The sequence below is a fragment of the Carassius carassius genome, chromosome 5, assembly GCF_963082965.1.
Source record: "Carassius carassius chromosome 5, fCarCar2.1, whole genome shotgun sequence".
In the NCBI taxonomy this organism is placed as follows: Eukaryota; Metazoa; Chordata; class Actinopteri; order Cypriniformes; family Cyprinidae; genus Carassius; species Carassius carassius.
The window spans coordinates 9,257,612-9,501,222 of NC_081759.1; the positions used below are offsets into that span (position 1 = coordinate 9,257,612).

Sequence of the window (243,611 nt, forward strand, 5' to 3'; positions counted from 1 at the left end):
ATGGTGTTTGTTATCACCAAAGGTTGCATAAGAGTGTGTCACATGGATTTCATATCCATATGCCATGTTATTTACATGATACTCCAGCGTTCTTCAAAGAATAAGATTACTGTGGTACCAATTGTTCAAAACATGGTCATTTGCATACACATTTTGTTAATGCGTGTAGTCATCAGACAAACAATCAGACAAACTTATGATTAATGTAGTACTACCCTATATATTATAGTAAGTGTTTCTGAAACCATAACAAGCAGTGGTTAATGATGTCTTGGTTGTTATCAACAAGAGTTGCGCAAGAGTTTGTTCATTTAGAGTTAATGTAAGGATATTTATAAAGGCTACCATAAAAGAAATGGTTATGTATTTATATTTTTGTGTGTGTCTGTGTAAATTTGTACCTTATTAATGATGTTTTCAAGTGTTATAACAGCTCGTTGCGCAAGTTCATGGATTTCGCAGAAGATGCAATCCCATGCAAGTTTACGTCATCATGGCATGGTACCACACTGCACCACAGATGTCTGTGCCAAACCCCCCTCCTCGCGAAATGGTATCGTCCTGTCCCCTGAGAGGACGAATGAGTGCGGGCCCCTGATGACGTGAGGCGGGCCGCTCGATAAATACTCTCACGTTCCTCGGAGGGGTGACACTTTTCCTGCGTTTCACAAACGGGTGTGCTGAAGTGCCGCTAAAGAGAAACTAAAAATGATGAACGGAGAAATTAACGGTTTCCACAACTCTCTCATCGAGGAGGACTGCTTCTTGTTTACATCGGAGTCCGTTGGAGAGGGGCATCCAGGTATAACGTCCAAGCAAACTTTGGGCGACTTTACAGTATTCAACTTCGCTATTATATAACAGTACCTGTCTGCACGTTCGCACTGTACGGTCGAATTCTTCATCTTATGGCTTTTTTCAAACCATATTTTTTTTTACTATAACAACGTTGTATTTGCTTTTGTTTGGACAAATTTAAATTAATATAATTCAATGCTCAGATTAATTGGACGTTGGGTCTATGTAAGTTAACGTTACTCTGATGCGCTGTAGATCTGATTTCTATGGCTGTGTGTCAAAAACTAGTGAGGGCCATCCTTGAAAGTATTTTGAGCACAACAGTCGCCTTCAGTCTATCTTAAACACATGCACACTCATCTCAGCTAACACCGCAAACACCTCTCATGCCCATAAAGATAGGCAGATCAGCAGGTTTTGAGACGCAGCCTCGCGCTACACGTGGGATCTAACATGGGGTCTGAGCGCATTCTCCGCCCACCGTGAAAACGACAATGCATTTGCCGCCCAAAAAAAAAGTCGCTAAAATCATTATAGATTTGCATTGTACAATGAGACGTTTTAAATTGCAGTTTAGTTTTTAGTTCGTTGGAATTTATTTTTAATTTTTTGGACATTTCTTTGTAATTTATTTTAGTTTCAGTTTAGCATTTAAAGTTAAACTGTCAGTCAAAAATAAATAAAACAAGCAAGGTCTTTTGAATTTAAGAGATACTGTAACGTTACCTTTAGAATACAGAATAATGCTGGATCATTGCCAATATAAAATTTTGTATGAGCAAAATTTATATATAAATTTGCACAAATAAATAAATGGCTGTTTAAAAAAGTTGTATATACCAATTAAAACTCATAATTTATTATTCAAATACTGGTCCTTTAAATGTGAACTATAAAGAGCACAGTTTTTTATAATTTAGTTTTACTAACTTTCCTATTGTGCTGTGTTTTTATTGTGTTGTTTGAAATAGCCTAACCATGAACCATATACAGGCTGTTACTTATTGGAAGTAAAAAAAAGTTACCTTAAATATATACCATTTTTCCTGTTTCCTATTTGTATTGGTGCGAGTTAATTCTCAAGTGCAATTGCTGGATAAAAAGCAAATGCAGTGTGGATTGTGACAAATATACAATAGAACAATAATTAATGTTCTTATTTTGATTGTACAGATAAGATATGTGACCAGATAAGTGATGCGGTGTTGGACGCTCACCTGAAGCAAGACCCAGATGCAAAAGTGGCTTGTGGTATGTTGTCTTTGATTTCTTCAGATTTTCAGAATTACTGAGCTGGTTTGAATATGTGTCCTTTTCCAAAATAATGTATATGAATGTTTCATCGTCTTCTTTTTTCTAGAAACTGTAGCCAAGACTGGAATGATTTTGCTGGCAGGAGAGGTGACGTCTCGTGCTGTTGTTGACTATCAAAAAGTGGTCCGTGACACCATTAAACACATTGGCTATGACGACTCATCCAAGGGTTGGTTTGAGGATACATTTTATTATACATGCTAGATACAGAATTTAACGTTCAAAAGTTTGGAGTTGGCACGAGTTTTTGAAAGAAGTCTCTTCTGGTCACCATGGCTGCATTTATTTAATCACGAATACAGTAAAAACATTATCTGACTATATTATTACATATATTTGTATTTTAACATTTTAATATAACTGTGATATAAAGCTGAATTTTCAGCATCATTTACTTCTGTCTTCAGTGTCACATGATCCTTCAAAAATCATTCTAACACACTGATCAAGTAATATTTCTAATTATTATCAGTGCTGAAAACAATTGTGCTGCTTCATATTTACCATATTTTTCGAACTATAAGTCGCACCTGAGTATAAGTCGCATCAGTCCAAAATACGTCATGATGAGGAAAAACATATATAAGTCGCACTGGACTATAAGTCGCATTTATTTAGAACCAAGAGAAAACATTACCGTCTCCAGCCGCGAGAGGGCGCTCTATGTGTTCAGTGTAGACTACAGGAGAACTGAGCAGCATCTCTGGCAGCATAGAGTGCCCTCTCGCGGCTGTAGATGGTAATGTTTTCTCTTGGTTCATTTCTTTCGGTTCATGTCAAATTAATTTTGATAAATAAGTCGCACCTGACTATAAGTCGCAGGACCAGCCAAACTATGAAAAAAAAGTGCGACTTATAGTCCGGAAAATACAGTATGTGGAAACCGATGCATTTTTCTTTTTGAATAAACATTGTTCAAAAGAACAGCATTTGTTTGAAATAAAGATCTTTTAACATTATGTCTTGATAATGTTAATGCACCTATCTTGAAAAAAAGTGAAGTACCCCAAACCTTTGAAGAATTGTGTGGAGATTCTAATGTAATGTAACTGAAACCAGAGCAGATGAATGGCCAATAAACTCTTCCAAATGCTCTCTCTTTGACCCATAGGCTTCGATTATAAGACCTGTAATGTCCTGGTGGCTCTGGAGCAGCAGTCTCCAGACATCGCCCAGGGTGTTCATTTGGACCGCAGTGAAGAGGATGTTGGGGCCGGCGACCAGGTAAGTCAGTGCCGTTCTAGAATTGTAAATGCATCTCTTTTAATAACATTTCAGTATTAATATTTTCTGTTTTGTTCTTCATTTAGGGTCTAATGTTCGGTTATGCCACTGATGAGACGGAGGAGTGCATGCCACTCACTATCGTGCTCGCACACAAACTTAATGCCAAGATGGCTGAACTGCGGCGTAACGGCACACTGCCCTGGCTCCGACCGGACTCCAAGACTCAGGTCTGCTGAACAGCATTTGAAACACAAACGTGTGAAATCGAGCTTGTATGTAGACTGCGTTTCCTGACAGTGCGATGTGACTCTTTGAAAACAGGTTACTGTGCAGTACCGACAGGAGCGTGGCGCCATGCTCCCGGTGCGCGTCCACACTATTGTCATCTCTGTGCAGCACGATGAAGACATCTGCCTTGATGAGATGCGTGATGCTCTGAAAGATAAAGTCATCAAATCTGTGGTGCCCTCTGTTTATCTGGACGACGATACCATTTATCACTTGCAGCCCAGTGGTCGCTTCGTCATCGGAGGCCCTCAGGTACAGTACAAATAATGTTAGATACTATTTCTATTTAGTTGTAGTAGTTTGTACTACATGTACACTGAAAATTTATTTTGAAGACATTTTTACTCAGAATTTTTTAGTACATTTCACAAATAATTAAAAGAACTGGCTAGTAACACCGAATTAAACATTACTGTACATTTTGCAGGAGAAAGTATTAAAGATTAACTGACAACTACGCAAACACATCTATTATAGTGTAGTCATGACAAAGCATCCTATTTTTCCCCCCACTTTTTTGCTAATTTTGAACAAAAGTATCTGGGCTAAATTGACTCCTAGCATAATCAAAATAAAACAGTAAAGATGCATGGAAATTGTTAGAATTCTCACTTTTTGTTGTTGTCAGTGTTCATCAGAGTGTCTGTTTTTGATAAACTGCATGGAAACCAGTAGGGAATCAGTCTGACCAGAGTACCCAGATCTTTAACACAAATATATTTTTCTACTCCTGCAGGGTGATGCTGGCCTGACTGGTCGTAAGATTATTGTGGATACCTATGGAGGCTGGGGAGCCCATGGAGGAGGAGCTTTCTCTGGAAAGGACTACACCAAAGTGGACCGCTCTGCGGCGTACGCTGCCCGATGGGTGGCCAAATCTCTAGTGAAGGCTAAACTGTGCAAGCGTGTTCTTGTGCAGGTAAGTTGGCCAGATATTTAGTGTTTTGCTCAAAGTATAATCCTTTGAATTTGAAGTTCATTCATAAATGTATGAAATTGTTCACAATGATGCAGGTTTCTTATGCCATCGGAGTGGCCCATCCTCTTTCCATTTCCATCTTCCACTATGGCACATCCCAGAAGAGTGAGCAGGAGCTGCTTAAAATTGTCAAGAAAAACTTTGACCTTCGTCCAGGAGTCATTGTGAGGTAACGGCTGCTCTCTTAACACATTAGCCTGTGATCGAAGCCTTTCATATTCCTTCATCTTTCAGCTTGAGAGTGAATCATTCATGTTTTTTCTGCTTCTGTCTGTGCTTCCTTTTTCTTTGGGTCTTTGCATCTCCTGATTTAATCAGAAAGTTGAAAGTAGTTCTAGCAATGTCATTCAACTGCTCCCAAGTCATTATTCAAGAAAAATAAAATTAAGAGCAAGAAACTAAATTTAGGCAAGAGAACAAACACGCGGTGAACTACAGTACTGTTTAAACGTTTCTGATCACGAATAAGACCTTAATATTGTGAAATATTAAAAAGCAGTCCGATAACTGGCAATGTAGAAAAAGGTTTTGTTTTTTTAGTCCCAACTTTTGAAATCCATTAAACATTTTTGTACTCTAACATCATTGTAGAGAGATTATGCATGTTGCAATGTTTTTTGTACAGCATCATGAGTAATGTAACTTTTCACCACAAATTCCACATTAAACGGTGCACTTTACATCCCTGACACGCATGATTTTAAGCATCCTTCACCGGTTGATACTCTCATACGAGTATCCACTCTGATTCGGATGTTGCCTTAGTTAGAAGGTAGCTGCAGGTTTGGAACAGAGCCATCATGTTTCCTCTCTGGATTTAAAGTGGTTAACTAGTGTTTGCCATCAATCAGACTTGATCTCTAATTTCATGCTGCAGTTTCTTTCTTCAGGCAAACTAGTGAGTGTGATGGTAAGTGATCGCTTCATCTCCTTTCTGGCTGGCTGGGTGTTCAACTGTGCACTTGATGTGTCATCTACATGATAAATTCATGCAGTTGTATTTTGACCAGTCAATAATCTACGGCTGATGTGTTCTAGGGAGCTGGAGCTGAAGAAGCCAATATATCAGAAGACTGCTGCTTACGGCCACTTTGGCCGTGAATCTTTCTCTTGGGAAGTGCCCAAAAAGCTGCACTATTAAACCGTTTGTCAAGGTTTTTCCTCTCTAGGCCTGTTGGCGTATTCTACAGAGAAGCTCACATGGCTTACGGGGAGAAGTCTGGTTATTCTGGTACAAGTCACGCTGGTCCATCTGATTTAAGTCTTTTTCCTTTCATTTTCCCATTGTGTTGCATCACATATTTCATTTTTAGTCTTTTTGAGTTTTAAATGTGATTTATGATTAATCAGCATTAGGATAAAGGGAGTATACTACACTGATGAACGCATTAACATTAAAACATAAACTGGTTGGCCAGTATTAATTATGAATTGAATTTTATGCAGAATTACCAAGCCCTTCACCACTGTATCATAAGCATTCCCAAGTGTTTTAACCTTGTGTATTTATTTGTGCTGTCCTCTATGCACGTATTGAAATCTGTAATCTGGAGGTCAACTCTTACGCTGTATGTTGCTGTAACTTCTCTCTAGCGCTCTGTGGTTCCCAAGTGTCGTACAGAAAAACTTTGGGGACCCGGCCACAAGGAAGGTGTCTGCTGCAGTGCCATTTATTTTGGCCAACACTAATGCATTATTAGATGCTTGTTGTCTTTCTCCTTTCACAGTCTTTCCTTAAACAGAGGGATAGCAATTGGCTGGTGTTGTACAGAGAAACTAGCCTTGTTTACATGCATTCTCTCTCTCTCTCTCTCTCTCTCTCTCTCTCTCGCTCTCTCTCTATCTACCTACCTTCCTCCAGTTTTAATTTATTTTTAACAATAAAATGTTTTCTATTGTGGTTTAAGGTGTCATTGTCTTTTTTTTTTACTCCCCTCTTTCCATTTAGAAATATGTACATATAGGTTTAAATTAAAATAAATGTATGCATTTAGCAGACGCTTAAAAGCAGCTTACAGTGCATTCAGGCTGTCACTTTTAACCTATCGTGTTCTCGGGGAATCGAACCCCCAACCTTGGATAGCGCAATGCTCTACCAATTGAGCTACAGGAACACTACAGGTGTAATTATTAACTGGTCTTGATCTTTTTGCCTTAGGAATTATGTTTGCATTATATATATGTATATACATGGTAATAAAATCTCAAGAATAATCTGCAGCACTACGACTGTGTATAGCACAATGTAATAAATGTGCTAAAAAAATAAATACAATGATGACCAATTAGCTTTTTTTATTGAAAGAAAAGGTTTAAAATAAACACATTTTTCATTTTAGTAACCAGTGGCTCCCAAGTCATTTTGTACCTATGGCAAGCTATTTTTTTTATATTTAATCCACAACATCTGTTTTCATATCTTATTTCATTAGGTACTACTGCTTACTCTTTAGCAACTAGTAGCCTTTCAAAAGATACTAGCACTTATTAAATATTAGTTCTTATTTATTAGGTACTGGTACTCAATAATTAGATGCTAGTAAATAGACTACTTATTCATTAGATATTAACACCTATAAAACATACATTACTCATTAGATACTAATGCTTATTTCAATATGTTTATAGGGTCATATAGAATCATACATGGTACATATTTTTATTTACTAGTAATTATTCTTTAGGTGCTACTACTTTTTTAAATACAAGATACTTGTACTTGATTACATAATACTTTTTATTAGATAATTGTATTTTTTAAAATATTTAAAATAAAGTGTTATAAGTTCAGTCCTAAATATTAATCTCAGGATGTAAACTTTCTTTGCTAAGGGGTAAAAAGAAGTTTGAAATACCTGAGCAGTGGTATACTGTTAGCAAACATTTTGTTGTCAACCACACTGTTAAAACCAATGGCATTTTGAGGTTGCAAGTTGTAAAAAAAAATTTTCAGTTTGCGGTTCAATAGAATACTGTAAGGATGACACACCATACTTTTGGTCACAGACCATATTTTCTGTAGTTATTCATAAGTCAAATTTTTTTTTTTAGGGAATCAAGGTAACAATAACTCCTGGGTTGGCCTACAAAAATATGTCATCACTGCAGTGTTTCTGGGGTATTTATTATTTTCAAGATGGGATTTCCTTTATGAAAGCTGCCATATTGCATGTTGCAGTTTCTCCCAGTTATAGTAGCACTCTTTCCAAACAAATTTTTGTTTTGGTTCTGTCCCCCAAATTCCCCTGTTCAGTAATTCACAACCAGCGTATCTTAGTGGTCATGACTTGATAGGGTTCACCTTTATGAGCAGGAGTCAGCTGATCTGTGCTGTCTCAGCACATCGAGTTTCTTCTGTCCCTGCTCCAGCTGAATGATGTAGATTACAGTAGATACAGTGTTTCTCAGTCAATTAAAAATACACCTTTTTAGTGTACAGCTATGAATTATATGAGTTTCTATAGCTTTCATGTAGCTGATATTATGATAAAGATGAGTTTTTCCTTAATTTTCTTTTTTCAAATTGTAATAGCAATTCTTGTTTTTTTGCTAGCTTTTATTTTGCATTTGCTCATGTTAAAATATCTTCTCACTTGATAATTTTATATTTGCTTTAAGTGCTCATTGGTGAATCAATAGTTGCACCAGTCTCACCGGTGCTTCAGACAGTTGCATGTATGCAGAATCATATTCATATTTTACTCTTCAGAAACACAGTTCTACAGTTACACTGTACCAGTGAGCAACCATGAATAGCATGTGTGCTCAACTTACATCTAGTGTGCTTATTTTCCAAATTTAAATATTAATCACTGAACACCCTGGAAACACCCAGAGTGTGTATCAGTTGCTTATATTTATATCTTGCATCATATCAGTGGCTTGTACAGTACTGATATCTGCTGACTTATGTGAAATAATATCTTATATATTTTAGTGAAAGTAAGTGTCAACTAAGTTAAAGGTTAGATCATAAACTGACAGGCAGCGTGTTAGGCCTAGTGCCTAGTGATGCATAAAAACAATACAGCTAGTCATAGGAAACTAAATCCAACCTTTCGTGGAATGTTATCACTTCTTCCAGTGACAGCTTTGAACTTAGTGAATGGAAATACATTCTGACCTTCACAAACATCAGCTCCGTTTGGAAGTTTCACATACCAGCCGTTATTGCATCATCCACAGTTATCAGACAGCCTGAAGCCATGTGACAAAATAGGTGCAAGAACACACACTACACAGGCTGAGCTTGATCCGGATGAAATTTCCATTGGACTGAAAGGGGAAATGCAGACCTGAAATAATCCAATCAATAGGAAAAACCTAAACATGTAAACAACTTGAATAAGACTCTAAATCAGAATCAAAAACACCTTCCGCACGTGCAGTGCCTTGATGCATATGTTTACCAGAGCGCTTTTATAATAAGATCTTTGATGTTAACATACAATTTACTTCTTACTACTATGCATATTTTTATATGAACTGGAGGGGACTTAATATTTACTAAATATTTGCTAAAGACAAAGGGGTTAGCTTTATTTTAGATATCATCAAGGCAAATACGAATTAAAAAATTTAAATATACTATTTCCATTTAATACTTTATCATCCACATATACTATTTGTAAAGTTGATAATACTTGTTTTTCCTTTTCTTTTTTTCTCTCTCTTTTTTTATTATATGCATCTTATTAGTATAATTGTATACAAAGACTGTTGATATTTTCTAATCCTCCTTGGGGGTTCTTAGGGTGGGGGGTGGCTACGTCTATTTATTTATTTTTATTATTTTCCTTGTCTCTTCCCTCATTTAGTTATATGTGGGAAAGAAATGTGTAAAAAGGAAAAAAGTGCAGACAATGTTTTCTCTTTAATGATTGTTTGTTTATCACTTTGTCTGTATAATAAAAATGTGGGGAAAAAATAGAAATAAAAATGAACTAACTAAATAACTAAAAGTTAAATAAAAGTAAAAAATGAAAACAAATAAAATAACAAAAATGCACAATTTAAAATAAATAATAAATGAATAAGTAAATAAGTACATTTAATAGTTTCATTCAAAAATGTTCCCTACACTCAACAGTCACATGCTTGCCTCGTGACTGGTTTTCCCTCAGCTGTAGCGGTAGGGTGTATATTGAGTTATGCTGAGAAAAAAACATGCTCATTAAAGAGCACTGACACACAGGTCAGGATGTCAAGAAGTAAATATCACTGCATGACGTACAACTGGATTATGAGCAGCCAGAACAGGTGGAAAGACTGAAGCATTTTAATCTTTTACATGCACTATGGTGTCACCTAACTCAAGATCAATGTCTTAGTATCTATGAAATCACACAGCATCAAATTACAAACATTTTAAACTAAAACGTCTTCAGGAAATGGAAAAATGGAAATAAAATATGCATTTAGTACTATTAATGCATATATTTATGAATACTATATCCTAAAAATAGTTTTTATTCATTTTCAGATTTTTGTTTAAAATTTGATTTTTAAAATCTAAACATTATTTATTTTTTATTCAACAATATTTTTATGCAACAATTCAACTGCAAAAAAATATACTATGCACATATAAAATATGGTAAAGAAGAGGAAAACATCACATTTAGTATTAAAATCCTGCAAAATCACCTAGACACGTGCAGGGGTGTGTGTCAGACTCCTCACTGTCTTTGGTCTCTGAGCATCCAATCAGGACGTGGAGAGATGGGTGAGGTCTGCGGGCGGAGCTTGGATGCATGGGAGTGTGTACATTTGTCGTCTCTCACACGAGAGGCGAGCACGCTCTCTGGAGGGAGGGAGTTGGGTGTTGGGTGTTGATCCAGGGCCATAGCCTCACTCCCTTGAAGGGCCTCTAATTCCCGTGGTGATGCCCCCCTTCTGTTGAATACTCTTACATAATCTTTGCACTAAATTCAAATGATGAAATACCTCAGTTTTATAACTAACATTTTGGTGCGGGAAACTGTACCTTATAAAATAGATCCCTCTAGCTCTAAAATCCGCCCTGAAAGCTCTAAATGTAAATCATTAGGCTATAGGTCTATCAAATTTTATTTGGCTGAAGTCATACTTTTCCCTAAATATACTTTTCTTGATGTATAATGATTTATATTTTAGAGCTGTCAGGACAGATTTCATTGGAAACTATCATATATAACCAGTGTGGGGGAAAGTTACTTTTAAAAGTAACGCGTTGCAATATTGCATTACTCCCTAAAAAAGTTAATAATTACATTTCTTAGTTACTTTTAGGTACTTTTGCATTACTTTTTAAATATGAGCAGGGCTTGATTGTTTTTAATATTAGAAGTTATATTTATAGCAAATGTAAAAACCCTTTCACACCAAAAAGTGTAATGAATAAACCTCAGGCTAAAGTGAAAGTAAATTCACATCTGTACTGTAGGAATAAGCTGTGAAAAGAACACTCTTCAGCAATAGAAAAACAAACAAAAACAAACAATGAAGCACAATTGTAGTCATCTAAAGTAATTTTTGCTTATTAGTATGGTTGAACTGGATCATCAAGGTCATGATGATCAAGGTCAGCAGCAAAGACATTAGTTAATGGGGTCATATGATGCTTTTTTAAAGATCATTATTTTGTGTATTTGGTGTAACAGAATATGCTGACATGCTTCAATGTTCAAAAAACATTATTTTTCAAATACTGTACATTATTGTAGGTCCTCTATGCCCAGCCTCTCTCAAACGCTTAGTTTTCTACAAAGTCCCTCCTGACAAGCACAGTCTGCTCTGATTGGCCAACTGACCCAGTGCATTGTAATTGGCTGATCACCGCAAGCTCTAATCAGAAATGTAATGCCCATTTCCATAATCGCGAGCTTCATCTTTCAAAATAAATGTAAAGACAGTTAATAATGTCCTTAGTTTTACCATCGGTTCAAGCCTGAAAGGGGAACAGAGTCACTTGACAGACAGTGATGAAGCTTGTATGTGTTTGCAGTACACAAGCCACAGACGGATAAGACAGCTGACTCCACTGTGTGATCCTCTCTCTCTCTCTCTCTCTCTCTCTCTCATACACACACACACACACACACACACACACAAGCATGCGATGCGCAAAACTCTGCATTTGAACATTCAATAGCAAATACTTAAACTAAAAACAAAACACTTACAGTAGCTGATTCAGAAGCGCCAGATTGTCTAGCAAAGTTAGAATGACCTCCTTTCCTAGGTTCACTAAACGGTCGTCCATAAAATGTGTTGCTGTTCTATTGTAAGTAATCTTAAAGCTTCCTAAATGCATCTACTTTCGGAAGGCCAGATAAAGTGCTTTTGCCATCACCTAGATATACACAGCATCTCCCTGACATGGCTGCTTTAATACTAACTGCGGTTACTGAAACAAATGCAATGCAATTCCACTAATATTTCCACATCATGATGTAGACATTTGGGGGCGTGTTTGAATGAGCTGTTTCAGGGGAAAAGCACAGAGTCTTAACTTTGATAAAGAATATCTCTTTGGATTTGAGACTTTAGTCTTTGCAACTTTACAGATCATCTTTATGCACCAAGAGCTTGTAACACTCCAAAATTGAAATCGTATCATATGACCTCTTTAATAAAATGGGATTAGATACATTTTTTTTTTTACATATTTAATTATTGCAGGTTTGTGTCATATTTTGAGCTTGCATTTCAATGCTTTAATTCATTTTAATGAATACTAAATCTATTTTATTTATTTTTTTGCGAATGGGCTGAATTAATGCACATTCACATTTAGTCTAGAACTACACCATGTTCGCACAGTGCACACAACGCCTCTGTACTTCCAATTTCTCAATAAATGGATGGAAAATTATTAACTGGCGTTACTTTTTTGTAAATTAAAAAGTAATGTGTTACTGTTACTTGAAAAAGTAATCTGATTATGTAACTCGCGTTACTTGTAATGTGTTACCCTCAACACTGTATATAACGTATATAACTATATAATGATATCATTGACTTGATTGCACAGATACTATTTGATCTGAACTCAGCTGGATGATGGCATCATTGAATTAAATGATGAACTACCTTTAATTGAAAATTGAGTGTTTACTATTCTCCTTGCATTATTGACACACTGTTTTCCTCTTTAATACTGTAAAGCTGCTTTGACACAATCTGTCTTTTTAAAAGTGCTATATAAACTATATAATGCTATATATATTGGTCGCTATATAAACGATATAGTGCTATATATAGTTCTATATAGCACTATATATTTATTATGTTTGAAATCTGGATATTTATCTTACAAAAATGCATGAATTCGCTACAGGGGGCCTATATTCACTCCATGGAACCGTGTGAAGGATGTTTTATTACAGATGCGCAAACTTTATTTCACGTCTTCTGAACTGTTGACAACAAACACACGATTATACCCATTGAAAGGCTTGGATAACCAAGGACAATATTTAATATAACTCTGATTGGATTATTCTGAAAGAAGAAAGTTACATACACCTAGGATGCTTCGAGGGTGAGTAGAAGATGTCACGTGTGGTGATACAAGAAACACGGAGAGATCCAAGTGCGGGTATGATATTTATTAAGGGGTAATCCAAAGGGGTAAACAGTCCAGGCAGGGTCAAAACCAGAATATCCAATAGACAAGGAACAGACAAAACACAAGGCAAGATCAAGACTACGGAAAAACAATAGACATGAACTGTATCTCACATACAACAAGGACTCCGTGACTAAGACTCAGACAGACCAGGTATAAATACACAAAAGGATAATGGGGAAACAGGAGACAGGTGGGGAACAATCAATTAAATAAACAAGGAGGAAGGTGACCAAATAAGGAGACCGGAAGTGATAATATGATAAACACCGTGGGAACTGAGGACACCTAGTGGAAACCCAGGGAACACAACCCAGACACTGTGACAGTACCCCCCTTCTACGGAGCGGCTCCCAGACGCTCCAAGACAGACACAAAACAGAGACCAGGAGGGAGGAGGACCGGAGGAGGTTCAGGAGGAGGTTCAGGGGGAGGGATGGAGGGCCAGACTAACAGAAAGGAACAGGGACAGACATTAACACAAAAACAAAAGGAAAAAACAACATGAAGCCCCCCAGGGCGGAGCAGAAGACCACCACACCCTTGTGGTCAAGGCCAGAGTCCTCCAGGGTGGAGCGGAAGACCACCACAACCGTGTAGTCAGGGCAAGCGCCCCCCAGGGCGGAGCAGAAGACCACCATGTCCGTGTGGTCAGAGCGGAAGCCCCCCAGGGCGGAGCAGAAGACCACCACGTCCGTGTGGTCAGAGCGGAAGCCCCCCAGGGCGGAGCAGAGGACCACCACGTCCGCGTGGTCAGAGCGGAAGCCCCCCAGGGCGGAGCAGAGGACCACCACGTCCTCGTGGTCGACGCCAGAGTTCCCCAGGGCGGAGCGGAAGACCACCACAACCGTGTAGTCAGGGCAAGCACCCCCCAGGGCAGAGCAGAAGACCACCATGTCCGTGTGGTCAGAGCGGAAGCCCCCCAGGGCGGAGCAGATGACCACCATACCCCTGTGGTCGATGGCGGAGTCCAACAGGGCGGAGCAGAAGGCCACCCAGTGACTTGACCTGACTTTGAAAGGTCCACGATGACTAGCCTTGTCTCTGGAAAGCCCATGGTACCTAGCCCTGGCTCTGGAAGGTCATCAGTGACTGGCCCTGACTCTGGATGGTCATCAGTGATTAGCCCTGACTCTGGAAGGTCATCGGTGACTAGTCCTGACTCTGGAAGGTCAACGGTGACTAGCCCTAACTCTGGAAGATCAACGGTGACTAACCCTGAATCTGGAGGGTCCACAAGCACCTGACTAGCCTCTGGAAGGTCAACCGGAACCTCACTCAACTCTGAAAATTCAACAGTCACCTGACTCAACTCTGGAAGGTCAACAGGAACTTGACTCGACTCTGGAAGGTCAACAGGAACACGACTTGATTCAAGAGGAACAACTGGAACATGACTCGACTCTGGAAGGTCAACAGGAACTAGCCCTGACTCTAGACCGGTCTCGGGCACCGCATCGGGAGCGGCCTCGGGCACCGCATCGGGAACGGGCACCGCCTCAGCATCGGGCACCGCCTCGGCCTCCGGAACAGCATCGGGCACTGCATCGGCCTCCGGAACGGCATCGGGCACTGCCTCTGCCTCCGGAACGGCATCGGGCACCGCCTCGGCCTCCGGAACAGCATCGGGCACCGCCTCGGCCTCCGGAACAGCATCGGGCACTGCCTCGGCATCGGGCACCGCCTCGGCATCGGGCACCGCATCGTCCTCCGGAACAGCATCGGGCACCGCCTCGGCATCGGGCACCGCCTTGGCCTCCGGAATAGCATCGGGCACAGCATCGGCCTCCGGATCAGCATCGGGCACCGCCTCGGCATCGGGCAACGCCTCGGCCTCCGGAACAGCATCGGGCACCGCCTCGGCCTCCAGAACAGCATCGGGCACTGCCTCGGCCTCCGGAACAGCATCGGGCACCGCCTCGGGAACGTCCTCTGGGCTTTGAGGAACGGTAGACGCCTGTCTCCTCCTCCTCCGCCCTCTATGATGGCGAGTCGGTGACACCTTGTCTGGAGACTCAGGCGTTGAGTCGGCCATCTTGTGCTGTGGCTCCAAGCTGGTGGCCATCTTGTGCTGTGGCGCTGGGCTGGCGGCCATCTTGTGCTGTGGTGCTGGGCTGGCGGCCATCTTGTGCTGTGGCTCTGGGCTGGCGGCCATCTTGTGCTGTGGCGCTGGGCTGGCGGCCATCTTGTGCTGAGGCGCTGGCTCAGCAGCCATGACGTTAACCGTCTTGGGAATCTCTAGGATCTTGGACAGCGTAGCGAAATAATCCAAGAATGAGTCAGCGGCCTTCTTGGGCGTTGGCGCTGAGCTGGTGGCCATTTTGCACCGTGGCGCTGGACTCGCGGCAATCATGGGCAGTGGCGCCACCGTGGCGGACGTGCGCTTCCTCTCCCCTCTCCGTCCGCCATGGTGAGACGGTGGCTCTGATCCATCCCACACGAGCCCCGGGTCGAAGGAACAGACAAAACACAAGGCAAGATCAAGACTACGGAAAAACAATAGACATGAACTGTATCTCACATACAACAAGGACTCCGTGACTAAGACTCAGACAGACCAGGTATAAATACACAAAAGGATAATGGGGAAACAGGAGACAGGTGAGGAACAATCAATTAACTAAACAAGGAGGAAGGTGACCAAATAAGGAGACAGGAAGTGATAATATGATAAACACCGTGGGAACTGAGGACACCTAGTGGAAACCCAGGGAACACAACCCAGACACTGTGACAGAAGATGGATGGATTTTCATTCTCTGGTGAACTAACCCTTTAAGCTACTACAAAGATGTCCTTTTAAGGGTACTAACAGCCTATACAACCACAACAAATTCCGAAACCACAAACAACTCTATTATTTGTTTAGCAGCCATATCACCCTGCAGCCCAAGACTGGTTGCCCACTGAAGTTCAGCAGGGTTGATTGAGCCTGGTCAGTACCTGGATGGCAGACCTCCTGGGAAACCTAGGTTGCTGCTGTTGTGAAGAGGTGTTAGTGAGGCCAGCACTGTGGTCTGTGTGGGTCCTAACACCCCAGTGTAGTGATGGGGACGCTATACTCCTGATAGCCTTACAGGTGCTAGCAGCTTAATACTCAAATAGGTAAATAAAAACAATTCTATTTAGTGCATTTACATAAGAAACTGACCTGCAATAGAAACCATGACCAGGTCAGTGATGTTGACGGAAGCATGGAACAGACATGAGCCGAAGCGAAGTGCTGACAGTCAAGACTAACCAATTTATGATATGCTATCATTTAATTATTGAATGACAAAATCAGAAATTATCACTTTGGTACACTGGGAGGGCAAAAAATATAACATAGTAATAATAATAACTAAAATTAAATGCATAAAAAATAAATACAAATTTCAGGGCAGTGGGCCAAATCAACCGCCAGGCCAACGGGAATTCTCCTGGGGCTCCTGATGGCCAGTCTGGGCCTGTACATAGTTGTGATTGCCAGAAAACAGATTGGTTAACACAGATCGACTGTGAATGTGCATAATATGGATGTATGCACTCAGTCTGAGTATAGACACAAGCTTATACCATGACAGTGCATAATTAAACACTAAAGAAACACAGAGAATACTGATGACTTTAATAAAGCCAGAATATGTGTCTGCACATAAAAAAGTCTATTCCAAATGTCCACGTCACGTGGACAAACAGTGTGTGTTGATATGATCAAACTTCACAAGCTCCTTTTAAAGACTTTTGGCCCCAACCACCTTCCATATAAATATACGAGTGACAATATCATGAGAATGTATTTGTGAAACTGAATCACATGACTATTATTGCACTAAGATGGTTATTCCTTTAACAAGCTATTAATGTCTGAATCAGTATCCACTTAGGAGCTTTTCTATATTAGTCTATTTAGGTAGGTCAGCAGATCTTAAGTTGGCATTTATTGTTCTCATGACCAGTCTACATTTTGAGTTACAAATGAGGACAATGGAAGCAATCAAAATGAACAAGAGCAATATATATATATATATATATATATATATATAAAATCATTAATAACTGCTGCCTTCAATTTTATTTTTAAGAGCCTTATTTTGGTGTCCCTAACATAAAAGCACCAATTATACAAGCTCAATGAATGAAACTCCGAAGCAGTCAAAGGAAAATGTATTTTTGCACAATGTAAACATAGTGCACACTGCCATCATCTGTCTGTATGACAGAACCAACAATTCATCCTGCATTCTGAATTCATGCTGTAATCTCTACAATAACACAACAGTACACAGTTGGAATACAATTACAAAAATAAAAATCTACCTGTACAATGAATAGCTGAAGAAAAAAAACAGACAGAGAGAGAGAAAAAAAAGACACATATCGGTCCTTTTTTGATTCAACAACATCATGAGCACCAACAGAGGAAAAGATGATAATTATGTAAGTATATCAATATAAATATTTATGAACATTAAGGGAAAAGGCAGATATCCAAATGCATGGATATACATATCAGAGCAATGAGGACCTTAGTATTCTTTAAACTTTGCTTGAACTTCCTCAGCTATTTTCACTAGCATCTACATCACAGCAATAAGTTGATGCCTTCAAACCTTCTATTAGACTAAACAGGCTGCAAGCATTCGATGTTTGGTTGAATTTTTGACCTGAATACTGTGGAGATTTAGCCTAAACCATATACACACTTATCTGGAAGCCTTTTAGAGACAGAATCATGGGACTGAAGCAATGTACATCTTGCAGTTATAAAATCCCATTAAAACACGGGTGCCAGTAAGTCACCTCTGCTGTAAAGAGTGCCATGGCCAAGCTGCACAACATTTGCCCAACATCTTTCACAATTGTGAAGGGAGGAGTGACAAGGATTTCAATTTCCAGTTGAAAGAAAAAATCAGGTTCTGTTTTCTACCAAAATACATCCTATTTTAGATCAAACAGGATTGATTTCATGCTTAACAGTGTCATTTCTCTTGCGGTTTGAGTATTCACATATTAGGATACATGACTCTCCAAGACATCTGTGAATGCTGCATGCTTGGTGCCATCAAACAGAAATGCAGTTCAGGTTAATTTCTGGCTCAGCGATGTCTCAGTGCCTTCGTTTATTTATTCATTTACTTTATTTATCTCCACTTTTATTTAAAAATGCCTCTCTCTCCCTCTCAGCATTTGTCACAGCGTTTGTCCATTTCTTGTCCCACACGTGCCAGCAGCGCCGCCCTCATGGCCGAGTCCAGAACGTTCTTTTCTGCCACGCGTTCCACAATAACGTCTGGCTTGTCCTCCTGGTTGGAAAAATATTTAATTGTTGGTTTTTGCACAGTGTTTCGAAGCAGCTTTACACAAAATAATTATGTTAATGTTTATAATATCTTCCTGCCTCATAGTTGCATTTAGAATATTTGAGATAGATTACATAAATTTCATTTCATTTTTACAGTGATACATGTTTTTTTCCGAAATTCTGTTTATTCAGATAAACATCCCAATTTGAAGGACACTTATATAGGAACTCATGTTGTTTTAAAAATTATTGTTGTCTGTGATGTATTAGAATTTATGGAAGCCCGCTTCCACGAAGGGATAAAAAAATAAATTTAAATACAACTTATGATTTAGTAATTTTGACTTTGATTTCTGTAATTATGATGAGAAATATCAAAATTGAGATAGAAACATAGAATTTAGAGATATAAATGCCTAATTCTTAGAAGAAAAATCATAATTACTTGATTACTTGAACAGAAAAACAGAAATGCAAGTTAAAAAACTCAATTTAGAGAAAATAGTGAGAAAGACTGAGGAAAAAAACCTTGTGAACAATGAATGATGTTATTTGGCCGTTGTCAGCTTGATAATCGAGCCAGAATAGCTCTGTGCCAGGGTTTTCCTGCTCTGTGTCAGAGCTGCTCTCATTCCAGTCCTCTGCATTCACACCGGGTTCAGATCCATCTGAAACAAAATTAATAATCCAAACATGAGCACAGTGGCAAACTCCAACATCCCTCTACAAATCAAGCTTTTTGTTCATTTGAATTATTTAACCCTTTGCCAAACCTAGCCCATAATATTTACAATTACAACCATTATAAATCCCTATTTAGCTAGTTACTATCCAGATGCAAAATAATAGTACTTTCAAAGCAGTGGTTCTCATATAAGTGGTTTGCAGGTCTGTTCTGACATTAAACGGAAAGTAGAGTAAAAATAAACATAATTTGGCAGCATTCTGGCACATACAGACTTGGTATATGGCTAATACTAATAAAACACTTGTACAAACACCAGTGTTTATTTGATGTCTTGGGAAAGTAAATTACAATTCTGCTACTTTGGATTTCCAAAATTGCCAAAAATCTGTGTTTTGGCACTGTGTTGATCCTCACTTGATCTTAAAACAAATCAAGTTGAAAATCACTAACTAATAGTAAATGAAACTCTTTCTACCTATGTAACTTACTCTGGTGGCGTGGGTGGTAGACCTGACGGTCAGGTCTTCGTGGACGCCGAGGAGTGTTGGTGGGTATACGCTTCTGTTTCTCCTTAGCCTGTTTTACCTCTCTGTCATAATCATCCCTGTAGAAAGATTCAATAGTAATGTAATTGACAGTTTTAGAGCTGTCAAAAGATTAATCGTGATTAATCACGTCCAAAATAAATGTTTTTGTTTACATAATATATGTGTGTACTGTGTATATTTATTATGTATACATACACATAGATTATATTTTGAAAATAATTACAATAATTTATATTATAAATGTATATATTTAACATATAAACAACGTTTCTCTTAAATATGTACATGCATGTGTGAGTATTTAAACATACACATTACAAATTTACACATTACACACACATAAATTATGTAAACAAAAACTTTTATTTTGGATGCGATTAATCACGATTAATTTTTTGACAGCACTAGATAGTTGATCTTTTTTTATGAAATTCATTTGTAAAAATGTGCTCCTTCAGCTTGTGGTCCACCTGTGAAATCTTTAAAGTAAACGAAAGGAAAACTTTCATATTGTTAGCAATATTTCAGGATAAACATTACTGGACTGAAGCGACTTAAGTTTACCAATCATTTAAATATAGTATTATTAAGACACATTATTGAAATATATATAGAGTGACATCTGATATTGATACTATGCATTTCATGCAAGTAGTTTATTGGGATCTCATTGATTTATATTACAAGCTATCAGAATTTCATCTTATATTTTGATCATATCAATGTCAGAATCTGCACCAAGTCGCATATTTTTGCCTCTGAATAAAACTGGGGTGTTTTTCCCTTCCATATTCTCACAATATTTTACTATATGAGTAGAGTTGTATATATATATATATATATATATATATATATATATATATATATATATATATATATAATATACATATATATATAAGTGAGCGGAGCCGTAGACCTGGCGATCTGATTCCTCCTGATGTGCTTCAGGAAGCCGTGGCTCATGTCCAAGCGCCCGCCGGGCTTGTATTTGACACTCTCCCCCTCTGCATCTCGCAGGACATCCATGGCTCTGCTCTGTAGATTAAATGTTTCTCAAAATAAATCCATTTTTAGTACCATGATAATCATTCCCTTTACACCATCTCCACAAACACTAGGGTCGACAACAAAACATGTTGGCCAATAAAAATGCACTCTTAGTTGTCTGGGTTGTTTGTTTTTTTCTACAAATGATTGAGCTTGTATATTGTTCTTCCTACAACCCAAAGTGCGTATTTCGACGTTATAAAATGAAATGTATCCTTTAAAAGGTAGTTGGTACTCCAGAAAGTACATTACATGACAAAGCTTGTGGTTTATGTTACTTCGATCCCGGGGTTATTGTGTTCTTGGCCACCGATTTTGGGAGCGGAAGTGAGGGCGGGAGTTTTTGTAACACGTTTGAAAAGTGTTCATTCAACCCTTTCTTTTACTGTCTATGATTCAACCCTGATTTTACTAGAAAACACCTTGATATTAAACGCAAAATGATCGCAGGCGTGAAAAGGGAGAGGGATGTTGATGAAGACGAAGAGGAAGGTATGTTCGGAGCGATTATGAGCTTGATAGTTTAGCAGCAGTTTAGAGAAAACTGTTTAAAGAATACTGGAGGCCCATGTTTTCAACGTAACGTTAACGTTAGCTGCAAAAACACATTTACTGTTATGTAACTTATTTGGCAGTTGGTTTTATTTAAAGCGATTTAGAAATTAGGTAAAGGTACCAAACAAGCTATTTCTGTTACGGAGATCGTAAGTATATGCTTTCAGCTGAGATGGAAAGGTGCTTTGTGCAGGGAGATAGATGTTCAAATGTGTTTAATAACTACTCTGCGTTTCATGTTTTGCGTAACATGATTTCCAAAATGGAAACATTTTCTTAGTTTAATTGTAAAAATGTAAGTGTAACCTACAAATGCCGTGGGTTCCATATATTATTATAATTAACCATTTATTGTGATGTTTGAGGGTAAAACTGGCTTTAAAAAATGTTACCATAAATCACTAAAAATAGTAATCATTGCTAAACGAAAAAATACATTAAAACCAGAAAATGTTATGTTACCAGAAAAGTGACTTTCCAAAAACGTTTTATTTGGTAAACATTTTGTTAAAAACAAATAAATGAATATATATATATATATATATATATATATATATATATATATATACAGTGTTGGGGAGTAACTAGTTACATGTAACGGCGTTACGTAATTTAATTACAAAATTAATGTAACTGTAATTAGTTACAGTTACTACGAAAAAATGAGTAATTAAATTACAGTTACTTATGAAATTTTTAACGATTACAAAGGGGATTACATTTGAATATTTACACACATCCACATACAGATTTAATTGATTTCTTTCCCAAATTGCACTGACTATTCTGAGACATACCGCCCTAATAATTTCCGGGATGCGGAAATACAGTCTGGTTCGTAGAATCCAGTCATAAAAACGGAATGCCTAACGCGGACGGGATATGCCACATTTTGGATGACTAAATCAAAAGTAGGTCAGTACACTTGAATCAAAACATGACATGGACTAGTGTCTGTGAATATTAAGCCCCAAAAATGCAATATATGCACGTTCTGCGTGTCTGTGGAAATCAGGTGCGGACTGGACACCGGGAGAACCGGGACAATTCCCGGCGGCCTGGCAGACGATTTTGCCCGCTATTTTAATATCATTATTGTATAATTGCCTGTCGAATGTACTAAAGCGATCATTTGCGAATCCGTTTGATAATTAAATCTCTAATAAATCAGGAAGTGTTAGTCATGACTCGCGCGCTCTCCGTGCCTCCGCCAAACGGTTTGGATCAGACTCAGAGTAATCAATGTGAGAGAGAGAGAGAGAGAGAGAGAGAGAGAGAGAGAGAGGGAGGGAGAGGGAGGGAGAGGGAGAGAGAGAGAAAGAAGAGTGGACTGTGGAAGCGCACAGCTGGAGCAGAGAAGCAGAACTATACTGTTTAGGGTTTCAGGTCAGTTTCATCTGTAAAGATGCTTTTTTTTCTTTGTTTTTTTTATTTAATTAATCAAGCAGCAGCACGTTGCTCATCAGTCATCACTCAAAATACTATATAAAGGACATCATTATTATCTGTTGTGATGTTACAGTAGTAATTTAGCTGAAAAACAATCAGATTTTTTTTATAGGTTTAGGGGGAGCTACGACAGACAACAACACAACCCTTACGAAAATTAACGTTTTAATATATTTCTATAAATCCAGAGAAAATAGTTACTATTGTTTAACTGTGGTAACTGTATTTGAGTTGATGTATATGCTTTTATTCATTATTCTTTAATTTTCACAAATTTAGAAAAGTAATCAAAAAGTACTCAAAAGTAATTAGTTACATTACTTTAATAAAGTAATTGAAAAAGTTACACTACTATTACATTTTAAACAGGGTAACTTGTAATCTGTAACCTATTACATTTCCAAAGTAACCTTCCCAACACTGTATATATATATCTAGATATATCTATAGATAATATACCTTCTCAGAGCTGAGAAATCCTCACTGAATGGAATAGAGATCTTCAAGTATTTTTTATTTTTATTGGCTTGGAACTGAAAACTTAGTTCTTCGCTTAATTTCAGAGGTGCGTGTGAAAATTGGTCGTTCTCATGGTGTTGAAGATAGAAGAAGCCGCCATTGTCCTTATCTGGACACGATCAACAGGTAATCATGACTAAGAATCTGTTTTATTATTGTTAATCAATATTGCTCCTCCGCTATAACACTCACTCAGTTCTTGTCCTGTCTTAGGAGTGTTTTGGATTTCGACTTTGAGAAGCTTTGTTCAATCTCGCTCTCACACATTAATGCATATGCCTGTCTGATCTGTGGGAAATATTTCCAAGGTAAGTGTTACAGGTAATAAAAAAAAAATTTTTTTTTACATTTTTTAACCTTAGTTTTGTAATCTTCTCAAGTTAGTGTCACAACATTTCCCTGGTGTGTTTCATTGTCATTTATAGTGTCAATTATAGTGTAGTCTGTATAATTAGATATTGAAAACCCAAATATGTTTGATATTATCTGAACTTATGCACCTCTCAGTTTGACTATGTAATCGATGTAAATTTGAAGCACATTACTCCCGTGTTGTGTTTTATTTCTGTCAGGTCGAGGTCAGAAGTCACACGCGTACATCCACAGTGTTCAGTTCTCACACCATGTTTTCCTGAATCTCCACACGTTAAAGTTTTACTGCCTGCCAGACAATTATGAGATTATTGACTCCTCATTAGAGGACATTACGGTGAGTACAGTCAACTTCTGACACAGGTTTCTTTCTATCCGTTTATTATTACTATTTTCTCTCATTTCAATGGTAAAAGCAATGACATTTTACTTTTATCTCAGCAAATCATGTGCTGTACAACAATGATACTATAAGACTAACATCTCTGATTCATTCTACTTCATTTCTTAATTTCAGTATGTGCTGAAACCCACATTCACCAAACAGCACATCGCTGGTTTGGATAAGCATGGAAAGCTGTACAGAGCCTACGATGGCACTACCTATCTGCCAGGAATTGTGGGTCTCAATAATATCAAGGCCAATGACTATGCTAATGTGGTTTTGCAGGTAAGATGAGCAACCAGGTATTTATTTTATTTATTTATTTTTGTTAAAATGCTTTCTTCTCTCACAGCTTAAAGGGCTTTTCACTGAATGTGAAAATTTGGCGCAATGACGCTTTTGAATCGAAACGATAGATCCCTATTGGTCTATTCAAACCAGGTGCAATCATTCGCAGCATGAAAGAAACAAAACATTTTTTTCTTTTTGTGTTGATTTTTTTTCCCACTTGAATGAAATATTTCTACACAGGAAATATGAAAGCAAATGGACATGATTATGACAATATATTTTCTGTATGTGTTTGTTATATTCAGCTCATGGTATTTTTATAACAATAAAGGATGTTTATGATAATGAGCAGTTTTGCGTTAAACATACAAAGAGTCTTGTCTCAAAATCAAATATAGGTAACAATCGGAAGTTACAAGCACTCGATGATGGTTTAAAGTGGGATTTATGCAAAAACATGAATAATGTATATTTCCAAATGTGGCTTGATGCTACTTCTGTTTGTATCTTAAGATGTTTTCTTGTAAGCATTATAGATAGTTTGTGTTTCTGGCATAGAACCAAACTTTATATCGTTAACATAAATCCATATAGGAGACTCATATCTGGGTAGAAATACTTTGTTGGTTGGCGCCACCTAGAGTGCAGGCGTGAATTAGCAGACTGTAATACTAAACTGTATAGCCACTAGATGGCAGCATAGTCTTTTATATAAATATATATATGGGCTGTAATAACTAGATGATGAAACAAGACAATTTTTTATAGTTATAAATGCTTTATAGTTTTATAGTTAAATAAAAACTTTACTTACATATGTAACTAAAAGGAATCCAAGAGTAATCGGATTACATTGCTCTCATATTGTGGTACTTGGATTGCTGAATACATTTTGAATGAAGTGATTTGTAACTGTAACGGAATACATTTTAAAAGTATCCCTCCCAACCCTGGTTACGCACGGCATGAAAAGTAATTTTCAAAAATTCATAATAGGGGCACTTTAAGTACTGAGAAATGTTAATTAACTGCGTGTACTTACTGTATGGTAAGGGTTATGTTGAGGGTTTGGTTTAGTGTTTGGTTTAGGGTTAGTTTCATGTAAAAAAATAAAATAAAGCACAGTTTATTGTTAATATTGTAGGGTCATTCCGTCTCTTTATTATTTGGTTATTTATTGATTTTCCCAAGGCGCTGTCAAACGTGCCGCCTCTACGGAACTACTTCCTCGAGGAGGACAACTATTGCAGAATCCGCCGGCCGCCGGGTGACATCATGTTTCTGTTGGTGCAGCGCTTTGGGGAGCTCATGCGCAAGCTCTGGAACCCGCGCAACTTCAAAGCCCACGTGTCGCCACATGAGATGTTGCAAGCTGTGGTGTTATGCAGTAAAAAGACCTTTCAGATCACTACACAAGGTATAACACCAAATTCTGAATACTACTGTACTGAATGCTGTGTGCACATGGCCAGATAAGCTTTTATTACGTTGTTGTCAAATGATGTTGCTGTTGCATGTTTAATTCAGAAAGTGGTGTAATATTGATAGTCTAGTAGTATGCCAATCAAACAGCAGTCTGTGTTATTCTTATTAGCAGAGGTGGGTAGTAACGAGTTACATTTACTTCGTCACATTTACTTGAGTAATTTTTTGGGGTAACGAATACTTTTCGGAGTATATTTAAAGATGGGTACTTTATACTCTTACTTGAGTGAATTTTTGGGGAAAATGTAATGCAATAAATGTTATAATGCTTCAGTTTATTCCAAACGCGCCGTCTACTTTTCTCTGGGCAATGAGCGATGCCCATTCGCGAATGATTCATTCTTTTGAGTCAATTCTGTTCAAAGGCTTGATCAAACCAATTGGCAAACGAGTGAATTGGTTCATGAATCAGTTTGAATGAGTCGTTCAGTTCCCTGTCGCACGCGCTGAGCATCTGAAGTGGTTCACTCGGAGTTGTAATGTTTAAGAACAGAAAGAGCGTTGAAAACGTGGCTGGAACTGCACTGAATTGAAATCTGCAAAGGTTATTATTTGCTAGCGATGGAGATCCTTATTAGATGAACACCGCGTGTGCTGTCTACTGTTTAACAGGTAATAACTTGGGCTACATTCGATTACAGTACACGATACCACTGTGACATTAGTTTGTTGTACGTGTGTGGCTTATAACAGAGGGGAGTCAAGTTGAATGCAGCTTCCAAAAGACAAAAAATAGCCGATTAAGATTTTATTAATTTTAATACAATCACACTGGTGCAAGTACGTTCAGCGAGTCATATTATCAGCTGCTAAATTCAGATCTGTGATTGCTTGCTGGCGCTTAGCCAGAGATAGATGCGTTTATACAGCGCTGCGCATTATAACAAATCACACATGATTCTTTTGAGCTTATTAAAGCATTGGCCAATCAGAGGCGTTCAGATGAGTCATCGCTAAAATGCCGGTGCTTCCTTCACTCGCTCACTGACTGAATACCTCTTTCTGGCGAATTCTCTCGTCAGAAACAACAAAGTGCAGATGTGTGTACGAATCTTTGATTAAGATATTGATTTCACAGTGTTAACAGTTTCAGTGATTTTAATGGGAGTTTCTGAGAGTGATTGAAATCTAGACTGTCAGTGAAAATATTTATATCACAATATTTATAGCAATATTTATATCACATTAACTTTCAATGTTAAATTCACATTTAATATAAAGTCAGTCGTATTAAAAATGTTATGGCATGACACCTATATCTGTTACTTAAGTAAACAGACAGGGTTTTATAATAAATTACATAAATTGGAGTAAAGGCTGATGAAATATATACATTTATACACGCACACATACATTACATACATTTTATCTATATATCTAAATAAAAATAGGCTCAGTATATATGACCCAAAGTAACTAGTAACTAACTACTTGAGTAGATTTTTTATCCGATACTCTTTTACTCTTACTCAAGTAACTATTCAAGACTAGTACTTTTACTTTTACTTGAGTAAATATTTCTAGAAGTACTTATACTTTTACCTGAGTACAGTTTTTGGGTACTCTACCCACCTCTGCTTATTAGACAGGAACTTGTGCATTTTTACCTGATGTTGTGTTTTTTTTTGCCCTCTAGGGGACGCTGTTGACTTTCTGTCCTGGTTTCTCAATGCACTGCATGGTGCTCTTGGTGGGACAAAGAAGAAAACATGTGAGTTTTGTTTTGATGTAGACTAGAGGTGTATGATTGTGTGCTAGTTCACCTTCTGAGGTGTATCTTCATGGAGGTGTTTTTCTTTTTCTTTTACAGCCATCGTCACCAAGGTGTTTCAGGGGTCCATGCGAATCTTCTCCAAGAAGCTTCCTCATCCAGATTTGGTAACTGTCTGTTTTGTGCTTATACCATTTAAGCAGTTTAGAAAGCGTTTCTGTTATTTTTTGGGATTGATGGCACCTTAGAAACAGTGTCTCTAGTGCTAGCATCCAAAAAAAAATCAGTATTTTGGGAAATGATACAAGCTTCCCTGCTTGTTTCTTATAGCCCGCAGAAGAGAAAGAAGCCCTTCTGCTTAAGGACGAGTACCAGGAGAAGATGTCTGAGTCCACCTTCCTGTACCTGACGCTGGATCTGCCCACCGCACCTCTCTACAAAGATGAGAAGGAGCAGCTCATCATTCCTCAGGTTCCTCTCTTCAACATCATGGCCAAGTTCAATGGAAGCAATGAGAAGGTGTGAACTCTGTTTTTGGTTTGCTTGTATAATATAATTTGTTAGATGATTAATTTCTTTATCCACTCAACATTTCAAATGGCACATATAAAAAAATGCTTGATTTTTGTTATGGTATTTAAAGTCTTATCATGTAAAATGTTATATACTTATTTTTATTTGTGTAAAATAATGTGCATTATTTTCTAAATGATTAGCTTTGACTGTCACAGGAATACAAGACTTACAAAGAGAACTTTCTGAAAAGGTTCCAGCTCACCAAACTTCCTCCGTACCTCATCTTCTGCATCAAGCGATTCACAAAGAACAACTTCTTTGTGGAGAAGAACCCAACTATTGTCAACTTCCCTATCACGTATGTGACGAAGGATAAATCAATTTACACTCTTTTAGACCTTGCTATATTCTCTGTAAATGTATTTTGAAATATTCTTGTTGTGAAAACATTCATGCACAATAGGAATGTTGATTTGCGCGAGTACCTGACCGAAGAGGCACAGGCCACAGAGAAGATCACCACCTACGACCTGGTGGCCAATGTAGTTCACGATGGTAAGCCCACCGAAGGGTCCTACAGGATTCACGTTCTGCATCATGTGAGTGTGTCACCAGCACTTGATTCCATTCAGAGTGTGGCAGTACTGTTATTGGGATGGTTTGTATAATGTGGGGGGGTTTGTGATGTTTGACAGGGTACAGGGAAGTGGTACGAGCTTCAGGACCTGCAGGTGATTGATATCCTTCCACAGATGATCACGCTTTCAGAGGCGTACATACAGGTTTGCTGCTCATTACACACATTTGATGAGGGTGGCTTAGAGTGATATCTATCAATAAGTGGATATTACATGAAAATTGTAGTTTTGTTGATAGAAACCTGGTTTGATTTCTTTTGATGTTTTGGTTTTGCAGCAGCTGCAAGACCCATGACTCTCAAATTAGCTTCCTGTTATTTTCAGCACTGGTCGATTATCAGAAGTACTGGTTCCCTCTTTCGTCTCGACTCTACAAACTATCTGTTAATTAATCATTCACACTTTCAATTTCCTTTTTTGTAATGCATTTTGAGGAAATATTATAACTGAATTACTGTTGTGGACCTAATCTTATTGAATCATATGGGTACTGTAGTTGTTGCCATCCAAAATATTTTTTTTTATTTATGTATCACAGGGTTTCTACAGGATTAATGAAGGTAGATTATTTATTTTTAGACTTTAAGACCTTTTTAAGAAAGGAATCAACTGAAGGAAACTCAGTACTTCAATATGTTCTTTAAATGCAGATGTCTACACAGAAGACACCTTCCAACCCTACTGATTATATTTTTTTTAATTAGTTTTAAATTCATATTTTATTTCATGTTTATATTTTTAGTTTTTTAAAGTTAAATTTGTGGTTTGTAATTTTTACATATGTAATATGCATATTATTAAATATGTACATTTTAGTAAATAGTTTTTATTCATTTTTTTTTGTTTTTTACTACATCATTAAACTAAATGAACTATTTGCACTAGTAATGAATTCTATTTACACTAAGCAAAATTAGCAGAATATTTTAACGATATTTACATTGTTCAAATAGCTATAGATTCTATATTTTCTATTTATACTACTTATTGCAAATAGTGGCAATATCTGTATCTCAGTATTGTAGTACTTCATAAAAGAACAAAGTAATGCATTGAATGTAAATTATAATTTAAATTCATATAATTAAATGGATTCCACCTCTTTGGGACAACAAATCCCTCCCTACACCTACCCTAACCCTACCCAATACTTTAACTTTTTATTGAAAATAAATGCCTTCCTGATGTGATATGAAGGGGGAAAAATGTGCATGTGCTTTACCATCTGTGCCACTTGAGCTGTTGTTGGATGATTGTCTTTTATAGTGTTGAATAGCCCAATCACACGTTGTTGTGCCTCTGCCAGCAAGTCAGGATATTAATATTACCCAGCCTTATTTCACCACCAGATACTTCTTTTGCAGATTTGGAAGAGACAAGATAAAGACGAGGGAGCAGAAAGCCATACAGGGGCATAGGAAGCCCAAAAACACAGCAATGGTGAGGTGTAAATGAAATGAGTCATTTCCGTTCAGGCCTGAATGCACACCGAGGCTTTAAGAATGAAGAGAGTTATAATGTGAGAAGACATTAAATGAAACCCGGATGTGTTCAGTTTCATGCAACTGTGCTACAAAGTCAGTAAGGTGAACACAAGACATTTCTGTGTTCCACTGTGATCTTTTTTTCAAGTTCGACTTTGCCTGTGATGTTTGGCAGTTTGTAGGATGAGACCTTTTATTAAAGTTTTCATGACTCTTTCCAGTGTCTTTCATTCAGTTCTCTTTAGAAAACATGTATTGTGAATGATAAGCTAGATTGAAGCCTCCAAAATTAAAGTAGAGCATATCTGATGTTGCATTTGTTGTAGAGTTGTTTTAAATTTAAATGCAAATGAAAAGAACCATGTACAATTATTGGTGAAATGAACAGTGTTCATCTGATAGTTTCGAACAACACAAAGATGACACATTTTTATGTGGTATTCTACCTTTTTTGAGAGATTTATTAAATGTTTTCAGGTATATTAGAGAAGATTATTAAGGCCTTCATTTGAATTTACAGACTGAAATGTCATTCCATTTTCTCTGGATCAGCTGCTTACAGTGGCTTAAAATATTCATCTGTACAGTTTATTTATGGTGTTATTTTAACACAAATGTGAGGAAATAATTATTTTATATAATGTTAAACTAAATGCAAGCAACTTCAGTATTTCCTATGTTATGTTGATGTTTACTCAGTGAGGTTCAGAGTCTGGAAATACAGATAAACGCATAATAACGAAGTAGTTCAGTACCGGTACATTTAAATACATATTGGCACATAAGCCAATTTGAAACTGACTGAACAGTCATTGTCTCTACATTTACTTTCATGTCTCAAATTTCCCATGATTTTGTGTGGCAAATGGAGTGGATAGAAAAAGCTTTAAGTATAGTAAAACGTTGTTGGTTTTCTGATCTTTTGAGTCTTACTCGAATGATCACTTGGGGTCATTTGGGTCCCTTGCAAAGGTAATCCTTCTGTTGACAACAACAACAAAAAAGTGTTACTCATGTCTGAATCTCTCCAGTCCTCCTAGAACACATGAAGTGTTCAACAACCTCAGTGTAGCGCTAATAAAAATGAGAAGTTATTACCTCACATGCAGTAAGGGCATGTTGTTTCCCATCGCTCTTCAGGAGCCTGTGGCCATGCAGCTTCACAAACCCTTCACACTAGGAGAGGGCAAGTAACATGTGTCATTATTGTACATCACTGCAGGAGACTGTGTCAGATAGTCTAAGTACTTCACGTGTGAATTCAAAAACTGAAAGCGGTTTCAATATATTCTTCATTGATCAAATCATACAGATATTTAAAAGAATTTGGTCCCACTTCATGTGTCTCTAACTGTGTGCTAACATTACAATTAATCATTTAATATAATGCATCGTGTACATGCATTTTCGCATTGTACTTCATTTTAAAATGCCTCTATAATTGCGTATGTAACTAGATATGTAGTTTCTGTAGTTACATCTATAATACATTGTTGACCTAACCTGATAGAGACAAAAGTGTTTTGCAATACAATATAAACATTAGTGCATTCTACCAAACAGTTTTAGGTAATTGCACCGTATTTAAAGACATCTACTATACAGTGAGAACAAGGATTTTTATAATGTATTGGGATCATTACTCGAGGAATAGCATTGGGGTGGAGGTGGCACATCTTCTGGAGCAGGTCAGAGGTCTGGATATCTGTGGCATTGTGACCCAAATGAAACTGTGAGAGGACTGTAAGTATCTTACAGGACTCACAGTCTGATACTAGAGAGGACACATAAAATTCACATTAACAATGATCTCAGTGTAATTTACACACAGAAAGAATGATTCTTCAATTAGTTCTGGTTTGAGAAAAACTTCCAAGGCAAGCACCAAATCAGAATACCATTCAAATTCAGTACCACATATAGTCACATTTGAATGTTTTGCTCTTTGTAATTTTTGTCATCAGCACAGTCAATTATGGAAACCAGTTTCCGCCACTGAATAAAATAAAATAAAGGTTATTGCGAGTTTATATTTCACAATTATGACTTTATAACTAGCAGTTGCGTTTTTATATCGCAATTCTAAAAAAAAAAGGTCAAAATTCTGAGTTTATATATTGTAGTTCTGACTAGAGCTGTAATCGGGCCATAAAAGTTAGGCCCGCCAGGACCCGAGCCCGACAGGTTTCGGCCCGAGCCCGACAAGTACATTTTGATTGCCAGCTTTTTAAAAGCCCGAACCCATGTACAGCCCGACATTATTCAAATGTGCGCGCACACACAGCTCTTTTGCCTTTTGTCAAGAATGAGTCATTTATACATGTTTTAATATAATTTATTCAAAACTAACGTAGACTAGACCACTTGGAAGTTGGAATAAAGAAACAAAATAAGTCCTCTGTGACATCTTAACATCTCAGCACTCTAAATAGACATAGGCTCATTTAGCCCATAAATAGACCAACGCACCAATAAAAACGAGTCTTTTTTAACAAATCAAATTAAGATAAATGTTTTATTAAGATGGGTATTTGGCAATTACTAAATTAAGATAAAGGCTCCGCCGGATTTGCTTCGCCACTAGCAGCTGACTATTTAATAAAAGAATAATGCCAACATTAGCGTAAATACTCTGTCCACATTATGCATTTAAGACTCAATGAATATTTAGTTATCATTTGAAAAACCTTTACTCACAGACATTAGGCTAAGCCTAAATGTTTTTGTGGAGGAAAATGATTGAATCCACTATAGATGGCTTCAGCGTGTTCCTGCGCTCACTGATGGTGCGTCATTATTCACTCATTATTCTCATTATAAACATGGTGAAAACTTTTCCACACCTCAGACTTTGCTTTAGTTGCTGGTGCAACCAAAACGTTATGCCAGAGGCAAGCCTCCACCCTCAGCATCCATTTTAGCATCTTTCTCGCGCTAATCGAAACACATCACATGACCGCTCGTTTACCGCGCAAACCGGAGCGCGAGCCCGAGCCGAGCCCGCGTAAGATGATATAAATTAAGCCCGAACCCGACTGGCAAAGATCTTCAGCTCTAGTTCTGACTTTATTTCTTAGAATTGTGAGTTAATATCTCACATTTATTACTTTTAACTCTCGATTTTACATCATGGAATTATGAGAAGAAGAAAAAGAGACAGAATTGAGAGATAAAAGTCTCAATTTTTTATTTTTTTTATTCTGAGGCGGAAACAGGCTTCCATAATTAATGTCCATGCACACAACCTGATTTGTGTGTCCATGCGAACACAACAGCAAAGTCCTTTAAAGGAAAGTCATTTTAATGGGCGGCCATCTTCGAAACACCTTTAAGGCTGATGATACAGGGGTCAACTTTTTAAACAATCTTGTCGGTCAACTTTGGTTAATGTTGGCATCAACAGGCAACCAGGTGAGACAAAGGGCCCATGACCTATCTAAAGTGTGCATAGGCCTATTGAAATTTGTTACTCATTCTCAATGGGAAAGTGCCCAAGAAACATAGCTCAAAAAAGTTGCCCAGCAAAATTGCAAAATTTCATGCAAAGCTCATATCTCTTTAAATAGAGAAACTAAATCAAAATCCAAAAATTCTCCAAAGCTGTTCTCTAAGCTTACAATTAAATTTCATATTTGAAATCACCAGTAAAATCGGAAAACAACTGCATCACAAATGTTGTGGTTTTTTATGCTCAAATAGCATTTTAAAAAGTTAAATTCTGATTGTTTCTACAGCAACCGGAGCTTCTAGCACAGCTGCAGTAATGTGATGACTTTACCATTAAGCGATTGGCTCTTTTATTCAGAAGGCGGGACTATTCTGCCATATTGTGCTTTGCCCTTTCTCTCATTCATTCAAGTGCAGATGTGCACTGTCTTTGAATATTTAAAGTCTTTGACAACGACGTGTATGAAAATAATATGAAAGCTTTAAAGAAAAAAAAAATAATAATATTTTGCAAATTATATTTTAAGGTTAATGGAAATTTAATTCTGTAAAATTAATGGATAATGTCCTGGCAACAAATTATCAGTAGACTACTTTTTTTTTTTTAATAGTGCATGTGCAAGTAATTTGCCTAATTGAAAACAAAAATCTGATAAGTTTGAAAAAAATTAAAATATAAAATTTGGTAATATTTTGTAAACATCCAGATTTGTATTGATTGCCAAAGTTTAAAACATTTTCACTTCAATAAGACTGTTCATTAAACATCCCAGTCTCACAAGAAATTATGTGATTCACCTGAAAACAGGCAATTTAATAATAATAATAATAATAATAATAATCTAGCATGAAGCTCCACCCCCTAAACCTAACTACACTGAAGTCTAGGCAGAAAACATGAATGTGATTGCACAAATTCATAGGAATTAGACACTAATTGACCACAATCTTTGTAACATTTCTATAAATTGCCTTAAGATTTACATTAATTCGGCAGATGCTTCTATCCAAAGCGAATTCAAGGTGCACATTTTTCTTTCAAATTTCAGTTCTTGCTTTTCTTAAGAATCGAAACTGTTAACTTGGCATTGCTTGCGCCATGCTGTACAGTTCTGTTTGAACACGAAGAAAGATCACATTACTCTGCTGTCAGTCATGCTACTCACATGACAGTGGTGTCTCTGTGAAAAGACACAGACCCAGCGCAGAGCAGATGGCATGTGGAGAGAGGGAGGATAACAGCAGATCAATCAGCTGCTTTCCGTACGTTTTTATGAAGTTATTACACGTGTCCTTATATTGTGAAGGCAAATAGTCACAGATTTTCTCCAGAAGGTTCACTATAGCCACCTACATGTCAAAGAAGCAAAATGGAAAAGAACCAAGTACCAGTTTATATTCAGGCATTTTGGGGATTCATTAAATTATGAATATTTTACACTTCTTAAAATTTGAATGAGATTTCCAACAGAAGAGTACTTACTTCAGTTCTCTCTTTAGGCAACATGCTCTCTATTGTCTTTATAAAGAAAATACAGAAGGTACAGATGGGATTGAATTGAATCTGAGAAAAAGAAAAGTAGTAGGCTTGAGAGTCATGGCAATCTTATTAAATGTTGAGTTATGCACAAAATAACAGAGCTATAGCTAATGTGTTTTTATGAATAGCATGGCCTCAAACAATCTTATTTCCTAGTGAAACCTTGGAGTATTTACAGTACCAGTCCATTATTAAATAAGTCATATATAGGTGCAGTACTATACACTATTCAAATAAATTATCTTTATTGGCAGAGCTGGGTAAGGATTGAATGTAATATGGATTATGTAATCAGATTCCAAAAATCAAGTACTCATGAGAGTATATTATATTTTATTATGCTCATAATCAGACTACAGTTCCTTGTTATGGATTACATGATTACATATTATTCACACAATGGCAGTAAATCATTCGTAATTTATCGATTCTCCATTTTCTCTTTAGAAACTTTTGTATTAAATAAATTCAATGCACACAGACTGAAGTAGTTTAAGTCTTTGGTTATTTTAATTGTGATGATTTTGGCTCACATTTAACAAAAGCCCACCAATTCAACAAACTAGAATATAGTGACATGCCAGTCAGCTAATCAACTCAAAACATCTGCAAAGGTTTCCTGAGCCTTCAAAATGGTCTCTCAGTTTGGTTCACTATGCTACACAATCATGGGGAAGACTGCTGATCTGACAGTTGTCCAGAAGAAAATCATTGACACCTTTCACAAGGAGGGTACGCCACAAACATTCTTTGCCAAAGAAGCTGGCTGTTCACAGAGTTCTGTATCCAAGCATGTTAACAGAAAGTTGAGTGGAAGGAAAAAGTGTGGAAGAAAAGGATGCACAACCAACGGAGAAAACCGCAGCCTTATAAGGATTGTCAAGCAAAATCGATTCAAGAATTTGAGTGAACTTCACAAGGAATGGACTGAGGCTGGGGCCAAAGCATACAGATGTGTTGAGGAATTTGCCGAACCACAGACAACGTTGGAGGCGTCTTACCTGGGCTAAGGAGAAGAAGGACTGTTGCCCAGTGGTCCAGAGTTCTCTTTTCAGATGAGAGCAAGTTTTGTATTTCGTTTGGAAACCAAGGTCCTAGAGTCTGGAGGAAGGGTGGAGAAGCTCATAGCCCAAGTTGCTTGAAGTTCAGTGTTAAGTTTCCACAGTCTGTGATGATTTGGGGTGCAATGTCATCTGCTGGTTTTGATGCATTGTGTTTTTTGAAAACCAAAGTCACTGCACCTGTTTACCAGGGAATTTTGGAGCATTTCATGCTTCCTTCTGCTGACCAGCATTTTGAGCTAAAGGCCACTGTCAAAGTAACCTGGGCTTCCAGACCACCTCAGCTGTGCCACAAACTGATCACCTCCATGCCACGCTGAATTGAGGCAGTAATAAAGCAAAAGGAGCCCCTACCAAGTATTGAGTACATGTACAGTAAATGAACATACTTTCCAGAAGGCCAACAATTCACTAAATGGGTTTTTTTGGGGGGGGGGAATTTGTTTTATCTCAACAAATTCTAATTTGTTGAGATAGCGAATTGGTGGGTTTTTGTTAAATGTGAGCCAAAATCATCACATTTAAAAGAACCAAAGACTTAAACTACTTCAGTCTGTGTGCATTGAATTGATTTAATACACAAAATTCACAATTTGAGTTGAATTACTAAAATAAATTAACTTTTTCACGACATTCTGATATATTGAGATGCACCTGTATGTCTTCATATCCAGTAACCTTCAGCAACTGTTATTTCAAACCAAAAGACTTTGGGCATCTAATGTCATTGTTTTCATGTTTATTAATATTTGTTCATGTTATTCAGGGATTCCCAAATGTATTTTGTCAACTAAACCCATCTGACATGAAATATTAACTTGAAATATCTCTGAGGAAGTTTTTAGTTGGATGGCGCTTAATAATCACACTGACATGCTGGTAAACAAATTAAATATTGATATTTTTATTGCTCAAGTGTTAAAATTATTTACTTTACATTTTTATGATTCCATTCATTCATAAGCTTTTTATTTACTCATAAACCCACTCCAGCACAGTTTGGGAAACCCTGGTTTAATGGAATGTTGAATGCATTTATGATGCTGATATATATATATAAAAAAAATGTAATGCATATTATTTCTCTTTGCTTTTTATATCAACATAGTAATCAATAGTAGGTTTAAAACAAGTTAGATAAAAAATTATCTAAAAGTAACTTAAAAGTGATCTGAAAAACATTACCTAAAATGAATAACCTAGATTATGTTACTATACAGTTTTCATCATGTAGGGTGTAACCAATAATGGACTACAATTTGTAAGTAATCTACTCGGCTCTGTTTATTGGTATTGATGGTTCCATGAAGAACCTTTAACATCCATGTAAACTTTCCATTGCACAAAAGGTTCTTTAGTATAGTGGAAAAATGTAGGCTACTTAAGATGATTAAAACGTTCTTCAAAAGTGTTCTTTTAAGAATTGCTCACTTAATGGTTCTTTGGGAAACCAAAACAACCTTGCTACGAAACCCCCTTTTTAAGGTGCTGTGCATCACTGCCATGTTTAAAACATTACAGTTTTAGATTTTGATTGCATTGTCCAACCCTAAGCAGCTTCATCAAGTCAATTAACAGACATGCCAAAATACTTTTATCTTGAGTCCTCAAGTGTGCAAGCAATTTAAGGAATGAAACAATCCCATTTACACACACACACACACACACACACACACACACACACACACACACACACACACACACACACACACACACACACACACACACACACACACACACACACACACACACACACACACACACACATACCTCTTGGCTAGTTCCTCTTGAGGGTTTTGCATAGAGCAAACCAAGCTCATTCAGGCCAGCGGTGAGCTCTGATGGTGCTTTTCTCTTAGACTGGCTGCCACACAGTCCCAACACTGTGCATATGGCACCGTTTTGATTCTGTGATGAAGGTAAAAACATCCTGATTTTTAGTGTATGGATTCTATTATTTATGTAAAAATATATATTACTCATTTTTAGGGATTAAGATTTAAGAAATAAATTAAGTCAAATAGTCAAAGTCAAACTGGGATGATAAATCTCCATTATAGTAATGCCAAGTGTTTAATATTATGGCTTCCAGAATCACCCACTGTCATGACGTTAAACTAAGAACTACTCACTGCAAATGCACTGAAATGTCTGATGATCACATGTACATATGTCTTTGCTCCATCCATACACAAAGGGATGACGGGGTGTTCATAACAAAACCTATCCAGAGCTTTTTCAATGAGATGCTGTGAAAAGGGAACAGTCAAGGTCATTGTACAAACAACTCCAAATCATTCGTAACAATGAGCTTTAAAAGAATGTAATTCAGTGGAAACATCAATTCATTCAACTGACAAGCACTACCTCACCTGGCTTCACTGCCATAAGAAAGCAAAACTAGCTTTTTAGTTTGAAAATAATGCACATAGATATGAACTACCATGAGATTGTGTTGTATGTACTAGGTCTGGCATGAAGAAAATAAAGAAAAGGTATAATTCAAACTTTGGACTAAAATGACTTAACTGATTTACCAAAAGCATTAAATAGAATTCTAATGAAATCTAAGCATTAGTAAACATCACAAACACAATTTCACCTGTGAGTCTTTACTGGAGAGGATTTCTGTCAACAACTGAACAATCTGCTTGCAATCGGCGCACATGTTCATCTAAAGAATGGGGACAGTTGAATATCATGTTGACTTACAGTCATCAAAGTTATTTTGTGGACCGTTTGATGTAATATGAATAAACTTGACTAGATATTTAACCAAATTTCAATTTGAATCCATTTCAGTGCTTAGTTTCATGGCTGCAAAGTAAAATGTGCAATGAATAGTGTATGCCATGTGATACTGGTTCTAACATAAAACCACAAACTCTCACAGCCTCTATTTTAGGGTTGTATGTGTAAAAGAGAAATCTATATTTATTAGAAAGAAGGAAGTGTAAAAAAATAACATATTCTCAGATCATCTTTTAAGTTTCACAGTTCACAGATGTTGATATGATCTATCAAGGGTTGCAATTCTCTGCAAACCTACCTTATATATAAGTATAGCATTCTGCAGCCTACAGCCAACCTTATGCAAATAGTATTCATAAGTCAGGATAATAAATGTAACATACTGACAATTTATCTACTAATGGTCCAAGTGGAGTAGAACCTGATGAAGTAATCTTAGTATTACTCAGTAATGTTATTGATGCGATGCTTTCAAAATGAATTTTTATTTATTTAGATTTGGATCAAGCATGTACCTGTGTGAGGAATAATGTGTAATGTTATTAGCAAGATCTTCACTGCTATTGTGCAACATAAGAAATAAAGTTAGCGGCCACTTGCAAATAATAAATAAAGATAAATGATTAAAAACATATTTACATGTATTTGAATAAGTAAATAAGACACTTGGTAAATAATAATAAATAAATCAAAATAATTATGTAAATTAACTTAGTGTATGCCAGTAATTGATAATATAAACAAAAATGTAGGTTATGTAATCAGGTAATTCGCAGCATTGTCAGTTGCTGAAACGTGTGAATGAACTGATCCACATGGAATATTTATTTTCATCTGCATTTTACTGTACATGCAAGTTGTTGTTTTTCAATCATTGGTCACTCACCGTGGAAAGGATGGGTGTTTGTGGTTCTGCAAGTTGAAGGTCTACACTTCTTGCCCATCCTATATATAGGCCAGAGCATGTAAAATATTTAAATAATTAATTTTTGTTTTGTTTTATAGAAACAACTTGACTTGGAACACCAGGAAATTGACTGCCTTCGAAAAATTGAAGAGCTAATTTGAGGTATATTGAACTAGAAATACAGAGAAGTCTATTATTTAAGTAAAAAAACTAAATTTAACTCCTAACTTAATAATTTTTAGTAGCCTGATATTAAGCATTTTAATTATTCATTCTAATTGTTATGGTCATGCAAAATATAGTCAGCTTTATTTAACGTAAAAATTCTTACCTATAGTCAAGGTAGAAGTGAAGAGAAAAAAAGTGATGCAGGCGAACTGCATGATGTTTTAATCAGAGCTCTGCAGAGAGAAGTGCTCCTGGACTACAGTCAATACAGCAAAAACTTCTGTGTTCAACTGATGAGCCGCCCAAATGTTTTTATAGTATTTTGATGAGGAAGTAGCAAGTTTAATAGCCAGCCAACCAACAATCTTCCTGATTCGCTTGATTGGTCTATTTGCATAGGAAGCCTTACATGACATAAAAAAAATACCATTCATTGGTTATTGTTATCTAGTTACAGTATGTATGGTAAAAATAAAATATGGGATTTTTTTTTATTATTTATTAATTACTAATTAGGGGCTCCATGAACAGAGGGAGGGGATAATTTTGGATTTTTTTTATTTTAAGGAAATATCAGTTTCCTCCAAAAAAAAAAAAGAGAGATTTTGCTCGAGTATCAAGACAGACACATGAAAGGTTATTGAACAACAAGAATATACAAAAAAACAAACCAAGTACAACACTGACACCCACCGTCCACAAGGTGGAGTTCCTGTTCTTCTAAAATTCCATTCATCAAAAAAATCTGAAAAATTATACTCAGCTATTTTCAACATAATAATAATAAATGTTTTTGAGCAGCAAATCAGAATATTAGAATGATTTATGAAGGATCATGTTACTGGAGTAATGATGCTAAAAATTTAGCTCTGAAATCACAGGAATATTTTAAAATATATTTAAACAGAAAACATGCATTCACAAAACATTTTATCTTACCACTAAGAGTTCTCCTAAATAGCAGTAAAAGTTTTTAGCTAGGATTTTTCTCTTGAAACACTGTCAACACTGCACTGGCTCCCTATCAAACATCGTATAGATTTTAAAATATTGCTTATTACTTATAAAGCCCTCAATGGTTTAGCACCTCAGTATTTGAATGAGCTTCTTTTACATTATAATCCTCTACGTCCGCTACATTCTCAAAACTCAGGCAATTTGATAATCAACCTAGAATATCAAAATCAACTGCGGGCGGCAGATCCTTTTCCTATTTGGCGCCTAAACTCTGGAATAACCTACCTAACACTGTTTGGGAGGCAGACACACTCTTGCAGTTTAAATCTAGATTAAAGAGCCATATCTTTAACCTGGCTTACACATAACATACTAATATGCTTTTAATATCCAAATCCGTTAAAGGATTTTTAGGCTGTATTAATTATGTAATCCGGAACCGGGAACACTTCCCATAACACCCGATGTACTTGCTACATCATTAGAAGAATGGCATCTACGCTAATATTTGTCTGTTTCTCTCTTGTTCCGAGGTCACCGTGGCCACCAGATCCAGTCTGTATCCAGATCAGAGGGTCACTGCAGTCACCCGGATCCAGTACGTATCCAGACCAGATGGTGGATCAGCACCTAGAAAGGACCTCTACATCCCTGAAAGACAGCGGAGACCAGGACAAATAGAGCCCCAGATACAGATCCCCTGTAAAGACCTTGTCTCAGAGGAGCACCAGGACAAGACCACAGGAAACAGATGATTCTTCTGCACAATCTGACTTTGCTGCAGCCTGGAATTGAACTACTGGTTTCGTCTGGTCAGAGGAGAACTGGCCCCCCAACTGAGCCTGGTTTCTCCCAAGGTTTTTTCTCCATTCTGTCACCGATGGAGTTTCGGTTCCTTGCCGCTGTCACCTCTGGCTTGCTTAGTTGGGGTCACTTCATCTACAGTGATATCGTTGACTTGATTGCAAATAAATGCACAGACACTATTTAAACTGAACAGAGATGACATCACTGAATTCAATGATGAACTGCCTTTAACTATCATTTTGCATTATTGACACATTGTTTTCCTAATGAATGTTGTTCAGTTGCTTTGACGCAATGTATTTTGTTTAAAGCTCTATATAAATAAAGGTGACTTGACTTGACTTGACTTGACTTGAAACCTATTCACAAAACTGACGAGACAAGCTTTTACTAAGGAATAGAAAGAAGTCTTAAGCTAAGAGTAAGGGTGGGGTTGACCTCGTTGCTATGGATGATGTCAGCATGGTAACTATGCACACAGTGATTGGCAGGTAGTCTCATAGACAGTAAAAGAAATGGACACAGCGACCCCATTGGATTCAACGGAGACAAGTGAAGTCAATTAGAAGCAAGCATTTCCTGGGGGTCGAGCGAACTGCGCAGACTCAAACTGAGCTTGATGACGTAGATGTCACATGAGCAACCGCTGTGCCAAGAAAAATCTGAATCAGCCGCCAAATCGTGCAGACGTTGTTGAATAATTTTGTCCCATTGCTTTTATGGACTCTCTATGGGCTTCTCCCTTGTCTTTATACATCCACATACCCCCGATAGCCTCATAGACAGTAAAAGATTGTCTGTGAGCTTCTCCTCCTGTCCATACGGTAATTTCTCTACTGTGCAACAGAGAATCGCAGGTTATGACGCAATCGTTAGCCTATTTTTACAAAAACTGCTACTACGGGGCCACAATGTAAGATACAAGGTAATGGGGCCTTTTATACATTTTCGTGTTTTTTTTTAAATAATGAATGGACAAATGGAGTCTTTAAACACCTCAGATGTAAAGTTATTCAGATATGCATATAAACAGTAATTTAATTAACAGAGTAGAATAATCATGGCTGATAAAAAAATGTTTTTTAGATGCAACACCAGCTGTTACTTTTTGCCCAAGTGGTTCATGAAAACAAGGATTTACACAAAGGAAAATTAGCAGTTGTGGTAACTTCCAAAACCAAAGGTGATACCTTTATAAGAGGTCATTATCATCAAATGTTTCAAAAGATTTTACTTTCAGAGGATGATTGCCTTCAACAGCCATTTTGCGGTTTGATCCTCTTCACTACTCCTAATGATTCACAGATTTAGGAGCTAGTTTTACTGCTAAAAAGTTTTATGAAATACTCTTAGAGCAAAAATTTAGGAGTCCTAAATTTAGGATTGACACCATTATTATTATTTTTTTTTTTAAGTTTTTCTCCTAAATCGGTGAATTATAAGCTACATTTAGCCTTAAGATGTTTTGTGAAAATGAGACCAGTTTTTTAAATAGTACAATTATTTATTTATTATTTAAATTTTACTGATTTGGATCAAATAAATGCAGGCTTGGAGAGCAGAATAGACTAAGAATAAAACATGAAAAATCTTACTGTACAAAAACTTTTGACTGTTAGAGTCACACACACACACACACAATCATAGTATGTATGTTATGTTTTGTCTAATTTGTACAATTTCTAATTGTGGTCCCTCAGTAGGTCATAGAGAAGAGAAGAGGGCCAGCCGTGTGTCTGGTGGGCTGACACTCCATCACTCCAGCTTTAGCATCTTGCAGGGCAGGCAGGCATAGTTTTTGTGTCGTGCCTTGGCTTGAGGCACTAGGTCACCCAGAGCTCCCTGTCAAGGCCATCCACAAGTTCTTCTCACTGCTGCTCCATTGGTTCCTGCCTCTGGCTTCTGGGTCCCAGAGATCTGTGTCATGGATGCATCAGAGGTTTCAGCCATGCCCACAGGGCTCCCATTCTCAGCTGCTTTGGTCCTAAAGATATTGTCAGGGCCGCTCCAGAAATCACTGTGAAATCTCTACAAATCTACAGATGTTTAGTTCCAGAGCTCCTCTCTCCTCTGGTCCCAGATGTTCAGTTCCAGAGCTCCTCTCTCCTCTGGTCCCAGATGTTTAGTTCCAGAGCTCCTCTCTCCTCTGGTCCCAGATGTTCAGTTACAGAGCTCCTCTCTCCTCTGGTCCCAGATGTTTAGTTCCAGAGCTCCTCTCTCCTCTGGTCCCAGATGTTCAGTTACAGAGCTCCTCTCTCCCCTGGTCCCAGATGTTCAGTTCCAGAGCACCTCTCTCTCCTGGTCCCAGATGTTCCTGCTAAAGCTTCTCTGGTCCAAGAGGATTCTGTCAGAGCTTCATCACAGGATCCTCTCATAGCCCCATTGTTCACTGTCATAGGCATGATATTACACCCGTGCGCCACATTAAAAAGACTTTGTGACTGTGAAAATACATTTTTTTTATTTTAATAGGAAAACATCTGGAAACATTTTTATGCATCAGTTCTTGAGAGGTAAAGGCTTTTAATTATATTTATCATTTTGAATATTAATTTTAATGATAAGGAAATATTTCTAAATAAATAATAAAAAAAGGAAATTTCTATCATTCAGTTGTTTCGTTTAACATTTCTATTGTAAAACAGTTTAGCTGCGGTATACCTTGTATCTTACCTCGCATTCTTTCACCCTTAAAACTGCATCGCGCTGGTTATTCATGTCGGGTTTTGTAAACTAGAGGTTCACCCCTACTAATTTCTACTTTTTATATTTTTAACTTTTTAAAATTTTTGTAGTCCTAAAAACATATAGATCCATGCTTTGCAGCGTGAAGAATATCAAATATTGGGAACGTGCCCCCCTTAATGTCTACAGATATTGCGTTCATTTAAACAACCATCACACAACAATATCATTCATTGTCTTTTTATTCAATAGTTATATTCTCACTATTAACCTTACTACAACTTGTGTCTCAATAAACTGCTAATTTGGTGCTTATTAATAGTAAAGTAGTTCATTTGGGATCAGGAGATCTAAAATATGGAAGAAGACATTATTATATGCTTTAAGTACCAATAAACAGCCACTGCTAGTAATATGTAGGCCTAGCCTATGCTAGTTTAAATGGGAATTGGTCCTTAAAATAAACTGTTACCATTATATTAATATAACAGAATACCTGATTGCCATTTAAAATATAAACAAATACCTAATTGTATTTCAAAGTAGCCACATTCGCTGTTAAAAACATATTGCATCTAGTAATAATAGGCTAGTTCGTTTTATTTGATTTATTATTAGTTTAATTTATAATTTAATTTGGCCTGTACTGAATTCATATAAAAATTTGAATGAACATGATGGTCTAACTTTGGGTGGCCCAAAATCAAAGGATGTCGCTGGCACGTTAAAGAACACGAGAGTGTCGCGCCTCGCGCACATAAACTGTCACTGCCTGTGTCTGCACAGTTTCGAGAAGCAGTGAACTTGACAGCTCTGCTCTCCTCTGATGTGCCTCATGGATCAGAGGGATTCCGCGGAGACCACAGGATGACAGGGGTCATCAGGGGCCAGCTGCACACTTTAAAAGCACTGTCCACAGCTCGGACACCTCGATCACTCGGACCTCAGACGAGCCAGGAGGAGGAATCGGACGCGATCGATCGGTTCACAATTGAAAACTTTATTGATTCGCAATGGAAACCCGAGAAATAATATTGCTCGCTGTCTTGGTGGTTTCCTTGATGCACGCTGCATGCGGAAAGATCGATAATGACGGCGCACTCACGGGAGAACATCGTGAAATTTTCATAAGTTCACATTCCGACTTACGTCTCCAGTCGAATCCAAGATACCCGCTGTACATGATGCAGTTATACAGAGACTTCAGCGGTACGATGGCAACTACTCCAGCCAGTGTCGACAACCCAACTCTTCATCAGTCTGACTTCGTCCTAAGCCTGATTGCACAAGGTAAAACATTTTCTTTAACCTGCCTAAATAATATTTGTATGCAAACTGTACTCGATACAACCATGTAGTAGTTTAGACATGTGGTATCTTGGAATCAGTCTTTACTTTTTAATGCATGCAAATGGCACATGAAATAACTAATCATTCATCAGTACCATAGTTTGTTTTACATTAGCCTACATTTTTGTATGTATTTGGCAGACTATTTTATTCAAAGCGACTTAGATTGCATTCAAGGTACATTCTATCAGTAGCCTATACATACAAGAACATAGGCCTACCAAAGTACCATGATATTGCACCCGCCTACCAACCCTATAAGTAGGTTTGTAATTTGTCAAGAATAGCCTATAGGTCCGAATACATCAAGCAAGATTTTTTTGTTAGTAACTAGCATGTAAATATCTTAGGTTTATTTAATAAAAGCGCATTATTTTTTAAAGGGAGTAAAAGCTACATCATCTGGGGTAGGACTACTTGTGGGCTCATTATCAGGTCCGTCGCTCTCGCGCTATCTGACCCTTAGATTTTACAACTCAGTAGTGTCACAATGCTTATTCAACTTTAAAGAGCCGGCTGTTTTATGTACACGGGTGTGTGTATTAGCCCTTCAGACGTCTGTTTGAACGCGAGGTTCAATACACATCGCTTGTCAAGTAGCTCGTCCTTCCTGACAGTGTTGACATTTGGCCGCGCTCATAGAAACTGTTGTCGCGCTAACTCATGAAGCCCGGTGAAAATAAACGGACTACATTTCACTAACGAATTTAAATGATGCATAAAAAAAGTTAATGGAAAGTAGAGTAAAGCTTTATTAGCCTAGGCTAATTGAGAAAATGTAAAGTTATGCTGAATACAAGGTGGCACAATTCAAAAGTTAGACATTCTACATTTAGACTTATTTTTTAAAATGAAAATATAATTTATTAGACTATATTATTTATTTGAAATTTTGTCAATGACTTAGAGGACGCCTTCTGCCTAAGTTAAAATAGGACTATTTTACTAGAAGCAAATCGATGCAATGATCAAGTCTGAATTTTTGAAGTTTTGAATTCATAATCTCTATTAAAAATTGTTTCAGTCGAACTGTACGTTCATCTGATTGCTTCTATCATGTGAAAATACTTTCAGTGTTCCAGGGCTTCTCGTTATCGTTTAAACATATCTTATTTTTTTGATTTTTGATTTTTTGAAATTGTGCCATGCAGCCTAATTCTTAAAATAGTTGGGAGCATTTAATTGTGCTTCGTCAACCTTTGAAAGCAAGAAATTATCTTTTGTGTGAATGCTCAATTAATTGATATGCTGCTAAGTAATTTATTTGATACTGTGTAGCTAAACAGGTGACTCAAATATTTTCTGTTTATTTTCCAGACTTTCATCAAATTGGTGAGCGATGGTCCGTCACTTTCGACATGTCTTCCCTCTCAGCGAGAGACAGCATTCAACTTTCAGAGCTCCGCATCCGTCTGCCAGCGTTTTCTGCGTCCAGACGCGTTATTGTGGACATCTTCCACTTACATACACAGGATTGTGAGTTTTGTCACCATAAGCGACTTTTTATAGGCAGCATCAAGTCAGTGTCCGGCAGTTCAACATCGTCCTGGAGAGTTTTCAATGTCACGGAGTTACTCGAGCAGTGGTTGAATCAGAGGACCGAGGCACCTGAACAGATCCTGACACCTGACGCCGGAGAGGACACCGGAAGCGGGGAAGACTTACCTGAACCTGTAACAAACAGCTGGCGAACAAAAATCCAGCATCCCACAGCAGAGCGAGTTATGATTGTAGTTTTCTACAAAAACAAACTTTCCCACAGTGACCAGCAGCGTGCCTCCAGCTTGATCAATACAGTGGCGCGCTCAAAATATGTCGTCCTGAACCGGGCAGCAGACGCAGCTCAAGCTCGTCGCCACAAAAGGAACCGGGTCGAAAGGATGCGCGCTACGGATGATAGAAACGCGACGGAAGTAGTATCGCCTCGAGAGCAACAACAAGGATCACTTTGTCGTCGAGTTGATATGTGGGTGGATTTTGATCAGATTGGATGGGATGAATGGATCGTGCACCCTAAGCGTTATAATGGTTACCGCTGCGAAGGAGAATGTCCAAGTCCGCTGGATGAGTCTTTCAACCCAACAAACCATGCTTATATGCAGGTGAGATACTTAACAGTAGCCTACTTAATTCAATGTCAAAAAAATAATAATATATATATATGTGTGTGTGTGTGTGTGTGTGTGTGTGTGTGTTAGTGGTACTAAATGGGTGCTAAAACGTTGCTTTCTTTTTCCAGAGTTTGTTGAAGCTTTACCATCCGGAGCGCGTCACCTGTCCGTCATGTGTCCCGACGCGCCTCAGCTCGCTCTCAATGCTGTACTATGAAGGCGATGGTTTGGTCATGCGCCACCACGAGGACATGATCGTGGAGGAGTGTGGATGTCATTAATGAAGTGTGTTTCTGTGTTGTCATAGAAGACGAATTTCAGTGGGCTACTCTGTTAACTCTTAAACGGTTTAATAACATTCCATTCCATTATGCTGAACTAAAGTACGTGCTTTTGGAGAATTTAAAATGAGAACCACTGAAATAATGTGCAAAATATGAGAATATTTAATATTTAAAAGAAATAAATGTAAATATTTTGTATTTGGAATTTTTAAGGAGTGTATATTTTTACTTAATGTACATAGGCTATACATATATTTCATTTAAAGAAATGCGATATGTATTGTGATAAAATGTGATGTAAAATGTGTTCATGCTTTTTTATTTTCTTATCAGCAGGCTTGATAAAATTGTATATAATACATAAAAAACCTAATAAAGAAAAAAAATGTTTCTTATTTTATTTTGTTCTTTGTAGTTTGTATAATCAGCATTTTTTATATATCCCTATATTATAACCAGGGAGATTAATTTGGAAAAATGTATCATTACATCATTTGCTTGCCAGTGGATCCTTTTCAGTGAATGGGTGCCGTCAGAATGAGAGTCCAAACAGCTGTTAAAAAAATCAAAAATACACAAGTAATTAATTTCACACCACTCAAGTCCATCAATTAACATCTCATGAAGCGAAAAGCTGTCTTTATAAGAAACATCAAGACATTTTTAATAGCTGTTGCTTCCAGCTAAACTATAAGTCCTCTATCCATAATATTAATTTTTTCCAGTGGAAAAAGACATTTAATCTGAATCAGGAGAGAAATATACACAGATATAGACAAAGACTATAAGAAATGCATAGTTCTAGACAGTGGGTGGATTTTGATGTGAGACAACAACTTGGACTTTTTCATTGTAATTATGGATTATGAACTGGAATTTTGACCAAAAGTGACAGTTTATTGTTAATATAATGATGGATTTGTCAGCCTACAGATCCTCTCCACAAGGATGGGAGCTGTGGGAATGTGTACTAAATGGTGCCAAGAAGGAAAAGTATTTGAAAGGTGGGTGTTATTTAGAGGTGTCGGGATCATCACATTGTATTTAGATGTCATTATTAGAGTTGGGTGGTCTGTGTCTGTGAGGTTGGTGTGCAATAAAGCTGCTGTTAGGCTTTGTGTTAGATTTAAGCATGCTTACATGTTTACTATGTCAAGTTGCTTCACTTAAAAGGGCTTCAGGATTATATAAAAAAAAAAAACAAGTAAAGAGAAAACAAGAATTCAGCAGTTTGGACTCTCATTCTTGACAGCACCCATTCACTGCAGAGGATCCACTGGTAAGCAATTGATGCAATGCTCCATTTCTTCAAATCTGTTCACATGAAGAAACAAACTCATCTACATATTGGATGGCCTGAGGATGAGTAAAATTTAATGGGTGAACTATTCTTTTAATGCAATATATTGCAACTGAGAACAGTAAGTAAAAAAAGAAAAAAGAAGGTGACCACAAAATTGTGAGTTTTTATTTCTTTATTAATTCTGTAAATGTATCTTCAGCTGGTGTACAGGGTTGAATATTTATATATATATTTATATAGACATTTAAAATCTTGTCTAATTCAAAGACCTATAGTAGCAATAAAAATAAATACATAAATAAAACGAAAGAAACTTTAAAGAAGCACGATGCTTCTATATTCTCACAGGCATCCCCTTGTTTGATGCTAGAAGATGCTAAGATGCTATAAGTACATCCATGACATTAAAGTGTTCCCAAGTTCCCAAATAGCAGATCATAAATTCCCATTTGCAAGTGCAAAGCATTCTAATGAAATATAATTATATATATGTATTAGAAGATGTATTAAAAACATCTTTTCTGTGCAACTGTGCATTTTGCATTCCTTTCTCATAAGTAATACTGTTGTGTTTATATTGATTTCAAATCATTCGGTAGTAAATAGGAGTATAAATATTCTGTCATTTTGCAACAGTTGACATTTTTGCAAGAGGTTGGTTTAAACCAGTGCTTAGACATCAAACAATTGCAACAACTTTGCTGCCATACTGGAATGGACCGGCCCATTACCGGCCAAATAAGCAGCCACTGTGATCTGTGCTGTTCAAGGATGGACTCGAAGGAGGACCCATCTCATGCCAGCAGAGTGGCTGCATTTATTTTTCCTAAAAATTCAACCTTAAGTGCTGGAAATCTCAAGCCACAGAAATGAGAATACCTGAAACTTAAAAAAAATAAATAAAAAAAACCTAACAAAAAAACACACACACAACCCCCCTCCCCCACAAAAGCACATGAAGGATATGAATAAAGAGCTTGTTGAATTTTAAATGCAAGCTTAATAAAAATATTTTAATAATGCATCTGTAAAACAGATGATTAAAAACAATAATACAATATAAAATAATACATTTTAATGGAAGACATTCATTTATTGTTTATGTATTTATTATTAATGTGCATCCTTATTTTAAATGATTTAATGAACAACATAAAAATGTTAAAAGTGATGCTTAAAAATTTAGATTTAGTTTTATTCATGTGACTTGAATGTGGTGCACAAATAACCTCAGACAATGCAGATTTAAATAACAATGATACGGTATAACATAAATGCTACAACAAATGGCCTATTTTTGGTATTATGCTCTTATGTTATCAGAATCTGAATTTTATTCCCATACATACGAGATGCTTGATTTGAGGTTTTTAAGATTATTTTGCATCATCCTATAAATTCACTGGACACTTTCAGGCTGAAGTCTGTATTTTGTAAAGTATAGTGTCAGTAGAGATGCCAGCCAGTGCTGCAGTGATCACTGTTTGCATAATATAATATAATGAAGAGAGGTGCATACAACTTCAGCTCTACAACTGGACTGGCTGTTGTTTCTAAAAATATCCGGAAGAAATATACGAGTGGTTGAAGTGCTGGAAAAGAATAACCTAAGTGCAGACCAGGTTATCCACATTATATTTAATTTGTGCATGTGTGTGTGCAAGTCAGCTCTGTTCTGTTGTGGGACAGTAAACAGTCTGATCACAGTGCTCAGTGGCTACGTGTCTTCATCAAGCTTAAGAAAGGCAAAGAATGTGTCTGGAGTGTTTTTGTCAAGCATGTGTAGAGTGCCTAAAAATTATTACACATCTAATTATATCAGTGAAAATGTTTGGCATCAAAAATGAGAACCAATACAGATTGTGTTGTTTTCCCTAAAAACAATATATAGTGCACACCATGAGTATTAGCATCATCTGTATAAATAAACAACAACAAAAAAAAATAAAAAAATAAAAAATAAAAAATACTGTCAACAAATGTTGCCTGTTATGCTGAAAAGATGAGAAAAAAAACTTACCTTTCAGTAAAGTAAAAATATTACTATTATTTACTATTATTATAAATACTACTATTTGTTTCACAAATTTCGCAAACCAAGCAATCGAATTGCCATTAATTCATTCAAAGATTATTACAAATAGATATGGAATTAATATTGTGTAAGAGTATAGAAAAGACTAAGTATCCCGAGGAAGACTCTCAAAACTGGACATATGGCCTCAGAAAAGAGAAAACTGAATAGAAATCACTGGAAGGGCGATAACTGCAGGGATGGCTATAATTGTGACATGTCTAGAAAAAAACAATTGTTGATTTTTGGGCTCCCAGAGATAGTGAGTTTAGTGCCATTCATTTGAATATATAGAACTGGTTTCATTCTCCTCTAATGCTAAGTAGACTTGTTTTTAGCAATTTGAAGTTATCAATAAAACATTTGGTAACACTAGTAAAGTCCTATTAGTTAACATTGATAATACATTAACTAACACTGAATAATTTGTAACAATATTTATTCATTTTTAATAACATGAATAAAAATCCTATTCATTGTGGACTCAAATATGTTAAATATTATGAAAAGATACAAGTTGGATTTTAATAAAGTATTAGTAAATTGAAATTAACATATATTAATAAATGCTTAAGAAGTAGTTTTCATTAGTTTATGTTAACTAATTCTTAACAAATGGAACATTATTATAAAGTGTTCCCAAAAAGTAATTAATTTATTAAATTAATAAAGTTAATAATGAATATGCTGAATTATTACCTACACAACAAACTACAAGTTTAGTTGTGAGTAATAATTTGAATCTATTGACAGCCTTTATCTACATTTTTACTACTAATTTTTACTTCAATGAAAGGTTAGACCTTTTAACTATCATTTATAACAAGACAAATACAAATTATTGCTTTTTTGGTTTTAAGGATTCAGAAGAAAGTCTTCCCACTAGTGGTTATTTGGAATAAAGCAAATGTTGAAGGTGGATGATGCAAATGTTAATATAACGCTTATAAGCTCCTCTGTGCATATCGAGTTATTAAGAGGAAGCTCAGGGTTCATATACACAGAGGTATGCAATGTATATAGAACAAAAACAAAACATTTGCTGCAGCGCCGCAAATGTGTACATATAGAGCCGCACAGTGATTTTAAAATATGTCCAAAGTACTGTATCCCACTGAAAACATTTAAACTGCACAAATTGTAACCCTTGAGCCTAGTATATCTCAGGAAACACAAGATTTCAAAGCTCATTTGCTACATAATTATACCTTTACAATACACAAGACACATACTATTGGACTGAAAAGAATTCAGGAGCAAGTATTGAGACAGCAGCATAATCATCGCATAGGTTGTTGTCTTTTTTTTTTTTTTTTTTTGGCTGTGAAAAAGAACACACTCACACGGAGAGTACATTCACATCATAACTGAGTGCATATTATGTATAATACCAGTACAAGAGGGTCAAACTCCTCCTTGTAGGAAAACTTTTCGGTAGTAATGTGTTCTGGACTCGCTTGGAAGACAACATTTCGGGAAACTCTTGCTGGATTTGACTAAAACTAGATTTCGTGTCCCATGTGCTCCACTTGCATGATGTTAAATGCATGCATCCAGTTGGCCAAAGTCCTTCCCCCCACCATTTTACAGCCCTTGCAGTACGACAGTATTTTCTCTCCTCATATAATTGCTTGCAGTCAGTGCTGTATGTAAAGGCAGGCCATGCGACAACACTTTCACATGCTGATATTGAGATTACAGGAAGCACTTCTCAAATGCTTGCTTTTTTTCATTATTTGGTTTCATTTTATAGGAAATCATGCCTCTAGCCACTAGTGTTTGCTTTGCTTGTTACAAAAAGTCAGAAAATCTCTTTTTGTAGTTGATATCCATCGCCTATCGCTCCATGCTCTAACTCAGTTTTCTTCTTTATTTGACACCCATCATTTGTCAGTGAAGGATGGTTTGGGTGTAGGTGTCAAGTCCTGGGTTGGAAAAATAGAAAGGAAGGTTACAATGAATCTGCGACCTTACAAGAAGCATGACATTCAGACCAAAATAGCAGCTTGACATGGTCTATGTTTTGCAGCATGGTAGCTGGTCCAAGTTGGTCTTCCAGCTCTTACCAGCATGATTTACCAGGTCAAGACTAGATCTACTACAGCTGGTTGTTCAACCAGATAGTTGGCATAAATGACCTTCCTGTATAAACTGGACCTTCATATTAGAAAATATACAGCATGCTTTTCTACAGGTCTGAATGACACCAAATACCAGTTATCAAAACTTGAAGAAATGTGTACAGGATCTTTGAAAATCTACAATAGTAAACAATATCTCAGCAGAACATCAAAATTATTCTTTAGAAATTTAGGAAAAATGTGTATATTCTTCACTATAAAGAAACTAGTTCTTTTAACAACTGCTCACTGAAAGGTTCTTTGAGGAACCAGAAATTCTTTAATGGCACTGCTGTGAAAACCCATTATGGAACACTTATTTTCAAGAAGGTAGCAAGACATTATTCCAAAACCAATATAATTTTCATAAACATTACATAACATCCTATAAGAATCCAAATGTCAGTAATTTAAATTTATGATTCATAGAGGATTCTTATTAGATCCCATTAGGATTCTAAATTATGAGAGGACAGGAATAGGATCCTGTATAAATTCCTTTATAGTTTTTCTTTTTCTTTTTTGACCATATGAGTTATTCTGTAGCTAAAAGGGAGGGAGGGCAGACAAATGCTAACTGGACACTTTCATATATTAGTTGGAAATGGATAAGATGTCAAAGGGAGTTTAGGAATTAATGCAGTGAGGTGATACGTGGATTTTTAATAAAGTACAACACTCAATAGCATAACTGAGGGCACGCATTATACAGAATTAGTAGATGTAACTCTATGTTTGAATAGTTAACTTTTATTTTAAAATCCAGCTTTTACTACAGTCTTGCTCAATCAGCTGATTTATAGGCCCCCATTGCTTTCATTGTCCAATAAACTATCAGAGACATTGTTCCACTGAAACGCATGGACTAGCTGTAAATAGAACAGAACGTCTTATATTATTTAGAATTATTTATATATTTACAAAGTTGGATGTGATGGCTTCAATACTGCTGGATAATTAAATACTATGTTTTAGTTTTCTATATTTTGATTCTTCTTCTAAGACATCTAAATTCAAACAACCTTAAACTAAAATATCTGGTTCATTCTCAAGAACAGTGCATTATGTTCCCATGACTTACTATTGATATTAACAAATATCTTTTAAATATTCTTTTATATCAGTGCATTTGTTAATTTTTTTAAATCAAATTCATCAAACCTTACAATATACCAAAATTCTTCATTTAGTGAAATTATAATATTTTATATAAATAATTATAATAACTGATACTAAAATAATTTATATAGTTGTCTAAAGTATATCTTTATCTGTTTAGAGGTTTAGAGGATTCCATATTTTCAGCTAATGTACTATAATTCAAAAGTCTATTTATTTATTTATTTATTTATTTAATTCAGCAAATATGCATTAATTTATTAATATATTAATATATTAACATTTATAATGTTACAAAAGCGTTATTTTCAAATACTTGCTATAAAAAATGTACCATAGCTTCCAAAAAAATTCAAATAAAAAATATGAAGCTGAACAACTGTTTTCCACATTGATAATAATGTTTCTTAAGCAGCAAATCAAAATATTAGAATGATTTCTTAAGCATCATGTGACACTGAAGACTGGAGAAATGATTCAGAAAATTCAGCTTTCACATCACAGTAATAAAATACATTTAAAAATATATTCAAATAGAAAATAAATTAAAAAAAAATATTAAAATACATTTAATATTTATTTCACAAGATTACTGTTTTGATATGTGTTTATCAATCAAATGCAGCCTTGGTGAATTTAAGAGGCTTTCAAAAACATAATAAAATCTTAAAACCCACAAACATTTGAACAGTAGTGTAGTACTTTAGGATAAGACTTAGTTATGATAAATAACTGTTGGTACTTGGGAAGACTCAAACTGCATTCAGGATTAAGATTAATAGTTTAAGAATCTTACACTGAAATAAAACATGTTTGTTGATCACTAATGGTGTCTACTTAATAACTGAGCTGGAAAAATATGATTTCATGATATTGGTTTGTTAGCAGGATTACATTAGCACAAAGTGCAGCAATGTCCTGTACCTGCAGGGAGGAGTGAGTCAGACTCACTGCTTTACTCTCCGCAGACTCACACATTTGACTATTTGAGCACCTCCCCTCTTCACATTCACAACATCCGGCTACGACGGAGAGCAGGTGGGGCGGGAGAGGAGAGGAGAGGAGCAGCGGAGAGCAGCATCCAGGGGAGGACAGAGAAATGAAGGGACGGGAATGTGAATGAGTAGAAACAAGGAGTAACGGAGCAGATGGAGAGGGTAAAGTGAAACAGTTAGGTGATGTGTTAATGGAAAAGACATCAAGTTCAATAAGCAGAACGTGCAATAACACATAAAAAAACAAGAAGATAGCATGGAGAAGATGATGAAAGAGAGACACGGTTCAGGGGAAAATAAATAGGCGAGGATAAAGAGAACAGGAGAGAGAGAGAAAAGCAAATAGCATCAGAAAAGGCCAACACAGAAGGACGGGCACAGTCTGGGCAAAGAGAAGTTTAATTCAAGTTGAGCGTATACAGGGAAACTTAACATCAACCATAGAGAAATGAATGATAATGAACATCAAATGAAGTTATCAATGAGGGTTAACTAGGACGCCCATAAAGAGGAATCACATATGAACCAACATGGTGATGTAATTTCCTCTAAAAGATCTACAAGACACAAGATATACAGTGCACAGTGCTTACTACACTGTAAAAAGTGGTAACCTGCAATAATTACAACCTTATAAAATAGATATTTCTGCCTGTTTTAAAATTGTTTGGCTGGTATAAATGTACATACGTTGCTTTAGTGATGTTACAGAATATATCTGACTTTAATAAAACTGGTTATTTTAGATGTTACCACATTTAGGTTACCATTTTTTTTCAGTGTATTTAAAAAATAGTGTGAATCAATATGATGTATTCTTTAACAGTAGTATGCAACACATTTAAAATTAATTTGAAAAAATGAATTCTGCAAAGGTCTCATCATTTGTCAGTCAGATTAAATAATGAGTAAAGAAAAAGATGTTAAATATGAGTTGATAGTTTTGGAAATGGATACTTCTTTATACTGCCAATTTGGGCAGACGTAATAGGTCAGTATTCCATGCACATAAATGATAGCATAATGTGTACAGTACATACTGCAGAAATAGTAGTATGAGTAGAGTAGCATGGTAGAATATAGCATATTATATTTAGTCCAATTAAATGATACCACATTAGGCCTTCGAAATGCAGCATTGATAACAATGAGCATCATTAATCCTGGTTCTGACTGATTCCTCTTTTTGGAACCGAAAGAAATTCAGGATATGAAAAAAGTGCCCAAAAGAAAGAATAATGATACACTGGGGTGAAATTAAGCACCATAATCAAATGATATGATTACCAGTTCTTCACAATCAATTAAAATCTGACTGGAGGGACATAAAGTGATACTAAGCCATCAATATTTTTATATTAATAATATAAAGGACAATTATAATAAAGTCTTAAAATTCTAATATTAAGGACAATTTTAAATAAAGTTTCTAAAGTTTAAACTAAAGTGTATCTACTGTATACAGGCTTACTAGCTTCTCACACCATCCAGAGCATATTTTCCCAACACTTTCAGGACCTTTGGGACATGCTATTTTTTCCCCATTCAAATGTCCTTTTCCTCAACAAGCTGAAGAACTCTTGTTGCATTTCTTAAAAGTGAAGTGTTTAATTTCCTTTAAAGTATTCATAGAACATTCTTGCAGATACATTATCTTCAGGCTGCATTTATAGGCTGCATCTCCTATTAGATCTACAATGCAAAAAAAAAATAAAAAATACCGGGGAAGAGAGACAAAACTTTGGTGTTTCCTGGTCTAAGCCTTCAAGCATCTAGCAGTTTGCTTAATCTCCTTCAAAGCACACTCTTTCAGCCCAGCGAACTCAAAAGCCCACCTTGCTGTCATGGCCCAGGACGGCATATCTCATGAACTGTTCTCCATCCGCGTCTGCCTCATTGATATCCTGCCCTTCTATGATGAGCTCCTGACCCCCTTCATCCCCTTTTCCTCTCCGGACCACCTTCCTCACAATCTACATCATGGATGAATGAAACGCAACGAGGGAGAGGAAATGAAGAGATGGAAAACAGTGTAAGATACATGCAAAAGTAATGTCTTAGGATGTTTGCCAGAAAGGAAATGTACTTTAAATTTGCTTGCACTTAAAGTTAAATTGCGCAAACCATCAACTCCGGATATGCTGAAGGTCTCAAATGCATCTCAACATAACAGTGCATTTCAGTTATCATTAAATTACACTGTTTAATTTTTACGTCAAGTTGACTTTACGAACTGTTTCAAAACTTAGTGAGCTGCCTTGCTGTCTACTATCTTCGCAGACACTGTCCTAACCCCATATAATGCATATTTAGATTGCTTTACATATATATTTTCTCTTTCACTTTTAATAACTGCAAATGGTCTGTGAAAAGGGTCAATTCATGGTTTCTCTCTGTGCCATCTTGGGTGGACTTCTTTTACATTTTTGCATTTGTCATAATGTATTCTGGGATTGTCTTCTCTGAGAACGATATGTGAGATGCTTCCTTAGAATTTGGTCTAAAGGAGGTAGCCAACTTTTTGGCACAGCTGCTACATCATTTGAAATGCTGTCTTTGTGGGCAGCTCATTAGGCTTTGAAACATAGCAACAAACCCAACCATTTGGACAGTTTAACAAAATGATTGTAGAGATGCATTTGAAATGGATTTCATGAGTGGTAAATGAAAAAAGCAGGATGAGATTGCTGACCTTTTTGGTTACGATGTTGCCATGCTCATCTGTAAATTGCTCCTCGCTCACTTGCTCTCCTGGAAGATCCTCTGCCTCATCACCCTAGGTGAGATATGACAACAGCAACTTGAAAAAGTTCTGATTTGAGCTTTCCTCCGATTTGACATGTTCGGAATCGTCCTGTCTATAGTCAAAAATTATGACCAAAAGTCAAAATGATACGCGATCATGCAAAAGCTAAAAATTTGATGTAGAGGCTTATGTATCTATAATGAGTAGGATACATCTCTGTTTACCAGTGTTTCCAGCTGGAATTGTGAATTTGTGATGCAGGGTGATAGAAATGTCACAATTTAATGAATATATGCCGAACAATTATGTGAAAAATTATGTTAAATCAGTCATTAAGTTTTACATTCATTATATCTACTAGGACATCTACAAAGTATTTTACCTTTGTTACTGTATTTAATTTTTTCAAGTATCTGGAATATATATCAGAGTATTTTTATTTTAGAATTTACTACATTCCAAAGCATAATATTAAACTTTTTACTCCATTACATTTCCTTAAAATATTAAAGTATTCCTCAAATTGAGGAAACAGACAGCCACTCCCAGATAATGATAATGATGTAATGAACGAACTGATTCTTTTCAATGAACCCACTGAACAGGTTCATAAATCACTACGAATGATTATTTAGCAAAACTGATCTGATTGCAGATGTTTTCGATATAAATCAATTACATTCTTCTTACATTCATCCGTTAACATGTTTTGTCCCATGTTATATCTGTTTTTATATTGTCACCCCACATTTGGTTTTCTTAATTTTAAAATAGTATATGGTTTATTTTCACTTGTTTCCACACTTGAATTGTAAGTAACTTAATTAGATATTATAATATACTGAAGCTTAATATTTTGACAATGTATGTTTTGGTATTAAAATGTATTTATTATTTATTGCAAATTTGCAAATCAATACTTATGTGTCTTCTTTCATGAATCCTCCTTATTAAAATTGCCCCCAAAAAGCTAAAGAAATACATAAATAAACATCATGCATCAATCAGTATGTTTTACTTTTAATTCTTAAGTACATGTAAAATCAAGCTCTTTTGTACTTTTACTAAAGTTAAATAAAATTTTTAAAGAGGTAATATTTTGTCAGGGTAACTGTACTTTTACACAAGTCTTTGATTCATGTACTTTGTCCAGCACTGAAATGATCTAAAGTGGCCTTGACATGAGTAATGCATTTAGTATTAGGCTATTGGGAAGTCGTGGCCTAGTGGTTAGAGAGTTTGGCTCCTAACCCTAGGGTTGTGGGTTTGAATCTCGGGCCGGCAATTGCCCTTGAGCAATGCACCGTACCCTCAACTGCTCCCTGGGCGCCGCAGCATAAATGGATGCCCACTGCTCCGGGTGTGTGCTCACTGCTGTGTGTGTGTGCACTTTAGATGGGTTAAATGCAAAGCACGAATTCTGAGTATGGGTCACCATACTTGGCTGAATGTCATGTAATTTTTTTGCATTTTAAAAACAAAACAAACGTTTCAGACCTTTTTAGACAGGTTTTAAAGGAGACAATACTCCACAAGATATGATTATATTTTTGTGCCAAAAATTGCCAAATTTACAAGTGAACCTCAAGACACATATTTAAAAAGCATGTCATGTCGCCTTTAAAAGTGTGTCCTCCAGGAAGTCAGCAAACAGTAAAGGTTGGCAATCTCTGTATAAAACCAGCCCTAATTTATAAAACAGCTGATGTAAAAAAGCATAAGAATGTGTATGAGGAATGCAGGAATGCAACATGTGTCAATGACTAGACTAACCTCAAATACAGAGCTGGTAACATCCATTGCTTAGTAACATATGGCTGTTATGTGTTAATATTCATCCTAATATACCATAAGAACAATCTAATTTTTACTCACACCGAACCAACAATAGTTGTTCACTGTACTACTGGTTTTACAGGCCACTGGCATTTCATGTTTTTTTGCAAGAGTGCACTCAAACGAGGTCAAATGAAACTGAAACCAACCACCCAAGTATCACTGTAGTCCCATAGACTACAGCTGAAGTCTCTGCTATTTCCCTTTTATGGCACTGTCTTTAAGAACTATCCCGGATTATATTTAAAAAACAATTGTCTGTACCTTCAGTATAACTCTGCGGCGCACAACTCGAGTTGTGACGCTTTCCTCTTCATCAGCCACACCTTCATTCTCACCCAACTCACGATCCAGCTGAGTGTGAATGTAGGCCAGCACCGATCGGACAGAGCTGCTGGCGATATGCAAGACGTTTTGGCAGCTGATGACCATGAAGGCCAACAGCACGAAGCTGAACAGCAGCTCAGTCACCAGTGCCCACATAGTGTGTCAGTCGCTCACTCACAAGCACTCAGAAACCCACTCCAACAGCGAGAAGAGGTTCAGAGATTTGGGGAAGGATGTTATCTTCCCCTAGTTTCCGTCTTCCACTCTATCCACAGCTTTCATTTAAAGAAAGCAGGCAGTTCTTAATCTGAGCCTATTCCTTCCTCTGTCATTTCCACATTCAGAATGTGGTTGGCTTTAGCTTCCTTTTTTGACTGCACTCCCTCTCTCTTGCCCTCTCTCTCTCAACCTTCCAAAAACATCTAGCTTCTGTCTAGTGTCTGATTGCACATGTGGTCCGTATGCTTTAAATACCCACAATGTGAGGACAACTCTCTTGTTGTAGCTCTTAGTTTGTGAGTGAACGAACAGCTGCTAACATTTCAACAACAGCATTTTCACACCAGGTGCCTCCTTTGGTTTACCTGTAGCATTACACAATTTAACTAAGAAGATATTTGATTAATTCTATGGTATTCAGCAAATTAATACCAAATACCAAATTCATCTGTCAGGTATTCAAATAACTTGACTTTAACTCAAATATTCCTTATAAAGTTTTCATCTCCCCGGACAAAATGATAAAAAGATATTTCATAGGTAAATCTTTGAGAAACCATTGTAGTTTATGACCTTACTGTCCATGCTTTCCAAATCCATATATAACGTTCCTCCCCCCACTAGCCAGTGCAGCAGGAGTAGCCCTTTGGATGACAGAAGGAGACAAGATCTATTTTTAGAAACCAATGGGTTGTGTCCTTCTAGGGGCTGGCTATACTGTATGTGTGTGTGTGTGTGTATGTATACACCTGGTATTCCCTATGTTATGTCCTCACAAGGATCGTAATACCAGTAATTTTTGATTTTGTGTGTCCCAACAAGGAAACACCAAGTTTATAAATCATACAGAATGAAGTTTTTTGAAAATCCAAAATTGGAAGAAATAAAAAATTGTGTGAGGGGTAGGTTTAATTGTGCATACTTGTAATATGGTCTGTCACAGATGGCATTTTGGGCTTGCTGGTGCTTGTTGTTAAAGTAATTATTCTTGTTTTAATTTGTTCTACAATTTCCTTTTACTTTTTTTTTTTACATGCACATTGTTTTTTAAATCTAGTCACAGAATATTAAAATGACTGATGTAGGCTAGTAAATAATTCACCTGAAGTACACTATGCAATATTTTTTAATAGTAAACAACAAATCAAATCACACAAACAAAGCCTTCACTACCAAAGGTGTATTATAGTATGATTCTGAAAGAAGCAAATGTTGGTTAGAACAGTGGTTCCCCACCACATTGTTTGAGGACCCCCAACACTGCACATTTTGCATCTCTCATTTGTCTTACACACCCATTTCAGGTCTTGGAGTCTCTACTAGTGAGCTGATTAACTGAATCAGGTTCCCTTTCAATACTTCACTCGTACTGCGTCAAAGACGCTTATGGGAAAACTCCTTTTTTCTCCTGAACTGAAGCCGTATTCAATCACGCAGTGAAACTGCACGGCCATTGGTTCGTGCAGTGTTATTAAAACAAACTTCGCTGATCTCCGCTAAACTGCTCGCCGTTGACACGCCTCGCACTGGAACGCGACTGCCGGTCGCCGCTGCAGATACTTTGCTTCCCTGTGGCCATCCGGCGAGAGAGAGATTGAAAGAGCAAATTTCTCTAAAAGATCCTTTTCTACTGCGTTGTTTCAAATGCCGTCTCATCATTGCATGAATATCGCCTCTCTGCATTCGCGAATCGCTTTCTTTTCAGAGAGCGATCTCGCTCCTCACGCCCTCCCATTTTCTTTCTCCCGCGAGCCGGCAAGGAAGAAAAGGCGGGGCAGGGGATTAAAGCAACAGGATGAAAGCGAGCTCACGCCGGCTCAGCCCCCGCGTGCCTCATTTTCTCCGCCCAGAGGGGATTCCCCAGTCCTCTTTATTCAGCCAGACCAATGTCCCTCTGCTGCCGCGAGTGATCTGGTCTTGTTTGGAGGGACTGAGGAAGAAATGCTAGAGGACAGCATGTCTCTAGCTGCTTCAGATGCTGAGGAGCTGTCGGGCTCGCCGGACCCCGCCCCCTCGATGTTATCTGAGCCCAGCCGCACGAAACTCGGGATGGACGCCGAACTTATCCGCGTTCTCTCCAGGGCAGTGGATGAGCTGGGTCTGGAATGGTCTCCTCCAGAGGAACCATCCCGTAGCCGTCTGGATGAATGGTTTCTGCTGGGGCGCCAGCAAGCCCCTCGTCAGCGAACTGCCCCGTTCTTCCTGGAGGTCCACGACGAGCTTACAAAATCGTGGTGCGCCCCCTACTCGGCGCGCTTGCGTACTTCATCTTCATCTGCCCTCACCTCGATTGACGGGGCTGAAGAGAGAGGATACGAGTGATTGCCGCCGCTGGATGAGTCTGTGGCCGCGCATCTCTGCCCGCCCACGGCCAACCATCCATCCAAACCCTGCCGTATGACGTCGAGCGTGCTTACTCATCGGCAGGGCAAGCAGCCATGGCGCTCCACTCCATGGCAGTGCTACAAGTCTTCCAGGCCAAACTTCTCGCCGCCACTGATGAGTCTGGCCTGGATGTCACCAACGCTTAGGGAGCTGAGAAGTGCAACAGACTTGGCACTGCGTGCCACCAAGAGCACTGCCCAGGCCATAGGGTGCTCAATGGCTAACCTGGTCGTCCTGGAGCGCCACTTGTGGCTTAACCTCACAGAGATCAAGAATGCTGACAGAGCCCAGTTCCTGGATGCACCAATCTCCCCCAGCGGCCTCTTCGGTCCAGCGATTGAAGGGTTCGCTGAACGCTTCACAGAGGCACAAAAGTCGTCCCAGGTGATGCAACACTTCCTGCCAAAACGTGCTTCATCTGCCGCTGCCAGTCGCCCCAGACAGGTGCCAACTCGTCAACCTCCCAAGCAAGCACCCGCTGCTACTGCCGCTGCTCAGCCTGTGAAATCCAAGCCTCAACACAGTTCTCACTCGGCCAACAGACGGTTTCAGTTCCCTAAACGCATGGGACCCTGGCCCAAGGTAGTGCTGGACCCTGCGCCGCCGCCGTCATCCTGATCTACAGGAAAGAAAGAGGAGGGGGCTAAGTCTCGGTGCGGCTGGACCATCCCCCAAACTGCCCCGTGTGTTTTGCCGTCCATCTCCAGGTGTTGACGTAGTTGTTTTTGCTGCAAACAATGGGCCCTTTTTAGCGCCCAGACAGCAAAGCGATGTTTTAGCGCACAAAATAAAAAACACACTCTTTCACAAAAAGAGCAGTTTTCCCTCACACAACACTCACGAGTGTTATGTCCCCCCGTGGCAGACAAACACTTGAGTTAATCCAACCTCTATCCATCCGGGCCTCACAATGGCAAGCCATTTCCGGGATATCAGATTGGGTTATGGGAATAATAAAACATGGCTATTCCCTTCAGTTCGCACCACGACCACCACGCTTTCGCGGGGTGGTCACCACTTCGGTGCACAACAAGAAAGCTCACTTCTTCGTGCCGAAGTAGAAAATCTGCTGGTGAAGGGAGCTATAGAAATCGTTCCCCCAGCACACCCAGGGTTTTACAGCCGTTACTTTATAGTTCCCAGGAAGGATGGCGGGCTGCGCCCCATCCTTGATTTAAGACATCGTAACCGTGCCCTCATGAGATGGTGCTTCAGAATGATCACATTGAAACAAATCCTCTCACAAATACGCTCAGGGGATTGGTTCTTTTTGCTGGATCTGAAAGACGCTTACTTTCACATCCAGATAGCCCCCTGTCACAGGCCGTTCTTGAGATTTGCCTTCAACGGTGTGGCTTACCAATACAAGGTCCTCCCCTTTGGGCTGTCTCTGGCGCCTCCCACATTTATAAAGTGCATGGATGCGGCTCTCTCCCCTCTCAGGCAGAAAGGAATCCGCATTCTCAATTACCTTGACAACTGGCTAGTTCTAGGTCAGTCAGAGGGGGAGGCACTGGGTTACAGAACTTTGCCCCTCAGCCATCTGGAATGCCTGGCGCTCAGGATGAATTTTGCCAATAGTTCGCTGTCCCCCAGCCAACGGATATTGTTTCTGGGAACAGTGTTAGATTCAGTTACGATGAGGGCAACAATGGTGAAGGAGCGCGCCGCGGCTCTACAGCGACTCACAGCCTCTTTCAAAATAGGTGATTCTCGCCCCCTAAAAACATTCCAGAAGTTGCTGGGCCTTATGGCAGCAGCATCGCCGGTGCTGGAGCTCGGGCTGCTCTTACAGGAGCTCTTAGAGAAGGGACGATCCCCCTCCACACTCAAGGTCTACATAGCAAGGTCTCCAATATTGGCTGAAACCACGTGTTCCACCTCATGCGTGGTGTCACGGATGCCTGAATATCAAGGTGAGTCAGGACTGCATTTCGGCCCTGACCCCTTGGAGGAACATGCAATGAATGGAACGGGGTGCCCCGCTTGGTATGGTTTGCAGAAGGAAAGTGTTCTCCACAGACGCGTCCAACAAAGTTGGGGCGCGCTGTGCGAAGGGAAACCCGATTTCGGTTGATGGTCCAAAGAGGACAGCAGGCTTCACTTCAACTGCCTCGAGATGATTGCAGTTCAACGAGCCTGCCAGAGCTTCCTGTCAGACCTAAAGAGCCACCACGTGCTGGTCAGATCACTGATTCCCCAAGTAATCAGGCGGGTCAGGGAACAGAGATGCAGGGTTCTTCTTGTAGCCCCACTCTGGGAAAATCAGCACTGGATAGCCGATCTGTCACAGATGCTGACTGCGGCCCCATGGCCTGTTCCTCTGAGATGGGACCTCCTTTCTCAGGCAGACGGAACGATTTGGCATCCGCACCCAGAGATGTGGTCTCTGCACCTTTGGTGGCTCGACGGGAACCCACGGGACTCCCTGAGCGTGTGCTAAACACAATTTCACAGGCTAGGCCTTCGTCTACAGGACGCCTCTATGCCTCCAAATGGTCTGTGTTCTCCACATGGTGCTCAGACCATGGTGCAAACCCGACCTCATGTGACGTATCAGTGATACTGTAATTTTTACAGGAGCTCTTAGAGAAGGGACGATCCCCCTCCACACTCAAGGTCTACATAGCAACTATAGCGGCGTCACACGCCCTTATAGCAGGCCAGTAGGTGGGCAGAAACGACTTAGTCATCCGATTTATGAGAGGTGCCAGAAGGCTTCATCCGCCTTGCCCTCCCACTGTCCCTTCATGGGACCTGCCCACGGTACTGAGAGCCCTAAAGAGGGCCCTCTTTGAACCGCTACAGTCCATAGGCCTTAAGGCCCTGTCGCTATAAAGACTGCTCTGCTGTTGGCACTAGCGTATGTTAAGCGTGTGGGCGATTTGCAAGCACTCATGATAAGCCCTAATTGCCTAGAATTCGGGCCTAACGACTCGAAGGTCGTCCTGAAACCAAGGCATGGCTATGTACCAAAGATGCTCTCCACACCTTTCAGAGCACAAGTGGTCACTCTCTTTTTGCATTACAAAACACAGAGGACGATCGAGAGCTGAATCTGCTTTGCCGAGTGAGGGCTCTAAAACTCTACATAGAGCGCTCTGCGCCGATAAGGCGATCAGAGCAGCTCTTCATATGCTTTGGAAACCGCGCCAGAGGGTTACCGGTCTCAAAGCAAAGGCTTTCAAAGTGGACTGTGGATGCAATCCAGCTAGCCTACTCTTCTTTGGGCCTGCAAAGCCCAATTGGAGTAAGAGCCCATTCGACGAGAGCAGTGTCTTCGTCCTGGGCATGGTCTAGTGGTGTGACTATTGCAGAAATTTGTGCGGCGGCTGGTTGGAACTCGCCGTCCACATTTGCTAGATTTTATAATCTAGACGTCCCGGCACTTCATGTTAGGGTACTTTCTGTGTAAAGGTCACCCTTTTGTTCCTCATTTGCATGCTCTTGGCCATTCTTTGCCCAAGACTCAAACTCTGCTCGTATGCACTCGGTCCCTTTGGTACGGAGGCGATACGAACACGGGATGATCAGGCTAGGCCAGACGTAACCTCATTGAGCTTATTCTGCTCCTAGTTGCTATTGTCATATCTTTCTATCACAGATCAAGTATGATTGTGTTGGTCGTCCCCCCTTCTTAGCATGGCGTGATTGAACTTGGTTCCCATAAGCGTCTTCGACGCAGTACGAGTGAAGTATTGAAATGGAATGTACTCGGTTACTAACGTAACCTCTGTTCCCTGAAATACGGTAATGAGTACTGCGTTCCTTGCCATGCTAAAAGGCTGCACGACTCAGTCGTTGCTTCAGTGGAAGTAACCTTAATTCCTATGGCAAAGCGGCCAATATATAGCCAGATTCCCCACCCATTTTGGCCATTGAGCCATTGGTTTGTTTTAATAACACTGCACGAACCAATGGCCGTGCAGTTTCACTGCATGATTGAATAAGGCTTCAGTTCAGGAGAAAAAAGGAGTTTTTCCCATAAGCGCAGTACTCGTTCCTGTATTCCAGGGAACCGAGGTTACTTTAGTAACCGAACACGTTTGTTTGTTTAAGGAGACATGGAAAACATGCAGTGTTGGGGGGCCTCCAGGATAGAATACCACGTAATGTCACTTCAAATTACTTTTAGGTTTGAAAATGCTTTGTTAACAATGCTTTGTTAACTTTGTTGTTGTTTTTTTATGCGAAGATACCAACCTTCATGGCTCTCCCACTGGAGAAAGTGTAACCATCAACTTGGATAACATCTGCCTTGATAACCAGTCTCATTATAGCCTTGAGTTCACTGAATTGCTGTCAGAGTTGTATGACAGTCATTGTCATAGAATACCAAAACAATTTGTAAGAATTGTCATAACATAATCGATCCTGTAGCAAAATTGTTTGTGACTTATGTCAACCTCATCTCATCCATCATATCATTGTAGGTCAAGGTGAAAACAAATAATCAATATGTGATAAAAAAAATGTCCATGATATGTGAAAACACAAATGAAATCAGATAAAATGAACCTTAATCAAGTTCCTTCCCAAATCTTACCTGTCCTCTAAGACTCATGTCTTCCCAAGCCCGAATGTTAGCTGCTCTGTGCGGGAAGCCTAGTCCTTTCTCAAAAGGTTGAGTTCCCTGATAATGCCCGTGGATGATCTCAGAATGCCCCATGTCCCGCACCGGTTCAATAAGGGCTTCCTGGGCTAGGCAAGACTGCTTAGAATCATTGTCCACTGTGTCTCTTACTGATGACATCATAGACTCCATTGCCAGTCTAGGAAGAAAGCACTGTAGAGATCCCACTATGTTCTGGTTTTGTTCTGGGGCAGAGTGCCAACCTGGAGCCCCCTGATCCTGTAGATAAGATAGGAAGGACCCACCACTTAACCTGAGAAATGAGACAGAAAATTAGAAATATGAAATGACAATGTAGTTGGCAGTAATCACTATGAGTGGAAGTAACTTTACTCTGTTCCAAAGAACCACATTAAATAAACACAGGCCATGCAATTTTTCACTCACGTAAAGACTCTATAATTATAATTAGATTTCTATAATTAGGGTTGAAGCAAAACTATGGCCATCTAAACCTGGAAGGCCACTGGCTTGCAGAGTTTAGGTCCAAGTATAATTAAACAGCTAATCAAGGTCTTCAAACTCACTAGAACAGTGTTCTTCAATCCTGGTTCTGGGGACCAACTACTTTGTACATTTTGTATGTCTCCATTATTTAACACTGATTCAGATCACCAGCTCATTAGGTGAAAGCTCCATAAAATCAGCAGCGAGTGTCAAATAAGGGAAATATACAAACTGTGCAGATTAGTGGGTTCCCAGGACTAGGATTAAACACCACTGCACTAGAAACTTCCAGGCAAGAGTGTTGTGGCTGGTTGGAGCTAAACTCTGCAGGACAATGGCCCTCCAAGAGCAGGATTAGACACCCCTGTCCTATTGCAATAGGAATAGGATCACTAGAAACGTCCAGGCAGGTGTGTTAGAACTAAATTCTGCAGGAACGTTCCCTCCAGGAGCAGAATTAGACACCCTTTGTATAGACCTAACAACTTTCAAAACTATTTTATGGAGTTTTTGTTTACTGAAAATCTTTTGGAAAGATGTTTTGTCGGTTTTAACAACTGGTATGTTGTTAAATAACAGAACAATCAATTTAGTAATCTGTACTTCTATCCCTCACAGCATGGTTTTCATTCCTGTCAACAATTAAATACAATACTACCCTGACCAAAGTCTATTTGGCCGAAACTTTTTATAGTGGGGGATCACTGGTCATTAATATATTCAGCCCATTTTCCCAGAAGAGAAAGACAAAACTCTGTGGGACTATTAAAACATTGCACTGTTTGTTTGAGCATCTCTACCAGCACAACTCAACAATGAATCTGGAGAGAATTCGCAACAGTGCAGTTTTTTGCAATTACATTTGGTGATGCTTGAAGCATGTAAATGACACACATGAGGATGACACATATTCCTGGTGGGCCCGTAAAAACATCTGCAAAAGTCTTTAAAATCAAGAGTTGAGAACGATTACATGATGATACTTCCTGAGGAATATATAGCAGAGTCCTTACTGGTCAACAAAGTAATTTAGAGTCTAATGGAAAACTCACCTGTCATCACCAGGATCTGCCCGTCTTCTTAGCACAGGTGACTCACTCAATTGAGCATAAACTCGCTGTTGCCCTGAAATGAGAGACATGCTATCTTCTATGTTTGTGTCATCACCTACTCCTTCTCCCAAACCTCCACTGGTATCATCTTTAATGTTGTTGACTTCTTGGCCTACAGCACCTTCTAACCTCTCCGACCCCTGACCTCTGTCCAGAGCATTGATGTTGACCCCTTCGCTCAGACACAGCATCCCAGCAGCACTGTAATCTGAATCCGCCCCAATGGATTGATCCTCAAGTAGCTCAATGGAACCACTTAACCCTCCCTGAGTAGCAAGTCCCACTGGTCCGTTTGCACCAGGAGTACCGCTCCTCGAGTGGCCCAGGCTCCTGTTCAGTAGTGCCTCGGAGTCATCAGCATTGCTGCACTCAAGTGAGGAGTCCTCTACGGCCACAATGGAAGGACTATTGCCTGAGGGCCAAACCTGTACCTCAGACATCTCCATGAGTGTGTCCTCTTCAGTGGTAGCGATGGGTGCACACTCCATGCTTGACACTTCCTGCCAGTAGGGCTCATTGCCCAGTGGTGAAGGTAGACTATACTGCATGGAGGCCGGTGAGACTAGTTCTTCCTGTACCACCAGCCCGTAACCTGGAGTGACACAGAGAGAGGCACACTGATACAGGCCCCCCACTGCACCCCCCCAACCAGCTCCCCACACAAGTGAGCCCTGGAGGGATGTGCTCCAGACCGGGGGGTTAGGGAAGGGGGATTGGAGAGCAAGCTGCAAAATTGGAGACGGCCAAGACTGCTGTAAGCCATTTCTTGTCCCAAATACCTGACAGATATCAATGAAAAATGCCCTGAAGTTGTCTATGGGCACTTGAGTGCATCTTGCACACAGTAACCAATCAGAGAACATATTTCACACAGTTGAGTTGGCAGACATTGAATTTGCTGCAAATGAATTAACAGCAAATGCAGTGGTGCAGCTTCATACATATCTGGAGGAAGTAGGGAAGGCGGCTAGCATTGCTTACAGCAGCTTTGGGCCAGCAGCAAGAGCACAGGCAATTGTTGTAGCACCAAGTATGCAATTTTATAAGACTGTCACTGCCCCACTTCTTGTCACAAGAGATAAGGGGGGTTAAAGAGAACCTTTCAACTGTCACCAACCAGGAAGTAAAAGACACCCCTCAGAACTGTGGAGTTGGGGCAGAGCACCCTTTACACACATGCTTTATCTTCCATGCTCTCATTCTCTGAGTCATGAAATTTTAGCCTCTTAGCCTCTATCAGACGAGCATGCATGCAAGCAACCAGCAAAGATTAATGACCATTGTTCTCATGAAGAAGGGTAATGTCTTACACATACACAGCTGTTAACAGTACTAAACACATACAACTGAAATTAACTCATTAAAATTCATGTAACTTTGATACAAGTCATAAGTTATAACCATGTACTGTAGTTTATGAGATTTGTGCATAAAATACGGTTGTAAAGTCTGAAAACACATTCTCTGAAACTCAAGTTCAGTTTCAGACATTCTTCCCAACAAACTGGAAATTACATAGACTCCAGACTAAAAGGGGAAGTGTATATTTTTTTGTTAAAAAAAATGGCTCAACCAATGATAGAGGGTTAGGGTGGGACAATCTGGTTTATGCTTAATCAAGGGCAGTTCGACCAATGGAAACAGACCTATTTATTTATTTATTTGTTTGATTTGTGTCTGTAGTCATGCAGGAATTATACACTTCTCCTTTTTAGTAGTAGACATTGAGTGTGTTTTTATGTTAAGCCAACATTATGTAAGGTCATGTAAGCATCTTAGTACTATTTTATTATTCATTGTCTGTTTTTATAAAAAGCTAATTTTGGTCAAGTCAAGTCAAGTCACCTTTATTTATATAACGCTTTAAACAAAAAGATTGTGTCAAAGCAACTGAACAACATTAATTAGAAAAAACAGTAAGTGTGTTAATAATGCAAAAAGGCAGTTCATTATTGAATTCAGGGATGTCATCATTTCAGTTCAGTTTAAATAGTATCTGTGCAATCATTTTGGTGGTTATAAGTGTTCTATTGGATGTGTAAACACACTCATTGAGACATATCAATAAACTCAAGTGACACTATACTCGAAAGAGAAAGATGTGTATTGTCATAGAGAGAAATTTATGTGTATTGTCCAAAATAACATTCTTACTCTGACATAAACAATGGACCTTATTGACTAGTCTGTTTCCTCTCCCCAGCTTACGACCCCCGTACAGATAAGACCTCTCTTACAGAGCTCACTACACACGCCAGAGAGATATATTAACCACATGGCACTGGAATGGGAGTTCAGAAGGTGGATAAACTCAATCATGTGACCTCATGCCTGCATAGTTTCTTTGGAAAATCCAAAACACTTTAAAGTATGGTTCCATTTGTTAACATCACTTCACTACATTAGTTAATATGCCTTAACAATTAAAACTACTTCTAAAGCATCTATTAATCTTAGATAATTTTAATTTTAACATACTCATGCATCATTAAAATCAAAAGTTGTAATGGACCTGAGCTACTGTTACAAATGTACTGCTAGTTGTTTCTTAATGCTAATTAATGCATTTACTAATGCTAATTTATGGGACCTTATTTATAGTTTCCAAATAGTTTTTTTTTTTAGGTTAAATGGATATTAGTTGATATTAGTTATTTAATAATCCAAAATAAATAAATAAATAGAGATATATAGTGATCAATAAGTAATTAATTTGCGGAAAACATTTTGTATGTTATGCAGCTAAAATATTATGTACAAAAGCCATTAAAATTTAGTATGTACAGTCATGCCCAAGAATATGGACATCCTTGGTAAATATGATCAAAGAAGGCTGTGAAAATCTGCATTGTTAATCCTTTTGAACTTTTATTACAAAAATTCACAAAAAAATGTAACCTTACATTGGATAATAAGAATTTAAAATGGGGGGAAATATCATTATGAAATAAATGTTTTTCTCGAATACACATTGGCCACAATTAAGGACACCCCTAGAAATTCTTATGAGTAAAATAACTCTGAAGTATATTCCCATTCATATTCACAATTTTGAGTACTCCAGGGCGATTATGAACATGAAATTATCCAGCCATTGCTTCCTGTTTCACAGAAATATAAATAGGGGGGAGGGGGGGGGGGACAAAACCCAAATGCCCTTAATCATCCATCACAATGAGAAAAACCAAAGAATATATTTCTGATGTGCAGCAAAAGATAATTGAGCTTCACAAATGAGTGAAGTGGCTTTAAGAAAAGAGCTAGAGCAGTGACAATTCCCATTTCCACCATCAGGACAATAATTAAGAATTTCCAATCAACAGAAAATGTTACGAAACTGCCTGGAAGAGGTCGTGTGTCTATATCGTCCTAATGCACTGTGAGAAGGAGTGTTTGAGTGGCTCTCAAACTATCAAAGACTCTCCAAGGATCACAGTTGGAGAATTGCAGAAAATAGTTGAGTCTCAGGGTCAGAAAACCTTTAAAAAAAATTGTCAAATAGCACCTACATCACCACATGTTGTTTGGGAGGGTTTTTCAAGAAAAATTCTCCTAGCTCATCCAAAAACAAAACTCCAGCATATTCATTTATCAGACACGATTGGAACTTCAAATGGGACTGGCTTCTATGGTCAGATGAAACAAAAAAAATAGTTTTTTAGCAGCAAACACTCAAGATGGGTTTGGTGAACCCAGAGATAAAAAGTACCCCATGTGTACAATGTAATATACTGCTTTATTTTTGATGTTGTGGGCCTATATTTCTGCTGGAGGTCCTGGACATCTTGTTTAGATACATGGCATCATAGATTCTATCAAATACCAACAGATAAAAAATCAAAAAAGTGACTGACTCTGTTAGAAATCTTATAATGGACCATGTTTGGATCATCCAACCGTACAATAACCCAAACACAAACCTCAAAAACAACACAGAAATGGGTCACTGAGCTCAAACCAAGCTTCTGCTATGGCCATTCCAGTCCTCTGACCTGAACCCTACAGAAAATGAGAGGAGTGAACTGAAGAGGAGAAGCACCAACATGGAGATGGGAATCTAAAAGGTCTGAAGTGATTCTGGATGAAGGAATAGTCTCTGTTCCCTTGTCAGGAGTTCTCTAACCTCATCAGGCATTATAGGAGAAAATTTTGAGATGTTAAACTGGCAAATGGAGGTTTAAAAAATAATTCAATAAAAGGGTGTCCTTAATTGTGGCCAATGTGTATTAGAGAAAAACATTTATTTCATAATGATGTTTCCCCCCATTTTAAATTCTTATAATCCAATGAAAGGTTAGATTTTTGTGAATTTATTAAATAAAAGATCAAAAGAATTAACAATGCAGATTTATTTTCACAGCCTTCTTTGATCATATTTACCAAGGGTGTCCATATTTTTGGGCATGACCGTATACTATGAACAGGACAGCATCCATTTGAGTACATATATTTCAGTACTACATTAGCTATTGTGCATTTTGTGTGCATTAAATGCCTTTTATGATGGACAAAGAGTGGGAAACAGACATAGACATACAAAATACACTCACAAAAACACAAATGAATAATACACAATCACAAGCTTGTGAGGACAATAAAGTAGACACAAATGAATAAAACAACAGGAAAAAAAACCCCAAGCCAATCCATAACATGATATGTTTAAACAGAAACAACATCCAATATCACACAGAAGATGCATAATTGTGAACAAATAGAGAAAATACTTATATGTATAGGTATATATATATATATATATATATATATATATATATATATATATATATATATATATATATATATATATACTTTATATAGTATTTTTTTTGTTTTATATATGTAAAACTAAAAACTTATTTTGAGGAGTTTAACAGGACCCCTAAATTCACAGATAATAGAGAGACATAAAGAAAATGACAACATTGAATATAAATAAGTGATTGTACAGTGACCAAGAAGGTTAAAAAGAAAGGTAACAAAGAAACAAACATAATACTGTGCTCCTCAAGCAAAGAGCTTTACAACTATCAACGACTGAATAGCACCAGCAAAGACTTCATGCAAGTTCCTTTGTTGGGCATCATGCCAAAAAGTGATATTTTATTTGAAGGGCATCACACAGGGAAGATAACATATGCCATAAAGACATTTTAGTGATAGCACTTTATTTTACAGTCCTGTTCCTCATGTACATACTATGTACTTATTATAGTAATTACAATAACTATGTAATAACTAGGTACTAACCCTGAACCTACCCCTAAGCCTAACCCTACCCCATGTAGTTACCTTGTATTACCAGAACTTTCTTAGATAAATACACTGTAAGTACACTATAAGTACATGTTAGTACACGTACTGTAAAATAAAGTGCAACCGATAACAGAATATAATTACTCCCTGAACTGGACTGGATGTGACTTTATTTTGTTTGACTTATCTTTATGGTAATGCATGCACCATGTAAATTGTCATTGTGTCCAGTTTCAGAACCCTTCAAGCTAAAGTTTTATTGAAATCTCCATGGAGAAGCATTCATGCTTTATGCCCTCATGTGATACATGCAGACAGGGTCCAAAATTAACCTAAGAGCCAACTGTGAGTATAACTGGATTTGGTGCATAAAAAGAACGAAGTCACTGACCAGCTTCTTGGATACCTAATGATTTAAATATAACAATGAGAATATTGCAAATATACATCATATAAGTCTGCCAAACAAAATATGTGTTGTAGTATATTAACGTTGTTTTCTCTATGCGGCAACACATATAAAAAAATAATGCTTGTATTATGTCACCAAAGCTAAAGTGGCTAAATAGTTTAATTGACATATAGGGTCAAACAAATTTGAATGAAATTAATTTAATTTATAATAAAAAAGAGAAACATACAGTTTCATAAAGATGTATGGCCAAACATTTTTTATCAGCCACTGGCAGATGTTGCAGACAGTTACTTTTGGACCCTGCATGCAGAGATTATGGTATGAGGTACATCCAAGAAAGTGCCACAAGAGCATGTAAACAGGCCTCATAGCAGAAAGACAAGAAAGGGTTGTTTGGGTGAAAGGAGACAGAGTGAGAGACAGAGAGAGAGAGAGAGAGAGAGAGAAAGAAAAGGAGACAGGTGAGTCAGAAACACCTCCCTCCTGTAGGGGGTGCTAAGCATACAACTGGTGATGGAGGGGGGTGATCACAGAACAGAGCAACAACTTCCCTTTTTGGGGGGGGGGTGGCTTGGGGTGAGTGGGGTGGGTGACACACGACTGGTCTGAGGACAGACAGATAAATGAGGGCCAGAGGTCAACATGATGGCTGTATGAGGTCAAAGGTCAGAGAGGAGGTGCACAAGAGGAGAAGGAGAAGGAGAGGAAGAATGCTGGGCTGGGCTGCATGTGACATATCAAGAAAGGAAACAGGTTTAATCATCTACTGAATAAACAGAAAACTGCCATTTTACCCACTATTCCAAGAAGTCACTCCAAAAAAGCATGGTGGTCCCTTTTAAATTTACTAGGGTTTTGTGAACTATTCTTGTTACTCATAGCAGACTATATTCCACAGAGATAGAGACCATTAAAATTATGCTAACTTAAAATAGCTTCCATTTCAGTATCACACTATGGAGCATACAAGCATTCATTGTATTCCACTGAAGCCCCTACTTCATCGATGCTTGTGTCTAGGAGTCACTCCACACCCCTGCATAACAATGAGCGTGTTCCACTTTGGTTTTAGGTTATGTTTACATTTGGAGTTCGGTTCTGTTGGTTCTGATATGGACAAAAAATATGTTTATTTGCAATTTGCTTAGTGAAGTATTATTTTTAACTAATAATAACTAGCAAGGCTTTTAACTGGGTAAAGGCACTGTCAGGTTTAGCACGCCAATATATTATTGACCATCTTCACCAATACTTTACTCTGCTCATAACTAAAATCTAAAGGTGACCAAGCCTTTTCTGTGGTAGTCTGGAATTTTTTTCCTTACCATGTGAGGTAGGCACAACCAAAATGATCCAAGGGAGATCCATGCTCTGGGCTAATGAGATACTCCACATGACCCAATAGGGCCTTTATTGAACAACTCAGGAGTACAGACTCCACAAGCTCTACATTCCCATCAAAAGCAGACAGTTTGCTCAACTAAATGGTCTTTCCAATGCATTTACTGTCTTTCAGGGACTTGAACACTTTATTGCTCACCAATTTCCAATTATCTGGGACAACGAATCTGCCATGCCAGAAAAGACACAGTAGGATCAGGCAGTGAAACTGGTGGGTGTTGTTAAAGATGTCTTCCCCAGACTTTAGAGATGCGCTGTGGCATGGAAAAAGGCCAGAGCCTCACGGTCATAAAGGAGAAAAGGTGGCTGCTTAATCTCAGTCTATTAGACAAAGGAAGAGTCCTGGATGTATCAGTGATCCCAGTGGGGATTTTCTGTACAGTTTTGATATAGATGCTGACACAATATAAGGAATAAGAGGAATGACGAGGCTCTGCAGCAGCTCTGTCTACCAAGGAAGACACAATCTGTCCCTCCCACATCACCCTGCCAAACTGGTGTATAAGTGGCAATAAGCCATATGTATACTTGTTGGGTCAGAGTGGGATCCTATCCAAAGATCTGTATACTTGCTACACCACTGAGGGACAAACCAGGATAGAGGAGCGAGGAAAAAGAAGAAGGTAGCTGTCTGGGTTCCCTCTGCAGGGCAATAACCAAACATGACACGCAAATAGTGCACTCACAATGCCCACAGTTTCACAGTGTTTATCTTTAAAATAGAAAAAGCAAAAGAATCCAAACTGGCAAAACACGGGGAGAGCTACTACTCCCTTCAAGGTGGTGAGTCACTCAATAGCTGTCCCAACACAGGCTATAGCACGTTCATAGTGCAGTGCACAAACTCTCTTGCAGCTCCACCACTAGATGCCACCACAGTGCTGTGCATAAACAATGTTGTGCATGCATAAAATCTCAGGATACAGTCAGGTCTCTCTCTCAAATGCACAGGGTGTGGACCTGCTCTCTGGAAGCAATAGATTTTACAGGGAATAAAACTGAGACTGATCTAATAGATTCAGAACCATTGGCCTAAGCCAAACATGGGGAAAATAATCACCAAGCATAAACTTTTGCACTGTATAGTGGAAATGGTGGTCTTTCTTGCATATTTCAGAAGAGAAATGCATGGACACCCTATCTTTCATAAGAGGTCTTATCTGGTTCAATGAGCACATTCAACAAGGGAATGACTCCTTGGGCTCTGTTTCAGGGGTTGCATTATAGGATGGCTGTGGAGCGGCGTGGTGTTTACCCAATACAAGGCTTTTGAAGAATAAATCGAGAAAGAATAAATACAATGATGATAACCCCATTACTTAGAGGCAAGGGGGTGACTAGACACAAGCATTGTATTGGTCAGTAAAAGGGGCCGGCGTAATGAATCTGGCAATTCACAGAAGGGGGGTATAAAGTAATGACACACCTCACTACAGCAAAGTTCTCTCTATACACAGTTCATATATAATTGTGACCACTGTGATTTAAAGGTGAAGGCTGATGGCCACAACAAGAAGATTTGTTTAAAACTGAACCATTACAATTAATATATCTTAACATACTTTGAACAAGAACTAAATCCTTTTAATTTAAAATCTGATATCACTTAAATGGCTCATGACATGAAGAATATAATTTTCCCTGATCTTTTGAAACTTCCTTCCCAATTTACAGTGTTAACTGAAACAAAGCTGCAAAACAATTTGGTTTCTATACTTTCACAGCTTTGTGACATCAAATGAATGGATCAAGCGCATGACTGTGTAGTAGTATTGTGCAGAGGTGAAGTATTGTACTAAAGAAAGGACAGAACAGGCACAACTATTTCTATCAAAGGTGCTTCATGCAGGATTTGTGTCTATTTGTGTGGTTTCTTAATTTTTTTCCCCTTATGCTACTGATTGACGTCTTTGACCACTGCAACACATCTCATGCCATAAGATGCTGTTTAACAGTTTAAATGTTAAGAGTGCATCTTGAGAACCATGACTGCTGTTCAGTGTTGTGTTATTTGATATGTTATTATGACCTGCAACAGTTTGAGATGTGTATGCTTCACATAATTTTGATTATTTATGATTATTTACTGGTATATACTGTAATCTACATGATATGAGAAAGTGGAGAATGATCTTGTGTTAATAAAATATTATTATTTATGATATACATTATAAGTAAGCCTCAAGGAAAATAATACAATAAGAAGTTGTGTCATGACCCTTTTAGTAGCCCTTCAGGGTGATATGAATATATATATACTGCACTGAACTTTACCCCCTCACCATCTGTAGCGCTAACATTTTTTACTAAGGCTTTTAGTCGCCAAAAAGTGCATCTTTCTGTACAAATAAAATATATGCATATGATAATGGTTCCACAAAAACACATGAAGAATGCTACTGAATAACTGATATCTGGAATTATAGGTTACCTTTGTTTATGGTAAAAGGAACCAAATTTCATCACATACCAGGTAGCCAATGCACAGAAATTATAACTAACAGACTATATAACTGGGCATACAGTAAATACAACTTAAGCTGTATTAACAAAATTTGTTGCATGCTGTTGAAAATGTTTAATGGTCAAGTTATCTAAACTGTCATTGTGAGGTGGGACTACTTTTCTTTATGGACTTTGGATTACCTAAATTCTTCTGACGGGTGGAGCTTTTTTCCCCATGTCAACATTGTTTTATGGATAGTCAGAGACTGTCTTCTACTGTAGGTGAAATGCCTTGAAAACAGAATTCAGTAACAGGTGAAAAAAGGCTGTTGTGCCTGATTGTAAGTGATTAAAGGAGATGCAACATTTGCCACCATATGGTCTATGCAGATATCAAATACTTACTGTCTGTAATAAAAATTGGGAATAGTTTCTATGATGTCAGGGTATTTATATACTTGGTGAGTGTATACACTATATACACTACAGTGTTGGTAAGTGATTCTTCCATATTGTGGATATACACGATTTATATGTAAACATGCTTTCACTCATATTTACAAAACATGTATACTACAAGCCACAGATACTGTCAGAGCTTAAGTTGTATTTTGCCCATTAATATAAATATAACTGAATAGATAACTCCAAGTAAGTCAGTAGCGTGACAGCCTTCATGGTTTGTCTGATGCTAAATGTTCATTTAGACTTTCAAGAATGTCTCCTTAATCTCAAAGATTTCCCAATTTCAGTGGGAAGAGATGATCTTTGAGGAATGTTAAAACATTTCCATGAAAATTAGTCAAAACATTTGGACAGACTACATAGAATAGCGACATAACATAGTTCTGGAGGGGTGTCTTCAGTTCTGGTCCTGGTGACAGTAGAATTGGAAGAGGAAATGTTAGGTTCATGGCCAAAATATAGGTGGACAAGGGTTTGAGCAGAAAAAACAGGAGCAGATTATTAGCTGGATGAGAGGAAAAGCCAGCTCTTGGAAAAAAAGTTTATATGGAACAAGTGAGGAAAGTTTCACAAAGCAGTGTCTCTCACTTACCATTTGTGATGCCAGGAGATAGATGGTCTCTCTCATGATGCCTAGACCTGGAAGCATCTTGTTCCCAGCCTGCCTGCTGACCTGTTGGTGGTCCCTGGCCCTCCAACATGTTCACAATGTCCACTCGGTCAATGCTCTTGAGGGCCACGTACAGGCTGTCCACTACAGTGGTGATAGACACACAGATGGTGGAGAAATGGAGAAGGGGAAGACAGGGTAGTTGGACATAAAGGATGAGGACAGAGACACACCACTGACAAAACCAAAGGATTTCAAGACACTATTAGGAAAGACATCCAAATAACAATAAGTTCAAAACGACATTAGGGTTAAGTGTACAAATCTTTATTTACTCTTGAAATTTCATATTTAGTAGATACTGTGCAAAAATCTGTCTCAGTCACGTGAACTTCTCTTTACAGCCACCATCATGTGGAAAGCAATGGCAGAGAATAAAAAAAAAACCACAAGCTGTATCAAGACATAGGGCCCTATTTTAAGGATCTAAACGCAAAGTGTAAAGCGCACAGCGCAGGTGCACTCAGAGCATGTCCAAATCCACTTTTGCTATTTTAACGATGGAAAAAATGGTTTGTCTAAACGGGTTCCATTCCCTTTAAGAGCCAGTTGCGCTCGTGCCATGACGGATTTGCTATTTACACGGTGGAATTTGGCAAGCGCAAAGACAGAACGCATCTCCGAGATGAAACAGAGCTGTTTGTGTGCGAGCAAATAGCCTAAGTAGGCATATATATATATATATATATATATATATATATATATACAAAAAAAAGCCTACAAAAAAAAAAAATCTTACGCATTGCAATCCTTTAATTTTGAATATTTGGCATGTTTGTGTGCTGCTGTGCGTCCCTGTGTTTAATAAGCAGCGTGTACGCTCTTTAAATAACAAAGAAAAAACATTGCGCAAGACTTTAGACCAGGTTTGAGTTGGTCTATGGCGCAGTCTATTTTCAGCTCCTTAAAATAGCAATGTGCCAGCAATGCGCCTGAACACACCTATTTTTTAGACCAGCGCAAAATTGAGTGCAAATGCATTTGCTAACTAAACGGCGTGGCGCTGGATGGGAAAATGCGAACAGTGCCGGGCTGAAACTAGCAAACACACTTGCGCTGCGCCTTACTTCGCATTGCGCGGGGTGTATTATAGGGCCCATAAAGTCAATGCTAAATACAGTAGGAGAGTACAAAGTCTTTAGTGGACTATCATTCGACCAGTGAGTTTTTTCTAATTTTCACCTAACAACACTGGGCAGCCCCACACCTGTATGAAGTTAGTCAGCAGCCCATTTTTCACTCTTAATTGTCTGTGTTTTTCTAGTTTCATTGAGAGTTATACTAGGTAAGATTATTTCAGGCAAGGTCTTTTTTCACAGTTTCAGCATTTTGCAAACCATGTAACCCCTCCAAGTTAAACATTCAAAGGTAGGATGTGCACCAGTGTGGCAGTGTTCAGTGTTCTTGATTTGGGAAGTTATACTTTGACAAAAACTTGTGAGGCTGATGGAATAGGGCCTAATATTAACCCCAAGAACTTGGGAAGTGGGAAGCAAGGGCAAGCTATTGCTGGCTTCACTCCTCTTAATACACTGTAGGTAATGCCGATTGGGGGCTGTCTACACCCACAAGGTGGGGCTGAGGTGCAGAAGAATGGTGAGATGGCCCCCTGACCCAAGCCCCCTGTGGTGCTGTGGCACTAGAAGTGTGCAACAGGCAGACTGTTGCCTGGATTTACCTGGTAGGTGCCTAGTGATAAGATAAGCATTTGAAGCTTTAAAGGAAAAAGTTTACCCAAAAATGAAAATTCTGTCATTAATTACTCACCCTCAGGTTGTTCCAAACCCACAAGACCTTCATTCATCTTCAGAAAACAAATAAATATATTTTCAATGAAATCTGGGAGCTTTCTGACCCTCCATAGACAGCAATGCAACTACCACGTTCAATGTACAGAAAGGTAGTAAGGACATCGTTAAAATAGTCCATGTGACATCACTGGTTCAACCTTAATTTTATGACACTATGAGAATACTTTTTTTGTGCACAAATGAAAACAAAAATAATGACTTTATTCAATAATTTCTCTTCCGTGTCAGTCTTCGATGTACATTTACAAGAATACCACAATGCATGGTACGCAGGTCCAACTATATGTTTTTTACACATATGCTAACGTACGTGCACAGTTGCTTCATCTTTGTCCACCATCTGCTTTATTTTTCTCCATAAGTTATGACATATCAAAATGTCTTTGTACTCTTTTAATATAAAATTGCAGCCCTCTTATAACCCTCTCATACAAGCACTTGTCATCTGTCTTTGTTGCAGTCTCCACTATCCTGCTTGGACTGGGAAGGAATATGCCATGGTAGAGTAAGCTGTGCATTTAATTTAGCTGACTGGGCCTAGTCCTCTACAGCTGTCATTCGACTTGGGCTGTTAGTAGACTCATTGCACCACTTCTACACCACAAGCAATAGCAGTCTGGGTACATTGAATGATTCCCAAACTTGTTTTTGGAGCCCTTCAACACTGCACATTTTGAATGTCACATTTGTATCACACACTCATTTCAGGTCTTGGAGTGTCTACTAATGAGCTGATGACCTGAATCTGTATGTCTGATTAGGGAGAATTAAAGGGCGTATCAGAAACAGTGCTGCAATGCTTCAGTCCCAGGCAAGAAATCCACATTTGGTGAAAGTTCTTCTTCTCATATGATTGCCACAAGTGTTTTGGCAAGGCTGTATTGTGTGGCTTACTTTGTGTGCAGTGGCACTCATTATAACTGATGAATGTTTTGTTCTAGCTAGTACACAGTCCTTTAGCAAGCTGATGTGGCACCCACTCAAAAAATTTAAATTGTTGCATGTAACTTTCCAATCACCTGTTCGCCAGCTGTGGCCGAAGTAGTGAAAGTACACAAATATCACAACTTTGTGGTAACTGAATGATTTCCTCAGTGCTTCCTCATTGTTTTATAAAAGTTTTCCTGATACACTAACAATCAAGAGCTTGAAGAGTGAGTCTTGAAGAGCGAAATTCTGAATAAGAATTGGGATGCTGGCCAACTTTATATGGAAATAGGCAATTCTCACTGCCTAAAGACATGCTTAAAGATCCTCAAGTACAGTCTTACAAGGACACAATACCCATAGACTGTCTGTATTGAAATTATTTGACTGACAGAAAACTGACAATTATTGTCGTGCTCTGATCTGAGCCTGGTTCTTCCTCTGGAAAAACACACATATCACAAAAGCAGATCGTTCTTCATTGTGATTCTGTACCCAAGCATTTTTTGGTGGGATATCCTACACAAATTATTAATAAAATCATTTTAGATTGAAATAAAACATTCTGTGTTTAATTTTCTCAGCCTGAATCGAATAGTAACTGTTTCTCATGGGTACATAAGCAATTTCCAGCATTTACAGGAGTTAGTCTGTTATTTTATTGCCATCCGAATCTAGAATGCAGATATTTTTCTTCCGCAACATTTTATTTAAAATGACATTAATTAAATTGCCATCCGAATCCATGAGTTTTATTACAGACGTCCACATGAGAAACAATTACCGTCCAAATGGGGCTATGACATCAGACCTAATTAATGATATTTTAGCAAAAACAATAAATCAATGTGACATTCTTATCTTAATGGAGTCAACAAGTGGGGTGCAGCCATAAAGTGACATGAAACCCTCTTAATTCAACAACAGTTATTTCTACCTCTGATTTGAAAAGGGTTCAGATATGGGGGCATGGAAAGCGTTGGTAAGATGGGAAGGTAGAGGGTGGTTAGAGAGAGGAGACTGCATGATAAGAGGAAGGGGCCTAAAGCACAGCAAGACTGCTATTCTGCTAAAGTTTTATAAACAGAAACAAAACTTTAGCTACCTTTGTTGAATCCCATAGTGCTGCACATTAAATGCTGATGCTGATACTTATAGCAACAAATATGGCAGCATGTTCATTTAGTTACGTCACATGAGACAGATGAAAACATTTAATTAAATTAAAATTTTAAATGTATGCATTTAGCAGACGCTTTTCTCCAAAGCGACTTAGAAGTAATAATAATGATCCATTTGCTCAAAAATAATCTAGGCATTCTTAGGATCATTGTGAATGGACACTATGTCACTTACTTTTGGCTTTCTTCCCCTCTCGAGTGGTCCACAGGTTGAGCAATGTTGAGCTCTGCTCTAAAAGGGAGTTGGGATTCTCCACACGGATCTTATTTATTTCATCTACATTAAACTGCAGTTCACGTCCCAACTCTGCACAGGAATTAGATATGACACATTATGGCCCGGAATGAATTAATATGTTCCTTCACTATTAAATTACTAATTTTAGACTTAATTATAATTTTCTTAAGTATGAGGGCTATATTTGTGCCACTCAATAAAAGGTTATTATAATAACAAATTGACAAATCAATATCAATCAAATATGAATTATATAAATTGGTGAATACACAGATGCATAAAACAAAAAGTAAATGATTCAACAATCAAACTATGTATCAGCAATCCAATCCAGCAATCAAAATAAAAACAAATAGACAAGGCGAACATTTTGAAAGCAGCGCGCATTTATTTTCTTTTTTCCTCATAGATTTATGTTGTAGTGCTGTATTTATGCTCCACTTTTCTTGAAGAATATGCAAGTTTAAAATATGTTCAAATTTGCATATGCAAATTAAGTGAAGGCAGGAGCGGGTTTATTGACAACAACTGCAGGCAATGAAATTGCAGTGAAATAAGAAAAAGGTGCATTTATTTGCATTTATGATATAGAAGTATATGACATGATTTGACATGCCTCCTAATTCTCTCATCATTGCAACATTTTGTATTTAGAATATATTTAGTTAATTCAGTTCATTTAGAAACAGAATGTTAAATCTTCTTTAAATGTTAATTTATATAACTACTCTGCAAAAAAATTGCAATTGATTTACTAATTTAATCAATTTATTATTGATATATCCATTAATTTATCACTTGGTTATTACGTTGCATGAATGGGCCTCCATATGAAGTCCCTAGTATGATAAAAGATTAGCTTGTGCAAAATAATCTTTTTGTAAAGCCAAAAAAATAAGTCAATGGTAGTCAGTATTTAATCTCTTCTGCACATGCTAGACAATGTGAAATGTTCTTGAGCTTTGGTAAATTTGGACCTTAAAGTAAATGACTTGTCAAAACATTTTGTATTCTATATATAGCAGAGAAATAACATTCAGATATGCCTTGACAAGACATGACCAGATAAGCATTCTGCTTGTTAAGCAAAAGAAGTGCATTCATAACCTCACACTCACCAGCCCAGCTCAGGCCTAACTGTTCAGCTATTAAAGCCATCTTTAACTCCATCCTTTCCATGGCGCTCAGTGATGCTGCAGAAACCAGACCATCATTGGCTCAAGAGTTCAGCAATCTGATGCTGCAGCTCAAATCTTATTTAAAGCAGGGTCAGGCAAAGGTTGTATGAGATTTGGGGGCTTAACATGCAGGAGATGTCAGTGTGGGAGCAATCTTACCCATGGCTGGTTCATTTAGAGCACTGTATCTTTCCCTCAGAGCTAAAGGAGTCAGAGTTCTCCTTCGCTCATCACTTCCTATAATCTGTTATAAAGAAATAAACACTATTAGAGAACAGCTGTAGATTTAACTATATATGTGAGCATCTTTTTGTGTAGGAAATGTAAACGTGAGAACAGTGATTATCAACATTTGCCATGTTACCTTGATGCAAGGCGGCATGGTTACGCTGAGGTTGCACAACACATGTTGACTATCTTCGTATTTGGTTGATTTGCGCAAGAAAGACAACAAACCAGAGGGATCTTTACTGCTGTCCCTCACCTGGGGAAAGGAGACAGAGGGTGATATACCAAAATATATACCAAAATATACCAAGACAACATATATATATATATATATATATATATATATATATATATATATATATATATATATATATATATATATATATATATATATATATATATATATATATGCTGTATTATACACAAAAGAAAACATTTTGCAGAATATCCCATTTCTTTTGTGGATCCTCTGCAGTGAATGGGTACCATCAGAATGAAAGTTATCTCAATAACCCACAAGAAATCCATATGACTCCAGTCCATCAGTAGCTTTTGAGGTAAAAAGCTGTGTGTTTTTAAGAAACAAATCCATTAAGATATTTTTAACTTCAAACCATTCCTTCCAGCTAAAATATGAGTCTTTTTAATGTGAAAGGAGAACAGGAGATGGACTTTTTACGTATTAGTATGGATAAGTATGGATTATGGATATTTTAGCTGTAAGCAATGGTTTTAAATCAAAACGTCTTGATGAATTTGCTCCTTACAAACACGCAGCTTTTCATCTTTTTACAAGAAGTTAAAATATGGACTGGAGACATGGGGATTACTTGTGGATTATTGTAATGTTTTTATCAGCTGTTTGGACTCCTATTCTAATGGCACCCATTCACTGAAGAGGATCCAATAGTGAGCAAGTGATATAATACTACATTTCTCCAAATCTAAAAAGAAATAACCTCACCTAGATTCTAGTTCACTATCTGTGAAATAATATATTTTAGCGGAAATAAGGTAAAGGTACTGTAACTGGCTGTGAAGACTTTACCTTGACAGACACAGGCAGTCTGTTGTCCCTGAAGGCTTGGAAGCTGAAACAGCGGGGCTGCTGTGCTGCCTTCCTTATGGGAACCAAGTTTCCTGAACACTCCAAATACAGCGGCATTCCCTCCATGACCTACAGAACACACAGCAACCAGCAGATGCAGCTTAAATGAAACATTTGATAATATTACATTTACATTTAATCATTTAGCAGACGCTTTTATCCAAAGCGACTTACAAATGAGAACAATAGAAGCAGTCAGATCAACAAGAGAACAACAACAGTATACAAGTGCCATGACAAGTCTCAGTTAGTCTAGTTAGTCTAGTTTTTTTTTTTTATAAATAAAAAGACAAGAAAAGGAAAAAGTGCTAGTATTAGTTGGTTAAGTGCATGCGAAACATCATTAACAACACATTTGCTTCTGTAATGTTCTGTAATCTTTATATTTAAGAATATTCAAAGAGATTAAAAACTGTTAGCTTGAATTTGACTGAATTATGAAAAACGTCTCGGTTACGTATGGTAACCCTCGTTCCCTTAAGGAGGGAACGGAGTCGCCACGTCGGTGACCGACGAATATGGGATATCGCTTCGATAGACCAATCTACTTTGAGTGTAAACTAAATGAGCCAATGCACATTGGCATGTAATTATTGCATCCAGCTGCCACTGATCACTGCGTGAGTATAAGGCAGCAGGTGCAATGTACTGTATACCAGGTTTTCGCTGAGGAGCCGAGCCGGGGACCCGGCAGCTCAGCGGCGGTACAGCAACCATGACGGCGGGACGTGGCCTCTTCAATTCCCTCCTTCAGGGAAAGAGGGTTACCATACGTAACCGAGACGTTCCCTTTCAGTCGACGAATATGGGATCCCTATCAAAGCGCCATGGGTGCTGCCCCTTCCAGTGCCCTGTGCGAGCTGCCTGCGCCCCTATTAGGTGTAGGCCGGGGCTCAGAACAAGTAGTTCCACTCGCCATTGTTAAAGCACTACCTCACTGGTGAGACTGGATAACACTGGGAAAACGTACCCATTCCACTTGGAACCGGGACGCTGCGGAAGCCCCATCCTTCCCGAAGGAGGTCTCGGGGGCAAATATACATATATCATCCGTTTAGGAGTATACAGAGAAATTTTAGATGATTAAAACCCTCTTGGGAAGGCAGGAATCTGCCGCGGAAACATGAGCTCTAAGGCTATACTGTGGACTATACACATACGAGCACCGCTTAGGTCTCAATATGGAACCCAGCCTTCCATGGTTCTCACAGATACATCATGAAGGCCTGGCGCTGGACGTTCCGCCGCATCCAGCTGCTTAAAGTGAGGGAGGATCTCAACAGGGTCTACAGTACGGACACTCTGGAGCAGTTTAAGCAAGCCGACACTAACCGGGGCCTCTCAGTGCCACTACTCGTTTGAGGTGAGAACACAGGAGGATACCGGCTCTACACGAAGGCAATAGAACCTAGCGAACGTGTTAGGGGTCACCCAGCCCGCAGCTCTACAAATATCTGTCAGCGAGGTGCCACGAGCCAGCGCCCAGGAGGATGCAACACTTCTAGTTGAGTGAGCTCGCAACCTGAACGGGCAGGGCACATCCTGAGCCTGATAAGCCAGGGTTATGGCATCCACAATCCAGTGGGCCATCCTCTGCTTAGAGACGGCACTCCCCTTCTGCCGGCCTCCGTAACAGACAAAGAGCTGGTCTGAGGTCCTGAAGCTTTGTGTCCGGTCTACGTAGCACCACTCGACGAACAGGTTCCACTTCAAGGCGTAAGCGTGTCTCGTAGATGGTGCTCTTGCCGAAGTGATGGTGTTCGCTACCTCTTGGGGTAGGTCACCTAGAACCTCCGCGTCCCGTCCAGGGACCAGACATGGAGTTTCCAAAGGTCTGGACACGGGTGCCAAATGGTGCCCCATCTCTGAGTCAGTAGATCCTTCCTCAGAGGAATTGGCCAAGGAGGGGCTGTCGCAAGGATCACTAGTTCGGGGAACCAGGTCCGTGTGGGACAATACGGCGCTACTAGCAAGACTTGCTCCTCGTCCTCCCGGACTTTGCACAGTGTCTGTGCGAGAAGTCTCACTGTGGAAAACACATACTTGCGTAGGTCCCGCGGCCAGCTGTGTGCCAGTGCGTCCATGCCAAGAGTTCCCTCGGTCAGGGAGTAGAACAACTGGCAGTGAGAGGTCTCTGGAGAAGCAAACAGGTTTACCTGAGTGGCTCCGAACCGCCTCCAAATCAGCTGGACCGTCAGGGGATGGAGTCGCCATTCTCCCGGGAGCATTGCTCGAGACAGCTCGTCGGCTGTACGATTGAGCAGGCCTGGAGATCTGCTCTAGGGGCACCCCTGCCTAGGGGCACCATCTGACCACGGAGTGAGGGTTTGGCGACAGGCCGGTGTAACTTGGACCCGGTGAGTGCCGCGCTTCCACGCCCACCTCGGGACTTGGCCATAAAGCCAGTGCTGGAGCAGTCTCATATGTAATAGGCCGAGCAGTGTAAGTGCCGCCGCGGCCGCCATATGCCCCAGGAGCCTCTGATCTCGAGACTGTGCTCGTACCAGCCAATCGTCTAAGTAGTTGAGAATGTGAACACCCTGCTCTCTGAGAGGAATGAGAGCTGCCTCCGTGACTTTCGTGAAGACATGGGAAGACAGGGACAGCCCGAAGGGCAGGACCTTGTACTGATATGCCAGTCCTTCGAACGAAAACCGCAGAAAAGGTCTGTGGCACGGAACGATGGAAGTACACGTCCTTCAGGTCGATCGCTGCAAACCAATCTTGGGAACGGACGCACCCGAAAATGCATTTCTGTGTCAACATTTTGAACGGTAGCCGATTGAGGGCCCGATTCAAAACTCGCAGATCCAAGATCGGTCGTAACCCACTGCCTTTCTTGGGTAAAATGAAGTACGGGTTGTAAAACCCCATCCTCATATCGGCTGGAGGGACCGGCTCTATCGCGTCCTTCGCCAGTAGGACTGCGATCTCTTTCCGCAAGCCAGGGGCATCGGACGCTTTCACTGTAGTGAAGCGGACACCGCAGAGCTTGGTGGGACACCGGGCGATCTGAATAGCATAGCCGAGGCTGATGGTTCGCAGAAGCCAGTGAGACGGGCTGGGTAGCGCTGACCAGGCACTTAAAAACCGTACAAGCGGGACTAGCGGAGCCACAGCCATACCCGCAGTGGGGCAGCGAGGTAGAACACAGGGACCCAACTGGGGCGGCTTGTGAGCAGGCCGGAATGTGGTGCGAGTGTGGGGTGCAGGGCTCACCTGGTTCCACGGGTTGGCAGAGGGTGCGTGAGTAGGGTCTTTGTTGATGCTCTCGAACCGCCCGCTGCTGCCATCTGGCGAAGGAGGAGGATGAGTGAGCTCCGGTGCTTGGCTGTCCGCAACTCTCTGTGCCCTCCTGGGACCCAGAGAGGGAGAAAACTGCTTTCCCGTCGAGATTTCCAGATTCTCCGCCTGGCCCACCTCCAGGGGAGGGAGAGGTGCCTTCACCATCCCCCAGAAAGCAGCTACCTCTCTCTGGATCACTGGTGCCGGGGCCTCTTGCTCTTCTGCTCACCGCCAGGTTTGACGGGGGCCAGGACGGGAGGGGCAGCCTGCCTGCGCCCAGCTCCACGGCACCACTTGGAGGCTGCTGCAGATGTGAGCGGAGGCGGATGCAGGGAGCTGCCCTCGGCGACGAGCAGGCTGGGGCACTGCAGCTGGCGGGCGAGTGGAGGCAGCAAGGATCTGTCGGATCACCTCAGTCTGTGTCGCCGAAGAGGCCGGTATGGGACACAGGGGCATTGAGAAACCGGACCTTGTCGGTGTCCCTCATGTCTGCCAGACCCAGCCAGAGATGGTGCTCCTGGACCACTAATGTGGACATCGCACGACCCAGCGAACTTGCTGTGACCTTAGTCACTCGAAGCGCAAGGTCAGTGGTGGTTCGGAGTTCTTCCAGAAGCGCTGGATCGTGACCACCCTCGTGCAGGTCCTTCAGTGCCTTAGCCTGGTGCACCTGCAGTAACGCCATAGCATGTAAGGCGGAAGCAGCTTCCCCGCAAGCCACATAGGCACTGCCGGTCAGACCAGACGAGTGCCTACAGGCCCGGGAAGGAAGCACTGGGTCTCCACGCCAGAAGGCGGTGGACTTAGGACACAAGGAGGTGCCTATGAGGAGGAGCCCACCGGCCAGTTTCTGGCAGTAAAAGGTGCCGTCCACGACTTGGTGAGCTCGTCATGCACTTCCGGAAAGAAAGGCACTGCGACCAGCGCGTGCCACCCCAAGAAACCAATCATCCAGCCGCGAGGGTTCGGGACGCGGTGGGGGATTCCACTCGAGCCCTACCCTCTCTGTTTTAGGTTTTAATGTAAAAGATACTTTACTGTAGAAATAACACCAGTTGCTATAAACACATGGACGAAGAAACAATAAATGCATTATTTTGTATCGTCTATATGAAGTCTGTAACACACTATATCATATGACCTCGATGTCTCTACTGCGAGCCACTTCAGTAAAGTTCTCGTGCTGCTCCAGGGTTTTGTCCATTTTGTCATCAGTCATGCAATAACAGCGGAGTCGACCCTCTCGTGCTTCATTCATCTTTGCAAAAACTACAAACTTGGCCATGTACGGCACAGCTGACAGCTCACGGTACAGAAGGTTGGCAAAGGACACGGCCTCTGCAGTCCGAGGACAGTCTGCCAGCCAGAAACTGTGGGAGAGCAAAACAGATCTGAGTCACATTTTTAATATGACCAAGGTTGAATAATAACATACTGCTGTGAAGACGACACACATTGAGAACTTCTGAAATAACCTAACACGTGATGTACAGGTTATGATACTTACCGGGCAGAGACATTGGTGGTGAAACTGGCACAGCCATTGGCATAAATAAGTTTAGTGGTGCCAGTTATATCTTCCCACTGAGCTTGAGCTGTGCCACCTATGAAATGTAGAGAAAGTAAATATGCAATAGATTTTCAGTGTCTTTATTTTAAAGATGTTTAAAAAAGAACCTTGCTCAGGAGCTGTGTTTGATCATTCTGGGTAAATTATGATAAATTAATATTTTTTAACCTTGAAAACCTAATGCTTACATTGATCACTCTTGCACAATTGCTGAGCAGTGTAATTTCTTTAATAATGGAATTTCTTCCGAATCAATGGCATAGCAAAAACAATTTTCTTTGCTCAACATTTTCTAAGGAAGTCTCTTTTATTTCTTCATCTTGAAAACAAATATTTTAAAGCACCACATCCTCATTGTTTAGTCTATGAAAAGCTTCCTTAGTTGTATGTGCACATTATACTGGTATAAGAAATATATTAACATTAAAGCAAATCATTTCACCCATTTGAACTTGTTCCTATTTCCTATATATTTGTAATTATGATATAAACTAATTTTCACAATCAGTATTTTTGTCTTGTTCGCCAGTAAAAATATTTAAATATCCTTAAAATAAGATTATCCAGATAGAAAATTCTTATTGACTTACAATATTATTACTATTCATATAGAATTGTAGAATTTGTTACTATATATTATTAGTTATAGCATTATAGTATTTATTAATGTCAAATTTATTTTGTTAAATATGTTTTTTAGATTTCATTTGTTCATTATTTCAAGTTTTAGTATTTTTGTCATTTTTATTCCTTCTTGTTTTTAATATGTATATTTAGATTTATTTGTATTTTAGTTTGAGTAATTTTTGTACTTGTACCTAAAAATGTTATTTCAGTCATTTTCTAATTTTCATTTTCTTTTACGGTTGTTTTTTTTTTCATCTAGTATTTATATTTTCTCTTATTTATCTTTTCCACGGACAAAAACAGTTTCCTAAATGTTTTAGTTAAGAATAACACAATTGCATAAATCAGAAAAAAACTAAGAAAGATTTTCTATTTTCTAATAGGGCAAGAAAAATAAACTTAAAACACATTAACGTAAAGAAAAACTGCTTAAAGGATGATTCGATATTTTCACAAGAAGTTTTTTTTCCCCAATGTAAAAATGTTAGGCAAATTTTTACCGATGACACTGCATAGCAGGCGGAGGCTGGTGGTGTCGCCCTCGCCAGCATCCCGTGGACTTTCCCTCCAGGAGGGAGGCAGTGGAATCCTCAGGCCGATGGGACGGTGAAACTTGCGCCGACGAGGCTCTACAGTCACGACAGGACTGAATGTGGCTTGGTTCCCTAGAAGCTTGGCCACCAGCTCATCAGGGACTGGCTGTGCCTGAGTGCCAAGGATGGAGGAGGAGAAGAGACCACGACAGAGTGGTAGAGCACAAAGTAAAGGGGTGGGGAAAAGCAAAGGTGAAAGAGAAGAACATTGAATGAAAGTCAGAAGAAATAGATTTGGTAGTGTGAACAATGCATTCATATTTACATATGAATGAATGAGAGGGAGATTCAGTGTGGAAATGTGTACCAAACAAATTTTCATGAGAGAAATCAGGGAAAAGAAGAGACAGAATAGATCTCAATATATTTCTGGTTTCTTATTATTGCAATTATTGCACAATGCAATTCAAGACACCAAATTTAGCTTGTCAGTCAGTCTTATTTATTAACTGAAAAAAGAGTTACAAACATTATTGAACCAAAGCTGGTGCAAAATTAATTCACTTGCAGTACAAGAAACAGACACAACAAGTTGACCCTGTATTGTTGTAAAGCTTCTGAAGATCTTTGAGTGTGCAGTTCATTATAATAAATGTTTTATTTATTTATGCTCACCCTCAGGCCATCCAGTATATTATAGGTGTATTTTTTCATAAGAGGAACAGTAAAGAAGATTTTTGGATGAAACTGTGGTCCTTAGGGATTCATAAAATGTAATTTAGTGGCTGCCATCAATAAAAGCATATACAGGCAACACAAAATGAATACCCATGGCTCCTGATGATATATTGAGGTCTTATGGAGTGAAATGATTAATCTGTACAAGAAACGGAACATTATTACCTGTAAACCGTAGCATCAGGCACACGCTCCGAACAGTTTGCGGCTTGAAAAGCACAGATCTATGTTACTCAATAAAACTCACTTTTGGATGCCTCAGAGTCACTCCGACTCGAAATTAGCTGAAATACTGGTGAATCTGATCTTATGATGAATTAACTCATTTAATGCTCCACTTCCTCCAACAGTTACTGAACTGAGAGAACAGTTAGCCTCGGGCCGTAGACCAATCAGCCTTTGGTGTGCACATGCGTGAACCAAGCACTCCAATGAAGGGGCAAAATTTAAGTTTTCATAGTTTTACTTAATGTAAAATGAGGGTTCACTGAAAATAATAGAAGTTCCTCATTTTCCTGAGGTTATGGATTACAGACAATAATGTTGTAAATAATGTTCAGTTTCTTACAAAGACGTTTACAAAAACGTTTTGCTTAATAAGACCTCAATATATTGCCAGAAGCCACAGGTATTAATTCTGTGTTCTCTGATATGCTTTTATATTCTTAAATATGGGTAGCTGCAGGCTAGCATTTATTGAACCACTAAGGTGGAATTGAATTGAGCAACATTAGACAGAAAGTCTTTCTCATAGAGCTTGGTATATAGTGTATCATGGTCCAACATTTTAAGTTCTGTTAAGAATCAGTGGTCAGTGCCAGTCAGTGTCATTGAACCGACCTGAGAAATCTTCCAAGAATATGAGAAACATCTCAAAGAAAACTGAAGAATACTTCTGCATATTATTACGGCAAAATATATGAACTATTAAGGTCAATTACATTTTTTGCCACCACAAAATAACTGACTTCCTGACATCCAGCGTTTTAAACAACACAAAAATTATAAATGATCTGTTTAGAATTCAGCACAAGGGGAACTGACTAAGTTTGTCAATACATTTAGAGTTTTCAATTATTAGGTCAATTATTAAAAAGAAGAAACAACAAAAATGAAGCAAAAAAAAAATAATAATAATGTAACAAATGACACAGATTATTAAACAAATGATGGGTTAAAAACAAGAATAAAAATCAGCTTTGGTATCGGTTGTTTCACTTGCTGGCCCAAGAAAACAGAAATAAACACATTCATGAGTCCTGCATGATTATTTAAAATTAAAATTAAAAATATAAAACTGCATTTAAATTTTAAAAATATATTTTTGTAGCTAATAAACTTTTTTAACAAATCTAATAAAAATTTAGTACAGTAATTCAGTAAGACAATTTGTCTTATGAAAGTTTGCGTTTATAAGGTGCTTCAGATATTTGTAATAGTAGAGAAAATGTTTTCTCAATTTCACTGAGCTTCAACTTCCATGTCTTTTATCCTCCTCAACTTACAATTTCTTCAATCAAAACCTGCAAATCTTTTATCAATTCTCAACTTTTGCTGTTGCACTGTATGCACTACTTTTTACTGCACTGTAAACGTGTCTGTATATGTTCATCTGTAGAAATAAGCTATGTTTAATTTAAGCAGGAAGTAGACCGATAGCATGCCATCACATACTATACCATATTTCATCATTCATTTTTACCATCATCAAACTCAATCATAAAGATCTAAACAACTTACAAAATAACATTCATTCACATTCCAAGAAACAAGGTTAAATTAGCTGAGCCCATAATTCATTTTGAGAGATGAAAGATGAGATGTTTTGTCACGTTTGATGTGTCTCATGACCAGACAGGAAAACAACAACAACAACAAAAACTAAAAGCTGTCAGATACATTATGATAATATGCAGGAGATAAGCTTCCTCCATTTTCCATCACATCTTCCTCCTCATCATCCTCCCATCTCACCTGCAGTCCGAGACGGACACGCTTGGTGACAGCTGTCTCAGGAAAACTGGCCTGGACCATGGGCACCAGCTTACTGGTGAGATAACCCCCTTCTGGGCCAATCAGATCATTCTCCTGCTGGATACGGGACACCACGGCAAAGTAGAGCGGGAAGTCGGTCGAGATGATGCGCCGGATTCTTTTCTTCCCAAGTTCCTCTTGACTCTCAAGGTCTTAATAGAGAAAGACAATATGAGACAAAATCATCAAAATTCACTGAAAGTACATGATATTCACTGTACATTTGTGACCCTGGACCATAAAACCAGTCATAAGGGGAAATTTTTCTAAATTGAGATTTTTACATAATCTGAAAGCAGAATAAATAAGCTTTCCATTGAATCATGGTTTATTAGGACAGGACAATATTTGGCCGAGATACAACTATTGGAAAATCTGGAATCTGAGGGTGCAAAAAAAATCGAATATTGAAAGAAAATTGCCTTTAAAGCTGCTCAAAGTCCTTAGCCATGCATATTACTTATCAAAAATTAAGTTTTGATATATTTATGGTAAGAAATGTACAAAATATCTTCATGGAACATGATCTTTACTTAATATCCTAATGATTTCTGGCATAAAAGAAAAATCGATAATTTTGATTGGTTTTGTGGTTCAGGGTCACATTTATGCATTCATTATAAAGCCTGTAAAGGAATAGTTGACAAAAAAGTTTTATTAGCTGTAAATGTACTCCTACTCTCAGGCCATCCAAGATATAGTTTGTTTCTTCATGGAAAGAAGACGTAGCATTACATCATTTACTCACCAATGAATCTTCTGTAGTGAATTGGTGCCATCAGAATGAGTCCAAACAACTGATAAAAACATCACAATTATCCATGAGTAATCCGCACCATTCCGGTTGATAAATTATTATCTTGTGAAGTGAAAAGCTGCATGCTTATAAGAAACAAATCCATTATTAAGATGAGATGACTTTTTCACTAGAGGAACCAATACTATGGATAGAGGATTCATATTTTTTTTGCCAGAAGTAATGGTCTGAAGTAAAAAAGAATGTCTCAATGGATTTCTTATAAACAAGCAGTGTTTAATTTTACTAGATGTTAATCAATGGACTGTAGTTTTTATCAGCAGTTTGGACTCTCATTCTGATGGCACCCATTCACTGCAGTGGATCCATTGATGAGTAAGTGATGTAATGCAAAATTTATCCAAATCTGTTCTCATGAAGAACCAAACTCATGTACATTTTGAGCAAATTTACATTTTTGGGTTAACTATTGCTTATAGAGATCAAAATAAAACAAAATCTGCAACTGCTTAACAGCAAATATAACTGTATATTTGGTAAACTGTCAATACAGTATAACCTAATTTATATCACTTCAAATTACAGCAAGAATGAGTACACACCTTCATCCATGCCATTGAGGATGGTCTCCAGGACCTCGTCACCATATCGATCACGATGCTCCTTCCAGACTGATCCATTCTCACTCCTCAAGACGACTAGTTCATGATCTCCCCGCCCAAGTGCGGCGAAATGGGGAATCTCTACAATCACAGGCCTTCAGGAGCAAAGGAAGTTGTGTCAGTTTGCAGTCTCAGTTTAATAGATCTTGTTTTATTACAAAACTGCTTTCCTCACCCTAAGAACTGCATGCCAGCTGGACCAAGAGAGATGATACGGCTGGTGAGACCCTCACCCTCCACCAGAGGAGGTGGTGTGGCAAGCTTCTGCGGCTTCACCAGGCGACAGGTGATGCGTGTTGGAGCGGCACAGGTACGAGGAGGAATGATGACACGCAGGCCGTTATGTCTGCTGCCTCTCATTGAGCCGCCACGAGCATCTACCATGAAGCTCACCAGGAATCTGCAGAACCACAAGGACAAAGACCATGGACACTCAATGAATTTCATGATATTGCAATGTCATGTACTGTATCTGATTCCTCAAAAATGTGCACAATATTTCAGGTAGAGGCAAGAAACTAACCCGGTGTGGATGGGACTTGCTACTGGACTGACATTGTCTGACGTCTCTGTGGCTGGACTGCTGGGGATCAGTGAATCTTCATCATACTCCTTGGCCAAAGGAAGTGGCGTGTGCTGCTGTACATGTGTAGATGTGTAAAAATGTAAAAAAATTATACAAATAAGACAATGCTAAAAAAATAAATGTAAAATTTCCATTTAGCTAATAGCTATTAAAAAGTGGTTTGGTGGTAACATGGTACAGTATTGCTTTTAGACAGTAATGCCATTGTATCTAAAGTCTTCTTTATGCGGTACAAACTATACTTATACACGACAAAAGTAAAAACAAAAAAAATTGTATAAGCATGGTATTATATGGTAATCCAATGTACTTCAAAGAACGTTATGATGTGGAGCCTCTTTTATTTTAGGCGGCTGTAACTACTATGTATTTGCATAGGAACATATTTACATACACTACCATTCAAAAGTTTGGGCTTCGTAAGGTTTGTAATAGTTTTTGAAACGCTTCTGCTCAAAAAGGCTGCATTTATTTGATCAAACAGACAGTAAATACAGTAATATTGTAAGACATGCAAATTTAAAATAAAAGTTTTCTACTGTAATACATTTTAAAATGTAATTTATTCCCATGATTAAAGCTGAATTTTCTGCATTGCTGCTCTAGTTAACATTGTCACCTGATCTTTGAGAAATTATTCTAATATGATGATTTGCTGTTCAAAAAACATTTCTTCATATTATCAGTGTTGAAAACAATTGTGCTGCTTTATATTTTTGTTGAAACTGTGATGCATTTTGCAGGATTTTTTGATGAATAGAAAGTTCAAAAGAACATTTATTTAAAATAGATTTCTGTTGTAACATTATAAATCTCTTTACTCTCACATTTGATCAATTGAATGTGTCCTTTCTGAATAAAAGTATATAAAAACACTTAGTGACTCCAAACTTTTGACATTTTAAAATGTTAAGTACAGGAGTCAGAAAACATGTGTAAAATGAGACCTATGGAACTACTATGCAAAAAAAATAAAAAATAAAAATAAAAAAACTGACCTGCTCCAGTTCATGTTCTTTCAGCATGACTGTTTCAGGAGATACACAGGGGATCCTTGGAGAAACACAAGTTAGAAATAAGTCTGACACAAAGGAATATGTAAATGACAGTTCCCCAGTCCCATTATTATTCATCACTGTGGCCTTTCCTCAGTTTGGGCTCTGGTCTTTTCTATTCAATCTAGTTTGAAACATTCTTGGTAATTTCTTCCAGCAACATTATGAATTTGTCTCCCCTCTACTTTATACATGTGTCTCTTCTTGTTAAATCTGAACTATCTTTAACATCATTACTGCAACTCTCCCTCGTACTCTAGAACATTCTTGGGAGAAAGGAAATCCTCATCATGGTCCTTTAAGTCCTCCATCTTCAAATACCTGGCACCTTCGTTCCCCAGCAGCTCCTCGCCTGCCGCAACGAGGGAATGAGAAAAGAAAAGAGAAAAAAGAAGATTTAGTTAAAACATGCTGTCAACTGGAAATGAACACTGAATGAACACTGACTGGACAATATGGAGAGGATATAAATGGACTGAGAGCTGTTGAGTGGGTGTAATATGTTATGACAGTGACAAAGAAGTACCATGGTACTAACACTGTTCTTTTTTTTTTTTAAAGGAAAAGACATGCAGTAATGTAATCAGATTACCATTTCTTGTAATGAAGTGAGATAATAATTTTCAGTAATCACTGTCACAATTACTTTTGTTTTGTCATTACATTGCATTTACAATTTTAATGAGCAATGATTAATTTATAACCTAAATGAACATTAAACAATAAATATTTCTTTGAACAAAGTGATTACGATTTCTTTCAACTGGTTGAAAAACCTGTAAATGAAACAAATACTGAAGTGAAAGGACAATTTGGTAGGCCTTGGATTGTCCAAAAGTTGTTTAGAAGTTAACGTGACATGATTAATGTTCGAAAGTCTTTTGTTACAATGTTGAAAAAGTAATTAGCATGTAATAACTAATTACTTTTTGCAATAACCTCCCCAACACTGACTGCATATGAGTAAGAATGAAGAAAAGGGCAAGATTTGTGATGGACATGCTGCAACAAAACATATAAAATCTTTAAAAACCTTTAAAATCTGTTGTTACACAAGGAGCTGAAATGCAGTACCGTCCACAGTATAAAACCAGATTTTATATGACAAGATAATTCTATATAAATACATATCTATTCTTTTAAAAAATAAATAATAATCACTGATTTTGCAAATTGAAATTCTGAAGAAACCTAGAATGCATGAATATAATGTGTTAATGTTATATTTATAAGTACGCATTCAATATTTCTGTCTTGTAAATTTGTTTCATAATCAAAATTGCACAAGATAACACTTTCAGAGACTATATCTCTAATTAAATTTGTTCTTAGGCAGTTTTGCTTCTCAAACAACTATATAAATATGTTACTGGACAAAAAGACAAAAACACTTCATATTTAAAATGTAAAATAATATATAAAATACATAATTTGTTCCCCAATATTGACCATGAACCACCACTAATTTATACCACAGAGCATGATAACTGTTTTACTGAGAGAACTAAATTTGTGCTGCTTCACCAAAAAAAATGAAAAAGGAGATGTAGCAGGTTAGTGGGACAGTTAAGTGTTCTGGAACAGTTAGATACCTTCAGGAATAAAAGCAGGCTTTTTAACATCAATGCACACATGCTAATGACACATCCATTATCATTTTCAAAGTGTACCAGAGAATGAAAGTGTTTGTTGTGTGTGTGTGTGTGTGTGTGTGCTTGAAATGAAGTCACTGACAATGGTCCCCGCACAAAGAAGAAAGAGGAAAATTCATACCTAACGAAAGCTGTGCAATTCCTAGAAAAACCAAAAGCAGGATGCTCCTTAAATGGCCATTAAATTTAAAGAAATGATTATGCTAACAACTCTCAAACCAAGCATGACATTAAACAGAGAGCTGTATTTACCTTCATCTTCAGACACATCTAAGATCTCATCAACTGTCTCAGGGAAACTCATGCGATGCTTTTCTGTGGTGCTCTTAAAGGAAAATCTTCATTACAACACATAATTTTCTACATAGTCTTTTTTAAATGTATTTTACAGTAGCCACTGTATGAGATTAATTTTGTGAAAGCTGCAATTCACCATGGTAACTGTGTCTTCAGCGACCAGTTTGAGCACATCAATGACTGAGATGTATCCAAGGCGCTTCGCGATGGCAAGAGCTGACGTGCCATTCTGTAGGAAACGGAAATGTTGTTGTGTGCATTTGTCAGTGTCCAACATATTTTAAAATGATGGTAATCAGTTAAAAGAGGTTGGGCTCTTACAGACGTAATTTCATTTGGTTCTGCACCATGTTGCAGGAGAAGCGTCACAATGTCCGTATGGCCTTGCTGAGCAGCCTGATGTAGCGGCGTATATCCCATCTATCAGTCCCAAAAAGAGGACAGACTCAAGGAAAAGCGTATTCCAAGGTATAGCAGACATCTACAGTCATTTAAAAATGATACAATCTACAATACTGAACAAAGCAAAACCAATCTTTCATTTACCCTGGTCTTGCAGTTTACATTGGCCTGTTGCTGTAAGAGGAACTTAACCATCTTGACATTGCCATAATGACAAGCCACATGAAGTGGAGTGTAACCCATCTGAAGAGAAATCAACCATGATTATTATTATCAATATTTATGTGAATCATTATGTACACTCTGTAGAAAAAAACATTGTGTTTCATTGTAAGAGATGCAAGCTTTTACTCGTGTGGCAGCGTAGACAGACGCCCCATGTTTCACTAGTATTTCAGCAATGCCAACATGACCCTCCTGAGCCACGAGGTGAAGAGGAGTGAGACCACTCTGAGGAGAGACAAGAGATGTGTGTCAATATAATGCATTAACTACTTTAAGAAATTAAGGTTAAAAATGCATTAGTATATTAACAAATTAAACATTAAATACCATTATATGAAGATGTTGTTCACAAATGCATGAACTAACGTTAACAAATACAATTGTGCGTGTTACCATGATGTCAATGCAATATTTGGATACTGATGTGTGATGTTTTGCATGTATTTTTCTAATTAATTGCCATTTTCTTTTTTAAGCTATCTTAGAGAGGTGCAAATTTTACAATCTGACACAGAAGCGCAATTATTTACTTTTTCAAATGTTTTTTATTTAATTTTACCTCTCCATCCGTCAAAAGCTAAGAGCAGCAAATTAAGCCATTTCATTTTTCATTTGCCTTTCATTTATCAGTAGGCAGTGCATGAATCACTAAATAAGGTACAAAAGTGGACCTTGTGAGCTCTTGTTCCCTTTTCTCTAAGAGTGTACCTTACTTTTTACATCAAGTTCTTTTATCCGTAGTGATCAAGAAAAAATTTGTATCTTTATGATTTGACTCCTTTAATTTTATCTTTTTTTCTGCCATGCAAATACTCGCTTCGAGAAAATGTAATTTTGTTTTGTTTCTGCTCTTTTCATCAATGAAATTGCTTTTGGAGGGGGGATAACTTTGGTTAAAAAAAGGATAAAAAATAAATCGAAGTACAGCAATCTTACCTTATTTCCCAGATTTACATTGGCCTGCTTTGAGATAAGCAGCAACACCATATCTGGTTGGCCCTCTTGGGAGGCTAGGTGTAACGGTGTGACCCCTTGCAATGACTCAGCATTGGGAGAAGCTCCATGCTGCAGTAAACTGCTCGCTACCTCCACCTGGTTCGGTTTGGAAGCAATGTGGAGCGGAGTGTAGCCATTCTGTGGAGAAAAAAAAACGAGCTACAGGTTAATGCACTTTCTGGCTAGAAAAATACCTCAGAATAATGATTAAGACTGAGAGTGTTTTCAGTGTGTGAAGCAGAGCGATAAATAGTGTCATACCCGAGCAGCACTGTGTGGTGATCCGCCTTTGCTGAGAAAAAGATTGACCACATCGAGGTTGTTATGATGGACAGCCACGTGCAACGGTGTGAGTCCAACCTATAAAGATGGAGACGTCTTACTTCACTACCATCAATAGAATTAACTGAAAATGCAATAGATACAGTAAAAATGATAAAACAAACATTATTACAATTTAAATTATATTTGTATTTTTACATTTTAGAATTATATTTTGTAATATTTAATATATACTAATATAATAGCAATATTTAATACATACCCGTTTCAACAAAAATTACATTAAAGGATATTTTAATGTACCATACATGCTTGCCAGTACATTCATCAGTACACTTTACCTTTATTTCAAAGCCAATAGAAGTAGTTACTAAATTGTATATAAATATGCATAAGGAGTTTAAAAAGCCCTCGGCTGAACAAAACGTCAGCTAACTGCATGCAACATAAATGTAAAATTTATTAAATGTTCTTTTTATTGCAACTAACATTCAATTAAGTGTCTACATTAATTTCACTCTTAAGTACATTATTTCCATATTAAGTACTCTTTTTAAAAGTATGCTAAAGCGTACTTTTTCAGAAGGGTTGTGACATTTTAAAATGATTGGTTTCAAAATCAACCAACAGCCTCGTCAATGGACAGAGATTGAACTAATATTCTTAAGTAGCTAATATACGTTTTACATATTGTAATTAGATTATAGTTGCTGACTTCATTTTAATTACTTGATTGTGTGTGTTTACTCATTAGGTCAACCATTAATGCTAATAACATCTCATCGAACAGAATAACATTCTATGAATACATATGAACACATGCATGCGTGCAGCTGATTCATACTTTTCCTGCCGCGTTTGGGTTGGCTCCTCTCTCTAAAAGCAGCACTGCTACATCCAACTTTCCGTATTTGGCTGCTACATGAAGGGGTGTGAAGCCTTTCTGCATGGCACCAATCAAACAGCATTATGGTTTCAAGAGAAAGTTTCAACCATTTTAATACAATAAGCAGGTGATCTTGACTTTGAGTGGCACTTTACCTTGGTCATTTTGGTGAGTTGGGCGTTCATGTCCAGTAGGATGCTGGTGGTCTGTGTGTGTCCCTCACGAGAAGCGATGTGCAGTGGAGTGTGTCCTGCTGTTGTGGTGGAGTCGGGGTTTGCCTTGTGCTCCAGCAGTAGCTTCACCATCTCGTTGTGGCCCATGCGGGCAGCACAGTGTAGCGGCGTCTGGTCATCCTGATGGAAGTACAGCTTGATATCATGTTTTCGATAAGTGATGCATTTCAAACAAATAACAGTGAAATTGAAACAAATGATACTTTGGACTTATTAAAAAAAAAATTACAGCCAAATGTATTAGTTTTTCTCACATTGTATTTAATTTGGTTTAAACCTTAAAGTTTTGATTTAATACAGTAGGTACCGTGTTGGTTTTGTTTTTTAAATAAAATGAGACACCCATTTAATTGATCAATACCATCTCAGGGAAGGATAAGTCAAATAGGCCTACTAATAAATGAAAATACAAAAAAGTGGTCGCATGATCCACAGGGGTGCATTTTGTTTTCAAAAACTTTACATAATAAATGATCAAAAAAACTCCATGTTGCCTTCATACCATAATGAAAACTAGGTTAGAATGCAAGTATATGGTATTTGTAAGGAAAACAATAAAATCTGAATGTATTTGTAATTGTGCATTTGTAAGAATAGTCATTCACATACTAAATCTGCACATATTATGATTTTTCTGTTGAGAGGAATTGCTTCCTCAGCTTTCACAAGCATCTGAGGTGTCATTAGTGAAGGAGGAGATTTTACATGCATGTGATTGTGTGTGTATGCGCATGCTTGTAAAGGATAAGGTTATGATGATTCTTCATTTTTTACTTTTAAACAATACTGATTATAATGTCTTGGTATGATAACAGATATGATAGTTTGATCATATTTGTGATTCACGATGGTACAATGTTGCCCGAGAGCAACAGCTGAATATGAAATTGTACTTTTTATTAAAATAGGAGATGTGCAAAACATTAAAAACTAAATAAATCTGTTTGGTTAAAGAAATTGATGTTTTCAATAAATAATTAATTTTTTCTGCAAGAAAATGTCAAATGTTTCAATTTGTCCGTTGTGGTACAATGTTGCCTTGAGGCAACACACTTAAAAAAAAAGAAGATTAATTTAAAAATTAAGAAAATTTTTATTGACATTGTATAGTGTCCAATTTTAAGCAGGTAAACCATCATAAATATTTTTTTCCTCATTGATATCATATTGTGTGGGTTAATCAAAAATATTTACCTTCCCAAAGAGAAAAAAAATTGGTATAAACTTAAATTCACACAGAGTATGCTATATGGTCTTTATTTATTATAAAGAAATATGTTTAGATATATTTTCTGTAGTCATAAGCCAAAATGTTACTTAATGTAGATGAATGGAATAGTTTGGGGCTTTTTACAAGTTAACTTCACAATTATCTACAACGAAATTATAGCTATAATATGAAAATAAAGAAGAAAACTCATAAAGCTCTTAATGTTTGTTGTGATGTCTTTTTGAATCATGCATCATATTTTCTGTTATGTAAGAAAAGGAGAAGAATATAACACAATAATTTCTACGTTCAGTAAAGTTATCCAGTGTTTGTTTTGCACATCAACACCATGGTGTCAACTGGAAATACTATTTAAACAAAATTGTTTATTTTATTTTGTTCTATGGGGAGAAATATTTGCTTTTAGACATTTAAACAATAACAGATTTAAAATGGAAACAATGATTTTCAAATAGACTAAAATTAAAATGTACTTTAATAAATGCCATGGTTATGTTGCGGTTTTCTGTGTACTGTTGTGTTATTTAAACAGCATTGTTTTTCTCATTTTGCTTGGCTAAGCTTTAATTAAAGCCCATTTATACAGTAAAAACAAACCAACATTTCATTAAATGTTAAACTAAAATTAAAAAAACTCAAATGAAAATGAAATGCACCTTGGCTTTGGCGTCCACTGGAGCTGCATTCTGCAACAGGAACTCAGCAACCTCACAGTGACCAGCTCGAGATGCCATGTGCAAAGGTGTTTCAACTTTCTACAAATACACATTAACAAACAGATACGTGATCACATACAGTAAGATTACAGTACAAGTACAGCTTGCAGAAGAAAAAAATTCAATCAGAAGTAAAAGAAAATGTTGCTTTCAAAACATGAAATTCAATGTTTATGTGGCCTCATTATGACATACTTCAGTGTGCATCTTTAACTGTTGATATTGCTTACCACATTTGAGGCATGTGGTGAAGCTCCTTTTTGCATCAGTATCTTCACTATATTCAGATGACCCATGAAGGAGGACACATGCAGTGGGGTCAGTCCTGACTGTTGGCCAGAAAGCAAACAGACACAGAGATCTGAACATGTCAGAGTTTACATAGATCTCTATACTAGACCTTTCTCAAATTAAAAAGTAAATGCAACTTAAGGGAATATTTCGCCCCCAAAAAAGAGCATTTGCTAAATTGCGTGTATTACTTATTGACATTTTAATCAGCTGTTTGGACTCTCTTCCTAATGGCACCCATTCCCTGAAATGCATCCACTGGTGAGTAAATGATATAATGCTACATCTCTCCAATTGAAATTAATTGAAAAGCAATCATAAATGACCACTGTATGATTTATGTTTGGACCACTTTTGATCCTTGTTTTCTGTCTTAATTTATGTTATACTGTGAAATGTGTTGCTCACCTCGGTTACAGCCTCCAGGGATGCAGAATGCTTTAACAGTAGGTCCATCACACGCATGTGGTTCTTCTTACAGGCAATATGGAGTGGCGTGAAGCCATTCTAAGCATGTCATGAGATATTTATATGTAAGCAAACAGCTTATAGGTATTTCAAAACAACAATATTATCATTTACATTAGTTGTTTATGCTTTTAAATGTGTACAAACCAAAGCACGGGTGTTTGGTTTGGCTCCTTTATCCAGGAGCACCTTGGCCATGCGATGATGTCCACAGTGTGCTGCCACATGCAGTGGGGTCAGGTGGTCGAGAGTGATGTCATCAATCTCTGCATTGTACTGTAAGAGCTGTCTGATGCATTCCAAATGATCTCCCTGGGCTGCCATATGTATTGGAGAAAGGCCATTCTGTGCAGTGAACAAATGGGAACATTTAGAGCTGCCAGTGATATTTTCTTTCAAATTTATGGCAGTCAGGTAGGGTTTTGTTTTTTTTCCAATCTTATTAGCTGTTCTGTCTTACATAACCTTTTTGATGTATTTTAAAATTGTTGAATATTATTACCTCATTTAAGATTTATCCATTATTTTATTTGAATTACATATAAAATATCCATCCATTTAGATTATACAGTTTAACATAAGCAAACTTAAAATAGTAGTGTAATGTATATTTAGCAATAAAACAGAAAGAACAAGAGTCAGAATTCTGTCGAAGTACTAATAAATTGCATGCATTTTAAATTCACAGTAACCAGGTTAATATATTTATTGTCAATAAATGAATTTTCAATCTCAAATTTGAACTACAGTAACTGAATATTGATTGTTCCACAGCTAGCAATACTTTAACCACCTTTATACTTTTCTAACTATATAAATGTAGTTGTTTTCGTTATAAACACATTTCCACTGATTCATATAAAAAATGCATTTAAAAAATTTGATTATTAATATTAAACCATTTCTTACCTGTTTCATTGAAGCACATTTTGACTATAAACTGACATATATGCATCACATTGAATGTATTAGTTTGTTTAGGTTAAAACTGTGGAGTCCAAATAGATGGATATTTTATATGAAAATCAAATACAAAAATCTTAAATTAAGGCCTAAATATTATTTTTCAAGTTGTTTTTAATGAATGCATTTGATTAAATTTGCACTGCTGATACAGTATATTGGGAACCACAGTTTCAGTACTCATTTCAGTCAATTGTAATTTTATTATCAGAACAAAAAGTCAGTCAAGATATATAACTCCTTCCAATTTCCTTCTCATTTAAAGCATTGCTTTTTGTAAAATAAAACACAATAAAGCCAAAAATGTCAGGTTTATAGAGAAATTTATAGAGTTTATAGAGAAATTATTACTAAATGAAAGCCTCATAAGAACAATAGCTTAAACTTTATGTAATAGACCCACATGCACCAGAGGTTAATACACTACCAAATTCTTCTTCCAATTATTCAAAAGTTGGTGAGTTGCTCAAGGTCTTTCTTTCTTTCTTTCTTTATTGTGGCTATATGTAATTTTTTTGTGTATGCCTACTTTAGTCTTGGCCTGTATTGGGGCTCCTTGGTCCAGAAGGATCTCGATTATTCTCACATGGCCATTTCTGGCAGCACAGTGAAGAGGAGTCAACTCATCCTGTGAAAAGAATGAACGAACAACAAACATGTATACAAATTCTCTGTCATTACTATAAAGTTTAGAAATGTAGTTTTAAAACATACTTTTGTCTTGGCATCAATCTTTGCTCCTCTGTCCAGCAGAAGTCTGACCATGATAACATTTCCTCTCCTGGATGCAATATGTAGAGGTGTGATCCCATTCTGAAAGAAGGCCACACTAGTTTGTGTTTAACTGTAAACAGCAGAGGTTCAGTGTAGAAATATTTAAAAGACAGACCTTGGGCGTGAAGTTCACATCAGCTCCTCTGTTTAGGAGTAGCTGGGCAACATTCAGGTTTTCATAGTGGGCTGCGATATGGAGTGGTGTGAAGCCTGTCTGCAGGGGATCATGGGAAACTGAGTTAGTAACTAGCACACTTTTTAATACAGTTGTTACTCTGATTGCTTTATCTTTGCAGAAATCCATCAACTGTATGCACTACTGTTCAAAAGTTTGATAATATTTTTGAAAAGAGTTTCTTCTGCATTTATTTGATTAAAAATACAGTAAAAATAAAAATAAAAATGAAACATTATGACCATTTGGAATAGCTACTTTCTATTTCAATATATTTTAAAACACAATTTATTCCCGTGACACAAAGCTGAATTTTCTGTATCACTACTCTTGTCACATGATCCTTCAGAAATCATTCTGATATGCTGAGAAAAAAATGAAACAATAATATTGCAATCCTGAAACAGTTAAAATAAGTTTAATCTTACCATATCCAAAAACTCGCTCGCTCTGCTGCTATTTTATAGATTAAATGCACTAGAATTTTACTGGATAGTACATGGAGATGTGTTTTTAATTAAAATATTCATATTAATCATTTATTGACTTTTAATAGGCCTACACCTTATTTTGAAATGTACAAAAATATGTGCTTTCATATGTCTTTAGTTAGCTTTAGTTATGATTATTTCATTTGTTCACTATATTTATAACTAATATCTCACTTCAGTTTTAGTTTGGCTCTAGTTTTTTATTTATTCATATTTATATGAAAAGGTAATATAGCATGGATTAAAATTAATATACAGTTTAAATCCTTTTCATTGAACAGGTTAAAAATAAGTTTGGAAAGTTGTCGGAAGCACAGTGGCTGTGTTGTTGAAGGTGAGCATTTGGTTATAGCCCAGGGGCATAGATTACGCGGGGGACATATCCCCCCCACTTTTAATATCACGGAAATTCGTCCCCCGCACTTTTTCGGGCAACTGTGTTTTTATAGAGGGTTTCAAGAGCTGGTGGTAATAAATATAGATTTAAACTCAAAGAGACAGGATAGTCTGCGCATGACCTGATGTTTTTTTCGGACTCAGAAAGCGAAATGAAAATCACAGAGCGCTAAACTCTCCTGCAGTGTGTGTGTGTGTGTGTTTCATTCATACTTGAAGCCTGGAGGGCATTCTAGTGCAGAAAGTCATAACAGGTAATTCCTAATATGGACAACAGCGTCCAGCTATCGCTGTATGAAAACAGTTGTTTTCGGTTTTGTTTTTTTCAAGTCCAAAAAAATCTCCAGCAGGTGATAAATAAAGTATATGAACAGTGCAGTGCTAATTGACATAGCATTTATTACAGTATATAAACTATTCTATCTTATTATGTGATAAAAAGTGTTTGTAGTATATAAACAAATCATTATTATTTGTTATTGTCCAGCAGTTATAGATTTCTAGGCCAAAAAATAAACAAAAAAAAAAAACAAACAAAAAAAAGCTAGAAATTAGAGAAAAATTAGTTGCGTTTAGTATCCACTACCAGTCAAAAGTTTTTGAACAGTAAGCTTGTTAATGTTTTTTTTAAATGCCTGCATTTAATTGATCCAAGTACTGCAAATCAGTGAAATTTTGAAATATATTTACTAGCATATTTAAAATAGCTTTTTTCTATTTGAATATATTTCAAAATGTAGTTTATTGAGATTTCAAAACTGATTTATCTTGCATCATTACTCCAGTCACACGATCATTCAGAAATAATTCTGATATACTGATTTGCTGCTAAAAGAAAAATTTATTATGATAATGTTGAAAACAGCTAAGTAGAATTTTTTTCAGGTTTCTTTGATGAATAGACAGTTCAGAAGAGCAGCATTTATCTGAAATAGAAATCTCTTGTAAAATGATGTCTTTATCATCATTTTTTTGATCTTTTGATCAATTTAAGGAATCCTTGCTAAATAAAAGTATACATTTCTATAATTTATTTAACAAAAAAAAAAATATATATATATATATATATACTGACTAAACTTTTGAATGATATGGTGTATAATGTTGTGAAAGCTTTTTATTTCACATGAATGCTGATCTGTGGATCCTTCTATTCATCAACGAATGATGAAAAAAAAATTCTCATCTATTTTAAATATTGATAATCAGCAAATCAGCATATTAAGAATGATTTCTGATTAATATGACACTGAAGACTGGAGGAATGATGCTGGAAATTCACATTTGATCACATGAATACATTACATTTAAAATATACTAAGATAGAAAACAGTTATTTTAAACAGTATAAATATTTCACAATATTACTGCTTTTGCTGTACTTTGGATCAAATAAAGGCAGATTTGGTGAGCAGAAGAGACTTCTTTCAAAACATTAAAAATCTTACTGTTAAAAAACTTGACTATTAGGCTATATAGATTACAGAAATGTTATATCGTAATGAAATTACACACACACACACACACACACACACACACACACACACACATGTATATATATATATATATATATATATATATATATATATATATATATACATGTGTGTGTGTGTGTGTGTGTGTGATTTCTGCCCCCCTCACTTCTGAAAAGATGGCTACGCCCCTGTTATAGCCTAAGTTTAGTTTTTTTTTTGTTGTTGTTGTTGTTGTTGTTGTTATATTTATGCCTTTTATTCATATGGGACAGTATAGAGACGACAGGAAATTACTGGGAGTACAGAGGGGAGCCGGATCGGCAAAAGACCTCAAGACGGGAATCGAACTTGGGTCAACGTGAGCGCAGTTGCACTATATGTCGCTGCACTAACCAAAAGGCTATTGGCACCGATAAGTTTAGCTTTTAAGTTCTGGCACTTTTATTTAGTTTTCAAAACTCATAAAAGTTATATTGTTTTGTGAAGACTATCTTGATGGGAAAAAAAATGTGTAAGTTTCATGAACTATGGTTGAACACAGAGCTTATTTTTTGCTATAACATATGGAAAAATCCTATTGGCTTTTTGTTGAGGGAACCAGTGTGATGCTAACAAATGATTAGCCTACTGTGACGAGTGGGGCGGGGCCGAGGGATGTGGGAACACGAGTGAGGCCGGTGGAGTGATTGGGAAATCAGCGACACCTGCGACCCACCACCGGTCTCGAGTCCCACATAGGAGATGGAAGGATATAAAACTGGAGCGACGACAGTGAAGGACGAGAGAGGACCATGCCTGGGCTTTGTTTTAGGTTTTGGTTTTATTTTGTGCACATCAGTCGTCCGTGAGGGGCTGATGCGCTGTTTTGTTTATTTTGTGATTATTAAAGTTTCATTTGATTGTCCGCCGGTTCCCGCCTCCTTCTTCCCGACAATTACAAAGGTTGTAATCATTACACCTACAAAGTGACGTCATAGTAGAACCATACATTGTATAATATAAAAATAGCAATAAAAAGGTTTACCATCAGTTTTCACGAACCTTGCTTAAGACATCAGGATTTGGGTCATTCTGTAAAAGCACAGCGGCAGTTCGGGTGTCATTGTTTCGGGCAGCTATATGCAGTGCAGGAAGGCGGACCTTGCCCTTGGTACCGTGGTTGATGAGCAGGGCCACCACATTCTCATGGCCCTGCTGAAGAGCCACAGCAAGAGGGGTAAAGCCATCCTGCAAGAAAAACAAACACAAGACACATATTTTCAGATTTGTTTTATGTGAACATCCATATTTCTCTCAATAACCTGTGTGAAAATGCCAGGTTAAGGTGAAGTCTGCAATCTGTGTTGGCTTAATGTTAAAAGTTTATACATGACGTATGGTTTTAATAAACTGCATGCAATTTAAGTTTAAACTGCGGTTAAGTGTCTAAAAACATTATTTTCAGGTTGCACTTCTAAGTACTTAAGTATTTAAAAGTATGCTTAAGTGTACTTTTTATTTATTTATTTATTTTTTTACAAGGGCAGAATTACCTCAGTTGGAATGGTCTGATTGGCTCCGTTATCCAGGAGAAACTTCACAACCTCCAGGTGATTCTCTTGTGCAGCCATGTAGAGAGGAGTGAAGCCCTTCTGTTGCACACAGACATAAACACCCATATGCAGATACAATACCAAACTAACACAAGCACACAAATACACAGATGACAATACAAGCAGACAGATTTTAGTTTGGAGAGCTACAGTATCTACATTCAAAATCACTGTACTGTTCAAATCAAAACATTCAACTGGGGAGAAGAAAACATACATTATGTTGCTTTGGGTCAACATTAGGTGAATACTTGCAGATATTAGAATACAGTAAACAACCCCTTGTTTGCCCACCTGAGACTGAGCATTGACATTAGCTCCATAGTTAACCAGCTCTGTGACCACCTGTTCCTGTCCAGCTAACGCTGCAATGTGAAGAGCAGTATTTCCTTTCTATGAGAGAAATATTTATTTAATGACACACACCGTGTTTTTCTAATCATATGCATTTTTTGAAAATAAATAATTTCCTGGTGAAAAAGTATGTGCTTAATATATTCTAGTTCACCATATGCTTGTCTGTACAATCATATTTCAAATATTACAGAAGTAATTATGAAATTACATAAAAAGATGTACATATGTCCTACTAAGGTGGCTCCAAAAAGCACTCTAAAGTTCAGCTAATTGTATGAATTTAAACTATAATATAACTTTAAAATTAATCACAAATTACATGCAGTTAAGTGGCCAACAACATTGCTTTCCATTCACACTTAAAGTACATTAGATCATACTCTCTTTAAAAGTATGCTAAAATGTACTTCCTTTACATTATGTGTTTTTTAAGGTACATGTGATAAAATTAAGTTCTTGTAACTTCTTAACTGCTTCATGAATGTGAAAACTTGAATACTTGAACATCATACGTCATACTTGCAATCTATGGATATCATTGTATTAGATACATTAGATAAAATATCCCATTAGATAACTTAACGTCTCGGTTACGTATGGTAACCCTCGTTCCCTGAATGAGGGAACGGAGACGCCACGTCGGTGACCGATGAATATGGGATATCGCTTCGATAGACCAATCTACTTTGAGTGTAAACTAAACGAGCCAATGCACATTGGCATGCAATTATTGCATCCAGCTGCCGCTGATCACTGCGTGAGTATAAGAAGGCAGCAGGTCCAATGCATTCCAGTTTTTCACTGAGGAGCCGAGCCGGAGACCCGGCAGCTCAGCGGCGGTACAGCAACCATGGCGACGGGACGTGGCGTCTCCGTTCCCTCCTTCAGGGAACGAGGGTTACCATATGTAACCGAGACGTTCCCTTTCAATCGGTCACTCTCGACGCCACGTCGGTGACCGACGAATATGGGATCCCTATCAAAGCGCCATGGGTGCTGCCCCTTCCAGTGCCCTGTGCGAGCCGCCTGCGCCCCTATTAGGTGTAGGCCGGGGCTCAGAACATGTAGCTCCACTCACCGTTGTCAAAGCACTACCTCACTGGGTGAGATTGGATAACACTGGGAAATAGTACCCGGTCCGCTTGGAACTGGGACGCTGCGGAAGCCCCATCCTTCCGGAAGGAGGTCTCGGAGGCAATTACACATATAGCATCAGTTTAGGAGTATACGGAGAAATTTGAGGTGATTAAAAACCCTCTTGGGAAGGCAGAAGTCTGCCAGGGAAACACGGGCTCTAAGGCTATACCATGGACTATAATGTCAATGTCACCTTTATTTATATAGCGCTTTAAACAAAATACATTGCGTCAAAGCAACTGAACAACATTCATTAGGAAAACAGTGTCAATAATGCAAAAATGATAGTTAAAGGCAGTTCATCATTGGATTCAGTTATGTCATCTCTGTTCAGTTAAATAGTGTCTGTGCATTTATTTGCAATCAAGTCAACGATATCACTGTAGATGAAGTGTCCCCAACTAAGCAAGCCAGAGGCGACAGCGGCAAGGAACCGAAACTCCATAGGTGACAGAATGGAGAAAAAAACCTTGGGAGAAACCAGGCTCAGTTGGGGGGCCAGTTCTCCTCTGACCAGACAAAACCAGTAGTTCAATTCCAGGCTGCAGCAAAGTCAGATTGTGCAGAAGAATCATCTGTTTCCTGTGGTCTTGTCCTGGTGCTCCTCTGAGACAAGGTCTTTACAGGGGATCTGTATCTGGGGCTCTAGTTGTCCTGGTCTCCGCTGTCTTTCAGGGATGTAGAGGTCCTTTCTAGGTGCTGATCCAGCATCTGGTCTGGATACGTACTGGATCCGGGTGACTGCAGTGACCCTATGATCTGGACACAGACTGGATCTGGTGGCCACGGTGACCTCGGAACAAGAGAGAAACAGACAAATATTAGCGTAGATGCCATTCTTCTAATGATGTAGCAAGTACATAGGTTGTTATGGGAAGTGTTTCCGGTTCCGGTTTACCTAATTAATGCAGCCTAAAAATCCTTTAACGGATTTGGATAATAAAAGCATATTAGTATGTTATGTGTATGCCAGGTTAAAGAGATGGGTCTTTAATCTAGATTTACACTGCAAGAGTGTGTCTGCCTCCCGAACAATGTTAGGTAGGTTATTCCAGAGTTTGGGCGCCAAATAGGAAAAGGATCTGCCGCCTGCAGTTGATTTTGATATTCTAGGTATTATCAAATTGCCTGAGTTTTGAGAACGTAGCGGACGTAGAGGATTATAATGTAAAAGGAGCTCATTCAAATACTGAGGTGCTAAACCATTCAGGGCTTTATAAGTAATAAGCAATATTTTAAAATCTATGCGATGCTTGATAGGGAGCCAGTGCAGTGTTGACAGGACCGGGCTAATATGGTCATACTTCCTGGTTCTAGTAAGAACTCTTGCTGCTGCATTTTGGACTAGCTGTAGTTTGTTTACTAAGCGTGCAGAACAACCACCCAATAAAGCATTACAATAATCTAACCTTGAGGTCATAAATGCATGGATTAACATTTCTGCATTTGACATTGAGAGCATAGGCCGTAATTTAGATATATTTTTGAGATGGAAAAATGCAGTTTTACAAATGCTAGAAACGTGGCTTTCTAAGGAAAGATTGCGATCAAGTAGCACACCTAGGTTCCTAACTGATGACGAAGAATTGACAGAGCAATCATCAAGTCTTAGACAGTGTTCTAGGTTATTACAAGCAGAGTTTTTAGGTCCTATAATTAACACCTCTGTTTTTTCAGAATTTAGCAGTAAGAAATTACTCGTCATCCAGTTTTTTTATATCGACTATGCAATCCATTAGTTTTTCAAATTGGTGTGTTTCACCGGGCTGCGAAGAAATATAGAGCTGAGTATCATTAGCATAACAGTGAAAGCTAACACCATGTTTCCTGATGATATCTCCCAAGGGTAACATATAAAGCGTGAAGAGTAGCGGCCCTAGTACTGAGCCTTGAGGTACTCCATACTGCACTTGTGATCAATAGGATACATCTTCATTCACTGCTACGAACTGATGGCGGTCATATAAGTATGATTTAAACCATGCTAATGCACTTCCACTGATGCCAACAGAGTATTCAAGTCTATACACATACGAGTACCGCTTAGGTCTCAATATGGAACCCACCCTTCCATGGTTCTCATGGATACATCATGAAGGCCAGGCGCCGGACGTTCCGCCGCGTCCAGCTGCTTAGGGTGATGGAGGATCTCAACAGGGTCTACAGTACGGACACTATGGAGCAGTTTAAGCAAGCTGACACTAACCAGGGCCTCTCAGTGCCACTACCCGTTTGAGGTGAGAACACAGGAGGATACCGGCTCTACACGAAAAGGTCTGTGGCATGGAAGGATGGACACATGAAAGTACACATCCTTCAGGTCGATCACTGCAAACCAATCTTGGGGACGGACGCACCCGAAAATGCGTTTCTGTGTCAACATTTTGAACGGTAGCTGATGGAGGGCCCGATTCAAAACTCGCAGATCCAAGATCGGTCGTAACCCACCGCCTTTCTTGGGCACAATGAAGTATGGGCTGTAAAACCCCGTCCTCATATCGGCTGGAGGGACCGGCTCTATCGCGTCCTTCGCCAGTAGGACTGCGATCTCTTCCCGCAAGACAGGGGGATCGGACGCTTTCACTGTAGTGAAGCGGACACCGCAGAGCTTGGGGGATGCCGGGCGATCTGAATCGCATAGCCAAGGCTGATGGTTCGCAGAAGCCAGCGAGACAGGCTGGGTAGCGCTGACCAGGCGCTTAAAAACCGTACAAGCGGGACCAGCAGAACCACAGCCATACCCGCAGTGGGGCAGCGAGGTGGAACACAGGGACCCAACTCGGGCGGCTTGTGAGCAGGCCGGAGTGTGGTGCGAGTGTGGGGTGCAGGGCTCACCTGGTTCCACGGGTTGGCAGAGGGTGCATGAGTAGGGCCTTTGTTGACGCTCTCGAACTGCGCTGCTGCCTGCTCTGCTGCCATCTGGCGACGGAGGAGGATGAGTGAGCTTGGAGCTTGGCCGTCCGCAACTCTCCGTGCCCTCCTGGGACCCAGAGAGGGAGAAAACTGCTCTCCTGTCGAGATTTCCAGATTCTCCGCCTGGCCCTCCTCCAGGGGAGGGAGAGGTGCCTTCACCATCCCCCAGAAAGCAGCTACCTCTCTCTGGGTCACCCGTCCCGGGGCCTCTTGCTCTTCTGCTCACCGCCAAGTTTGACGGGGGCCGGGACGGGAGGGGAAGCCTGCCTGCGCCCAGCTCCACGGCACCACTTGGAGGCTGCTGCAGATGTGGCGTGTGAGCGGGGGCGGATGCAGGGGCACCCGTGAAGCTCTTTTAGAGAAATTTGCTCTTTAGGAAATGCTCTTTTAGTGCTGAGGCGCACAGGGGACTTGGCCGCTTGCAACACGACAGGGGTAGTGCAGCCTGAAGTGTGCAATCCACTCGACACAGGAACGACCGCCGCTGAAGCGGTGTCTCGCCAACACACGACGCTTCCGAGAGCGTGCTAAACTCGTAGTTCACAGCAGACACAGTTGAGCAGAGCGATACTAACACTCGGCTCTGAAGCGAAAAGCTGGAATGCATTGCACCTGCTGCCTTCTTATACTGACGCAGTGATCAGCGGCAGCTGGATGCAATAATTGCATGCCAATGCGCATTGGCTCGTTTAGTTTACACTCGAAGTAGATTGGTCTATCGAAGCGATATCCCATATTCATCGGTCACCGACGTGGCTTCGAGAGTGACCGACTGAAAGGGAATAATGTTGGTTAATAAAAATACAATTGCTCCCGTTAGCTCAGGGTTATTACAAAATATTAACAGTTACAACATTTGATTTTAAAAACATTTTAGTACATGCTGAAATCAACATTAAGATTAATAAATGCTTTAACAGTATTTTTTCTTTAGTTCTTTAGGCCGGTCAGTGTAAGGTAACTAGTAAACTAATGTTAACAAATTATTGAAACGTGTTAAAACATCAAGTGGAAAAACAGCACAAGCACAATATTCTAAAGGATTAGGGAAATATATAACAGATGAACATGTTCAAACTCAATGTGATGAATATATATTATGGTTACTCTGCTATGATACTTGCACATAATTGAGGGGGACTGACTTCACCTTCAGACCAGTTAGTTAAATGTAAATGTGAAACAATTCTGAAAATGTATTTATAGAATTCTGAAATTTTATTTATTTATTTAACATTCAAATAGTTTTCATGGCCAATGTAGCTCTAACTCTTACCTTTGTGGACGTCTCAAGAACAATACCTTGGTGCAGTAGTTCCAGCACCATTTTAACATGGCCTTCTTTCGAGGCCAAGTGCAGCCCGTTGAGTCCATTCTGTAAAGGGAAAGAGACATCAGAGCAAACTGACTCTGAAGATGATCTGATCTCAAACCAAATCGTCAGTACAGTCTTGTAATGTCAGAAAGAGACTTAAAAGGGGATGTGAGAGGTTTGTAGATCACTCCGCCTTTCACAGAAGCTTCATCAGATAACATCAACCAATGATGATGATGATAGTGGTGGTGGTGATTTAGATTGATGGCAGGCCGGTGGTCTCTCTGCTGGGAAGAATACGGGCCATGTGGGATAGGTCTAACCTCACACAGCCTTCCTTCAGCCTCACAGGACATGTGAGGTTGGACCTTTCTCACATTGCTGATATTATCCCCTCTGAGTGAAGAGACCACTCACCCCATCTCAATGTGACTCAAAGAAAGAAACGAAGGAACAAAAGTAAAAGAATGGATGGATGATGAAATTCCAAACAGTTATAAAGCAGCATCAGAATATCATACAACAGATGTTGTATCATGAGGAGATGTCAAACTCTGGGTTTCTGTCATTGGGAAAGGTGTGATGATCGATCCACTTGCATACCTTATACGGCCAGTCATACACATAAAGACACTGAAATATGTGTTTTTTATATTAGTCAGTAAATAGTTAATAGACATTAACAGTATGTGTCTGATTTCACTTGCTACTGTAGTTTCCTGTGATGTAAATCAATATATTAAACACTGACAGAACAGCTTCTGCTCTCTTGGTTGGTACATACAGCTGAAATATAATTAAATATAAATTAGGTGAAAAACTAATGTCAAAATAAAATTAGAACGTAAAATTGCACAAAAATTGTTAATTGGAGATTAAAAAAAGTAAACTGAACTAAAACAATTTTTTTTAATTAAAAAATGTTAAGCCTAAATAGTAATACTTAATAATAATAATAATAATGAAGTAAGCAAATAAAATTTCTACAATTTAAAATTGTAAAGCTAATTCTAAATACTAATAAAAACCATAATAGTATACTATTGTAATACCAATAATAATACTAAAGTAACAGCTGTAGTGTATCTTGAATACTGCATTATATAATATTTTTGAAGAAAAAAAAGCAAGAACACAGTAGTTTTAAGCAGAATGCTAGTGTTCTACTAATGCAAATATCCAAACAAAAATATTTTCTTTATCAGTATATAAAAAGATAAATGCATCCTTTATTCAATGGACAATATATTAAGACAGAGAATATAGAAAGTATAGGTATACATATCAATGTTCTGTTTGTTTTCTGAATTGACAAATAGTTTTTTTTAAATATATTTTTGCTAAAAAATATGACAGCATTACATGAGACTGATATATTCACCAAACACAAGTTTTTATATCTCACACAGTTCTTTTTGTCAAGTAAGTATATCTTGTTTTCAGAAGGTATAGATAATTTAATTTAAGCCAATAATACTAAGACAATAATACTAAGAAAATATTGTTTTTGCAGGACAGTCTACACGTGTACACCTCGCTCAAGGGTTTTGTAGCAGGTTTTTGAAAGAGCTCAGAAGTGCATGTAGTCATGGTCACTCTCCAGAGAGCTCTGTGGACCTGTTCACATGTTTGCTTCAGTATGACGACTAAATGGAATAAAGTGCTGAAGTCTTCACAAAACATGCAGTCATTAATCAAAGGGCATTATCATTTCAAATACTGCTGCTGTTCTGATGCATTCAGGCCCACCACACAGCAGAAAATGTAATTGTACAAATAGGCTAAAGTGAAAAGAAGTGGACTTGATTGCGTCTACTGCACACACAATAAAGTCTGTGCACATGTCAGGCACAGAAACACAGAATTATTTTCCCCATTTTTCCCCAGAGGTCCACTAAGGTAAAGTATACTTTAACACAGATATCAGGTGAAACCATCAGGCTTGCACTATGTTTGCATACTCTTAGATGGCATGACATTTAAGTTGAACCAAACATGTTCATCAAAGAACAACAATTACCAATTAACACTTAACTGCTCTCCTTGAGCTGTACTCATAAACATTGTAAGGTTAAAAGTAGCTCCTATATCACCAGATTTAGGAGAAACTCTTAAAAAAAATAGGCATGTCAGTCCTAGAACCGGCTCCTAAATCTGTGAAAAGTTCAGGATTGTTAAATTCTACTGCTTTTTAGGAGAACTCTTAAAAACTAATTGTGAATATCTCTCCTGATCTTCATCACCCGAGAATAGCATTGATGGCATCAACTGTTTTTGTGGCGTTGAAAAGCACTCGTAGGTTGGCCGGGAATAGCGTTCAGTACCAAGCAGTTTCTCTCTGCCCAGCGCCTTACCATCGCTGGAGCAAAATCCAGGAAAATACGGACCTTCTTCCCATTATAGGTGGTCCTTCTGTTCAGCAGATCTTCTGTACCCTCTTAAAAATAAAGGACCTTGGCATTGATGCTTCCATGAAGAACCTTTAACATCCGTGGAAGCTTTCCACCATACAAAAGGTTTTTATAATAGAAAAGGCTTTTAAAATGTTCTTCACACTAAGGAAAAATTGTTATTTTAAGAATGGATCACTGAAAGGTTCTTTAAGGAAGCAAAAATTTGGAGAACCAAAAGGAACCAAATTTTTGAAACCTTTAAGGGTGTGGAAGCTTTCCTTTCAAAAAGGTTGTTTATAGTGAAAAAGGTTATTAAAAATATTCTTCACAATAAAAAAGTGAAAATGTTCTTTGGGGAACCACAAACGGATGTACAATGGCATTTCTGAGAAAATCCCCTTTTGGACACCTTTTAAAGATTGTTGTTGCATCACAGAAATAATGAAGTGTGTAAAGTGGCCCCATATGATCTGGCCCTGTGTGCTCTAGATGTATCTAGAAACTAGAAAGAGCACATTTTGTCTTCTACAGCATCTCTCAAGATATATCTATAAAAAGACTGACTTCTACAAACAGACATTTCACCTCTGAATAAAGCCTGGCTTTGACTCAATAAGACATGTTTATTCCTGAGAAAGTCTTACCTGATTGGCAGTGTTGATGTCGATGCCATTCTTGATGTGGTCTAGAGCCTTTTCCAGATTACCTGAGCGAGCTGCACGGAGGAAACTGGTGGCAGCATCCGCCTGAGAAAAAATACAGGAAGTAATACAGGAGGATAGAATTTTTAAAATAAGAGTTAGAATTTTTCACGACTTAATTGCATCGTGAGAAATATTAGCTTTTTGCCAGCCATCTGTATTTAATAGACTTGTAACTTCATAGAATATCACATGTGAAGAGTGTTAAAAAAGATAACAAATGTGACAAAATGTTTGGTTAATAGCAGTATACTTTTTTCTTTCTTTTTTCTTCTTTTTTTAAAAGACTGACATTGAAGTAATATAACAACAGCAAAAACAACAAAACGGGGCAAAAACTTAAAACACTGAAAATTAAAACAAATGAATGAACAATTTTTCAACATTAAATATATAGTTCATAAATATTTATAGCATGCAAACACAGACACATCTGAGTACAAAGATAACACATTGTTAAAGGTCCCTTGAAATGTATTTACTATTTCCTTCTACGATGTTCAATTAATTTTTTCCTGGATGAAAAGGACAAATGTACACAAATGTGCACTGTGTATTTTGTCACTTTTAGGAACACAAACAGTCAAATTACCTCAAAGAACAGACACTGACTATATAAAACTGCAAAAAGAAAGAATAAAAAGGATCTCACTCTAAAAAAAAAAAATCAGACCCTGCCAACTAAAATGTTTCTATTGACTGATCACATCTAAATTTTTCAGTTGGCCTTACTGAATTTGACTGAATTGGTGATCATATCTAAATGTTTCAATTGGCCAAATTGAATTAGTGTGAATTTAATTTAATAAATTCTATTAGGCCTTTTGAAAAATTCACTAGAAATGTTTGAGTTGGAGAGGTTTTTATTTTTTTTACAGTGAGCAGTGGCTAGAAAGCAAAAAGACTGGAAAAAGTTCATTCATATTTTATCGACAGTTAAAACTAATTTGTTCAAATCAACCGATTCTCATTAAAACCAAAGTACAAAGACAGAAAGAGAAAAGTGAAAGATGATTTTTTTTCGATTTCTATTGCTGTGATCTTCCTAACTTTATCACATTCATCTAAATATAGAAAAGGTCTTTCACTAAAAAGCAGTGAGTTTTTTTTCTCTCTCTCTCTTTTCAGAAGTGCATCTTCAAAATCTTGTTAAAAACATTTGGCATAAACTGTCAACTCAGTGAGAATTGAACCATACAATGGTTTCTGAAAAACACACTCAGTGTAGAGAGGTTTTCACACTTTCAGCCAAATATCAAATTATTTCTAAAAAGCCACTTTATATACAATACATAAATCCAGAGCAGCTCCCTTAGATTTTAATCCCACATCTGGATTCAATTGCTTCTGTGCTTTAAGTGCATTGGAACAGGTTTCCACATCCTTAAGACTGAGATGTTTCTTTTAAATCAGTATAAGTTGATTGTATCTGTTGTGTTGTTGCTGTGGTGGAGGCAGTGGGAATGTGTGAGAGTGTGAGAACATGTACCTTCACGAGCAGCAGGGCTGGTTCACTGATCAAATATACTTGACAAGTACATGGAGACATGAGCACACACAAAGTGTGAGTTGGCATGGGGACGACTTATGACCTCCTAAGAATTAGGAGAATAATTTTTCTCCCCCATCTCTTTGGCTGTGTCAGAGTTCACATACTATACTAAAGGGGTTTTGGGTCAGCAAGATGTTTTCTTTTTTTTTTTTTTATAAAAAATAAATACATTTTATTCAGCAAGGATAAATTAAATTGATAAAAAGTGACATTAAACTTTTATAATGTTAAAAGATTTTTATTTCCAATAAATGCTGTTATTTCGAACTTTTCATTCATCCAAGAATCCTGAAAGCAAACTGTATCAGTTTCCACAAAAATGCAAAACTGCACAACTGTTTTCAACAAATCAGCATATTAGAATGATTTCTGAAGCATCATGTGACACTGAAGACTAGAGTAATGATTCTGAAAATTCAGCTTTGCATCACATGAATATATTACATTTTAAAGTAGAATTTTAAGTAGAAAATAGTTATTTTAAATTACAGCATTTTACAACATTACTGTATTTTTGACTAAATAAATGCAGCCTTGGTGAGCATACTGGTAAAACAATTAGCCTGAAGTCGCTTTGGATAAAAGCGGTTTCTAAATGCATAAATGTAAAAAAGAGCCATTCAAAAATCTAAAGAAATCTTAACAACCCCAAACTTTTAAACCATTAATGTACACTATCATAAAAAAGCATGGATTTCGCTGGACATGGGACACTCTATGTAGTAAGAGTGTGAAGTGAGTGTAAGTTTTGAGAGCGTGTTTTTTTTGTTGCATATTTTTTTCACGCACATGCACACATAAACACAAACATACACACTTATTATTATTATTTTTTTTTTTACAGTTATTTATCCTAACACCACATGCTATTTTGCACAGTCAAAGCAAAAGGGACGGCATCATAAAAAAATGTCTTATGTTTCAATATTTTAAAAACTATTTTAAAACAATGTAAATGTTAAATAAATAAAAACAATAGAACAAAAATAACGTATTTAATCAAAATATTATGTAATTACTACCTATTCAAGTAATACATTTTTAACCCTGAATTGAGTAACCAGTTTTGAAGTCCCCTACATGTGTAAAATGTGAGGTCACTGTACTTGAGCGTGTGTTTGCAGCAGATAAGGCAGTGGAGGCGAACATGTAGACCACACCTAATTCTTAGCCTCTGGCTTGCTAAATTCTCCACACCTCTTTGCAGTGTACCACTACATGTCAATCGAAGAAACAAAATATGGCAAAAGATGCTGTTTTGACCCTTCCAGTTCAAAAAGACAACTGCCTTGGTAAAATAAAGCATAAATTAAGAATGAAACATAAAATAAACCTCCTCATACTCAAATTATTAATATTGCATGATTCATAAACCAGACTCCCAGAACTGATAGGATTTCTTGGAAATTACATTAGGAAAGAAGTACATTAGAAACAAAATTATATTTTTGTCTTATACAGTCTCAAATGATATTTAAAGCAACAGTTAAAGAGAAACCCTTATAAAATTATATGAAAAAATATAAATAACCACGTCAGCCGGACCCAGCCCCAGCTTTCCTCCGCTCTCTAAGAGAAGAAGTACTGCAGCAGACAGGATGACATCATCTCTCAGACGCAACACTGCAGTGTGTGTGCTAATGACTGCATCCGAGAGACGAAGGAGTCTTTAAATTCACCTCTATTGAGAAACACACACAAATAAAGGCAAACACACAGAGAGAATGTGATCCATCACAATAACTGTGCTTGCACAGCAAACAACAGCCGCTCATACGAGACACGGTGGTGATGCGTAATTCCCACAGAGGGAAAGTGAATGGGATTATACGTCACAACAACATAAAATTCAGCTCACACACATTAATGCGCTGCTATGTTCATGTACACCATATACAGTATTATAAATCTATACTTAAATCCTGTGTGACCATTTCCTTCTCAACATCAGAAGTTCAGATGATGCACTGGATGCATTTGGGGCTCGGGATCATAAATGAACAAATGTGATGTTGGTGTGTTTTGGACTGATTTAAAGAGCATGCATTGCTGTGGAGAGGTCTCTCATCATAAATATTCAAATACTAAGATATTTGCTAAATGCATAACTAAATGCTAAATGCATAACTATTATTGCATGCATGGGGACACAAAAAGACAGGTTTCACTGTCTATTCCTGCATTAAATAAGATGGTGAACACATAAAAAGTGCAAATGTTATAAAAAGTATGCTTGCAGCGATGTTTGCAACTGAATGTTAAAAGAATTATAATCTGCTGGATAAAGTAAAGTCTGCATAATTTCAACAAACTAAACTCTAAAGCAAATCCGAACCCTAAACTTCGTTAATTACAGTAACTGAGTACGTTTTTTGTGTAGTTTCAGTGAGAAGGACACGATAAAATAACAGTGCTCCTAAAAAATGTATATTTAAAATTCATCTAATCTGTAAGTCACATTGTATTAGATACAATATCAGATAAATATTAGATAAAATATCAAACCAAAAGATCATTATTACAAACAAACTTTACAAAGAAAGCATTTCACAAAATAAAAAGGCTGTACATTTTTAAATATTAAAAATAGGCAAATGTACATGTTGTTGTTGTCCAACATTTTTGTGCATAGTGTGAGGAAGTATACTGTAGCTGTAGTGAACTTGAAGGGAATCAATTTTATACATCCTCTAAAATCACCTTGACATCAGCTGAATAAAGTAATTGCAAAATGGCTCAGAAAAAAAATGCATTTGTTTGGAGACACCACCAGTGGCGGACTGGGACAGTAAATCAGGCTGGGAATTTGACTCCACCCCAGGCCACCTCTGTTGCTGCAGTCACCACCACCCAATTCATGTGTCCACCAGACTGATAAACTCTTTGGCTCTTTCAGTTGTTTGAATTGGGTGATACTTAAAAAATAAATCAAAATCCTTAGACTGTGCAAAGGCAAAATAATCAAATGAAGTATCAAGAAGTATCAAGACATTCACTGCCTCTATCATCTTTCCCTTAATCCCCCCCTCTCTCACTCTGCACATTGAGTTTCTCTGCAATATGAAATAAGCACTTTCAATAATTTATTTTAAGTATGCAGCCATTAATTGTATGTCCCAATGATCACAGTCATGCTACTGATGATTATAGCTTAAACTTTACTTGAAGGTTTCCTGCTCTGACTCAAAAGCTGAACTGTCCTCCCTCTCTTGTTCAAAGCAGGAGCACTAGCAGCACTAGTGCTACTGTTGCTTCCTTCGTCACCTTCAAAATAAATAAGCATTGTACACTAGGCTACATATTGTAGGCTAGAAATGGAAAATCAATTTCTGGTCAATTTTGGCACAAAAAAAAAGTTTGTCATTATTATTATTTATTTATTTATTTATTTTTAAATAGATTTTATCTATTGTAAGTCGCTTTGAATGAAAGCTACCGTCTGCCAAATGATTGTGTAAATATTAGGGTGGAACAGTTCAACTTTTTCACAGTTCGGTTTGTTTCACAGTTTTAGAGTCACGGTTTCGGTACCGTTGTATGTGCTATGTTTATGGAAAAACTATACTTTAAAAAAAAAAATATGTATATATATTATCATATTATTAAGAATATTCTAACTACAAGCAACAGCACAAATAAATACAATAGAGTAAATATACAAATAAAATAAACTGACTTTCAGGGTTTTTTTTAGGTAGGTCTTGCATTAGTTTTTAGGTACAGAAATTAAAGTAATCAAATGTAAAACAGCATTGCATTTTGGACTATAAATTAAAGATTATTCTTTATTAAAGTAAAAAAAAGATATGGAGTAATAAAAAGTAATAAAAAGATGGATATAGCCAATTAGGCAGTGCTTCGCTGATGTTTGGTCATGTGATGGTGTCATTTTCACTCCGAGATCGCCTGATTCGTAGACTCATAAGACCGTCAGTTAATTCGCAGTTGCATAACAGCCTATTGCCCGTCAGTCTGATCGACTGCACAGCGGCAGCCGGCAGGACAGAATGACCGTCAGGCCACCGGGAAATGTCCCGGTGCTCCCGATGGCCAGTCCGCCCCTGGACACCACTTAGTTTAAGATTTAGCAAATATTTGAAGGACCATTGAAATCAGCACCTAAGAACATATCTGATGTGAATTTCCTGTTATTCTTGTAAGAACGAAGGTGAGACTGTGAGTTCCTCTTTTAGAGGTTCCCTGTGCCCTATTCAGCAATCTATAAGCCAAGTGCAAAGATGTTTGTTTGTTCCAAAGCTACACAGATCACAAAACAAATTAATGCACAATGTTAAAGTGTCCATTACCACCTTCTAACTTTTTTAATATCATGTATAAATGTGAATAATATTATTCTTAGTCCTTTTTTTTTAATCCTATGCATATTCTTTACACCAGTGCTTTAACCTTCCTTGCACAGTATTTAAAGAAAGAAAATCTTTATGGCATCTTTTGAGGTAACATTTTGCAACAATGCAGTTTCCTCTCTCTCTTGACTACAGTAAAATAAATTTTAAATTTACAGAAAATATGATTGCATATAATAGTTTGGGTTGGGATTCAAAGACCAGATTATCCTACGAACAGGGCAAAGCAATTTTAAAATATAGCTGACTTGACGGCTGCTTTATAAATGTAGTCACATTTTTGTAAACAATGTGCCTATATTAATGTGTCTTATTGCACAGGCTGCATGTATTTACTATAGTAATAACAGTAAATTATGCATTATTTCAAGCAACTAATGTTAACACTTTAGTATAGGGACCAGTTCTCACTATTAACTAGTTGCTTACTAGCATACCTATTTTGAACATATTGACTGTTTATTAGTAGTTATAAAGCATATATTCTGCATTTTTAATCCATAATCCTACCCAATATCTGAATTTAATAACTACCTTACTATATAATAAGCAGCAAATCAAGAGCTTATTGAGGCAAAAGTTATAGTTAATGTTTCGTTAATAGCGAGAATTTGACCTTAAAATAAAATGTGACCCAACTAACACTAAAGAAAACTCTAACTTTAATTAATATTACTCAGTACTTTTTGTATGTGTGTGAAATTACAGTGTAATAAGGACACATTTAAATAATTGTTAGACTTTATTTTAGTGTCCTTGTTACAAAGTAATTATACATTTGTAATGAGTGATACATTTGTAACAAGTAATGAGTAATTATGAAGTAACTACATGCATTTACCACTGCATATGGTTAGGTTTAGTAATAAGGTTTTTATTTAGTTGTAGTTGCTTGTGATTATGTATAATTTATTTCTATTACTAGTAAATACATGTAACACTGTAAAATAAAGTGTTCCCAAAATAGCATTAAGAAAATATTTAGTGGCCTCAAAACTTGTTTGCATTGAGTATTTTTGGGCATTAAAAAAAATCAACTGGAACCATGAGCAAGTTTCCACAACGTTCAATTTTGCAACATCTAACAAAAACAAGAAAGAAGTTAAAGGAATCAATGCAGGAAAGTTGTACTTACTCCACAAATGATGGTCTTGGTTGGCATCCCGGTACACCCTTTCTCTTTCTCTCTCTCTCTAGTTCTTTTGCCTCACTGCTTCCCAGTGTTACACTATCTGGGTGTAGGGGTCTAGTTCCCCCTGCACGCACACATACACACTTGTGAGGAGCTGGGTGGGGCTGGGGCCTTTGAGGCCAAAGGGGTTTATCTCCAGAGGAATGCTGTCAATATCGACACACACACACTTCTACCCAAAACTAGATAATGGCATAAGTCTCTCTCCCCATTTTTCCATTCCGTCAAGTATTTTCGATCTGCGCAGACCTGTCTGATGCTGACAAGCAAAGGGCCCTTCTGAATGAGCTTTTGGGAAAAGGACACATTATGTGTATGTGTGTGTGTATGTGTATGTGATTGTGAGGTTTGGCACTGTTTCAGTCTGCAGAAGGACTTACAGTGACAAAGACGCTTGGAGGGCTGGGGTGGGGGGTACTTCAGGAGTACCAAGCCTGGTGACAATGGCCCAGACATGGATGGGGAGGGCATGGTGTGTGTGTGTGTGTGTGTGAGGGGGCCCAGTCTCTTTCAATAAAAGATCTGTCACTCCCAGCCTGAAAAGGCCCCTCCATCTTCTCTCTCCTAGGCCCATGCTGGGAAAAGCACATCTACGCCAATGGTATGCATCCAAAAAAATGTGCGTTGCAGAAGCGGATGGAGCAAAACTACATCTAGAGCTCAGGTTATCAATTATAATGGGAAAGTTTTCTAGTGAGCAGCTTGACATGGAGGAAGTGGGATTACTATGGTGGTTCCCTCTCTAGGGGATTTATTGCAGTGGCAGTGAATCACACGGCCCTTTGAGGGAACTCAGGAAACAAGAGGTGATTCAAAGTACCCGACCCGTCTTTAATTCTTTCAAAGAAATAACAAGAGCTATTCTCACTCTGCAGTTATTTTTATGACCCATTAATACACTGTTGTTGTTGATTAATTTAATAAAGCAAGTATGTAAACAAGAAAAAAGTTTTACAAGAAAATATTACCCAAGTCTTTCAAATTCTAAATTTCACATTTCATTAAATGTGTTTTTGATTGTGAAATATACAGGCAATTTCTGAGTAAAAACTGTTTCCCTCATATTTTTTTTTTTTTGTAATAAGCTGGTATAAATTTTATTTTAAGGGGGTCCTTTTTACAATGTGATTATACATTTAGGTACTAAGTCATATTAATTAACTACATGTACTTGGTTCGGGTTAGGATTAGCATTAGTGTTCGGTTTAGGGTTACTGAGGATAATAAGGGTATGTAATTATGCATAATTCATTGTAATTATAATATTTAGTACATGTTACGTGTAACAAGGACACCTTAAAATAAAGTGGTACTATAAATAGCAAAATATTAATGATATTTAGTTGCAGTTGCCTTCAGAATCCAGTCATTTCAATAGGAATCGATAGTTTCACCTGAGAACAAAAGAGTTCCCATTTGGATCAATTTAGTCACTTGAATTTGCTGTCCTGACCAACAGAAAGCTGCTTGATTTGAAATCGACTTCAGTGTGTGCTGTACTTTACACCGCAATGCTATTGAAAACAGACAATATTAAATATTTCAAACTATCAATACTACAATTTTCCCTATAATCTTCCCCCCAAGTTCAAATATATTTGATACCACTTTCAATCACTTTTTGTTAAAAAACTAATTTGCTTAGATAATTTAAAGGTTAAATGTAATTTTTGCAATTTTTGCAATTTCAAAATTAACCATGTACTGTTATATAACATTTTACATATATACTAGGAACTTCGGAAGTTCAATCACAATCCCCACTGTGCAGTGGCTAACTTTTTTTTAGGCCCCATCCCTTCCTTGCATCCTGTTCAATTTATTTATTTTTTGTCATTTTTTAATAAATCAAATTATAATTAATAAAGTGTAGTATTCCAAACATGTAATGTTATACTTAATTATTTATGTATAAATTACCAGCAAAGTTAACCAACCAGAAATGAGCTATACAAGAATGGAATCAGACTACCTTCAATGGGGTTTTTAGGATAACAACTATTTTTTATCAAGTACATTTAATTATCACAATACATTAATTTAAGTTTGTAAACATGTCTTTGTTTTCTATTAGTGTTAAAACTCACACTGGTAATGGGGTAGGTTGAAGTATCTATTTGTGCCTGATTAATTATAAAGTTTTGTAATAAGTAGTTAATTCTAAATTACTGAATTAATTTGTCACATAATTATGGGAATATTATAATACAAATCTTGGTATTGCAAGTACACATGTAACTGTAGTTTCTAACCTGTTTACCTGCAATGCCCCGGAATCCCAGATTTATTTCATAATAAAACTTAAAATACACGTTCACTCCATAATGAAAATTATGTAATTTGTAATTAGACTGTTGTTACTTAAATTGTATATTAATACAACGGCAAAAGGACACATAGCATATTATTGGTAAAATAAATAAATAAATGGAATAAAGACTTCGTAGTATCAGCCACTAGAGGGCGCCTCATTTGTTAAGTGTGACTATAGTGCAAGCAGAACTCGATGAGTATTCTGTGCTACATAGATGCAGCATTGTCCTCATCTGTTGTTTCAAATTCATCTCAAATCATACCTGTCAAGTAATTGACTGCAATGCTAGATACTTACATATTAATGTGGAAATAATACTCTTTGATCTCACTGGTTCTTCTGTTGTCTTATCCATTATGTCTTAACGTGCATCACTTTTAAACTTATCAATCAGAAATTGTTGCATAATCATAAAAATATGATAAATAAAAATTTAGTTATTTTCAACCCTCACATTTATATATCAGAAATGACTGCAATCCAGCTGCAATGTAATATAATTTATGGACGGTTGTACCATTCAGTCCCCAAATCATGAAAGTAGCCTACTTCTATAAAAGTGACTTTGTAGAACATTGAATTTTTACCTGTATCATCCATATTCAAGTAATTAACTTGAACCTTATTTGGGAAATTTCATTAAAGCTTTCAGTAATCTCACTGAATAAAGTACTTAATACAGCCAAAACAAACCTCTCATCAGTCATGCGTTCTACTAGATCTATCAGCAGCATTGAACACTGTGAATCCTCCTTTTTACTACAGATGAAGACATTACAGGCTCAGAACAGAACTAACCAGATACCATGAAAAGGATCTGCTTCATCTCCATACCAGCTTTGTGTTCCACCAGGACTTGGATCAAATGTACTCTGCCTTCACACAAAATCTCTAAGTGAAGTTATCACCTGGAAATGTATCTGTGCATGGATAAATGCCCATCATCTGAAGTGGAATTTACTGAAAACCACTCTGCTGTTCATCCTAGCCACAAAACATCCTTGCCAGGACCTCGTCATAGACAACACAGTCATTTCCCCACATAAAGCCAAGAACCTTGGCACCACACTCGACAACGGTCTGTCATATGCATCCCACATACTATCAACATTCAGTGTGCAAAAACAACAGGGAACAACATCTCAGCAACAACTCATCACTGGGGCAGCACCCTCAAAAGGATTACATAAGGCCCATTCACACTGTGTAGTTCTAGGAACTTGTCAGCAGGGTTGTTCCTAGAGAACCAATTTCTCCCTCTGGCATTCTCCTGCTTGCTTTTGCACTGACAGCAGGAACTCTGAAGTGGCTGACAGCAGCATCTTTATTCCTTTCGTATGCATTTGAAATTAGCATACACTATGTCACTGTTAATTCCCATTGAACTGTTTTAGACCCTACTCTGAGGTATGAGCTAATTTAGTTCCCCTAAACATGCCAAAAAGCAGTAACTTACACCAACAGTTTGAAAACACCTTTATTTACCCCTACAAGGTTCATAGCAGTACTTTAAGAATATATTTTACTTCTACAAACATGCAGATTTTAGGGGCCGATAAGATACAAAGTTATAGGTCCTACCCCAGTGACAAGCTGTTTTACCTCTATAGGTACAATTTTGCAAACAAAAATTTCTGGCAGTGAGCAGTCAGTACAGAGTCAGAACTTTCTAGACACTACTGCTAAGCCCTAGTCTAAGGTGTTATCTCTTTTACGTTTAGATAATTTTCTGAATTGCTGTTGAGAACAATTATCTTACATACAGTATGAAGCTAAAGAATAGAAATCATCAGCCACTAATTCAACATGCTCTGAGGTCCTGGTAATGAGTTAAAAACTGTTAATAAGACTTCCTCCATGTTCATCCTTACGCTAGGAAGACCATACAAAAGAGCTTAGGTGGAGTTTGCTGGGTGGAAACATCCAGAATACAACATTTGATCAGTTTAATCCTCCTTGGAATTGTCTGGTGTCTTCAAAGTTGCAAAAAACAAGTACATTTCTAGTTAATGTCTTCAAAAACATCCTATCTTCACGTTTTCAGCTTATAGATCACCATTTTTGTTTCCTATATTCCACTTTCTTCAGCTGAGTGTCTCGATCAGCTGTTGGTAGTCTAACCCAGGGGTTTCCATACTGGTCCTGTAGGTTCTTGTCCCAACATACCTGCCTTGAAGTGTTTTAGTAATCCTGAAGACCTTGATTACCTCGGTTCAGGTGTGTGTAATTGCGTTTGGAGCTAAACTCCAAGCCTGACCGAAACCCCCTGAGGAGGTTTTTTTTTTTTTTTTTTTACATACTGTAGATGGCCTCTTCTACGTGTCTTTCACCACCTGTCCTCCCCATTCAATATTCATACACTGTTTCTTAAATGAGTGGCATTTCCATCTTTGGGACACAAGTATACAGCAGAATATCGTCCAGATTTTGAGCCCACTTGGAGTCATGAAAGGTTTGGGTTGACAAGAATGTTGGAAATGTAGTGCACTTGCTCCTTTCAGGTATGAGGACATCTTGATCCATCTCTTCAGAGGAGGCATGTTCTGGACATAGTCTTCTATTCCAAGACAGTAAAGGGTTCAGATGAGGAACCAGCCTGAAGTTTAAGCAAGGCTAAAAGTAAAAAAAAAATCAAGAAAGGCATGAAATCCTCATTGGTCCTGCTGTCAGTTTACTTTGTTTTGACATTTTACCACATACTGTTCTAAAATACAACTACCATCATATACTCCTTAACATTGAACTACAGCAACAACTTCATTACCTACAGTAGCTTACCCCGGGAGAGATTCTGCAGAATAAGAGCAGAAAAAAATTTAACCATTGCACAAACAAACGTCATGGGAGTTTCATGCATAGCAACCACCCCTTTCTAGTATCCTGTTAGTAAGCATCCAGTCCATGGAAGGCAAATGGTGCCTATTTCAAACCAGGGTTAAATAATAGGATGTTAAAGACTGAGGCATTGACTCCCTGATCATGGTTGACTTCCTTAATCTGGCTCCCTTGATGTTGGATTTTAGGTAGAACGTGGATCCTGGATCAGCCAACTTTGTTACTCTTGGTGCAAGTATTACCATTATTTATTGTAGCCCTTTTACTCAATTAAAACCATAAAACAACCTCTAAAATCTGAGCAAAAAAATGATGTTCAAGCCACTAACCTCAACACATACAGTATATTAACCCTGAAATCGAAAAGCCGTCTTGTTTCTAGACATAAAAAGATAATAATATAGGAATACTTATGTTTGGCCTAGACCACACAATAAAGTATTCGTCAGTTGATGCATTCTGTGTTCATCACTATGCTAAATGAAACAAAACGAATATAAGAGGCCTTTTTCTTAGCAGTTAGTGTGACAATACAAATATCACTTGACCAACCTGGTGTGCTTAAACCCATGTCTTCTCTGAATCTTCCCTGAATTTTATCTTTTTGTCCGTCCTCAGCTGTCCTTGTGAAATCTATCCATGGATTTGCTCATCCATCAATTCATCTGGCTGACTAATTTCCTGGTTGTCCATCTATCGTCTATCTATCACAATATTTGTGCATTTTATAACAGTCTTTAGATTCTACACATGCAAATTTTGCATTTCTATTACCTATATTTCTCATTCAAACTAAACTTCAAATGAATTAGGAGTCTTAGTAATTGTAGAGAGGAATGTTGAGCACAATATTCTTTAAATATAAAAAAAATCAGCAGTGAGGTTTTTGACTTAGAAGTATACTTGAATGCGCACTTTGAAATATTGTAAAATAAAAATGTTTTTCGTCAAAGTATTTTAAAATTAATTATGTCTTAATTATCTTTGAGTACTTGAAAGTACAGTAGTACACTTAATTTAATATGTTGACTAGCATACGAAAAGCAAGTGTAAAGCACTTGATTTGATTTAAAGTTCATATGAATTTAAATGCACCAACTTTTTAACAAATGTGTAATTACTAATGCCTTTAAATACCTTACACACAAGATTAGAATTAAATGTACTTGTTTTGCACAAGAGGACTCAATCACACATTTTGTAATTTAAAATTTAGCTCTAGTTGGAGAGATTTGTACATTTTTAAATGGTACTTAAGCATAAGCATAAATGTGACGTGAGTCAATCAGTACTCATAATACACAAGTATCAAAGAACTTTTGAAATTTGACTTTGATAAATCTTCCTTATGTTTGTGTTAGAACACAGTTAACAAAGAAACACATACACATGAAAACACAGAGCAGTTTCATATTTGTACAGAATTAAACTATTGGAAATGACCAACATTTGATCATGTTGCTATGAAACATCTTGGGAGGCTGTACATAACTTCAGTCACTAACCAGAGACTAGCTGTGAGCTTAAGACTAAACTTGGCAACAAAAAAATGGGTGAATTGATTTATTTATATAACATTTATTATTTTTGAACAAACATTTTGTCCATCAGCTGCAAGCAAGTAGTTGACACACTTTTGAGAAGTCGACACATCCTATGTTATGCATCTAAATCTATTTTAAACAGTTTATTGATAATTATTTTATAGTTATTATATATGCAGTTTCTATGATTATCAATATATTAATTCACAGACTGTATGGAATATTTGAAAATAAATTCCGCAGAACTATATCAAATGTGAATAGTGAAAAAAACGAGTTGCAGGAAGATACACACTTCCCATCCTACATTCATATAACTCTCATCCAATAATCTTAGAAAAAAGTCCACAGAGATGTTATGCATCAACTAGCCAAGAGCATCACACCATGTCACTAGCAGTGTGAATGGCTTTGTTGGTAATAATGGATGTCCAGTGTAGACCTTATTCAACCTATAAAACGTGTCACACTGTTTTGATTTTTGTGTATTGTGCTTGTTTGGATAGATACTTGAAGACTAAAATTGAGAAGAGTGGGGTAAGATGTGCCACTTTTTTGGCAAATCCCTTCTAAGCAAGGAAAAATGAGAGGTACTGTAAAATGGGTCACAATTTATTTCAGGGTCCAAAACTTGCTATTAACAAACTATTAACTTTGACTCAATAAAATCCTAATTAGCTGCTTCTTAATAGTTAGTGAGATAGTTGTTAGGTTTTTTAGGTATTGGGTAGGGTTATGGATAAGAATATGGTCATGCAGAACATGTACTAATATAAATAAGTACTAATAAACAGCAAATACTGTGTTAATAATAGGCATGCTTATAAACTACTTAACTGGTGAGAATTTGTCCCCATTCTAAAGAGTTAACGTAAAATGAATACACCTCTATACATTTTAGGACGTCTGTTATAAACTGAAATAATAAAGATTGAGCCTAAAAAAAATATAAAAAATAATAATACACACCCTAGTCTTCTTTTTCTGCACATTATTCACATTTCCTGTCAAAATCAGTCAGAATATTTGAATACAGTCATATAAATGTATTTAGTATTTCTATTATTAATTCTAAATCTATTTATAGTACCGCATTTAGAGGCTATGGAGACCCTGAGAGGCAAAGATGATAAAAAAAAAAAAAAACATATGAGATGCACTTTTGTCATGTGCAAAACATCCAGCAGTGACACATCTTACCCCACTCTCAACAACCTTGAGCTCATGACCACAACAAAAACAAAACTATTCTAAAATCTCAGCAGGGTTTAGAATTAAGATTAGAAAATGTCTTGAAAATCTGTCTCAATCTTACTTTCATTCAGAGAAATATATAGAAAAACTGGAGACTTACCTGAGTCCCAGATAGTCAAAGCATTCTTTAAATAGAAACACTAACACTACACTAAACATCAAATCCACAACACAGCACACACACTATGAGATGAGCACAATCACAACACAAGAACACGTACAGCACAAACACAGAAGCACAGATGAAACAAACTGAACCTCACTCACCCTTCAGATTCAGCTCTCACGGCACAACACGGACAGATGTGGATAGTGTATAAACATCAACACACGTCAGTGCATGCAGAGGTGTCTGAATACAAATGTGTTCACATGGTAAAATGTTTGTGAGTAACACATGTGCAAAGTACACTTAAGAACCCACAGGTAAAATTGCTTTGTTTGACTTCAACCTTATTGTATCCTACCCATACTGTGCATGTAGTTAATGTTATGTTAAAGTGATGTGTTGGTAATTTTTTATTATTATTTTTTGCCCGTGGACTCTTTTATGATGTGAGTACACTGATAAATGCAAAAATAATCCACACATCACAAAACGGAACTTAAAATCTGAACGCACCCAAAAAAATCTCAGAAAACGACCAGATGAAACAAACAATAAATAAAGAAACCAACAACAACAAAAAACTTGTCTAGCCTGGACCACTATCATCTACCATTACTTAAAAAACAAAGCCAGCTCAACACCAAACAGTAATACGAAACTCTCAAATAAAACCACAGTTTTGTTAAACTGAATTTTACATAAAAATGTTATGGTGCCAAAATCAAATTCACAAGAAAAAAAATGCGGATGAAATTAGAACCACTACACCAAAAACACTAACAACAATGACATAAGCATATCCAGTGACAGATAATGTCCATATACAATATGTATATGTATATAGATATATATGAGAATAAAAATTTAGATATATGTTGCAGATATTTACTGTTTCATCATAGTGCCACACTCCCTGGCCATCCGGCAGCTCAGAGCTCACACTATTGTCCTGATCGATTAGCCAGCGATGAACGACGTGGGCCTAAAAGGACACACGACATAAACACAAGAAGCAATTAAATCTTCACACTCTTGAGGTAAAGAGAGAGAACGAGAGACAGATACAGACAGAGCAACAGAAAGAGACAGAGTTGGAAGAGAAAAGAGTCCCATCTATTGCTTTATATGAATGAAAGAGCCTATGCTTGAATTAGTCAGGTCATATAATGAGAGAAGGCAGACAAACATGAAAAAGAGAGGCAGAATGAGAGGAAAGTGCAGGGGAATAAAGGGGCACAAACAAATCCGGGGGAAAATGATAGCTTAGAGGACATTTTGAATTTTCTCCAGTTGGTGTCGGTTAAATATTAACTGTTTGTATCACAAAAAATTCCTTAGGGAAAAAAAATTCTATGAGAAAGAGTTGAGACCTGAATTGTGTTTTTTCTGCTATAGGGATATATATTATAATCATCTTCCTACTGTTGTGAAAACTGGATAGGATTATAAAGATTTTTGCTATAAAAAAAAATAAACGACAACACATTCACACCAGTGAGATAGTGAACATGTTGACAAGCACTTGTGTAATTCACTGACCCAATATGATCTCATATGAGAATTTGCATGTATTTTATGTAAAAATACATATACAGTAAGTAGACATTCAAAAGGCCCTTTTTACCGCCGCACGTACCACTGCGGCGGCGTTATAAAGTGCATTTGCAGCCTTTGACAAGTTATTAAAGAAGCGCATCAAAGCACATTTTCGCTCATAGACGTCAGTTTTGCCTCACTGATGTGTTAGGTTTGATGGCTTCAGTCAGGGAAAATGAAAGAAAAACACTGTAGTTAAAATATTTATTATATTTAATATTTAATATTCACGGATGAAAGTTTGGTATTTATGAAGTTATGTGCATTTCTTAGAACGAATTCAAGCAGGATAAATGTCAAGCCTGTGCCTGATCCTGTGCTTATATTTTCTAATAGCTACATGGTATTAAACCATATTTTAGATTTGACACATTTAAAAGGTTTGCAGTATTATTTATATTAAATTAATTATGTGTTATATTATTCAAAATAAATTGTGGTTTACTTTGCATCGGAGCATTAAAAGTGGTAGCCTATTTTAGGGGGGTAGGCTACATGGATTAATATGCAAAATGACAATATTTTCATATTATGCCTATATTTTAATTTATATTTTAAATATAAATATATATTTTCCTTTAATAAAACAACATGCATTTTTGTTATTCATTACCTGTCCTTTATTTTGACATAACTTATTGGGAAAAAGACATTTGTCTGTAAACTGATTAAGAAATTGTTGCATGTTTGTGAAGCACTGTATAATTTCGTTTCCATTATTTATGCCTATTTAGCCTAAAACAAGAAACGAATAAAATTAAACCTGCACGATTAAATCTTTGAAACTCTAAAGAATGGACGGATTAATAAACCGTCCTCACGATTAAACTCAAGTTCTCTCATTATAATCAACAAAATACACAAGATGTAAAAAATAGCTTTAGTAATTGACAACTTAAGTGATTGTAAAGGGAGCCTTCTTGACTTGCTTTTAAAGTTGGGCAATAGCATATGGCCTAAAAGTTTTTTTTACAGTTTTTTTTTTTATTTTAGAAAAAAAATCTGATTTATGATTTAAACCGATTTTTAAATCAATATTCAAATAACGAAGAAATTTTACAAAACAAGTTTTAACATAGTTCTTTATCATTCATTTAGCAGTCAAATTTAACTGTAACAAGATGATTAAAAAAAACAGTAATGTTATTACCTTAATGCTGGAAAGACCTTTATTTTTATTTATTTATTTAATACTAGCCCATCATGCATCTAACCATCATAAGAGCTGTTATGATTAAAACTGGCAGCTCAGCAGTGAGTCAGTGTCATGGACGGAGTACCTGTTAATATATTTTCTAGTTTATATTTCCATCTCGTTATGCTGCTGGTTTAGTTTTTTTTTTTCTTATAGAACTTATTTGTAAATAGAGCAGACACTTTCTGTGTGTCTACACCAGACACGAGAGTTGTCATCTGTGCCCCACTGCGCTAAAAGTGTGGATAAATCTTATGTGCCCTCCAGAAGTTTGCGCTCTGCAAGTGAACGACGCCTTGTGGTACCATCCCAAAGAAGTTCAAAATCACTCTCACGGACCTTTTCCTGGACCAGCTGGTGGAATGACTGGTGGAGTCTTTACTCATTTTCAAGAAACATCTAAAGACTTATCTTTTTCGCCTGCACTTAACCAACTAACACTAGCACTTTTCCTTTACTTGTCTTTTCATTCTATAAAAAAAAAACAAAAAAAAAACCTGCCTATGCGTTCTATACTAGACTAACTGAGACTTGTCATGGCACTTGTATACTGTTGTTGTTCCCTTGTTGACCTGACTGCTTCTATTGTTCTCATTTGTAAGTCGCTTTGGATAAATGCGTCTGCTAAATGATTAAATGTAAATGTAAATGTAAACTTGATGACATCACACTACAGTGTCAAAACATCTGAATGCAGTGTCAGAACATTTCATCATAAACAGAACGAGCATCAGTTCACTGATGGGGATCCTGTCCAGTGTATCCATAACTGTGAATGTGTTCTGTTGTCTTTTGTTGGATTGCTCCACTTGTGTCCGGTGTAGACCTGGCGTGCGTTTTTTATTGTTTAATTTTACAGCCCTGCTTGTTTTAATGTTTTTATTAAATATCTGTATTGACTGCATGGTCATATTATCGAATTATTTACTGCCATGCGACCTACAAAAGTAAAGCTTGGCGAGTCGATCAACGAGCATTGCTGCAGGTTGATTTTTGGCGGATGTGCGGTGCTTGTGTTCCCGCGGTCGTCTTCATTTCGTCGGGTGAAACGTCTCTCTCACTCGCAGCCGAGTATATGAGCAGCAACAACTTCCCCTCCGCGCGCTCTGATACCAGAAACACGCTCAGCCTTCACTCCGTGAATAAAGTATTTCAGTATGTTTGAAATGTTATGTTCATAACGTTGCTATAAAATAATAATTATAAAAAAAATCATGCTTTAAATCATGCTTTAACCCGAAAATAATCAGTAAAAGAAACAGACAAACTCTTAACATCCCGCTCGACTCTTGCAGTCATTATAACTTTCTGATCAAGCTATAGCTAAATATGTTTAACATGAATTCTTGCTGAATATGCAGTTATATTATGGGCTGTTATATATTAATATATTCAGATTTGATTATGTAAATTTAATATAAACCTCTGATTAGTTGAATATAACAAACGAACGACTAGAACTAGAAAAATCTTACGTGGGGGCAGACCATTTTTTAGTCTATAACCAAAACAACAGTCCTATATGAACCAGTTCAGCAAGTGAAAGCCTCATAAGACACTGTCCATATGAAAGAGCAATTCACACCTTTATCTCGACCCCCACAAGCCATACAAAACTCTCCCCTAAAAACCCAACCCCCTCCAGCTGAACTGAATTCGGTCTGTTTTTTGGCTCTGAGGAACGGTGTGTTACTCGGCTGAAACATGCCTGCACTCAACAGCTGTAGCTGACTGAACCTTGTACGTTAATTTACCCAAATGTTTTCTTAATAGTGGTAACCGAACCCCTTAAATTAAGAATATCATAGAACATACTGTACAGTACATACTAGAACAATGATGCCCTGGTAATTTTTAAAAGCGTAAATATTTGTGTGAACAGAAAGTTTGGGCGATTCTGTCAAGCAATGACAAACTTCATGTTTGAGTGTTGCAAAACATGGAAGAAGCTCCAGAAATGAACCATAATAAGGTTCATGAGAAAAAGCACACAAAACAACAACAACAACAACAACAACAACAACAACAAAAACACCTTTAGATCACCTGATTTTACAAATAACAGAATAATAATAATAATAATAATTCATTATATTTATATAGCGCTTTTCTAGGCACTCAAAGCGCTTTACATAGACCGGGGGTATCTCCTCATCCACCACTAGTGTGCAGCATCCACCTGGATGATGCGACGGCAGCCATATTGCGCCAGAACGCCCACCACATACCAGCTTACTGGTGGAGAGGAGACAGAGTGATGAAGCCAATCAGCAGATATGGGGATTTTTAGGAGGCCATGATGATCGGAGGCCAATGGGCGAATTTAGCCAGGATGCCGAGGTCACACCTCTACTCTTTTCGAAAGACATCCTGGGATTTTTAATGACCACAGAGAGTCAGGACCTCGGTTTAACGTCTTATCCGAAGGACGGTGCTTGTTGACAGTATAGTGTCCCCATCACTACACTGGGGCGCTAGGACCAACACAGACCACAGGGTGAGCACCCCCTGCTGGCCTCACTAGCACCTCTTCCAGCAGCAACCTAGTTTTCTCAGGAGGTCTCCCATCCAGGTACTGACCAGGCTCAGCCCTGCTTAGCTTCAGTGGGAAACCGGTCTTGGGCTCCAGGTTGATATGGCTGCTGGCTACAAATAACAGAAAGCTTGGGTGAGTAAATGACAATATATTTTAATATTTAGGCAAAGTGACATTTAGATGCAAACTTCTTAAAAGAGTTGATAACAGCCCCAGAGTGACATTATGGGATGTGAGAATAAAAGTACACAGAGTGACATTTTTTTTCTTTTGAAAAAGAGATGTTTCTAATGCCTTTAAATAACTCGAAAAGTGCATATTTAGTTTCTGCTTAGCCTAATGAAGGCTCCACAAAACTCTTTCATAACCTTTAGGGACATTATGTTCATGATATGCAACACACTCACACACAAATACATTCCTCAACAGAAAATTACTCAAAATACCAAAATTCTCTCACACTGCAGACTTCAGCAAAGGACAGTCACAGTCAGCCAATAAGGTCAATGAGAGAACAGAACACGAGGACGAGATAGCTGAAACAGCTGCAATAAAGGACAGTGGCAGCTTCTCATTCAAATATTATCTATAGAGTATAAAAATAATAGCTCTAAATAAAAGTAATAGTTTAAATATCTCAAAATCCTGGTAGCCCTAAATTCACACCATTGGTTGAGTCAGAAGTTGAGTTGTCAGACTGTTTAAACAGTTTTAAATTCAACAAATGTCCTACTTATAGTTATCTCCGGTGGAAAAGAAGAAAGCACTTGACTGAAAACACTGAAAAAAAAAGTTTCTTCTGATACACTTTTTAAACGTTTAATTCAATTATTTTGTCTAGATAAAATGACAGTGTAAAAATTGCATAGATTTTGTCAAAAAGTGCAGCTTTAATATTGATCAAGTTCAGTCAGGTGGTGTGCTTTGTCTGTATAATTTTTCAAAAATACACATTATTTCAACTCTTTATATATATATATATACTGTATATAAGGATGCAAAAGCACCATAATGTTATCATTAAAATGGTCCTAACTTTGTAACTAACCTTTAATTTCAATTACACTTTAAACTGTCATTGATTGTGCATATTATTTTTTTTGGGTACGGTCCACCACTTTACATATACAGAAGAATATGTATAAGACCTATTTTGAAGTTCGTCCTATCATATATACTGTACATGTATGCATTTAAATGAAAGTACAGTACAGATGCCTTCTATATATATATTTTTTAACAATACTAGTGAAAGAGTTAATGAAGATGCAAAAGGTTTAAAATAAGATGATGGGGGAGGGACTTCACAGATTTCCATGCAGACTTGCTGCATCAGCAAACAGTTCAGAGGTACAGCGAGCTCACAAACAGACAGTGGAGAGAGAGAAAAGAAGGGAGAGCTAATATACAGTAAGTGGCCATCCTATCTGGGGCTTACCGCCGCGTGTACCGCCGCGTGTACCGCCGCGGCGGTGCCGCGGTGGTAGCTCTAATTCAGTCGCGTGTTAAAATAATTCGCGAAACTACCGCCAGGTGGCGCAAAGGGATGGATTGCAAAATGAATGTAACTGTAAAATGAGATAAAAGAAGGAAGTAAAACAACAATAACATTATGATATAACATAAAAAAAAAAAAAAAACATAATTTTTTTTACAATTTGTTAATTTTTAAAATGTAGGATAGTCTTAGGCTACAGTCTACTAAACAAAAATTAAAAGAAGACCTTAACACAAAGGATCATATGCATGCTATTTTTATTAAACAGTAAATAAATATAAGGCCTATATATATATATGTAAAGCTAAATGTTTTAATTTCATTTTCATTTCGGTTCATTCTTGGTTTAAAAAAATCTTCAGGTTCCATATGCAGAGCGAAATGGGAACGGTCCAGCATTTAGCAATAATTAGTATTAACTCTGTTATTATTCTCGATTTTTCAAACTACCAGCATTTTTGAATTATGCCTTATGTGTGACCAAAAATTAAGTATTATTTGTTTCAGCTGTTTGAGCGTGCTGGTGCCTCGCGCACATATTCACTGGAAACAGCAGTCGTTCACCAGACATTTGGCATGAGCACTTTGACATTGTTAATTTTTTATTTATTTTTTTTGCTCGATACTGAAACACACACAGCCTATTTACCTCATGAATAATAGTTAAGCTTCAAATGGGCAACATCACAAATATGGAACCGTTTGATTTCTCCCGATTGAGAAAGCCAAACCTTACCTTATGCTTAGCTTTAAATTATTATTATTTTGTTTTTTTTTGTTTTATTACTAAGCCTATATTATTATATACTGCAATTATATTTATCCATTAGAATTAGATATTTTTAATTATTGTTTTGTTCTGATAAATTTGTTAAATTTAAAGGATTTGTTGTAAAATATTTTCTTATAGCCTATTTTTTTCCTCTCACAAACTCTGATTTACTTTTTAGCGTGTTTAAAAAAAACATGCAGCAAACGAAAATAGGTGATTGATCCGTTAAAATGAAACCTATACACGACTCATATTTTTTTTTCCTCTGACAAACTTTATTTAATTTTTACAGTGTTTAAAAAATAAAAAATAAAGAAAACATTCAGCAAATGAAAATAGGCAATTAATCCGTTAAAATGTGTTAAAAATGTGTTACTCTTGGTTAACAGTAATTATAATTATTTTACTTCAGAACAGAGCCTGGGTCTAATCTAGGTTATCCATGTTTTTTTTTTTTTTCATTACAGACTTTGTTCATTACATTCACTTCACGCGATCTGGCGCAGATCAGCCTCCCGCAAAACTCAGCTGTGGACGATTTTAAAATGTTTGAAATAAAGCAGTGGTTCTCAACCCGTAGCCCGTGACAGGTGCGCGTGGTCAGTAGGCTTCAAAAGCAAAATTGCACATGTGCAGGCAGAGTGAAGAAGCTCATTGCTACTCGAACCTGTGCAATCCGTCAGTAAAAGAATATAAAGACAGTCAGATGTGCAATAATTATGGGCAATTACAGAGCGGACCACCAGCCTGCGAATTCAGAAGTATAAATTGAAGAAGTCTGCGTCCGCGCTGGCCGTGTCTGCGTCCGGATTGCTCATGTGGAAAGTATAACACAGGCGTTACAATCGCAACTTCTTTGTGTTATTGCTTTCAAGCTGAATCTCACAAAATTGGTCAGCTCCCGACAGCATCAGGTGTTTTATTTATGGGGAGTAGAATTGTTTATTTCAATGAATGTGATAGATTATATATCATAATAGTTAGGCTATAATATTATAAATCAGGTTGGCTTGTATTGCTGACGTAATATGTAAATTATATGCGTAGACTTGCACTTAGACCATAGTGCAGCCCGCTGGAAAAAAAGGTTGAGAACCACTGATATAAAGGTTGCTGTCCCATTTTATACAGGAATTGTTCATTTTAAAAAATCGAATTATGTTGTTAGTTCTAATTATATTGTTAACACAAGTTCATTTAGAATTTCTTTTTTACTTATTAACTCCTTGAGAATTTAATGTTAGTTTAATAGTATTTAAATTCAAGTTTAAAAAAAGGTTTTAATTGCTTAAATAATTTTTTATTAACTAATAATATGTTATCATGTTTGTTCTTGTAAAAAATACGTGTTTATTCTTTAGGAAAACAAGGGAAAAAATAAGGGACAATCCGAATATTTGTTTTGCTTTACCTATTTATATAAGCTACAATTATTCAAATAATAATAATAATAATAATAATAATAATAATAAAATAATGTCATTAATGTCATAAATACCATTGGTCTGAGTAATTTTGACCATTATAGAATTGTGACTTTAAAGATTAGTCATTTAGGTGGTAAAAATACTGTGAAATTAATAATGGCATAACATTTTAGAATAACAATGGCATTTTAGAGCAACCGAAGTTTTATGAAACATTAGCCAATAAAGCATTTTTTTAAACAACGGAACTTAAAGTTGTGAACTAAAATATTATTTCAACCATACAGTGTGAATAAATAAAATGTATAATTTTCATAACATTTCATTATTCATAAAATGCATAATGTTTCTGGTGTTTGGATTTGTAGGCTACTTCAATATAATGAGCTCCAAGTTTAAGAATAGCCCTAGACTAGTTTCTCTCTCTCTCTCTCTCTGTTTAACAGCATTAGCTCAATGATATACGTCTTCCTTCCGTTAGAATTTTCCTGCCTTGCTAAATGTTGGGCTCATGCAGGGCCGGCGCGTGCCTATAGGCGAACTAGGCAGCCGCCTAGGGCGGAGAGAGAGAAGGCGAGAGAGAGAGAGAGAGAGAGAATTATTCATTTATTTGTTTGTTTCACATTAGGTATAAATAAAATAAAATAAATAAAAAAACTTTACATTTCGAATAAAAATTCCCGCCCGGCAGCGCCCTATTAGTAGGTCTATGTGTATGCAAAATACTTTAATGTACACTCTAAGAAATATCTGTTTATTAACAGTTGTATTACTGTATATTTTTACAGAAATTGTCCATATAAGGTCATTTACGGGTGTATTTCTGTTAATTTACGTTTCGAATTGCATTATGGGACTTTGATCTCTCCTGCAACTGCCAACTGCCTTGGACAGAGACGGATCCAAGCAGAACGTCAAAAAAGAATTTGCAATGGTCTGCCTTTCAGTAAGTATTTTGGGGGGGGGGGGGGGGGGTACGTTATCCAAGTGACTCTTTTGTTTGCAGTAGTTTTAAATGTTATATTGTCTGGGTTCATCGTGTGTATACAATTTTGAATTTCCGTTGGTTATTGCTAACTTTAATGTTAGCTAACTTAACGTTCGTGAGCTGCTGTTATTAACCAGCGCTTGGTTAGGGAGATTAAAGAGATGTTTTTTCTTAGAATATTTAAAACTGACCAGGTTTGTTTGAGTTGTTATATTAGGTCAGAGCAAGCTATCATCGCTTATTTCGCTTCTCCATTCTTTGTGGCAGTAACGTTAGTTATGTTAATTAACGGAACTATTGTCCGTATTTTTATTTGGAGCGGGAGATTTTGACTGCTTGAAAAAAAAAACACTGCGTCTCCTCTTGTGTTAACAAACTGACTGTGAACGCGCAAAATCTTCATCTCTGGCTCCACTTTGTGTGTAAAAGGTAATTTCGAAATGTCATAGAAGTTAACGTTAGTGTTTTCTTGGTATTGTAACATTAAACTGCAAACGTTAACTGTTAAATGTTCGTTCGTGGTTAAGACAGTAACGTTAACGTGTTGATGTGCGACACAGTGGTGTCTTTTTGGGGGCTGAACCGTTAAATGAAGGCTCTCTTTTAATGTAATTATGGGCCATTTTGAGTGGGCGAAAAACGCCCAATCATTCCATTGGCTTAATCCATCATTCACGTTCGTTAGTAAGGTTAAATTAACTGTTGCTTGCTGTAGACAGGTCTGTCTTTTCTGTGTGTGTCTTTTAACTGTTTAACGTTAACTGTAAGTTTACTTCAATATTTTACTACTAAATCCTAATCTAATCATGACAAACTATATATTGTTGGAAAGGTCTAAGACTCAAAAGTACATACTTGTTGATGATTTTGCAGAAAGATATATGGGAATCAGAGGAGATACTACAGATCAAATAAAACTCCTCCAGGGCCTGATGGAGTACTTCGTGGGGGAGCCAAAGGTGCTGCTGCTAAATGAAGAAGTAAGCACACAGCATAAGAAAACTCATCATTTTATTGGAATTTGGTTAAGTAGGTAGGGAAGGTAGTGACACACTGATAACAATGTTACTGCTTCGATTCCTGTCGGACCTGAGTGACATCCTCCTTGGAAGATTTAAAGGTCATTACACAAACTCCTTTGTTACTCCCACTGTCTTATTCTGTTGAAATCTTGTACATTTGGCACATCTCTGTAAACTCAGCTGCTGGCTGAGACAAACCGGCCGCTCCTCTCTACCAGGTAATGTTACCTGCAGGCAGAAAATAACAGCAGAGAGAGAGAGAGAGAGAGAGAGAGAGGAGGAGGAGGAGGAGGAGGAGGAGGAGGAGGAGGAGGAGGAAGGACTGATGCCCGAGTTCTTCATCCTTTTGCAAATGTTGGCCAGTATTGTGATGTCACATATCGAGTTTGTATAGTGACTTTGCTATTGTAAACTTTATACGTTATAATTAAAATATGAAATTCTAGAGCTAATATGCACACCTTAGTGTTTGTATATGTACGGCAAGTCATATCGTCATCTCAATATATCAATGTTATCGCACATCACAGATTTTCCTTCTATCATGCAGGCTGTCCTTACACCCTTGCTTGCTTCATTCCTCGTTTGGTCAGTTGGTTGTTTGCTAGGATGACTGAATGTGCAATGCGGTGAAAGACTTGGCTTAATTTAACTGAAGTCATAGATAAGGAGGAAGTGAAATGTCATTTATGTTCCAAGTTCATTTCTTGGGATACATGTTCAATGCTATTTAAAGTATCTCAGCAAGATCCATTTGCTAATTAATATTTTGTTTTTGTTTTACAGCCGTAGAAGTAGCATCTGGAACGGAGAGAAAGGAGTGTGGTGTGTTTGTGTGTCTCAGTCTCAACAGGCATGCCACTGTACTCCCATCACCAACTAGGCACTCAAAATGATGGAATTGTTCAATTGTGTTTTGTTCTTGATAGTTCATTACATTTACTGTGATACAACAAACTTTTATAGTACAAACATGTTATTTGGCAGCATATTGATTATTTTTCACAATGTAGCTGTAGAATGCATGTATCCCTTTTTCTCACTTAATCTAAAACAATACAACAGTGGTTTGACAAAATATTGGATACAAATAAATAATAATAAATGAATTAATATTTACCATTTTATGTAAGAGCATTTATTTCAGCTTCGAGAACAAAATATCACTGTGTCTGACCAAACTGTCCAAACAAGCCCTCCGTATTGCATTACATCTCCAAGATGACACCAAGAGCTTTACAAGGCCAACCCCTCACCTCCAGGGAAATGGGTCTATATTCCTGTTTGGAATGTTTACAACCAAGAGTTATTATGATTATAGGTACACTGTTAACTAACAGAAAAGTAAAATTCCTATTTGCCTAAATTCATAAGGTTTTTTTATTTTTTTTACTATAGATACACCATTAAATGACAAAGTAACATTTTTTTTACTATAAATATATCATTAAATTACATAAAGTGTCCTGTTTTTTTTACTATAGATATACCATTAAATAACAGAAGATTTCTGTTTTATTTACAGTGGGCACACTGAATTGACAGAAAATTTCCGTTTTTTAATTACGGGACAAAGTCCGGGTAATGAGCTGCCAGTACTTTTTCTGTTATTTTACGGAATAATTTCTTAGAGTGTATATTCAAAAATGTCAAACCTAATCAATTTATCTGGTCATGAGTAATCGCCTCCGTGGAAGAGCGCTTTTCGCTGCTTAGAGACCATGGGCGCGTATTTGGATTTTTAGATGACATTGCATCTCTCAAAGAAAAGGAGAATAGAATAGCCTTCAGGATTGCTTAGGACTGGAAAAGGCCCTGACTCATGGAGACTCGCGAGATGTTGATGGGCATGAATTGTTTGAAGAGCTGACTGCTTCGGGCAGGCGCCTGGTTGCTGAATCTAAACCATTGGATGCGCTTAAATTCATCTGTGAAAAAGGGATGGAAAACAATTTTTCCAAATGTTTTTGTAGCATTGAGAGTGCTTCCCACTCTCCCTGTCACTGTGAGCTATGGAGAACGCAGTTTCTCAAAGCGTAAACTGATAAAAATGATCTCCGAAGTACAAGTTAAACTCGAGCACGCAATCAAAGCGTTTGCCCCTGCGAAAGCCCGACGCGCACGCTTCTGAAATGTAGGTGTGTGAATGTGTGTATCAGTCAAGAAAACAATCGAAAACTCCAGTTTTGTGAGCTAAAAAGTTGAGTGCACATGTTTAGTTTTATTCTGTACACTATCTATTAGCCTATAAAACAGAATTTATACTTAGCTGTTGCATTGTGTAGGCTACCCTTTTCACCTTTTTGCAGAATGAAAAAATTAAAAACTCTGAAAACATGCTTGCACGTTTTTATTTTAGTGTAATTTCATAGATTAAAAAAAAAATTGTTTACATGCATCTTAAGGATCCCTGATTGTGAATGTTAGGGGGGCGGCACGATCGTGCTCTGCCTATAGCGGCATTTGAGCTTGCGCTGGCCCTGGGCTCATGATCAATAAGTTGTATTCTCCTCAATCTGATTGAGTAAAGTCAAACCGCAGACAGTGAAGCCTCGAGACCTGTGCGCTGTGAGGCGGGAACAGAGGATTCTGCTTGGTCTTAAAGCCTCCCGCAAACATCCACGATCACAAATAACAATGATTTTCGTAAAATAATGATTAATTATTAATTGATGATTTGTTATTATCATTATGGTCTTGTGAAAATAATAATATGGGCTGCGAGAAAATTATGAATACAAAGAGTACTTCTGAGTGAAAGCATGTTTCAGCCCAGTAGGCCTAACACACCGTTCCTCAGAGCCAAAACACAGACCGAATTCTGTTCAGCTGGAGGGGGTTGGGTTTTGGGTAGTTATTCATGGATGTGGGGGTCGAGATAAAAGTGTGAATTGCTCTTACATATGGACAGAGGCTTTCACTTGCTGAACCGGTTTATATACGACTGTTTTGATTATATTCACAGTGCTGGCTCTCTCCGACGAGAGAAATGCAACATTCACACATTACACTATTCCTTTTCGTCTAAAAACATTTCAAGCTTTCAGTAGATATATTTTTAATGTACCTATGTGAGACACAACGATATTATGTTAATTAAAAAATTATACATTCATTATCATGAAAAATTAAAGTGATGAGACGGCGCCTCCCTGTCATTAATGCACATTAATAATTTTTGCACAAACACTTGAATATGAGCTTCTTATCACGAGCACAATTCATGCCAACAGCCAACATATTTAGCTTGATCAGAAGGTTGACTGCAAGAGTACAGCGGGATGTTAAGAGTTTGTCTGTTTCTTTTACTGATTATTTTCGGGTTAAAGCATGATTTAAACAGATTTACACTCAATCGCTTTCGCAATAATGCGTTCAAACAAATGTAATCTTACAGTGCTACATTATCAGCATGCTATCTGATTTTGAAATCTTGAAGTTAATCGATCTGTTTAGATCGAAAAAACTGACAAAAATATACTGTTATTTTCATCACAAACAAAATTTTCACAGCAGAAAGCAGCAATTAAAGATGTAATGCTTACAATGTTATTAGTTTGGCATGTGATATAGGGAAAAAAGTTTACACAAAATAGCTTAAGCCACTTTGAAACTCTCCTGTTATTTTTTTATTATTATTATTTTATATGCTATGTTATGTTTCTGGTATCAGAGCGCGTGGAGGGGAAGTTGTTGCTTCCAACAGACTCTGCTGCGGAGTGAGAGAGATGTTTCACCCGACGAAATGAAGACGACCGCGGGAACACAAGCACGGCACATCCGCCGAAAATCAACCCGCAGCAATGCTCGTTCATCGACTCGCCGAACTTTACTTTTGTAGGTCGCATCATGGCAGTAAATAATTCGATAATATGACCATGCAGTCAATACAGATATTTAATAAAAACATTAAAACAAGCAGGGCTGTAAAATAAAAGAATAAAAAACGCATGCCAGGTCTACACCGGACACAAGTGGAACGATCCAACAAAAGACAACAGAACACATTCACAGTTATGGATACACTGGACTCGATCCCCATCAGTGAACTGATGCTCGTTCTGTTTATGATGAAATGTTCTGACACTGCATTCAGATGATTTGACACTATAGTGTGATGTCATCAAGTTTAGACACACTTTTCGCTGTGGGGCACAGATGACAACTCTCGCGTGACGCGTCCGGTGTAGACACAGACTGTGACTGCTCTATTTACAAATAAGTTCTATAAGAAAAATAAAAAATAAAAATAAAAAATCTAAACCAGTGGCATAACGAGATGGAAATATAAACTACAAAAAAATATTAACAGGTCCTCCGTCCATGACACTGACTCACTGCGGAGCTGGCAGTTTTAATCTGAACAGCTCTTAAAGCTGAGTGGATGGTTAGATGCATGATGGGCTAGTATTAAAAAAAATAGCATCTTTCCAGCATTAAGGTAATAACAGTACTGTTTTTTTTATCATCTTGTTGCAGTTATAAATTTGACTCCTAAATGAATGATAAAGAACTATATTAAAACTTTTTTTGTAAAATTTCTTCGTCATTTGAATATTGATTTAAAAATCGGTTTAAATCATAAATCAGATTTTTTTCTCTAAAATAAAAAAAAAACGGATTTTTTTAGGCTATATGATATCACCCAACTTTAAAAACAAGTAAAGAAGGTTCCCTTTAAAATTACTTTAGTTGTCAATTACTAAAGCTTTTTTTTTACTTCGTGTGAATGTTGTTGATTATAATGAGAGAACTTGAGTTTAATTGAGAGGACGTTTTATTAATTCTTTAGAGTTTCAAAGATTTAATCGTTCAGGTTTAATTTTATTCGTTTCTTGTTTTAGGCAAATTAGGCCTAAATAATGGGAACGAAATTATACAGTGCTTCAAATTTAAACATGCAACAATTTCTTAATCAGTTTACGGATAAATGTCTTTTTCCCAATAAGTTAAAGGACAGGTAACGAATAACAAAAATGCATGTTGTTTTATTAACCCTCTGGAGTCGATTAACGTGTATACGCGTTATGAGTCATTTTCTCATGATAACCCCGAAAAGAACTTAAATAAACTTTCAGTTTTAATCGTACAGATAAGAGCAATACATCAATCGAATCTGTAAAGGATCTACTTTTTTTGGATACAGACATAATAACATCAAAACTGTGTGCACTTATAAAATAAAGATAACAAACAAGGTGTGCTGTCTGCAGCCTTTGTCTGCGTCGATCTTCATTTACAAACACATCATTAAAATGAACTGTAACTCCATGAATACTCAACGAAGAGACATGAGAGAGATATCTATAGAAAGCTTGACATGTCTACTTTTAAACTAAACAAGTGCCGCCGAAAACAGATATTCTGTGATAAAGTAATCCTTATATTGATATTTTGCATATTAATCCATGTAGCCAACCCCCCTAAAATAGGCTACCACTTTTAATGCTCCAATGCAAAGTAAACCAAAATTTCTTTTGAATAATATAATGCATAATATAATATAAATAATACTGCACACCTTTTAAATGTGTCAAATCTAAAATATGGTTTAATACCATGTAGATTAGAGAAAATATAATCACAGGTTCAGGCACAGGTTTGACATCCTGCTTGAGTTCGTTCTAAGAAATGCACATAACTTCATAAGTACCAAACTTTCGTCTGTGGATATTAAATATTAAAAATTTTAACTACAGTGTTTTTCTTTCATTTCCCCTGACTGAAGCCATCAAATCTAACACATCAGTGAGGCAAAACTGGCTGCCCACTGCTCCGGGTGTGTGTTCACAGTGTGTGTGTGTGTTCACTGCTCTGTGTGTGTGCACTTTGGATGGGTTAAATGCAGAGCACAAATTCTGAGTATGGGTCACCATACTTGGCTCAATGTCACGTCATTTTCACTTTCATAGTGATGACGACTCTTTTACCGGCTGTTTTGAAGGAAGATCAACGTTCGTGACAAAAAAATATGTGCAAACTGTAATGAAGCAGAGATCACTTAGTTCCTCACTTTCTGCACTGATGCCGAGATCGTTCGCTTGCTTCAGTGAAAGTATAACATGCCTAACGTTTTCGACTCATTACACGTCATGCCCTGATGTCACGTGTCGTTACGGGATCTTTACAGGTTGTGTGTGAAAGCACGCACATATCCCGGGTAATCACTGGCAGTGTGAAAGTGCAAAATCTAGCCACCCAGGAACAATTGCCAGAACACTTTACCCGTGTATTTGCCGGAATCGCAGTGTGAAAGGAGCTACAGTGATGTATGCCAACAAAACTAATTTGGTAACACTTTAGATTAAGGAAAACGTATTCACAATTAACGATGAATTTTCCCTCAACGCATTCCTAATTTGCTGCTTGTTTATAGTAAGTTAGTTGTATAGTGTTAGGAATAGTGTTTCCTAATCTATTTTTATGTGATATATTGCATAGAAATATCTCTTTGAAGTAACAGTTGCAAGTTACCACTGTTTATAGGACAGTAAACTAAATGCAGGTTTTTATTCATTCAATGCTTGATTTTCTTTAAAATTATGTTATCATGCATTGAAGGAGGTACACTATCTTCGTGAAAAGCCATTTAGTCTTTAGTGTGAAGAGGGGCTAATGAGATTTATATTGTGCAAATCATCATGTCCACATTTAAATTAACCGTCTATAAACTTCAGGACTACAAGTGTGTTTAACAGCCAAAAACAAAATATAGTATGCTACTGTATACTGTACATCAGATATTCAGGAAATTATTTCATGTCTATTGGCCAACATCAAATGACATTGCCCTGTTTTCATATAACAAAAGTAGAGAATAACACAAATTCTTGGCCATTTCTTTTAGGGCCAGTTTTACTAAATAGGGCAAATTAGCAGGTGATTTACTAACAATGCGCAAATTAAAGAACACAGACGCAACATCTCTTTACATCAACCAACGCAATATACCAAGTCCAGCGCATATATTTTATTATATTCTACAGTAGAAGTTGCAAGGAGTTTTGATAGACCTGGTATTGCATGACTCCTAGTTGAGGGTTCCAAGTCTTCTTTTATTTCCTGAAGCAAATTAAAAATAACATGGCTCGGCAAACTATATTTTCGTATTCTTCTTGCATTCCAAATAATTTACATGTGGGAAAAAATCCCCTCCCTTCTCTTTCATCCCTGCATTGCCTCCTCCTAGCAAAACATTGCAACAATTTAAAGTGCAAAATAGTTTTAAGACATGTTTTTTTCAATGGGGCAAATACCACTAATTTTAAGAGCGCGAACATTAGTAAAACACATTGCATGATTCATTTGAATGCTCTCCTCCAATAGATTTTGTGTCTGAAAAGGAAATTTTTAGAAATGCATATTCAATAAGATCAGGCACAAAAATAACTGTGTCCACACCTTTTCAATGCTAAATCTTCACTGTGTGTCTTTAGTAAAACCTGACAGTACTATTTTAACACCAAAAGACAGTTTGTGCTGGTGCAAGCTGTTAATAAAACTGTCCCAAAGTCTGCAGTTGGATCCTGAGAACTGAACCAACAGATCAGTCTGATTCCTGAGTGGTTTATTGGAAAGATCTGTCAAAAAAGAAATATTCGTACACAAATCAGATTGATCCAACTCACTGACCAATGGCTTACTGGTTGAAAGATAGTCAGTGGACAAAGCTATCACACAAAGCAATCATATGCCTTCATTAGACTTGGAATATAGCAAAGTCATAAGGTACTTCTTTTATCTTTATTGCTTTCTTAAAGATGAAAGTGCTAAAACCATGCAAGTAATGAAACCTAAAGGAATGGATGTTGACTTTGACAAACGGGATTGGTGAATACAGAACTTGAGTTTAGCCATATCCACTGAGGATATAACTGTTATGCTGGTCTGAGCTATTCTTTTTAGACAGTGTCAATGGCAGCAATGTTTTTAACTCAATCCTTTTATTATTCCTACATTTAGTAACACAAATATAAATATAGACTATATGCACAGTTCAAAAGTTTGGGGTCATTAAGAATTTTTTTGTTGTTGCTGTTGTTGAAATAAATTTGTACTTTTATTTAGCAGGTTAACGCGTACATTAAATTGAACAAACGTGACAGTAAAGACATAATGGTGCAAACTGAAATTCATTAATCATTATGAAATAAAAAATAAATAATGTAACAGCTTAAGTTTGAAAATGAAAAGCAATAATAACCTTGGGGTCTGCCTCCTGTGAGTATACATTATTTTATTATATTTTACAATTTCTCTCTATGTTTTTGTGTATATATGTATGTACACTCACCTAAAGGATTATTAGGAACACCATACTAATAATGTGTTTGACCCCCTTTCGCCTTCAGAACTGCCTTAATTCTACGTGGCAAGGTGCTGAAAGCATTCTTTAGAAATGTTGGCCCATATTGATAGGATAGCATCTTGCAGTTGATGGAGATTTGTGGGATGCACATTCAGGGCACGAAGCTCCCGTTCCACCACATCTCAAAGATGCTCTATTGGGTTGAGATCTGGTGACTGTGGGGGCTATTTTAGTATAGTGAACTCATTGTCATGTTCAAGAAACCAATTTGAAATGATTCGAGCTTTGTGACATGGTGCATTATCCTGCTGGAAGTAGCCATCAGAGGATGGTTACATGGTGGTCATAAAGGGATGGACATGGTCAGAAACAATGCTCAGGTAGGCCGTGGCATTTAAACGATGCCCAATTGGCACTAAGGGGCCTAAAGTGTGCCAAGAAAACATCCCCCACACCATTACACCACCACCACCACCAGCCTGCACAGTGGTAACAAGGCATGATGGATCCATGTTCTCGTTCTGTTTACGCCTAATTCTGACTCTACCATCTGAATGTCTCAACAGAAATCGAGACTCGTCAGAACAGGCAACATTTTTCCAGTCTTCAACTGTCCAATTTTGGTGAACTTGTGCAAATTGAAGCCTCTTTTTCCTATTTGTAGTGGAGATGAGTGGTACCCGGTGGGGTATGTATTTATGTAGGGGTTAGGGTTAACCCTGCAATTAAGCACTGCAAATTATCATATTAAGTTAAGACAAACAATAACTATATATATATATATATATATATATATATATATATATATATATATATATATACAGGTCCTTCTCAAAAAATTAGCATATTGTGATAAAGTTCATTATTTTCCATAATGTAATGACAAAAAATTAAACTTTTATATATTTTAGATTCATTGCACACCAAATGAAATATTTCAGGTCTTTTATTGTTTTAATACTGATGATTTTGGCATACAGCTCATGAAAACCCAAAATTCCTATCTCAAAAAATTAGCATATAATGAAAAGGTTCTCTAAACGAGCTATTAACCTAAATCTGAATCAACTAATTAACTCTAAACACCTGCAAAAGATTCCTGAGGCTTTTAAAAACTCCCAGCCTGGTTCATTACTCAAAACCGCAATCATGGGTAAGACTGTCGACCTGACTGCTGTCCAGAAGGCCATCATTGACACCCTCAAGCGAGAGGGTAAGACACAGAAAGAAATTTCTGAACGAATAGGCTGTTCCCAGAGTGCTGTATCAAGGCACCTCAGGAAAAAGTGTGGCAAAAAACGCTGCACAACGAGAAGAGGTGACCGGACCCTAAGGAAGATTGTGGAGAAGGACCGATTCCAGACCTTGGGGGACCTGCGGAAGCAGTGGACTGAGTCTGGAGTAGAAACATCCAGAGCCACTGTGCACAGGCGTGTGCAGGAAATGGGCTACAGAGAAGCAGCACTGGACTGTTGCTCAGTGGTCCAAAGTACTTTTTTCAGATGAAAGCAAATTTTGCATGTCATTCGGAAATCAAGGTGCCAGAGACTGGAGGAAGACTAGGGAGAAGGAAATGCCAAAATGCCTGAAGTCCAGTGTCAAGTATCCACAGTCAGTGATGGTCTGGGGTGCCATGTCAGCTGCTGGTGTTGGTCCACTGTGTTTTATCAAGGGCAGGGTCAATGCAGCTAGCTATCAGGAGATTTTGGAGCACTTCATGCTTCCATCTGCTGAAAAGCTTTATGGAGATGAAGATTTCGTTTTTCAGCACGACCTGGCACCTGCTCACAGTGCCAAAACCACTGGTAAATGGTTTACTGACCATGGTATTACTGTGCTCAATTGGCCTGCCAACTCTCCTGATCTGAACCCCATAGAGAATCTGTGGGATATTGTGAAGAGAAAGTTGAGAGATGCAAGACCCAACACTCTGGATGAGCTTATCCGCTATCGAAGCATCCTGGGCCTCCATAACACCTCAGCAGTGCCACAGGCTGATTGCCTCCATGCCACGCCGCATTGAAGCAGTCATTTCTGCAAAAGGATTCCCGACCAAGTATTGAGTGCATAACTGAACATAATTATTTGAAGGTTGACTTTCTTTGTATTAAAAATACTTTTCTTTTATTGGTCGGATGAAATATGCTAATTTTTTGAGATAGGAATTTTGGGTTTTCATGAGCTGTATGCCAAAATCATCAGTATTAAAACAATAAAAGACCTGAAATATTTCAGTTGGGGTGCAATGAATCTAAAATATATAAAAGTTTAATTTTTATCATTACATTATTGAAAATAATGAACTTTATCACAATATGCTAATTTTTTGAGAAGGACCTGTATATATATATATATATATATATATATATATATATATAGGACCTACTATAACATACTGTATATATAAAAGGTTTTTACACAGAATTAGCTGTATAATCCAAATGGAGCAGATGGTTCTGTTAGAAGAAAAAAAAGAGAGTTGCTGACATGCAGAGGATGAGAGGAATTTCCTACAGCAGTTGTTTATAGTTTATCTGTGACTTACAGAGGCACGCCTACCCTCCCCGACACTCTAATCGAGTTCTCACGCTCTTTTTTTGAATTATTATTATTTATTGTTTTACATGAAGCAAACCCGTCTTTCCCAGACTATTTTTATCAGGCAGGGCATTACCATGATAAAAAATTGGCAGAAGAATAGACAGTAACAAAGAACCAATGCACAGAATTTCAGAGCCTATTTTCATCTTTCCTCCCATTTAGCATGAGAGGCCTGGGTATTATTCATGTCAGAGCATCATAATTGCCTTTCAGACCACCTCTTTTGTGCTTGCTCTTGAGACTTAGCAAATGCCTTTTCAGTCTCTCTCTCTCTCTCTCTCTCTCACACACACACACACACACACACACACACACATACACACACACACACACACACACACACACACACACACACACACACTCACTCACTCTCTTTCTTTTATTTTCATATATACACACGTAGCACAGACGCACGCACGCACACACACACACACACACACTTTTATACAAATCTTTTATAAATGTTTTTATTAACTCCATAAAATACTTTTTTTTATTGTATGGTTGAGTGGTGGATGTGACTTACATTTTAGTAGGTCTGAAAAAGAAGTGTTTAATTGTATTTTTAACACTTGTCGTGTACTTCAAATCTTACAAGTGCTTTTAAAAAACTGTACTTACATTTAATATATTAATGAAAAAAGACACTTTCACTAAGTTTCTTAACACACTTTAAAAAGCGCATTTCTTAAATCTGTGAAATCAAAAGTATTACCTTAACAGACATTTCAAATAGTTATATTTTAATAATATTTAAAAAGTACACTTATTTTGATGTATTGACTAACATACTATATGTATGTAAAATACTGGATCATTTACTATGATTTTGATTTTATACTACAGGCCTGTTGAATGCTTCAGTCTGATTGGTTGATGAACATTCTAATGTGTGCATATCTCTTTGAAGTAACAGTTGCAAGTTACCACTGTTTATAGGATGGTAAAATGGTTATCATGCATTGAAGTAGGTACTGTACATTATCTTTGTGAAAAAGCCATTTAGTCTTTAGTGTGAAGAGGGGCTAATGAGATTTATATTGTGTAAATCATCATGTTCATATTTAAATTAACTGTCTACAAACTTCAGGACTACAAGTGTGTTTAACAGCCAAAAACAAAATATTGTAGGCTACTGTATACTGTACATCAGATATACAGGAAATTATTTCATGTCTATTGGCCAACATCAAATGACATTGTCCTGTTTTAATATAACAAAAGTAGTGAATAACACTAATTCTTTGCCATTTCTTTTAGGGCCAGTTTTACTAAATAGGGCAAATTAGCAGGTGATTTACTAACAATGCGCAAATTAGAGAACACTGACGCAAGATCTCTTTACATATCGTCCAATGCAATATACCAAGCGCAGCACAAATATTTTGAGCGAAATGCATGGCTAAAGTAGTTCCAGACAGGTCTTAACCACATTACATGTCCATATCACTTTACCAAATGATTTCAGTTATTTAAAATGTCCTTACAGCCTACAACAGCAAAATAACCAAATCCCACAATGAAACTGACAAAGCAAAGAAAAATATACCATTTATTTTATAATTGCATATTTAATTTCATTGCAAATAAAGTACACAGTGGACCCAAACTGCACTGCATCGATCACAACTGAGATTCAGCTCCCAGATCAAACATTGTATAGATTTTAAAATCTTGCTTATTACTTATAAAGCCCTGAATGGTTTAGCACCTCAGTATTTGAATGAGCTCTTATTGCACTGTAGTCCTTCACGTCCGATGTGTTCTCAAAACTCTTGCAATTTGATAATATCTAGAATATCAAAATCAACGTTCTAATAGCTCAGTGGTAGAGCATTGCATTAGCAGCGCAAAAGGTTGTGGGTTTGATTCCCAGGGAACACATGTTAGGTAAAAAATATTAGCCTGAATGCACTGTAAGTTGCTTTGGATAAAAGTGTCTGCTAAATGCAAAAATTTAGGGGTGGTGTTGGCACAGTGGATAAGACACACGCCATTGGCGTGTGACCTCTGACATATATATATAGCAATTGTAAGTCGCTTTGGATAAAAGCGTCAGCTAAATGTAATGTAAAATGTCAACTGCGGGCAGCAGATCTTTTTCCTATTTAGCACCCAAACTCCGGAATAACCTACCTAACACTGTTCGGGAGGCAGACACACTCTGTCAGTTTAAATCTAGATTAAAGGCCCACCTCTTTAACCTGGCTTACACATAACACATTAACACATTTCTAATATCCAAATCCGTTAAAGGATTCTTAAGCAGCATTAATAAGGAAAATCGGAACCGGGAACACTTCCCATAATACACAATGTACTTGCTATATCGTTAGAAGAATGGCATCTATGCTATTAGTCTGTTTCTCTCTTATTCCGAGGTCACCTTAGCCACCAGATCCAGTCTGTATCCAGATCAGAGGGTCACTGCAGTCACCCGGATCCAGTACGTATCCAGCCCAGATGGTGGATCAGAACCTAGAGAGGACCTCTACATCCCTGAAAGACAGCGGAGACCAGAACAACTACAGGTGCATCTAAAAACAAATGATTCTTTTGTAATTTAATTTAAAAAAGCAAACTTTCCTATATTATCGATTTATTGCACACAATAAATCTATAATATTTATTTTTTAATTTTTGTTTTAATTCTGATGGTTATGGCTTACAGCTTAAGAAAATAAAAAATTCAGTATCTCAAAAAAATAGAAAATTCCATTTTGAGCTTGATTAGTTTGATTAATTTTGAGTATAAATACTGGGTACCTCTTGGGCAAGTTTTGAACATGCAACCACAATTATGGGAAAGACTACAGACTTGACAGTTGTCCAGAGGACAATCATCAACACCCTCCTCAAGGAGGGTAAGCCACAGAAGGTCACTGCTGAAAGTGCTGGCTGTTCACAGAGTGCTGTATCAAAATATATTCATAGAAAGTTGACTGGAAGGAAAAAGTGTGGTTGGAAAAGGTGCACAAGCAACAGGGATGACCACAGCTTTGGGTAAATTGTCAGGAAAAGCAGATTCAAGAATTTGGGAGCGCTTCACAAGGAGTGGACTGAAGCCGGAGTCAGCGCATCAAGAGTCACCACACTCAGACATCTTTAGGAAAGGGTTACAGCTGTCACATTCCTAGAACCAAGCCACTCCTGAACCAGAAAAAAAAAACACAAAAAGCATTACACCTGGGGTAAGGAGAAAAAGAACTGGACTGTTGCTCAGTGGTCCACAGTTCTCTTTTCAGATGAAAGTAAATTTAGCATTTCATTTGGAAATCAAAGTCTGGAGTCTGGAGGAAGACTGGAGAGGCATAGAATCCAAAGTCCAGTGTGAAGTCAGAGATAATTTGGGGTGCCGTGATGTCTGCTGGTGTTGGTCCATTGTGTTATATCAAGTCCAAAGTCAATGCAGCCACCTACCAGGAGAATTTGGAGCACTTTATGCTTCCATCTGCTGACAAGCTTTATTGAGATGCTGATTTCATTTTGCAGCAGGACTTTAGCACATGCCCACAGTGTCAAAACCACTTCCAAGTGGTTTGATGACCATGATATTACTGTGCTTGACTGGCCAGCCAACTCACCTGACCTGAACCTCACAGAGAATCTATGGGGTATTGTAAAGAGGAAGATAAGTAACATCTGACAAACAATACAGAGGAGCTGAAGGCCGCTATCAAAGCAACCTGGGCTTCAATATCGCCTCAACAGGGCCACAGGCTGATCACTTCCATGCCATGCTCCACTGAAGCAGTAATTCATGCAGAAAGGAACCCCAACCAAGTATCGACTGCATAGTTAAACCTGCTTGGAGATCTTGAACATATCTGTTTTGTAAATCTTTTTTTGATTGATTTTTCAGAAAATATTAAATTTTTTTGAGATTTTTAATTTTCCTAAGCTTCCTAAGTCATAACCATCAGAATTAAAACAAAAATATTGTGTGCAATGAATCTAGAATATAATAAAGTTTGCTTTTTTAAATTAAATTACAAAAAATAAATAACTTTTCCATGATATTCAATTTTTTTGCGATCAACTTCGTCAACTTGATTGCAAAGATACTATTTAAACTGAACTGAGCTGGATGATGACATCATTGAATTCAATGATGAACTGCCTTTTTGCCTTACTGACACACTGTTTCCTATTTAATGCTGTTCAGTTGCTTTGTGACAATATGTACTGTTAAAAGCACTATATAAATAAAGGTGACTTGACCAAATTTGCTTGGAATACTGTTACTCAAACATGTATAACTTTAACTTACTAAAAGCAGAAGAATGCAAAAGTTCATATGAAATGCAGTTATTAAATATATGTGGTTGCTAGGGTGTTCCAGGTGGCTGTTACTGGCTCAAAACCAAAATGCCCATTCCAATCTGAGTGATACTCTAATCTATATGGATAATATTCCTCCTTCAGTGCACATTTATGAGATTTTATGAGATTTTGTCTCACACCAAGTGTAAATGCTGAGCGCTTAATAGCATAGTTCGTCTTTGAAGAAGACAGATGATATATGTGTTACTCCATAGTATACACATTCTGTATTCAAGATAAGCAGCAACAAAGACAGAAATACTTGCATATTAGGTATAATAATGCAAATTACTTTTCTCTAAATAACACTGTTCAGCCAAACACATCTCTATCTAAGCATTTCCCGCAGTTCTTTTGACCTTGCTGACATGGCCTGCATGTATATGAAGAGCATTTCTAGCCATCCTAAAGCCCATCCATCAGCTGCTCTCCTCTTACAGTTATTCCCTCCATGGATTACACACTCAACACATGCTGAAATGCACACACACACATACAAACACACACAGACACACTAGAGTTGCCACCTTTAGTGAGGCAAAATAAGGGACACCCCACCAAGGACACAAATAATCAGTGAGGAACTCATAACTCAACAATAAACAATTTAAAAATATGCTCAAGTAAACTTGCAACAGAACACATCAATATTGTTATTTTAAATTTGATTATTTATAATTATTACTTATTATTAGTCTTTTTTGACGGTTCTGCAGCTATTGCCCTGGATGGGATGAATTTGTATTATTTATTATTATAATTTTTTTTTTTTATTATTAATTTTCTTAAATAGGACTACTTTATTATGTAATTATTTGTTGTAATTATTTTGATCTAAATAATGTAGCATTTGTTATATTTTTTTAAATGCTAAATTGTATATGACATATATGATTAATATAAATGATAAAATTAAAAAATAGGGTCTAACATTAATTATAATATATTCATTCATCTGTCTAATCATGTCTAAAAAATATAATAATTATGTCTACTAAGCTCTGATAATGTATGGAATATTACATTAGCAGACTATCAAATTATTGATAAAACAATAGGCCAATTTAGAAGCATGGATGTGCCTGTTACTTAAGACAGGGTTCACCCAAAAATAAAGATTCTGTCATAATTTACCCAGGCTGTTCTAAATCTGCATAAAGTTATTTCTTCTGTTGAAGAACAACAACAACAACAAAAAACGTTATGTCGAACGACATATGGGGTCTCACTTGGGAGGCCAATCATCTCTGAGTTTAAGAGAAAATGCCAATGAAAATTGGCTAGTGGGTTTAACATACCTGAGCCACTCACCGTGCCAACGGGTATAAAGGGCGACAGGTGCATCCACTCACTCGTTCCCTATCTGTCATTCACTACGAGTTATGTCGAACGACATATGGGGTCCTATGGAAAACGCCACAACCCGAACACCTTCACAACAATGTGGTGCTGCAATCGTCGGCAAGCCGTGGCGTGCCCCAAAAGCTACGCTTAAGGTTGTAACCTTCCCAAAGCCCCAGTGCAAATTCACTGACCTTGGTACCAAGGGGCCAAAGGGTGAGTACATCGCTGCTGGAGAAGGCCACACTGCTGTTCTGCCCACACAAAGTAAGTGGATGGGATTTCAACCTTCGGTGAAAGATTGCTTCAAATCTTTCCTATTTGTTCTTTCAACTTGGCAAGACAAAGGGGAAGCGAGCCTAGGAACAGGCCACTACGGAGACCACATCCTACCTGAAGGGAGGTGACATGTGGAGATACTGATGTGGACTGACCCAAGGGGCAGTACTACATATGAAAAGGGTCTCTGAGGCAGGTCCTACCTTAGAGTAGGGATGGAACAGCTGCCAGAAGAGACTGACAGAACGGGTCTGTCAAGGGAAGACACGGGTTTGCCAAGAGGGAAACCTTACCAGGGCTGACTGGAGCTCCGGGCATGCTAACACCAGTACTGGGCCTGGCGACAGACTGCTCCGCCAAGTCTGACCGCCGAGGGTGCTGGAGGATGCTCAACCAGGGTACGCCAACTGTGGAATTCTACTGGGAGAAGAAAGGCACTTGCATCCCCGTGTTAGGGGGAATGGCACAGCAAGCATGACACCCAGTCAGCCCTTCCCGCCAATTACCTGTTACCCAACACACGGGAAAAAACTGGCCGGTACGCCAAGGCGATGGCTTCCACCATCCAGTGGGCCAACCTCTTCTTGGAGACAGCCTTCCCCTTCTGCTGACCTCCAAAGCAGACCAGGAGCTGCTCAGAGCTTCTGAAGCTCTGGGTGCGGTCCACGTATATGCAAGCGCTCTTACGGGACACAGCAACGCCAAGGCTGGATCTGCCTCCTCCAGGGGCAGCGCTTGCAGGTTCACCACCTGGTCTCAGAAGGGAGTGGTGGGAACTTTGGGCATGTATCCAGGCCGGGGTCTCAGGACAACGTGAGAGTAGGCCGGCCCAAACACAAGGCACTCTTCACTTACCGAAAATGCTTGGAGGTCCCTGACCCTCTGATGGAAGTGAGCGCGACCAGGAGCGCTGTCTTGAGAGACAGGAACTTAAGCTCGAATGAATCAAGCGGCTCAAAGGGGCCCCTCTGAAGTCCTGGGGAAACGCATACTTGCGTAGAGCCCGAGGCCAGCTTTGTGCCAGTGCATCCATGCCCAGGGGGGCCTGGGAAAGGGGATAGTACAGCTGGCAGTGGGAGGACTCGTGGGAAGCGATTAGGTGTACCTGGGCTTCCCCGAATCGACTACAGATCAGCTGGACCGTCAGGGGATGGAGTCGCCATTCCCCGGAAAAAAGGTGAGCTGTCGTGTGAGCGCATCGGCTGCATGATTGAGCTCCCCCAGGATGTGGATAGCGCACAGCGACTTGAGCCGTGTCTGACTCCAGAGGAGGAGATGGCGGGCGAGTTGGGACATGCGACCTGATTGTAGACCGCCCTGTCGGTTGATGTACGAAACAGCCGCAGTGTTGTCCATGCGGACCAACACGTGCCTGTCTAGCAACAGCGGCCGAAAATGCCATAAGGCCAGATGCACTGCCAGCAACTCCAGACAGTTGATGTGCCAAAGCAGTCAAGGTCCTGTCCAGGCATTTTGCGGAACACAAGTGCACCGCAATCGCACTCTCCTGCTGGGGAATGTCGACGCACCCCTAGCTGCCCCGCCATCGAGGGTAGTGAGGACGGAGGAACGAAACAAACTGCTTCCGGCCGTAAAAAGGGGCCATCCACGACTACATCACTTCCTCATGCACATCCGGGAAGAAAGGAACCAGAGCAAAACGCGGTTGTGAGCCGCGCTCTACACCGAGAGCCAATCACAGAGCCATGAGCACTCAGGGCTGGGCAGTGCATTCACCTCCATCCTGATGCTCACAGCTGCCCGGGCAAGCACGGCTGTCAACTCTGGGACCAATTCGGCAGTGGCGACAACACCCGAGGGGGGCAGCCCCACTGAATCTTCATCCACAGAGGTCAATAACCCATCCCCGACGCTGCAATCGACATCTGATCCCCGGTGGCAAACTAAGTGACCAGTTGGGACTGCCATAAGACAGCCCAGCAAAATCACCCAGCAGCCGCACAGGACAAACACTGCGGAAGGGGTAAGAGGTCCGTGGGGCGTGGCCCGGCGGAGAAGCTCTCACTGTCACCTTCAAATCTCCCAGAGCACTAGCCGGCGGTCCTCTGCTCGTGGGTAGTGACAGAGGGGTCTGCTCCTTTCCCTTTAAGAAAGAAGAGACGCGATTGCAGCGTTGCCATGGTCACACACGCAGCGCATGCCTGAACCATACACGAACGCGCCTTCAGCATGCTGAATGCCCAGACACGGAAGACAACGCTCGTGGCCGTTGTCAGAGAACAGGAAACGACCGCATCCAGAAGCACACGGACAAAACGGCGTCTTTAAAAAGACGCGAATCGTCCGTGATTTGCTCTTTTAGGAAATCTGCTCTCTTAGTTGAAGCGCCCAGGGGAATCGCTGAAAGGGACACCGCTGTTTGTGCCGTACTGCCAACCAGAACAGCTTCCCGACACACAGCAGATGCATGGCTTTGTGGAGTATAACATCTTTCATACAACCACTCAGCTCTGAAGCAAAAATCTAATGAGTGGATACACCTGTCGCCCCTTTATACCCGTTGGCACAGGGAGTGGCTCAGGTATGTTAAATCCACTAGCCAATTTTCATTGGCGTTTTCTCTTAAACTCAGAGATGATTGGCCTCCCAAGTGAGACCCCATATGCCGTTCGAACATAACTGTTAGTGACCGACAGATAGGGAACCTTGGTTACTATAGTTAAACCATGGCAACCAAAAATTAACCTTTGTTATGCAACACTAAACATAGTTTAACCATGGTATTTGTAGTAAAAAAAATGGTAGTCAATACGGCAAAAAATGCATCTGTGTCCATTATCAAGAAACCCAAAACACACAACAAAAACAGCTCTGATCATGGCGTACTCCATTCATCGTTTATTGACTATGTAAATGCCACGAATAAAGATCCCGCTCTCATCCGCTTTAAAGTTCCTGCTGCCGGTGTGAATACAACCAGGAAAATGGCACGAAGGAGAAATTGGTTCTCTAGGAACCACCCTGCTGGCTAGTTCCTAACTACGTGGTGTAAAAGCCCCTCATGTTTAAATAAAACATTTGGACTAATTTAATTGCTCTACTAATACTCTTTTTAATGCATTTAATATGTTTAAATGCATTCAGCATTCTGCAGACTCATAAATAAGTAGAAGATGGGAATAATCTGGACTTAGAAGCTGTTCTGAAGCAGATACAGTAGTGCATAGGCATGGAGTCACAGACATACTCTCATTACATACAGCATATTGATGCATATTAATGTCCTTTGTGCTGCAGCTATTTTAGAACCCTGCAGTGAACACAAACTCCATACATGCTTATCAGCATTTTCTGATCACCACTGAGACCATTATCACACAGATACTCACACACATGTGTGTTAAACACTCTACACACCTGCATACAATACAGTACTGATGAATATTGACTTCCTGATATATCAAACCGTTCATGGAGCCAGAGGGATGGATCTGATTACCATGCTGACAAACACAATCAGCAACTTTCAGTGAGCAGCCTCCCCTACCACACACACACACACACACACTGCAGATAATATTCTTGGTCCAATGTGACTTCAGATCCGTAGATACTGTAGAAACCAAGCTTGTTCTTCAGTAGGCAATCCTGATTGGCCAAACACCTTTTACCCAAGTAACCACAAATGATCTTAATCCTTGTGCATTGTTGGGGACGTTTTCGTCCACTAGGGGGTAAAGTTGAGTCTTATTTTGGCCACAACTTTCTCTGTGTTTGAGCTAATGGAATGATTTTTGGTGACAATATTGACCCATATTTTGGGAAAATGCTTTGAAATATTTCAAAAACTCATCGTTACACTGTGGGCAAATTCACTACCTTTCGGGATGTTCGTGGATAAAAACATCCACTAAATTAAACTGCTGTAAAAATGTATCAGATAAATATTTTTTTCATTTTTTTTGCATAAATCTGTTAATCAACCTCAGTCCTGATCAAAACTACCAAATTTTAAAAAGAAAATTCCAAGATTTTAACTTTTTAATTACCAAGTTCGTAAATGATGTCACTGATTTGGGGGGAAAAAAACACAAAATTACATATTTTCAATATAAAAAGTGATTGTGGACGGGATTTTTTTTTACCTTTTATCACAGTCTTGGGCATGTCAAAGATTAGTAACAAGATTGGCTTTGATGCATTGTTAGTTTTTGTGCAGCATTAGATTTACATTTTTTCTCCCTAATTTGTTGTTGGTGGCTGTTTTTGCCCCATTGACTTCCATTATTACACATTTTTTGATTGCAAAGCCATGACACCATGTAATCATGCATTCTTGATTGTTTGTGGTTTTCACTTTTGGGAAGAGGTAAAAAATGTATTTTTACAGTTGATCACTAGGTGGGACCATTAACCCTTTAAATAGGCCTGTGCAAAAAAAGGCTTGGTTTCTGGCTTGTATATGGAGTTATATGTAGTATAACAGCAAATTATAGTGTTTGTGTGTGTGTGAGATTCTTGATTGTTGGTGGTTTTCCCTGTTGGGAAGAGGTAACATTTGTTATTTTTTACAGTTGATCACTAGGTGGGACCATTAACCCTTTAGATAGGCCTGTGCAAAAAAAGGCTTAGTTTCTGGCTTGTATGGAGTTATATGGAGTATAATAGCAAATTATAGTGTGTGTGTGTGTGTGTGATAGAGAGAGAGAGAGAAAGATAGGGTGTGAGAGAGACCTTTGTGCACTTACCTTGATGTACAGTATCTGAAAAAATCAAAATATCCACTTCATGCTCTCAGAACTACATGGCTTAAACAATAAAAAAAGAAGTGTGTTTATGCACCTGCTTCCTTTTGATGGTGAAAAGTACAGATGGCCTATATGTGAAATGCTCCTCTTGATGGTAAAGCCAGTTTCAAACCTTAAAATCCTGTAAAAAATCTACTTCGCATCAAATTTATGAACATAATGTATTATGAACCAAAATGCAATACCAACTTCAAATAAGCTGCAGCTCGCTGGAGGGGTCACGCTACATAATCATTTCTAAAACTTTGGTACAAGTCAAGCCCTTTCTTGTCTTGCTTGCTGCTCTTCTCACCATTAAATATCCAGCACGATGGCATGCAAGTGTTTAAATCCACGTACTTTGCTTTTGTTTAGTCTATTCGCTTGTTAAGTCTGACGTCACGTAGCAGTTACCACGAGAAAACAACAAAAGGTGCTAATATATACTCATAATGTGATAGAATACTAGCAAAAAAGTTATAATATTAACCTTTAACTCCATACCGAAGTACCAGATATCCAGACAATGAAAATATAAATATAAAAAAAATATATTAAAATTATTTGTGTTTGGGACGCTGTGAGCACGGAGACTGTAGTGTATATCGTAAGTTTGAAAGAGTTCAACTTAAATTATCAATATGAATAAACAGTGCTCATAAACGGCTGCTGAGGTCATATTCTCAAGTGAAGCGAGTTGAGGCCTGGACCCGGAAACAGCGCTCTTTGTAAGGTCCAGGCACTCGGCCCAAGGAAGGTATCCGGTGCTGGATGAAGGTTTCCTGCGTGTTCGATCTTTCAGCGCGTAGAGTTATTCAATTTAGGTTAAGCTCAAATCTGACTCCATTATTTATTTAATCTGACTCCATTTTAGTATGACCTCGAATTTAGGTTGGAATGCAAATTGGTTGTACGTCTGTTTCTAATTAGTAGGCCTATTCTTCTGACATTTGATTATTCTAGTTAAACTCTTCAGTTTATATTAACTTGTTCATTCGGGTGCTCATGTCTCTAACAAGGATTCAACATAATCTACTAGAGTCAATAATTACAGAGTAAAACTGAATAAAATCAAATGTAACAATTTATTATCAGTCAGGTAAATATGAATTCTGCCAATTACATATCCAATTGAAACACATCAAATCATATCAATACAAAACATCAAATTCTCAAAGATGAATCTAAAAGTAAAATATGCATACCTGACCTTAGAAAATACATAGTATGAAGTGAAGAGACACACAACACACTACGGGCTTTCTGGCTACAGAAATCGCCCTGATCCTTTTGCTGCAATCCTTTAAATACCTCAGACCAAGACAAACATCCCCCGAGATGAAGACAGAAACTAACAATTGGAATTTGATTAGGTCAGGTCCCAGACCAGGGTAGTTTACACCTCATTGGGAACAGAAGGTAATTTACATGGAAGACCCTGGAAAAGGGCACTCCCATTACAGTAATCAAATTATCTCTTAACTCTTAAGATCTGTATCTTTTAATCTACTTTTCTAAGGTTGAGACCATTGTACCAGTTGCCCTGAGACAATACAAATGACACCAAACATGACTGTAAATATCACTTGCATTAAAGCAGAATATTATATTATTGGAAATTCTGAGTGAAACTAAGTGGAGGGAGTGTGATGGTGAGGTGTGAACTGCTAGGTGTGGTGCATCTTCGATGGCACCGTTATTTATGATGGACGGTATTCAAGAGAGTGAATACCTCTTGAAGTTAAAGTTCAAATGTTAATTATCAGGAAAGTCCTTTAGTTTCTTAGAGAGAAGTCGTCCCTCAGTCCAGACGGTCCGGCTCCAGTCTTACAGCTTCTTACGTCATCACTTAACAACCGAATACTTTCACCGCCATTAAAAGGCAGCAGGTGCATAAATACACTTTTGTTTACTCCATGTAGTTCTAAGAGCTGAGGTGTACATTGTGATTTTCTGAAATACATTAAGGTAAGTGCGCAAAGGTCTCTCTCACACACACACTCTCTCTCTCTCTTTCTCACACACACACACATACACACTCAATATAATATGCTGTTATACTCCATATAGCTTCATATACAAGTCAGAAACTAAGCTTTTTTTGCACAGGCCTGTCTAAATGGTTAATGGTCCCACTTAGTGATCAACTGTAAAAAAAACAAATGTTACCTCTTCCCAACAGGGAAAACCACCAACAATCAAGATTTTCACACACACACAAACACTATAATTTGGTGTTATACTCCATATAACTCCATATACAAGCCAGAAACTAAGCCTTTTTTTGCACAGGCCTATCTAAAGGGTTAATGGTCTCACCTAGTGATCAACTGTAAAATTAACAAATTTTACCTCTTCCCAAAAGGGAAAACCACAAACAATCAAGAATGCATGATTACATGGTGTCATGGCTTTGCAATCAAAAAATGTCGTTATAATGGAAGTCAATGGGGCAAAAACAGCCACCAACAACAAATTATGGAGAAAAAAATTAAATCTAATGTTGCACAAAAACTAAAAATGCATCAAAGCCAATGTTGCTACTAATCTTTGACATGCCCAAGACTGTTATAAAAAGTAAAAAAAAATCCAACCACAATTACTTTTATATTGAAAATAAGTCATTTTGTGTGTCCCCCCCCCCCCAAATCAGTGACATCCTTTATGAACTTGGCAATTAAAGAGTTAAAATCTTGGATTTTTTTTAAAAACATTTGGTAGTTTTGAACAGGATTGAGGTTGATTAACAGATTTATGCAAACAAAATTGAAAAAAAATATATGAATCTGATACATTTTTACAGCAGTTTAATTGAGTGGATGTTTTCATCCCGAACAACTCGAAAGGGTAGTGAATTTGACCAATCCACAAGGGTTAAATAAGGAATTATACAAATTAGTTTTTGCAATGTGAAGAATTATTCTCCATTTGTGATCTGTTATGTACTCCTTTGTATATAAATGAATCTTCTCTCAGTCATGTCTGCACTTGTGACAATTAAGCTGATTTCCTTCTGAAATTCTCATTACTGTAATACATCGACTGCTGATTGATGATGATAACTGATGTAAGGGAAACAGGTCAATTTAGCTCAAAGGGAATCATTTAAGATTTTAAAGGGAATTTGAACAGAATCATTGTTTCACGGCTGATCACTGAGACGCCCTGCGATTCACTGAACGAGTCGTTTAACATCAAATCTGTGCTGGATATTAATATCCAAACTATAGTGAAAACACTATCAATTAGCACAGTAACAAGATCGGAAGTTTAAGACATTAACTTGTAAGCACAAAACACAAGATACTTCTCTTTTCAATATGAATAAGGCTTTATTAGATAAATCTAAGACATATAAACTAATCTAACACATAAATGCACGCACTCACACATTCACACAAGTTGCAGGAAGATCGAAAGTTAGGGAAAGAAGAGTTTAAGAGAATGGAAATGTGGAATCCCAAGTTTACAGCAATACGTGAAGTTGCATAGACATGAACAGCCATCAATCACTTAATTAACCCTCGCATTGAGTTCCTCAATGAGGTTAAAATTATATTAGATACACCAGTGAGGTCACAGTCTGGAGGTAAAGTTACTTGCGTCTGCTGTGTAAAGGGAGTCCCCTTTGTTGTCGTTGAAAGGGGTTTCCCGAAGTTGCTGATTGGCTGGAAGTTCAGTAGTTGCTGAAGTGACGTCTTGGGAAGCCCGTGGTTGGGCGTTGGCTGACGATGCAGAGTTGTGTGGCTGGTTGAAGTTGAACGGGCAGTCGAGGTCACACGCGGCGTTACAAAACTTAACTCAGAACACGAAACTCTCAAACGGAAAAGAAAATAAATAAAGTTTGACGAGACTAGGTGGTGTTTCTTCTCATCGTGGCTAAGTAGCAGCAGGCGTGCAGGCCAAAGCACGCTGGAACTGCGCTCAAACAACAGCTAACAGTAATGACTAAAAGCATGGCTAAAAGCTAACGCTCGGAAGCAAAGCTACAAGCTAAAAGCAAACTAAAAGCATACTAAAAGCTGGCATGACTGATAGCAAAAGCAAAGCTAAAACTAAAAGCAGGCATGACTAATAGCAGAAGCATAGCTAAAAACTAAAAGCAGAATTTTATGGTGTCCTGAGTATTTAAACTGGCCTGTTGGCCACACCTCAAATGTTGTCTTGACCAATCAGATATTGTCTTGGCTCAGGGGTATCATAAATCATATGTTATCTTTTCAAGCACATGGTCCGAATTTTCCCGCTCTTGCAGGGTCTAATTTTGGACATGATTCCTATAACAAGAATATGATACATTTGACAAATAACTGATGGTCATGACTGTTTCAAGCAAGCAGATTCAAGCACATACATATGAAAAATGAATATGTATCCTTAAGCTATCCAATAGTTATTAAAAGACATACACAATAAGTGATTATAACATGATAGTCAAATGTGTGGGTTACATATAAATGAATATGGAGTGAAGCGATGGACTGATATTCATTTATAAGTCTTTTTGAGTTCATTTTGGTCCATATATATGTAGAAAAGACAGTTTCTTTGTCATTATCTGACAAAGATTTCTGTGGAGACCAGAGGTTCAAAGGCCCCCCCCCTTAGGAATTTCAGTCTGGTTCTGCTAGGTGGGGGAAGTGTTTAAGGATATTATGTATAATTCTCATGGGTTTACATGTGATGTCCGGCGTTGCATCTCAATTAATTGTGCCAAATTTGACAATCTCTTTTCCGAATTGAAATTGTCAATAATTGTTCTAGTGGTGTTAATGTTGAAAGCTGTTCTGTGAAAGGGTTGGTAGGTTGGTTATCTTGCTTGGGACTTGTGGCACAGAATGTTTAATGACCTCCGGTTGCCTTCCTGAGGAATTTGGCTCATGTTTCAACCACAGTTCTGATCGACTCTTTAATTTGTCTGATTCAGGTCATATCCGCTACACTGAATTATTAAAAAAAAAACACAAAGTAAAGTAATAGCATATAGTAGCTCATATAAGTTGGTCTAGGAAGAATTTGATGGGAAATGTTTGGGTTCATATTGAAATCTCGATTATCCCTTGTGAAAAAGAAATACACTTTTTTTTAAAGAAGAGTAGTTATTATGGAAGTTACTTTAAAGAAAAAACTTCAGTATGTGCTTAAAGGTAATGTTAACTGCAATTAAATGAAAATGTTTATTAAATGAAAACTTTAGAGTGCTTTTTTACGGTCCACTTATGTATGACTTAAATACTGTGTACCTTTGTATGTAATTTCATACTTTTAGTTTTCTTTGTTAAATTCTTTAAATGCAAACATTTGTGGTAAACAACAATTTCTATTTAAATGTATTAAAATATGCTTGTAATTATTAATTTGTAATGTATATATTATACAGTACAGACCAAAAGTTTGGACACACCTTCTCATTCAAAGAGTTTTCTTTATTTTCATGACTATGAAAATTGTCGAGTCACACTGAAGGCATCAAAACTATGAATTAACACATGTGGAATTATATATGGAATTATATACATAACAAAAAAGTGTGAAACAACTGAAAATATGTCATATTCTAGGTTCTTCAAAGTAGCCACTTTTTGCTTTGATTACTGCTTTGCACACTCTTGGCATTCTCTTGATGAGCTTCAAGAGGTAGTCACCTGAAATGGTCTTCCAACAGTCTTGAAGGAGTTCCCCGAGAGATGCTTAGCACTTGTTGGCCCTTTTGCCTTCCGTCTGCGGTCCAGCTCACCCCTAAACCATCTCGATTGGGTTCAGGTCTGGTGACTGTGGAGGCCAGGTCATCTGGCGCAGCACCCCATCACTCTCCTTCTTGGTCAAATAGCCCTTGATGCCTTCAGTGCGACTCTACAATTTTCATAGTCATGAAAATAAAGAAAACACTTTGAATGAGAAGGTGTGTCCAAAGTTTTGGTCTGTACTGTATATGTGTGTGTGTGTGATTGTAGAAACAATAAACACCAAGCGCTACTCTACACCAGCAGTTCTCAATTCCAGTCTTCGCACCCCCCAGCTCTGCATTTTTCCCCACGTCTCTCTTTGTTAACACACCTGATTCAGATAATAATTTCATTAGAAAGGAGCTCCATTCATGAACTGTATTCAGGTTGACATGGTCTCTACACAGTGTTCATTGCTCCCTTCTCTACGGTGGCCGAGACAGCTCAACACGCTGCAACTTAAGAAAACACATGCAAATTGAAAAAACATCAGCAAATGAAGAAAACATCTTCATCAGTTTGACAACACAAGTGTTGCAAATCATCACAACACATGCATATAACGAAACGCGCTGCAAATCATCACAACACATGCATATAACAAAACGCGCTGCAAATCATCACAACACATGCATATAACGAAACGCGCTGCAAAACATCACAACACATGCATATAACAAAACGCGCTGCAAATCATCACAACACATGCATATAACGAAACACGCTGCAAATCATCACAACACATGCATAAACGAAATGCGCTGCAAATCCTTCACAACACATACATATAAAGAAACGCTGCAAATCCTCACAACACATGCATTAACGAAATGCGCTGAAAATCCTCACAACACATGCAATTAACAAACGTGCTGCAAATAGCACTGACCACAATGGAAATGTTTCAAGGATACCTCAAAAAGTGTCGGACCCGACTTGGATGTGTCTATCGTGCAGTGGCTACTGGTCAGTGGAGTTGTTGGTGAAATGAAAGGTGAGGTTTTTTTTTTGATTGTTTGTTTTTTTCATGGTGTTTTTTAAACACCATGATTCCTTTATCTTTTGGATATTATTAGCCTAAATAAGCTGAATAATTACATGATTAAATGTAAAACGTTACTTAAGATGGCTAACTTTAATAATCTCAACTAAATATAATTTCAAGGTCAATGAAAATAAATTTGCTATGCTTCATTTATTGTTTCTTAATGTGCATGTGCTGTGAGGATTTGCAGCGTTTTTCTTAATTTATATGTGTTGTGAAGTATTTGCAGCGCGTTTCGTTGTATGCATGTGTTGTGAAGTATTTGCAGCGTGTTTCGTTGTATGCATGTGTTTTGAGGATTTGTAGCGCGTTTCGCTATATGCATGTGTTGTGATGATTTGCAGAGCATTTCGTTATATGCATGTGTTGTGATGATTTGCAACACTTGTGTTGTCAAACTGATGAAGATGTTTTCTTCATTTGCTGATGTTTTTTCAATTTGCATGCGTTTTCTTAAGTTGCAGCGTGTTGAGCTGTCTCGGCCACCGTACTTCTCCCTGAGCAGGGGAAATCTGTTGAAGTTTACCTCACTTCGGAAAATTAATTCACGGATTTCCGCTGCACAACGTCTTCACACACGGACAAGTGTGACATCATATACCTTGGTAAATAAATACAATTTTAATTCATGTCTCACACACTTCGATTCACTTTGAATGGAACAAATACCTTTGCTTCTAACTGGAATCATGGCGGAATATCCTGTGATGTCCACTTTGCAGGGCACTTACGTTTGAGTAGAACAAATGTCTGAAGCGATAAGAGAGACATACAAAATGTGCAGAGCAAGGGGGCGTGTGAACTGGAATTGAGAACTTCTGCTCTACACTGCTCAAAACTCGTGTTTGAATCATCAGTGGCAAATCCTTTACATATGTAAACCTACTTACAGACTGTTAGTCAGAAAAGCCGGCATTGTAGTCTTCTCTCCCAGGATCAGGAAACAGTCCTCCATAAAGTGTGCTGCACACACTCGAATATTTGGGTTGAATTGTTCTGGAACAACTTAACCACTGATTTCGCCTTCTTTCTTTGCGTGAACATTTGGCAGGCGTTATGCAAATCTTCCCACATCGTGATGTAGACATGTGGGGGCATTTAAACAAACTGTTTTAGGGGGTGTGGGTGTGGTACAGATCTTCTTTATGCACCAAGAGCTTGTAACACTCCAAAGAGAAAGAAAAACTTGAAATCGCATCATATGACCGCTTTAAAGATGAGACTATCTTGATGACACTGTAGTGTTCAGATGACCAGCGCTGTCAGCTTTAAAGGAGGAACTGCTGACAGTGTTGAAGTCTAGGTGAAGTAAGTGAGGAAGTACACTCCCTTATGAAACAAAAATATATTGCACTATATTGGAAAATATCATGTAATATATTAGGCATATATTCTTATAGATGTGATTTAATATTTATTTTTTCCAATATATTGCAATATATTGAAAGTGGCAATCATTTGTATATTTTGCAATATATTATATAATATATGTATCATCAATATATTATTAAATGTATTCAAATATATAATATATTAGAAAATAAAAAGGGAAAATTATATATTACAATATATCACAATATATTTTAATAAATATATTGGTAAATATATTTTCCTTTCGTAAGGGCTGTGAGTGAGTTTAGCTATGAATTAATAATAAATAAGCACTATCGCTGTCCTTTTCCTCCTTCTCAAACATGATGTCTTAAAAATTCATGTACCAGTCAGGTTCACTTATGTGAGATACTGCAGATTTACACTGAAGACGGTCACAGTCAGTTTTTTCTCAAATCAAAACTACACTCATTTCAATTTCAGATTAATTATATTAATATTCAGTTGTAAAAAAAAAAAAAAAAAAAGATTAAACTAATATACAACTGAATATAATAAATTCATTTGTAATTTGTATGAAATTGATACAAATTTTCAATCTGTTTAGGAAAATTACAAAGTATTCCGATCACTGTGTTAACTGTTTTGAGAACAGTGACCTGAGTTTGGAGAAATGTGTCAAATCGCTTAAGAAAAACTGCAACAGAATAATGTTGAAAAAAAAATGCATTAATAGGTTTTTTTTTAACTATGTTGTCATAACTTGTGTTGTAGAAATTGGGCAATAGATTTCATGCTTTGCACACTTTGAATCAATTTTCAATCAGAAATGGATAGTAAATACCACAAATATTTACAAAGAAATGAAATTTTTAAACATGAAGATTGAAATAGTATATACTTGTAAAACAAACATTGAACAACTTGAACAACCAGATGAGGAGAATACATGTTGAAATTAAGTATATTTTAATTTTAATGATTATATTTTAATGCTGTTACATGTAACATTTAAAAGAGCTCCTGTTATGTTGAAGTTTTTATCATTGAGCTGATGACTGCTTAATGCCAACGACAAGTACCGGTAATATCTTAATCGTTCATTAAATTTCCAAGGTAATTAATTTCCTCATCTGCTATGCTAGCTGTTAATTTTGAACAGAAATAGATAAGATTAATTGTTTCAGGGGTCAGCACTCCACTTACGAGTAAGCTATGAGTGAATTTTTGATTGTTGGTTGTTGTCAAAATATCCTAAACCGTTACCTGACGACGCACTGGACTTGTAAACAGTCACGCAAGTACACTTCCTATCTAATGTTACAGATATTGACTAAAAAGTGCAAGAGAATTTTTGTGCTGTCAACATCTTACTCATTTGCCGACATTCAGGGCTGTTGATGGTGTATTGAATAGCTGCTAATACTGTGAGCCACTGCGCCTAGATGCCAGATAGATCTGCCTCACTTCTCCTTCTGTTCTTCCATATGCATTGCTGCTTTTTCTAATTAATATACACCTATGCCTTTGGGGATGATAGCTTTGTAAATCATTACATACTTATCAAGGTCCACCTTTTTCACTCTTGGTGTCAGTGATGGTCACATGCTAGAGGTTACCATTTCTACCAAATCTCCAGGTGTACTTTGCCAACTATCAATCATCATAAAATACTGTAGGGTTGGGTTAATATACATATCCAAATAGAGTGTTAATTTTTAACCATTGTGCAGCAACTTTATAAAAATACAAAAAAGTCCTTAGAAGACAATAATAATAATTTTTTGGAATAATTTTTAAAAATAATTTTTTATATACTTAAGTCTAAAGAATAAAAAAAGTACTTATTTATTTATTTATTTATTTATTTATTTATTTATTTATTTATTTATTTATTTATGTCTTAAGCTACAGAAGCTAATAATGGGCCATGGATGGATCTTTATGAAGGACGAAAGAGGTATGCCAATAATCTGTGACACATTCAGAATACTGTCCATCTGTTTGAGCTTTTTTGAGGGTTTATCTTTACATTACAACACTCCATTTCAGATCATGTAAAAGATAAGCCTCTTTAGTTCTACAGTCTCCTGACATTTGATGGAATGCATGGTGCTTAATAATGCTGCCTCCAAGAATTAGGAGAATATATTTTTATTAGTTCATAACTTCTCAAATGTTAATATTATGCTACTTATTTGTCCCTTATTTGGTATTAATAACAAAACAGTATTCTAAAGTGTTACCGTGTTACTGTGTTTTGTTATCACATGGCTCAAAATATAACAGAATACAGCCAGTAACACAATCTTTTAATTTGCATTTAATTTATTTTCATACATTGGCACAAACGGAAATGAGATGAAAAGCAATATATAAAATATATAATTTTCCACCTTGCCTTCAACCCTCCTCCTCTGTTTTCACTCTAAATGAATAGAGAAATCCATAACTCCACATAATTTATGGCACTGCATAAGATGATTGCAGTTTTGATCACTGAAATAGAGGGAAAGAGTTAAGCATTAAATAATTGCTTAAATGCTTAACTATATTTTAAGAAATCATCTCTTTCACTTATGCTCATCTGCAAAATTCACATTTACTGGTCAAAATTCAAAGGAAAAGTGCGAACATAAAATTACATTATTTTGTTAAACACGAAACTAAAGTCTAAATAAATTAATAATTTAAAAATAAATTATTTAAGCTATAGTTCACCCAACCAAAAATGACAATTCTGTCATCATTTACTCACATGGTCCAAAAGAGTATATGTAATAAATTTTATCAAACTAAATATATCTTGCTGAACCTACTTTATGTAATCTTTGTTTGATGCTTTGCACAACAATGACTATAAATTATCTTTTCAGAGTACTTTCTCCAAATTTGATGTGCGATTAATTTGATTAATCACCACATCATGTAATTAATTAGATTAAAAATTGTCATCACTTACCAACACTAATATATATATATTACCGTATTTGCACCCGCACCTGAGTATAAGTCACATCAGTCCAAAAATGTGTCATGATGAGGAAAAAAACATATATAAGTCGCACTGGACTATAAATCGCATTTATTTAGAACCAAGAGAAAACATTACCGTCTCCAGCCGCGAGAGGGCGCTCTATGTCTTCAGTGTAGACTACAGGATCACTGAGCAACACAGAGCGCCCTCTCGCGGCTGTAGACGGTAATGTTTTCTCTTGGTTCATGTCTCTTAGTTCATTTCTCTCGGTTCATGTCAAATTAATTTTGATAAATAAGTCGCACCTGACTATAAGTCGCAGGACCAGCCAAACTATGAAAAAAAGTGTGACTTATAGTCCGGAAAATACAGTATAAACAGTATATGTGCTTTTAGACAAATGGGACAAAACAGAAACCATATTTTTATTAGACTAATATATATATATTTTTTTCAGTGTAGAAGCCCAGTAAGTTCAGGTTGATTTGGACCCTCTTAAAAGTTCAGCACTTTGCAAAGCATTGCACTTTCACTGACTGCATTATATTTAGGATCTACATTAGCTTCATTGAATCTTCATAAAAAAAAAAAAAAAAAAAAAAAAAAAAAAAAAATCAACTGCATATAGCCAAAAGTATGTGATAGTTATACAGTCTGGCGATTGCAGTAATATCATTAAAGTTGAATGCTACACCATAAAATAACATCTGAAATATTGTGTGCATTACACTTTTTTGCAACAGTTCCTATAGGAAGGGGTTTTGTTGCAGAATCTTTTGTTCAATATTTGAACGTCGTTGAATGTTGTAGTATTCTAATGTTTGTCAAACCAATTAATAGAAATGGTTGCCCAAATACTTTCAGTACTCTCGTCACACTGTTGGTTCTACTGTGTGTCTAACTCATTGAACCAGACAGGACTGCATGCCATAAGAAGAGGTTTTGGCTTTTCTTTATATATTGTTCCTCCTCATTGAGTAATTGTACACATCAAGTGCACATATCACCATTCATCTGTGATCAACGGTGCTCTCACGCAGTTCATTGCTCAAAATTGGCACTTAATATGTGCAAAGTTTCATTCTCTCATTGCAAGCTGTTCCTGATGTCCTATGTGGGCAAGTTATAAAAAATAAGTAACTAAAACTAATGCAATTCTTCTAATAAATAATCTCCCCAAAAGCAACCACAGCCTGATAGAAAGTTCATATAAAGTGAGGAAGCTAACTTTAGAATTCAGAGGTCCACAGTGGGAAAAGTCTGAATAAAAAGGAACTGTTTAGTTAGAGGAATGTTTTCTCCATGCTTTCAAACAATCAAGTTTTTAATGAATAGATTGCATAATAAAACGTCACATGACCGTATTATTAAACTGGGTCTACACTATTAATGTGAAAAACTAGACTGTTTTCTTTGTTTGCATTGCACATGAGGGTGATAAAAGAGCAGAGTCAGATAGAAATCAAGTATAATTGTGGGAAACAGTGAATTGTATATTCGAAAGCAAAAAAAACCTGTCTTAAACTCTTATTGGTCAAATCAAGAGGGGCTTGTTTAGAGTGTTTTATATGAGGTTAGGCAGACTAATCTTGAGTAACCAACAGAAGAAACTTTTAGTACACTATTAAGTATTAACCTGCAATTGTTATCCTACACTCTTTAAAATAAAGCTACCAGAAGGATGTTCTCACAATGATAGAAGAACCATATTATTTCCCCAAAGAACTTTCTCAATATACAGTGAAATGGATAATAGAACCAATTTTTCTTAATGTAAATAACTTTTTAAAAATCTCAAGAACTTTTTATCTTCTATAAATAACTATTCGTGGAATGGAAAGGTTCTATGGATGTTAAAGGTTCCTCATAGATGTCAATAAAATACTATTTTTAACCTTTAATACTAGTTACACCAATATACTCTTGCCACATATTTTTTTTTCAGATCAAATAGCTATCAAATTTGTTACGACTGTTCCATTTACACACTGCTTATATAAATTTGTCTCCACAAAACAAATTTAAATTTGATCTTCGGTTCCTGTGCTACATGCAAATTCAACAGAGCTCACATCACCAGAAGCAACAGATATGCTGTAGATTTTATTTATCGTAAACTTATTTTAACATTTAAACCACAAAAGTTGCAAGAGCCATTTTGGGTGGAGTAAAATATGTGGCTTTAAATGCATTGTATGATCAGATTGAAATCCATTGCCAAGTGTAAATAGACCCCTATTTTAGTATACAGAGCTACATAATGTAGTTACACTGATTACATTTTTTTTCAGCATAGATATGGAGCTAGATTTGTGTCTTTATTACATGCGAGAAATGATCTGAGAGAAAAAAAAAGTTTGAGAGAAAAAGTTATCACACTGATAACACACTCTCAAAAAAGCATTTCATGAGAGAAAAAAAGAATATTTGAGAGAAAAAGTTTTCATACCAATAGCAAAAAAATATAATATTTGAGACTAAAAAAAGGTTTGAGAGAAAGTATTTTCTCATAGAACATAAAAAAATATAAATTTGAATTTTTTTTTTATTATTTCTGAGAAAAAAGAATCTCTCTCAAAATACTTTGAAAAAAACTCTCAAATATATATATTTTTTGCTATCAGTGTGAAAACATTTTCTCTAAAAAAAAAAAAGTGTCTCTCTCGAAATGCTTTTCTTTGCTCTTGTGTCAGGATTTTGCTTTCACTGTGAGAAATGTGTCATGGGCGGGGCCACGTTCCTATTGGCCAGTCGGGTGAGCATCGTCTTGTCTTGGGAGTCGAATTGAATCATTACACCATTGTTCGGTTCACCTGCATAGATGGCGCCTCTGCCTTATGGCTAGTTTAGTTGAGCACGGACACTCCAATGTTTGGGTAAGATGATGACACACAGCTGGCTGAGCAAGTTCAGTATCACTGAAGATTAAACATTAAAAAATAGCACTCATATTCATGAACATTAGAACGCTAATGTAAGAGTTAGTCCTAGACCTGCAATTTATCTTGTCAGCTCTAGACCTCGGCTAGATGGTAAAAAAGATTTAGAATAAGCCCCGTGTAGCTGAGTTTGCAAGATACACATGCAGTGTAGCTAAACGTTTAGTGCAACAACCATACAAAGACTATTTTAAACAAAACTAGGTGTGACACTTTCAAACGGTATATCAATCACTGTCTAACGTTAGCTAGCTATAGGGTTGCCACCTTCCATGCATAATAAAGTAGTTGAAAGTTGTAAAGGAGGTTGTATGAACAAGCAGTTACTCTTCAGGTGCTTTGAGGCTAGCAAGTATGGCTCGAGAATATGAAGCCAAAAATTATCCTTAATTTTTAAATAATGTAAAACGCAGTGCTGCAGCACAGCAGACCTAAGCGAAGCGGCTCGCGCGCTTATTGGCTGTGCTGTGGCAACTGCAGCAACCTATGGTGAGGCGGCGGAGAGGAAAGAGCGCATCAGAGCGCGCCAAAATAGGCGTGGCTGGAACTATATAAGCCACCGCTTCGCCATAGGGATCAGTTTTTAAATCGACTGAAGCGATCACCCGGTCCGAGCACATAGCACGGCAGGTTACGCAGTACTCGTTCCCTCATCTCAGGGAACCGAGGTTACGTTAGTAACCGAGTACGTTCCCTTTCGAGAGTACTCTCGTACTGCGTAAGCTAGCTTACGCTATGGGAACACAATGTAAAACGCCGTGCGTGCTCGGGAACTTCGACCTGTCACAGCCCGAGGCGAGAGCCCGGGGCTTTATAGCAGGAGAAATCCCAGTCCCAACAGCCAACCTTAGTGAGCTTTATATAGGGAACGAAAAAAGGGGGACGTGATAAGGCTTAGCATGTCTATATAGAAAGTACCCTGGCCTGCAGGGCAGGGACTTGCAGATTATAGAATCTAATAAATGTGGACGGAGAGGCCCAGCCTGCCGCCGCACAGATATCATCCAGTGGTATCCCGCAGGACCACGCCCATGACGAGGCCATACCTCGGGTGGAATGGGCTCTGATGCCGAACGGGCAGTGAAGGCCTTTAGATTTGTAAGCCAGCGAGATAGTGTCTACTATCCATCGCGATAGGCTCTGCTTCGTGGTGGCGAGACCTCGGGTGCGCCCACCAAAGCATATGAAGAGCTGGTCCGACCTCCTGAATGAGGCGGAGCGCGCAATATAGGTTTTGAGAGCCCTGACGGGGCAGATGAAGCTCGCGTTGCTTTCGTCGCTTTGCGAGGAAAGGGCTGACAGCGAGATGACCTGTGCTCTGAACGGTGTTGAGAGCACCTTGGGGACATAGCCGTGTCTTGGTCTGAGAATGACTCTGGAGTCATTAGGCCCAAACTCGAGACAGTCAGCGCTTACAGATAGCGCATGTAAATCCCCCACTCGCTTGACTGAGGCCAGAGCCAGTAGAAAAGCGGTTTTGAACGAAAGAAACTTCATATCGACAGACTGAAGCGGTTCAAAAGGGGGGCCCTTTAAGGCCTCTAGGACCGTAGACAGGTCCCAGGAAGGGATTGAAGGGGGGTCGGGGAGGGTTCATCCGACGAGCTCCCTTAAGGAAACGAATGACCAGTTCGTTTTTTCCCAGTGATAGGCCGGCCACCGGAGCATGAGAAGCTGCAATGGCTGCCACATACACTTTGAGCGTAGACGGGGATCTGCCCGCATCTAAACGCTCCTGTAGGAAGGAGAGTATCTCCGTCACGTCACATAAGTGAGGGTCTAGGTTCCGTGTCCCGCACCAGGTGGAGAACACTGACCATTTCTGCGCATAAAGGCGCCTGGTTGAGGGCGCTCTGGCTTCCGTAATGGTCTTTAACACTCCCTCAGGGAGGTTCCCGGGTACCCGTTGAGGGGCCATACATGAAGGGCCCAAAGTTCGGGGTGGGGATGCCAGAGCGTGCCCTTCAGCTGCGTGAGGAGATCTTTCCGCAGCAGTATTGGCCATGGGGCTGTACTGGACAGCTGCATCAGCTCGGAGAACCAAGGTTGGGTCGTCCAGAGTGGGGCTACTAGCAGCATAGCACATCTGCTCTTCCTGACCCGATCGATGACCTGCGGTAGCATCGCGACCGGTGGGAAGGCATAAAGCGGGCGTCTGGGCCAATCGAGGGCCAGCGCGTCCCTGCTCTTTGAAAAATATATTGGGCAATGAGCGTTGTCTTCTGAGGCGAAGAGGTCGACCTCTGCCCTGCCGAAGATGCTCCATATCAACTGAACCGTTTGTGGGTGAAGAGACCACTCCCCAGGGGGAACATTCGCCCTGGAAAGCATGTCCGGGCCCCGGTTCAGGATGCCAGGTACATGCGCTGCCTTTAGCGAGCGCAGATTGTAATGTGCCCATGTCAGAAGACGTTCGGTCAGGGTGTGCAAGGTTTTTGACCTGACACCACCCTGGCGATTTATGTAGGCCACCACTGACATGCTGTCTGATCTGACCAGAACGTGATCTGCCCTCGTACAGGGCGCCCCAACCGAGGTTGGATGCATCTGTCGAGACTACTTTCCATTTCGAGACAGCGCCCGTGCTTACGCCTAACTGATACCAGTTGGCTATTTTCCAAGGGGCCAGAGCTGTGATGCAGCCGTGGGTCACCTTGATGCGCGCGCGGCCGGAAATCCAGGCGCGCGCTGGAACACGGTCTCTCAGCCAGCGTTGTAGTGGGCGCATGCGCAGCAGGCCCAGTTTGAGAACCGCAGAGGCTGATGCCATCAGACCTAGCATTTCTTGAAATCGTTTGAGCAGGTAAAGAGACCCGGCTTTGAACGACACGGCTAGATGCTGAATAGTGAGAGCGCGCTGTGACGTCAGACGCGCTGTACACGTCACAGAGTCTATGTCTATCCCCAAAAAGGAAATCCTCTGGCTGGGAGACAGAGCGCTCTTGACAGTGTTGATCGTGAGACCCAGGCATTCTAAATGGCTGAGGATCCAGGATCTGTGTGTCGTCAGTAGTTCCTCGGAATGGGCTAAAACTAGCCAGTCGTCGAGGTAGTTCAATACTCGCACTCCCCGCATTCTCAGGGGTGCGAGAGCGGCATCCATGCACCGTGTAAACGTACGGGGCGCTACGGAGAGGCCGAATGGAAGAACCATGTACTGATAAGTCTGCCCCTCGAAGGCGAATCTCAAGAATGGCCTGTGATGAGGTGCTATTTGAATGTGAAAGTAAGCGTCTTTCAGATCCACTGAGAAAAACCAATCCCTCGGGCGAATTTGTACGAGTATTTGTTTGGTAGTTAACATTTTGAACGATCGCGCCATAAGCGCTTTGTTCAAACGTCTGAGATCTAGGATGGGTCTGAGACCGCCATCCTTTTTTTGGTACGAGGAAGTAGCGGCTGTAAAAGCCTGACTCGCGCTGTGCAGGGGGGACAGTTTCTATCGCCCCTTTTGCAAGAAGGTTTATCAGTTCGGCGCGAAGGACGTGTGTCATTTCGCTTTTCACTTTCGTTTCGACCACGGCGCGAAAGCGCGGCGGTCTGCGAGCGAACTGGAGCGAGTAACCTCGTTTTATTATATTCAAAACCCAATTTGATATGCTGGGGATGGCCTGCCATGCAGCGGCTCGTGCGGCTATGGGTTGAATGTGCTTCGGGCACTGGCCGCCTGTTATGAGGGGACCAGTAGCTCGAGTATGCTGTGCTTGGGACACTGTGGTGACAGCGCTTATTTGTAGGGTTGCGCACTGAGAAGTGGGCACGCGCGCTACATTTAGAGCACCTCCGGCGCGAGCGGGAAGGTGGGCATGAAAGGGGACCCGAGTGTGTTTTTGTGACACTTGGGGGAGTGTGTATACATGTAGGGGTGCGTACTGTGTAGTGGGCACACTGCCTACATAGAAAAAGCTCTTTTTGTGCTTTATTGAGGTCGCCGTGAAAACAGCGTTTGTGTGCAGGCGTGCGTGCATTGTAACAGGCTCGTTTACTGCAGTATAGACATCTCCAACCGCCTTTAGTGAGGGGATTGGAGGAAGTATGTGAGGTTTCTTGTGTGGTGGTCCGGCCGCAGCGGGACTTAACCACGGTCTTTTCAGCACGAAGGTCAGGAGGGCTTCGGAGGCTCGGGGTTCAGCACAATCCTGGGCCGAGGTCCCCGTCTCTCTGGCGGTTTGCGGCTCGTAGAGCGAGAGCGGTGCTGGGTTTTGGTCGCTGGGCGAGACTGTAAGTCTGGCTGCGATGGCTTCGAGGTCTGAGGGGGCGGCGCATTTCTACGGCGTCCCGCAGCAGAGCTAGAGCGTTTCGGCAGGAAGTGTCTCATTGCTTGTGACGTCTTCTGAGCCTCAGTGAAGCGTTCAGCGAAACCCTTAACCGACTGGCCAAAGAGGCCGGAAGGCGAGATAGGAGAGTCAAGAAAGGCGGATTTGTCGGCGTCTTTCATCTCCGTGAGCGTGAGCCAGAGGTGTCGCTCTAAAACAGCGAGGCTTGCCATGCTTCGGCCGATCGCTTGTGCTGTGGTCTTTGTCGCACGCAGGGCTAGATCAGTAGCGCTGCGGAGATCTTTAAAGTCATAGGTATCTGGGGCAGACTCGTCCAGGTTACGGAGAAGTCTGGCCTGAAAAACCTGCAGCACAGCCATGGTGTGTAGAGCCGAAGCAGCTTGAGCAGCGGAGGTGTATGCTCGGCCAGCGAGAGCTGAGGTGGTGCGGCACGGTTTGGATGGATGCACAGGCTTCGACCGCCATCCTGCGGCTGAGGGCGGGCAGAGGTGTGCAGCAATTGCCTCCTCGAGAGGGGGGAGGCTCTCGTAACCATGGTCTCGGGCGCCGTCGACAGAGGAGAGCGCTGACGAGACAGAAGTTTTCAAGCGTGCGGAGAACGGGGCTTTCCACGACTTCGTGAGTTCATCGTGAACTTCCGGGAAGAAGGGGGCGTTTCTTTGCGGAGGGGCCGAAGGGCGCCCCTGCAAGAACCATTCGTCCAGCCTGCTTTTAGCGGGCTCGTCTGGAAGAGACCAGTCGAGCTGAAGGTCGCTGACAGCCCTTGTAAGCACGCGAGTAAGCTCCACGTCGATATCAGCGCGTTGTCCGGTGCAGCTGGGGGCTGTAGAGGGGGGGGGGGGGTCCGCAATGGAGCCCGACCATTCCTCACTACTGGACGCGGCGAGAGAAAGGCTGTCGTGTCTGTCCTCTTCCGCCTCAGGCGCTCCGAAGGAGAAGGGGGCGCTGGTGAGCAGAGACTGGCGCTGCTCGTCCACGAAGAGGACAGGCGAAGGAGAGAGAGCGGGCGAGGCACGCGGGGAGTGTTCCGGCGTGAGCTCGCGTGTAGCAGTGTGCTCAGGCATTCTCTGATCGCGGCGTTTCTTACGCGGCACTTGAGAGAGAAGAGGCGGAGCGGGTGGAGCATCGTGGCTGGTTTGAGCTAATCGAGCCCGCAGGGTCGATATAGCCATGTTGTCGCACTCAGGGCAGCCGCCCTTGGAGAGTGCGTTCTCAGCATGCTCGCGGCCCAGGCAGGAGACACAGAGGATGTGGCGGTCCTCGCTGGGCAGAGGGCCTCGGCAGGAAGCGCAGGCCCGAGGCATTTGAAACAACGCCTCGAATTTTGGAGAAAAAAGTGTGATGCAGCGGCAAACACACTAGCTTTATAAAGGATATAGTCACGCCGGATGGCGCAGCAGGAAGCGAGTGCTGAAGGCGGCGTCGAGATGAAGCACGAGCCGACGTCCTCAGATCTGCGTTGCAGTGCTATCCCGCTGAGAGGCTTTTCGACGGCATGTAGAGGCTTCTCCGGAGAAGACAGCGAAGTGCAGGTGAGATCGCTGAAGGAGATGAAATCTGATCCCTATGGCGAAGCGGTGGCTTATATAGTTCCAGCCACGCCTATTTTGGCGCGCTCTGACGTCCAATGGGCGCGAAGCGCCCCCATTGGTTCGTTCCTCTCCGCCGCCTCACCATAGGTTGCTGCAGTTGCCACAGCACAGCCAATAAGCGCGCGAGCCGCTTCGCTTAGGTCTGCTGTGCTGCAGCACTGCGTTTTACATTATTTAAAAATTAAGGATAATTTTTGGCTTCATATTCTCGAGAAAAGGGGACCTTTTCCCATAGCGTAAGCTAGCTTACGCAGTACGAGAGTACTCTCGAAAGGGAACTAGCTCACTACTCACTAAATAAGGCGTGAAACTATCTAAATCAAAACATTCATTTGGCATTTGATTCAAAAATAGCATAAAGACGGCACTGCATCACATACAGCAATTCTACTGTAATGGAAATCACAACATGGGCTTAGGAATACTTCCAGAAAACATTGTCGGTGAACACAATCCACCGTGCCATTTGCTGTTGCCGGCTAAAGCTCTACTGGTCAAAAAAGAAGCCATATATAAACATGATCTAGAAGAGCAGGCATTTTCTCTGAGCCAAGGATCATTTAAAATGGACTGTGGCAAAGTGGAAAACTGTTCTGTGGTCAGACAAATCAAAATTTGAAGTTCTTTTTGGAAAACTGGGAAGCCATATCATCCGGACAAAAGAGGACAAGGACAACCCAAGTTGTTATCAGCGCTCAGTTCAGAAGACTGCATCTCTGATGGTATGAGGTTGCATGAGTGCGTGTGGCATGGGCAGCTTACACATCTGGAAAGTCACCATCAATGCTGAAAGGTATATCCAAGTTCTAGAACAACATATGCTCCCATCCAGGTGTCGTCTCTATCAGGGAAGACCTTGCATTTTCCAACATGACAATGCCAGACCACATACTGCATCAATTACAACATCATGGCTGCATAGAAGAAGGATACGGGTACTGAAATGGCCAGCCTCTGCAGTCCAGATCTTTCACCCATAGAAAACATTTTGTGCATCATAAAGAGGAAGATGCCACGAAGAAGACCTAAGCCTGTATTAGACAAGAATGGGACAACATTCGTATTCCTAAACTTGAGCAACTTGTCTCCTTAGTCCCCAGACGTTTGCAGACTGTTATAAAAAGAAGAGTGAATGCCACACAGTTGTAAACATTGCCTTGTTCCAACTTTTCAGAGATGTGTTGATGTCATAAAATTTAAAATCAACTTATTTTTCCATTAAAATTATAAATTTTCTCAGTTTAAACATTTGATATGTCATATGTTATATTCTGAATAAAATATTTAAATTTGAAACTTCCACATCATTGCATTCCGTTTTTAATTCAAATAGACTTAAATGGTCACTTTCACAAACCCTTTTATTTACCTCCAAAGTCACCATTCACGGCACACGTTCCTGGAACGCTGCTAAACTTTCAAAATTTTTAATCTGGATGGAGCAATAGAGATAATACAATCATTTTTGATAAGGGAAATGACATCCACTTTAAAATCTGCACTGATAAGTTAAACCTGTAACAGGAACAAGTTACTAAGAGAGGAAGGCAGAAAAAGAGTGAAGAGGACGGAGATAAAGTTGATCACATTTCAGCAATTCAGCAGAAAATGGAATCACATAGAGCCAGCAAAAATGAAGATGAAGGGAGGGGAGCTGGGGGAGAGAAAGAAGGAAAAGGAAGAAAAACAGCCTAATATGGACACTGCATATGTTCAGTTTATAGTTAGAATCAAATGTAATTCTCAATATCTGTAGTTTCAATGTTACCATTTTTGATTGTAGTAGCCAAAAACTATAGTTGTCTATTACCATAACCTTTTTAACTAACACAGTTATGTAGGAAATATGTTGGCTAAGACCATGTCAGTTTTGTCAGTAAAGGTGTTCTCCATTGCTTCTAAAAAGAAAGATGGATATTAAGTTGTGAGTTTACTTTACCAAATAGCAGCCATTTTAAATAACTGTCCTTAAATAAAATCATTTGAGGAGAATCCAGTGCACTCAACACATAGATATTAATTCACAATATCTCATATAAAAGGGACTAAGGCCAGGCTCTTGTAGACAAATTAATTGTGGCAACAGAAAAGCCTTGTTTAATATCTGTAAGCAGCATCAGAAAGTTGCATGGAATAAGTTGCACCTATTTCATTTTCACTTAAAAAAATAAAAAATAAATGGGAAAAGCACCAACACATATCCATCACAAAAATACTCTAAACTTCACGCAGGTTAATGTTCATGCTGAGCCAGATGCTCAGTCTGAGGGGGTGAATACCAGCTTGTCAAGGTACAAGGACAAAGGACCTAATGCATAAAAATATTGTCTTTAAAAGCCACAGTGTAGACTGAGAATATATCAAGCAGGTCTGGGATCGAGTCAATAGATTAAACGTTAACACACATACTTTACACGTACAAGCATACAACCAGAAACAGATCCATCAAGTTGCATCTCCTCTCCATCTCCAGCATGAATCCACCTGTGAGGCAGCAGCGCGCCTGACGTAAGCAAGTGCCTTGCTCCGATCAAAAGCAGTGTGAGGCACAGAGATATCACCAGGACCATCTGGAGACAAATCTACTACTCCTATAAATGTACACAGAAGATTTGTAGGGATGGAGCTGGTTCATTTGCCAAGGCAAGATGTCCTAAAATATACCAGTAGAAAATCAAGGAATGTGGGGCTATAGCCATACAAATAAGAACCTGGAACTGCTGCTAAAGGGAAAAAAATGACAGTTCTGAATGTTAACTTAATATTGGTTCACACTGTTAACCATTAGTGGTTTTTGTTGTTGCACATTCTTAGAGTTGGCAATTTAAACTTAACCCAAATTCCAAAATTTTGTCATGTAACTAACCCTACAATATGTTCTTAACATATATCTGATATACATACATGCAGTTGTATGCTGGGCTGTTAAATATTTTTGATTGAAATCATAAAAAAAGTATTATTTAAAAGTTCAAAATGTATTTCGTATAATATATAGAAAGACATTAATTATTTTATTCAGCAAATCTACAATATGTCAAAAGTGACAGTTAAGACATTTAAAATGTTAAAATGAAAGCACTTCTGTTTTAAATAAATGCTGTTCTTTTGATCATTTATCACAGTTTTAAGAAATATTTTTTCATGAATATTTTAATCACTGATAATAATGATTAAATTATAATTGAGTATTTTTCATGATTTCTGAAGGATTATGTGACACTGAAGACTAGAGTAATGATGCTAAAAATACACCTTTGCATTGTACAAATAAATTAAATCTTAAAACATATTCAGATAGAAAACTATTATTTAAAATTGTAATAATATTTCACAAAATTACGGTTTAATTTTTTTTTTTTCGGTCACATAAATGCAGTCTTGGTGAGCAGAAAATCAATCTTACCAACCTCAGCTTTTTTGAACAGCACTGTAATTTATTCAAATACAAAGATATAAATATGAGAGATAATCAGAATATACTGAAATACCCAATGCATAATTAGTGAAAGAGTGACTTTTATGTTGACATATGCATGCAATACTTTTATGCCAAAAACAGCAATAGTTGTGCTAAAATAGAAATGATTTTTCTAAGTTTACATAATGTTTAGCTGTACAATAAAGCATATACAGTACAATCATGGGGGATCAAAGGTACAGAGACCTAGTGAGCGGCCATTAAGCCCAACCCAGCAATCATTCAGTACACCCTAGGAATCGCATAGCAACATCTAAAAAACAATACTCAGAATAAACTTCATAATAACACCCTGGCAACCACCCAGAACACACTGGCATTGTGCACAGGCAAGCACACATTTTCTTTAGAACACACAAAAACCTAGTTATTATTTTTCTTTAATTTTAAACCACCTAGTACATTTTTTTGATGTATATTGCTGTTTGGTGTATTTCGATGTTAATTAAGAGTATTCTGCCTTAAATACATCTAAAGCTTTATGGCAAAGTCATTTTGAGCCTACTTCTGTGCATAAATTGAAAATTGATGTGACGTGGAAGACACATTGCCAGTTTAACTCATATTTTAACACACAGCAGGAGGCAGATTTGTTAAGTGTCAACCTCATGTAAAAGCAGAAGATCAATTTCACTGCAGACATGGCAGCTGGAGAGGAAAGCACTGCGTTTACCTTGAGGGAACTCATTATCTGCACCATATGTTAGGATAAGGCAGGGTGGAAAAATCTGAGAGAATTCAATTTGGCACCATCATGAATCAAAACCTTTTGCAATAATGGTTTTGGTAGATACTGCCATCTTGACAGAGGTGTTGAGAACCCTGAAGGAGCTTCACTATTTCGTCTACAGCAACATCAACAAAAGGAAAATGTATATGCGTGTCTTTGTGTGTGCTGTGTTTTATTTAACTTGAAAAGTTTCCAACTTTCTACTCATAAAATTGAATGCACTTCCAACTTGGCCTGAAAATATCAAACTTCACTGTTCTGAGATTAGTTTGTAGGATGGTGCCATCATGGTTATGGTCATTGATGTTCTTTCACTTTTTAGAAAATTAAATTAAACAATGAGGCAAAATTTCATTGTTAAATTATAAACAGTTTGCATCAGATATCAGGGAGCTATCAAGGAGAATATATATATAATATACACAAGGCAATATATCACAATTTATTTACGATTCTTTTTATGCTATAAATTGATACAATTAAAAAATTCATTGATCAATTTCAATTTGACATAAAATTAAGAGGCCTAAATAATATAAGTAAAAACAAACAAACAAAATCCTAAACTTACTTTAATCTTAAGTTTACAATTTGAGAAAATAAATAAATGTGGAAAAACTTCAAGCACCAGAAATATTATTTGCTACTTAAAAATATTGTTCACGGTGTTAATTAAATATATATTTATTTCTATTAAAGTTAAAAAGTGATTTAGTTGAGAGCAGCAAGATTTTCTGTCTTTTGTTGTTTATTTTGATTAACATTAATGACACAGACAACACCAAGTTTATTAGGTTGCGGTCACTTTAAGACTGAATGCACAGATCTAATATACTAATACAATGCGCTTTCCTTCTGAATTGTTTACATTCACTTAAACTTTGTTTACGAGGAGACAGCAATTTGGCACATACAATAAGTGTGTATATTTGACAGTTCAAGCCCCAAAAGAGCTCAGTTCAATACTCAGATCCTGCTGTGAAGCTTTATGTTTAATATTTTACATGTTTCAGGTGTGTGCGCTCATATTTTAGAAATCATTATATTTTAGCTTTGTTTTGCTTGGCCTTATCAAAAAATAAATAAATAAATAAATAACATGTAAAACTAAAAAGGAAAATGAACTATACAAAAATATTACTGAAAGTTCATTGTACTTAAAAGAATAGGTTGCAGAAACTCATAACTAGTTATATTAAACTGAACTGAAACGGAACAAGTTGCAGCAGCAGCTTTCAAGGGAACTCACACTGCGTCCTCTAAAAATTGCTATTGGGAACGCCACCAACATGACTGGTGTCTGAGGCCGGACATTATGACATCACAACCAATATGACCAAAATATAAAAGGTATGCACCAGAAGATCACATCATCCTCTTCTTTGTCATCAGAAGACTGTTTGCTTGTGTACATGCTAAGAATGTGACTACTATGAAACACCCAGCCAGTTGTCCAACTGGCCTCCTCTATTTTGGTCCCTTTTTCCATTAAGTTGTAAGACTCTTTGTAAGCCTCATTGTTGGAGAGCCCTAATGGCTAGTACTTATTTGCTCTTAGGTGTGCTGTTCCCTGGGGCTAGGAGCTTGATTGTACTCCCTTCTTGCTCCTGGGGGTTGTTTGTGAGTACTTCACTATCAAGAATGACACTACAGTTACTCTAGAGAGTTCTTTTTTGTTGCCATGCCTCTTGGTTACCTGCTTTGTTTCCTTTAACCCTCTGAGGTCTAAGGGTATTTTTGGGGCCTGGAGAAGTTTTGTCATGCCCTGACATTTGTGCTTTTTTCAGTTTCTTATACATATCTAAATGGGTAAAGTCTAATATCACTGTAATCAGCACAAACTGGGCCATGCTTTTGAGAAAAAAAATGTTTATGCATGGATAGTGAAAAAATAAAAATTGTAAATCACTTGAATAAAGCCATAAAACACATACAGAACAATGGTTCCCGGGATTTTTGAGAACTGGAGCTTGTAGCCTAGAATTTTTCTTTCTAAATTATGTGAAAATCATCTTGTTTACTCACTCACAGAAAACAATATATAGATTTATATTTCTAAGACACTATTTGTTATTAAAAGTCATATGCGAGTATGCGTCAACTATCATGAATATCATTGTGATTTACACCCGAGAAGACAAAGGCACGCATAATGAGCTGCATAATGAGCCTTTCAGTCAGGTTTGTGTCTGAGAGGGAAGAGTTACAAGATGGAATGTGAGGACAAAATAAATGTATATAATTTTATGTTTATAGTTTATTTAGAATATATTTAATTATCCCACATAATAATGAAATATTCACTTGGGAGTGCAATTAAACAGTTTATTAGGAACGATCAAAGCTGACTTTCAAAGCTGAATTTTTAGGATCATTGCCCCAGTCACACAATCCTTCAGAAACCTATATATATTCATTCTTTTTTCTGAGGAAATCTCAAATCCTGAGGTAATCCTAATCACATTTTCTTGGGGTGAATTATGTCTTATTCCTCTCATCGTGAAGCAAACAGTAAAATAAAAAAACTTGAAGAACAGTCTCGTTGCTTAGTTTTCTGTATGGGTGTTTACAAGCCACGTGCTTCAGTGAAACATTATAATCTGAATAGGGCATTCAGCGCATGCACGTGGTCGCATAAGATATAATGAAGGGAAACGTGAAAAACTGGACATCGCATTTTTTTCATATGGATTACTTTATCCCAGAATATTTGTTTTCGGTAGCACTTTTTTTAGTTTAAAAGTAGACGTCAAGACTTCTATAGATAAAACGTCTCTTCGTTGAGTATTCACTGAGTTAAAGTTCATTTTAATGACATGTTTCTAAATGAAGATCACCGCAGACCAAGGCTGCAGACAGCACACCTTGTTTGTTATCTTTGTTTTATAAATGCACAAAGTGTTGTTGTTATTATGTCTGTATACAAAAATGAAGAAGTGGATGACAATGTTATTGTTGTGTTTAGACATGTGCTTCAGACACTGGTAACTCTGATGACATTCCCCATAGTGACCTCTAGAGGACATATTGTCTCGTTCCCTCTCAGGTAAGCATGGTTGCATGCATAACCTGAGATGTTCCCAGCATGCTTTGCATCAGACAGTGTAGCGGCCCTTTAGCTTCATAAAAAAGAAACAGTTTTCGACAGGTGCCTTCGATTTATTTTTAAGATGCAATAAACTTAATTGCTGAAGTGGTCGTTGTCTCAATTCTTTGTTGCAAATGTTCTCCATGCATCACAACACTGTGTTTACACATTAACTTCATAGCACCATTACAATTGTATCACAGCATGGTGGCACCGTAAAACTACAAAGAAAACAAAAAACAATACATAAATATCAAAGCAAAATAAACTCAAAAACAAACATTCACTACACATTTAACATTGTTCAAATTAAACAAATGATACCAAAGAAATACATAGAAAACAAACTAACATACCTCGCTCTGCTTGCCAAAGGGATACTAAAGCTTAAACCATTTTTCTCAAGCTTGTTAGCTCAAGAACAAACGTGAAAATACTCTTGCTTTGTTTCCTCTCCCTATATACACAATAAGTATTTCGCCATCTAGTGGTGACGCCAAGCAAAACAAATTAAAGGGGAAGGCCATTACACTCCCACCAATCATGTTATGATAAACACAAAAACAAAAACAAACCCATACAAATATCATACAGGATTTCAATCTTCAGTGACCCTTTTCCAACATAACACAACAAAAAAAAAACAATTTTAACCTTGTGTTTAACCCAATTGTCTAATGCACGAGTCCCCATCAATGAATCATTCGCTTTCAAGTAGAACCACTAATTTTTGAATTGGTCGCTCAATGATTGAAGGTTTAGGGTGATGCCCTAACTTAGTCTTTAGTTTTCGTTCTCCTGTTTGAACTTTAACTCGGACTAAGCCATCGTTCCCTTGAATGACTTCAACTACTCTACCTAACTGCCACTGGTTCCTTGGCAGCATGTTCTCTTTGATGATGACGATGTCATTAATCTCAAGATTACGTCGAGGTACGTGCCACTTCTGTCGTGTGGAAATATTTAGGAGATTTCCAAATATTTCCAACGACTCCAGAACTGTTCAATTAAGTACTGGACTCTGCGCCACCTTTTTGTAGCATACATGTCTTCCTTCAGAAAGTTCCCAGGAGGAGAAAGAATGGTCTTAGACTTCATTAAGATAAGATGGTTTGGTGTTATGGGTTCCAGTGACCTGGGGTCATTTATTCCATCTATAGTTAATGGTCGACTGTTAACGATAGCCATTGCTTCGTAAAACAACGTTCTAAGAGAAGAGTCATCAAGTCTGCCGGAGCACTGAGAAAGCGTAGCATTTAGCACATTTCGCACAGTCCTGATTTGGCGTTCCCAGACACCACCACAGTGACTAGCTGAAGCAGCATTAAAAACAAACTCACACTGATTTTCCACAAGAAACGCCTCCAGTGTCTTTGCGTCACATTCTTTAAGAGCTTCTCGAAGTTCATTTCTAGCTCCAACAAAATTTGTACCACAATCACAATAAAGTTGACGAACAGCTCCACGGAGGCTTAGGAAACATCTTAGAGCATTAAATGAACATATCGGTTGACAAAACTTCCAACATCTCGATATGGACAGCTCGAGAAGAAAGGCAAGTAAAGAGAAGACCATATCTTTTATACTCCTTTTGACCCCTCTTTATGATAAACGGGCCAAAACAGTCCATACCAGTGTAACAGAAAGGGGCAGAGACTTCAATCCGTATTTTAGGAAGCTCAGCCATTTGCTGCTCCTCTACTGGCCGTCTTAGCTTCCTACATTGTACACATTTGTAAATCAATTTAGATACTGATCTACTGCCACCGGTAACCCAAAACCCATTTGCTCTGAGTTCCATGAGTGTTTGATACCTCCCTTGATGACAAATTTTGGCATGGTAATGTGTCAAAATGAGTTTGGTGATGTGGCTGTCTTTCGGCAAGATCACTGGATGCTTGAACTCTTCACTAAGAGACGACTGTTTCAATCTTCCTCCAACTCGAAAAAGACCACTTTTCAAAATAGGATCGAGATAAAGTACACTTGATTTCTGAAGAACCTTCCCTCCTTGAATTGCTCTTATCTCTTGGGGAAAAGCCTGTTGTTGAACGAGCTTGATAACAACCTCAGATGCCTTTTCTTGTTCTTCCACAGTCACAATGTTGTTAAGATATTTCTGACTTGAGGCCAGCCTTTTTATTCTAGCAATCACATTAATGAGAGTTCTCCAGGAAGAAAGGTGATTAAATCGTTCAAGAAAGTCAGAACTAACACCACCCTTCGTCACTAATGCTTGAACTAGTCTGACTTCAGGATCTCCCACGAGTAGATTATTTGAGAAATTAGGAGGTGGACACACTCCTTGTTCCCATAAAAATTTGGGTGCTGACATCCAATTTGTTGAAGATATGTCTGAGACAAGAAGACCTCTCGAAACATGATCAGCTGGATTTTCAGATGTATTGACATAATACCACTGATGTGTACTTGTAATTTCCCGGATTAGCTGCACACGATTTGCAACGAACACATGAAAACTTCTGGCTTCATTGTTGACATGCTAGAACAACCTGCGAATCGGTCCAAAATAACTCTTGATCAATCTTCAGTTCCAGTTCAGCCTTTAACATAACACTCATTCTGGCTGAAACTACAGCAGCAGACAATTCCAGTCTCGGAATGCTTTTGATCTTTGTGGGTGCAACTCGAGCTTTGGCCATTAAGAGACTACAGTGTACTTTGTCTTTGTCATTCTTGAACCTAAGATAGGAACATGCACCATACCCCAGGTTACTTGCATCAGAGAAATGGTGCAGTTCTGTCCAGACAATTTTACTAAAGGATGGTGGATGATAGCATCTTTGAATGCTGAAATCTTTCAAGTCCTGAAAACTACTTTTCCACTCCTCCCACCGTAGGAATAAGTCATCAGGAAGAGGATCGTCCCATCCAATATTTCTACGGCACAACTCCTTTAAAATGCACTTTCCTTTCAACAGGAAAGGAGCAACAAACCCAATAGGGTCGAACAAGGAAGCAACAATTGACAAAATACCTTGACGTGTTCCAGGCTGGTCTTTCAGTTTGATGTCAAAACTGAAAGTGTCATCTTTCGTAGACCACTGAATGCCAAGAACGTATCCGGTTATTTCAGGAGACAGGTTAAGAGGTTTAGAGGTTATTGCCCACTCTGTGGAATTCACACTCTGAAGTACTTCATTCTCATTTGAATTAAACTTATGGAGGCGTAACCCTCCATGCTTACAAAGAGTTTGAGTTTTGACAATCAATTCCTTCGCTTCCTCGATCAATGGAACAGAAGACAAGCTGTCATCAACATAAAAGTTTTTCTTCACGAATGACGAAGCTGTGGGATACTCAGACTTATACTGCTCTCCAAGGTATTTAAGGCCAAAGTTGGCACATCCAGGAGATGAAGCGGCACCGAAAAGGTGTACATTCATTCTATATTTTTTGGGTTCTCTTTCCAAATCTCCATTTTCCCACCATAAGAATCTCAAATAGTTTTTATTATCGAGAGGAACATGAAATTGATGGAACATCTTTTCGATATCACATGTCACGGCAACAGTTTCCTTCCTGAACCGGCAAAGTACTCCCACCAGAGAATTTATCAAATCTGGACCAGTGAGAAGAGTGTCATTAAGAGAAATACCACAAAATTTTGCAGAGCAATCAAATACCACCCTCAACTTGTCTGGCTTGTGAGGGTGGTAAACACCATGATGGGGTATATACCACACTGTTCCTTCATCAGATGTAACAGGAGCTATCTCTGCATCTCCCTTGCTGAACATTTCTTCCATGAAGGCCTTATAATGAGCACAATACTGTTGATTTAACTTCAGCTTCTTCTTCAAGTGCTGCAAACGTCCCATAGCAAGCTTCTTGTTATTAGGTAGTGGAGGAGGACTGATGCTCTTGAAAGGAAGGGGCAGTTGAAAATGTCCATCTTCTTTATCCTTCCTGGGACACATATTTATCCTCATAACCCTTCACATTGAAGTCTGACTCTAATACCCTTAAAACATCATTAGCTGATGGAACTGACAATTCTTTCACTGAAACTCGATGAATGAAACTTTGACTTCCTTGTCTGTCCAGGTGGGGATTACAAAGGCCAATGATACTCCAACCCAGCTCTGTTTTCTGCGCAAAAGGCTCATTTTCAGTGCCAATAATGACCTCTAAAGGAGCTAATGCTAAAGGACAATCATATCCAATTAACAATCCTATATCACAGCTCTGGAGTGGTGGTAACTCATTGGCAATGTGCTTGAGGTGAGGCCAATGCAACGCAGTCTTTCTCGTTGGAATATAAGCTTTATCCACGGGAATAAAGTCACAAGTATAGGCTTGCTGTACTTTAATACATTTCCCACCTTTGGAGTCCTCGAACTTGTAAGCCACTAACCTCGTTACTTGGGGTGACTGTATCTGTGGTCGTCATTGTACTAAGTCTCAGCTTCACTGTTTGACTGCTTACTTGGAGCTCATCTAGAAAATCTTTCAAAATAAAAGTCGAATCACTCTGTGTGTCAAGTAAAGCGTATGTGAGAATCTCATTTTGTGGCTTATCCACTGTTGAAATAAAAACAGGAACAATGCTAGAGGTAGCAGAAGCACGTTGTGTTACTGTATGAGACATAACCTTTTGAACTTCTTGATTAGTTTGCACTTCCGTAGGAGTGAACCCCATTCTTGATACATTCACAGGCCCTTTGATTTTATCTTCATGCAAGCAAGTTGGATGGCGAAAGCTACATGTGCCACAAATATGCCGTCTTTTGCAGTCTTTGGAAATATGCCCCTTTTTCAGACATGATTCTCACGAATAAAAGACCTTTTGTCATCCATGGGCTTTTCTGCAAAAATAGGACATTTAGAGATACTATGCGTTTCACTCCTACAGACAGAACATGGTGATATCATCTTGAATTCTGTTCTTGTTGAATCTTTAACTTGAGCTTTTGAGTTGAAAGCTCTGACTCTTTTGGGAAATTTCTCATCTGAAAATTTAAAACTCAGTAGAAGTGGAGAAGTGAATGGATTGCAAGCTATTTTGGAATCCTTCTGCAAAAACTCTGCAAATCGTTTAAAACTTGGATAATCACCAGTCATGTCTAACTCTTCAACCACAATTTTGCTCCATTTACGTACAATCAACTCAGGTAATTTCTTGAGTAATTTATGGTTTTCCCTCCCAGTCATTCAAAATAGCCAAACCTTTGACATGCGGAATAGCTTCAACACAGCCTTATAGAAAGACAGTGAATTCTCGTAAGGAAAGTGGGTCATTTACTCCCACCTTAGGCCATCTCATAAGTTTTTCTCCAAAGGCTCTCTGAACAATGAACGGGTTTCCATACCGCTCTTCAAGGACCTTCCAGGTGCCCTGGTATGCATCGTGAGAATTTCTATAGAAGAAACCTTCCACAGCCTTTCAAGCTTCTCCAGCAAGATAGGTTTTCAAGTAGAACATTTTCCTCACTTGCAGGAATTGATTTACGATCAATAAGTGCTGTAAAGGACATTTTCCAATCAATGAACTTCAAAGGATCACCAGTGAAAGTCGTTGGCTCTGGGACAGGTAATCGATTTATGCTTAGAGAGTTCGCTAACACTTGAGCCAAGTTCTCAGTCTCTTGAGTTGTCTTTACCTCTTGAAATACTTGAGGATGGAATGAATCTACCTGAGGATTCAGCTGGGGGTTGGTTTCCAGCCGCTCTCCTTCCAGACCACGTTGCATTACCTCTCCCCTCCTCCTCCTCTTCAAGATTACTCTCATGATTGTTGTAGGCATTCACTCGAACTGCAGCTACCTTGACTTCTTTATCTGCTTGTAGCATCTGCAGCTTAGTCCTTTCTTCTTCCAGTCTTAGACGCATCTCTGATTCTTTCCGTTTCACCTCTGCTAGCATTCTTGCTTCATTCAGCTTCCAGTCATTCTCCATCTCAAGTAATCTGGCCTGCTGATTGTGAATTTCTTGCATAGCCTTCACATGTTCTACTTTGGCTGCGAGTTCAGCTTCTGCGTCGGCTCGTTTACTGGAAGCTCTGGAAGAGGTCTCCGATGTTGTTAGGCTTTCTGAGATGATGGTATCAGTGTTTGTGTAACCAAAGACAGATGCATACTCCTCTTTATTTAATGTCTGCCTTACTCTCTCCTTTACAACTTCTTTTTGTTGGATCTGCTCAACAGTTTCTATTCGTTTGCTCACCAAATCAGAAATTTCTGCGGTTAGTGTGGCACAAACATCTACTCTTTTAACAATCTCTGAAGTTGTTGTTTGATTGCACAATAAGGGAGCATAATGCTGGGTGACTACATGTTTAGTTTGAATGTCCTTTAAAATATGTTCAATATTGTGCAAAAAACTTTCAATTTAGACCTAGTTTCCTTAGCGGTCTGCTTCCAGGAGTCATAAGCTTTATTAAAAGCTTTCTCTTGCTTCTGGGTCTCCTGTTTATGCATCTCTAGGCCTTTCTCTGTACGATTTCTTTTTCGAGAACTTGATCTTGATCTAACCGGTTGCATCAACTGTGTCTTCCATTTTGTCTGTCTACAAACTTGAGAGCAATGCATTACTCATATCAGACATCTATAATTTAGACACTCAAATAATCAGCGATGGTAAGAAGTCAATTTATATATGCAACACGATCACAAATTCTTTGACATTCAACATTTTACACGTGCTTGTGACATATAGGCTACCGTAAATATAAAACCCAGTATTTACCTGTGGCAGTCAATAACTTATAAAAGAAGACTCAAATCAATAACTTCAACGTCATAATCAATATTTCACAACTCATTCAACTTTATATCTTGAACGTCAATTCTCTATAAAATTCAAAATATTTTGAAACATCTAAAGTGTCTTTAATTGTAAAGATTTCAACTCACACGGTCCAGAAAGTTGTATTTGCAGTCTTATTTCATGTAACGTTCCTTTACTCAAAGTTTACCTTTTCATCTGTAACAGTAACGTTGATATACAATCACCTTCCAAACGTTCATGAATGAGCCGCGCTCCAACTGACTGTGTAATTTTACAATCCTGATGAGGTATCCATCTCGGACTGATGTAACGTGATTCAATCAGCGCTTTAGATGCAAAGTCCAGTGTCCCACTCACGCGATGAAACAGCAACACGATGAAACCTCATGTGTAGCAGCGAGTTTTACTGTAGCGGCCCTTCAGCTTCATAAAGAAAAAGAGTTTTCGACGGGTGCCTTCGATTTATTTTTAAGATGCAATAAACTTCATTGCTGAAGTGGTCGTTGTCTCAATTCTTCGTTGCAAATGTTCTCCATGCATCACAACACTGTGTTTACACATTAACTTCATAGCACCATTACAATTGTATCACAGCATGGTGGCACCGTAAAACTACAAAGAAAACAAAAAACAATACATAAATATCAAAGCAAAATAAACTCAAAAACAAACAAACAAACAAACATTCACTACACATTTAACATTGTTCAAATTAAACAACAAATGATACCAAAGAAATACATAGAAAACAAACTAACATACCTAACTCAGCTTGCCAAAGGGATACTAAAGCTTAAACCATTTTTCTCAAGCTTGTTAGCTCAAGAACAAACGTGAAAATACTCTTGCTTTGTTTCCTCTCCCTTATATACAATGAGGGTATTTCGCCATCTAGTGGTGACGCCAAGCAAAACAAATTAAAGGGGAAGGCCATTACAGACGGAATGAGGAGATATTGAACTTAAACTTATACAGTACAGACCAAAAGTTTGTACACACCTTCTCATTCAAAGAGTTTTCTTTATTTTCATGACTATGAAAATTGTAGATTCACACTGAAGGCATCAAAACTATGAATTAACTCATGTGGAATTATATATGGAATTATATACATAACAAAAAAGTGTGAAACAACTGAAAATATGTCATATTCTAGGTTCTTCAAAGTAGCCACCTTTTGCTTTGATTACTGCTCTGCACACTCTTGGCATTCTCTTGATGAGCTTCAAGAGGTAGTCACCTGAAATGGTCTTCCAACAGTCTTGAAGGAGTTCCCCGAGAGATGCTTAGCACTTGTTGGCCCTTTTGCCTTCTGTCTGCGGTCCAGCTCACCCCTAAACCATCTCGATTGGGTTCAGGTCCGGTGACTGTGGAGGCCAGGTCACCTGGCGGAGCACCCCATCACTCTCCTTCTTGGTCAAATAGCCCTTGATGCCTTCAGTGTGACTCTACAATTTTCATAGTCATGAAAATAAAGAAAACTCTTTGAATGAGAAGGTGTGTCCAAACTTTTGGTCTGTACTGTATATATTAAAATATGTTGAAATTAAGTGTTATTTTGTGTGTGTGTTGCACAAGAACAACAAAGAAAGATGCTTTAATGTTCTTTTGTGTTCAGATTTATAGGGGTTTCTCTTATGCAAATCTTTAAGATTACATATGCTGTTTAAGTGTGTACATTTATCTAAATTTATAGTCTCTTTGATATTTCATTAGCACATACAAGTTTTCTATTGCTAGATAACAGTTAACTGTGAAATATCTGACTTAATTGTTTTGCAATCAAATTGCATGAATTAGATTTGTCATTATTTCAGTTAAATTGCAATTATCATGCACATGTATATGTTATATGTGCATTTGCATATGTTATACTAACTTGAAATTTGGAATTAACTTACAACTTTTAGACCCACATCTGAACAAATGATTGAACAAGCAGTAAGTGATAATCCTTGGGAAAAGTGTGCCTGCTTTTCAGTTAGTTACATGTAAACTGCATCACCTAATTAATATTAATGATTTAGGCTAACAATAACTTGAAATTGACTTGATAATTCCTTTTAACAAAAACTACCTCCAACGCTACACTATTAACCTTTAGGATGTTAAAGGTAATACACAAGATTAACAGAAGATAAAAAGGTAAATTCTGTATTAAAAGAGTAAACATTAACATAATTTAGCCTATCACAACTCTGAAAAATCTCTTAAATGGTCAATTGGATTGTGGATGATGATTTTAATTGCCCTCTGAAAGCAAAATCAGGTGTGAGATGGATGTTTAGAAGGCTGTTAATCTTATTACTTTATAGGGAATGGGCAGATGATACAGCAGAATCTCTTTTTTTCAGTCATCAGGGGTCAGAAGTTGCATGTGGTGTCAGCGCTGTGGTTAATACAACAACAAATGCTACTGTGGAAGGTCAGGATCGTACATTTGTCAGATTAAAGGGATAGTTCACACTCAAATTAAATTTTGGTATGTTTTAGCTTACCTCAAGGACATCCAAGATGTAGGTTTCTCTGTTTCCTCAGTATTTCCCATTTTGATATTTTTAGGTCCAACCGTTCTTGTCTGTGACTCACATAATGGATGTCTATGGTCACCACCTCAAAGAGCATGCACAGAGGAGTCAAAATTAAACAATTCCCCATCGTAAGTTCACATCGATGACCTAAGACACGAAACGAGCGGATTGTGTAAGAAAACGAAAAGTATTTATATCGTTTTTACCTCTTGTACACAACCACGTCCAACTGATCTGAGTGCGCTAGTGCTTCCCAATGTGACGTGCGCGCGCGCTCTGGCTTAGTCTGCGCAAGCTTGTACTTATGTGTACTTATGATGGGGAATTGTTTAATTTTGACTTCTCTGTGCATGCTCTTTGAGGTGGTGACCATAGACATCCATTATGTGAGTCACAGACAAGAACGGTTGGACCTAAAAATATCAAAATGGGAAATACTGAGGAAACAAAGAAACCTACATCTTGGATGTCCTTTAGGTAAGCTAAAATATATCAAAATTTCATTTGAGAGTGAACTATCCCTTTAACCCTCACCATCTCTTAACACAATACATACACAATAATACATTCAGAATCTCAGTTGAAGAATGAATATTGTTGAAACCACAAAGAAGAAATTATGTCTGTTATCATTGCTTGAAAAAAATTACCAGTCAGTCAAGCTAGTTAGAGCTAGCAACAAACCAGCAAACATTATACCATGAACAGGGTTGCCAACTCTCACGCATCTGGCGTGACACTCACGCTTGGACTTCAGTGTGAAATTGATACTGAAAGCGTGAGTGTCACGGCAGATGCGTGAGAGTCGGCAACCCTGCCATACACCATCCTACCCTGGTAAGACTTGTTCAGCAGGGTTGAAGTGACTAATGGTGAATTACTGAAATGACACAACAATCACAATACTAATAGTAATATCTAACTCAAAGCCAAAAGCAAACATTGGTTCTCTTACGAGAGCTCTCTCGTACTGCGTCTTAGCTAAGACGCTACGGGAAAAGTCTCTTTTCACGAAATACTGAAGCAAAAAATTATCCTTAATTTTGTATTTTTGTAAAGCGCATTTGCAGCAGTACACAGCCATAGGCGAGACGGCTCGTTCGCTCATTGGCTTGTTCTGCGGCAACTGCACAGCCTATCGAGCGCGGGCTGATGCAACATCAGACCAATAAGGGCGCTTCGCGCCCTTCTTGCCACTTCCCGCCGAAACGGGTGTGGCCCAACCTATAAAAGGAGCTCGAAAAGGCTGACTCACCTGATTTTATCTCTTCAGCGAAGCTCACGCATCGCTGGATCACGGAGGAAGCAAGCGCCGTCTGAGAAAGCACATCAGCAGGACGAGCCATTCTGAAGCTGCTGGCATCGCCGCCTTCCACTGCCGTTCCTGCTGCGCTATCCGGCGCCTATATCCTTTCAATTCTGTTATATCCAAGCTGTTCTTTATGTGTGTGTGTGTGTGTGCGTGTGTGTGTGTTCGCCCTGCGACACACACTCGTAAAAGAGCTCGCGTCTTTTTTAAGATGCCTTCCTGCGGCTCGCCAGAGCCCCACTCAGCGAGGGAGACCGGTACGTCATCTGTGTCTCCTGCCTGGGTGAAGATCATGCAGCGCTCGCGCTCGCTGACGGCGGATGCCCCCACTGCGAGCTGTTGCCATGGTGACTCTGAGGACTCGCCTGGCCTTTTTCTCTGAGCTTGGATTCTCCGCTGCGCTGAGGCGCCGTAAAAGCATCGCTTCCAGCGGATTCCGGAACTGTCTTCAGCTCAACCGAGCTCGCCGGTTCGCCCTGCTTCACCGGCCCCCCCTGCATCGCTTCCCGGTGGGCAGCGCCCGCTGTTTGCCGGCGCGTCGTCCGAGGAAGTCGATCTCAGGGCCGCGTCGGAGGAAGAGGACACGCGCTCTCTGCTAGCTTCGGGCAGTGAGGGCTGGGCGAGCTCCGAGGATCTCGCGCCTTCTGCTCAGAAGCCCAGCAGACGAGCTGACATCGAGAATGAGCCGGGGCGAATGCTCGTGTTGGCCGCAATGAGTCTCGGCCGCGAGTGGTTTGCACCAGCGCCCCCCCTCGTTCCCGGCTGGATGGTATTTCCCTTTCGGATGAGCGTACTTCTCAAAGCCCGCCTCATTTCTTCCTGAGCTTCACGAAGAGGTGGCGAAGGCTTGGAACGCTCCATATTCAGCGCGATCTCGTTCGTCTGTCTCACTAGCATTCTCCACACTGGATGATGCTAAAAACAGGAACTACCACTCACTTCCGCCGGTGGAACAGGCGATAGCGACGCACCTTTGTCCGCCCTCTGCTGGACGGCGGCAAAAGCGGTGTTGCCATCTAAAGCCTGCTGTGTGACGCTGCGTCGACACTACTAACGATGGCTGCTTCATCGAAGCACAGGTGTACGAGTTCCGCTGTGGCCGAGCTCTCACCCAAGCGCGCCGCTGTTTCAGTTCCAGGAATTGTGACTGTCTCAGCGTTTTCTGCAATGCGCAAGCCTGCACAGTTGCCCGCTTGCCTGCACACAAAAGCCGTTATCACAACAGCTTCAGCAACGCAGCTCAAGACCCCCGTTCTCGCTCTACTGGCCGTCGCCCCGCGCCGCGGGGACCGCGGCAGAGGATTACGATGAGGCTGGGAGCCCCGAAGCCATCCTAGGAAAGCCATCTACGCATGCTGCATGACGCTGCGTCGGCACTACACACGATGGCTGCTTCATCGAAGCGCCGGTGTACGAGTTCCGCTGTGGCCGGGCTCTCACCTAAGCGCGCCGCTGTTTCAGTTCCAGAGATTGTGACTGTTTCAACGTTTTTTGCACTGCGCAAGCCTGTACGGTTGCCCGCTTGCCTGCACACGAAAACCGTTATCACGGCTACCCAGATATTTCCCGAAAAAGGTGTAATTTCTGGTGTCCCGGCCACGGCCGATGGTGCTATAAATGTAGTGACGATGCCCACTGCTCAGTGCCCATCTCCTCATATAAGCACAGCCCTTCACAAAGGGCTTGCGCCCATAAAAGCGACTCAAGTCGATCACGCGCACTACATAGTAGACGTGCCCACTCCTCAGTGCCCACAATCACTATGTCACACGCGTCATGTGGTTTCTGTAAAAACGAAACCCGTGCACGTTCGTCCGGCCACGGCCGATGGTGCTATAAATGCAGTGACGATGCCCACTCCTCAGTGCCCATCTCCACATGTAAGCACAGCCCTGCACACAGGGCCTGCGCCCATAAAAGCGACTCAAGTCGATCGCGCACACTGCATAGAAAGCGTGCACACCCCTCAGTGCCCACAATCACTATGTCACACGCGTCATGTGGTTTCTGTAAAAAACAAAACCCGTGCACACTCGTCCGGCCACGGCCGATGGTGCTATAAATGCAGTGACGATGCCCACTCCTCAGTGCCCATCTCCACATGTAAGCACAGCCCTGCACACAGGGCTCACGCACATAAGATCGACACAGATCGGTCGAGCGCGCCGCATAGTAAACGTGCCCACTCCCCTGTGCCCACATACACTATGTCACATACGGCGCGTGGCTTCTGTAAAAACGAGGCCCGTGCACGTACGCTCTGCACAGGCAGACAGCGAGTTGAAAGTGGCATATGCAGCCCACAGTCACTCGCAGACATATCGAGTCCCACGGGACCTGCTCAGCCTTCCCCCAGTCAGTTAAGCGCCGGGACGGGGTCGAGGAGGAGCGATCTGCCCGCTGTGATCAGCGCGCTCCCCGCCTCAAATGCGCAGCACACCAGAGCGCCGCCGTTGCCCGGTCAACAGAGCGCGCTTCGCATTCAGCCCTTAGCCATTCATGCAGATGCATGGTCAGCGCTTCCAGGGGTATCGGATTGGGTGCTAGGCATTATAAAGAGAGGCTACTCGCTACAGTTTTTTTCGACGCCCTCCGCGCTTTTCAGCGTGCGTCGAAACTACGGTCAAAACAGAAGTAGCACACATACTTCGGGCCGAAATATCAAAACTGTTGAGCAAAGGGGCTGTAGAGCCTGTGTCTCAAGCTCAAAGCGAGGGGGGGGCTGTACAGCAGATACTCTCTGGTGCCCAAGAGAGACGGGGGTCTCAGGCCCATACTGGATCTAAGACAGCTGAACAAGGCATTGATAAAACGCAGTTTCAAAATGCTTACGACCAGGAAACTCCTCGCGCAGATTCGCAGAGGGGACTGGTTCATGTCAATAGATCTGAGGGACGCGTATTTTCAAATACAGATAGCGTCAAACCACAGGCGATATTTGAGATTCGCCTTCAAGGGCCAGGCATACCAGTTTACAGTTTACAGCTAGAGAGCTCTCATAAGAGAATGTACTCCGTTACTAAACGTAACCTCGGTTCTCTCTAGAAGAGCGAACGAGTACTGCATTCTCTGCCGTGCGCACGATTCACTCTGGTTCGCTTCGGCGATGAAATAAATCAGGTGAGTCAGCCTTTTTGAGCTCCTTTTATAGGTTGGGCCACGCCCGTTTCGGCGGGAAGTGGCAAGAAGGGCGCGAAGCAAATGCAAGCCAATGAGCGAACGAGCCGTCTCGCCTATGGCTGTGTACTGCTGCAAATGCGCTTTACAAAAATACAAAATTAAGGATAATTTTTTGCTTCAGTATTTCGTGAAAAGAGACTTTTCCCGTAGCGTCTTAGCTAAGACGCAGTACTCGTTCGCTCTTCTAGAGAGAACCGAGCAGAGGTGGGTAGTAACGAGTTACATTTACTTCGTTACATTTACTTGAGTAATTTTTTGGGGTAACGAATACTTTTCGGAGTATATTTAAAGATGGGTACTTTATACTCTTACTTGAGTAAAATTTTGGGGGAAAATCTGTACTTTTACTTCGTTACTGTGGGCGACGCTCCTCTCGTTACTTTATCTTAATGCAATAAATGTTATAAATGCTTCAGTTTGTTCCAAACGCGCCGTCTACTTTTCTCTGGGCAATGAGCGATGCCCATTCGCGAATGATTCATTCTTTTGAGTCAATACTGTTCAAAGGCTTGATCAAACCAATTGGCAAACGAGTGAATTGGTTCATGAATCAGTTTGAATGAGTCGTTCAGTTCCCTGCCGCACGCGCTGAGCATCTGAAGTGGTTCACTCGGAGTTGTAACGTTTAAGAACAGAAAGAGCGTTGAAAACATGGCTGGAACTGCACTGAATTGAAATCTGCAAAGGTTATTATTTGCTAGCGATGGAGATCCTTATTAGATGAACACCGTGTGTGCTGTCTACTGTTTAACAGGTAATAACTTGGGCTACATTCGATTACAGTACACGATACCACTGTGACATTAGTTTGTTGTACGTGTGTGGCTTATAACAGAGGGGAGTCAAGTTGAATGCAGCTTCCAAAAGACAAAAAATAGCCGATTAAGATTTTATTAATTTTAATACAATCACACTGGTGCAAGTCAGCTGCTAAATTCAGATCTGTGATCGCTTGCTGGCGCTGAGCCAGAGATAGATGCGTTTATACAGCGCTGCGCATTATAACAAATCACACATGATTCTTTTGAGCTTATTAAAGCATTGGCCAATCAGAGGCATTCAGATGAGTCATCGCTAAAATGCCGGTGCTTCCTTCACTCGCTCACTGACTGAATACCTCTTTCTGGCGAATTCTCTCGTCAGAAACAACAAAGTGCAGATGTGTGTACGAATCTTTAATTAAGATATTGATTTCACAGTGTTAACAGTTTCAGTGATTTTAATGGGAGTTTCTGAGAGTGATTGAAATCTAGACTGTCAGTGAAAATTATCTTTAATAATGTAAATGTTATTTGCTCTCTTTCTGAACAATGAAAGATTAGTAGCAATATTTAAATCACATTATATTAAATGTGAATTTAACATTGAAAGTTAAAGTCAGTCGTATTAAAAATATGTTATGGCATGACACCTATATCTGTTACTTAAGTAAACAGACAAGCTTTTATAATAAATTACATAAATTGGAGTAAAGGATGATGAAATATATACATTTATACACACACACACATAACATACATTTTATCTATATATCTAAATAAAAATAGGCTCAGTATATATGACCAAAAGTAACTAGTAACTAACTACTTGAGTAGATTTTTTATCCGATACTCTTTTACTCTTACTCAAGTAACTATTCAAGACTAGTACTTTTACTTTTACTTGAGTAAATATTTCTAGAAGTACTTATACTTTTACCTGAGTACAGTTTTTGGGTACTCTACCCACCTCTGGAACCGAGGTTACGTTTAGTAACCGAGTACGTTTTACCTGTGATGCAAATTTCATCATTAGCATAGCACGTGTCGTGTGCAGTCAGATTTTGCATGATTTTGAAGGCTGATAGGGCCAAAAGTATTTAAACGGAGTGTCTGAAATTAGACAATGGCAATTTTGTACGTGCTTCTTTTGTATGTGTATATGTGCCATGATAAGGTTTCAGATTTCATCAAGTTGTGACAATGTCAAACAAAGACACAGTTTTATACCGCTCAATATATATGAAGATGATTTTTTTTATCTATAGTTTATTATGTTGTTTTAAGTTTCTTGTGCATTGTGTAAATACACTATTTACATCTTTTTTCACCTCACACAGTATAATCTGACCCCTTTTAATTACAACCCGAATTCCGGAAAAGTTGGGACGTTTTTTAAATTTTAATAAAATGAAAACTAAAAGACTTTCAAATCACATGAGCCAATATTTTATTCACAATAGAACATCGATAACATAGCAAATGTTTAAACTGAGAAAGTTTACAATTTTATGCACAAAATGATCTCATTTCTATTTTGATTTCTGCTACAGGTCTCAAAATAGTTGGGACGGGGCATGTTTACCATGGTGTAGCATCTCCTTTTCTTTTCAAAACAGTTTGAAGACGTCTGGGCATTGAGGCTATGAGTTGCTGGAGTTTTGCTGTTGGAATTTGGTCCCATTCTTGCCTTATATAGATTTCCAGCTGCTGAAGAGTTCATGGTCGTCTTTGACGTATTTTTCGTTTAATGATGCGCCAAATGTTCTCTATAGGTGAAAGATCTGGACTGCAGGCAGGCCAGGTTAGCACCCGGACTCTTCTACGACGAAGCCATGCTGTTGTTATAGCTGCAGTATGTGGTTTTGCATTGTCCTGCTGAAATAAACAAGGCCTTCCCTGAAATAGACGTTGTTTGGAGGGAAGCATATGTTGCTCTAAAACCTTTATATACCTTTCAGCATTCACAGAGCCTTCCAAAACATGCAAGCTGCCCATACCGTATGCACTTATGCACCCCCATACCATCAGAGATGCTGGCTTTTGAACTGAACGCTGATAACATGCTGGAAGGTCTCCCTCCTCTTTAGCCCGGAGGACACGGCGTCTGTGATTTCCAACAAGAATGTCAAATTTGGACTCATCTGACCATAAAACACTATTCCACTTTGAAATAGTCCATTTTAAATGAGCCTTGGCCCACAGGACACGACGGCGCTTCTGGACCATGTTCACATATGGCTTCCTTTTTGCATGATAGAGCTTTAGTTGGCATCTGCTGATGGCACGGCGGATTGTGTTTACCGACAGTGGTTTCTGAAAGTATTCCTGGGCCCATTTAGTAATGTCATTGACACAATCATGCCGATGAGTGATGCAGTGTCGTCTGAGAGCCCGAAGACCACGGGCATCCAATAAAGGTCTCTGGCCTTGTCCCTTACGCACAGAGATTTCTCCAGTTTCTCTGAATCTTTTGATGATGTTATGCACTGTAGATGATGAGATTTGCAAAGCCTTTGCAATTTGACGTTGAGGAACATTGTTTTTAAAGTTTTCCACAATTTTTTTATGCAGTCTTTCACAGATTGGAGAGCCTCTGCCCATCTTTACTTCTGAGAGACTCTGCTTCTCTAAGACAAAGCTTTTATAGCTAATCATGTTACAGACCTGATATCAATTAACTTAATTAATCACTAGATGTTCTCCCAGCTGAATCTTTTCAAAACTGCTTGCTTTTTTAGCCATTTGTTGCCCCTGTGCCAACTTTTTTGAGACCTGTAGCAGGCATTAAATTTTAAATGAGCTAATTAAGTGGATAAAAGTGTAAAATTTCTCAGTTTAAACATTTGCTACGTTATCCATGTTCTATTGTGAATAAAATATTGGCTCATGTGATTTGAAATTCCTTTAGTTTTCATTTTATTAATTTAAAAAACGTCCCAACTTTTCCGGAATTCGGGTTGTACTGTAACATCTTTCGATACAGCGTTACAGCGTTTCTTTAATATACATAAAGACACAGTTTTATCATGTTAAGACAAAAAATGTTATATTTTTTTAAAAGTGAAAAGTGAAAGTGACGTGACATACAGCCAAGTATGGTGACCCATACTCCGAATTCGTGCTCTGCTTTTAACCCATCCAAAGTGCACCCACAGCAGTGAACACACACACACACACACACACACACACTGTGAACACACACCCGGAGCAGTGGGCAGCCATTTATGCTGCGGTGCCCGGGGAGCAGTTGGGGGGTTCAGTGCCTTGCTCAAGGGCACCCAAGTCGTGGTATTGAAGGTGGAGAGAGCACTGTACATGCACTCCCCACCTACAATTCCTGCCGGCCCGAGACTCAAACTCACAACCCTTCGATTGCAAGTCCAACTTTCTAACCATTAGGCCACGACTAAACCTCCAAATTTACCCACATATTAACCATTTCTTTAGTTTAAAGCTGCATTGCTTTAACTTACTGTATATCTATTGTGCAAATGTAAATTAATGAATTTAACATAGACTTTTCTACTTTATCTAAATGGGACATAAAAAATAACAAATAACATAAGACTGACATGCAATAACACCACTGACCTCCAGGAATACTCAGAGACTCTCACTGCCTACATCAACAAGTGTATTGATGATGTAACATTCACAAAAACATCACTGTCCAGGCCAATCAGAAGCCATGGATGAAAGGGGAGGTCTACAGACTCCTGAAGACACAGAATGCTGCCTTCAGAGCTGGAGATGAGGTGGGCCTGAGAACAGCCAGGGCCAACCTGTCCCGTGGCATCAGAGATGCTAAGAGACAGCACTCCAGGAGGATAGCCCATCAATTCAGCGACAGCAGAGACACTAGGAGCCTGTGGCAGGGAATACAGACCATTACGGACTACAAGCCCCCACCACGGACCTGTGACAACAACTTCTCTCTGCTGAACGAGCTGAACACCTTCTTTGCACGCTTTGAGCAACAAAACAGCACCACTGCACTGAAGACTTCACCTCCTCCCGGCGACCAGGTGATGATGCTGACCCCAGACAGCGTGAGGAGATCCTTCAGCAGGATCAATGCACGCAAAGCTCCGGGTACTGACAACATCTCTGGGTGCGTACTGAAAGACTGTGCAGCAGAACTCACTGATGTCTTCACAGACATTTTCAACATCTCACTTAGTCAGGCTGTTGTTCCCACGTTTCAAAACTACCACCATCATTCCAGTTCCGAAGAAGCCATCTCCATCCTGCTTCAATGACTACCGTCCTGTTGCACTTACTCCCATCCTCATGAAGAGCTTTGAACAGCTAGTCATGCACCACATCAAGTCTACCCTCCCCCCCTCCCTGGACCCCTTCCAGTTTGCATATCGGTCCAACCAGTCAACCGATGATGCTATCGCCACTGCCGTCCACTCAGCACTCACACATCTGGATAAAAAAAGGACTCATACGTCAGAATGTTGTTCATAAACTTCAGTTCAGCATTCAACACAATTATCCCTCAACAGCTAATTTACAAACTGATCCTGCTGGGGCTCAACACTTCGCTGTGCAACTGGCTGTTTGACTTTCTGACTGGAAGACCTCAGGCAGTACGGGTCGGCAGCAACACATCCAGCAGCATCACACTTAACACTGGGGCCCTTTAAGGATGTGTGTTGAGCCCCCTCCTCTTCACTCTGCTGACCCATGACTGCACACTGTCACACAACTCCAACCACTTCATTAAGTTTGCGGATGACATGACTGTGGTGGGTCTCATTAGCAACAAAGATGAGACAAACTACAGGAGCGAAGTGAGCTGCCTGGCCGGATGGTGCAGTGACAACAATCTCTCTCTCTGAACGTGGAGAAGACAAAGGAGATTGTTGTTGACTTCAGGACAGCACACACTCAGCACGTTCCTCTGACCATCAACGGTGCAACTGTGGAGAGAGTGAGCAGCACCAAGTTCCTGGGTGTGCACATCACAAAGGACCTCTCCTGGACCGACAACACTGCAGCACTGGCCAAGAAATCACAACAGCGTCTCTACTTCCTCCGCAAACTGAGAAGAGCCAGAGCCCCATCCTCCATCATGTACACCTTCTACAGAGGCACCATCGAGAGCATCCTGATGAGCTGCATCACTGTGTGGTATGGCGCCTGCAACGCGTCCTGCCGAAAGACTCTGCAACGCATAGTGAGAGAGGCTGAGAAGATCATTGGTGTCTCTCTCCCCTCCCTGCAGGATATTTATGGAAACCGTCTCACCCACAAAGCCCTCTGCATCACAGGTGATCCCACCCACCTGCCTCACAGCTTCTTCAGTGAGGAGACTGTGGAGTCTCCAGGCCAGGACCAGCAGACTGAAGGACAGCTTCATCCACCAGGCTGTCAGGAAGCTGAACTCGCTCCCGAACTTGCCCCCCGTCCCTCTTCTGCTCCAGGCACCACTGAACTATGAAATACCCCCCCCCAGATCCCACATCCCCAGGACCTTCCACACCCCCCCCTCCCCCCCACTAACATACGATTACATGCATCAGTCACTTTGTGCAGCATTAGTCTGCTCACTACCATTTTCTCCATGGAACGGACATCATTCTACCAACTCATCAGTCAGTTAGATAAAATAACTGCTCGAGTCAATTTAATCATACTGAATAAGCTTCTTTTTGCACTAAAAATCTTTTATCTGCACTGTTTGTTCACTTCACTGATTTGTACTCTATCTGCCATGTGCCTTGCGCTGCTTTATTTAACTTGATTTTTAATTTTATTATGTCTTTTTTACATTCCCTTATTGTATAGTTGTATCTAAATTTTATATTTGATCTAGATTTTTAGGCTCTACTGTTAATGTTATCTGTATTCACCGGGGGTCTGAGAGTAACGCAATTTCGATTGTCTGTATGTATGTACTGTACATGTGGAAGAATTGACAAAGCAGACTTGACTTGACATCACACACAGCGTACCAATGTATTATCCCTCATGAACAAATATAACATCTGATGTTTGTTTATCTGCATACTATTACACAATTATCTTCAAGAAAGTATGACATCTGATGTTTGTGTTGATATACTAAAGTACCACCATGTCACATATGCAAATATAGTCTCAAAAACAGCAGTTTCAATGGCTGATGTACATTTAGTCACATTAACATCATTTCATGTGTTCCATTCAAAGTATTTTGGTCCTACTCTCAGCGTTCATAAGCCCCTTTTGTACCCCACAAGGTGGTGCCATTGACCCCATTCATTGTTTCACAGTTGAAATAGAAACTGATGAGAAGAAAACTACAAATAAACTACTGGAGATGCAACAACAATATACACCCACGTAGATGTTTTCATGTATGACGGGTCTAATTAGAGATTTTTTTCATCAGCTATATCTTCTGGAGAGAAATACTACAGACACTGAATAAAGATTAAACTTTCTAATGCTCGTCGAGCACTTTTGTTCACATGTGTGCCTCGCATTTCCTGAAATGTAAAGCCAAAACATTTTGATCACCCTCTGGTGGCTGGCTACAGATTAGGTCATAAACTTTGCATGTAAACAAATGGGACATAAACCAACCTAAAAAAATCTAATTACACTTCAGAAATATTTTTCTCAAATATGGTTTCTGTCATTTTAGGTAGTTCTTCTCACACTGATGTATGTTCAAGGGGACCCACTTCATGTTAATGGACAGATTTACTATTTTATTGCAAATTAGCATGAGAGTGCAATTAAATATAAGTGTTGATAGGAGGGTATAGTTCTGCTGGTTATTACTTACAAAGCCAAATCTTTTATATAATGACCAACACAATCTAAAACATGCTTTTTTGGCATTAAACAATGGCACAAAAACTAATAAATTGACTACTGCAAAACTTTTATAAATTGCATGATTCATTTAAATAATCTCCCCAGGCAGCTGGTTCCTACACATTATCAAATGCAATATATTTTGAAACTCCGCGAGTTCAGCTGTATGCAAGTGCTTAGTGTTCGCATCAAAACTGAAGTATACTTTGGGTTTTACAGTAAAGCAAATGTTTAAATGTTTTATAAATGTTTTATGTTAATCATGTTTCTAAAATATTTCAGTATATTAACAAAAATGTCTGTAAATACAGCAGTGTGACCTTGAACACACATGGTCAGATGAAAGCTGATGCTGAAGAAACTGCTAAATGATGAATTCTTCACACCGGTCATAGTATTATTCTCCACTCCCCTCCTCCACCATGCATGATGTCTCCTGTTAGCGACAGATCCATGACGATCTGTTTTTGTCAGTCTAATCTCTGTGTTCTTAATGCAGAGCTTTTTGAAAGGACTATAATGTCAGAATACCATTTCTAAGGAGGGATTATCATCGCCTGGCAGATGGAGTCAGAGGGGGTTGAGAGGGAGACTGATACAAGACGACATGGGTGAAATTGTCATGATGTACAATATAAAAGTGGATCCAGACAATGTTAATAAAGCCAAGCTAGCTACTCATAATTTCAAGTAGATGTTCTTTTAAAAACGCAGATTTTAAATGACAAGCTGACAAGTTAAATGACAAGTAGCTCTGTACACTAAAGGTACTTAAAATATAAAATTTTAATTTTATCAATTTTCTCACTTTCATTTCATTCTAAACCCTTAAGATTTTCATTAATCGTCGAAACACATATGAAGTATTTTTGTAAAATATATTTGTGTCCCTCCATTGAAATTCCATTATAATAATATGCGTTCATGCTTTAAATAGTTCATAAAAACATTAGTCTTGTAAAAATAATCCAAAGGTTGGCAGTTTAAAGTTATGAGATGTTCAAATGTGCTTGAGAACTACTATTCTCTTTATATTCTCTTATTTATTATTATATGTTTATTCTCTTGCGTCAAACAAGTATCGATGATGTTTGCTTTACCATTTTTTATGTTCTCTGTGTACAACATCTGCATTGATCAATGTTTATAATGAAAGCGTAAAATCAAATCTGTTCATCATATAAAGGGATTGTGTCCCTTCAGAAGAGTTGAATTAAACCGATGGATTCATATGGGCTTCCTTTACTTTACTGTTTTCCTTTACCTTTATGAACATCAAAGATTTGTTATACACATTTTTTAATGAAGGTACAGAAATCTTTCAAGTTTCAATCAAGTTTCATTAAAGTAAAATAATTTCATTTTTGTTTAAATAATCAAAGATTACCTTATGGGCTTAAAATGACATAAGGCGAGTAATTAATAATTTTTTTTTGGAAGGGGGGGGGGGCGGTTGGGTCATCAGTTTAAAGATAAGGTATGGAATTTTTCACCACTGAGGTCACAAACTAGACAAAAAAATAATAAACAAAAAATAATAACTGTTGTAAACAGGTTTCCTGAAACACTCCCCAATCATATCAACAATATACTGTATACAATATAAATACACAATATATTGCATTTGGTTAGTTATGTTAAGACTGGGCTGGAACAAATATAATGTATTAATAATATCAATAAAAAGTGAATTAAAATAAAAGCTGAATCATATTTTCTCATCAATTCTGAAGTGCATTAAGGCCTTCCAGAGGAAAGCATGGCAACAAAAAACCAATAATCATGTGACGCCGAGATCAGATCCAAGTAATCAGAGAAACTGTTTTCCCCTGACAACTGTCATTCTGAGCTTTGATTACATTACTCTGATATTTTATTGACTTTTGAACAAGGGAACTGCATTTTTTAAAGGTATAGTTCACCTAAATATGAAGACCTGTCACCAATCCTTTCATAAGATAGTTTAGTAAGAGAAACAGACCAAAGTAGTTCCTCTTCAGGAACTCGAGCTGCGTCGAGCGCTTTTGGGGAACGCCTTTGGCAAGAACAACTCTGAATATTGTGTGCAGTCAGTCCAACAGAAGAGCATGACATCACAGGCGGGGTGACGTAGCGACCAGGAAGCTATAAAAGCACATGCCACGCAAGGAAAACTCGCCACCCCTCCGGGGGCCTCTTCGCGTCTTTCAGCAAGCGCTCTGTGTGTGCATGTTCAAAAGTCTGTCTTGTAAGTCTTATTTAGTGTTGTCTGTCTCAAAGCATCATAATTCCTAAGAGCAAAGCTAAGACCAGACATATTAAGGGCGAAACCAAATCACGCTATAAATTGTGTGTTCCTCCCTGCCAACGCTACATCACGGCTGGGTATACACATGATTAATACGTGGTTTGCCTGGGGTCGAAGCACGCTGAGTCGGCTCTCGAGGGAGCCGACTGGCCGCATTGTGAGCCTTCCCTTTTTTCCCGACCTCCATGAAGAAATAGCGAGGTCATGGAAACACCCCTATTCGACCCGTCTCTTCGACCCCGACTCTCAGTATTACGGCAATGTCGCGGGGCTCGATGAGCGGGGGTACAGAGCGATGCCCCAGGTTGAGCAGACGCTTGAGAGCTATCTGTCACCCGGTTCAGCGTCGTCTCTGAAGGCTCCGGCCTTGCCCACAGGGCTATGTGGCAGCAGGTCAGGCGGGGGCGTGCCTTCACACTATGGCCGTCCTCCAAGCATATCAGGCTGACCTGCTGAGAGATGTAGACAAGGGAGAGGGGATCAAGTCCGACGATATTGCAGAGCTTAGACGGACCGCTGATCTCTCCCTCTGCGCCACTGGGGTAGAGCGGTGTCCACCTCATTATACTGTGCCCGTCTCACCCCAGTGCCCTCTGGAGGCCGGTCTGCCAACCCTGCCAGTGTTTCAGGGCGCAGCAGTCTCCTGCGAGTGTCACTCCCAGTTATGTCCGCCTGCGAGCGTAGCGGAGCTGGAAAACTCGCCACGCCTTCGGGGGCCGAGGTTCAACGTCGGCCCCCAGCAGGCTCTGGTGATGGAACAAGAAGTGAATACCCTATTAAGGAAGGAGGCCATCGACGTGGTCCCTCCTCTAGACAGGAAATCCGGGTTTTACAGCCGGTATTTCATAGTTCCAAAGAAGGATGGAGGCTTAGACTTACGTCAATTAAACCTCTCAGTGAGCATTTTGAACTTCAGTGACATTACTGTCAAACAGGTTGCAGCTCAAATCAGATCCGAGGACAGGTTTGTCACAATAGATCTCAAAGATGCATACTTCCACATATCCATCCTTCCACAACACAGGAAGTTTCTGAGGTTCGCTTTTGGGGGCAAAGCCTACCAATATAGAGTACTTCCCTTCGGCCTTGCACTCTCACCCGGCACGTTCATGAAATGTGTAGATGCGGCTCTGGTACCCCTCCGTATGCAGGGCATCCACATTCTGAATTATATCGATGATTGGTTGATTTTAGCTCAGTCAGAGCAGATGGCGGTTCGACATCGAGGTGTCGTTCTCGCCCATATGGGGGAGCTGGGTTTGAGACTGAACGCCAAGAAGAGTGTACTTTCTCCAGTTCAGAGAACCACCTATCTAGGCGTAGTATGGGATTCGACCACGATGCAGGCACGTTTGTCTCCTGCTCGGATCGAGTCAATCCTTTCCTCAGTCAAGAGAGTCAGAGAAGGCCAGTCACTCACTGTCAAGCAGTTTCAGAGACTGTTAGGGCTAATGGCAGCTGCGTCCAACGTGATACCTTTTGGCCTCCTGCACATGAGGCCCCTATAGTGGTGGCTCAAGACCAAGGGGTTTTCCCCGAGGGGAAATCCATTCCGAACTTTCAAGGTCACGTGGCGATGCCTTCGTGCCTTAGACATATGGAAGAAACCTTGGTTCTTGAAACAGGGCCCGGTGCTGGGAGCTCTTGGTCGCAGTGTAATGCTAGCGACAGACGCGTCCCTCACCGGTTGGGGTGCGGTCATGAGTGGCCACCCTGCCCGCGGTCTGTGGAGTGGTCGCCATCTGTCATGGCACATCAATTGTCAAATGCTAGCAGTATATCGAGCATTGAGATATTTCCTCCCAGACCTGAGAGGCTGTCATGTGTTAGTGCGCACCGACAACACATCGGTGTTCTCTTATATCAATCACCAGGGAGGTCTGCGTTCACGCCCCTTATACAAGCTGGTACACCAGGTCCTCCTGTGGTCCCAGGGCAAACTCCTCTTGTTAAGAGCAGTGTATATTCCTGGGAGATTGAATGTGGGAGCAGACATGCTGTCGAGACAGGGGCCGAGGCCCGGGGAATGGATGCTTCACCCCGAGGTGGTGAAGCAGATATAGCAGATATTTGGCAAAGCTCAGATGGACCTCTTCGCGACTCGAGAGACATCGCAATGTCCCCTCTGGTTCTCTCTAGTTCACCGAGGTCACTGAGGTTGTTGAGACCCTCCTCCAATCCAGAGCTCCCTCTACGAGGAAACTGTACACCCTGAGGTGGAAACTCTTCACCTCATGGTGCAGAGACCGCCAGTTTGACCCTGTTAACTGCCTGGTTGGTACAGTTCTGGAGTTTCTACAAGCTAGGCTCTCTGCAGGGTTAACTCACTCCACCCTAAAGGTGTACATGGCGGCCATAGTTGCTTACCACGTCCCTTTCGCTGGTCAGTCAGTGGGTAGGCACCCCCTAGTTACACGTTTCCTCCGCGGTGCACTGAGGCTGAGACCTCCAGTATGGTCCCGTATTCCCCCGTGGGATTTGGTTGTGGTATTAGAGGCTCTCTGCAAAGTTCCATTCGAGCCAATTCAAGATATTTCAGATAGCCATCTGACCCTTAAGACTGCCCTGTTACTGGCCTGGTTACGTCTCTAAAGAGAGTTGGAGACCTTCAGGCCCTCTCGGTGGCCCCTAACTACTTCGACTTAGCATTCTTATACCCTCGAGCAGGTTATGTTCCTAAAGTTCCCTATGTTACACCACAACCTATCGTACTGCAGGCCTTCTGCCCTCCTCCCTTTCGGGAGCCAGACCAGGAGAAGCTAAATTGTATGTGTCCAGTGCGAGCACTGGAAGCATACGTCCACAGAGCTGCCCTGTGGAGAAAATCTGACCAATTGCTTGTTTGCTACGGTCCTCCTAAAAAGGGTTCCCCTGCCTCTAAGCAGACCCTTAGCCGTTGGATAGTCGAGGCTATCAACGTCTCCTATGAGTCCTCTGGTCTTCCCCTTCCTTTGGGAGCCAAGGCTCACTCTACGTGGGGTATGGCTGCCTCTAAGGCCTTTCTAGCAGGTCTGTCCCTCTCGGACATCTGCAACGCTGCGGGATGGTCCACGCCCTCTACATTTGCCAGATTTTACCATCTTGATATGCGAGCCGCTCCTGGCTCTTCTGTCCTCTTGCCTTAGCTGTGCTCTTCGGATACACACTAGGCAGGGGTTTGGTAGTCTGACAGCGTTGGCACATCGTTCCCCAAAAGCGCTCGACGCAGCTCGAGTTCCTGAAGAGGAACGTCCCTAGGTTACGAATGTAACCCTAGTTCCTCGAAGGAACGAGACGCTGTGTCGCAGAGCCATACTCTCGGCACCCCTGCCGGCGCTTGCTTCCCTACTCGAAGCTGAAGCCAGCTGCGTGGCACGTGCTTTTATAGCTTCCTGGTCGCTACATCACCCCGCCTGTGACGTCACGCTCTTCCGTTGGACTGATTGCACACAATATTCAGAGTTGTTCTTGCCAAAGGCGCTCCCCAAAAGCGCTCGACGCAGCGTCTCGTTCCTTCGGGGAACTAGGGTTACATTCGTAACTTAGGGACGTTTTTTACCGATAATATTGTCTTGCCTGGAATTCTCGATACAAATCTTTTAGATTCAGATTTGTTGCATTTAAGAAAAACCACAAGCATCAGTGAAGTTTGTTGCAGTCCTCAACCTTTTTCTTCTTATATGCCACCTCCATATGCAAAAGTGTGCAAATCTTTGTATTCAAACCACAGTTTTAGCATGTTGTGAATATACTGTATGCTGAATGCACAGAGAGTAGAAGGCAAGATGATGACAATGCCAACTTAATTTCATGGCTTAATAAAACTTGAGGAACACTGACTCTTTGGAGTCATATTAAGAATGAGTAGATGACAATTTTTTTTTATTTTTTTCAGATCTAATGTCTATTTTGCTATGTTCATGCCTTTTTAAGTAAACATTCTAAAGCATTTATTAATTGTATTGTTAATTTCAATATCCACTAATAAATTTAAAAAAAGCTTGTATCTAAATGAAAAAATAAACAGTTATATATTTATTACCTAACTTTAACAAATATTAATAAATACTAATTAATTAATAATAATAAAAAAACAAAGAACAATAAAATATAATTAATTGAATAGTTAATTTTAATTAATGCATTAACTGGTAATACTTTACAATAAAGTTCATTGTTAAATATATTAACTACTTTAAACGGATTACACAGGAAAAGGATGATTCTTCTGCACAATCTGACTTTGCTGCAGCCTGGAATTGAACTGATGGTTTCATCTGGTCGGAGGAGAACTGGCCCCCCGACTGAGCCTGGTTTCTCCAAAGGTTTTTATCTCCATTCGGTCACCGATGGAGTTTCGGTTCCTTGCCGCTATCGCATCTGGCTTGCTTAGTTGGGGTCACTTCATCTACAGCGATGTCATTGACTTGATTGCAAATGATTGCACAGACACTATTTAAACTGAACAGAGATTTAACTGTACTGTAACTGAACTGCCTTTAACTGTCATTTTGTATTATTGACACACCGTTTTCCTAATGAATGTTGTTCAGTTGCTTTGATGCAATGTATTTTGTTTAAAGCGCTATATAAATAAAGGTGACTTGACTTGACTATTGTTCATTGTTCGTTCATATTAGTTAACTTATAACAAATGGCACCTTACTGAAAAATATTACCCATTAACTAATGAGACATTAAAATGTTAATGCAAACAACATTAATTAATACATTAACTAACAATGCCTAATATATTTTTACAGCATGTTTTACCCTTTGTTAATTTTGATTAATACAATGTTCATGTTCATGTTAGTTCACAGTGTATTAACTAATGTTAACAGATACAACTTTTGATTTGAAAAATGTAGGAAATGTTGAGATTAACTAAGATTAATAAAAGCTACAGAAGTATTGTTCATTACTAGTTTAAGTGAACTAATGCTGTTAACAAATTAAATATCAAAACACTATTTTAGGGACCGATTCTAGCATATTGGCTATATATTAGTACTTATAAAGCACAAATTAATGCCTTGTTTTGCATAACATATTTTAGAACACTTATTCCACGCAGTACCTAAACTTAAAGGATCACTTCACCCATTTGCATTTAGCTTTGTATTGTTAGAAACCCAGTCATATATTATAATGATCATGGATTTTTCCTTTGTTTTTCCCTGAGATGGGAGAAATAAGGATTTAATTGTTTTACTTCCTGCTTATTATGACGTAAAAATCGTCATTTTGCGTCATAAGCAGGAAGTCAAAATTCATTGAAAAGTGTAGAGACTACAGACACTAGCTTATTATTATTCCAGGGGGTGGGACCCACTCACCCTACAGGCCTCTTACAGATCAGTGGGTGGGACTAAACTTACAGAAACGAAAATGAAAATCCGCCATCTTGTTTGGAAGCTATGTAGCTAAGCTAACAAGCGCTTATGGAGTCAGATTTACGAGAATGGCTGGAGGAACAACTCATGATACGGAAGAAGAGGATTTTGAAAGTCTGTTGCTCGAAACAAATGTTCGTGGCTATCTATACGAGCCGCAATATAACGCAGAGCAGCTGAGGCTGATGGAGGAACAGGAGGCGGCGGCTGCAGCCGAGGCCGGAGACCTGCCTGTCGCGTCCGAGGAGCCCGGGCGTGCTCGAGCTGCTGCGGACTGGTGGTGCCTGTGCTCTCGTTGTGCGCCTACGGACACAGAGCTCGAGTCCGTCTGCTGAAAGAATTTGAAAGATGCCAATTTCTCCTCGAAGAAATGTCTGAGGCAGACAAGGACACGGATGTTTGCGTTGTGAACCATCCTAGTTTCGCCATGGACATGACATGGACAGAGGCGTCCTGGAGACATATTTCAGAATTCCGAAGGTAAACTGGAAACGCCAGCCGAAGCCTGCAGGGACAAATGGACGTCTAACTGTAAAATAAGTGTTTCAATTTAATTTATTATTCATTTCGTGAAATGTATACAATTTCTTCAAGCATTATCACGAAATGATTCCCGGTTAATAAGTTACGTAACGTCAACTGTAAACTGTTTGTGCAGTACCTTTTTTAATGCACAAAAAGCTTACTGTGGCATTGTTTACTACTGTGGCACGTAAATACCATACATCGCTAACTGTGTCCTCAATGTCTTGTAGACAATATTGCCTAACAGCGGTGTTCTGGATTAGTGGGAGTGGCTTGTGGAGCTGTGCAAATGTGTTGCATTGTGGGAGTTGTGGTTTTCCATACAAATGAGCCCTAAAGTTACTTTCTGTAATAACTCGGTCAAAAAGGCACCAAATTCGAAAGTTTTAATAGATTTCGACTACATATATGACCCACTTTCAATGAAGATCAATGTTCCCACGGGTGAAATGCTCCTTTAACAACTACTTAACTTAAGCAGCAAATTAGGAGTTTGTGTTAGTAGTGAGAATAAGACCTTAAACTGAAGTATGACTTAAAAGCTTATTGTACTGTTACCTCTTTTCTGAGTGCATGAACACAATCTCTTCCATTTCCATTCCAATACATTTATTCAAAGTCAGCTTTCCCTTTCTCATAAATACACACATCCGTACAACACACACACACTTCACTCAATTAGAAAGGTTGGTAAAGGTAGAGTTTGAAAGAGAGCTACTCTCAGCTATAAATATGAGTGAGTGATGCTCACAATGTGCTGAGTCATGTGTCTGCAGGCTGAGCACAAATCCCACTTGACCACTAACAGAGTGACAGAACCTTGCAATCAACACTGATATATACTGAAGTGTGCACCATTAAGAAAATATGAATATCTATCTACAACCCGAATTCCGGAAAAGTTGGGACGTTTTTTAAAATTTAATAAAATGAAAACTAAAGGAATTTCAAAATCACATGAGCCAATATTTTATTCACAATAGAACATAGATAACGTAGCAAATGTTTTAACTGAGAAATTTTACACTTTTATCCACTTAATTAGCTCATTTAAAATTTAATGCCTGCTACAGGTCTCAAAAAAGTTGGCACGGGGGCAACAAATTGCTAAAAAAGCAAGCAGTTTTGAAAAGATTCAGCTGGGCGAACATCTAGTGATTAATTAAGTTAATTGATATCAGGTCTGTAACATGATTAGCTATAAAAGCTTTGTCTTAGAGAAGCACAGTCTCTCAGAAGTAAAGATGGGCAGAGGCTCTCCAATCTGTGAAAGACTGTGAAAAATTGTGGAAAACTTTAAAAACAATGTTCCTCAACGTCAAATTGCAAAGGCTTTGCAAATCTCATCATCTACAGTGCATAATATCATCAAAAGATTCAGAGAAACTGGAGAAATCTCTGTGCGTAAGGGACAAGGCCGGAGACCTTTATTGGATGCCCGTGGTCTTCGGGCTCTCAGACGACACTGCATCACTCATCGGCATGATTGTGTCAATGACATTACTAAATGGGCCCAGGAATACTTTCAGAAACCACTGTCGGTAAACACAATCCGCCGTGCCATCAGCAGATGCCAACTAAAGCTCTATCATGCAAAAAGGAAGCCATATGTGAACATGGTCCAGAAGCGCCGTCGTGTCCTGTGGGCCAAGGCTCATTTAAAATGGACTATTTCAAAGTGGAATAGTGTTTTATGGTCAGACGAGTCCAAATTTGACATTCTTGTTGGAAATCACGGACGCCGTGTCCTCCGGGCTAAAGAGGAGGGAGACCTTCCAGCATGTTATCAGCGTTCAGTTCAAAAGCCAGCATCTCTGATGGTATGGGGGTGCATAAGTGCATACGGTATGGGCAGCTTGCATGTTTTGGAAGGCTCTGTGAATGCTGAAAGGTATATAAAGGTTTTAGAGCAACATATGCTTCCCTCCAAACAACGTCTATTTCAGGGAAGGCCTTGTTTATTTCAGCAGGACAATGCAAAACCACATACTGCAGCTATAACAACAGCATGGCTTCGTCATAGAAGAGTCCGGGTGCTAACCTGGCCTGCCTGCAGTCCAGATCTTTCACCTATAGAGAACATTTGGCGCATCATTAAACGAAAAATACGTCAAAGACGACCACGAACTCTTCAGCAGCTGGAAATCTATATAAGGCAAGAATGGGACCAAATTCCAACAGCAAAACTCCAGCAACTCATAGCCTCAATGCCCAGACGTCTTCAAACTGTTTTGAAAAGAAAAGGAGATGCTACACCATGGTAAACATGCCCCGTCCCAACTATTTTGAGACCTGTAGCAGAAATCAAAATTGAAATGAGCTCATTTTGTGCATAAAATTGTAAACTTTCTCAGTTTAAACATTTGCTATGTTATCTATGTTCTATTGTGAATAAAATATTGGCTCATGTGATTTGAAAGTCTTTTAGTTTTCATTTTATTAAAATGTAAAAAACGTCCCAACTTTTCCGGAATTCGGGTTGTATCTATCTATCTATCTATCTATCTATCTATGGAAGTCCCAAGGGATTTTCAAGCAGCTCTATTAGAAAAAGATTGCTCAAATCTGGTCTACATTGGAGCTCAGCAAGTAAGACACTTGTGCTCTCAGAAACTTCTGGACTAAAATGGATATCGTCTTCTAAGACAGTTTGTATAGGACAGATGATTTAAAAGTGAAGCTGCTTGGCCACACTTTCAAACTGTATGTTTTATGGAAAGATCCTCAACCTAACTGTGGTGGAAGTATTGTGATTTGGGGATATTTCTCAGCTTTAGGGCCTGACAGACTTTCCACCATAATGTCAGCTATGAATTCCACATTATACTAAAGATGTATAAAGGGGCCATCTGTATAAAAGTTGAAAATTAACCTAAAAATGCAATATTTAATATTGACAACTATCGGGTTGAAATGGGTACTTCAATACAAATTCAAAATACTGGAGAAAGTTGTTTCTTCTGCCCTCTCCTCCTCAATTCTCACACAGGTTGCCAGACTGAGGACATGCAACATGAACAAAACAGAAGGTGACAAGCCTTGCACTTTAGGTTGATGAGATTTATCTGCATTTTTTTCCAAAACAAAAACAGACATTCTGACAAGGAACACACATTTCAAAGCACAGTTACTGTGCTGTTTTCTGGAGAAACAAATAAGTGAACTTAGCTTGTTTCCTCAATATCTGCAAAAATATTTTAGTACTTTTATGCTTTAGTACGGTCAAAAAATTATATACAGCATTTTTAAGTGGGCTTTTCAACATGAAAATGACCCAAAACTTGCAAACAAATCAACACAGGAATGGTTTAGAACATCACATATTGAGTGTTGCATAAACATAGCCACTATGTTAAGACTATTTCTTAAGAATAAGTCTGATCAGTCTTTTCAGATTCAAATTAGACCAATTTAACTAACAATGTAACGGACATAGAAGTTTAAAAAAAAAAAAGAAAACCAGACAATGACAATGATAATCTCAGGTACTGATTATGTGCTTTATTTAAAGGGGTCATTGGATGCCAATTTTGACAAAAAAGTTGATATGATACTTTAGGGTCTTAATAAAAAGTCTGTAACATAGTTTGGTTAAAATTTCTCAATGGTAGTGTAAAACAACAATGTTTTTACCTTGTCAAAAACAGTTCTGTCTACAGCAAGCTGTTGGATTGCATGTCACTGGAGGGGCCTGTCTGTGTAATGTAGTAAGATCTGAGTAAAAGTGCAGGTTGCATCTGAAGACCCCTTTAATGTAGAATGTGTCTGTTGTCTAATGTGAGTTTGAATATCATTTTGTGTGATCTTTGTAGCTATACTGAAAATGAATGATTAACCTCAGATCATGAAAGTAAAAGGAAACTAATGTTAAATCTCTAAACTATATTAGAAGCAGTCGAGCAGCAGAAGAGGTCAGCAGTCTGTAAGTGTTTTGTATCTTTTCATTACATTTTAGTGCCGTTGTCGTTGCTAAGACACATTGTTTTGTTTACCGTGTATACCGTGGTAAACGTGCTGAAGTAGCGTTTGTTGTCATGCATATAGGGTGGCTTTGCGGTTTCGTTTTAATAAGTAGTAAGCCGTGGCCAGCTGAATTTAATAACGTGGAATCAGGGAAGTATATGAAGAGTTGAGTTTCCATCAAAATCAATATTGTATCTGGTAGGTATTGAAAAGTAAATTTTACGCAAAATGCTATATTCACAGAGTTATTGGGCCCTATTTTAACGATCTAAACGCAAAGTGTAAAACGCACGGCGCAGGTGCACTCGGGGCGTGTCCAAATCCACTTTTGCTATTTTAACGACAGAAAAACAGTCCGTGCACATTTTTGGAATGGGTTGTCCCTATTCTCTTAATAAGTATTGGGCGTAACGTTCAAGAAACCAATCAGAGTTATGGGAATCTCCCATTCCCTTTAGGAGCGAGATGCGCTTCTCAAGTGAAGAAACCGATCTGCTCGTGCACAAAGTTAAAGACACACTTGCGCCGCACCTTGCATCGCATTGCGCCGGGTGTATTATAGGGCCCATTAGGTTATGTTTTCTCCCTTTTTTTCCAAACCTCGACAAACGACAGTCTCCCTTTTTTGCAGAATGCAATATATCTGCTCAACCAATCACAGAGCACCACTCTACGCACTCTAGACAGTAATGGCGGCGCTTTGAATACACCTGGCATCCTAGTTTTTCTCATCTACTTTGTACTTTGTGATCAACAAACAAGGGATGCACGATAAATCTCATTTGATTGTCATGTGCATTTCATCAGAGACTGGCAAGAGCAGCTTCCAAATCATCAGTATTCATCTTGCAGGATGTGTCTGCTGCTTTTGACACAGTTAACCACCAGATCCTCCTGGCCACCCTCATAAGGATGGGCATCTCAGGAACCACACTCCAGTGGTTCAAGTCTTACCTTCCTGGTAGGTTCTTCAGGGTGTCTTGGAGGGTGTCAGGGACCAAGCAGTTAAGCAAGAGGAGTCGCAAGGGAAATTAAAAAATGGATTTTTATTTCCCAAAAATCATGACAACAAAGTGAAAATAAAGGTTTGGGCCCAAAAACAAAAGTCAAATAAACAAACAGTAACTAAAGCTCTAAACAAAAAATACAACTAACTCTTACAAAGAAACAATGGGGACTTATATATTGGCTGATCAGACCAATTTTAACACACAGGGGAAGACTAACAACAACAACACTACTACACAAGCTACAAATAACAGCAAAATCTACATAAAACTTATTCCAAAAGTAATAAACATTTAATTAATCTTAATTCAACAAAAGTACTCAATATAATATAAATCCAAACCCCAGAATATCTAAGCAGAGAATGAGCTATCCCCCCAGGACATAAACAATGGTAGTGTCCAATTAGGCCACCTCCCCTATAAAACTGCTCCTGCTCCAACCGCCACCCCTTTAAGCCAGCCAACTTCCTGGATCTCTCCCGGGTGTGGAATCCAACACTGGTAAGCTCAGAAACAAATAATTACACAAACAAAATGACAAAAGTAACTAATGGTGAGCGCTCCCAAAACTATACTTCTGTATGGTCAACTAAATAAAATACAATGTATGTGAAATGACCTTTGTGTCCTGTGAGTTATTTGTAACTAAATAAATGTTTGCAACAAATGTGAATGAAAAATGCATACAAACTAATCCTAAAGAAAAACGGCACAAACTAAGTACATGAGGTTACCGCTCTTAAACTGGTTGTGAGGCCATGGCTGTGGCCTTCACAGAGGGGTAAGGTTTCGAAGTCACAGATTCTTGCTACTGGGGTTCCTCAAGACACAGGGCCTGGACCACCTCTTTTCTCCATTTATTATCCATTTTGCTGCAAGTGCAGTGTTCTTGCAGAGAGTTCTAGCTTTAAAAATCATTCTATATTTAAAGAATAGCAGAGTCCAGACCACAACTATAACAATAAAAGCACAGCGGACCGATACTGTTGGAATAATGTTTACTAGGAGTGACCCTGAATAGTTGACGAATCGATGCTTTGATTTGAGGAGCCTGATTCGACTACCAATCTAACAGTCGAATATTCGCAGGGTGTTATTGATTATGCCATTTTGACTATATGGGTGAGCTCAAATGTCTGATTTCACATAGAACTACCGGCTTTCTCCCAATAAGTTAATATACAGCCTATTATGATAAAGCTGTAAGAATCTGAAAAGAAGCTTCAAATAAATATTTTAATAAACAATTTAAAATGACAATTTTAAATATTTATTTTATATGATCTTTGATGGTCAAGATGGCGGCGCAGGAAACTGCAGCGGCTTTGCTCTTCCCTATGTTGTTGTGTTTGTTTGTTTTGTTTACGTCCGTGTCTACAAACACCCGGACATTTAATCGGCAGGAACTTTTAAAGATTGGGACACTGTATGGTGAATTAGTTCTAAGCAAAACTTATAACTTTGAATATTTACCACCGGAGATTGCGCGACCAGCTGGGAGCAAGTGGATTATTATCCCAGGAGATAGACGCAGGAGGCGGCGCAGAGATCGACGACAGAAGCGAGGCCGCAGAGCCGGGATTAGAGTCTGGCTAAGGAGGGCACCACACAGGCCCACGCTGCCCAGCCTTTTTGTGTCCAACGCCAGATCGCTATGCAACAAAATGGATGAGCTGGCGATGATCATCGAGCCAAATAGTTACGCTAAAGACTGCTCGCTGGTAGTAATCACAGAGACGTGGCTGCACTCTGGGATTCCGGATGAAGCTATTATACTAGCGGGTCATACAGCGCACCGGGCCGACAGAACCGGCAACTCCAGAAAGAGCAAAGGAGGGGGGCTCTGCATCTACTCTAACAACAGCTGGAGCACAGATGCTACAGTGACTGAAAGACACTGCTCACCAGATGTGGAGTTTGTCACACTGAGATGCCGGCCCTTCTACTTGCCGCGTGAGTTCACTTTTGTTTTTATCATGGCTGTTTATATTCCACCTAGCGCTAATGCTAATGTAGCTATGGACATCTTGCAAACTAGTATGAATAGACTGCAATCCACCCACCCGGATGGAATCTTTATTGTGGCAGGGGATTTTAATCATGCTAACCTGTGTACTGTACTTCCCAAATTTCATCAGTATGTAACATGTCCAACCAGAGGTGATAATACTCTGGATCATGTTTATAGTAATATCAGAGGGGCATACAAGGTCTCAGCTCACCCCCATTTAGGGCAGTCTGATCATCTGACCCTTTTTCTCACACCAGCATATAGACCTGTGTTTAAGAGATCCGTGCACACTGTGAAACTAACAAAACTGTGGCCTGCTAGTGCTATTCCACAAATGCAGAACTGTTTTGAGCGCACGGACTGGGCACTTTTCTCACAGCAGAGTCTTGAAGATTACACCTGCACTGTTTTGCACTACATTAAGACCTGCATTGATAATGTCACTGTTGAAAGACAGATCAAATGTTATCAAAATAATAAACCATGGCTGAACAGGGAGGTCAAGCTGCTGCTGAAAAAACGTGATAAAGCCTTTAAGTCTGGAGATACGGAATTATACAGCACCGCCAGATCCAAATTAAAGACAGGCATCAAGGAAGCAAAAGTGGCCTACAGGAGGAAGATAGAGGAGCACTTTGATGAAGGGGATCCCCGGCGCGTTTGGCAGGGAATACAACACCTCACGAACTTTAAGGGTTCAAAAGACCCAAGCCCAAGTACCAGCAGCAATCTGGCCGAGGAGCTCAATCATTTCTTTGTGCGCTTTGAGGCGAATGGGACTGAGTCAACATCGGCCGGATCAATAATACTCTTGCCCAGAGAAGATGCCTCGACATTCTCCTTGAGAGAAGAGGAGGTCAGGAGGTCATTTCTTGGCGTGAACTCCAGGAAGGCTGCCGGGCCCGACGGGATCCCTGGGAGAGTGTTGAGGGATTGCGCAGATCAGCTGGCTGGGGTATTCACTTCCATCTTTAACCTCTCTCTGTCTACCTGTTCCATTCCCAAGTGCCTTAAATCTGCTATCATTGTGCCGATCCCGAGAAAATCAGCAGTGAATAGCTTCAATGACTATAGACCAGTGGCCCTCACTTCCACTGTTATGAAGTGCTTTGAAAGACTGTTGCTAAAACACATAAAAGCTTCCCTCCCCTCCACACTGGATCAGCACCAGTTTGCCTATAAAGCAAACAGGTCAACCGCTGATGCCATCAACACAGCCCTGCACTGTGTGCTGACCCACCTTGAACATCCTGGCACCTATGCAAGACTGTTGTTTGTGGATTTTAGTTCTGCGTTTAATTGCATCATTCCTGGTAGACTGGTGTCCAAGCTACATGGACTGGGCATCAGCTCAAACATCTGCAGATGGATCCATGACTTCCTTACAGATCGTCCCCAGTCAGTTCGTCTGGGCTCGCAACTTTCATCTGTTCTCACACTCAGCACTGGGGCACCCCAGGGTTGTGTGTTGAGCCCCTTACTCTACATTTTATACACTCACGACTGCACCCCAGTTCATGAAAGTAATACTATTATCAAGTTTGCAGATGACACCACTGTAGTTGGACTTATTCACAATAATGATGAGTCCGCCTACAGGGATGAAATCCAAAAACTCTCCGCCTGGTGCTCCACCAACAACCTGTCTCTCAACGCCTCTAAGACCAAAGAGGTGGTGGTAGACTTCCGCAGGAAAAAGATTGACCTTGCCCCCATCTACATTAATGGAGAAATTGTGGAGAGGGTTAAGGACTTCAAATTCCTTGGGACATACATTTCACAGGACATCACCTGGGCAACCAACACTAAAGCCCTTGTGAAGAAGGCTCAGCAGCGACTGTACTTTCTCAGGTCACTCAACAAAATTAACCTCTCCCAGAAATTGCTTTTATCCTTTTACAACTGTTCTGTCCAAAGTATAATCTCACACGATATTCTGGTGTGGTTTAGTAGCTGCACCGCTGCTGACAAAAAAGCGCTGGACAGAGTAAGGAAATCAGCACAAAATATAATTCACACACAACTCCCCTCACTCATGGACATATATTACACCAGATGCATACAGGGGGCAAAAAATATAATTCAGGACTGTTCCCATCCAGGTCACGGCCTCTTCATTTTGTTGCCATCTGGAAGGCGCTACAGATCTTTCCGGGGTCGCACCTCAAGACTTTTGAATAGTTTTTATCCAAATGCTATAAAATACCTGAACTCATGAGCATTTAGACTGCTCTGCATTTTTTTTTTTTTTTTAATGACCATATTTTAGCTATTTTATTATGTTGTTTGTTCTCTCTTATAATGTATTTATGTATTAATGTACAGTAGTTTTGTTATATTATGTGTTACCACCATGGGAAGTGCAATTTAAATTTCGTTGTTATATGCAATGACAATAAAAGGCTACAAAGGCTACAATGTGCATGTGCTTTAAAGTGCGTGAACAAATCCAACCACCCCTATAGATTTATGTTTCACTTTCCATAATCCGTGACCGACAGAAGAGCATCTTGGAGGCAGGGATTTAAGACTTTACCAAGACTCAAACTGACACAGGCAGAGACTGGATTTTTTCGAACAAGTAGGGTACAAGGGATTTCAAAACATTTCAGCTGGTGTATATATATCCTGGATATATTATTTACCTGATATAAGATGCATTTGGTTTTGAGTCAAACGCTTCATTGTAGTACTACGGTGATATCTCTTCAGCGCACAGTGCGAGCAGGTCAAACTACAATGTAGAATATTATTAACTATGACTGGGACTGTTATATACACAATATTATAATGAGAAGACCATTATACTAAAACGCTGTGAATTTTTAGTTTAGCTGCCGTGTTTCTGCACATTGTTTCATTGTTGGAGTTCATTCAGAGCCCTGCAGATGTGTTCATGTGCATTCGGACCCTTTTTGCAGATAGCCTATAACTTTTAATATTAACGTTATGTTGTTTAAATAACGAAGCGTATTCTATATGAAATTATTAGTTGAATCCATTGATTAAAACTTGCTATCAAATGCTCACTCTACTGGTCATCTTCAGCGCGTGCAGCTCAGAACAGAACACCCCTAATTTTTACAATGATTTTTTCCAGTTAATGAAAACATTGTTGACCAATCAGAATCCATCTTGCTTAGAAGAGCTCCAGCATGTAAAGTGGAAAATGATAAAACTGCAGATTGATTATAATAAACAGAATGTTATAATGCATTAATGTGCATGCTTATATACTGTAGTTATCGTTACAGTTATCTTCATAGTTATCATTCTAGGTGAATGGGCCATTAGAGTCACGTTGGAACCATGATTCATTCCTAGTATGTAGTATGTAAAAAACACTGTCCAAATTTGTAGTACTGATAAAACAGTAGGTGAAAGGCATAAAGATGACCTAGTGCTTCTGTTAAAACTCTGAAGTGTGCATCTGATGGACACTTTACTATCCCATGAGGTCAGTGAGGGCAGTGAAGCAATGACAATGTCAACATGACAAATGTAGTACATAGAGATTACTACATAAAGTTTGCAACTTGATAGATAATGATAAGAAATGCCTACAGTAAGTTATTTCTGCCAAAGAGGGCAATACCGGCTTCTAAATGCAGTGTATTTTGTTTTCTTTTGTCATTGTTATTTTTTAAATCATATCACCATCACCCATCAATACTGTCCAAATAAAGTATTTTACAGCACTGTATGCTATTATTCAGTTTGCTTGTCTATCCATCCATCTATCCAGATATAATAATCAGCAGATGATGTAGTATTTAAGCTACATATTATTGACAAGTCCATCAGCTTCAGTAAGCATTATCTGCTTCAGAATTGATTATTGTGATGCTTCGCTCAGCACCGATGTCCTCTGGAATTGTCTATAAACGCAGAGAAGACTGAGGTGAGGAAGACTGCAATGTAAATAATCATTCAAACATTCAAAAGGTCACAAATCTCTTAAGATGTAAAACGTGACTTGCCTGGAAAATATGAAAACACTAGGGACTAGACTTTGACTTGAGTTGCAATTTTTAATGCGCAGAGACAACTGTAAGTATGACATTGATACACAGAAAAAAGGTACAAAAGCTGTCACTGTGGCGGTAACCTTACTAAAGATACTAATATGTCCCATTTGGATAGTAATATGTACAATGCAGGCAATAAAATGTACACTTAAATTACCAAAATGCATCCTTTATGGGAAATTATGGTACAAAGGTACCACTCGCAAAGCTTTTACACTTTTTTTTTCTGTATATTGATTCTTGAACAATCCGAGCACTGTAACTCTGTGGCACTTTCAAAGCATTCCTCTGTTTAATTGTGCTGTTCAATTTGTCTGCTCAACTAATGGTGTGAGTTTGAGATTGTTTGGAAGAGTTTTAATTATATTTTAATTACATTGAAAAGCTCAGGTGTGTTCCCAAGACATTGTAGAGATATATCTGTTCCACAAAATAATGAACACAATATAGTTAAATCTAAATCTGGAGGATAATTTATTTCATTCTTGTACATCGCCATATACAGCCCTAACATTTTCTCTCTTAAAGCATTAAGTCATTATAAACATAACAGTATGACGTTCTGTAAAGTTTTGAGAAACCTCTTGAAAGTCATTCATTTTGGTGTCACTTGTGTCATAAAATTTAACACTTTGTGTGTCAGCAAGCAGCAACCACTCTATGCAAGAATGTGACCAGATGGTAATGAAAACAACAGTGTATTTATTCAAGCTGGATCTGTCCCAAAAACAACTGACTTCAATTTCAAAGAGCTGCCCTTGCAAAAATATTACTTAAGGAAACTTACACTTTATTTGTGGCAAATCTGTTGTAAATACAAACCACAAAGCTATATTTTTTTTTTGGAAAATAGAAACTTGATTAAAATTTTGTGCAATGTTCACTCTAAGCTGAAAGGATGTTATATGTTTGTAACATTGAAAACAGCAGCCTGCAAAGACCTGAGAAACACTGCATATACAGCAAAGCACTCCAATGCACAGCCTATTGCAACATCTGACTTCATACATCATTTACAAACCTAAAGTATAAAGCTAATTGTTTCCTTGCAACTGTCAAAAATGAAATGTTATCAACAGTACTGTGAGAAACAAGCTGGCTAGCTGGACTCATCCATACTGGTTCATAAAGAAATTGTCTCAACAAATACAATCGAAAGAATTTATAATAAATAACACTGACAATATTTTGATTTCAAAACTTGGATGCTTATCATCCTAAACCACAAAAAAATCTAAATAAAAAGCATATTAAAAACATAAATGTTTGCATTAGTGCATTTCACAGTATTGCTTTATGTTTGATTCTTTTTGGTGTGAATTACGTTGCAATAAAATATGCACCACTGTTAGTGGAAGATTATAGAGGAACAGTGTATACAGTGATAGACAAGACAAATAGATGGTGAAAATGTCTTGCCCAAGGGAAGCACAAAGCAATAATTCTCCATCACTTAGCAAATAAATCATGCTTAAGTAGCATGGAAAGAAAATCACAAAAATAAGATCAAATACAAGACAAGCTTTGAATATAACCGAATACAATGCATAATGTGTTTTTGTGTGAGGGAGTGAATGTATCATTGCAATATTGTATAGGTTTTTTAAAAACACAATATTATAACAAACTGCATTGAACTGCAAAGAACAGTAGTATTTATTATGAGTGGAACTTGGTTTGAAGACTATGATCTCACCTAACTGTGGGGTTTGACTCAACTATTCTCAGATTCAAAGAAAATTGTGAAAATTGACGTTTAAAAGCCCCTTTGAAGCCATTTCTCCCAGTTACAGTATCATTGTAGATATTGCATCAGTGCACAAGCTGCTTTAAATACATAGATCCTCAAGTCAATCACAATGTTAAGAAAGAGTTGTGGCTTTGTCTAGAGTGGGAGTGTGAGACTGTATACAAGTGCAATTAATGAAACACAATCCACTAGGGAGGAAAGATGTGTGAACTTTAAGTGTGTGTGTATGTGTGCATGTGTGTGTGTGTGTGTGTGTGTGTGTGTGTGTTTCTGTGTGCCAGAGTATGAGAAAGAATAGTACAGAGTATTTCAATAGCCTTGTTTAAGAAGAATTTGGTGGGAAGTTATGTATAAGTAACACAAGGTATCCTCAAAACTGTGCAAACACTGCAATACAGTCCTTGATGAGACTTCGTTTTGATGAAGACAGCCCACTAACACCCTTTGGAAGACCTTGAATCTTATTGCTGCTATTCAAAATGACTTTTAAGGCATCCTTCAAGGCTCTGAGCTGGAATGAGATACATCTAACCATAAATATTAAAATGATGCAAGGAAAAGAAATATGTGTGTGGCAGAACGCTCTACACACTTTGCATTCTATCCCATAAAGTACAGATTGGCTAAATGTATATGGCTGAAAATCATGAAAACAATTTGTCAGCATGTTAACTACTTGTTATTAAGAGATTATGTATTAAAATATGAGCAATATTTTTTTTTCATCAGTAACAAATCACTTAGCCTGTAGATATTTTCCTTAAAATTCTTATATACATTTTTTTTATTTTTAGCATACAACTCAAAATGAAACTAATAATCAATACAAGTGATTTCTACATTAAACACATGGAGAAATCAAAGGAGAAAGAGGGGTTACTGATATCCCACCGCAGATCCGGGCACACAAGCACCCTGATCAGCAAGCTGCTGTAATATGAAACTCTGCAGTGAAAATGGTTTAGAAAAGTGTCAGAGCTAAACAGCAGCGCATCTCCATGCAGATAAGCAAAATGAAACAAACTCTACTGACATAAACACCTTTTGCTGTACCACACCAGTGTAAAATGCTTCTAGTGAAGCACTGTTTGATTTTAAGAGAGAAAACTTTTAGTCCTTTGTTTCTATACACATGTAATTTGTTCAAATAGAATGGTTTCTTGCTCTTCTGTGTGAGTGAACAAGGCTACCAATGCTGTATGTGCATTACTTTTAATATGTGGCGCATTTTATTTAGTGCATTACATTTAATACAATCATATTTACATCTATTTCATTTAGCGCTTAATTTAACTTAAATTAATTTAACTTGATATCATATGCTATTTTTAAATAAATATAAACTATAAAGAATTCCATAGTTTTGATGCAAAAACATTTTGTATACATTTAAAATTCTTACAGAAGACCTTTTTTTGTGAAACAAACTGCTTGTATGCATGTGGATATATGCACTATTATACTATTTGTACAACTCAAAACTGTTCTTAGCGATACATTATTACACATTTTTTGACACATTATAGTTTTATGGATTGAATATAATTTGAATTATATAATATACAATTTGTTTAAACGATTCTAATTGAACTGAATTAATTGTTTTTTGTATTTTTCTATGCATAAAATATAATAATTTTAAAGTAAATATAAGACAAAATATATTTTGTAAACAGGTGATTATAACAAGTCTTGTTTTGTAAGAATTATCCCTTTAACTCAGCAAGGTCGCTTTGTTTGAATTTTAGGTGCATTACAGATCTGCATCTAGGGCCATCACTGGGGTGTAAGGTGGTGACGATTATAAGGGCCCACAGATGTGGGGGGCCCCCGGCATTCTCAACCGACTGGCTGAGACCAGCCTAAAAAGATGCTCAGGACAGGTGATGGCCCACAGCTGTGCATCATGACGAAAGCTTATCATTTGAACGTGTTTTTAAGCCTTGCCAATTTAAACATTTAAAAGAGTTTAAAGCATTCAAACACAAAGATGCGGAAAAACTCAACTGAGTACTCGTGCGCTGTTTTCAATGCGCACGCAGAAAGGCCGCGTCTCACGGACAGCAACACCGAACTGAGCTCTCCTTCGCATCCTCCTGCAGCTGAATGCACAAATACAAATTGCAGTTCAAACATGCAAACAGAAAAAGATGTGAAAGAGCCCAATTCAGCACCCACGCGTGTTCTGTGTGCACAGGGCGCACGCAGAGAGAAGTGTCTCAAAGCACTTGAACACTGAATTTGTCTCTTCTTGCTCTTGTACCGACAAATACATACTAAATTATGTCAAAATACCCATCTTGGAGAGTATCCTCAAAAAAACTGTTGGTTATGTCTTAAGTGAAAGTAAACAGTGGAGAAAGGAATCGGATGTGTATCATTATAATGGATGCATTGCCTGTGCATAATTTACTAGCTGCTGTAATGTTAATCCAAGAAAATAAAAGAAAGAAAAACGCTCACTGCTCTTGACTGAATTACTTTGTAGTTTTAACAAGAATTAATCCACAGTCAAACCAAAAATTATTCATACACCAGATATAATTTTATTTTATTTTTTACTAGTGGGTGCAGGACACTATAGTTCATTTATGTAAGTGAGTATAGCAAAATAAAGTAAACTGTGACATATTATAATTTATTTATAAAGTGGACTACCAGTAAAATTATTCGGAGACTCTGACCTGACCGTGTCCTTAAGTGTTTTTTCTTTAATTGGTAATGTGACCTTTTTACACTACAAACTGAACAAAATTAAGCATTGCTTGGTAATTGGTCAATAAAGTATTGATAGCTGTGTAAATATTGTCATACTAACAGCTGTCTGAATTTTTGGTTGAATGTAAAACATATCTTTCTATCAAAGTTATCTAACATTTTCAAGATGAATTTGTTCTGACAAAGAGTTCTTGTCATATTTTATTACCATTTTCTAAACTATAGCGAATAAATTGTGATAATGTGAGACATGTTGAAGGTGTCTGAATAAATTTGGTTTTGACTGTATATTTAATTTTTACAGTTAAGACTATGCAGTGCTATTTATTTGATTATTCGGTTTCTGTACCTGAACACCTACAAGCTTGAAAAAACTTAAATTGTGTAAATACCACAAATAAATAAATAGATTGAACATACAAATTAAACAATTTCAAACAGGGCCCACCAATACAACCTGTACCGTGGCCCCACAAACCCCAGCTACGGCCCTGTCTGCATCTTCTCTTTTTTTTTCATGCCCATCAGTGTGTATAAAATAAATGCAGTTTCAATGATTTCTTCTCAATTTATTTTAATTTAACATAATTTTTATATGAAAATATTTAACTATAATGATATAAAACATGAACACCATTGCTGGGATAATTCCAACAGACTCTCGTGTTGGGCCGTTTTGTGCCAGCGGACCCTCACGAGGGGAGCACCTCACCTGTACATGCACGTGTAAACAGCAGCGGATGCCTGGCCCTGCGTGTTCTGTTGCTATCCCATCATTAATATATCTCAGTGCTGCCCCCCTCCCTTCATCCGCTGTCAACTTATCTCTCTTCCCTACCTTGCGCTTTTTATCCCGCGAGCGGCTTCTTTTCTTCGCCTTCTCTTCCTCTTTCTCCTTCCGCTCCTGTTCGGCGAGCGCCTCTAAATCCTTATTCTTGCGCAGATGTTTGGCGGCTTGTGCCATAGTGCTGTTAACAGCTGGCGAGCGCCGTGACGGGCTGAGATGGCTCTGTAGCTCTGATGATGGATGGTGCTGGAGTGGTTATATCTCAGTTCCTCTCATCCAGTCCTGCAGCACTGAAGTGAGTGTGTGCGTCTCTCTCTCTCTATCTCTCTCTCTCTCCTCCGCTGCAGCACTAGTTAGTCAGGCAGACAGACCTGAGAAGGCTTCATTGAGAGGGATAGGATACTGCTGCAGTACTGCGCACCCCTCTCTGTTTCTCTCTCGCGCTAATATTCTCTTCTGTCTTTTTTTACGTCGTTCTCTCACTCTCGCGCCACTTCTCTTGTGGAATTCATGCATGCACTACCAAGTATGGTGACCCATACTCAGAATTTGTGCTCTGCATTTAACCCATCCGAAATGCACACACACAGAGCAGTGAACACACACACACACTGTGAGCACACACCCGGAGCAGTGGCGCCCGGGGAGCAGTTGGGGGTTCGATGCCTTGCTCAAGGGCACCTCAGTCGTGGTATTGAAGGTGGAGAGAGAACTGTACATGTACTCCCACCACCCACCCACAAACCCACAATTCCTGCCGGCCCGGGACTCGAACTCACAACCTTTCGATTGGGAGTCCGACTCTCTAACCATTAGGCCACGACTTTCCCCTTAGTGAACAGTTCTTAAAATAAAATGTTTTCCTTTATGCAAATATCATTTTAATAATCTAAAGATTTTTTTCTCCGTCTTTCCCCTTCTATTGCAATCTATGAATGTACAAGACTTCCAGTTCATTAGCCGCTAGGGGTGTCCCCGACTAAGGATTTTCATAGTCGAATCGGAATTTTCGAATCTTGCTACTTGGATATTCGACTTATAATCGAGTCATATGTTTGGGGGCGGGCAAAATACATTAACAAGAGTCAAGTCAGACATTAGACTAAGATATTTACTGATGTTAACACACAGGGAAAATGTGTAATGAACACCTTGCAGATATAAACGGGGTAAATAATGTTTTATGTTTTGATGAACAGATAGCTAACACTTAACATCGGTGAAACCATAACAATTAACAATGTTTTATTTATTTATTTACAATAGTGGTCTCTCATTATAACGTTAGCCTAAAATGTTAGCAGTTAATTATCAAAGCATCGATTCGTCGACTATTCGGGGTCACCCCTATTAGCCGCGATAGGGAAATAAATGGCATGACATTCTAGGCTGATGGGTCCTTAATGCAAACTGATGATATGCACAAGTAGATTGGTTCATGTTGCATACTGTGCTTGCTTAAATGGCTAGTTAGCATTCAATAGAGCATACAGTGCACTTTCAGAGTTCCTCTGAACCCTTCATTTTCCCCAGCTCCGCCTGTATAGATCTGCTAAGGGTTATTTTATACATTTGTCCAACAGCAATATGTCTTAAATACTCACAGCACCATATTAGTGTATGTATTGGCAGTAGTAAGTTCCAGTCTACATCAAGAGCAATAACCAACAGCAGCAACAATTCAGGAGCATAGTAGATCTATTCTGATCTATATCCATTAC

The 243,611-nt window shown here is 38.6% G+C and overlaps 6 protein-coding genes and 1 long non-coding RNA gene across 13 annotated transcripts; 3 read left to right on the forward strand and 4 right to left on the reverse strand.

Annotated features, from left to right (window-relative positions):
* The first annotated feature begins 641 nt into the window (after positions 1-641).
* On the forward strand, positions 642-5,987 carry mat2ab (methionine adenosyltransferase 2Ab). Its single transcript, XM_059549691.1, has 9 exons — positions 642-802; positions 1,972-2,049; positions 2,159-2,281; positions 3,224-3,336; positions 3,423-3,566; positions 3,661-3,879; positions 4,364-4,546; positions 4,642-4,775; positions 5,645-5,987. Exons 1-9 carry the CDS (start codon positions 709-711, stop codon positions 5,745-5,747), a joined length of 1,191 nt encoding a protein of 396 aa, XP_059405674.1. The 5' UTR covers positions 642-708; the 3' UTR covers positions 5,748-5,987.
* Positions 5,988-17,334: 11,347 nt separating this feature from the next.
* c5h2orf68 (chromosome 5 C2orf68 homolog) lies at positions 17,335-20,986 on the reverse strand. The gene is made up of 4 exons (XM_059549695.1): positions 20,657-20,986; positions 19,681-19,796; positions 19,033-19,172; positions 17,335-18,505 (listed from the first exon to the last, which is right to left on the reverse strand). Exons 1-4 carry the CDS (start codon positions 20,764-20,766, stop codon positions 18,383-18,385), a joined length of 489 nt encoding a protein of 162 aa, XP_059405678.1. The 5' UTR covers positions 20,767-20,986; the 3' UTR covers positions 17,335-18,382.
* A 198-nt stretch (positions 20,987-21,184) lies between these two features.
* Positions 21,185-30,666, forward strand: usp39 (ubiquitin specific peptidase 39). The gene is made up of 13 exons (XM_059549692.1): positions 21,185-21,279; positions 23,355-23,436; positions 23,524-23,618; positions 23,883-24,019; positions 24,200-24,352; positions 25,550-25,775; positions 27,480-27,554; positions 27,654-27,721; positions 27,885-28,073; positions 28,286-28,428; positions 28,534-28,669; positions 28,766-28,852; positions 30,073-30,666. The coding sequence occupies exons 1-13, from the start codon at positions 21,228-21,230 to the stop codon at positions 30,124-30,126; spliced, it is 1,497 nt and encodes a 498-aa protein (XP_059405675.1). The 5' UTR covers positions 21,185-21,227; the 3' UTR covers positions 30,127-30,666.
* Positions 30,667-30,868: 202 nt separating this feature from the next.
* sftpbb (surfactant protein Bb) lies at positions 30,869-41,064 on the reverse strand. Its single transcript, XM_059549693.1, has 11 exons — positions 41,006-41,064; positions 40,230-40,470; positions 39,878-39,936; positions 38,843-38,914; positions 38,373-38,489; positions 38,011-38,148; positions 35,123-35,203; positions 34,806-34,989; positions 31,836-31,966; positions 31,291-31,368; positions 30,869-31,173 (listed from the first exon to the last, which is right to left on the reverse strand). The coding sequence occupies exons 2-11, from the start codon at positions 40,279-40,281 to the stop codon at positions 31,144-31,146; spliced, it is 942 nt and encodes a 313-aa protein (XP_059405676.1). The 5' UTR covers positions 40,282-40,470; positions 41,006-41,064; the 3' UTR covers positions 30,869-31,143.
* Positions 41,065-45,250: 4,186 nt separating this feature from the next.
* spaw (southpaw) lies at positions 45,251-48,620 on the forward strand. The gene is made up of 3 exons (XM_059549067.1): positions 45,251-45,805; positions 47,183-47,967; positions 48,105-48,620. Exons 1-3 carry the CDS (start codon positions 45,529-45,531, stop codon positions 48,255-48,257), a joined length of 1,215 nt encoding a protein of 404 aa, XP_059405050.1. The 5' UTR covers positions 45,251-45,528; the 3' UTR covers positions 48,258-48,620.
* A 4,461-nt stretch (positions 48,621-53,081) lies between these two features.
* On the reverse strand, positions 53,082-242,196 carry ank1a (ankyrin 1, erythrocytic a). 7 transcript variants are annotated; one of them, XM_059549699.1, is made up of 45 exons: positions 241,942-242,196; positions 137,161-137,253; positions 121,048-121,149; positions 117,972-118,070; positions 112,583-112,681; positions 112,229-112,327; positions 111,738-111,923; positions 108,275-108,373; positions 108,100-108,198; positions 107,915-108,013; positions 106,570-106,767; positions 106,363-106,461; positions 105,894-105,992; positions 105,604-105,702; positions 103,639-103,836; positions 103,442-103,540; positions 102,577-102,675; positions 102,256-102,453; positions 101,446-101,544; positions 101,239-101,337; positions 101,014-101,112; positions 100,829-100,921; positions 100,648-100,720; positions 100,517-100,537; positions 99,072-99,095; positions 98,687-98,769; positions 97,626-97,738; positions 97,278-97,502; positions 97,043-97,197; positions 95,624-95,835; positions 92,879-93,083; positions 91,689-91,785; positions 91,323-91,551; positions 86,837-86,965; positions 85,925-86,044; positions 85,720-85,804; positions 85,501-85,575; positions 84,320-84,451; positions 80,148-80,309; positions 69,517-70,168; positions 67,931-68,270; positions 58,564-58,647; positions 57,707-57,844; positions 55,801-55,898; positions 53,082-53,562 (listed from the first exon to the last, which is right to left on the reverse strand). In XM_059549699.1, exons 1-44 carry the CDS (start codon positions 242,065-242,067, stop codon positions 55,824-55,826), a joined length of 6,009 nt encoding a protein of 2,002 aa, XP_059405682.1. In that variant the 5' UTR covers positions 242,068-242,196; the 3' UTR covers positions 53,082-53,562; positions 55,801-55,823. The 7 variants fall into 7 exon arrangements, with proteins under 7 accessions (XP_059405682.1, XP_059405680.1, XP_059405681.1 ...); XM_059549697.1 differs by having other exon boundaries at positions 98,687-98,741; positions 98,999-99,095; XM_059549698.1 differs by having other exon boundaries at positions 97,626-97,741; positions 241,942-242,195.
* Positions 132,854-133,636, reverse strand: LOC132140260 (uncharacterized). The gene is made up of 2 exons (XR_009433745.1): positions 133,294-133,636; positions 132,854-133,142 (listed from the first exon to the last, which is right to left on the reverse strand). It is a non-coding gene; the product is annotated as an uncharacterized LOC132140260 (long non-coding RNA).
* Positions 242,197-243,611: the final 1,415 nt, after the last annotated feature.

Excerpts from the sequence above, each read along its gene's own strand:
- mat2ab (XM_059549691.1), top strand. The coding sequence starts at position 709 with ATGATGAACGGAGAAATTAACGGTTTCCACAACTCTCTCATCGAGGAG. Across the intron at positions 2,050-2,158 it reads AGATGCAAAAGTGGCTTGTG|AAACTGTAGCCAAGACTGGA; the intron begins GTATGTTGTCTT and ends TCTTTTTTCTAG. Across the intron at positions 2,282-3,223 it reads CTATGACGACTCATCCAAGG|GCTTCGATTATAAGACCTGT; the intron begins GTTGGTTTGAGG and ends TTTGACCCATAG.
- spaw (XM_059549067.1), top strand. The coding sequence starts at position 45,529 with ATGGAAACCCGAGAAATAATATTGCTCGCTGTCTTGGTGGTTTCCTTG. Across the intron at positions 45,806-47,182 it reads CCTAAGCCTGATTGCACAAG|ACTTTCATCAAATTGGTGAG; the intron begins GTAAAACATTTT and ends TTTATTTTCCAG. Across the intron at positions 47,968-48,104 it reads CAAACCATGCTTATATGCAG|AGTTTGTTGAAGCTTTACCA; the intron begins GTGAGATACTTA and ends TTCTTTTTCCAG.
- c5h2orf68 (XM_059549695.1), bottom strand. The coding sequence starts at position 20,766 with ATGGATGTCCTGCGAGATGCAGAGGGGGAGAGTGTCAAATACAAGCCC. Across the intron at positions 19,173-19,680 it reads CTACCACCCACGCCACCAGA|ATGGATCTGAACCCGGTGTG; the intron begins GTAAGTTACATA and ends ATTTTGTTTCAG. Across the intron at positions 18,506-19,032 it reads CATCATTCATTGTTCACAAG|GAGGACAAGCCAGACGTTAT; the intron begins GTTTTTTTCCTC and ends TTTTCCAACCAG.
- usp39 (XM_059549692.1), top strand. The coding sequence starts at position 21,228 with ATGATCGCAGGCGTGAAAAGGGAGAGGGATGTTGATGAAGACGAAGAG. Across the intron at positions 28,670-28,765 it reads GGATTCACGTTCTGCATCAT|GGTACAGGGAAGTGGTACGA; the intron begins GTGAGTGTGTCA and ends GATGTTTGACAG. Across the intron at positions 28,853-30,072 it reads TTTCAGAGGCGTACATACAG|ATTTGGAAGAGACAAGATAA; the intron begins GTTTGCTGCTCA and ends CTTCTTTTGCAG.
- ank1a (XM_059549696.1), bottom strand. The coding sequence starts at position 242,067 with ATGGCACAAGCCGCCAAACATCTGCGCAAGAATAAGGATTTAGAGGCG. Across the intron at positions 108,374-111,737 it reads ATCCTGATGTCTTAAGCAAG|ACAGGCTTCACACCACTCCA; the intron begins GTTCGTGAAAAC and ends GATCCCCTGCAG. Across the intron at positions 97,198-97,277 it reads GCTGGCATGCAGTTCTTAGG|GCCTGTGATTGTAGAGATTC; the intron begins GTGAGGAAAGCA and ends TTGCTCCTGAAG.
- sftpbb (XM_059549693.1), bottom strand. The coding sequence starts at position 40,281 with ATGCAGTTCGCCTGCATCACTTTTTTTCTCTTCACTTCTACCTTGACT. Across the intron at positions 38,915-39,877 it reads AAACACCCATCCTTTCCACG|ATGAACATGTGCGCCGATTG; the intron begins GTGAGTGACCAA and ends CCCATTCTTTAG. Across the intron at positions 34,990-35,122 it reads TGCCTAAAGAGAGAACTGAA|GTGGCTATAGTGAACCTTCT; the intron begins GTAAGTACTCTT and ends TTTGACATGTAG.